The sequence below is a fragment of the Caretta caretta genome, chromosome 5, assembly GCF_965140235.1.
Source record: "Caretta caretta isolate rCarCar2 chromosome 5, rCarCar1.hap1, whole genome shotgun sequence".
NCBI classification, from domain to species: Eukaryota; Metazoa; Chordata; order Testudines; family Cheloniidae; genus Caretta; species Caretta caretta.
The window spans coordinates 74,036,590-74,319,522 of NC_134210.1; the positions used below are offsets into that span (position 1 = coordinate 74,036,590).

Genomic DNA, 282,933 nt, shown 5'->3' on the forward strand with positions numbered 1-282,933 from the left:
CACTTCATACTGCCCCAAAGACATTTCAGAGTGACATTCCTGGAATCCTATTATATGGATACATGTATATTTAATAGTAACATTCCGAAGTGTTGTTATGACATCTTCCACCAACTACGTACAAATTCAAAGATTAAGGTTGCTATGGAAGCCTTAATTTTCAATTTTTCACTCCTTTAAAAGATTTTAACTTCCTTGGTCTAAGGAAGCCAATTTCAATTTCTGTAGCAGGCTGTGAAATCAGTACTTGTGGCCTTCCGTATGGCTCAGAAGTAAACTGAAATTGCTGGTAGATGAGAGCTTACAGCTACCAAGTTACTACTCTGCAACAGCAACTTTCAGCGGCTGAAGATTAGTAGATAAAACCCTAATATATATAGGTACATAGTGCATCATGGTGAGGAGGAGGAGTTAGAGTAGCAGGGCTGCTGTAGTTCTGTATTTAGGAAGGTAATCAATGTTTCTTTGGATGTGCAGAATACCAGCATTACAAAAACAATGAAAGGTCCTGGCTCAATTGCGGTAGCTCTGCATAGAGAATGTCTGCAGCACTGCCCAGTACTTAATAAACTGGCATCTTGGGCGAATTAACTTCTCCACACCAAAGTTTCCCCATCTGTAAAGGGGGGAGAACTACGCATTCTTATAAAGCAGTTTCAGTTCCTCCATCTGCAAGTGTCAAGTATTATTGCAGGTTTCCATCAGAATGGAGAAGCTATTACACTCTCAAGCCTGTATTGCACCTGTCTGCTCACTATTTATTGGATAAGTGTAATAAAGTGAATACATTCACTGCTTATTTAGGAATTTTAGCTTCACAAGTTTATAAACAGATTCTGTGAAAAGTTGAGGGTTATTATAGCTGGACAGAGTTGTTTGTCATGCTTTCAAGCTACATTTTCAGCTGCTGTCCTGGTTACATAACTGCTTTCATTAGATCTTAAGAGTTTCCAGGTGGTTTTTCTCCAGTTATTAATTCAAGCATTTCATATGGACAAACATTTTCCCTAGTCAAGACACTTGCTGACCAAGACAGACAATGCAGTAAGCAATTCACACTAATATGAAATTTAGATTTATGTCTACTAGCTTCAGTAGTATTGGAAATCAGAATCAAAACGGTTGCTGTACTGGATTGTTCGGTGCCCATTGTTTGAAGAAGATTGGGACATTAAGAATGACAAGTCATGCATGCCAAGTTGGCTGTTTGCACAGAGACAGATCTTTGTCAATTTAAAAAGATTAAGGTTTCAAACTGATCAAAGTAATTAGTCTCAATGAGAGGCAAAGGCCTGAACAGTTGAGGGACTTAAGAACAAAGCTAAAGGAGTTAATGGGGAACAAATGTGACTTTACAATTTTTTTTGATTATTCCAACTCAAGAGAAACTGAAGCCTGCTGTCAACCATGCTCACATTCAGCCTGAAAAGATCTGACTGAAGTTGTCTAGCTGGAAAAGGAGAAGAGCGAGGGAAGGAAGAGGAGGGTGTTAAATAGTTTAACTGGCATGCTGCCATAGTTTGAAATATTTACTTCTGGTTCATTAGATCTGTAGCTGGTTTTCAAAGCAAAAAAAATGGCAAATGGCATATTTGCTGTGAGATGTGAGCCAGTTTTCCAAAATTTAAAAGTAGTTATGGATTTGGCCACGACTCACTGTTTTCACCGGAGTCCCATTTCTTGTGGTTTTTCACCAAGATTTTCCCTAAAGACTGCAAGGCTAGATCACAGGCACAAGGTGCGACTCTTGTCAGCCATACATTAGAGAACCCTCTAATGTATAATCCACAATGTACAGTGGCACAGTCAGTGCAGGAGATGTCACTCCCCACCCAGGCCAATAAAAGGAGTGCCATTTCATCACTTGCACCCACTTCCAGCACTAGTGCTGAGAACAACTTACGAGTGCTGCTCTTCTCAAGTCTGCTGCTCCAACCGATAGTTGGGAAAGTGGTGGGTTCTTGCCATGAGAAATCTGACAGCTGGTTCTCCAACAAGGGAGAAACACCTTTAAGAAAAGCTAGTTCCAACAACATCCAACCCCCATTTTCATCAGCAGCTTGATGTAACCTTAGAATGCCCCATCACTGCACTTCCCCACACCATGAGGAACTAAAGATAGTCACTGCCAGTTCCCTATGTGGAAGGAAGAGGACCACCCTCCCCATTCACTTCTAATGAGCTGGAAAGGCCAACCCCAGGGTCACTCTCGTCCATCAGCATGAAGAGGCCAAGGTCTTCTTTATTTTCTCCTCTTGGATCAGTTTTAGGCAGATGTCAGGAGCACGTCACTTATTTGGCCTCCAGCAGTGGCTCCTCAGTGAACAGTGAAGCTGAAAATCTGTTTTTAAATGAGAATTTGTGGCTTTTTGATATGCAGGTCAGTGAGGTTATAGCAAGGTTAGGTGTATCATGCATTTTCCTGCTGTATGTCTGTGAAATTTAAGCAATTGAGATTTGTGTCAAATGCAATGGCTAGAAAATGATTTGCTTGAACTCAGAACAGCACCTCAACTGCACCTCTCAAGTCTGATACAACTAGAGATTATATTGGCAAACGGCTGAAAATGTTCAATTTATTGGACTTTATTTGGAATAAAACTATTTAAAAAAAGAGCATCAAACAGTAATTTTAAAATACAACTTTCTGCTCTTCATATTCAGACATTTTAAAGAGAATCAGGACTTGTTTCTTTAAAATAGACGGGAAGAAATATTTTGAAAGAAATCAAGATGTAATTGAGTGGTATAACACTACCAACATTTCTGGCACTCTACTTCAGAAACCCTCTGTGATGGTACCTTGCCAGAAGGTACCTATACCCCCAGGATTCTGCTGGTTACTTTCCCATCCCATTGTTAATAGGCCATAAATATTTAATTAAATTCTCGTTAAGGTAATAAATACTTCATATCAAGTTATTGCATCTGCCTAGTTTGAGCTATACAAGGGGATTATGGAATTAATGTAATAATGCCACACAACTTTAGGAATACTGTCTATATTGAATAAAATAATTTTATTTTTTGTTTACAAAGGTTATGGAAGCTGACATCTACTTTCAACTGAGACCTAACATAGGGGTTTCTCTACCCAAACATGACGATCATTAAGAACTTTGTGAGGTTCAGTGCTATACTGTATGATAATATGTAAACAGATTTTGAAGACACTTCCCCCATTATAAACTTTGACACAGTATGCACAAATTTTAAAAAATAAAATACAAATGAAAACAAATTTGCCTCAAGGGATTTCTTAGAAGTACGAGCCATTTCAGGAGTCTGCAGTGGCAAACTTCTACACAACTGAAATTTCCTTTTATCCCAGTGAACAACTGGCTAAAGGCCATTCGCTAAAAAAGAGACGCCAGTAACATGGATTTGATTGTATGACTCCAGCACTTAAAAAGAGCACATTGGTTATACATGGCTTTTAACCCTGGGCTACAGTTATGCTACCAAACTAAGCTTGAGTCTAAATCAGTCATGTAGAGATGTGCACGTCATCTGAACACTGTTTAGAGTCCTTAGTTTTCCAGAGCTGATGGAGGTGCTGAAGGCGCTCAGAGGTTCTTGTGCTTACATTCAGGGCCGGGTGAACTTTGCAAATGCCCGATTCCTCCATTAACGACAGGCCACAGATCCCGAAGTATGCATGCAAAGCATCTGAAAACAAAATAGCAAGGGAGTTCGTTAAAATGTAAATGCTTCCTGGTGTATCATGCAGTAATAACCAACTGTTTCTGTGTTCCAAAACACCAACCAATTTTAAGCCAAGCACTGAAAGATAAATGGCAAACAGACGTTCCTAGTTATATTTGGCTTTTTCTAACTCCAAATATAAAATATAATAGTTAACCAAGCCCTACCACACACTGAGTATGAGGAGATGATCTGGAATTTCTGTCCTAAGACTAGACTCTAGGAAGCACAACTACTTTATTCAGTAAAGAGCTCTCCCACCTAGCTGATCACATATGAGAGGTCATGACAGAGATGTGGAAGAGCCTGAGAGAGTCAGGAGCTTATTTAAAGCATTCCCTCCCAGGCACTCTAAAAATATTTCCTTCTATAACAGGAGGATTTTTTTTTAGCATAGAGAAATTACTCCTATTACAGTAGCAGCAACCTCTGTAGATGAGGGCATAGATGATAGCTGACTGTTCATTAAAACAGCAAGCTGTATTTTGGTACTAGCAGCTATGAAAAGGCAGAATCTGGAAAGTTCAAGTACCACCATAAACACCTCTACCAGCCCATCCATGGGGATTTCTCGAATGCTGGGGAAGAAAGCTACCTCTTATATGGCACTCCCAACCATATCAAGGCTCCATAACCTTTTCAGTTTCATTGTCATTTCACAGTTACCAAACTGATCTTTTTCAAAAAGGTATCTGCACATACTCCAGCCAAATATCCAGAAAGCATCCTTATAAAGCATCGTTGCTGTGCACACAGAAACATGCTCACCACACACATCTCCTTCTGGGTGACCTCACTGAAAATGTGTCTGCCAGCAACAGCTCACCCATGGGAAAACTCCCCAAGCATGCTCACTGAAACCCTTTTACAGAGTACCACCCGACTGCCCATATATGGCAGATTTAACCCAGAGGCTCTGAAGTTGTGCAGGACAGTGCAGAATTTAATGCCAGCCAAAACATACTGACTGTGACAGAAAAAGCAGTGCACAGTTCAGGCTATTTGAAGTGATAATAAAAATCTCAAGGCGTTTGAAGGTCAGGAGTTGTGGAGACAAATATTTTGTGAATAAGACACACAGGCAGAAGACAACCATGGAACACAGCAACTGGATGAAGCAAGTATCATTTGCATGGCTTCCTTGCCAAATCTCAATTTAGGCTGTTGTACTAAATACCTTTACATTTAATGTTTCCTGCATGTTTGTTTTCACATTATTCACTCTCCATGTTTTATCAAGCTAATTCTTTATTTCCCATTTTCCTTCTGCCTCACCTGTGCTCTCTGTATGCTTCGAGATCTTAGGGTTTTTTTTGTATTCTCCTCTGAAGCTTTAAACATAATGGGATTTACACACAAGTAGTGAGGGGGAAATGGATATTAATGGAATCATTCGTTTTTAATGAGACAGTTGTAAAAACAAAAACACAGATTTCTTATTGTTCTTGATACTTGTCGCTGAGCAGCAGCAGAATTAATGTGAGACAGGGGCAATCTTCTTAAATGCCTAACAATGTGAAAGCCTTTTAAACAAAGAAAAAAGTTGGCTTTTGTTTGCCGTATGTGAATACTAGGGAGAGTGTATGATTAATTAATGAATAGAACACAGGCCTATGAGTCAAGTGTTCCTGCGTTTTATTTCTGCAGTGACCCTGATTCACTGGACAAATCATTGTCTCAGTTTCCCCATCTGTAAAATAGGAATAACAATGCCACAAGGGTGTTGAAAGGCTTAATTTATTGTGCTCTGAAACAACGATAAAGATGTACTCTGCAATCCTGTATGCACATATCTGTCTAGATTACTCTCCTCAATTTCTGAGAATCAACTTGAAGTGTTTCAGCTACAGGTGTACTTTCAATGATTTTACACACACAGGGAATGATTTTACACACACAGGGAACAGGGTTTCTTATTTAACAGCCCAGGGATCAAGAGTTACACTAATCCAAACTTGCAGCTCTGCAGATCAAAACAGCACAAGGATAATGAACTGTATCTTTCCTGGCCCACACATCAACAGACTTGTTAAGTTCAGTTTGCAGGGCCACCAATGCAGTCCTCACTATCTTCAAATTCTGCTCTGTTACAATAAAAGCAACAGGGCTCTATAATTTCACTGACAGCATGCTTTGAATTGCAGATGTAAATGAGAACAAAATTAGGTTGGGAGAACCTTTACAACAGGAGAACATAGTCTGACTTTCAGATCCCAGGCTGATTTTGCAGGGACTGTCAATAGTTTAAAAAAAAAAAAAATCATTTAAACCGTGCACATTTGATACAGAAGCCATTGACTCGCAAATGTGGAATGTTATGCCATTTCTATAGTCAGTCTCCCTTTGGAGTAGAACTGCATTTTAATAAAGAAGGATAGTCTCTTTTCAACTATGCCTCTCTAGCTTTTCTTAAAAGCAGGAACATGAACTTGTCAGCAGCTACATGGAAAAAAAACAGCTGGGAAAAGGTATCACAGTAGACGTACACAGCAATTGTAATTTTGTGAAGTCTTAACATAGTTGATATTCAGCAGCAGCAAAAAAACAAAGAAAATATACTAATTTGTTATTAGGAGCTATCCAGGCTTTCGGGACGCTGCCAAGGTTAGTAGAGAGTTATATCAGTGATTTTTTTCCCCTAGATGCAGATCCTGCCAGAGTGATCCAGGATAAAACATTCATAATCCCTGCAGTTCTACATTCAACCTGCCTGTTCCATTTTTGTGGTCAGGAAGAATATTTAAGTTTATCACAAGCATGCTCTCAAAAAAGAGCAAATGTTACAGGCACACAGCAGACATGCTTTGCAGGAAGTACATAGTGAGTATATGCGTGCCCAATACAAAACCGAAGTAGGAAGGTTCATTTTTATCCAAATTTCAGTCTTGAGTCTTATCTTTAATACACACAGTTTTGTTGTTTAAAATATGTTTAAGAAACCTTTCATACAGTTGATCTTTTCAACAGGCTGCTTTCTTCTGGTGTATTAATAAAGCAAGATGTGCATGTAGATAAAGAAAAGTGGGATTTCAGTTGCCTTACAATGGTAAGGATTGATCAACAAGATGCAGCAGCAAATACAGCTACACCTCACAAGACTTCAGTGTCCAAAGAATGCTGCTTTTTCCTGTACAGTTTCGTCTGAACTCTTCCTTATTCAGCACAAAGTATCCTAGCTCTTCATGGAAAAAATTGGTTAGAGGATTTGCTTAAATGGCTCTTAATGCAACAGGAACACTCTGGAGCTCCTCTTATACCACGCTATAGGTCACTAAAATAATTAAACTAGCCAACTGGCTGGTAAAGCTGCATATGGGGGCTGGGATAGAAACAATGTCAAATCTTTTGCTTCCTAGACCAGAAGAGCTTGGGCACATCACAAGAATAATGCCATTTAGAAGGGAAGGAGGAGAAGAAAAATTAAGAGGTAACTGAGACTTAATGAAAATATTGAGGTGCTACAGCTGTTGTCTAGCCTGGGAAAAACCCCCAAACCCCTTCTTGCTGAAAGTAGTGTTCAGATAGCCTCAGGATTAGCAGGGTTACAGGATGAAGGAAAGATTGCTGAAAAGCCACAAGCACTGTTTGCCTTTCCAAGCACGAACAATGATGGGCCATGAGTTTTAGCCTTTAAAGTACAGATTTACTCTGAGGACCGTATGTAAAAGTAACATCTTACTCAATACAGCTGCTCTGTATGTGTATTCAATTATTTCTTCTAACTTGACTTTTTATTTCTATTAGCACTGCAGACCCAGTTACCAGACTAATACTTTACTAAGGCCTTGTCTATATACATAAATTATACCACTTTAATTACACCAGAATAGTTAAAGTGATACAAAGCGCCTAGCATGGACACAGTAAGGAGTACAAAGGTGCTCATACCAGTATAGCAATTCCTGTAGAGAAGGGGAATAAACTATGCTGGCATAAAGCACTTTTATACCAAATATAACAACTGTGTCCACACCATGGACTATACCAATTTAAGTATTTTGGCAGGGGGGAAGGGGTGAGGGGAAGAAAAAAAAAATCAACCCTCCCTACCCAATATATAGTTAAACTGGTATAAAGATTGCATATAGACAAGGCCTAGGTCTCCGTAAATTACATTTGTGCAAGCCCACGGAACATGAAAACCAATGGGACTGGCTCAGGTATAACTGGGGGCCTCATTTGAACTGCAGACTATTACTGGGGATCATGCACGAGAAGGAAAGAACTCATCTTGATCCCTGAAGAGTTTCTGCAGGACTGGCAGTTATGTTGACACTAAACTGGGAGGAGTGGTAGATATTCTGGAGGGCAGGGATAGGATACAGAGGGATCTAGACAAATTAGAGGATTGGGCCAAAAGAAATCTGATGAGGTACAACAAGGACAGGTGCAGAGTCCTGCACTTAGGACGAAAGAATCCCATGCACTGCTGCAGACTAGGGACCGAATGGCTCGGCAGCAGTTCTGCAGAAAAGAACCTAGGGGTTAGAGTGGACGAGAAGCTGGATATGAGTCAGCAGTGTGCCCTTGTTGCCAAGAAGGCTAACAGCATTTTGGGGTGTATAAGTAGGAGCACTGCCAGCAGATCGAGGGATGTGATCATTCCCCTCTATTCAGCACTGGTGAGGCCTCATCTGGAGTACTGTGTCCAGTTTTGGGCCCCACACTACGAGAAGGATGTGGGAAAACTGGAAAGAGTCCAGCAGAGGGCAACAAAAATGATTAGGAGGCTGGAGCACAATGACTTATGAGGAGAGGCTGAGGGAACTGGGATTATTTAGTCTGCAGAAGAGAAGAATGAGCGGGGATTTGATAGCTGAAAGGGAGTTCCAAAGAGGATGGATCTAGACTGTTCTCAGTGGTAGCAGGTGACAGAACAAGGTGTAATGGTTTCAAGTTGCAGTGGGGGAGGTTTAGGTTGGATATTAGGAAAAACTTTTTCAGTAGGAGGGTGGTGAAGCACTGGAATGGGTTACCTAGGGAGGTGGTGGAATCTCCTTCCTTTGAGGTTTTTAAGGTCAGGCTTGACAAAGCCCTGGCTAGGATGATTTAGTTGGGGATTGGTCCTGCTTTGAGCAGGGGGTTGGACTAGATGACCTCCTGAGGTCCCTGCTAACCCTGATATTCTATGATTCTATGTGCAAAGTGGGCTCATTTGATCTGGACACTGATATGATAAACAGACTCTCTCAATGCCATTATTATAAGAGTAGAACCACTTTTTCATATGTGCCCATAAATTAGCTCTACTAACTAAAATATAGCCCGGCTGAAATTTCTGTCACACGTGGATACTGAACAGTTGCTGCCTTTATTATGACTACATTTTATCTTCTTCTCGTGAGTTAGAGACGGTTTATCCTCTTTATCCTAAATGCTGCTACAAGAGTTATTACCAGTGCAAAGTTTGTTTTCACATTCTGCTACATCTCCATATTTTCAAATTATGTCCAAGATCTGATTACCCATTATTGAAATGCCACCAATTTTTAATATCTGGAACTGAGCTACCTCCTTCCTAAACTCAGATGAGCTCTAAAAACTACACATACAGGGGTTCTAGCTACTACACACATATCAAGCACATAATTAGGCATGAAAGGGGTTAATTTTTATTGATGTCAGTAAATGTCAATTTTACTGTACACACAAATCAATAAAAAAAATATTTTCATCTATAAATAACTGAAATTTACAGGTAGGCGAAGAAAGAAAAATACTGATTAAGTTTTATTTAACTCTCATCCACCTTCCTGGGATAATGGTGTACCCTGTGAGTTGTGATAGCTCACCAACTAGTAGCCCTCCAACTGTACTGGTTTTGGATCTTGTCACATGTACACAGGTCAGGGAAAAAAAAGACTTTAGTATGAAGAACATTTCTTTTATAGCAAAAATGTATATGGGATACAAATGTATCCCAATCATGTTGCACTGTTATCCTGTATTTTTAATAGTTGTGTACATGTTTGCATCTAGTGAGCATCTTGTATTGTAAGTGGAAACTACGTCTCCCTCACGAAGCAAGCAATGTGGAGAATGTAGTGAATTTGTATGTGGTAACCACTGCACATTGATGTTGATGTGCAATTGCACATAGGCTCACGCTGAACGAGACTCCTGCTCGTTTTTCAATTTGCGAGTTAGAGTAAATTTTTTTCTCCTAAAACATTGATGAATTGTTCTTAGATTCCTAATGCATTTGGAATACAAAAACTTTCCTTATGACACAGTCAATGTAATTTTTTTCTCTACACTGCATGAAGATTAAGCATATTGACTTTTTATATGGACATGTGATGTTGACAATTTGTGTTTGAATGGTTATGAAGCTTTAACTTTTGGAATCTCAACCTTGCTCATTAAATATTGTCTTCCCCACTGCCTGAAACTCACTGCATAATTTCTTTCAACAGTGTACATTTAAATGGATAATAAAAATGTTTAAAAATAAATCTATTGTTATGAAAAGTAAAAACTGAATTCTGCAAGCCTACGAATAGATGAAAAGTTTTAGGTACCATTTGTACTTTCCTCTAAGCTTTTTGCATTAGCTTTTTCATTCGCAATATTGTCTGATGTGCTCTTAGTATGTTTATTAAAAAGAACAAGCTCTGGAATATTTGTAAATGGGCCCTTGATAAAGATACCCATTACACAATCTATGCTCTTTAAATAAAATTATTTTAAATACATGGAAATACTATTCAGATACTAAATAGTATGACCAGGTTGTTTGCTATTTTCTCTTTCAATAATGGGCAGTTCATTTGTGACATTTTAAAACAAGGAAAAGGGGCAGAGGGAGATGTATACTTTACATTATAAAAATATAGCTTTCCAATTATATGTTATGGCTTACTATTGCACATATTTCTGAGGGGGGGCAGAATTAAAAATATTCCTTTGTGTTAAAAATGAGCCACCTCTTGGACCACTGGAATACATTTTGCAACACAACACACATCAAGATTCTGAGAAATAAATTTACCTGGGTGGCTATCTGGCCACTTGGCAAATCCACCAACAAGACGATCTTGAGTTGACAAGATGTAATTTCTGTTTTTCTCAAAATTTGTATATTGGAATATTTTCAAGAGCTGGAAAAAAGTTACAGTGTTACAGAAATACCTATTAAAAGAGAAGCTTTACCATTTTATCAGCTATAAGTGGAGCATTGGGGCATAGTTATGGTAGGTTTTAGTAACCTGTCGTCTTGCAAGAAAGCAGCAGACATGTGTAGCCCAGTACATAAATGTACAGAGATCAAAATAGTTTAGTAATTCAAAGATCAAGCCTACTTGCACTGCCTATAACTAACTTGAGGAGAAAGAAAAGGAGTACTTGTGGCACCTTAGAGACTAACCAATTTATTTGAGCATGAGCTTTCGTGAGCTACAGCTCACTTCATCGGATGCAACGATGAAGTGAGCTGTAGCTCACGAAAGCTCATGCTCAAATAAATTGGTTAGTCTCTAAGGTGCCACAAGTACTCCTTTTCTTTTTGCGAATACAGACTAACAAGGCTGTTACTCTGTAACTTGAGGAGATGAAGGTTGGTTAACCAAGTCAAACAGGTTAATATAATTGCTACAATATATGTATTACCTTAAGTGTTGCTCCTACCCAAAATGAGTAGCAGGTGTCTACAGGTTTGTTGGGACGTCCATGATAGCCATTCTGTTGTCTCATTATGCACCATCTCTTTATTCTGTTCAGTTCTTTCTCTGAAAATACTTCCTCCAATTTACCCATCAAGCACAGTGAGGCAATACCACAGAACGTGGAGCCACCTGTAAGAAATAATTCTGTTTCTGCAACATTTTTTCATTGAAGTTAAAACATCTGATTAAGATAAGACAAGATACCAAGTAGTAGTACAAAATATCAAACAGAGTTGTGTAAAGGAGTTCAGAAAGGTCTGAAGTCTAAAATCCAGACAAATAAGGTGATCCTTAATCCAACACAGAGGTCAAAGTATTACACATACTATTACAAATGGAATTTGGTGGGCCTCAGTGCTGCCTCATTATGTAAATGCTCTCGCTCATTTGCCCACCGCCATGGCACCACCACTACTCACTGCTGCAGACTGGTTTCCATACGTAACATTACACAAACAAGCTAATGGGAAGCAGGAATCTGAAGCAGTGGTGTCACATTTAAAGAGGCAGGCTGAGCGAATGAGCGAGCCACATCATTCCAGTACAAGAAAAAAGGCTTCAGTCAAAATACACCAAATTTTCCCATGCCTGATTAGATTTACTTTAGGAGTGATATGGTGGAAGTTTCTCTCCCCTTCAAAGAGGGAGGGGAAGAAAGTTCCTTAACCCCTCCCAACCTTTAATTCCTACAGAACATTTACTATAGCGGTTTTCTTCCTGCTGCTGCTCCAACTTGGAGATTTATTGGTTTCAGGCCCGTAAACAGCTGGCTGCTGAACCACCTCATTCACCCACCCTTCCTCATCCCAAATTCCTACGTTTCATCTACAATCCAATTGCCAGTCCTAACAGAACAAGGCTAGACACTCCCTCTGAAGCTAATCAATGCTGATGAATCACCCAGATGAGTTGCTGCAGTTACACAATTACATAAATGTCCTTGTTAAAATGTCTCCCGTATCAGTTCAGTGACCCCACAATTGTAATGGGCTAAAAACATAGCAGTAAAGGTAGGCCTGTTATAAATGGCTCTCAGCACTTGCCTATTAAGCAGATACTAGTTCTAGGTTTCCTAGAATGGAGACACTCAGAATTGGACAAACTAGACATCTCCCAATCAGGCTACTAATCTATGAGTACAGAATATAATCTGCAGATAATTTAGTGTATTTTGTTGGTTTAGAGACTGAGCCAGTTACACGCTACTGGCAGTTCTGCACTCTTCCCATTCCCAGCTTCCACACTGCTACACATTATAGAAGCCCCTGCAAAATACACTGTAACAGAGGTTCTTAAATTTCAGTGGTCCAGTAGGAACTGGTTGCTCACTCCACTTATTGAACTGCAGTGAGAGCAAACATACCCACACTATATATATATCCCTAAAATCACTTTTCTATATAAGCAGTTACTGTGGGTGCCATGGGGACTTTCTGTGAAAACAGGAGGGGAGGTGGCAATAAGAAAAACCTATGTTAAGATGTGGTCCACACTATGAAAAAGTTTGAGGACCCGTGTTATAACAGCAAAGTGCTAGCACTACAATACTCAAATTGTGACTTTTACATTAAAGTGAGGTTGAAGAGAAATCTGGAACCAGAAGGGAAATCCCAGATAGCTTGGAAGTCATAAAGAAACTAACTCAGCTGGCAAGATTTTCTGAAACATAGATCAGGGGTTCTCAAACCAGGGGTCATGACCCCTCAGGGGGTTGTGAGGTATCAGCCTCCACCCCAAATCCCGCTTTACCCCCAGCATTTATAATGGTGTTATAAATTAAAAACACCTTTAAAAATATATTTAAGGGGGGAGGGGTTGCACTCAGAGGTTTGCTGTGTGAAAGGGGGGGTCACCAGTACAAAACTTTGAGAACCACTCATGTAGATAAAACAGTGGTGAATTACCTCCAAGAATTCCATCTATTCCTTGTAATTAGATATGGACTCTGTGCCACAGCCTCTGCATAGAGCAGGGGTCGGCAACCTGTCAGAAGTGGTGTGCCGAGTCTTCATTTATTCACCTTAATTTAAGGTTTTGCGTACCAGTAATACATTTTAACGTTTTTAGAAGGTCTCACGCTATAAGTCTATATATTATATAACTAAACTATTGCCGTATGTAAACAAGGTTTTCAAAATGTTTAAGAAGCTTCATTTAAAATTAAATTAACATGCTGATCTTACACTGCCGGCCTGGGGTTCCATTCACCTAGGCTAGCAGTGGGCTGAGCAGGGCCCCGCTCAGCCAGGGTCCCGTCCGCCGGCCCCGCTCAACCTGCTGCCGGTCTGGGGTCCTGGCCCTGTCCACAGAGAGTAGGTACCTACCTTCTCCCTGGTTCTAGCCACTCTCTTCCTCTCTCTGCACTGAGATGAGGGTGGGAGTGCACTGAGAACAGGGCTGGGGGTGAAGGAGCAGGCTGGGGGTTGGGGTGCAGGGTCTGGCCAGGAGCTAGAATGAGGGAGGGGGCTCAGGGTTGGGGCAGGAGGTTTGGGTGTGGAGTGCTTACCTGGGCAGCTCCCATTTGGTGAGAGGGGTGCTGGTGGGAGTGTGTGAGGGAGTTTGGGGGAGTGGGGGATGCAGGAGTTCCGGTTTGGTGCTCAGGGTGGGGGTGAGGATGTGGGGGGCGCAAGAGTTAGGGCATGGAGTGTGGGGGGCTGGGTATGTGTGGGGGGTGCAGGAGTCACAGCAGGGGGCTGGGTTTGTGTGTGTGGGATGCTGGAGTTAAGGCTGCAGTCGTGGGTGGGTGCGGTCCCAGACCCCTGCCCTGAGCAGCTCATGGCAGGGGACTGGAGGGGATGTGCCGATTCCACCCCCTCCCCAGGGTCCCCAGAGCAGAGAGTGCGCTGCGGCTCCGCTTTTCCCTCCCCTCCGTAGCAAGGGCTGCCACCTGATCGGCCGCAGGGAGGGAGAGGAAAAGGGGCAGGAACCCAGCACGCTGGGGGAAGAGGCGGAAGCTTGCTTGTTCTGCAAGGAGAGAGCGGTGGGCGGAGAAGAGCGGGCTGGGCCGGACTTTTAATGGCATGCTGCCGGGGTCCCCTGCAGACAGCAGCGTGCCATTAAAAATTGGCTTGCGTGCTGTCTGACACGTGTGCCATAGGTTGCCGACCCCTGGAATACTCCCCCCCCCCCCCAAAAAAAAAGCGGGCTGAGGAAGAACCTGAGTAAGCTGTAGATACAATAAGACATAGGGCCTGAGTCTCATTTAGACTAAGATCCCTTTACACCACTGGAAGCGTTAAGACGCTTTGAAGTTGGTGCAGTGAGAATCAGGCCCATGGACTTTCATCCTAACCATTCCCATGGAGAAGAGACACCAAAGTAACAAAATGGGATAGAATGCTAAAAGACCATGGATAAGTTACTAAAATGAACGTATTTAAATATGGATTCTTTTTCTGATAAGTTTGTTTTCAACTTCAACATACCATGGAAAAACATGGATGCAATTACGTAAAAACCCGTGGTAAGATTATTACCGACTAGCATTTAGTAGGCTTCAGATAAACATAACAAAGTCTCAAAATCAGGGATGGTCCAACTGCTCCAGGGTGTGCCTACCTTCCTCAGCACTGTCTGTTGCTGCAAAGGGATAAATGGAACGTTTGTGCTCCAGAAAAGCACCAAGTTAAAAATTCCTGACTTGAGTCACAATTTGCTTTTTTAATAAAAATTAACTGTAGTTTTAAAATTCAGCCCCAAGCAGACTCTGTGATTCAACACAGGAAATGATTATAGAATACATCCACAGCTGGCAGAACTGGGGTGTATCATCAGGAAGGAGTGCTGCAACAATTGTCCCACAAAAAGAAAAAGGAGTACTTGTGGCACCTTAGAGACTAACCAACTTATTTGAGCATAAGCTTTCGTGAGCTACAGCTCACTTCATCGGATGCATACTGTGGAAAATACAGTGAGGAGATTTATATACACACAGACCATGAAAAAATGGGTGTTTATCATACACATTGTAAGGAGCGTGATCACTTAAGATGAGCTATTACGAGCAGGAGAGTGGGGTGTGGGGACAGAACCTTTTGAAGCGATAATCAAGGTGGGCCATTTCCAGCACATTTCCAGGAGTTAACAAGAACCTCTGAGGAACAGTGGCGGGGTGGGGGGATAAACATGGGGAAATAGTTTTACTTTGTATGATGACTCAACCACTCCCAGTCTCTATTCAAGCCTAAGTTAATTGGATCCAATTTGCAAATTAATTCCAATTCAGCAGTCTCTCGTTGGAGTCTGTTTTCAAAGTTTTTTTTGTTGAATAGTCACTTTTAGATCAGCAATCGAGTGACCAAAGAGACTGAAGTGTTCTCCGACTGGTTTATGAATGTTATAATTCTTAACATCTGATTTGTGTCCATTTATTCCTTTACGTTCATAAACTAGTCGGAGAACACTTCAACCTCTCTGGTCACTCGATTGCTGATCTAAAAGTGACTATTCTTCAACAAAAAAAAACTTTGAAAACAGACTCCAAGGAGAGACTGCTGAATTGGAATTAATTTGCAAATTGGATACAATTAACTTAGGCTTGAATAGAGACTGGGAGTGGTTGAGTCATCATACAAAGTAAAACTATTTCCCCATGTTTATCCCCCCACCCCGCCACTGTTCCTCAGAGGTTCTTGTTAACTCCTGGAAATGTGCTGGAAATGGCCCACCTTGATTATCACTTCAAAAGGTTCTCTCCCCACACCCCACTCTCCTGCTGGTAATAGCTCATCTTAAGTGATCACGCTCTTTACAATGTGTATGATAAACACCCATTTTTTCATGGTCTGTGTGTATATAAATCTCCTCACTGCATTTTCCACTTTATGCATCCGATGAAGTGAGCTGTAGCTCACGAAAGCTTATGCTCAAATAAGTTGGTTAGTCTCTAAGGTGCCACAAGTCCTCCTTTTCTTTTTGCGAATACAGACTAACACGGCTGCTACTCTGAAACCTAATTGTCCCATAGTGAGGAATGAGAACAGAGAGGGAGGAGACTGGAGAGTTGCTGAGGTAAGAATACTGGAGTAAGAAAATTCTTAGGACCCCCATTTGGTCTAGTGTTGGGGATGGAGCCAGTCATGGCAAGGAAAGAAGCCCACATGTTCTGGGAGAACCTTTTCATTGCTTTCTCTTCACCCCACTTCTCTGAAAACCCGAAATACCAACAAGGGAGGAAAGGCATGCATGCTGAATCCCCAGCAATGTTTTGAGAAGCTTCATTTAATTGCTAAGGTTTTTAAGAATGGAGAAAAATTAAGGCTCTTACCATGAGATTCAAGTCCAGCTCCCTGTGCCAGCCCATTATCATAAGACTGAAAAAGAAAAAGCCATTTCAGAAATAGATTGTTCATACATGTATTTTGATTATGTAATTTCTCATTTTATTAGCAAGACCTGCATCACAAACCACACCAACATCTATTTTAATTAGTTTTAACTGGCCAATAGCTTTTCAAAGGCATACACTGTGCATCAAAAGTTATCAGCATCACATTGACCTGTCAGCAAAGCAGCACAGTTTGAACACATGCAGTTTTTAATAAGCATGTTCTTTAAAAAAAAAATAAAAAATTAAAGTTTGTTTCAAAGATTATATGCTAAAATGCTAAAGTTAAGGTTCTAGAATTATGCAGTATTACGGTACCAAGTCAAGTGGCAAGGAAAAGCCACTTCTGTGGAGGTTTTAAAATACATTCTGCAGGAGCTGTGTCCCCCTTAAGGAGCCAAAGCATCTGCAAAACACTAGACAAGATAAGAGTCTATCCTATTTGTCTATGTATGTTCCCAAATCAAGAGTCATTTAGTGCACAAGAATGTAACAGTCAGGCCACTAGTACATGTAAGCAGCACAGTGCTTAAATACAATACATTCTGCAGTGAAGACAAAGGCCTTATGTGCTAAACTGCAACAACAATCTACACTTGTTGGGAAAGGAAAGAATGGGAAAGCATCAGCATTCTGCTGAACAAACTGATATTCTATAAAATATCACCTTTAAAAAATAGTTTCTTCATTCTGATTTAAGCCTTTTAAAGCAAAGAGTAAAGGGCTGATGTTCCATCCCGGGCTCGCTCCATTGCCCTAGAAATTCCAATTCACATGATCCTGTATCAGTGGATGTCTGTGCAGTGGGTGTTACTTACCCGTTGTGACACAATACTGAAGCAAGTTAAAGAATGACAATAGTATATACTGCAATGCTCTTTGGTTTGTGGGATTTTTAACTCAAATTTGTTTTATTTTAGTAGCAGTTAGTACTTCAGTATAATCCCCCAAATAATTTAGTTAACGAAATTAAGGTTGCTAGAGCATAACCCATTACCAGAGACCTAGGAAAAAATCAGCTAAGGGTATGGCTGCACTGCAATTAAACATCCACAGCTGTCCTGTGCCAGCTGACTCGGGCTCGCAGAGCTCAGGATAAGGGGCGGTTTAACTGTAGTCGAGACATTTGGGCTAGGCTCAAGCCTGAGCTGTGGGACTCTCCCCCCTTACAGTGTCCCAGAGCCCGGCTCAAGCCTGAATTTGCACCTCAGTAAAACAGCCCCCTAACCCAAGCCTGAGTCAGCTGACACAGGCCAGCAAAAGGTTTTTAATTGCCGTGTAGACATGAGTCATTTACTCCTCCTGCCTACACTCCCACTCATCAGTTCCCCTTCTTGTCCTGAATTCCCTTGCACCCAAGCCACAGTCCAGACATCTCCATCTTCATTCTGCATGTAACAGAGACAACCTGGGGGGGGAAGCAATATATGGGTAGGGCATGAGAGACTTGAGTTGTGAGAGGGACTGGGGGGGGGGGGGCAGGGATTGATCCGGGGGCAAGCAGTACCTTGACAAACCAACCATATGTCAAGAAACTGCAGAGTCTGGGACTGTTTAGAGGAAACCAGTAAGAGGAGACATGGCTGATGTATAAACAAAACAACAAATAATACAGAGAAGTTAGATACAGCAACCTTATTAAGCCTTCCCATGCTACAAGAAAAAAAGACAGTCAATTAAACTGAGTGGCAACACTATTTCAATGGATAACATGAAAAATGTTCACAGAAATGCTTAAACCACCTGTGGAACTCTATCATTAGATACTAAGTGCTTAAAGTAGGATTCAAAAAAAAGGAGTCAATATTTATACTGAATATCCAAAGTTTGTGTGCGCGCATGCACATACGAAAATAAAGGCTATATATAGAGCCTCATACTTCAGAGAATAAATTAAATCACTAGCAGAATTAGGAAGCAAACTACCCTTTGGCTAGGTTATTCTATAACTGTCAACTATGGACAGGTTATTCCATAATTGTTGACCAGGGGTTTCTTATATCTTCCTCTGACGCAGCTAGTAGGGGCCGCCATCAGAGATGGGATATTGACAAGTCAGACCACTGGTCCGATTTCCATGTTCCTACTTCTAGGAAAATGGCAGGTGCCCAGCACTTCAAGATCACACGATTTCACCTTCAAGCAGTGACATAGTCTTTATCACAGAGAACACATTAGCGGTTTTCTGCTTTCATATTAAAAACTGTAATATTCCTCACTGGACATATATTCTAACCAGTGTCTTTTTTTGGAGTGGTGATGACTAAAAAGGATGAATTCTGAAAGTTCACATCTGACAAACTTTAAGCAGGAGCATGGAAAAGTTGATTCTAAGCAACTGCTATGAACATTTGAAGACTGAGCATAGGCAGCACAAAGTTCCCTTAAGCCATTATCAGTGCATTTTGAGCATGCAGTCCCCTATGTGCTACCAAGCATCAAAGGCCCATTAACTGCTGAGCAATGGGAAGCTGATTAGCACTGGAGGAAAGAAGAGCTAGGCTGGTGAAGCTAGTTAACTCTATAAACTGAATAATTGTAAAATAAGGTGGTGTGCTTTATGTACTGCAAAATAATCAGCTCTGGGGAAAAGTTAAGTGTGCAACCCAAGAAGTGCATTATGTTCAGCTGCATAATTAGCCTGAAATTTTAACAGACACAGGCACTAGTTGCTTTTTGAGAATTTGATCCTGTTAGACAAAAATTCCCCATTAATTTAATTTTCTACTTTTTTATTTTAAAAAGGATAATGAAAAGAATTCATCATTGCTGCAGTACAAAAGTTGAATAATTAAATCCTATCCAAATCAGGAAATGTGTAAATCAATTAAGCACAATCTTAACTCCAGCCCCCTGCCATTTGCATCACAGTCAATCTGTAGAGATATCATAATCAAAGTAGTTAATTTGTCTCTCTACTCTAAAGGGTGACTAAAAATGGCATTTTTTATCTTTATTGCATCAGTGATTCCAAATCACCCCTGTTCAATTCACTAAATTTTCCCCCACTATCAGGGTCACAAACTCACCCCTGAATATGAAAGTCAAAATGGACTTTACACATCAATAAAAATTCTGCAGTCCGAACTTGATAGTTCTACTGATGAGGGAAAGCTGAACAAACAGGTTCCAAACAGGAATAAAAAACCCACTTATTGCCATCAGTAAAGGCAGTAGATACAACAACGAATACACACAGAGAGCTATTATCTATAAAGATGCAATGTTTAGACAGTTACAATATTGAAGTGTAGTTCGTCTGAAAGGTATGTTCAATCTTAAAACTTTTGCCTTTCCTGATGTGCTTAATTCTACAATTCAAGTTGCAGTAGCAATTTTTGGAGTTAAAGTTTGTGTCTCAATTCTGACACAACAGGAAATTTTAGAATTAGAATTTAGGAGTTCAGTTACAAATATCTATTACAGCTAATCAATCTCGCTGCTACTTAAAGTTATTTGTACCTCAGTTCCATTTCACAATTTGCATTACTAAAAAAAATAAATTCATAAACTATGACTTGCACTCAGATATATAAAGAGGCCTCATGTACTTGCAAATGGTGACATAAGATATGGTGAAACAAAACCACATCTTTGTATGACAGCAGTTCACTAATGATGCCATCTATTTTGCCTTGTAATTAGTGGACTATCAAAACAAGATACTATTGTAGAAAAATAACAGAGCTAAGCATTTGCAAGGAAAAAAACAAAAACAAGGATATATGTAGCTTGCATTATAATTAGATAGAGTATTACACTGAAATAAAATTAACTTCAAAAATAAATTTCATAGCTACATCTGAATATAAAATATTTTTATTTTAGGTTATTTACAGCATCCTCAGAATTTAATAGCAACGTTGCAGATTTTCTTTCACAGATTCTACACTTCCTGCATTATCGACTGATTTAACTGTGGCTATTATATTTGTTTATTAAACATACAGGAAGACTTGTTTATATGGTGGGGAAAAAATGGATCATCCTGGCAGCCTATACAATACCACACACAGCAGTCTCAGTATAATAGCAGGTTTCAGAGTAACAGCCGTGTTAGTCTGTATTCGCAAAAAGAAAAGGAGTACTTGTGGCACCTTAGAGACTAACCAATTTATTTGAGCATAAGCTTTCGTGAGCTACAACTCACTTCATCGGATGCATACTGTGGAAAATACAGAAGATGTTCTTATACATACAAACCATGAAAAAATGGGTGTTTACCACTACAAAAGGTTTTCTCTCCCCCCACCCCACTCTCCTGCTGGTAATAGCTTATCTAAAGTAATCACTCTCCTTACAATGTGTATGATAATCAAGGTGGGCCATTTCCAGCACAAATCCAGGGTTTAACAAGAACATCTGAGGAACGAGTGTGTGTGTGTGTGTGTGTGTGGGGGGGGGGGGTTAAATGCGCAGGTGAACGAGCCTCTGACAGTAGGCTCGTTCACCTGCGCATCTACCAATGTGATATATGCCATCATGTGCAAGCAATGCCCCTCTGCCATGTACATTGGTCAAACTGGACAGTCTCTACGTAAAAGAATAAATGGACACAAATCAGATGTCAAGAATTATAACATTCATAAACCAGTCGGAGAACACTTCAATCTCTCTGGTCACGCGATTACAGACATGAAAGTTGCGATACTACAACAGAAAAACTTCAAAACCAGACTCCAGCAAGAGACTGTTGAATTGGAATTCATTTGCAAATTGGATACAATTAACTTAGGCTTGAATAGAGACTGGGAGTAACTAAGTCATTATGCAAGGTAACCTATTTCCCCTTGTTTTTTCCTACCCTAGCCCTCCACCCCCGGTTCCTCAGACGTTCTTGTTAAACCCTGGATTTGGGCTGGAAATGGCCCACCTTGATTATCATACACATTGTAAGGAGAGTGATCACTTTAGATAAGCTATTACCAGCAGGAGAGTGGGGTGGGGGGAGAGAAAACCTTTTGTAGTGGGAAACACCCATTTTTTCATGGTTTGTATGTATAGGAACATCTTCTGTATTTTCCACAGTATGCATCTGATGAAGTGAACTGTAGCTCACGAAAGCTTATGCTAGTATAATAGCAGTGGTTAATTTTATTTTTCCTTTCTGATATAAAGCATTGGTTTCTAGCTCTCCTGGTTCTTGAAATACTGGCTGCTAAAACCAGATCATAATTCAAGTGTGGGCGAAGCAAAAGTGTAATCAGGAAGACGTGCTCTTCAGGTTCCATATTTTGCAATCTGTTAGGATTAGAAAAGCGCACTCAAAAAGTCTAGGTTCCTAACTGTGTAAGTAAATGTGCCTAGCCCTGATAGTGACGCTTGAACTCACCTATACCAGGCCTGTACTGGGGTCATACCACCTAGCTGTGGTTTTCGGACACTAGCCCAGAATTAAATATAGATGGCCAGGGAGCAGACACTGCTGGCAAGTAACTTGCTGGGGATTCCCCTGACAGAAAAGAGTCCCCAGTAAGCATAGAGCTAGTAGAGTCTGTTCCTATAGCTTCCTATAGTCAAGTATCAGGAGGTAGCTGTGTTAGTCTGTATCCACAAAAACAACAAGGAGTCTGGTGGCAGCTCAAAGACTAACTGATTTATTTGGGCATAAGCTCTGGGGGGGTAAAAAACACAAATCGGACATCAGGAATGGTAACATACAAAAGCCAGTAAGAGAACATGTAAATCTTCCTGGACATTCTAACAACAGATTTAAAAGTAGCCCTACTTGAACAAAAAACCTTCAGAAACAGACTTCAAAGAGAAACTGCAGAACTAAAATTCATTTGCCAATTTAACACCATTAATTTGGGCTTGAGTAGGGACTGGGAGCGGCTGGCTCACTACAAAAGCAACATTCCCGCTCCTGGAATTGACACTTCCTCATCAATTATTGGGAGTGGACTACATTCACCCTGATTGAATTGGCCCTGTCAACACTGGTTCTCCACTTGTGAGGTAACACCCTTCTCTTCATGTGTCAGTATAATAATGCCTGCATCTGTAATTTTCACTCCATGCATCTGAAGTGGGTTTTTTACCCACAAAAGCTTATGCCCAAATAAATCTGTTAGTCTTTAAGGTGCCACCAGACTCCTTGTTATTATTTGTATTACCATAAAGCCAAGGAGCCTTAGTTATCAAATAGGATCCCATTGTGCAAGGTGCTTTACAAACACAGAACAAAGATGGTCCCTGCCCCAAAAAAGCTCACAATCGAAGACAAATGACAACAGATGCGTACGCAGGCAGATGGGGGAAATACAAGGAAACAATGAGACAATATTGATCAGCATGACAGGCAGTGGTCTCAGCACACCAGTGGCCTAACCACTGCCAAGCTTTTTATAGAGGGAAAAGGAGAGTTTTAAAGAAGAGAATGCGTAATTTTGCAGATGTTTACTGGGAGCTCCTCCCAAGTGTGAGGGGCAGCCTGGGAGAAAGCACAAAGCTATGCATTTGAAAATTTAACAAGTGGGCAATTGAGGCTTGTATCACAGGCTGATCAGAGGCAGGAGTCAATATCTTCATTGAGGATGACAAGACAAGACGTGGATAAAACATGAAGGGCCTTCAAATGAAGACAAATAGCTTATGTTTGAGGTGATAGTGGAGGGATGTAAAGAGGAATGACATGGTTAAAGCGACAGGCTAGGAAAATCATATTTGCAGCTCCGTTCTGAATGGATAAGTGAGGTAAGACTGCATAGTTAAGGCCAGCGAGAAGGATACTGCAGTAAATTGAGATGGGAACCTGGATCAGAGCTGTAGCTGTGTGGATGGATAGGAAAAGCTGTATCTTAGAGATGTTGTGCAGAAAGAATCTGCATAATTCAGACGTAGCCCAGATGTGAGGGCTTTGAAAGAGGTCCAAGCTGAAGATGACACCCAGGTTATGGGCCTAAGTGACAAGCAGGCTGGTGCTGTTGCCCACAGTTATTGACAAAGGAGTAGTGGGGGGAGGGTAGTAGTGGTGGTGAGGAGATTAAGAGCTCCGTTTTAGCCATGTTGAGTTTGAGCTGACAGACATCCACAAGGAGATAGACAGACCAACCAAGATTTCAGTTTGGACAGAAGGAGACAGGTCTGGAGGAAGAGAAAATACAGACAATAGCTGAACGGGAGTTTGCAGACTATAATAATCCAGAGGTAAGGTGCAGAGAGGGAACGGGACCAAGGACAGAGGCCTGTGGAAACTCTTCAGAAAGCAGGAGGTGTGGGGGGGTGTGTGTGAAGGGACGAGGAGAATCCTCCAAAGGTCATGCTGAAGAAGCAATGACAGCAGTAGAAGACAAGGAGAGGAGAGTCACGGAAGCCCAGAGAAGACAAGATTTCAAGACGGGTATGGACAACTGTGACAAAAGCAACTGACAAGTCCAGGAGGATGAGGCTGGAGTACTGGTTCTAAGTTCTCAGTCATTTACAAATTACACTGAGCAGTGTATAGCTACAGTAAGGCTTATATGTAAGCCTTATATGTATTATAAGTAAGGCAGGTGGGCGTGTGAGAAGGGGGTGCAGGAACTCCCATTTGGTGCTCAGGGTGGGAGTGGGGATGTGGAGGGTGCAAGAGTCAGGGCAGGTGGCTTGGGGGGCTGGGTATGTGTCGGGGGATGCTGGAGTCAGGGCTGGGGTTGTGGGAGGGTGCAGGGGTCAGGGCAGAGGGCTGAGGGTGTGGCTGGAGTCATGGGGGTGGTCCCAGCCCCCTGCCCTGAGTGGCTCACGGCAGGGGGCTGGAGGGGACATGCCCTGATTCCATCCACTTCCCCAAGGTCCCTGGAGCAGAGAGCGCGCTGCAGCTCTGCTTTTACCTCTCCCCATCTCTAGCAAGGGCTGTCAGCTGATTGGCCGCAGGGAGGTAGAGAAGGAGGGGCAGGAACCCAGAACGCTGGGGGAAGAGGGAAGCGGAAAGTTTGCCTGCCCTGCAAGGAGAGAGCAGTGGCTGGGGGGCGGAAAAGAGCGGGCTGTGCTGGGCTGGATTTTTAGTGGCACGCCGCTGTCTGCCTAGGTCCGGCAGACAGCAGCATGCCATTAAAAATTGGCTCGCATGCCGTCTTTGGCACGTGTGCCATAGGTTGCCGACCCCTGTCCTAGACCATTCTGATAGAAGCAACTCAAGCAATCACCATTACTCTACAGCTAATTTGCATGCAACAGTTTCACTGATGGAATGTGGTAGAATGCACAGACGGTGGCTTACCTGGCCCAACGGCCACACCTATGTGACAGCATAGGCTTTCAGCTACTAGTTTTATACTATTTATAAAAAGAAAATAGGAAATGGAGGACTGCCTATTTTTCATCTGGGTGAATGTTACGAGCTGGGAACGTTCATCTTCAGTGTCTATACTATAAATCCTACCATGCTGAGGGACCTACTGATTGCAACATGGCAGCAGAGAGCAACAGAGAACTGAAGTCTGTCTTGCAGTACAGGAGACATGGAATGATGTTTTAACTATGATCTAGACTTTGGAACAGCCCTGCTCCAAGGCTGTTGCAGTCTAGAAACATGGTTACATGTTATTCTGTCCAGTCTATTCAGGAAGATCAAATCACATGTTAACTGCATCAGGGAGACTACACTGGATCCTCCAAAGTTTGTGCTTTTTACACATTTATAATACTACTGTACCACTCCTCTTTCAACTCAGTATACCAGGAAAAACAAAGGACTATATGAAAGGTTATGGCTTATATTTAGTAGTGCTGGTGACTGCTTTAGCCACATGCTGCAGCACGCAGAAAACCTACAGTCTTAAGATTTGAAGAATATCATTTTTTCAAAAAACACTTATAAAAACTCACCATACTTCTTCTTATATATTCTATCGCTTTCTTCAGATCCATGCCTGACCAGTTGTTCAGCATGTAGCAGATACAGGAAGCACAGTATACAAATCTCATGTCATTCTCACTACCTTCAAGCACAGCACAGAAACTAAAAGAAATACAGATTTCTCTCATTATGCATTGCAAGGGCTATCACATTATGAACATAAAGACAGGTTTCAGAGTAACAGCCGTGTTAGTCTGTATTTACAAAAAGAAAAGGAGTACTTTTGGCACCTTAGAGACTAACCAATTTGAGCATAAGCCTTCGTGAGCTACAGCTCACTGCATCCGATGAAGTGAGCTGTAGCTCACGAAAGCTTATGCTCAAATAAATTGGTTAATCTCTAAAGGTGCCACAAGTACTCCTTTTCTTTTTATGAACATAAAAAACCCCACACCTAGGCTTCTTTATCATATACTTCTCCTCTCAAGAGGAAGTTCCTTAAATATTTCAAACTGTACTCTTCAGAAGGACAATACTATGTCCCTACTTGGAAGGGCAACTAAGTCAACCATGTATTTAAGTTTACTGAATATTCTTTTTTGGTGGTGTGTTAACAAGTGAAGTAAGGTGATATGAACCATTGACATTTAGTGGCTCAGGCAATTTTATTTAGACAGCGTCAGGGTATATGTATTAATATTTTAGTATCTGCATTCTTCGCTCTGTTATATTCCACTGTTACTGATGAGTTACCATCATTACACCCCCCATTTCTCTTTGCCTCTTAATTCCTCCCTAGCAATCTTGGTGCTCATTTTGGTAAGGCATGGCCCTGGTTATTTAACTCCTTTTTAATTACATCATGGAACAGATTCCAAGAATGAACATATTTAATTGGTATTAGGACTGTATATATTGTGGTGTTGTTGTCATTCATGTTCCAGTGTTCTTGTTTTTATTAAATTTTTCATTAGTCTTTTTACAATCTGAGAATATTTTAAGACTATTAGTTAGCTTGCCCTGATCAGGCTCTAGCCTTGGATTTTGTGCTTTCACAACCTCAAAAAACCTCAAAACAAGATTATTGCAACGCTTTGTTTGCATTGGGCCATACTACAAGAGGACTGTGTCCAGCTGAGGTGCAAATCAACGTCTGCATGCACACTGGGCTATTCACGTGCCTAACAAATGCACACTTGCAATTTCTTGACACAAACGTCCGAGAATTTGGTCCATTAAATATCAGTCAGTTGCTCTAGATAATAGGTCCAATTCTGGAAATATCACATACTGTTGCATACACCCCCTTAAATTTGGAATTTTCAGTTTATGAAAGAAATTTAGCGTTGTGTTCTAATAATTTTGAGTTCTTGAAAATGGTTTAACTTTGTAGAGCCCTATCATGTGATAGCCATGCAAGTCTCACCTGACTCGTAAGTTAAAAATAAATTAAGCCAACACTTCTATTTTAATTAGCACTGCTGTCTCAGTTTAATAATGAAATGGATCAGAATCCCTTCAGAAATAACACCATTACACCCTACTCTTCATTATATGCTATAAGATGTTATCTGTTAAAAATTTAACTACCCACACAGAATGTGTGACCTAAAACAAGGACTTTTCATTAGCTATAAACCCAACCTAAATTGCTAGACATTTTTTAACTTAATTTTTTCTAAGTCAAGGGATCCATGTTTTACAAATGTCTATCAGATGTGTGGATCTGAGACATTTATAATAGCAGTGCAATTTATTTTAATAAGTAAAATGTAGGCTAATTAATGTCTTTACGCTAACAGCCCATTATTCTGTCAATCCAATTTCCTTACTAAGAGAGGGATAAGAACTAGAATTTTATCCGTAGACTATTAAAATGGGCAATAAGCATTTACATAATCCTGATCTATCCATGTTATGCACACACACACACAAAGTTGAATTGTGTAAAACAGTTAATTCGAGAGGGTAGATGTATAATATTCACCGCTGAGCAGCAATTATTCACACAGTTTAGTATAGATAGGGCTTTACAAATGACTAAGTACTTAGAAACTGGATTTTAATACTATGAATGGGAATCATAACAGCACAACCAGTTAGAACCTACCAGTTTCTAACAAATTACATGTATCTCTCTTGTTATTGTACACTTTTTAAAGACCATTCAGGTTAAGTTTTCATTTCTAATGCTGATTTTACAGAGAAATTTGGGAGTTGAGCTGAATGTTAAGTTTTAATCCCTCTGCATTAGACCAGCTCTACTTCCCTTAAGGAGCTGCTATATTTAATGGTTCCAACTCCAAAGAACCGGGAGTGTCAGTTAGGCAATATGTTATTTGCCTCTTACTATATTTTATAGCCGTCACCTTCAGTCCCCAACTAAAACCTCTCCAACGCATTATCAAGGATCTACAACCTATCCTGAAGGATGACCCATCACTCTCACAGATCTTGGGAGACAGGCCAGTCCTTGCCTACAGACAGCCCCCCAACCTGAACAAATACTCACCAGCAATCACATACCACACAACAGAACCACTAACCCAGGAACCTATCCTTGCAACAAAGCCCGTTGCCAACTGTATCCACATATCTATTCAGGGGACACCATCACAGGGCCTAATAACATCAGCCACACTATCAGAGGCTCGTTCACCTGCACATCTACAAATGTGATATATGCCATCATGTGCAAGCAATGCCCCTCTGCCATGTACATTGGTCAAACTGGACAGTCTCTACGTAAAAGAATAAATGGACACAAATCAGATGTCAAGAATTATAACATTCATAAACCAGTCAGAGAACACTTCAATCTCTCTGGTCACGCGATTAAAGACATGAAAGTTGTGATATTACAACAGAAAAACTTCAAAACCAGACTCCGGCAAGAGACTGCTGAATTGGAATTCATTTGCAAATTGGATACAATTAACTTAGGCTTGAATAGAGAGTGGGAGTGGCTAAGTCGTTATGCAAGGTAACCTATTTCCCCTTAAAAAGGAGTACTTGTGGCACCTTAGAGACTAACCAATTTATTTGAGCATAAGCTTTCGTGAGCTACAGCTCTCTTCATCGGATGCATACTGTGGAAACTGCAGAAAACATTATATACACAGAGACCATGAAACAATACTTCCTCCCACCCCACTCTCCTGCTGGTAATAGCCCATCCAAAGTGACCACTCTCCTTACAATGTGTATGATAATCAAGGTGGGCCATTTCCAGCATAAATCCAAGTTTAACCAGAACGTCGGGGGAGAGGGGGGCGAGTAGGAAAAAAGGGGAAATAGGCTACCTTGCATAATGACTTAACCACTCCCAGTCTCTATTTAAGCCTAAGTTAATAGTATCCAATTTGCAAATGAATTTCAATTCAGCAGTTTCTTGCTGGAGTCTGGATTTGAAGTTTTTTTGTTGTAAGATAGTGACCTTCATATCTGTAATTGCGTGACCAGAGAGATTGAAGTGTTCTCCGACTGGTTTATGAATGTTATAATTCTTGATATCTGATTTGTGTCCATTTAGTGTTTTACGTAGAGACTGTTCACTTTGACCAATGTACATGGCAGAGGGGCATTGCTGGCACATGATGGCATATATCACATATTGGTGGATGTGCAGGTGAACAAGCCTCTGATAGTGTGGCTGATGTTATTAGGCCCTGTGATGGTGTCCCCTGAATAGATATGTGGGCCCAGTTGGCAATGGGCTTTGTTGCAAGGATAGGTTCCTGGGTTAGTGGTTCTGTTGTGTGGTATGTGGTTGTTGGTGAGTATTAGCTTCAGGTTGGGGGGCTGTCTGTAGGCAAGGACTGGCCTGTCTCCCAAGATTTGTGAGAGTGTTGGGTCATCCTTCAGGATAGGTTGTAGATCCTTAATAATGCGTTGGAGGGGTTTTAGTTGGGGGGCTGAAGGTGACGGCTAGTGGTGTTATTTTCTTTGTTAGGCCTGTCCTATAGTAGGTGACTTCTGGGAACTCTTCTGGCTCTATCAATCTGTTTCTTCACTTCAGCAGGTGGGTACTGTAGTTGTAAGAATGCTTGATAGAGATCTTGTAGGTGCTTGTCTCTGTCTGAGGAGTTGGAGCAAATGCGGTTGTATCGCAGAGCTTGGCTGTAGACGATGGATCGTGTGGTGTGGCCAGGGTGAAAGCTGGAGGCATGTAGGTAGGAATAGCGGTCAGTAGGTTTCCAGTAGAGGGTGATGTTTCTGTGACCATCGCTTATTAACACTGTAGTGTCCAGGAAGTGGATCTCTTGTGTGGACTGGACCAGGCTCAGGTTGATGGTGGGATGGAAATTGTTGAAATCATGGTGGAATTCCTCAAGGGCTTCTTTTCCATGGGTCCAGATGATGAAGATGTCATCAATATAGCGCAAGTAGAGTAGGGGCGTTAGGGGACGAGAGTTGAGGAAGCATTGTTCTAAATCAGCCATAAAAATGTTGGCATACTGTGGAGCCATGCGGGTACCAATAGCAGTGCCGCTGATCTGAAGATATACATTGTCCCCAAATGTAAAATAGTTATGGGTAAGGACAAAGTCAAAGTTCAGCCACCAGGTTAGCCGTGACATTATCGGGGATAGTGTTCTTGACGGCTTGTAGTCCATCTTTGTGTGGAATGTTGGTGTAGAGGGCTTCTACATCCATAGTGGCCAGGATGGTGTTATCAGGAAGATCACCGATGGATTGTAGTTTCCTCAGGAAGTCAGTGGTGTCTCGAAGGTAGCTGAGAGTGCTGGTAGCGTAGGGGCTGAGGAGGGAGTCTACATAGCCAGACAATCCTGCTGTCAGGGTGCCAATGCCTGAGATGATGGGGCGCCCAGGATTTCCAGGTTTATGGATCTTGGGTAGTAGATAGAATATCCCAGGTCAGGGTTCCAGGGGTGTGTCTGTGCGGATTTGATCTTGTGCTTTTTCAGGAAGTTTCTTGAGCAAATGCTGTAGTTGCTTTTGGTAACTCTCAGTGGGATCATAGGGTAATGGCTTGTAGAAAGTGGTGTTGGAGAGCTGCCGAGCAGCCTCTTGTTCATATTCCGACCTATTCATGATGACAACAGCACCTCCTTTGTCAGCCTTTTTGATTATGATGTCAGAGTTGTTTCTGAGGCTGTGGATGGCATTGTGTTCCGCATGGCTGAGGTTATGGGGCAAGTGATGCTGCTTTTCCACAATTTCAGCCCGTGCACGTCGGCAGAAGCACTCTATGTAGAAGTCCAGTCTGCTGTTTCGACCTTCAGGAGGAGTCCACCTAGAATCCTTCTTTTTGTAATGTTGGTAGGGAGGCCTCTGTGGATTAGTATGTTGTTCAGAGGTATTTTGGAAATATTCCTTGAGTTGGAGACATCGAAAATAGGATTCTAAGTCACCACAGAACTGTATCATGTTCGTGGGGTTGGAGGGGCAGAAGGAGAGGCCCCGAGATAGGACAGCTTCTTCTGCTGGGCTGAGAGTATAGTTGGATAGGTTAACAATATTGCTGGGTGGGTTGAGGGAACCATTGCTGTGGCCCCTTGTAGCATGTAGTATTTTAGAAAGTTTAGTGTCCTTTTTCTTTCGTAGAGAAGCAAAGTGTGCGTTGTAAATGGCTTGTCTAGTTTTAGTAAATTCCAGCCATGAGGAAGTTTGTGTGGAAGGTTGGTTTTTTATGAGAGTATCCATTTTTGAGAGCTCATTCTTAATCTTTCCCTTTTTGCTGTAGAGGATGTTGATCAGGTGATTCCGCAGTTTCTTTGAGAGCGTGTGGCACAAGCTGTCAGCATAGTCTGTGTGGTATGTAGATTGTAATGGATTTTTTACCTTCAGTCCGTTTGGTACAATGTCCATCTGTTTGCATTTGGAAAGGAAGATGATGTCTGTCTGTATCTGTACAAGTTTTTTCATGCAGTTGATAGATTTCCACTCCATACGGCTAAATGCAGTGCCTTGCATAATGACAGGTTTCAGAGTAACCGCCGTGTTAGTCTGTATTCGCAAAAAGAAAAGGAGTACTTGTGGCACCTTAGAGACTAATCAATTTATTTGAGCATAAGCTTTCGTGAGCTACAGCTCACTTCATCAGATGCATACTGTGGAAACTGCAGAAGATATTATATACACAGAGACCATGAAACAATACCTCCTCCCACCCCACTCTCCTGCTGGTAATAGCTTATCTAAAGTGACCACTCTCTTTACAATGTGTATGATAATCAAGGTGGGCCATTTCCAGCACAAATCCAGCTTTTCTCACCCCCCCCCCCCAAAAAAAAACCACACACACAAACTCACTCTCCTGCTGGTAATAGCTTATCCAAAGTGATTTTTTGCAAATACAGACTAACACGGCTGTTACTCTGAAACCTATTTCCCCTTGTTTTTTTCCTACCCCCTCACTGTTCCTCAGACATTCTTATTAAACCCTGGATTTGCGCTGGAAATGGCCCACCTTGATTATCATACACATTGTAAGGAGAGTGATCACTTTAGATAAGCTAGTACCAGCAGGAGAGTGGGGTGGGGGGAGAGAAAACCTTTTGTAGTGGGAAACACCCATTTTTTCATGGTCTGTGTGTATATAAAAAATCCTCACTGCATTTTCCACTTTATGCATCCGATGAAGTGAGCTGTAGCTCATGAAAGCTTATGCTCATTTAAATTGGTTAGTCTCTAAGGTGCCACAAGTACTCCTTTTCTTTTTGCGAATACAGACTAACTGGCTGATACTCTGAAACATAGTATAGATAGGCTCCTTTGGCTAGTATTCAACTGTCAAACTGGGGCAATTCTCTCCTCCAAAACTGATCAGATAAGAAACATTCCCACTCAATTGCCAAGTGATTTAAAGGTCATTTGCTAACTTCCCTTACACTGCAGTCAAAACAGATTCTACTTACAGTCAGGTTTGCTGTGGTAACTAATGCAAAAACCATGGACAAACAGAGGATTCAGAAATGGAAGGGATGTTTTTACAGTTAAGATCCCTGGGCAGTTCATTCATGAAGGAACATACTCTCTTCAAAGAATGACAGCAGGACCTCTAGCGAAGTGTTAAACACAAATTTCTACAAGGTCTAACGATGGATTCACAGACAGAATGTAATAAAAATCACAGACCAGATCTCTACATGTAACCAGATCTGTGTTTTTTTCTATATAGTCTTCTACCCAACATTTCCTTGTGCACCCCCCCACGCCTTTCTATTCTGGCTTAAATTTAAAAAAAAAAAAAAACCTTTTTAGATAAACAGGTTTCAGAGTAGCAGCCGTGTTAGTCTGTATTCGTAAAAAGAAAAGGAGTACTTGTGGCACCTTAGAGGCTAACCAATTTGTTTGAGCATAAGCTTTCGTGAGCTACAGCTCACTTCATCGGCTGCATGTAGCTATAGCTACATCGGCTGCATGGAGCTGTAGCTCAGGAAAGCTTATGCTCAAATAAATTGGTTAGCCTCTAAGGTGCCACAAGTACTCCTTTTCTTTTTAGATAAACAATTAGTTTAACATATTATATAACATATTAACATGGATTATTAAGTCAGTCTTAAAGCAGAATGGGGGCTACCTTAAAGACAGAGTGAGCTTTCCTATTACCTCTTACATTTCTTCAATTAGTATCATACTTAACTAAGACTGTATTGAATTTCAAATACATTTTAGAGTTATTTCACCATGTGAGCTTTCAGTAAGCTATCCTGACTGAATCTGAGACAAAAAACTCAGGCTCATGAAGACCTACCAACATTATGATGTCTTCAGAAAAAAATCTAAAGCGTTCTTCTGGTTTGTAGAAGAAAACAGCTTAAGTTTCATGTACTAATGTAGTACAATACTTGGATTTTTGCTTTATCTTTAAAAGTTGGGTCAAGGACTCCCAAATACCTGTCATAAAAAAAAGGCTCAGAAGAGAGTGTTCTGTTTTCATAAACAAATTGTTGGCTTCATTCAATCTTACAGTTGGTATTTCTGGGGGTCACAATCTTTTTGGCTGATATATATTACTGTGGATCAACACAACTGGATCCACAGAGAGGGAATTCAGTTAATGCCTTGCATTAATTTTTAGAATTTAGCAGCTTGGGAGTGCTGGACAGAAACTGAAGGTTATGCTTTCTGTAACAGGATTAATTTTTTCTGCTCCATCTTTTCTGGAAGCAGGGGGAAAAAAAAAGCTAGTGATTGGTTGACTTAACAGTGCCTAAGTATGGTTAGTTCTCCAGACAACCTAATAAATTATTTAAGAGCCTGAGAGCCCCACATACTGTTCAAAAATCTCAGTCTGTTGAAGAGTTTTATTAGAAAAACTTGAGTTTGTACACTGGGTCTCTTTGCGGATGATTTGCGGATGATACTAAACTGGGAGGAGTGGTAGATACGCTGGAGGGCAGGGATAGGATACAGAGGGATCTAGACAAATTGGAGGATAGGGCCAAAAGAAATCTGATGAGGTTCAATAAGGATAAGTGCAGGGTCTTGCACTTAGGACAGGAGAACCCAATGCACAGCTACAGACTAGGGGCCGAATGGCTAGGCAGCAGTTCTGCGGAAAAGGATCTAGGGGTGACAGTGGACGAGAAGCTGGATATGAGTCAGCAGTGTGCCCTTGTTGCCAAGAAGGTCAATGGCATTTTGGGATGTATAAGTAGGGGCATAGCGAGCAGATCGAGGGACGTGATCGTTCCCCTCTATTTGACATTCGTGAGGCCTCATCTGGAGTACTGTGTCCAGTTTTGGGCCCCACACTACGAGAAGGATGTGGATAAATTGGAGAGAGTCCAGCAAAGGGCAACAAAAATGATTAGGGGTCTGGAACACATGAGTTATGAGGAGAGGCTGAGGGAACTGGGATTGTTTAGTCTGCAGAAGAGAAGAATGAGGGGGGATTTCATAGCTGCTTTCAACTACCTGAGAGGTGGTTCCAGAGAGGATGGTTCTAGACTATTCTCAGTGGTAGAAGAGGACAGGACAAGCAGTAATGGTCTCAAGTTGCAGTGGGGGAGGTTTAGGTTGGATATTAGGAAAAACTTTTTCACTAGGAGGGTGGTGAAACACTGGAATGCGTTACCTAGGGAGGTGGTAGAATCTCCTTCCTTAGAAATTTTTAAGGTCAGGCTTGACAAAGCCCTGGCTGGGATGTTTTAATTGGGGATTGGTCCTGCTTTGAGCAGGGGGTTGGACTAGATGACCTCCTGAGGTCCCTTCCAACCCTGATATTCTATGATTCTTGCCTCTCTCGTCTAATTACAAAGAAAAGAGATCACTAAAACACATTAATTATGCTTTTTACTGTCTTTAAAATCAATCACTTAAAAACCTACCATAACAATTTATCATGCAAAGAAGGAATCAATCTACATTCCCACTAAAGACCAACTGGAAATCACAAAACATAGAACAAATACATACAGTTTTAACTTGAACTATTCTTAACTCAAAAATAGACAGTTTAAAATATAGTGCTTACTTTAAAAACAAGTTTTACACAGATATGCAGTGCTTTCTAATAGGAAAGCCAATATTTTCAGTCCAGCAGTGTGTAGGACTTATGTTCTCAGCTAGAAAATATCACTGAAACAGGAGCAACCACTAACTAAGGGTTTCAGAGTAGTAGCCGTGTTAGTCTATATTCGCAAAAAGAAAAGGAGTAATTGTGGCACCTTAGAGACTAACCAATTTATTTGAGCATGTAGCTCACAAAAGCTTATGCTCAAATAAATTGGTTAGTCTCTAAGGTGCCACAAGTACTCCTTTTCTTTTCACTAAGGGTTTGTTTACACACAAGAAGTTGCACAGCTTTAATTACATCAGTGTAATTTAAAGCAGTACAATCCCCTTAGCTTAGATGAAGTTATATTGCTACAGAGGTGTTTTATCAATGTAGTGATTCCTGTACAGGAAGGGGAAATAAGATAAATATCAGTGTCCAGGTGCCTTATACTTATAATGGTCCACACTAGGGCTGTGCTGGTTAACTATTTCTATTTAAAAAAAAAAAAATCACAACACTAACTGAACAGGTTTTGAACCAGTACAAGAACTGTTTGCAGATCAGTCTTGAGACAACAACCCCAGTGGATGGGTGATGTTGAAACACTGTTTTTAGTACTGAAACAAATATTGCTTTAAAAAAAATCAGAAAGGTGTTTTTAGAAAAATGCACACATACCCTTTTTATATCATATACACACTTAATATAGTAACTAAGCTACAGCATTCTGATTTAAAACTAGAGTCATTTTGACGGGAGGCTATTAGGTAAGGAAGTCTGATTTCATTAAAAACGAAAGTCTGATTTACTCTGCTATATTCATGTTGATGTTCCTCATTCAGACGGGACAACTAGCTGATTACACATAATTCTGTACTAAGCTGCAACTTTGGGTTACACATACTGCAGCAGAATAGGTCTTTAACAGTCTTATGTTTTAAAATAAAAACTACCTGCGGGGATTTTTTTAAAACAGACACGCACAAAGATTTTGGTCCCAATGACATCTGTATCCTTCTAAATAGGATATGACACCAGGGCATAAAGCCAGCAGTAGAGGCTGCAAATTGGATCAAAGGTGCCTAGCACGGATAGAGCTCTGAATAACTGGCATTAGCACCCAGATAAGCATATTTCCTAAGGACATTTCAATCGTTTGACATTTGACTTCAGAATTAGCTACCACTGAAGAAGACACATTCCATCTCTAGCATAATGACAGGTTTCAGAGGAACAGCCGTGTTAGTCTGTATTCGCAAAAAGAAAAGGAGTACTTGTGGCACCTTAGAGACTAACCAATTTATTTGAGCATGAGCTTCATCTGATGAAGTGAGCTGTAGCTCATGAAAGCTCATGCTCAAATAAATTGGTTAGTCTCTAAGGTGCCACAAGTACTCCTTTTCTATTCCATCTCTAGAGACTGTAAGGTATTCTGAAGAGACTGTGCAGAAAGTCAAACTTTGCTGTAGCATAGTACTGCACATATTGCACTTCTGCGATCTTTTTCCTAGCAAGCCCTAGTGTTTCCAGCACCACAGAGAGATACCCATGCTCCACATGCCACTCGCTCACTGTGTTGGAGGCAGACTGAAAAAGTTTATACTGCTTGGAGGAAATGAGTATGGAGAAATAAAGATTTGTTTTTTCCCCCCCCCCAGCCTGACCAATTGCCTTTCACTGACTACAAGCAGAATCACTCAGTATCTATTATTGGATCTGAGGAATACAATAATGCTAGTTTATGCAGTAGAGTTCATCTTTATTGACTGCAGAAAAAGAATCCAGATATGGTAGCGATCCCTAGTATCCTCTTTCTCCACCCAATTATACCCCTGAATCTCAACTTCTAACTTTTCATCCGCTCTTAAGTCAGCCAGAAGTAGTCATCAGACCTAAGCAAATCTCTCTTCCCAGAAGGCATAGAAAGCTGCTTTGACAGTGCTCCACAGAGTTACACAACCAGAGAATGTGAGGGTGTGTCAGAGTTCACTTCAGCTCTCCTGAAAGGCACCGCTACCATCATGTTACCAGGCCAGCCAGTAACTTTCCAATAGTGAATGTGCACTGGGCTAAGAAATCAATCTCAAGACTCCAACAGACTACCTGGTAACTTGCCTATCTTCTAGTTTTCACACCAGCCACAGCAAACAAACTTCTGGAAGGTGGAGAAGACATAACAGATATGTTATGCGGGTGAAGTGTATATTTTGTTCCATGGTTAGGTTTTCCTCAAAATTTCCCAGAGTGCCCTGTAATAAAGAATGTCCTGTACCTTCCATCTTCCAGTTGGAGAGCTCTCAGTCCTGCCAAGCAGGCATCTTTATTTACTCGACTCAAGTCATCTCCAAGAATAACCAAGCATGATAGGCCAGTGTATGTCATTGCTATGTGACCACTGTCATAGGGATGAGATATACCAGGACCCTAAAATTAAAAGAAAATACATTTAACTTATTTTGATTTCATAAGCTCTTGAATTACAATTAAGTATTCAATGAATTACAATTAAGTAGTCAAAGCTTTGACAATGTTTTAAAGGTAAATAATGTTAATCTTTGCATTAATTTTGGTCAAGTGGAATTTATCTGACTAGACATGCCTGAAGGAAACTATATAACTGCACAGCTTCATCTGACACACTTGCTGAGGAGTTAGAAGTTTACAAATACTTCAAAAAAAAACTTAAACATGAAATTGCAGAACTACCAACTGTGATATGAATCTTATTGCTTAAAATCAGCCACTGTATCAGATGAGTGGAGTATTGCTAATGTAACATCCATGTTTAAAAAAGGCTCTAGAGGCAATCCTGGAAATTACAGACTGGTAAATGTAACTTCAGTACCAGGCAACTGGTTGAAACTACAGTACTTATCAGACACAGACAATCACGATATGTTGGCGGAATCATCAGCATGGCTTTTGTAGCACTCCTCACCAGTCTATTAAAATTCTTTGAGGGGATCAACAAACATGTGGACAAGAGTGATGCAATCAATCAGTGTAGTGAATTGGACTTTCAAAGCCTTTGACAAGGTCCCTCACCTAAGGCACTTATCCCATGACTGCTGAGTTTGCTTAAGAGGGAAGGTCCTCTCATGGATCAGTAACTGGCTAAAAGATAGGAAACAAAGGGTAGGAAGAAATTATCAATTTTCACAAAAGAGGTAATTAGTGGTGTCCCCTATGGATCTATACTGTTCATCATATTCATAAATGACCTGGAAAAGTGGGTGAGGTAGCAAAGTTTGCAGATAATACAAAATTACTCAAGATAGTTAAGTCCAAAGCTGACTGCGAAGAGTTACAAAGGGATTTCACTAAATTGGGTAAACAGATGGCAGATCACATTTACAAATTGAATTTCAAGTAACGCACATTGGAAAACAATCTCAGCTATACACACAAAATGATGGGGACTAAAGTAGCTGTTACCACTCAGGAAAGATCTTGGAGTCATTGTGGATAGTTCTCTGAAAACATCCACTCAGAACACATTGGCAGTCAAAAAAAGCTAACGTTAGTAACTGCTAGGAAACGGATAGATAAGACGACAGATATCAAAATGCCACTACATAAATCCATGATATGCCCATGCCTTGCATACAGCATGCAGGTCTGATCACCCCATCTGAAAAAAGGTATTAGAATTGGAAAAAGTACAAAGAAGGCAATAAAATTTATTAGGGATATGGAAAAGCTTCCATACAAGGAGAGATTAAAAAGACTGGGACTGATTATCTTAGAAAAGTGATGTCGGGGGAGGGGAGGAGGGATGATAGAGGTCTATACAATCATGAGTGATATGGGAAAAGTGAATAGGGAAGTGTTATTTATCCTTTCACTTAACAAAAGGACCAAGGGTCACCCAATCAGGCAGCAGGTTTAAAACAAATGTAAATATGTACTTCTTCACATAACGCACAGTCAACCTGTGGAACTCATTGCCAGGGGATGATGTGAAGGCCTAAAGTGTAACTGGGTTCAAAACAGAATTAGATAAGTTCATGAATTGTTCCTCTGTCTGTAAAATGGAGATAATGGTCTAACCTCCATTATAAAGTGCTGTGAGATCTACTGACAAAAAGCACTACATAAAAGCTAGGTATTATTATGATGATGATGATACATTTCATTCAGATGGATCCCCCAAGCATTTTATAAGCTACAGTGGATGCTGCTTAATAGCAATCCCAGTATCAACAACTTTTGCTTAATACCAACATTTTACTGTGAAACGATGCCACTCCAATTACTTTAATGTTAAAGGGATTTGAACTTTGCCAACAGGCATGCCATTTATTAACAACTTTGGGGGGTGGGGAAGAGGAGGTTTATGGGGCTGCAATCAAGCAAAAAAGCGCTGGGGCTGCACAGTAGCTCTCCCTGTGCTCTGATCTACCCCGGTGCTGGGGGCACAGGCTTGGCATTGTCCCAGTGCTTCCTTCCATGGCTGCAGCAAACCTGCTTGTGGTCAAGAACCCACAGTCCATAGAAGGAGGTAACAGGCTGTGTCACCTGCCTCCTTGCCCAGTGGGAGACACCCCCCCACCCCCCCCCCCCCACACACACGCACCCCAGAATCCCAGTGCTGTGGGCTCTGAGAGGAGGCAGCAGGTAGGGCAGCAGCAGGGCTGCAGCCCAGATGCTGGGTCTTTCCACATAGAGTGAGGGCACGGGGGACCCATGGAGCTCCAGTGTCTCTCTTTGCGCTCTCTGCGTTGCTTCCTGACCTGGCACGCAGGACCCGGGCTCAGCAAATCCCAGCACTTCCTTCTCTGACAGCAGCCCTGTAGGCAAGTTTGTGGGGGCTGCAGCTACAGCAAGTACATCCCAGGGCTTCCTTCTCTGGCTGCAGCACTGCAAACATACTTTCAACGTTATTGGCAATTTCCAGGTAATAGCAATTTTTTGTTGGAAACAGACTGCTAATAAGCAGAATCCACTGTACATGCAAAGTCCCCTGCAGACTTTAAGAGGCTGGACTAACTCTGCTGTAAGGCCCCCAGTTTCTGTGGCAGATTCATGTTAAACTCAAGAACTGACATTTTTCAGTGCAATATTCCATTTGTTATTTGTATTTATTATAAATTCATTTTTTTACTACCTCAATGTGCTAGAGAAATTTTGTATTCATAATTCATAACTGCATCAAAAGGGAAGCTAGTGGTTTTGACAGTTAGGGCTTTTGGCACTAGGAAGGTGCCGAGATATAAGCTTCTGATGAATGATCAGTAATGAAATAATCCATGTTGAGATTTACATTGTTAGACTTCAGCATAACCACTGCATTTCATGAATGGGGACAAATCAGACTCTCGGACTGCAGACTTCAAAGACAATCTAAACACGACTTCAATATAAAACGCTGTTACCTTCAATATAAAACGCTGTTACAACCATAAAAGGCCAAACTCTTGTGTTTTTTTTTAAATGAAAGGTTCAATTCTGCACCAAATTCCACAGCTGCGGCATAGAGTTCATTGACGACGTGGAGACTGCATGATAGCCAAGCACACAATAGGCACAGAGAATGCTGTACAACAAGGGGAGAGGAGGAAAAGAAAAAACTCTGGCAGGACAAATCCCTACTCTTACAAAAACGCCACCATGAATTTAAATTATGGTATTACTCAAACTGTAGGCACTGAGCATCCATAAAGGGAGACAGTCCTTGCTCTTGAGCATTTACAGAGCCAAACAGGAAAAAGATCCAAGCGGTGGAAAGGGATACAACATACAAAGCTTCACTTTCTGTGAAGTAATACGAGGGCAAAGGTGGGCTGAAGGCCAATGGTAGAAGGCAGAAAGTTAAAAAGGAGGAAGGGAAAAGGAGGGACACTGAGGAAAGGATGAAGAGGGGCACAGAAGATGGGAAATGAGACTGGCAATGGAGAGACTGTGAAGGAGAAAGGAAGGGAGGTAGGCACACCAGAGTAAAAGATGTCAAGAGCTTAAATTGCAGAATACAGAGTCTACTGTCACACCAAAAACCTGGATTTGGGCAGGTCTCTGCTGCTGGGTACTCTCCACTCACAGCATGATGCTCTTTTTCCTCCAGAGTACATGGAGGAAGTGGGGTGCTCCCTGGAGCCCTTATGGACTTGCTCTCAGAGGGGATAACACCAACAGAATCCAGGTCTAGAGTCTGTACCCACCTACATCTTACCTCCTGCTCAGCAGCTGTAGATGGTGGCAGGGTGACTAATCTCTAGGTCAGTGGATAGACTGCCCTCAACATGTGTGATTTCCATGCTTAGCTCATATGACAAGGAGAGGTGGGTGCTACTGAGACCTCCTTATTGGGGTTATCCCTCCATTGAGGGATAACAGAGGTGCAGAATGGGAAGTCATAGTGGGTCTCACATTATGTCCTCCTGTCAACAACTGCTCCCAGATACGGTCTGCGGAGGGACAAGTCTCCAGTCCTGCCATTAACTCTACACCTAGGACCATGTTGCTCTTCCTCCCATGGCTCAGACGACTGGTAAAGGAAGAGGGGTCCAAAGCCCAGGCAGAGTAGACGGGATGTTGTTTTGCCATCTCCTCTGGCACATCCACCAATCAGCAAACTATATAGTACTTTATTTATCTAACTTCGAGACTGAGTTGCCCCTGCTGGGATTGGAACATGGTTTCAAGGATTCTAGGCACTTCAGCTCTGAAGGTTACAACACTATGTCCTTACCTCCAACAGACCTTCCCCTCAATTACTTTTATTCTCAGTAGCCCAGTGCCCAAGATGCTCTTCTACATTTTTTTGAATTTTAGAATTCTGATCCCAAATATAAGCACCCAGGGGAGTTATCACAAATTCCTGATGTCTGGGACCATAGAATCAAGCTCCATCACAATAAATATTCAGTTTATAAATGACTGTTTAAGTCTTTTTTTCACAAAACCTACATTTGGAGCTAACATTGCCCTGATAGTGTCCTCTGTAACCTAGGAGGGTGACCCGATTTCCTTCGGAGTGTTTTACAATCTAACTTGGTCAAATAGATTAAAGTAAGGTGAAAAGAGTTTGGAAAAGTTCCATGATACTTTGAAACAATTGCTTATATAACATGCAAGTAGGTCAATCTACACTGAAAGGTAAATTGAATTTCCAAAGCTTTTAATGCAATGGGATTATACAAACAGGAATAGCCAAAATCTTAAATTGTTTTACTTCATATGTCCAGGAAGAGGAGGAAAGATGCCAGCACTAACGATATACGACACTGAAAAAGCTGTAGTCTGCAATAAATATTGATTGCATTCCAGAGTTTTGTGTATACATGCATCTCACTAGGGTTAAATCAATCTCCAATAAATATGGAGATCTGAAATGGAAGATTAGTAAAAGTTGGAGTGAAACAGTGTTAAAATTTTACTTCACAGTGTTTAATTCTCCTGGAGAGAAAGATTATGCTTATCAGGCAGATCAGATTTAGTACAATGTAAAATAAGTCAAGACAAAATATAAAGTGAGATTATAGAAATTCCATTTGAAATTAATGTCACAGTAGCAATGGTACGGTTAAGAAGGAGATTTCATTGTAAGTTAATATTCTTAGGCATTTGTAATTCTCAAAAATATTATCCTTTAGACTTTCCAAAGGTACATTTTGAAAAGTTTGGTAAAGTTTTGTTCTGGAAGAATTATAGTGAGACTGTCTGTATTATTATGTTCACCATTTTTACAAGACTATGATAAATTTTGTTGTTTTTAAAAAAAAAAAAGGATGCCTTGTGAGATATTATTTGAAACGTCATAACCCGATGAACATTACTGTCCTGGTAATAGGTGTATCAACATTGTATGTGAAGTTATAAGATTCTACTCTGTGTATCATTGTTATAACACGCTCCAAGGTTAACAAAAGCAGGCCTTTCAGCCCCCAGACAAGTATCAAAGTTAAGTGGGCTATCACCTACTTAAGCAGCCATTCTCCAGCAGTGGGAAGGTGTGAACAAGAAATTTACATTTCATCACAAAGACAGTTCAACTCTCACTTGGGTAATCCTCAGAAGGGAGTGGTATAAGAATGAGACAGTGGCCTCCAATTCACCTCTCTCCTCATGACATCAATGACTCCCAAAGAACTGAACAAGGGGGAGGAGTCCCAGCCTGAAAGAAAAGGAGTACTTGTGGCACCTTAGAGACTAACCAATTTATTTGAGCATGAGCTACAGCTCACTTCATCGGATGCAAGCCTGAAAGGTGACCCAGCCTGTGGTGACACAAAACCTTTTGCTTTTAAGTTCATTTAGCAACCATGACCTGTTTCAAGAAGTTTTACAAGACAAAGGCCTTGTCTACGCTGCCACTTACAGCGCTGAAACATTCTTCGCTCAGGGATGTGAAAAAACACCCCCAAGTGATGCAAGTTTCAGCACTGTAAAGTGCTACAGCGCAGCGCTGGTAGCTATTCCTCTCACCAAGGTGGTTTTATTACAGTGCTGGGAGAGCTCTCTCCCAGCACTGGAGCTGCGACTATACAGTCACGTTAAAGCGCTGTGTAGACATACCCAAAGTGTCATTGATTAGGGGGTCCCCTCAGTCCACTTTACGGTCTAACAGTTTAAATTTTGAAGACTGTAAGTATGGCTACAGGTATGTCAAAGCAGGAAAAAGTCAGATAGTGTAATTCTCCCATCTGTCTAACTTTTTTGTGTCTACAACTGACCCTAAAGCAGCAGCAGCAGCTCCTGTCCCAGATCCCCTCTCTGGGCACTGCAGCCAGGCCCATAAGATTGTAGCACCATTCAGGTTTGACCCAGCTGCCTCTCAGCCATCACCACAAGCCGGGGGGCCAAACCTGAGCCACATGGCAACCCAGCATACCAGATCACAACATCCAGAACAGGAGCCTCGGCCTAGTTCAGTGGGACACAGGAGCTACCATTGCCCGTGTCAGAAGTGAGGAAAAAAGAAAAAGGAGTACTTGTGGCACCCTAGAGACTAACAAATTTATGGAGCTACCACTTTGCATGCCCAGTCCTGCCTCAGCACAGCAGAATGGGACTAGATAAACCTCGAGGTCCCCTACCAACCCTACATTTCTATATCATTTAAAGCCAGCTTTATCCTGGCAAGGCTTCCATAGTTTTTGTTCCTTTCAGTAAATCACTTTAATTTATTTGAAAAAGGAAAGAAGGTAGCATTGGCAATATTTTAAGCCCTTTTTAAATATCAATTATAACAAAGACAGATCCAATTCCTTTTCACCAAAGGCAGTAGACAATGCATTGATGCATGAATGTAAAAAAGTGTACTGATATATGAATAGTTTTTAAACAAAGGAATGTACATTGACTTTCACAGATTATCCCCTGGCTTCTTTCTACAGGCTAAATTACAAGAGCATAGGACAGCGTATAGGGCAGCAACACATTTCCTGACAAGAGGAGATTGTCATAAATTGTGTGCTGTTTGAACAGACATGTCAAAATGAAAAAGCACCAGTGAAATGCTGACACCCTGTAACAATATTTAGCACATTATATCGCACTCTTCATTTTCAAGGTGCGTTACAAGACCTCAGCCAAACTCCTTTTTGCTAAGCCCAGTTCCTCAAGCTTTGTGCAGGAGAGAGGATTTGAGCATAAATGAGTCTCCCAATGACGCATGTGCTGATTTAATATACTGCATTAAATTGTTTAAAGTTTTATTTAAATATTATGAATGATACAGTGATTTATTAGCTACCCCTATGGTGGAGGAGTCCCCTCACTCACTGTTGCACTAGTGCTGTGGGATAGACATCAGGTTCTGATTATATGGTGATTTGAAGAAGAGGACTGGCTTACAGTACCAGACTGAAGATGTGTTTACAACCTTATTCAGGTTTTGGATTGTCATTTACATATTTAAAGGTTAATAAGATTTTAACAAGAACTCTTAAAAATTACAGACCCTCGACTATGCTTATTTCTGTAAGAGTCTGTTACAGAGACAGATTTTTTTCCATGAGGCTGCGTAACAGTTCAGTGTGTAGTGGATTATGACTGAGGCGAATGCCAATCATAACAGGTGACAAATTCATCTGATTATTGCAATGTTAGGAGTAAAATGATGCAGACACAAGCTATGGTGTAAAAAAAGAGGGCAGATCCACAGCAAATCAAGGCACAAAGATTACGCTGCTAATGCAGTGCCTAGTGCAGAGATGCATTAACTCCCCTTCACAATTCTTTAGCCTTGCTGAATGTGGAAGGAAGACTGTGGATGTAAATTATGAAAACAAAGGGTGCCACTCTGTGCACCCAAGCAGGAAACTGCGCTGCTGCCTTGGTTGATTTGCTATGCAAAAGGAGCAGGTAAGCTGTTGCTCCAGTGTCAATTTTATATATCCTCCTGTGCATAGATGCCCACCCTCTCCTCCCAGTTTCAAACCCCCATAAAAATCATCTGATCTTACTTCCACCCTTCTTTCCCCATTCAAATACTTGGCTGGAATCTGTCCCCTACCTGAAACTACATTCCCTTTCCCACATATTAGCAGCAGCTGACCTGTCTTCACCACCCTCCCACATGCTGCACGGATCCCTTGCCTTCTACTGCCTCTCCCTGTCCAGCTTACCAGTCTATTCAGATCTTCGGAGCCTACCAAATCCTCCCCATCGTCTTCAGCAGCCTCTGTTCACTTCCAGTTTCCCACCATTAAAAGCAATGGCTCTGCTATTTCCCACGTTTCCCATCCCCTTGATCCTCAAAATCCCATGGATTCACGTACCCCCCCCCCCAACAGATGCGAGTAGGATCTCAACCATATTTGAGAAAGATTCAGCTGTCCTGAGGTTGAACACAGAAAGAGAAATGTTGAGAACACTGAGCACCTCCTCTGCCATGCGGAATTCTGCTTTTTCTGGACAGGATTCACATGTAGTTCTTGGACCAGAGAATATTTTTACCCAGTAGATTGCAATTAGGAGCTCCCATTTTCTAAACCAAGCACTGACAATTTGCTGTGTAGTTTTGGCAATCCACAACCTGTACATCAATTTCTCCATAACCACTTGTAAACAGAGAAACAGTACTGTGTGGGGGTGCAGTGGGGATTTAAAAAAAAAAAAAACTATGCAAATGCAAACAAATATTAATTTCTTTAAAGGGTTCCTGGTTCTATATTCACTTCATGTAGTTATTCTCTGAAGAAGCCACAAGATCATTTACTAGTTATTACAGGGGTCTTCTCTCTCTCTCTTGCACGCACGCACACACACACACACACACACACACACACACACACAAAGAGCGTACTAACCTTGGATGGATTGAATGGCACCCCCAAATATGAAGATCCTCGGAATCCACAGCGATTTAAATTTGATCCTAGGAGGGGAAAAAACACCTCATTTACTCTGTTGAAACAGCCATTTAAAATTATAACTCTTTGGATAGGATCCAGACATGTTAATTCAACATAACTGCCCATGTACTGAAAAGATAAAAGAAAGCTATAGTAATATTTTGAATCTCAGCATATTATTTCAGGGAACAGAAAGTTTTTTCAGAATGCTCTTAGTGCCAAGTGTAAAAGAGGCTTCACCTGGCTGAAATATATTTTGTGCTAATTGAAATTTCCTCCATTGTTTTGAAAGAGGAGATTGCCTAGTTGGAAAAATGCATAGCATAAACAGGTTATTTTCCTCTGGATTTCCATCCACCAAGACTGTTTAAGATCAGCTGCAAAGCACAGAGTCAACTACTATGGTTTTAAGTCGGCACTGATTTTTTAGCCATTTAATAAAGATGGTAAATAGGCTCATTATGTTAAACCACACAAGATATGATCTAACAAACTAAAATAGCCTGAAAGGTCACAAGATTTAACAACAGCATTGCTTATTTCTCTCCTCCAAAATCTAGAAGCATGAGAAGCTTTTATAAGAGGGAAAATTGCTCACTTAGCGATCATTCAAATGTGACACTCTTATTTACAGGTTTTATATTGTGTTGATCTTCATGGTATCCGAGTACTTAGGACGTACAGTACTAATGCATACCACACACCATCAAAAGTCAAGTACAGCCCAGGTCCTCTACACCAGTGCTTCTCAAACTATCTGATGTGGCGGACTGGCAATTTTTTTCCAGTGTGCCAGGCACCGGTACCATATTTGTGCCATATTATTATCGCACTCGCATAGGCATGTAGCACATCAGATCAGAAAAACTAACATTCTTCACTGTATTAATTGGAATGGGAGTGTGCACACCACGTGTAGCATACTCGTGGAGATGTTCCCATTTAAATACACTGAAGACTGACTGAAAGGCTGTGCATCTGTGTGGATGGTATAAAATGACTACTATTAGTTTATGATCCAAGCAAATATTTGAACATTCGTAATATTAATTTATATCGGAAACAATATAATGAATAAAATAAAAGCTGGCAGACATTATTTTATGTTTATTTTGTAAACAAATATTACAATACAAATAAAAAAATATTAAATCAAACCAGCAGTCTCAAAGATATTATAAAAAACATTATATATATAAGTAATAAAATCAAAAATAATGAATAAAGGTTAAAAAAATAAGATGGAAAGGAACATTAAATTGAAGACATAATTTTGAAAATATGTCAATACTAAAATATCAAATTGATAAGCTATTTTATTAACACAATAGGCATGTTAAACCTTAACCTTTACTAATGTGGAAGGTGAGCCTGCTTCTTCGTCAGCTTATCCAGTCGTGGTTCAACTGAGGACAGTGACACGCACAATGGAGAATATCCATACTATTCCTGTACTTTATCTTAATGACACTCATGGTTGAGAAGCCAGTCTCGCAGAGGTATGTTGAAGGAAATGGGAGAAGAGTTTTCAGAGCAATTTTAGTAAGCTCAGGATATTCTGCTTTTACTTTTATCCAAAAGGAAGTTAGTGATGTTGTAGTTTCAAAACTTCATCTTCAATCCTTCGTCAGCAGCCAGCTCCAACAATTTATCCTCCATAGTAACAGTTAAGTCATCTTTCAATGGAATAAACTGATTTTGGATCCATCCAGTCCCTTTCCGTGGATCTTCTTCTGTTAGAAAGTAAAACTCTAAACGTTCTGCCAATTCGTCAAGTGTTCACTGATGACATTTTGTAGAGATGTAACATTAAGGTCTTCGCCTGATCGGCGATTATTGTCGCTAATTTGTGAAACATGTCATAACAATCTCTTGACACTCAACTCTTCCATGTTTCTAGCTTTCGTTTCTGTCCGTCCATCCACCTTGTCTGCCATTGTAAGACACAAAGCCATCCTTCCCTGCATGGAGGTGTGGAGATCATTAAAGATGGCAAAGATATCAGCCAAATAAGCGAGCTTGGCTATCGAATCCACATCTCGGAACAATTGTGACCAATTTGGTTTTTTGTCCTGAAGAAACTCAGCAAGCTTGTTTCAGAGCTCAAATACTCTTGACAGGACTTTTCCCCTCGATAACCAACGTACATCGGCATGCAATAGGAGCTGTTTATGATCAGCTCCAATATCATCACATAATGCAGCGAATAGTCTCGAATTTAAAGCATTTGCCTTTACATGGCTCACAATTTTTACGACTTCGCTGAGCACTATTTAGTTCTGTTGACATTTTTGTTGTTGCAAAACTTTCTCGGTGAAGGAAGCAGTGCATCGACTTGCATTCAGTTGCAAGTGCCTTAATCTGGGTAACCACTCCGGAATGCCGTCCTGTCATTGCGGCAGCGCCATCAGAACATACGCCTACACAAAACTTGAAATCCAACCCACATGTTAACAAAGTAGTCGCTCACAGTCTTGAGCACTTCAGAACTAGCTGTTTTTGTTGGCAGTAAAGCAGAAAACAAAAAAAACTCTTCCTTCAAACAACCCTCATGTTCAAAACGCACATACACCATCAGAACTGCCATTTTAGCAACATCTGTACTTTCATCAAGTTGCAAAGAAAAGTACATTGCTAATTTAATCTGTCCTATGAGCTGATCTTCCATATAGTGAGACAGATTGTGAATTCGTTGAGCTATAGTGTCATTTGAAAGTTGCACCTGAGCCACTTTCTTTGCCGGCTCACCCACCATTTCCATGCAGACATCTTTAATACAGTCCTATCACTAGCGTTTCACCGATTGTGTATGGCTTTTTAGCCTTAGCAACGCAAAGCACAAGTATTTATGCGTGACACTTCAAGGATCTGTTTCTGACAGCCTTTTAAATCAACATACTTTCTTTCAAAGAACTCTTTCGGCTTTGAACTAATTTCATTATGTTTTGTATTTAAATGCCTCTTGAGTTTTGACAGCTTCTTTGCGTCGTTAGCCAATGCATAGCCACAAATAACGCGCTGTGGTTTTGGCACTCCATCATCATTCGTGGCTACAAAACCAAACTGAATGTATGAGGAGTCATATTTCCGAGTAAAGCTAGTATGAATTCTTTTTGTTGACAATACTTCGGTTTCATTTACATTGTCGTCATCTGATTCAGAATTACTTGCGTGTTCCGCAATCGGATGCCTGCTTGATAAATATGTCGATTGGACCTCGCTTCGCCATCTGTAAATTAGGCATAAAAATAATGAATATAAATTCCATTACCCTGGGTATATACTTAATTTATTATATTAGGATGAAAGCCAAATAAATGCAGTGGGAATGCTTTTACTGAGAAATATGTGCGGGAGAACATTGATTAATAGGGTAAGTAATATTAGGATAAGAAGATAATATACATTTTAAAATTAAATTGCAAACAGGGTAATAATTGGAAAGTTAAGATGGTTTGAATATATGGAAAGAATGAATAATGAATGTCAAAAATAAGATTTACCTGTCTGAAGGATATGGAGAAAGCAAGGAATTTAGAGAACTTCCTGGCAGAAACATGTAGGTTTGATTCTAGAAGAGGGGAAGGCGATAAGTAAGAACAAAGAGAGTGTATGAAATGATATATGGATATAGTGGAAGTGAGGACTGTTTATTTGGCTATAGGTGTGTGGTGCTCAATCGTCTCTATCTACCTCGTAAGGGATACGGCGGGATAGGATAGAAAATTATTATTAAAATTTATAATATTAGTACTTACATTCTCAGATCAGTGGGCTCGGACGGGGTCCCAAATGACAAGCACGCAGACATCCATATGATGCTCCTTATTCAACTCGATAGTAACTTCCGTGGGGCAGGGGCTTTATATGTGAAGGAGTGGGGTAAGCATGCGCTTGCGCATCTCATGCAAAACATGCTGTAGCGCTATGGCATAATTATCAATATTATAATATGTGCTTCTGAAAATATTATTTAATATTGTCGACTTTATCGACTGATAATTATTCTTGGTGAAATTCCAGTGTGATTTTTAAATTATTTTTCTCTTTCTTTCCTGGAAACTCGCCGTGGACCGGCAGCCGATTGCTCCGGTCTGCAGACCACCACTTTGAATAGCACTGCTCTACACAGCTCAAATATGCCTCTCTGAGCTGTATTAGCATAGCTGGATTGACTCAAAGGGCCTCTAGAGATAAAAGGCTAGTTAGTGTTCTAATTCCCCTGAACTAGATGTTCTTAAGCGCCCTTAATTTTGCTGTTACATCCTTTGCTCTGATCTAAAAGTCCTAGCCCCTGTCTACATTAGAGAACCTAACTAGACAATGTAGTTACACAGTAAGCTCCTAATACAGATGAACTGTGCACAGATACAGAGGCATCTTACACTGGTGTGATTTACCAGTTGATGCCCCACTTTATATCTGCGTCTCATGTCTACAGCAGAAACTTGCACCAGTAACTACACTGATGCAAGTTTCTCAAACTCGATCAAGGGAGTTTTCTGTTACTCAGCGGTGCAGTGAAGGCCCCATTGTGCTGGGCCCCGTATAAGCACGTAGCAAGAGTCCCCTGCCCAACAAGTTTTATAATTCAATTTTAGACCTGATGCAACAAGTGTGAAACATAATGAGGGAAGAGGAGAATGAGGACATGGTTAATGACATACGGTCATATGGCTATAGAAATTCTTCATCATCATCATCATCTTCGTGTTCCCATTATGCCTCTGGCATTTAGGCAGCGACAAAGCTCCTCCACTCCTGACTGTTTCTGGCAAGTCTTTCAATGGCTCCACAGCTGTGCCCCAGGTTTTTCAGCTCAGCTTCCACAGCTCTTCGCTATGTTCTTTTCAGGTGGCCTCGTTTTTGCTTGCCTTCAGGTGTCCATCTTGTTGGTACTCTGGTGATGGAATCAGTTTCCATCTGAAGCAGATGGCCAATCCATCTCCAGCACCTCTTGGAAATGATGATGCTCAGATCCTCTTGGCTGAACTGTTTCAATGGATCTTGGTTTGAGATTGTTCTGGGCCAAAAGATACGGATTTTTCTGAGAAAGGTTGTCTGGAACGAAGATAGTTTGGACAGGTCATACTTGCTCATTCCCCAGCATTCTGCACTATACAGTAATGTTGAAATTACACAGCTCTGATATATCTTGAGTTCGGTTTTGTATGTTGATGATTTCCAGACTGTATTTAACCTCCTGAAGGTGTTCCTGGCTTTACTGATTTTGTTCCGGGTGTCCTGGCTTGTTCCACTGTACTGGCTGATGGTGCTGCCCAAGTATGTGAATGTTTCTACATTGGTGAGAACATAATCCTCTACCCATACTGGTGAGGCAATAGTAAAGGTCATGATATATGTCTTATTATGGTTGATTTTTCAGACTAATTTGCTGGCTGAATGCATTGTGTGATAGACCTAGGCCAGTTGGGTACAGCAGAGTAGTAGAAGGTGGACATACTGGCCACTGGATAAGCAGTTTTCTGTTCCCTGAGTGACCAGAACAGGGGCTATGCTAGAGCAATCAGGAACCTGCTAGAACTAATTAAGACAAGCAAGCTAATTCAGACACCTGGAGCCAATTAAGAACATACTAGAATCAATTATGGCAGGCAGACTAATGAGGACACCTGGTTTGAAAAAGGACCTCTGATCAGTTAGTGGAGGGTATACAAGGAGCAGGGAGTGAGTGCTGCTGGAGGACTGAGGAATACAAGTGTTATCAGGCTTCAGGAGGAAGATCCTGCTGTGAGGATAAAGAAGGTGCTTGGGGGAGGCCATGGGGAAGTAGCCCAGGGAGTTGTAGCTGTCACGCAGTTGTTACAGAAGACACTGTAGACAGCTACAATCCACAGGGCCCTGGCCTAGAACCCGGAGTAGAGGGTGGGCCCGGGTTCCCCCCATCTTCCCCAACTCCCTATTTTATATAAGAGGAGTTGACCTGGACTGGGAGTCCCACCAGAGGGGAAGGTCTCTGGACTGTCCCCCAACCCACTAGGTAGGCCAGCAGAGACTGCAGGGATTGTTCTCCTTTTCCCCATGCTGGCCAGTGATGAAGTTAGCTGAGCGAATGGCAGGTTTGAGCTACCAGCAAAAGTGGCCAAACTGAGGGCTGCCATGAACCTCTGAGGTGAGCAAATCCGCCAATAAGCGCAGGATCCACCGAGGCAGAGGAGAAACTGTCAGTTGAGTAGAGTTGTTTTTTCTTGTATGTGGTGTTGGATATGTGATAGGAGAGGGAGATCTGCGAAGTCCAGGTCTTCAAGGGATGAGAAGGATGTCTAATGCCTCTTGCAGGGTTGTCCTTAGGATTTATGGGGCCCTACGCAGTATTATTAAACTGGTGCCCCTATGCCTCTATTCAGTTTTCTTACTGTATTAGGCTTAGACTTGCGTGTTTTATTTTATTTTGCTTGGTAATTCACTTTGTTCTGTTATTACTTGGAACCACTTAAATCCTACTTTTTGTGTTTAATATAAATCATTTTTTACTTATTAACCCAGAGTATGTATTAACATCGGGGGGGGGGGTCAAACAGCTATGCATTTCTCTCTATCAGTGTTATAGAAGGCAAACAATTTATGAGTTTACCCTGTATAAAGTTTATACAGGGTAAAACGGATTTACTGGGCTTTGGACCCCAATGGGAGTTGGGTATCTGAGTGCTGGAGACAGAAGCACATCTTAAGCTGCTTTCAGTTAAGCCTGCAGCTTGTGGGGGATGTGGTTCAGACCTGGATCTGTGTTTGCAGCAGGCAAGCGTGTCTGGCTCAAACCAGGCAGGGCACTGAAATCCCATGGTGGCAGGGAAACCAGGCTCAGAGGTAGTCTACACACATCAAGTAGCAGTCCCAAAGGGGGTTTCTGTGACCCAACCCGTCACAGTGAGTATTTGCTTCAGGGGTTGGGGGACTGTCTGTAAGCGAGGACTGGCCTGTCTCCCAAGGTCTGTGAGAGTGAGGGACCATCCTTCAGGATAGGTTGTAGATCCTTGATGATGTACTGGAGAGGTTTTAGTTGGGGGCTGTAGGTGACAGCTAGTGGCGCTCTGTTACTTTCTTCGTTGGGCCTCTCCTGTAGTAGGTGACTTCTGGGTACCCTTCTGGATCTGTCAGTCTGTTTCTTCACTTCACCAAGTGGGTACTGTAGTTTTAAGAACACTTGATAGAGATCCTGTAGGTATTTGTCTCTGTGAGAGATCGGAGCAAATGCGGTTGTATCTTAGAGCTTCGCTGTAGACAACAGATCGTGTGATGTGGTCTGGACGAAAGCTGGAGGCATGTAGGTAGGAATAGCGGTCAGTAGGTTATCCGTATAGGGTGGTGATTATGTGACCATCGCTTATTAGCACTGTAGTGTCCAGGAAGTAGATCTCTTGCGTGGACTGGTCCAGGCTGAGGTTGATGGTGGGATGGAAATCGTTGAAATCCTGGAGGAATTCCTTAAGGGCCTCGTTCCCCTGGGTCCATATGATGAAGTCATCAATGTAGTGCAAGTAAGAGCACTAGGGGAGGAGAGCTAAGGAAGTGTTGTTCTAAGTCAGCCATAAAAAATGTTGGCATACTGTGGGGCCATGTGGGTACCCACAGCAGTCCTGTTGACTTGAAGGTATAAATTTTCCTCCTTTGATATTTACACCTTCTTGTCAACTGTTGAGAATAGGCCACTTCCACCTTAATTGAATTGGCCTTGTTAGCCCTGACCCCTCACTTGGTAAGGCAACTCCCATCTTTTCATGTGCTGTAATATTTATACTGATTACTGTATTTTTCATTCCATGCATCTGATGAAGTGGGTCTTAGCCCATGAAAGCTTATGCCCAAATAAATTTGTTAGTCTCTAAGGTGCCACAAGGACTCCTCGTTGTTTTTGCTGATACAGGCTAACACGGCTGCCACTCTAAAGTGTTAAAGGGACTTTTTGGAGAGAAGGGGGGGAGGGGGATGTGTTGTGAATGTTTTGTTCCTGGAAAAAACAGATCAAGATAGAAGAAGCAGTTGTGAATGTCTGAAGCAGTTGTACCCTTCCCAAAATTCCAGGGGATAAACCTTGAAGCTAGACAGACATGCCTATAGTTTATCATTTTAAGACCTTTCCCCTCAGATTCTAAATAAATACTTTTCTTTAAGAAGGCTGTCTGGTCACTGGATACTACTGATCTTTGCTTCCAGAGGAGCAAGTAATGAACATTACGAGATGACATCTCAAGGTCCCTTCCAGTCCTACACTTCTATAATTACTTCAGCAGCCCTGAGTTAATCAGTTAGCACTTGGGATCACAGCCTAGGTCTCAGTCTGAGAGTGGGAAGATCAAGAGATTCCACCCTGAGACAGCTTGATGTCTGAGACCTGAATGAAGCTGCACTTAAAGAGACCAGGAGGGGTCAGTGATGCAGTTACCCTGCAACAACTAAAACAAAGAAAACGTGGTTTTAAAAATAAATTCATTTTTAGAGTCCCCAATTTCCATCTCCCTTTCAGTACTTTTAACTGTCAGAGAATGCATTTCAGATTCCTTTCTTACACTATTTTGGTGTTTGACATCAGAAACAGAATCCTGAACCCAGTATCTAATCAATTAAAAAAAGTTGCTACTAGACTGACTTATTTTTGGATGTTTATTTTAGTGAGTCTTCTGGTCAACTAGACCTATACTAGGCGAGAGTTTTGGTATTTCCTGGCTGGCAGCATAGAGGTAATGCCCTCACTCCCTGGGAAGGGAGCACAGCACTCTACTGGTCCTCACACAAGACTAAGGAACTCCAAAGGGAGACATCTTGTCATCCTAAGTAAAAGGGCTATTTGTATTTCATGCCAATATGTGAATACTTCCAAGAGTTGCATCACTATATTGCAATTAGACAGTGATATTCCAAGTGGCAGTTCCAGAGTTTAAAAATAGAAGGTTTTAAGCTGACAGAGGAAGTGATAAAAAGGAAGTGAAAACAACTAACTTTTAGCTGGGCAATTCTGGCATGAAGAAGTCAGACCAAAATATTTATACATCTTTTACATATAGACAGAGCACTGGTAGAGCTTTCCTTCTGGCTAGACATTCCCTAGGCTGTTGTATTTGGAGCCCATCTCACAGGGCTCTGAGTGTTCTTTAAGACTCCTGAATCTGGACAGAGTCCAGGCACTGCCCCTGAATTGGGGTGTCTAGGCACACACTTGGAGTGCAGCCTTGGTTTAGCACCCTCTATTGAGAACCGAGACAACATGGTCCAACTGCCTAGCCCCTTGGACTAGCGCTGACCTCTCAGGTTCCCCCATAGCTTCCACACTCTCTCCCAGAACTTCAGCTGTGTGGATGCACTGGGTTTGCAGTTTAACTCATCAGGGGCATGTGACAGTAAAAACAAACAGACACAGGCTTTGCATTCAATTCTAAACACTATTTACTTTTTATTAAGCAGCATGAGAAATACATATATCTAGACAAAAATAAACATTTATTTTCCCTGTCTCAGTTTCCTCACCACTCTGAAAAGTTCTTTGGGCTTGGACAGACACCTCTGGGATGTCCAGGATCCTTCTCCTGCAACTTCAGGCTTCTCTTCAGAAATAAGGAGCCTCTTTCCCTCTCTAGTTCACCTAGCTTTCTCTGATCTCGGCTGGTCTCACAGTTAGCCTGGACTCCACTGCTACCAAACTAACTCTCTGTTCCTCTCTTCCACTCCAAGCTTCCTGTGTCTTGCTCTGTGCATCCCTTGAATGTGTGCGTTCCCCTCCAAAAACCTGTTTTTTCTGTTCTGCTGGTGATTTTCCACTCTCCACTTCTCTGCATAGAATCTTGGTCAAACTGGTTTCCCCACTCAGGTAACCCTCTTACTATTCCCATTATTCGGTCAAAGCATAACTGTTAAGGGTAATGACTTTCCATTGCCCCATGTCTGGTAGTACATGCTATAGCCCACTCAGCAACTGATGGAATTCCTCTGTGGATGTGGAATCTGATACAACAATTCCACAACAATCAGAATTCAGGTAACATACATAAGGTTAGAACTGTGTCAGCTATTTTTAGTAAAAGTCTCAGACAGATCACAGGCAACAAACAAAAATTCACGGATGCCTGTGACCTGAGACTTTTACTAAAAATAATGGGTGGTGGGAGGCTGACTGAAGCACAGATGCAGGGAAGATAGCCCAAGCCCTGCTGCGTGGGGAGTGGAGAGAAGTGTCCAGTACCCATTGCCGTGAAGCCAAAGGAGAATCTGTGACTTCCATGAGAATCTTATAGTTAATCATACGTAGACAGATTCCTCAAACCGTCACGACCCAACAATAAATCCTTGAAGAGAGGTTCACACAGCAAATCTGACAAAGATACAAACATGAAACACCACTTCTCTCTGAATTTCTAGCCTACTATAACTAAGGGCATGTCTAAGACAAACAAGTCGATCTAGGTTACATTGACTTACAACCACCAGAGCAATTACTGAAGTGGCTGATGGTCGCACCACTCTCCTTATCCCACTGGTGCATGTCCTCACCAAGAGTACTTCCACCAACTGAGGTGGGGCAACGTGGTGGGTTAAGAGTCAGGGCTCTTCGCTCCATATAGCTCCCTGCCAGGACTCCAGCAGCCTGCCCAGGTTCTCAGCTCCCCACTCCGGAGGGTGGGAAAAGAGGAGCTGCCCAGGACTCCTCACCTTCCTGAGCAGGGAGCCTCAGGGCAGCAGCCTGGCTGGGATCGGGGAAGCCATAGGCAGCCAGGATCTAGCTGCCTGGCTTTTCTGTCAATTTCATGGCTCCAACATGGCAGCTGTGAAATTGACAACAGCTAACCGGCAAAGTAAGTAACAGTACCCTGTTGCCTTAACTACATCAAGGCCTTGTCTACACTGTCTCTTTACAGCGTTGCAACTTTATCGCTGCAACTTTATTACTCAGGGGCGTGAAAAAACACCCCCCTACCCCCCAGTGCTGCAAGTTTCAGCGCTGTGAAGTGGCAGTGTAGACAGTGCACCAGCGGTGGGAGCCAGCTGTAGGGTGCCAGTGGTGGGAGCTACTCCCCTCCTGGAGGCAGTTTTTTTTGCTTTTGTTTTTTAAAATAGTGCTGGGAGAGCGCTCTCCCATGCCTCTCGTGGAGGAGTTATGTAGATGTAGTAGGGCACTGACATTAGCAGGACAAGGCTGTAATGTGTACACTGACATAATTAGGTTGATGTAAGCCTAATTGTGTAGTGTAGACCAGGCCTAAAAGTAACAAGGAGACTGCTAAACTGGAATAGACAATTTTTTTTTTTTTTTTTGGTATTTTCCAGTGTATGCGTATAATACTTTCTATAGAAAGACTTCTGCTATTTTGTTACTGATCAGTTGTACTTTCTTCTTATGCAGTAGCTTGGTGATGTTCCACAAGAGCTCGACCACTCTCCCTTGATGTTAATAAAGGTGTTGGCAAGAAGGGGACAGAAATATTCCCTTTTTTAAAAAAAATGATTTTTAAAAATAAAACAAATCCAGACACTATTTAAGAGCAAGCTATCAGAAACAGGATTTCTGGGAGCTTAAATTGATAACTTTGTTAGACACTTGTAACCCTTCTGCCTGTCAGAGTTGGCAGCAACAAGGGCCGGGTTCAGTATGTAGGGGTTCCATTCCAATAACACAATGCAAAACTGGCTCGAGCCCCCACCCAGCGACCTGGGACAAATACATACCACCCCCGCTGGGCGCCTTGTGGCATTATGTTGGGGAAACACCACCAACAGGATTCATAACACGACCCATGAGCAAAAAACCCACCCCAAGCAAATTGGGGCATGTCCTTTCCCTTTGGTTCTTGAGTCCAGCAACCCAAAATCATCCAAAGTCTCTCTGTCCCTGGTCAGGGCAGCCCCAGAGTTTGAAAGTTCATCTGAGAGCTTTACCTCCCAACCTGGGTGGAGATCGGGGCGGGGGGGGGGGGGGGGGGGGAAGAAGGTGGAGGTTTAAGGGCCACCTTACGTAGTCCAAAGCTGATGGCCCCACCTCTCCATGGGGCTCCGCTCTTCCAGCCGCCCCATGAGCTGCTCTAGGCATCCAACAAACCGCTCTGCTCCACAAGCTGCTCTGCTCACCATCCCGCAAATTACTCTGCTCGCCGTCCCACAAACTGCTCCACAATATATCTTCAGGCTCCCCCACTACCTAACACAACACTCAGTGATTTCAGCTTAGTAAGTTTAGCTCTTTTGTGATTTCAGCTTGTAGTAGGGGAGTCTCAGTGCTGGTGCACCATTAGCCCAAAGTGAGCTCAGCAGCCTGTAACTAGACTCCTAAATGGAATCAAAATTAGCTCTGATATTCCACAGTGGAGAGAGGAGGATGTATGTAAGGCCCTCACCAGGGGGCCCATGCCACCAAGTATTAATACCTGTCCCCAGCCTCTCTCAATTCACAGTTTTGGAACCCATGTCCCTTGCCTAGCAAGTGCTACTTAGTTGATGGCGAGTCCCTCCATCATAACAAAAGGCCAAGTACAGTTCCACTGTCCTTGATTCCCATAATCAGGGTAATACCAATGTATTCTTCCTGCCCCAATAACAGAGACACTCGGGATCCCATAGCAGCCAAAGTGACCATTTGGGCAGCTATGGCCTCATTCTAGGCAGGGTGGGTGTGCCTATGCAAATGATATCGGCCCCTAAAGTTCTTTGCCACATCTCACCACCAGATGTCAAGGTGGAGCTCATCCTGACTCTGCTTACACACTAAAAATCATGGTCTTAATTAAAAAAACACCTAGATTTACAGCTTATTACAACTGTCTGTAACTCATGAATCCCTCCTTTTTGTCCTATGAACAGGGATGTTAAAGTGACCTTCAATGGTCTAAGAATATGTGCTAACTACTTACACTAAACTGTTAAATTTTGTATTTAGCTGTGACAAGGAGTACCTTTCCCAGACCTGAAGAAGAGCTCTGTGCACCCTGAAAGCTCTCTCAACAAACAGAAGTTGGTCCAATAAAAAAATATTTCTTCATCCACCTTCTGATTTTAGTCTTTTTTTTTTTTAAATGTGTTGACAGTGGCACAAGGAAATGCTATGACCTTGAGTCTTTAAATATGTGAAAGGACTCTAGCAAGCTGCATGTTGTCAGCTGAAACATTTAAATTTAAATGTAGTTATGAAATAGCACCATCTAGTGTTAATTTTTGGTTTTAATAGTATGAATGCCTATTGAAAGTTTAAAGCATCAACTAATATGCAACAAGTCATCAAAATGAAGTTCATAACCACTCACTGTTCCAGTTATAAACAATCATAACAAAAAAGACAGCTGGAAAAAGTCTTATCTTCTGCTCAGGTGAAAGGGATAAGTCAAAATTATTCCCCTCCCTGAACCAATCTCCCCTTCCCCCGCAGGGGAGTCAAACTCTTGCCTTGGAAAAGGCCAGATTGTGTTTTAAATTGTGGGCCAAGTCTACAAATGCAGGGACACACTAACCCTGAGCCACACCAGAACTCCCACCAGTGACAATGGGAGCTTTACACAAAGATCTGATGAAAAAAGCCTTTGTGTAGTAACTAAACTGTTAGTCATTATGAAACTGTTGCACTAAGCATCATACAGTGAAAACCTGATACAGGGCACCTTTACCACCACTTTTTCTGCCTTTTGTTGCCATTTGTGCATGCAATTACCTCGTTTGTTTGTATAACTGTGGTAACAGCACATGCTAATTAAAAACACCTTAACTTATCTGAAAAAGCCACACAACTTGGAAATCTGCTACTTAACACACCCCACTGAAATGAACAGAGTAGTTCTCACTGAACTGTTTGAGACTCAGGGCACGTCTAAGCAACATCGACTATTGCGACACAATTATGGCGCTGCAGCTGTGCCACTCTACCGCTCCAGAGCGGACACTTCCTACAGTGACAGGAGTTTTTTCCATTTATGTAGGTAATCTGCTTCTCCGACAAGTGGTAGCTAGGTTGACCTAACTGGGTCACTGAGGGCATGCAAATTTTTCACACCTCTGAGCTATGCAGCTAAGTCGAACTAAGTTTTAGATCTAAACGAGGCCTCAGACAGCACTACACAGTCTTCCAGTTGTGAACTAATCTTTGCACGCCTAAGGGTTAGAATCTGTTTAAGGTTCTGAAGAACAATCATTTGTTTGAGTCAATCACGTATCCAGATATATACTTCAAGTGGGCTAGATCTAACCCTCTGTTGTGGCTTGGATGTGAGTAGTCAAAGTGACTACCGGTTAGGCAACTGAACCGTAAACATAAAAGCAGAATCCTTAGTTGTAAGTATGACTTCAAACATATTCAATTATATTTTTCTGTTTCTTCAGTGCCGGAACTAAGAACGTGGATCGTTGTAACAAAACTTAGGGCATGGCTACACTGGAAACTTCAAAGCGCTGTCACAGGAACACTCCCGCTGCAACGCTTTGAAGTACAAGTGTGGTCGCACGTGAGTGCTGGGAGAGAGTTCTCCCAGCACTCCTGGTAATCCACCTCCATGAGGGGATTAGCTCAAAGCGCTGTCTACACTAGCGATTTAGAGAGCTCAGACTTGCTGTGCTTGGGGTGGGTGATTTTTCACACTCTTGAGCCAGCAATTTAGAGCACTATAAAATGTAAGTGTAGCCAAGACCTAAATTAAAAGTATGACAGCATATAGGCTCAGAAACTGAGCTTTTACCTCACATTATAGGATCTTTATTCTCCCCTCAACAAAAAACACAAAAAAACCCCCACCACCCAAAACACACCTTCAATGGGGAAGGAAAGTCATCTCCTCTATGGTTGAGTCTATACCAGAAAGTGTTTGTTGGAATAGCTATACTCGCAAACCTGCTTAGCATAGGCTTTTGCAAGTATAGCTTACTCCAGTTCCCCGAACAAAATAATTACACCCCTAACATTATTATACCAGCAAAAAGTTTCTAGTGTATACCTGGTCTAGGTCACTTTCAAATCCAGCAGAATTTTGAAGAGATCAAATGTTCTTACCATTGGATCTGTGGCGTTCATCTATGATGGATATTAACCCACCACAGGAAGGGTGGGTTTAAAATCAGGGGGCTATAAGTACACCGTAGCTAGCAAAAGGTGCAAAGCACCTTTCCCCACTATACATAGGGATGTGCACAGGTCTCCCTGCATCCATCCTAATTGCTTTCTTCTTCTTTTGGAAACTTCCAACATCCAACAAGATCAAGGAAGAAATTAATAAAATGAAGACTTTATTCAAGGCAATTCAGAAGCAGGTCGGACACAGTCCAGGTTCTGTTTAACTGCCCTGGGCAGTAAGAGGAAACCGAGGGAGGCCAAGGCCACTCCACTCTCACAGTGGAGCACAAGGAGGCACAGGACACAGCTGCAGCTCCCCTGAACACTGCTATGCAAAAGATTCTGAGTTGGGGGCGGGGGTGTGTGGAAAGGGAGCCAGGACACACATGAACCTACAATAGGATACACATACTCAATTTCTTAAAAAAAAAAACCCCACCACATCTGAAAGTGAAATTGGACCATTATGAGCTTCAACTTCCGTTAGTGTTTCCATAAGGCTACTGTTAACTATACATTTGCTTTTATACTAATTTCTATTAAGGAACTGAAATGTTACATAACTTTCAAGGGTGGTAGCCCTGGGTGTTGAGGCTCTCCAAACAGACACAGGACCTTTTCTTTAAGAAGGCAGAAGGCAGAGTGAATGCCATGAACCACACAAGAAGTGCACCATTAGTCTGTAATGAACACCGCTAATTATTAAATAAATATGTTCACAAGAAAGCGGAATAATTACAAAGTATTGCTGAAATGGCAGCTTGGTACAGACAAGCTTAAGTGGGCACAGGAGTTCTACCTATTTTTTCCCAATAAGAAAATTCTAGTGGCACATTTTTAGAAATTGGTGCATGTATGCAACCAAAACACAACCAAAGTGAAGAGCCACAGTCCAAATTAAAATATAATACCATGATCTATTTTCACAGATCCTTCATATATAGAACCCAAACCCCTTTAATACAAAACAGAGTGCAACATAAGACCAAAGGGCCATCTAGCTCAGTATCCTGTCATCCAACAGTGGCCAATCCCAGATGCTTCAGAGGGAATGAACAGAACAAGTAATCAAGTGATCCATTCCAACAACCATTCCCAGCTTCTGCCAAACAGAGGCTAGGGAAACCATTCCTCCTGATCCTGGCTAATAGCCATTGATGGTCCTATCCTCCATGAATTTATCTATTTCTTTTTTGAACCCTGTTCAGAGGCCCTCATTCAGGAAGATGAAAATGGTACGTAAGCAGGAAACAGCTGAAATTGAAAGTAGTGAAGAGACAAACATCAAGGTCAAGACTAAGACTTAAGTCAACCTTACAGTAATGTTACCATTCCAGAAAACATAATAATGTTCATTTAGCACGCAAAAATGTTTTAAAAAATTGTCTTTCCCATAAAAAGTGGGAGGCAATCAATCAATTTATTCAGTGACAAAGTCCTCGCAATGGGACATTATTTCTACGAAACCAAGCGATTGTCCGAGACGTTCTTTTATATGATGCATTTTGGTTTAGCAGCTTGATAAGTTTTCACTCTAATTAGACAGGTGTATTTGATTATTTTCAGAACAAATCTGCTCTGTTTTACTCAAAAAGTAGCTACTTCATTAAAAAGGCAGTTTAAAATTCATAAGGAAAAATATATTAGTTCATAGGGGTGACACTACATCTGAGTTATAAGACTGGACCAACAGGGAAAAGGATGGGCCATCAAAACAGTGGTCAGAACTCTGCTAAAGGAAGAGATGGGAGCTGAGCTACACTGTATGCATCTGGGACTAAGGATCAGGAATTATTTTTATTTATTAAGCAGCAGGAACATTAATTCCATCACAGAATTCTAGTAAACAGATCAATGAAGATAAAATAATTAGAATTCTATCCCCATTATTCAGCCACCCATTTATTCTGTATTTCATAATACAATTTAACTAGCTGAAATGTACTGAAAATTATGAGTCATTTCAAAATTTGAAGAGCTGCCAATTTAGCTGGTATTTTTAAAAGGGCTCCAGTTTTTCCTTTTTGGACACTCACTGATACCAATATCCAATCTGTTACTATTATTTACAATTTTAATCCACCTACTTCATTATCCAGAAAAGTAGCCTTATAGATAAGTGTGACTTTTTACAATGTTTCCCAAAAGAGCAATATTTCATTTATAGCCATGCCTTTTATATGCCAAACACTTTTCAAATGCTCAACGACAGTCCCAGCTCCAAGAAACTCACAATCAAAGGACAAATGAAAGCAGATACAGGAAAAGACAAAAATAGGTGATCTATACACAGTTAAGACTCCTGCTCTCAGTGAATTGAAGTGAGATTTACATGGCTCACACAGAAAAGCTCAAGAGGTTGCACTATGCAGTGGGAGGCCTCAAGGAAGAAGGTACAGAGGTGACCGTGCTAGAGGTTCACAAATGGTGGACAAGGCTGAGAATAGGAGCAGTGTGTAGGGAACAGATAGGAAGCTTGACTAGGGAGGGGAAGAGTTCTGTAAAGCTCTGAAGGTGGCAACAGGAAGCTTAAATTTGATGTGCTAGCAGATGAGAAGTCAGTGGAGAAATTCAAAGAGGAAAGTTACAGGATCCAGTTAACAGACAAGGAAGCAGAGCTTAGCAGCTGTATTTTGTACAAATGTGCGTATTTGAGATGCCAGAGAGAATGAACCACAGTAGCCAAGGTGAAAGAACAAGAGCCTGAATGGGAGATTTCATTGTGGGAATGGAAAGGACAGATGCTGGAGGTGTTGAGGGGCAGGATTTTGATAAGGCCTGGATATGTGGGGCAAAGGAAAAGGAGGAGTCAAACAATTTTGATATTTGGGACTGGGTGACAAGTTAAGATAGTAGTATTCTTGACAATCAGAGGGAAGATAAGGAATTCTGTTTTGTTAGTGTTAAAATGACAAGACATCAAGATGAGGGATTGGATGGAAATGTTACTGGTGAAGAGACAGATTTGTGACTCATCAGCATAGAAATGCATTGCCGCAGACGTGTTTTTTGCTAACTGCTCATTCCCATAGATCATTATGGGCTTTAAGTTGAAAAAGCTTTACATATTGTGCTACTGCATCAAAGGCAGCCTTGTTAGCAACCCTTAAAACTGAACAACTGGAGTTGGTGTCTTGCCATTCTTAGAAGGCCCCTGACTCTGGCATTCTCCTTGGACTAAAAAAGGCCAGAATCTGCAGAGCTGGAGAGCACACTACAGGTCTATCTATTCTCACAACTGTTATGAGGGGGCTGACTTTTCACCTATGAGTTTTCAGATCTAATTTAAGGGATCGACAGACTGTCAGTATGGTGTATGCTTACCGAAAGGATGTATGTGTGCTTAGTGACAAGTGACAGGAGCATTATCATCATTTTAAAAAGAAAAAGAAAAGGAGTACTTGTGGCACCCGAAAGCTTATGCTCAAATAAATTGGTTAGTCTCTAAGGTGCAAAAGTACTCCTTTTCTTTTTGCGAACACAGACTAACACGGCTGTTACTCTGAAACCTTTAAAAATAAAATAAGCTGCTGGAGGATACACTAGATAAGGGTCTAAAAACTACTCTGCCCAAAATCCTGAATCTACCAGACAGTCCTGGAACAGGGCCAAAAACATCTGCTAGACCAAATGACAACCATAGGTCAGACGGTTCATGACCTGCCAGAGTGAGGAACAAATGCTTTATACCAGTGGAAAACTGGGAATCAGTTATTTTGCCTCTGTTAAGAAAGTCAATTTTTTAAAAAAAAACCTTCAGTTTTTTGTTAAAATTGTTTTCAGAGAAGAGAGTTAAATTTGGCTATATGAAAAGACTAGACAATACATTAGAGATTAATATTTTATTCTATTTGTAGGATGTATTCTATTCTAAAAAGAATGTAAGAAACAGTTGACATTATTGATAGTCTGGATTGATAAATAAAACCATGGAAAGATTTATCAAATAGTTTAGAAGGCAGAGTGGCAGAGTAATACTTGCAACTCATATGCTTTCTACCCAAGCAAACAAAAAAGGTAGATATCATCCCCCTTTTTTATGGATGGAAACACTGATCAGCAACATTAACTTGCTTGCACAAGACTACAATGTGAGCAAGTATTAGAGCCTGCAAAGGAACCTAGGTCTGCTGTCTCCCACTTTCTTGTCACTAAACCACATTGCCTCACAACCTTGTGTCCATAGTTGTGCCTTTGGGAACTTCCAATTGAGTCTCTAAATATTTTCACTTTTCATACATATATGGAAGTTGATCCTGCAGATCTTAACACATAAAGAGTTCAAATCTCCCTCAGTTACAAAGCTGTAATGACCAGTAGGTCAATGTGTTATAGGCATTAACTGAGGGCAGTAATAGAACCCAAGAATAACCCTGGCACTTGGGTCTCCACTATCTTGCAAACTCTGTAGTTATTTACACATGTGCAAAGTAAGCATAAGGTGAGTGTAACACTACAGTTCATTTCATGCTCACTTTGCACATATACACAATGGCTAAATATCATAAAGCATCTGACAGGTTAACAGTCCTCACGGTCATGAAAATGTAATTGGATTGCCTGCTATTCCCTGGGATACAGCAACAGTACCGTTCATTCTAAAAATATTAGAACAGGTAATTTAGCTATCCTACCTCCAAGAACTAGACTTTTTTTTAAGTGCAAGGTAATATGCTTGTCCCATTTTGTACCCGAACCCTCCACTCCCCATTTTCAACAGCTGCTATCTTTCATTTCCCATTATTGCTCCACTGCTTCCTTACCTGTAGCTACCTGACCTGTAGCTGCTTCGGTGTTGCTAACATTAATTATAACTATGTTGGCAGCTAAATCAGTACAATCACTGACAAGTACCACCCCTGCATGTGATGTACACATCTCTTTCATAGAAGTAGCCTGCAAACTCTTTAAAGGAGACACCTGCAGTTGGTTCAAGTATGAAAAGAGCACACGATAAGCCATCATACTTTATTGATTAGGAAACCTTACAAGCCACACAGAACAAATTGTTCTGCCCCACTGTTAATGGTAGAGTTTACTAAAATTTTACTTGTTCATATCTTCAAAGTCATTTCATGGCTTCAACTGAAATAGGTGAAAAAAGTTAAAACTATTGGATTCTTCTGAAAAGTCAGGTGAAAGAGGCTTTAAAAAAAACCCTCAACTTTTATTTGAAGTTAATGGGAGTTGCAGGTACTCAGCACCTCTGGTTCTGAGTCACATTGGTTTTCTGTGAAAAAACTGTGCACTATTCCCAAGGGCTAGAAGCAACATAAAGGTGTTAATGTCAACAATAAAAAAAAAAGAAAAGAAAAAAAAGCTAAAAACTCACTCACTGTCTTCTGTGGGGAGGACCTGCAGGGAATAAATCCATTCTATTATATCATCTTTGTTCACCACATCTAAGGAATCCAACATATCCAGACCAGAGAGTGCGAAAAATGCAATTGTCAACCTAAAAGAAAAAGATACGACTTTCACTTCCCACCATAAATTTCACACTGGAGGTTAACAAAATTTAATACAAAAAATGAAAAAAAAAATTAAACCTCAACTTTCTGATCTTGAGGAGTGAGACACATTAAGTACAGTATAGCTTCTACATAAGGAACTTTACCTGCAACAGTGTTTTAAAATTTACTTATTTCTATACTCTTGAATGAGGCTCTTCATTACATGAATCACATTTCCTTTGGTATGATTAATGAAGTGCCATATATTTAAGTATTTGCACTGGAAAGAAAAGTGAATCAAACATACTAGCTTGCTAGTGGCAAGACAAGCCTCTGAGGACATGTCTCCGCTGCAATGACACCCGCAACTCAGGTTACCTGGGTCTCTGCCAACTGACTCGGGCTTGCAGGGCTCGGGTTAAGGAGCTGTTTAATTGCAGTGTAGATGTTTGGTCTCAGGCTGCAGCCCAAGCTCTGGGACCCTCCAGCTTCCCAGCATCCTAGAGCCCAGGCTCAAGCATGAGCCTAAACAGGTCTACACAGCAATTAAACAGCCCCTTAGCCTGAGCCAGCTGGCATGGGCCAGCCATGGGGTTTTTAATTGCAGTTTAGACATACCTTTAGAGCAGCGGTGTCCAATAGAAATTTGATGCTAGCCACACTTGTGGTTCTGAGTTTTTCTTATTAGCCACAATTCAATAGCCCATTAGCCACATGTGGCTAGTGGTGAAGGTATTGGACACTGTTGCCTAAGAGGCTTGTCACAAGCACATGGACTGAGAATTGTTAAGGACAGCTAATGGACATTAGGGTAAGAGGAATGGAAGGAACACAAATCAAACAAAACCATTATTCAAAAAGGTTCCTGGGAATAAGGAGGTAGAAATGAGACAAGAATGTAATGGGTACTCTTTTACCTCAAGTACAAAGCCAGCCCCTGTGAACACGCACATATATATTCTTTCTAAAGCCGCAGGAGTTTTGGTAACAGAGCGTAGCAGTGTCACTTATATTTCTGAGCTGTGCTCAGACAAGACTTTCTTCCGTGTAATATCTTAGATAGGTCACATTGCTAAAACGTGCCTTTTCTCAAAGAGTGCCGCATGTGACAGTACTGTATCTTTGCTCTTGTCATGAAATATCAAGCACGGAATACCATACATCCACATTAGTTCAAATACATAAGATGTCTGAGGTAAATCAAGCGAAAGCTAATTTGGGAACAATGATGATTCTATGGTAGTGTCAAAAACACATCCAAATTTAGAGATATAACAGCAGGCTGTCCACCGAAAACTCTTCCATGGAGCCAAATGGCCTTTTTAATTAGAGAGCTGCAAAGTTCTTTGAGCAGCACAAGATTAACCCTTCAAGGCTTCTTACAGTGGTACCTTCAGATGATTATATCTGTGCCACCACTCTAGTCTTTGTGAACAGTATCACAGCAAAAACATTTTGAGTCAACAAAATGGAAAGCTGATCTATAGACTTCATTTACAGCATCCCATTTTGGCACAAACATCAAATTGGCAATATTATGAAACAGTGTGTGATGGTTGTTTCACCTGCCACTTCAGGTACTGAATAAATTTCAATTTATAGTCAAGTGTCAAACATATATTTGACACATTTGCCTCCAAACTGAAATCTACAAAGTCAGGAGGCTCGTACAAATGAAGGGGTCCAACAGATATACTGATTTGGAGTCCCCTGCTTTCTTTTTCTTTTTTTAAAAATCAAGCCTCAGTCTGAAGTTAGAGAAAAAGGTCCATACTGATTACCAAAAGACTCAGAACTCCTGGTCCTCAGGTATGGACAGAGAATATATTTTTCAAGTACAATTCAAAAACCTTTTTAAAATGACTATTTGAGATGTTGAACAAGCAACACAGGAAAAGTACCATGATGTATCACAAACTTCAAGTAGACTTGACTCAAGGGACAGAAGATCTTATGGTCTTCTCCTTGTAAAAGAGCTCTGCAAGCACTTACAGCACTGAGTGTGATGGTAAGAATTACATTACTAAACTATCACTAAAAAGTTACCATTGCTATTGCAGCACAGAATAGCTAGAGAGAATTAGATATTCTCTCCATTTATTCTAGTTGTTCAGGATACCGCTGCTTTTAATTAAGTTGAAAATTTAAACCTGAAAATACCAATAAACCCCAAAAGTTGGTAGAATACCTGAAAATATGTTACAAACTGATAATAAGTTAAATCAGTTGAAGTTATTTCAACATCATGCCCCACTATGCAGTAGGTACAAACACTACTGATGTTTAATTATTTAATTAAGTACACCATAGAAGCTACAGTGCAGTTAAAGATTCTCCCTACCACTAAACAGCCAGTAAATGGAGGTCTCCTAAAAGTGGTATCAGCACTCGCTTAATCAAAAATATTGCGGACAGACTCCATGCAAGTTTCAACACAACTCCGCTAATACACCCCAAACATGGTTTACCAAACCTTGCTATTTTAGATGCCCAACTGTGCAATGTTTTGGTGACATCAATAAATGTCTAGTGAGCACTAGCTTTAAGAGCTTCAAACTCATTTTCACTTTTGACCTGCACTGGTATTTCAATGCAGAGATCAAAGACTACTTCACTAATCTATTGCACAATTTATATAATTAATGAAATGTATGGTAGGAAGGGAGAAAAAGGACAATGTCTAAATCTGTCTTCCAGATAGTTGCAAATACTGGGAAATTCAAGTGTAAAAGTATAACTAGGCAGGCCAAAAAAAGAATTTGAAGAACAACTAACAAAAGATTAAAAAAAAAAGTTACTGTTAGTTAAGTACATCAGAAGCAGGAAACCTGCCAATTAGTGGGGCCACTGGATGACTGAGGTGCTAAAAAGAGCATTAAAGGAAGATAAGGCCATTGAGGAGAAGCTAAATGAATTTTTGCATCAGCCTTCACTGCAGAGGATGTGTGAGGGAGATTCCTACACCTGAGCCATTCTTTTTAGTGAACAAATCTGTGGAACTGTCCCAGATTGAGACGACAAAAGAAGAGGTTTTAGATCAATCTGATAAATTAAATAGTAATAAATCACCAGCACCAGATGGTATTCACCCACAAGTTCTGAAGGAACTCAAAAATGAAATCGCAGCACAACTGCCTATAGTATGTAACCTATCATTTAAATTAGCTTCTGTTCCAGATGTCTGGAGGATGGCTAATGTGACACCAATTTTTTAAAAAGGGTTCCGAGGCAACCCTGGCAATTAAAGGCCGGTAACCCTAACTTCAGTAGCAGGCAAACTGGTTGAAACTATAGTAAAGAACAGAATTATTAGACACATCGATGAACACGATTTGTTGGGGGGAAGAGTCAACACAGCTTTTGTAAAGGGAAATCATGACTCACCAAACCACCATAATTCTCTGAGACAGTCAAACAAACGTGGACAAGGGTGATCCAATGCATATAGTGCACAAGCCTTTGAGAAGATCCCTCACCAAAGCCTCTTAAGCAAACTAAGCAATCACGGGATAAGAGGGCAGGTCCTCTCATGGATCAGTAACTGGTTAAAAGACAGGAAAAACAAAGGGTATGTTTTCAGAATGGAGAGAGGTAAACAGCGGTGTCCCCCAGGAATCTGTACTGGGACCAGTGCTGTTCAACATACTCAAATGATCTAGAAAAAGGGATAAAGAGTGAGGTGATAAAGTTTGCACTCTTTACAAAATTACTCAAGATAGTACAAAGCAGTCTGTGAAGAGTTACAAAGGGATCTCACAAAACTGGGCGATGGGGCGACCAAATGGCAAATGAAACTCAATGTTGATAAATGCAAAGTAATTCTTATAGGAAAACGTAATACCACCTTTACACACAAAATGATGGGGTATAAATTAGCCGTTACAACTCAAGAAAGAGATCCTGGAGTCATCACAGATAGTTTTCTGAAAACATCCACTCAATGTGCAGCAGCAGTCCAAAAAAGCTAACAATGTTAGGAATATCTATCCCTTTCCTCATGTTTATGACAGTGAGTATAATAACGCTACTATATAAATCCATGGTACGCCCACACCTTGAATACTGCGTGCAGTTCCTGTCCCCCATCTCAAAAAAGATGTTGGAAATGGAAAAGGTACAGAGAAAAGCAACAAAAAATGATCAGGGGTATGGAACAGTTTCTATATAAGGAAAGATTAAAAAGACTGGAACTATTCAGCTTGAAAAAGAGACGACTAAGGGGAGATATGATAGAGGTCTATAAAATCATGAATGGTGTGGAGAAATTGAATAAGGAAGTGGTATTTACCCCTTTCACGTAACACAAAAACAAAAGATAACACAATGAAATTAATAGCAGCTTTAAAATGAACAAAAGGAACTACTTCACACAACGCACAGGTCAATCTGCGGAACTCATTGCTAGGGGATGTTGTGAAGATCAAAAGTATAAGTGGTCAAAAAAGAATTATGCAAGTTCATGGAGGATAGGTCCATCAAAGGCTATTAGCCAAGATAGTCCAGGATGCAACCCCATGCTCTGGGTGTCCCTAAGCACCTGACTGCCAGATCCTGGGACTGGACAAAAGGGAATAATTGCCTTGTCCTGTTCATTCCCTCTGAAGCATCTGGCATTGACCACCGTTGGAAGACGGAATACTGGGCTACATGAACCACTGTTCTGACCCAGTATGGTCTTTCGTATGTTCTTATGAAATACAACGTAAGGAATAAACCACCCTATATGGGCCCCAAAGTGATAGATGTGACTTATTATGTCTGTTCCATCTCTAGGTAGGACTTCATGAATATTTCACCCTTTTGTCACGTACCCATAGATCACTGTATGTCTTGGATTAAAAAATGAAATAAAAATTCTCTTATCTGCTCTCAAGCTCCCACAGGCATTTTACCTTCCTGTCTTTTCCCTCCTATTTGTTTATTTGGGGTTTTCCCTATGAGCAGAAGTTCTGTGGATCTTCTTTGCTGCCAGAGTGGGTAAACTTTAAAAGTTTTTTTTAAAATAAACTTGTTTTAAATTTATGATAAATTATGTTACAGTCTAAACTTGCTATAATCTGTTCACATCATTTAAATAAAATAAAAACTAATATGCTGAAACTCAACCTTTATGAGTTAATGGCTGCTTTTTATATTCAGAGTCAGGGAGAAACACCTTTAACTTCTGACACTAAGCCTTATAAATAGCACAGTATGTCACCTACTACATTAAACAGTTAAATAATTTCCACTCTTTATAATGGAGTGAATGATAGTATTTACCCTTCCCCCACACCCAAAATATCAGTACTTTCAGCCAGTACAGAACAACTTTTGCCTTCTTTATTTTTGATATCAGGTTAGCAAAATGCTTGAAGCCATTCATCAAAGTAACCTAGAATTGTTCAGAGTGTAATTTCTAATGTGGATTTAAACAATTAAAGTAGGGAAAAAAATCTAATAATTTTAATTAACTCAGTTAATACAAAAGTTAAAAATCTTGGCTTTGGGCATTTTAAATAGGATTCCAATTTCCATCCAAATGCAGCTTGGAATTAGTCATGATCAAAAAGTTAGGTATCTAGTAAATAAGAAATACATCATCCACCAGTTTCCACCATAGTACTTAATTTCTGCATTTTGTACCTGAATAACGTACATTGAGCTCTCCAGTTACTTTAACAGATGTACAAGTATAGTGCATTCTCCTGGTTAGCAAAAAGAATGATCAAAACTAGTGCAATGACTATATTCAGTTGTAAATAATAAAACTGACATCTTAATGGCTACATCAACCAGTGAGAATTCATTTTCTCAAGATTCAAAGTACACATGGAAAACAAAACTCAGATTATAATTTAAATTATTGCTTTAAAACAAGTGATTTAATTAATCCAACCTGCATGCCTGCTGACCTTAAGTACACACAGCAGGGAGGAGCTCCTTCCAGTGTGAGGAGAACAGCCACAAGGACCGGAAGGATCACCTACTTACCTTTCTCTTAGCTACTTTTGTCCCAGATGGCCTTAGGAGGATATAAACTGCAGCCCTGACTACACTAGTATTTGCAAGTGCTCTCACATCGCTGCTCTAACAATCGTAGGAATACTAGTTTAGAAAAAGCAATAGTATTTTAGCACAGTGACATCCAAACTTTCAGGATCAGAAAACATTTTGGTAGGAACAGGTATGCCCTACGTACAGCCCCCTCCCGCCCGCGATTACTACCAGCAGGGCAGCTGCACTGGCGATCGTGCAACGGCGGCCGTTTTCCCACCACAGGCTGGCGCGGCCACCCGCAGGAGGGAAAGAGCAGCTCAACGCACGCTACCCAGAGCCCCCGCACGAGCTGTCCCTGAGCAGCAGGAGCTGCGAACCGCCTGTCCGGTACCCGCGCGCTAACGGGATCAGGTGCGAGCGGCTGCGCTGAGGCCTGCCCAGAAGCTAGACGCGTGGAAACTAGATCCAGAGACTGTGTCACAGACCAGACCCCAGCGCTAGGGCCTCAGAGTGGCCGAGACGCGAGCGGGCCGGACCCCCCGTCCGCGAGTCGGCTACAACCAGAATCCGACCTGGAGGCGCCTCGATGTGACGGGCCTTAGGACAGCTCCAACGGCCCCCCCTCAGCCCCGCACGCACTCCCCCCACTTTGCGGCCCTCTCCCCCCAGCGCCTTCCCAACCAGGCCGGTACCTGCTAGTCTCCAGGGACGAGTATCTCTCGGGCAGGATCTGCAGGCAGCGCTGGAAGAAGCGCACGTGCCGCTCCTTCAGGAAATCCAACCGCTCCTCATCCCCAATGCCCGGATCCTCCTCTGGCGCCGCCATCTTATCCGCCCTCCCCACCCTGGCAGCCACCCGGCGCGCACAATCTGCGTCACCAGCCACATCCGGCGCGAGCAACACCCGATGGCTCACGTGATCTCGAGGGTAACGTGGTCTTCGTGACTCAAGGACGCAACACTGACGGCCCCGGCCGCAAGCTGGCTAGCTGGTTTTTGGAGGCGTGGCCAGAACGTGACTTGCCACGTGCCTGCCCGCTGTGGTCCATTCAGGCGCCCAAGCGAGGTAGAGCCGCTTCTCCTGTGATCACTGCGCGGTGGAATGAATTATGGGAGCATCACGCTACGATTATCATAGAATCATAGAATATCAGGGTTGGAAGGGACCTCAGGAGGTCATCTAGTCCAACCCCCTGCTCAAAGCAGGACCAATCCACAAGTTTTTGCCCCAGATCCCTAAATGGCCCCCTCAAGGATTGAACTCACAACCCTGGGTTTAGCAGGCCAATGCTCAAACCCCTGAGCTACTAATAGTGATAGCGCTCTGGTTTGTTCATAGTTTGTAGACCAATCCATTAAATAGAGTGTATTTCCAAATCATTTTTTAACTTTTATTGGTGTGATTCGTAGACTACCCAATAAATGATGTTTGAAAGTTTATAACCAAGGACATCACCAACTGATGTTTTCACAGATTCAAATTTGCCTCAACTAATGTAGTGGCATTAATATTTCCCTTTAAATAATGTCTAAGTAGTAAATATATAGTAGTAGTAAATATACAGTGAGATGGAGCATAAGCATAGCCCACAACCTTCATCCTGTCTCTGTTCCATTCTCTCATCCTTTTAGAGAAGTCTTCCTTTCTCTTTCCTCATTCTCAGGTTCCCTGTTCAAACCTTGCCTCTTCCCATTCTCCTGTCCTTGCTTCCTATTCACTCCTCCCCACTTCTCAAGCTGAAGAGCCCACTGCTAAACTCCAATTGCCTTCTGCCAAACTCCATCTTCTTTCCCTCCTACTCCCCAATCCAATCATCATAAGTCAAATCATGTGAATTTAAAAAATTTCTTACACAACAGTGTACACAAGATAAATGCCCTCTGATGCTGTTTTTCAAGCTTTTTTCTTTTCAGAATATTGAAAATAAGATTCTCACCACAAAAGGAGAAATGTACACTAAGTCCCTGAACTAGTCTGAAAAACTGCTGTTGTGCATGTAACTGTAGATGATGCATCTGATTTGATGACATAGTATCTGCTACATCTGAGCACAGACACTGTAGTATCAGTGGTAAGCCCATAATCATTTATCCCTCTCCAATGAAATAAACCAAATGAAAAGTCAGGGTTGAAAGTGGCACATAGGAAGCCCAGCAGAGATATTTATGACGTGCCTCTCTCTAGTCTCTAGGGAGGGTACTTGTTTCATTCCTCAGTCTTGCAGTCTGTGGTAACATTATATTCTGCCTAATTAATTAAGGTTAACATTAAGTGCTCAAAGAAAGGCAACTTCCTTCTCTCAGGTGTTCATGTTGTTGAGCTATTTCTACATTGATTTTATGCTATTGACCAGCCTGTTTTCACTGCTGTTATTAAAGAAATCCTGGCAGTTTAGCACCTTTTTTTCTGCCCTACAAAGTATGCCATACCATCTCGTCTAATTTTAGAGATACAGGTTCCAACCTCTGTCCTTTTGCAAGCAGACATATCAGTGGCATTGTAACTGAATTTTCTTCTCATCTGAGTACAGAATTTTAATCAAACACTTATCATATATACCTTTAGTGATCCATTGTTTCCATGTGCCCTCTAGCAAAGGTTGGAACTTTTTAATATATTTATGGAATATAGCACACCGTATTCAGAGTCAAATACCAAATATTCCTATGATGCACTGACTATCTCGGGCATGGCAGACTTAAAACACCTTCCAACACATATAGCTTACTTATTTTAATGGAAGAATTGCCCTTTTCTGTCCTAATATATTGGACCATTTGATATATTTAACTGCATTTGCAAACACTCCATCAAATACACATTCTCATGTTAACCTTAAAGTGCAGTTGTATGGAGAACAAAAATGGAAGATGTACACAACCAGTATGCAGCAAATATACTCATTTTAAAGAAAAGTGCCCACGAAGAATATTCATGTTTAGCCACAATAGAAGGTGTAACAAAAAACAAAAGGTAATTTGAATAATACTGTCAACTTCACAAGTTACCAAAAATGTATTTGTTTTGAGTTTCTCTCTACAGTGGAAGGAAATTCTCAACTGTGTAATTTAGAATAACCGATATGAGATGACTTTGTAGATCTACACCTACTCTTGCAGGGCAGGACTGTTCCCCAGAGTACATTTCATAGTGGTTTGATCGAGTCTTTTAACAGAACCAACAAATGAAGTTATTTGTGTGAATTACTTGTAAATTAATCAACATTACTTTTTTTGTAATTTCATAATTTTAAATGAGTCATTTTTAAAAAGTATTATTCATTGTTTTAGAAAAGAGGTTCTCAAACTGGGGGTCACAAGGTTATTACATGGGGGGGGTCTTGAGCCGTCAGCTTCCACCCCAAACCCCACTTCACCTCCAGCATTAAAAAATATATATTTAACACTATTATAAAAGTGTTTTTAATTTATAAGGGGAGGGGGGTTGCACTCAGAGGCTTGCAGTGTGAAAGGTGTCACCAGTACAAAAGTTTGAGAACCACTGTTTTAGAAGGCTGTTTAGAATTAATTTATATTTTCCATCGCTCTATTGCTCCTGTGAATAACACATTACGAATCAGGCCTTAGCATTATGAAAATTCCAGCTTCTAGTACCAATACTTTGAGAAATTTAGAATAAATGGCCTGATTCTCCAGCATAAACATCGCCTAAACCCACCAGATCTAGTAAGATGATTTCCTCTGCACAGATCCTCAAGCGGCATAGAGCCAACACAGTAATTTAAATAGCACCTTCTTCCTAACTACTGGCAAAGGGGGAATGGCTGAATCATGTGATATCTGCCATAACAGCTCATTGGGGCCACTCATGGCCAGTGTAATTTACACCATGGACTGGTCCAAAGCCCAGAATGAAGACAGCAGACAGGTAGTTTTTACATCCTGTAGGAGGAATATAGGTCCATGTTAGAACTGGGTGAACTCTGGTTTTAAACAGAGTGTGGATTTTGATGCGAGTCAGGCCCAAAGCATGTGACCAAAAAGAATGAGATCATGAGAACGAAGGGTTGTTTGTGTCAAACTTGTAGTGATCCTGGAAATAATAGTATTATCTTATTTAAAGTTTGGGCTAAGCAATAGCAATAAAGAGAAAATGTTAACTGGGCACCAGGTGCAGTAAATAATTGGTTAGAAATGCAGAGTCCAGTAGCTACAGAAAAATAGGCCAAAGTGAGATAAGGGGAAAAAGCTTGAAGAAAGCAGAATATAGCCCCAAACTGCTTGAGTTAGTTTTAGCTAAGCTCCAATAATAGCAGTGACATCATTTGTTTGCAATAGCATGTAAAAAGCAAGGTTTTCTAGACATTCCTTGTCAGAGCTTTTCCTTACCCCTCTGGAGACGCACAATGGGAAGGTATCTCCCAGGCCTGACCCAGTTGTGAGTAGTCAGCCAATGCTTATAACTGCATTGTTGCTGGGTATAGAATATAAGGCAGTATATGCTTATATTGATATTTTGGATGTAACCAACACTAGCTGAGATTTCAACTAATAAAGGAATGCTTGTGTGGAAACTGAGTTGTGTTAAACCTTAAATTTAAAAGGGAAATTATTTCCAACACTGTCCGTATAGCAATTCTTGCTGTGAGATGCACTAATTTCTCCTCAAATACCACCTGGGATCTGGCTGAAAGTTTCCTTCCCAGTTGAGGAGCAAGGTATAGAGTTAATACTGTGAAAACTCAGATTTCTCAGGATCTTTAGATGTATTGTTTTACTGCATAGCAAAAAATGGAATTTTGTGGGATTAATACATTCACAAAAAATATATACATACTAATTTGGGGGAGTGAATAAAAACTGTAGAGGCAGATTCAATTGCACAGAGCCTGACTCTTAGATAAGTTTCTCAGTGAGAAAACAGACTGACCCGTAACCACCATTTTAAAAAATACTGGATCAAATATAGTACTAATGTACATTTTCTATTGGCAATAGTTTTCCTTAATTTTTGTTACTTTATAAATACCAACTCTGACCTGAAAAATAATGTTAAGAGTATTCAATGTACACACAACTCCTATAAATAAAATTGATGGAAATAAGAGTTCTTTCAAATCTCTGTATATGGTACTGGTGATGTCATGTATGAATTAAAACTAGTAGATGAACCAGAATATCTGCACTCCAGATATCTCAGGATATTAAGAAGGTTGTAACTTAAAAAGTTATTTAAAATATAGCAATGTAGTCAGCACTACATGCTCTTTTACAATATTATCATTTTACAAATAAACCTTGGATTTAAAAAAAAAAAACAAACCTCCAAAACTTAAATTGTTTAGATCGGAAAGCTGAGTACAAGTAAGCATGCTGTATTTATGTGATGTTGTCTTGCCTAGTGACGTCAAGGATCTCAATGCATAGTACAACTAACATTCTTGTCCACAAGTATTACTTGTAAACTGAAATAATAGTAATAGGATGAAATTTAATAATGAGAAGCGTAAGGTCATGCATTTAGGGATTAATAACAAGAATTTTAGTTATAAGCTGGGGGGACGCATCAATTAGAAGTAACGGAGGAGGAGAAGGACCTTGGAGTATTGGTTGATCACAGGATGACTATGAGCCGCCAATGTGATATGGCCGTGAAAAAAGCTAATGCGGTCTTGGAATGCATCAGGCGAGGTATTAATACCGTTATACAAGGCACTGGTGAGACCTCATCTGGAATACTGTGTGCAGTTCTGGTCTCCCATGTTTAAGAAGGATGAATTCGAACTGGAACAGGTACAGAGAAGGGCTACTAGGATGATCCAAGGAATGGAAAACCTGTCTTATGAAAGGAGACTCAAGGAGCTTGGCTTGTTTAGCCTAACCAAAAAAAGGTTGAGGGGGAGATATGATTGCTCTCTATAAATATATCAGAGGGATAAATACCGGAGAGGGAGAGGAATTATTTAAGCTCAGTACCAATGTGGACACAAGAACAAATGGATATAAACTGCCTGATAAGTTTATGGAGGAGATGGCATGATGGGATAACATGATTTTGGAAATTAACTGATCTTTAACTATTCATAGTAAATAGGCCCAATGGCCTGTGATGGGATGTTAGATGGAGTGGGATCCGAGTTACTACAGAGAATTCTTTCCTGGGTATCTAGCTGGTGAATCTTGCCCACATGCTCAGAGTTCAGCTGATCGCCATATTTGGGGTAGGGAAGGAATTTTCCTCCAGGGCGGATTGGAAGAGGCCCTAGAGGTTCTTCGCCTTCCTCTGTAGCATGGGGCACGGGTCACTTGCTGGAGGATTCTCTGCACCTTGAAGTCTTTAAAGCATGATTTGAGGACTTCAATAGCTCAGACATAGGTGAGAGGTTTATTGCAGGAGTGGGTGGGTGAGATTCTGTGGTCTGCATTGTGCAGGAGGTCAGACTAGATGATCATAATGGTCCCTTCTGACCTTAATATCTATGAGTTTAAAGTCTACTCACAACCTTTTCCAGAGAAGTAAAGCTAAATCATCATCCAGGCTCCAAATATTTGAGCATAAATTTTAGAATTTGCACCCCTTGGCTCCAGTGGATCAGAAAAAGAGAAGCTTGAGTGTTCTTGTCATTTGAACACAACACCACAACTTCAGTACATACCATGTATAATTTTATTTTATATTGAGGCCCTAAAAGAATGATCTCCTATTGTGAACTTGGTTTTATTCAACTGTTTCCTAATTTGTCTTTTGGAAGGGAGAAAGGGTCATCAAACTGTTGAAATAGGAGAAAACAAGGCATTTAAAAAAATCTATTTTGGTATGAAGAAAAGGAGTACTTGTGGCACCTTAGAGACTAACCAATTTATTTGAGCATAAGCTTTCGTGAGCTACAGCTCACTTCATCGGATGCATCCGATGAAGAGAGCTGTAGCTCACAAAAGCTTATGCTCAAATAAATTGGTTAGTCTCTAAGGTGCCACAATCCGATGAAGTGAGCTGTAGCTCATGAAAGCTTATGCTCAAATAAATTGGTTAGTCTCTAAGGTGCCACAATCCGATGAAGTGAGCTGTAGCTCACGAAAGCTTATGCTCAAATAAATTGGTTAGTCTCTAAGGTGCCACAAGTACTCCTTTTTTTTTGCGAATACAGACTAACGCGGCTGTTACTCTGAAACCTATTTTGGTATGGTACAGTATAAATCAAATGAAAAACAGAGGTTTTCAGAGGTGATTTCCAGTTTTTGTGTGAGTAAGGAATGAATGCAGGCAGTGTCAAGGAAAAGATCTACAAGCTTGCCATCTTATAAAGGGAATTTTTAAATTTTACTGCTGAAAAATAAGTAACTGAAGTTTTTATACTGCAAAGTGGGATATTATATACATTAATTGCCTTATCTTATTTATAGGATTTGAATCACTGTAAAAGCCTATGATTTAAAAGGCTATATCAGCTACTCATGTCTTATACAGAGAATAAATTACTATGTTCCCAGTCAAATAAAGATTCTGGTTCAGACGGTAGATGACTAGTGACTAATAGGAAGACCAAATAAAGGGCCAGGGTACTAAAATGAAGCTTATAAAGGTGCAGGGTATGATTTAAGGAAGAAGGAGGAAAGCCAAAAAGCAGAAGGGAATGAGAAGAAAGAAAGTGATTTGAGCAAGATTTTACAGTTATGAATCTAAGTTCATATGCAGGCACCTACACAGCCTGATTCTTTTTTAAAAGAAGTGCTGAGCAAGGCACAATTCCCACTGACTTCAGTGGGAAACCAAAGATCTATTCCCAGCTTCAGCATTAACTAGCAGTGTGGCTCAGGTCAAGTCACTTGCCCTGCTCTTCAACTTCCCTTTCTATAAAATGGAGAGAACACCTACCATTTGTAGGGCATTTTGAGATTCTTGGATGAAAGGCACTACACATAACAAAAATAGCATTACTAAAACAAGAACTAAACAAAATAAATATTTATTTTGCAAAATAGCATTGTCAAATTGTCAAATAGCATTGTCAATATCCAAGTCAAATTAACACTAGTACAAAAGTTTGCATAGATTAGTCATTCTATTATCACTCCATCCAATTGAGAGACATCTTATTTGTTCAAATATAAAAAAACCCAATCTTTTAAAAGTTGCTAATTATGGACACAGATATGTAGGAGCAAACATGAAGGAACTGAGACCCAGCATTTTTGTTCATTAAAAATACTATTTCTTCCATTGTTTCCCCAAGTGACTATATTATATATGGTCTAGGGTTTAGAATAATGTGTAAGAATGGCAATTTTGATATAATTGTTGTTCCATGACATTATCTACAGTCACCTTTTTATATTCTGTTATTTCAGTTTCAAATTTATGGGATTGTGAATGATATGCCAGTTATCAAATACATACCATAATGAATACACTGCTAACATGACAAAAAATTAAATGGTCAGAACTTGAAACCCATGTAATAATACACAATATTCTTCATAACATAAAAAAGTTTTATGAAAATTTCTAAGGACCCAGTTGGTAACTTTATTTGTATGTAATTCATCTTCCTGTATATGCAGATGTTCAGCTATACCCCTTGCCTCCAGGTTGGGATAGCCCTATGGGAAAAAATAAGGATGAATAGCTGGTTATTAAGTCTATTTTAAAAACGTATAAATAGAAGTCTTTTTCTTACCTATGTGGAATATGTAAAAGTGGCTGCACATCTGTTGGTCCAATCTTTTTTGTGCGTTCCTCCCAACCCTTGGTAGGTTTGTACAGTCTAGATGGGTCCCTGGTTACGTGAACTTCAACCTGTCAACAATACATTGTTATGCAGGGGGAGAGGGAAGGACAGTTGGGCAGTCACATCAACTCTTGAAGCTGTTGGGTGTGAAGCTGCCGGGTGTGAAGCTGCCTCCCATTCAGGCTACCCTGGAAGCTGCTTTTCTGAATAAATCCCTGGTATCAACTTGCTTACTTGTCTTCTACCTCTTTTGCATAAAAATAGACTGCAGAATGTGCAACTGCATAACCTCCTGGGCAGTATACTAGTCCAGGTGATTAGACTGAAGATTTGTACTGGGAGATATCAGAAATGCCAGTTAATGGAGCTTTCTGGTTGATAAAGTGCCAGATAATTTTTTTTTACTTGTATCTCACCCACCTTGTCCCTCCTCTTTTTTTTTTTTTGGCGGGGGGGGGTGGAGGAGTGGGTGCCTTTCTGATAAACAATGCAGGGACAGGGGATTGATTAGATTGCAGCTGTAGGTCTGTGTGAGAGTAATGCGGCAAGAAACAGCAGAGCAGCACACAGATTAAACAGCAAGGAAGCCCCATACTGAGTCAGAGGAGGACTTATAATGTGACCATGAGAAAGACACAGAGCGCTTTTGGGTAAAATGCTGGCTGGAAAACAGCTTGGAACTGTGACCAAAGAAACTGTTTCCTGCTGTCTGATTCCTTGTGCATTCAGGAAAACTGGACTTTGTGTACATTCTTTGTAAATAAACAGGATTGCATCAAAGAAATACTTGGACTCCATTATCAATTTCTCCTAACAGAACAAAATTTGTAAGACCCCGATTACCGGCTAACAATAGGAAAAAACAGTGCCTTTCCATTTGTCACAAGAAATAAGTACATTGGCTAGATCAACAGCATAAGGAAGGTAGGAGTGTGCCTGTATGATAGTCCTTCCGAGAAATGCAATAAATCTCATTTGTGACAAGAGTCTTTGGCCCACATGGGGCTCACTGCAGGATTGATGCTTTTGCTCCATGTGCTTATGGACAAGAGCAGGGACAGTCTGTCTAACATATTTTCCCCCTCTCTTAATTCTTAGTAAAATTTGTGCAGGAAAAAGGTGCAGGATTGGAACCCTGAAGACTGACGTCCACTATAAATTGACAGAATGAGCAGCAGCTACTGGATGCTCAACATTTGTGAAAAACAAGCAACTTATTTTAAGTGCCTAAATAAGGATTCAGGTGCTTAACTTCAGGCATCCATAATTAAAAATTTTTGCCTTGGTTCATGTGTGTTTTGATATCTTTATCTGTTTTTAAACCACTAAAGATAGTTATTTAAACACATTTCAAAAGGAAAATAAGTGTGTTGTTCTTTTTAACAAAAATTATGCGCTTTTTCCACTATAAAAAGCCAAGACTTTTCCCATTCTGAGGTGGGTTGTTTATTATTTTGCCATGACAAAAAAATAATCTTCAGCTGTAAGGGGTCATTTGGATAGGAAAAAATAATTGCCGTTTAGAAGAAAGCAGCCGAAAGAATAAAGCTGTTAAAAAAATAAATTACAAGCATGAAGATATGTTTCATCAGATTATAACACGAAAAATCAACCAATCAATTCAGTAAATATGTTAGTCACCTTCTCTCTTAACTTTGCCAGTCTTTTTTCTTTTTCTATTTTTTCCTCTTCTTTTGCCTGCTTTCCTAGAATCTTTAGTTCAAGTTTATGAAGATCCTGAAAAATATACCATGGATGAAATATTGAGCACTTTTGGGAATCAAAAAGAAAAATATGTTAAAGTACCAACAGGCTTTTCATATGATCAGAATTTATTTTGAATGCTTTAGAAACCAAATGTGTCCTAGATTTCACACTGTTTTAAGCACAGAAGTGACCATTTGATCATCCAGTCAGACCTGTACATCACAGGCCATTACATTTCACTCAGATACCACTGTCGGGAACCCAATTATTGTAGTTAAGACTAAAGCATTTCAGTCCTCCAGACTCTGAACTTTGTGTACCACAGGCAGAGTACAGGACAAAAAAAAAAAAAAAACCCAGGCACACAATTCAATTACAAGGCCAGTTTCTGAAATTTACCTTTTGGAAACAAACCCTTGATATTGTACTGTTATATATTTGCAAGATATAATTTCCATTTTTGAAAACAAATGGTAATTAAAACAAATATTGACAATGGACTGGTCCCCCACCTAGGCACTGATTCAGGAATATACTCAAGCATATACCTAACTTTAAACAGTTAATTAGTCCCACTGAAGGCAACAGGAGTACTCTTGTACTTTAACATTTGCTCAAGTATCTTGCTGAACTGGAACACTGAGGAAAAGCAACAGAACATTATTTCAGACAAAAAGATGAGCTGTTCCCAAGATACAGACAGAGCTATCTTCATACAGATGTAGTTTGTGAATCAAAAAGAGCTCTTAAAGTTGAAATAATTGTTATTGATAATCAACTCCCTCGTCTTCCACACATTCTAATACTATGTCTACTCTGTACCACACATCCAGAAGTTTTGAAACACAAGTGAGGGATGTGACTACTCACTCGCTCTTGAAACTTAGAAATTTTTTCTGCAGCAATTCTCTTCCTCTCTTCCCTTTCAGCCTCCTCCCTCTTCTCCTTTTCAAGTCTTTGGAGCGCCTCCTGTTCCTCCTTCTGCCGAGTGTACTTTTCTAACAGTAGCTTCAATTGGAACTGGCGCTGGCGTTCCTTCTGCTGCTTTTTCTCTCTCTCTTCTTCCTCTTTCTGTCGAGATGCTTGTTTCATTGTAAATTCTATTTCTTTATGTCTTTTCCATTCTTCAACTGCTGCTTGTTGCTTTTTCCTTTCCTCCTCTGCTTTTTGCTTCTGAGCTGCTTCATGTTGAAGATTTTCTGTCTTGAGCATTTCCTCTGACTTCTGTTTCTGCTTTAAGATTTCTTGTTTTTCTTGTTCCTTCTTCATTTTCCACTTTTCAATAGACTGCACAAGAACAGTAAGAAAAAAATTCCTGTACTTCTTATAAAATCTTACTCTTCCAAGAAAGGATTATTTCCAAAGGAGAGAATCAGGGGGCAGAAAGGTGCGATCTAAGGAGAAGACTAGGAGATAAGAACTCCAGAGCAGTAATTCCATCTCTGACATAGATGCCTTTTTACCTTGGCAAGTAGCTTACTATCTCTTAGTTTCACCACATATAAAGTGTAAACAACTATTTATCTACCTATCCTACAGTTTTTGAAGTTTAATATCTATAATAATTTGAATATAAAAAGTTTTATGGCATTCACATTCTGTAGAATAATTATTAGGCTCCTTAGTTAACTAGAATCAGATGTTTTTCACTGTGCAAACATTTTTCAATTCTTTTTATATTTTTTATAAAATATAAAAGTAAAACCAAACTTTTTTCTTAAATAAATCTATGTTTATGCCAACTTATCTATTACCATGAAGGAGACCTAGGTCCAGGACCCTCCTCCAAATGTCTGTTTTCAGAACCAGTGGAGCCAAGGTTTGTTGCAACTGTCCTAGTCCTTCTCTCCCCGTCCTCCCCCCACATCTGTCTTGTCTATTTAGACTGGAAGTTCTTTGGGGCTGAGACTGTCTACTACTCTGTACAGTGTTTAGCACAATGGGGCCCCATTTTTGGTTGGTTCTTAAATACGCCTACAGTAAACATGATTAATTGTAATATGCTCAGCTACTGCACACGGCACTCCAACATGTGCTTAGAGCAGGGATCAGCAACCTTTGAGAAGTAGCGTGCCAAGTCTTCATTAATTTAAGGTTTCACGTGCCAGTAATAAATTTTACATTTACAGGGGACCCCCCTGCTGGTCTGGGGTTCCGTTTGCCGCCCATGCTACTGGTCTGGGGTCCCGACCGCTGGCCCCGCTCATCCCGCTGCTGGTCTGGATGCACGGAACCCTGGACCGGCAGTGGGCTGAGTGGGGCCGGAGGCCAGGACTCCAGCTGGCAGGGGCCGGCAGACAGAACCCCAGACTGGCAGTGCGTGTGGTACATGGAACCCCAGACCAGCAGTGCACTGAGCCGCTCAGCCCGCTGCCAGTCTGGAGTCCCGTCTGCCGGCCCCGCTCAGCCCGCTGCTGACCCGGGGTTCCGTCCATCCAGGCTGTCAGCAAGCTGAGTGGGGCCGGTGGCCAGGACCCTGGCTGGCAGTACCACTAAAAATCAGCTTGCATGCCACCGTTGGCATGCGTGCCACAGGTTGCCGACCCCTGGCTTAGAGCATCATCTGCTGATCATTCCTTAGAACACCACCAGCAGAGTGAAAATTTTAAAGAGAATTAGTTTTCTGCAGGAAAAAAGCAGTCTGCCATCATAGCTGGAGGTGGATGGAAGAGGGTGAAAAGCGTGTGTGGCTTTTAAGAAATACACTTCTTTAAAATACAAACATACTCTGAATCTTAAAATTCTCTTACCTCTTTTTTTCTTTCCTCTAAAATCAGAAATTCTTGATACCATGTCTCATGCTGTTGAATATCCTCTTTTGTTCTTCTAGAGAGAAACTCAAGGGCTTCTTCTATATAGGATGGCTTTCCTTTATGTTTTGTCCATACTTTCAAAAAGTGTTGATGATCATAATCATCCCAGCCTCCTTGTCGTCCTCCTGTTTGCTGAAGGAACCTTTCAAATTCTATTACTTCTTTAGGTAGATGATTTTGCAGTGTTTTGTCTACTGGAATCTTACCTGATGGCAACTTGAAAACTCTTTCTATGGCTGAACTACCCAGTGCCCATGTGTCAATTTTTTTCTGTAAGGCACTGAGCTCATTAGTAGCAGTCTTCTCCGCCTTCATAAGCTCTTCATATCTAAGTAAAAAAAACAAATAAACAAACATTGATTTTTAAATAAAAGATCAGACAATACCCATGAGTTCACTTGAAACAGACTTTGTTATTATTCAATTCCCAGACAAACACTGTGGTAAAATGGGACTAAAGTTGAGATTAAGTATCACTAATTTAGTGTAAAATAAATTACAGTAGAACCTCAGTTTTACAAACACCTCGGGAATGGAGGTTGTTCGTAACAGTGAACGAAACGTTATGGTTGTTCTTTCAAAAGTTTACAACTGAACATTGATTTACTACAGCTTTGAAATTTTAGTATGCAGAAGAAAAATGCTACTTTCCCTCCTTTTTAGTAGTTTACATTTAACACAGTACTGTGCTGTATTTGCTTTTTTTGGGAGGGGGAAGGGGTTGTCTCTGTTGCTACCTGATTGTGTACTTCAGGTTCCAAATTAAGCGTATGGCTGACTGGTCAGTTTGTAACTCTGGTGTTGTTCATAACTCTGAGGTTCTACTGTATAGAAATTTTGTAATTATCCCCAAACTAAGCATTATAAACCCAGGAAAGTCAGAGTTAAGGTTACTCTTAAAAGAGAACTAGATGGAAATGCACAGTTGGGCTCCCGAACAACCATAATCCTTTCCTATATTGATGCCATTGGGAAGGCAGGGAGATAGAAAAGAAAAAAAAAATGTGCCTTTAAAAATCAGTTTCATCTAATCCAGATCCCCACTATTGGAATGCCTTTACCATATTGCATGATACTACTATAGGTAATCTAGTCTTAAAAAGAAAAGGAGTACTTGTGGCACCTTAGAGACTAACAAATTTATTAGAGCATAAGCTTTTGTGAGCTACAGCTCACTTCATCGGATTCATCCAGCTGTAGCCACAAGTACTCCTTTTCTTTTTACGGATACAGACTAACACGGCTCCTACTCTGAAACTAGTCTTAAAAGTTTGCTTTGAATAGATGTTTACTTAAATGATTAATTACAGAAAAAGGAAATAAAGAAACAGGATGGAAAAAAGGAAGAGAAGAGTGATTTATACCATACATTTAAGTTAAGTTTTATTTTGGTTTTGTGCAACTGATTTCAGTTATCTCAAGAACTGAAAAGCATGTAGAAACATACATTAGTCGCTGTTCTTGTTTAAAACCATTTATTGCATTTTCAGCTTCTTCCATCATTTCCCTGAGCTTTTCAACAACTACAAAAAACAGAAAGAGGAGTAAATATCAGTTTCCCTATAGCTTAATATAGCTTTTATATGCTAGACCAGGAGTCGGCAACCTTTCAAACAAGAAGGGCTTACGGATGCGGGCAGCGCACGGAGACCCGCTGCCTCCTTCTCCCCAAGGGGCATGCAGAGACATGCCAGCAGCCAGCCACTTCTGGGAGTGGCATGGGGCCAGAGCCCTGCTGCGCTGCCGGACTGTGAGCTGCCTGTGGTAAGTGCCTCCCGGCCAGAGTCTGCACCTCGCCCTCAAGAAACGGTTGCCCTCAAGAAACGGTTGCCCGCAATGGGGCAGCCAAAGAGTTGTGTGTGGCTCTGGAGCCACAGGTTGCCAACCACTGTGCTAGACACAAGAAAATGTGACATTTCTTAATAAACTAACATGAAGAATAAAGATATATAGCAAAGCAGGAAGTTTCTACTTAAAACATATACATCCCATACAGCCTCTACTTCATACACATCCCCAATGGGCAAAACAATCTTTTACAAAATTAGTGACAAATATGGATATAGGTAAAATCGGATTTCCTGAAATGAAACTATGCTATAAAAATGAATTAATAAATAACTGATGATACAAGGGAATTCTTTATTTGTATTGTTAGAGTATTCTATTTGGAGTAGACATGCTTTTATTCTTCTTCATCCTTCTCTACCAGGAAACTTAATGCTGGTGAAAAGAATGTGACTGAGAGCCTTAGTTTCCAATCCTACAACTGGATGTGCAAGGATGGGCCCTTACAAACTCATGGAGTCTTGAAAAGTGGAAATATGAGAGTATCAGGTGAAGTCAGTGGGACTTCTAGCAGGTATACAGGTCTGCCGGCACGCTTCCCATGTGTGCATCTGGGGGTGAGGGGGGGCAATTGCCCCCCAAACAGAGGTGAGGCATGGGGGGCACATGGGGTTACGTGCCACTGCCCCCCTCCCTCCTCATTTCTGAAAATGCAGAGCAGCCCAGCTCTGAGGCTGCATCTGGTCTCAGGCTCCACTGACTCTGCAGCTGAACCCAGCCTCCTCGGTCCTACTACAAGTTGTGCTCCCCTTCTGTGTTCTGGGAGCCTTCCTATTTTCTGTGGAACAGCGAGTTCCCACAATGGGGCTGGGTAAGTGATGGTGGGGGAAATGAGGGAAGGGGGGTGAGTGGAGGAGGCAGTGGGGAGGGAAGGGAGGTGGAATAGGGCAGGGGGAGAGGAATGTGGGAATAGGGGGGAGGGGGAGGGAGAAGAAAAGGGGATAGGGGAATATCAGGGGGAAGCAGGATCCTGGCATGCGGCATCCCCTTGGCAGCAGCTGGGGCTCCCCCATTAAGCAGGCCCATCGAACCCTCACCCTGACAGGCCCTAGCCCCCTACATCTGGACCCCTCCGACAAGCCCCGCTCCCCCAGCACCTGGACCCCTGAACCGCCAGCCCCATCTCTCCACACCCAGACCCTGCCCCCCACGAAGCCCAACCACCATTACCTGGATCCCCTGCAGAGTCCCATTGCATCCGGAACCCCCACTACAAGCCCCTGTGCATCCAGATCTCCCACTGTGCTGGCCACACCCAGATTGCCTCACACAGAAACCTCTCACCCCACACCTGGATCCCACCACACTAAGTCCCTCCACACTTGGATCCTGCTGGGCTGAGCCTGCCTACCCACACCTGGTGCGCCTGGCACAGAGGGGCAGAGCCCCGGGGTGTTTCTGGGGCAGGCCCAGACCTCGCACTGTGTTAGGGTCAGATGCAGCCTCACTGCCTAGTCCCTGTACTGGGGGAGGTAGGGGCTTCGGGGTGATCTCCCAACATAATGCAGCCAGTGGCCTGTGCTCCCCACTGCCATGCTGAAGCCACATTTATTTATTGACAAATAAAATTTGCAGAATTTTAAAATCGTGCACATAATTTTTAATTTTTTGGCACATAATTCCCTCAGGAGTAACTGATTTAATTAACCCAGTGGAAACCCTTGTGTGGACACACTTATTTCAGAGTAAGAGGAGCCCATTCTGGATTATCTTGAAATGATTCCCAACATAAGAACCAGCTTTCTCATGTTACCCTGCCAATGTGCCTCAGTCTTGATTTGGAGACAGCATCTCTAGGGGTGAGACTCTTAGGCTTTGTTTAATAAGAAAGTTATAGGATAGTACTTCTTCACACAACACACAGTCAACCTGTGGAACTCTTTGCCAGAGCATGTTGTGAAGGCCAAGATTAAAATAAGTTAATGGAGGATAGATCCATCAATGGCTATTAGCCAGGATGGGCAGGGATACAAAACCATGCTCTGACGTGTCCCTAGCCTTTGTTTGCCAGAAGCTGGGAATAGGCAACAGAGGATAGATCACTTGATTATTACCTGTTCTGTTCATTCCCTTTGAAGCACCTGGCATTGGCCACTGTCAGAAGACAGAATACTGGACTAGATAGACCATTGGTCTGACTCAGTATGGCTGTTCTTATGTTCTTAACTATAGTCAAACAAGTAAAAAGTGATTATCCCCTGTGGTCACAAGGGAGTTCACTGATTTAACTAGCTTTGTTTTTAAAACCCAGTCAGTTAAATTGGTACAATTTCTCATCAGACAAGGCCTTCATTCAGATTCATGTTTTTTCAATCCTTGGCATCCTTGTTGACAGTTTAGCAGAGAGACCAAGGTAGATGCAGACATTTGCAGATAGAAATTGAGTTAGATCAACAACATAATTAATGGTTTCAGAGTAGCAGCCGTGTTAGTCTGTATTCACAAAAAGAAAAGGAGTACTGTGGCACCTTAGAGATTAACAAATTTATTTGAGCATAAGCATAATACCTTTTTCCACTGAATGCATCCGATGAAGTGAGCTGTAGCTCACAAAAGCTTATGCGCAAATAAATTTGTTAGTCTCTAAGGTGCCACAAGTACTCCTTTTCTTTTAACATAATTAATGTAAGCCACAAAACCTTGAGCTGAAGACAAATCTTGGTCTCTAATCTGGGCTACATTTGTGAACTAGTAAGCTACAAATGCATGGCTCTCTGATTACCAGTGCCCCAAGTGTTTCACTTATCTAATCCCCGAAGTGTGCTTTATTCATTATCAACAGAATATTCCAGTTTATATTGGTACAGATGGCCTGAAAATGTAATTCCCTATGGCCCTTGCTCAATGTCCTCAGCCATCAGATGGAAGAGAGGCACACGACTGTATCTAAGTCCCAAAAATATACTCATTGCACTTAGCATTACAGTACAATTCAAGAAGAAGGACATGAACTTCAGCACAGAAGGTACCCCACCCCCAATAGGCTGCAGGGTCCCAGGCCAGTGCCAACAGAAAATAAGGAGTTCCACTTAAAGATGATCTCAGGTAGCCTCCAGCCTTTCCTGACACTCCCCTCCCTTCTCAGATTCACAGAAGGACAGGCAGAAAGGACATCCAGAGCCTGCACTGATGGCACAAGCAGAGACTTTCCCTGCAACACAATTATCCAAGAAAACTTTTGTCTATAAAAGGCAAGTATTTCAAACTTCATCAACAAGACTTACATTCTGGTGTAGGCTTCACATCTTTCAATTGTTGTTGAAGTCTCTTAACATTATTGTGTATTTTTGCTAGTTGTTGCTGGATTTTAGCTTCTGTGGAAGAAAAATAAGTTAATTAGTCATGTTAAAAGTTTAATTATACATCAAATTGAAATTTCTTGCCCTTACCCACAAAGTCATGTAGCCCCGACATATCTGGTCTGGACACCTTTCACATCTTCTCTGACGCACCCTCCCATGCCAACAATGATGCTAGCAAAAATGTCAGTATTCATCTTCATCATCTTCTCATAGAAGCAACTCCATCCATTGTTTCATTCTGCCCCTTGTGCTGGGAACACCAGTTCTGACTCTGTTTGAATAGACACTTCCCTTGCCCCATTCAAATCCCTCCTACTCACCTCTGTCATAAAGCCTATAAAATGCGGAGGGGAGGATAGATATCCTTAACAAACAAAACAGCACCATCAAACTGTGTACTAACTTTACTGAGGAATATGATCTTATTGCTATCTTTGCCCTTCTTTTCCCTGCTTTGTGTGTTTAGTTAGACCCTAACATCTTAGGTCATGTTAGTTTGTATGCTCTTCGGAATATGTAATGTGTCTACAGATGCTCCCCGACTTACGTAATCATTCCGTTCCGGAACGCCTTGTGTAACTCGAATTTTGCGTAAGTCGGAAACACATACCTGACCATTACACCAAAAACAAAACAAAACAAAAAACCAACCCCTCCTATTTCTAGCTTACGGAACTTTTTCCATAAGTGCGGATTTGCGTAAGTTGGGTCTTGCATAACCCGGGGAGCATCTCTACAGGCCGTCCTTAGGATTTATGGGGCCCTATGCAGTATTATTAAACTGGCACCCCTATGCCCGACGGCAGCCCGAGCTCGCAGCCTGGTGGCAGGTGGGGAGGGACGAGACAGCAAAGGATAACGAGATGCCCGGCCCGTCTCATGGTGGTGGAGAGTCACAGTTCCCTGCAGAGACCCCCCATACCCTCTCCCTCATGCAGAATGGACATGCAGAAGGTACCTAATTAAAAGCAGTAAACTTGAGAATAAAAAAGGTCAGTCACAGGTTTTTTGATATGCTCTGAAGTTTATCAGATATTTATTTGCAAAAACTTTGTAGTAAGTTGTAGTCAACTGTCCTGCTGAATACAACATTAAATATTATGGAATACATGATGCAGCTCTCCTCTGTTTTACATTTTCTTAATCAGTATTTCTAAGCTGATTTTATATTTTAAACGTACTCTTAAGCCTTCATAAAGTAATCATTCCAGATGACTACATATTTAACTCACTGAAACAAAGACATTATTTTAAATTAACCAGTCACAGAGGTTTATAACAATGTTCATAACAATGTTCATTGCTTTTAGAAAAAGGGAACACTAATTTACTTTCTGTGATCTCCATAACAATAGATATGTTTATGAAATTTCACCAACTTTAAAAAATATGTTTCCAAAGATTTTAGGCATAACAAAGGATTTTATATCTTACTAAGGTAATGATTTTGGTGGAGGGTTCTCTTAAAACTAGTTCATCAGATAGTCAGAAGTAATGAAAGGGAAACTCTTTGTCCAGCTATCTGGAAGAAAAGAAGTTTTGTCCCTTTAAAGGCTCTCTTCAATTGGGGGCTGGGGAGAGAGGGGGGAAGGGAGAAAGGGATGGACAGAAAGGACAGGAAGACTTTGGAAGCACTTTTTTTTTTTTATTTAAAAAACTATATGTCTGAAGATCCAAGCATTTAAGGCTAAAGATGACTGTGCATCTAAAAATCTATGCAAGGATTTTTTAGAGTTGTGATTTTATAATCTTCACCAATTCACTAATGAAATATTTTTAAAGCAAATTTTAAACTAAGGTCCTGTAGACACATGTTCTGAGTAAATATTACAGTAATGCACAACTGTTTTTGTCAGTAAATTCAGAAACTGACAGTATATACCTGGGGTTTGGCAAATGCCTGTTAAATAGCTTCATTACCCCTTGAATGGCTCTTTAACAGTTTCATTGTTGGGTTAATAGGTCTGGCAGGCTGGAACACTTTTTCACTTTTAACTACTAGATCCCCTCCCGAGGAAGACTCACCAGGCTGTAGCAGCCAGATGTGAGAGCTTGCAGGAAGGGTCGAACAGGGATAGGAAAGCCGGGTGGATGGACACTAAGACCCAGTGATGCCACAAATTTTCAGGTGCCCTACGCAGATGTATATGTTGCATATGCCTACGGACAGCCCTGCGTCTGTACTTATTTTGTGAGACACCTAGCACATCTTTGGGAGTGCAAAAAATAATTTAAAGATTTTGTGTTTTGGGACTTTTTGAAAATGCCTATGTCCAGTGATGGTGTCACCTTCCCTGAATGACACATCAGGTCTTTTATGAATATGACAGGTTTCAGAGTAGCAGCCGTGTTAGTCTGTATTCACAAAAAGGAGTACTTGTGGCACCTTAAAGACTAACAAATGTATTTGAGCATAAGCTTTCGTGAGCTACAGCTCACTTCACTATTGGAGTATTCAGTATTTCCACTTCATGTATTGGATGCATTTAGTGGAAAATACAGTGGGCAGATTTATATACACAAAGAACATGAAACAATGGGTGTTACCATACACACTGTAACGAGAGTGATCACTTAAGGTGAGCTATTACCAGCAGGAGAGCGGGGAGTTGAAGGGGGGGAATAAACATGGGGAAATAGTTTTACTTTGTGTAAGGACCCATCCACTCCCAGTCTCTAGTCAAGCCTAAGTTAATTGTATCCAGTTTGCAAATTAATTCCAATTTAGGAGTCTGTTTTTGAAGTTTTTCTTGTTGAAGAATTGCAACTTTTAGGTCTGTAATCGAGTGACCAAAGAGATTGAAGTGTTCTCCAACTGGTTTTTGAATGTTATAATTCTTGACGTCTGATTTGTGTCCATTTATTCTTTTACGTAGAGACTGTCCAGTTTGACCAATGTACATGGCAGAGGGGCATTGCTGGCACATGATGGCATATATCACACTGGTAGGTGTACAGGTGAACGAGCCTCTTGATAGTGTGGCTGATGTGATTAGGCCCTATGATGGTTTCCCTCTATTTCAGGAGCATTCAATGTGTGAACCAGCTTCTGCAGGCCACTCTGCAACGAACATACCTTCTTATGCTGTTGTCTATCCTTACCAGGCCTGGAATAAATAACTGGACATTTCAGTGCCTGGATTCTCTAGGACCCACCTCCAATGCTTCAAGCTTCTGCAAATCCAGACACTGAAATATTCTAAGATCTACTTCTTTTTAAGTGATCAGTGTGGGAGACACTGAGAATCCTTGATTATTTTGTGGTGCTGTCATAAGTTTATTGTACATTAACTAAGCTAGATTAAATCTTGTTATATTTAGGTTCATACTTTTTGACTCTTCCACAATACTGTTTTTATAGCGCACTCTCTCTTATAAACAGTACATATACAGTAGCAAAAATACTTTCATGGGTCAGTATCAGAATTTGCTTTGTTCTATGAGCTAATACACCACTTAAGTGTGTGACTGTGGACAAGGAAAGGAACAAATATCCTACTTTCAGCTTTCCTGTTGTTAGTCATTTTATGTTCCAGTTCTTCCAGTGTGCTGTATTCCACCCTGCAATCACTCTTCTTGCTGTAGAGATGGCCATTTTTGTCTTTTTCTATATTCACAAGTCTGGGGGAAAAAAAGTTGCTTGGCTTTGAAATCATATTTTAAAATCACTTGAAAATTAATTAAAAATATAAATGCACAGTCATTACCATTTAGAAATTACTTAGACTAACTAGTGGTCATTATTTTTGATTGAATAAGTTAGTTTTGTACAAGTGTATCGTTACAGAATTTAAAAACTGGGCTTTAATACAGGGAATATTAATCAGAATAGCTGCTTTTAATTTATCATGTAACTAGAGTGTTATCACTTGGAAGGATTAGATTTGAAAGACCTGGAAGGATTAGATTTTTATCGGTAAATGTCAATGAATTAAAAAAATCAGGAACATCCTTTGCAAGATTTTTGCTTTGTGCAGGCCAGACAGTAAGTCTGACAGAAGCAATTAGAAATCTGGTACTCAACAAAGGCAGACTGATGTACATTTCTGCTCTTCGCTTCAAAAAGATCATGCTAAATGGTGATTTTATATCTAATGGCCTTCGGGTCCTTCACATCCTTTAAAACTGTCTCACTTTCTCCCTCAATTTATAACTACCTTCTTTACACTCAAGATTCTGCATCTGATGAGCCTTATAGACTATGTACTGTTAGATGCCACTTTCTTCCTCAGAAGTGGCCACACTTCAGTAGTAGATGAAGTGGTCCTTACTTATCCATTATCTGCCTCATAGGGGTGTGACTAAGCGTTCTGAGAAACAGATGAAACTCATTACATACGTAGAGCCCAACCTGTTTCCCCCTCTCCCCTCTGACATTCCCTGCCATGATTATCCAGTGGTTAGGGCACTAGCCGAAGAACTGGGAGACCTGGGTTCAATTTACTGCTGTACCACGGATTCCCTGTGTGACCCTGGCAAATCATTTAGCTTCTCTGTTCCTCAGTTCCCAGTTTGTAAAATGGGGATACCAGTACTTCCCTACCCTACTTGAGTGTTGTGAGGATAAATATATTAAAGTTTGTGAGGTGCTGAGCTACTACAGTGATGAGGGTTGCACAAATAGAAGAGTTAGACCTCAGTCAGGGGTTTTACCAGTACTCTCGGGGGATGGAAGGGAAGGAAACAAGTGGTTGGTTGAGAATAAGCAAATAGAAAGCTTGGATTTAAGATTTAGTTAGAGGCGGGGAAGTCTACTGCCTTGAAGCTGTTGCTAAAACTGCTCCCAGACAATGCTGCAAATCCCAGGCCAGATTAATTATGTAAGTGGCTAGAGTAATATGTGTTTGTTTCAAGGTTTTTATTTTTTTCAGTTGGTATCTTTAAGTTGTAGGGTTATTATTTTCTAACTTTGTTTTTCTATTTTTGTAAATAGAAGAGTCAAAGGAATCTACTCCTGTAGGGTTCTATTTATATTTTATGTTTAGTGTTTAATATTTCATTTAAAAACAATAACACAATATTATTTGTGTTCAGCATCCTATTTAGTTTTCCTGATGTTTCCCCAGCAAAGCTGAAACCTGCTAAAAAAACATTTATACTGTTCTTGGACCAACTGAAAAGGAGAGAATGGATGTTCTCTGAGGAAATGAATGGATTAAACCAAGAAAGAAGAACACAGGGGTAAACTAAAATACATTTTGGGGCATGAATTCTGGTATGCAGGACACTAGATTAAAAATTAATTAACATGGTTGTCATCTAGGATAGCAGTTCCCAAATTCTGTAGACAAATAAAGTCCTTGGAACACTTTCCCAGTCAGCTGCCTGGTTTCACAATGACAATTCTTTTCTCTGTCCTCCTGCTGGATCACATTAAAGGAAGCTAAAAATACATTAAATACCTCCCTATTATTACTTGTCTATGTGACAAATTGATGTAGTTGCCACAAGGCTGTTATTTGATCATCAACGGAAGGGGAGGTCTTCCAAGTAATCTTGAATGAGGGCAGAGATAATAAAGAAATTATCTTGTTGACTAAGACTGCGGTTCACACTATAAAAATGTATAAGAACTGATCTAGGTGCATAGTGCAGTGCCAGCAACCCTTACAAAGAGCTATCACTGAAAGGCTGAGCACAGCATGGTGGAAGAGAGCAGGGAGGATGAACTGTACTAATGTAGTTCCATACATAGGTGGAGCTGTAATGTAGATGGACAGATTTGCTCCAAAGTAATGTGCTCCCAATGCCTCTGCAACAACAGTGTGATTGGAATGTGGATACGAGATGTTTTAGAGATATTAAAGGTGCTTGAAATTGCTAACTTTGATAGTGGCATTTTTTTATTTTTAAATACACAGATCCATAACTAATTTTTGTTTCTTTACTGTGGTCAATGGTGTAACAAAATATACTTACACCCAGAGTCCGAAACCGTTACTCATAGTGGGTAGCACCTTGGTACCTTGATTTCAGTGGAACGACTTGGGGATCAATGGATTACTCAGTGTAATTAAGATGATCAGAATTTGGCCCTTGGTGAATTTGAACAATGGGCAACTCTCTCATAGTTCATGAAGGTTTTTAGGTCTGTTTAGTAGCCTCATTTATCAACAAACATTCCTAAGTATTAAACCTTCTTAATATAGCTTCTGCTAAGGTAGTTCAACTTTTAGAGTTCCAACAATAACTGCATCCCCTTATTGTTTTAGGCTACTCTGACCCTAAGAGCACCCCAAGCCCAGAGGACAAGGGGCTCCCTAGTATCTAGCAATTAGCCTCAGCTAGTGTGACCAGCTGATTCTGATTGTATTCCAATTTACTGTTGTCATAATCTGTATTTAAAAAGTGTTAGGGAAGGTATCATATGCAAACTGGTAACATGCTGGTCATTAATATTATTGCATGGTATATGTACAGTAGTATGTGAAAAATTATAAATATGGACAGCAAGAAAACAGTCTACAAATGCAGCAGAAGCAAGAGGAAGCCAAAGACAGGATTAGACCCGTTACTCAATGAGGAGGGGAAAACAATACCAGAAAATGTGGAAATGGCAGAAGTGCTAAATGTCTTTTTTTGTTTCAGTTTCCACCAAAAAGTTTACTAGCAACTGGATATTAACTTAATGAATGACAGTGAAGGGAAAGAACAAGTTAAAAATTACTTAGACAAATTAGATGTTTTCTAGTCACCAGGGCCTGATGAAATACATCCTAGAGTACTCAAGGAGCTGACTGAGAAAATATCTGAGCCATCAGCGATTATCTTTGAAAAGTCATGGAAGATGGGTGAGATTCCAGAAGACTGGAAAAGGGCAAATATAGTGCCAATCTATAAAAAGGGAAATAAGGACAACCTGGAGAATTACAGACTTGTCATCTTAAATTCTGTACCCAGAAAGATAATGCAGCAAATAATTAAGCAATCAATTTGAAAACACCTAGAAAATAATAAAGTGGTAAGTAACAGCATGAATTTATCAAGAACAAATCATGTCAAACCAACCTAACAGCTTTCTTTGACAGGATAACAAGCCTTAAAAGGGGAAGTGGTAGATGTAGTGTATCTTGACTTTAGTCTGTCTCCCATGACCTTCTCATAAACAAACTAGGGAAATACAACCTAGATGGAAATACAACCTAGATGGAGCTACTACAAGGTGGGTGCAGAACTGGCTGGAAAACTGTTCCCAGAAAGTAGTTGTCAGTGATTCATCGTCAAGATGAAAGGGCATATCAAGTGGGGTTCTGCAGGGATCAATTCTGGGTCCGGTTCTGTTCAATATCTTCCTCAATGACTTAGATAATGGCATAGAGAGTACACTGATAAAGTTAGCGGATGATGCCAAGCTGGGAGGGGTTGCAAGTGTTTTGGAGTATAGCATTAAAATTCAAAATGATCTGGACAAACTGGAGAAATGGTCCAAAGTAAATAGGATGAAATTCAATCAGGACAAATGCAAAGTACAGTGGAACCTCAAAGTTATGAACACCTTGGAAATGGAGGTTGTTTTTAACTCTGAAATGTTCGTAACTCTGAACAAAACATTATGGTTCTTTCAAAAGTTTACAATTGAACATTGACTTAATACAGCTTTGAAACTTTACTGCGTAGAAGAAAAATGCTACTTTCCCTTTATCCTTTAGTAGTTTTTATTTAATACAGTACTCTACTGTATTTACTTTTTTTCCCCATCTCTGCTGCTGCCTAATTGTGTACTTCTGGTTCCAAATGATGTGTGTGGTTGACTGGTCGGTTCGTAACTCTGGTGTTCATAACTCTGAGGTTCTACTATATTCCACGTAGGAAGGAACAATCTGTTGCACGCATTCAAAATGGGAAATGACTGCCTCGGAAGGAGTACTGCGGAACGGGATCATAGTGGATCACCAGCTAAATATGGGTCAACAATGTAATACTCTTGCAAAAAAAGCAAATATCATTCTGGGATGTATTAGCAGGAGTGTTGTAAACAAGACACAAGAAGTCATTCTTCCACTCCACACTGATTAGACCTCAACTGAAGTATGTGTCCAGTTCTGGGTGCCACATTTCAGGAAAGATGTGGACAAACTGGAGAAAGTCCAGAGTAGCGCAACAAAAATTAGTAAAGGTCTAGAAAAAATGACCCATGAGTGGAGATTGAAAAAAATGGGGTTTGTTTAGTTTGGAGAAAGATGCGGGGGGGCGGGGGACAACCATGATAACAGTTTTCAAGTACAGAAAAGGTTGTTACAAGCAAGAGGGAGATAAATTATTCTCTTTAATCTCTTAGGACAAGAAGCAATGGGCTTAAATTGCAGCAAGGGCGTTTTACACTGGACATTAGGAAAAAAGTTACGGTCAGGGTAGTTAAGCACTGGAATAAATTGACTAGGGAGCCTGTGGAATCTCCATCATTGGAGATTCTTAAGAGCAGGCTAGAGAAACACCTGTCAGAGATGATTGAGATAATACTTAGTCCTGCCTGAGTGCAGGGAACTGGACTAGAAGACCTCTTGAGGTCCCTTCCAGTCCTACTATTCTATGATTCTATGTGTTGGAAATATGTTTTTAAAATGTGTTTGGCAAGTAAGGCTGAAGTCACTCCACCCTAGACAAAGGAATGTGATCCCACCTGCTTGAAAGTGTCTCCAGTATAAATTGAGCAAGGAGAGACAATGTAAGTACATTTACATAAAAGGCAAAGTCAATAAACTAGCCAGTGGAGGAGTATGACAGAACATACCTCTGTGTCCACATTCTACACTATTGTAATAATCATTGCTCAAAGTATGCCTTGTGAGGTATCATTTGAAAACTTATAATTTTCTGGTCATTACTATCCTGGTAAAATATCTGTGGAAACATTGTATGTGAAGTTACAGTAGAACCTCAAAGTTACAAACATCTTGGGAATGGAAGTTGTTCGTAAATATGAAATGGAATCATAACTCTGAAAAAAACATTATGGTTATTCTTTCAAAAGTTTACAACTGAACATTGACCTAATACAGCTTTGAAGCTTTACTATGCAGAAGAAAATGCTGCTTTTAACAGTCTTAATTTAAATAAAACAAGCACAGAAACAGTTTCTTTACCTTGTTAGTTTTTTTTCCTTTTCCTTTAATTTTTTTAGTAGTTTATGTTTAACGCAGTACTATACTGCATTTGCATTTTTCTTTTGTCTATGCTGCTGCCTGGCTGCATACTTACAGTTCCAAATGAGGTGCGTGGTTGACCGGTTAGTTCGTAACTCTGGTGTTCGTAACTCTGAGGTTCTGCTGTATAAGATTCCACTGTATGGTTTTAACAACATTTTTTATTAACATGTTCCAAACTGCGGTTAGCAAACAGGTTTGTCTCAAACAAAGGAATGTATGCTCTGCTTAATTTGCATTTATGCAGTAAACAGCCATCAAGCAGGAAAGTGAGATAAAGGAAGTTCAAAAAGGTGAGGAAAAGCAGTAGGGAACATCCTTCCCCAGAGACTCTTTGCCTCCTGAATCTTAGCTGGAAATGTTTTTCAAGAGGGGGACTGAAACTATAAAAAGGAGAGAGAAACACTCTGAGATCCCCCCCTGCTCCTCCACCTGCCCATTGCATTCATGCACCTGAAGCATTCATTGGATTTTGGGAGAAGCGGTCCTGACCTAAGAAGTTTGGTCAGTAAGACTGCAAAAAGCATGTGGTGAGGAAACTTTGCTCTGACTTTAACATAGTTTGTTAAGTTAGGCAGCAGTTGTATTTTATCTTTATTTTTCTCGTAACCATTTCTGATTTTTATGCCTTGTCACTTGTACTCACTCAAAATCTCTGTAGTTAATAAACTATTTTATTGTTTTATCTAATCCAGTGGGTTTAAATTGAAGTGTCTGGGAAACTCCATTTGGAGTGGCAAGTTGCGTGCATATTATAGTATTTCTACTAAAGAAGTAATGGACTTCATATAAACTGGTATTGTCCAGGAGAAGGGTGGGCAGTAGAGGACATTCTGAGGGAAAATCCAAGACTGGGAGTGTCTTGGGGTCACACAGCAGTATGACCAAAACTAGTAAGAGCCAAGGTATGGCTCGCTGGCTGCAGCACACAGACATAACTGGGAGTGACTAGCATGTTGGAGGCTGTTTGTGAGCAGACCAGGCTGGAGGCTACAGAAGCAAAGCATTGTAAAAGGTACCCCAGGTTAGAGGGCAGGGGTGACAGCTAATCATTAGGCTGGACTGTATCCTGGTAGGTCACAGGGAGATATCCTCTAAACTATCTTGACGGGGGCAACAGACTTCAAAAATTAACATGGCATCAGCTGCCTGGTGGACACAGCAGGCCTCCTGGAGTCCCCAAGGAGGGCTTCCTGAGTCTAAAAACAAAGATAACTTTGGAAGATATAAGCAAGGACAGAGAGCCATTTTGATATCCTTTACTGGGCAGATACAAAAGACTAAAGCTCTTGTACATCCGAGAAAAGTGGAGGGTTGAAAGGGGCTTGAAAGTCTCTGGAAACTGGCTACAGCTGAGAAATCTACTTCAACCAAGACTCTAGTTAGTTAAGTTAGAATATGCTTCTAAAACTAAAACCTTACTTTTGTGTGTAACCATGTCTATCCTTATATTTGGTATCACTTAAACCTCATAGTGGATAAAGTTACTTTACTTTTACTATAATCCAACTCAGTGCTGTGATAGGATTAAGGATTTGCCAACCCCACTTAAGTTAATAACCTGCTGTGTATTGTCTCTTTAAAGGAGCAGCAAAACGGATACGATTTTGTGAGTTACAGTAAGTAGAGGCTGTGCACTACAGAAAGATGTCTCTGAGGAACTTGGGAACTGGAGTTCACTGACTGTTAACTGCTATGTAAAGTTTGGACTGGCAGAGTCTTGAAGAGTTTGCTGGAAAGGTAGACAAGCTGGTGTGTCCGGAACTTGACACACAGCTTAGCAGCAGCAAAGCTCTCACTTGCTGAGGCTGAGAGGGTTAACACAGCAGCTCAGAGTTCTGTAACCCCTGCTGATAGTCACAAGTACTAATCTTAAATCACCTCAAAAGCTGTCACCCAGAGCAATACCATGCAGAATGTGTTTATGGTTATATTCTTTAACTTACTGATTTTTTAGTTTTTCTGCTGTTCTTATGAATTCAGCTTTCTTAGTTTGATCAGCTTTAATCATCCAGTTCTGAAACTGAAAGTGTTGACCGGAATCTAGAGTACTGAAAGAGCAGTCACTCTGTACAGAACACAAAAGAAGGCATTCTTTATTAAGAGAAATTAGTCTTGTATCTTTAAACAATTATTCATTATCAGTAACACGGTAGCTAAAAGACAAACACATACTGTGGACGTGATTTACTACTGTGTTACTTCAGTTTTACACTGAACTCAACTGTTCAGTTGTGTAACTCAACTGATTTTAGTGGAATTACACCAGTGTAAAGCTGATGTAATGCAGTGGTGAATTGGGAATTGTATCTGTAATATGCTCTTAAAAAGAACAATAATACAATGTTATATCACTACAATTAAACAGTAGTTGTCTGTAATAGGAACTGCCACTCTGGATCAGACCCAGGGTCCATCTAGTATCCTCTCTGACAGTGACCAGTACCAGATGCTTCAGAGGAAAATGCAAGAATCTCACAGTACACAAATGTGGAATAACCCTCCCCCCGGTCTCTTCCTGGTCTTATCCCTCCAATCATTGGGGATTGGCTTAAATCCCGAGGCATGAGGTTTAACAGCCCATCCAAATTTTTTTTTTTTAAAACCCTGGATATTCTTGATATCATAGCTACTAGTAATTTAGTGTGCAGTTTTGCAATCCTCACTCACGGCCTACAAAAAGGTTGACAACAGTTAGGCTGCTGATGTGCTAAGACCACTGTCTATCATGCTGGCCAGCATTGTCTCATTGTTTCTTGGTGCCCCCTACCCATCTGTTTCACTTGTTGTCTCTTGTTTTATACTTAGATTGTAAACTCTTTGGGGAGGGGACTATCTTTGTTCTCTGTTTGTACCTAGCACAATAGGGTCTTGGCCCATGACTGGGGCTCCTAGGCGCTAGTGCAATACTAATAAATAAGAATGTTGAGAAACATTGATGTGGGTAATCCCATTTAAGTTAATAGACAACCTGACAAAGCGATACCTAAATTTGAGTAATGGCTGTAAAGATAAGGGCCCTTAGCTCTTACATAGGCAGGTTCAGTAGTATTCCAAGATCAGTGACTGAATAAGCATTTTCCCCCCTTAGACTAAGCCTACCTAAAATCAGCACAGTGTAACAGGTTAACAAGCATTAGGAGTTCTCTACAGGAAAAGTCATCCTTAAAAGTTAATGACTTCTCAATGGGAGGGTGAGGAGAATCGAACCCCCATGACCACTGCAACTGGAAGAAAACTTGACTATTTGGCTGGGAGCTTATTAAGCCATATAGAGAATAAATGTCTCCTCTGCTGCACAGTTGAATTAATCTGACTACTCCAGCTAAAGAGTTATTTATTGGAGCATCTGAACTAGCATCACATTAGTAGAAATGCCCCGCATTCTGTGTATTAGGGTTGCCACATTTTTTTCTACTGGACAAATACAAACTGGAAAAAAATGGAAATAATAAGGTGTGTACTAAACAGACTGCTTACTGGCTTTGATCTGCTTGCAATCTTTCATCCCCTATTTCCTTCACCAATATTTTCTCTATTTAGAGTGTGCCTTGGAGGAGGAATGCTATCCTTATATCGATCTGTAAAGTGCTTAATGAATTGTTGATACTATAAAAATAAATATCAACAAAAACATTACATGCTGAGATGAACTTCGGCATGGAATGCTAATGCATCATCACAAGCTGAAGACAAACAAAAGTTAAAATAAATTCAGCTCCTTGATCATTATCTAACCATGTTTATTTAAAGCACCCATGCTCAAGCAAAAAGTTTACACTCTGTAATCAAAGTGGATTATAAAAGGGTTTGGCCAGCCAGCATATACAAGGGCAAACTATGTCATAACTGGATTTTTAAACGAAGCATTTTCTATGTCTACTTAGATTGCAGCTTTGTTTTTTAAGCACTTTGAACTGAAGTTTGCCATGTCCATGATATATTTAAAGAGGTCACTCTTCAGAAACTATAAAAAATGACATCATGGAGTACCATGTTTATTATGCCTCCGTGATTGCATATCAAATTTGATCAGTTTGGAAGACCATGAGATGGTATTGGAGTCCCAGGTGGCATAATTTAGTCAGCAGTACTCTTATTACTGTGATCATGCAGTGGAAGAACCCAGCTTGACTTTTATTCATCATGCCACAGTCAGTCACTCAGCAACCACTGAGATTCTGATCTCTGTAGAGTTAAAAACCTACATGACACCTGTGGGAATCCTGCAGTTCTGTCAGTTACATTATATTATCCAAATGCTGGAGTGGAGATACAGAGTTAGGATTATCAGTTGGAAGCCAACAACACAGGACATCGTACCGGAAAAACCCTGCAGAACACAAGATGAAACCAAGAACTAACCTTCAATCACATACTTTAGGAACTTCTCGAGATGAGGTGGGTGAAGTAATATCTTCTATTGGGCCAAACACAGAAGTTGGTCCAATAATAGATATTGTCACCTTGTCTTCTAATATCCTGGGACTAACACTGCTACAAGACTAAATACAACTTAGATCAGCGTGGAGGCCGCCTCTCTGAAGACATCCATGCAGTGTGCAGCGGTAGTCAAAAAAGCAAACAGGATGTTAGGAATCATTAAAAAAGGGATAGAGAATAAGACAGAGAATATCTTATTGCCCTTATATAAATCCATGGTACGCCCACATCTTGAATACTGTGTACAGATGTGGTCCCCTCATCTCAAAAAAGATATACTGGCATAAGAAAACGTTCAGAAAAGGGCAACTAAAATGATTAGGGGTTTGGAACGGGTCCCATGAGAGGAGAGACTAAATAGGCTAGGACTTTTCAGCTTGGAAAAGAGGAGACTAAGGGGGGATATGAGAGAGGTATATAAAATCATGAGTGGTGTGGAGAAAGTGAATAAGGAAAAGTTATTTACTTGTTCCCATAATATAAGAACTAGGGGCCACCAAATGAAATTGATGGGTAGCAGGTTTAAAACAAATAAAAGGAAGTTCTTCTTCACTCAGCGCACAGTCAACCTGTGGAACTCCTTGCCTGAGGAGGTTGTGAAGGCTAGGACTATAACAGGGTTTAAAAGAGAACTGGATAAATTCATGGAGGTTAAGTCCATTAATGGCTATTAGCGAGGATGGGTAAGGAAAGGTGTCCCTAGCCTCTGTTTGTCAGAAGGTGGAGATGGATGGCAGGAGAGAGATCACTTGATCATTACCTGTTAGGTTCACTCCCTCTGGAGCACCTGGTATTGGCCACTGTTAGTAGACAGGATACTGGGCTGGATGGACCTTTGGTCTGACCGAGTATGGCCATTCTTATGTTCTCCCTAGGGGGGCACTAAGGAACATTCAGGGTAGCCAGGCCAAACAGCCCCAGCTCTGCCCCAGCCGTGGCTCCCAGCCTCCACCCCTCCTCCCCCCGGCCTTGGCCCCTTCCTGCCCCTGACTCTGCTCCCAGCCTCAGCCCTGGCTGTGGCTCCCTTCTGGGCCCCAGCCCAGCTCCCAGCTGTAGCCCCCTTACTCCTGTCTGCCCTCCCCCCAAGCTACAGCTTTGCTCCTGGCCTCACGGGGGGGACACACAGCAGTAAGGGGTGGCACAACTGTTAAAAGTTTGGGGACCACTGACTTAGGTACTTCTAAAGAGCCTATCACTGGGGCATGTAATATCAGCGTGATGAACAACAGGACAATCACGTAACAGGGCAGAAAAGTTCCAGAGCAGATTGAACTGGCTATATACAGCGTTGCTGTAGCCAAGTGGGTCCCAGGATATTGGAGACAGGGTGGGTGAGGCAACAGCTTTTATCAGGCGGATTTCTGTTGGTGAGAGACAAGCTTCCCAGTGCCCCCACAGGGCTCTTCTTTAGGCCCTCAGCTGGGCCAGGTACTTTGGAGGGAAAGCGCAATGGAAAGGCGCAGAAGTGCGGACTGATTTGGGGTGCAGCACTGATGGGGGGAGGGGTTCTGGCACAGCTCCGGTCCCAGCACAAAACCTGCGAAAGCCTGGATTTTTTTTGGGGGGGGGGGGGGGTCATCTGACAATTTTCGCCACTCGCCGGCCGCTCTGCGGCCCCCGCCCCGGGGCGCAGGGCGGGGACGGTGGGGGGATGGGGGAGGGGGTGTCACTGTGGCGGCCGCGAGCTGGGCAGGGGCCGGGACGGCAGGAGGCGCTCCCTGACGTCACAGAATGTCCGGTAACTGCTGTGACCGCAGCGCCGCCCCCCACCCCCACGACTGCACGCGCCCCAGCTACGGCGGGCGAGCGGGGTCCAGGGGCGGCCCCGGACACGGTCTGGGCCGCAGCAGCGTTTCTCTGGCAGACACAGGGCCCGTTCGGAGCCTCCCCGCGTTAGCGGGGCCGGCCTCCCTCCCTGGGCTCTCTCCCCGCCGGGGGAAGCAGGGAACAGCCCAGAATCCCTTTGACAAGGATGAGCCGCAGCGAAGTCACTGCCCCGAGGCGCGCTCTCATCGCCGCCCGGCGGGAACGGCGCTGCCGGCGGGGCCTTTACCTGCTGCTGCCCGGACGCCGTTGCCACGGCCGCCATCTCGGAGGCCAGCACGGCTCCCTTCTTCGGGGAGGGGGGTTACGCGCGCTCCGTCGGGGTCTCAGGAACACGGACTAGGGGCAGGGCTCCACAGGGCGGGGCTTTGCTCTGGCGCGCGGGCGGCGCGCTCCTACCGGGGGCGGTGTGAGAGGCGAAGCTCCGCCCATCCCAAGCGCGCGGGTGGGGGGGGGCGGGTAGCGTCACAGAGCCTGAGACAGACACGTGCCAAGTGGCTGCGTCTCACGTGTGGCGCCAGCCGGAAGCCGTGGCCCAGGCCGGGCTGCGGCCCCTTCTGACCATTGCGCGCCCGGTGCGCCTGGTTCTCTGCCTGAGCCCCAGTTACGCAGCCATATCCAGCGCCTGGGGACTGCGGCTCCCCTCAAACGTGTGCCGTGCTCACCTGACGCCAGCGTTGACAGGTGTCGGAGGTGTGGCACGTTTTGACCTGTTAGAAGCACAACCTGGCTGTTTAGGGGACTGCTTAAGAAGAGTCAAGTTGTACCACCTGGTTTTCTGCACGTTTAGATGCTTTTACCCAATCGGTGTGATTGGATTTTTAGCACTAGTCTTGCAGAATTTATGCAAGGGCTTCCGCGTGAGTGTAATCTAATTTATCTGGTGTTAGCCACCAGGTACTTGCATCCAAGGAGTAAGGACCAGAGATCAGATTTGTACTGGCAAAAAACTTCATTAATGTTGCATGTTAAATTTACAAATTTGGAAAATGTAATCCTTTAAATTAATGTTGTATAGCTAGTTTTAGGCAAGGGTTTGTTCAGAAAGGATATTGCAATAAGATTTTGGGTTTTTTGAAAAAAATGTATGCAGTATACTATTTTTCCAGTTGACACAGCTTTTTTTTTTTTCACAGGTCAGCTGTAGTTCAAAAAGAAGAGTGAATCTATTTTTGAGTTCAACTACAGCTTAGTTGTTTGTACATTTTTTTTGCCTTTGCAGTGATTAACAATAGAGGAATGTTCCTACAGAACTACAATATTAGAACCATCTGAGTCAGAGTTACAGTCAGAATATGGTGCTGCTGTTAGTGTTCATGATGTGGAAGGAAAAAATGTATCTTTGTATGAATCTCTCTGCAGATTACAGTGCCTGTTATATTTTTCCATCTCTAATTCAACTGCTATTGATTGAAGGCTACTGGCAATGGCCATACAGTCATCTGCGATTAACTTGACTGCACCAGAGCAGTAATAACCCTGTGGAGCTTTTAGACACCTGGAATAAAGGTATGCAGTGTGGCTGTGGCTATTCAGCACTACGGCCCCTTGCTGACTAAGGGCATTGGTGTTGTGTTGTTGATTGAATGCTACCTTACTCTACTCACCCCAGTAGGTAATGGATACCAATACACTTCAGGCTTTATATTTCTTCTGTCACATATAATTGTGTTGTATCATACAAAGGAGGGATATTTTGCAGCACTTGTTTAACACACAGTTATGGAGATTGCATTATACATGTTTTCATTTCTGATACCAGTTATTTGGAATGTCAAACCAGTGGCTGGTTCAAGTAGGGCTAGTTGAGGCATCCTGCTTGAATTGCCATTGTTTCAAGGATGTCAAACCACTGTATTCCTGCTGCCAACTCCATTACAATTACTACCTTAGAGGCCTGATCCAATGCCCATTGAAATCTGTGGGAAGACTACCATTGACTTAACTCGACTGTCTGTCTTGTGTAATTTCAGTACTTCTCCAGAATGGTCACCTTTTTAGTGTGTTTCTCCAGAAGCTGAGAAAATATAGCACAATGTAATAAAGGATTATCTGGTACAGCAACATCCTCTCCAGCTCACTGAAGAATAGAAGTTTATTGATAAACTTCACTACTTCTTGAATGGGAGGACAGTAGCTAGGTGGCCGAGCCTGAGAGGGAGGAGATTTTAATGGCGAAATAAAGGCAGTGATACAGAGGATTCTCCAAATGATTAAAAGAGGTTCTCTTGGACAAAACCTTCTCCTGGACACTGACTTCCCAATCCTGCAAGGTGTTGAGACCTCTTCTCATCCCCTTTTAGGATTGGGCCTTGAATGCCTCACAGTCCTGGAACTTAAAACAAGAAAAAAATATCAGAAAGGAGACAGATCAGGTGACTGCACTCGGCTGACTTTCAGAGTAACACTAGCAGCTTAAACCCTAACTGAAAGTCTCTGAAAGAATCCAGGGGAGATAAATTTCTCCAACCAGGAATGAAACCAGGCAAAATTCAATAGAAAATACAAGGAAGCCTCAATTTTTTACCGCTTAAACTTTAGAAAACTTGGTTCTCATGTAGTTTATTGGACTTGCACTGTTGCAGCCATCATGTACAAGTTCTCCTTTGTAACTAGTACAAAAGCCATGTAATCTGCAGTGAGGTCCCTATAAGTAGAAAACCCTGAAACGTAAGAACAGCAAGTTATGCTACTACTTTCTTCTCCCCTATAACCTCAACTCTTCATGTTAGGTTTGTGGCTGAGGTAAGTCAGGGTAAGCCCCTGCAGATTTTGAGGGGGACCCAGAGATAAATGGCTGATATATACATATTCTCTCATAACCGAAGGAGCTGGGAGATGTTTGTTACTAGCTCAAGCTCTATTTATTTCTGGATTTAAAAGTTTTCATATTGATTTATTGATCCAGGAAGACTAGAGCATATCCTTTGTTATGCTGCAAAAATGAAGAAAATCTTTTAAAAGTACTCAGTAAATTTTGTGATCTAATGATCTAATTTTTCTGCTCACGTCCTTTATTCTAGTTAAACTTTTAAATAACTGTCAACGGAATTTTTCTGCACACTGGAAATAATCTGTTCAAATTGTGGCTTTGCTAGCTAAAGAGATTTCAGGAACTGGTGCTGTTCCCAGCTGCAGAACACAAAAGCATTCACAGATGCTAACTAAATGGCCTATGCTGAAGACATTTTATTGCCTAATTGGTGTTTTTAAGAACATTTTCCTGCTGTATTTTTCCTTTTTGTTTTTTATGATTGTAATTACATTTGATTTCTTTGTGTTGGTGATTTTTATATATCAACTTCTGAATAGAAATTAGCAAGGAATAGGAAATGTTTCAAAACTGAAAATAGCCATGCATGTAAATTGAGGATTGTTCTTACAGACTGCTACCTCCAATGGTCTGAAAAATATCTTTATTCTTTCCATTACAGTGTTTCCTAATTTTCTTTGTCTGTTTCTTGCACTACTCTGATATCAGAGAGACAAGATGTACCCTGTAGTACCTGTTTGTATTTGCTTTGCTTCATCCACTGCTGCTTTATCAACCATTCTGAGATTTCCTTTAGTGGAGTTAGCAATTGAGAGCAGTTCAGGCTTTGAGCTATGCAACATATCAGGCGTTAGCAAGCAAATTTATTGGGGGTCTCTCAATCATACTATGATTTCTCACTCATTTCCAGATGGCAAAGCTGTATACAACAATTCACAATATATTCCCCATATGCCCCAGAATCCTTTGCATTATTTCTCACTGCACTTAGTTGGAGGTCCATGATAAACGTAGTGGTTCATAGGTATTTCTGGCATCTCCGCCCATTTCCATAGTCCTTGAGACATCTGCTGGTACTCCTCTTGGGTGGTCACTATGCACAGGTTGAGAACTACTGATCTAATTCCAATGGCGATCACAAGGTTGATAAGTCATTGGAGGTGGGATACAGTTCTAATTTGTGTCATTTATTTTGTTTGCAGTAACTGCTTCTAATTAACCCGTACTAACCAGCTAAACACATAGAAAAGAAAAGGAGTACTTGTGGCGCCTTAGAGACTAACCAGTTTGAGCATAGCTCACAAAAGCTTATGCTCAAATAAATTGGTTAGTGTCTAAGGTGCCACAAGTACTCCTTTTCTTTTTGTGGATACAGACTAACACAGCTGCTACTCTGAAACATAGAAAAGAGTAAGGCTGTCAGGATTTAGCTCTTAGTTAAATCTTACTCAGGCAGACTCCCACTGATTGCTTGATTTGGCCTTCAGTGGTAACAAAGGAAAGATACGCACTTGCTGAGAATGTGAAAATATCTTATTTGCTGCCCCTCTGTTTACTTTATATGTATAGTGCACGACATTGCATTCATGACACACGATGCTACTACAGGTTTTAGAGTAACAGCCGTGTTAGTCTGTATTCGCAAAAAGAAAAGGAGTACTTGTGGCACCTTAGAGACTAACCAATTTATTTGAGCATAAGCTTTCCTGAGCTACAGCTCACTTCATCGGATGCATACAGTTAGTTTACATTCTTTACCAGTGGACAATTTTGGGGGAAGAAAGGATTTGCCAGGTAGAGGATATTTAGGCCAAAATTTACTGATTTTGGGTGCCTCTATTTTTGGATGCCCAGCGTGAGATACCTTGTGCCTGACTTCCAGAAGTATTGAGTATTTGTATCTCCACATCAGGAGATGTGGGTGCTCAGCACCTCTGAAAATCAGGTCTAAGACTGTTCTCACATATGGCAGGGCACACAGCAGCTACAGGACTTGGGGAATCCAAAGGTAAGCTTTACACCACATTTGCACACCCACAGCTTCAAATCAGTGGTGTGCAATTCAGCTGGACATCAGGATCTGGTCCGGAGGGGTTAATAATGGCTTCTGCTAATTCAGTTGTGCTGGCCAGTGTGACGTGAACAGAATTTTAATTAAAAAGTAGGTTTGTAAAGTAATGATCTAGTCTAGAGACTTTTTTTTAAAAAAAGCAGTTTTAACAAACCTGTGCTCCAGACACGCCACCCAGCACAGCCACAGTAGCAGAAACCAGTACCAAAACCCCTGTTTTAAAATGACTTCTTATCAGGAAGTAAAGGTTTGTCTAGCTGGGAGCCCAAAAATATTAACATTGTTTTATTATGTGGGTAACTGGAAAAGGCCCTTGTTTAGAATAGTCATGGAAACCATGCTAGCAACAACCATATTTAGTTGTTGCTAGCATGATTTCTATTGTAACGTAGGCAGAGTCTAATCAAAACAGGTTTGCTGTGTTTTCTATGACTCACGATATGCACTCTGCCCTGACATGCATAATATTCAGCCTAGAAAACAGACAAAAGGAATTTTAATCCTCTTCTATGATGCTTTGTACTTTACAGTTTTATGACAAAACATACACACTATTGCTAGCATTGATGTAGCTCCAGAAGTAGTAGCAATGGGGGAAGTGCTAGTGCAGACAAGGCTCCCTCAGCTGCCAGCATTTTTAACACTGTCATTTGGACCTTCTCTGAGCAGGCAGGCAGAGTAGTTCAAATTTCTGCAGAGTGGTCCAGATCCTGAGGTTCATTTACTCAGTCCTTACTGAGGCAAACTCCTATGGAAAACTATGTAAGTACTTCAGGATTTAGCTTTACAATGTCCTGTCATTTTGACCCCCTTTCAAATGCCTGTAACACACCTTCTGTTCATATATTAAAATGTTTACAGTGGTGCACAAGCAGTGTAGAGGAAGGATGGTTGTGGATAAGGTGGTAGCCTAGGACTTTGGAAACCCAAGATTCCTGGGGCAAATCAGATAGTCGCTCTGTGGCTCAGTTTCCCATCTCTAAAATGAGGATCACATAGTTCCCTCCCTCAAACGGGTCTTGGGAGGATATATACATTACAAGACTGTAAGATGCTCAGACATTAGGGTGATGAAGGCCATTTAAGTACCTAAGATATGGTCTGGGCAAGTCCAAACTCCATTCTATCCCACAGTTAATAGGTCCCTCTGTTACAGGGCCTGTGTGGGCAAGAAGTGCAAACTTTGCAGCTGCAACTGTGCAATTAGTCCTCCCTTCAGTGACAGATTTGACATTAATAGCTCTCACTTGTCAGCCCACTCAGCTTTTGGCTGCACGTGGGCCTGTGAGCATCTGAAGTGATGCTCAACTGGTCACAGCTTTGCCCCTCCCATCCTCAAGAACAAACCTCAGTGTAGTAAAGGAGGACACAAAAACACAATGAAAAAATACTTTATTAACATTGTGACATTCTATGTAACCCCCATATTCCTCATTTTTATATAATTGTGATCTGACATATAAAGCTTGCCTTGTGAGGTATCAGGGGAAAGGTTATGGTCTGCTGAAAGTCATTTCTCTATCCATATATGTATATCATTAATGCATATGCAGTTATGAGAATTATGTTGTACGATTGTCACTAAAACATGCTGTAAGCTGGGGAGTCAGCCAGATGTTAGCTCCCCAGAGGCAATAGCAAGGAAAGTAACCAATGCCCAGGCGGGGTGTCAAACAACCCATGGACAGCCATTGTCCAGCAAGGGAGCTACAATTCAATGACTCACCTGCATGAGACCACACCAGGGGAATTGCTCAAACTTGCAGGGAGACTCAGCAATGCCCCCCCCAGACATGCCTGGACTTGTGTTCCCCCAGCACATGGGACTGAGTTTATAAAACAGAACACAGGGGCCCCATGCTTGGCCTTTCTCCTGCCCCACCTATGCTGCCAGCAACAAAGGGCTTGTCTACACTGGCAACGTTAAAGTGGCTTGTGTGGGCATGTGGCACAGCACTAGGAGAGAGTTCTCCCAGCGCTCTAAAAAACCCACCTCCACGATGGACAAAACCTGTATACTAAGGACTGTAATATCCAGTGGGGTGAGAAAAACTGCTTAATCTAGATGTTGCCCAGTCTAATTGGGTTGAGAATTTAGACTGTGTGCTTTTATTTTATTTTATTTTGGTAACTAATTCTGACTTTTTGCCTGTCATTTATAATCACTTAAAATCTATCTTTTGTAGTCAATACATTTGTTTTACTGTTTATCTTCACCAGTGAGTTTGCATGAAGTGTGTGGCAAAACTGCTCGGGTTTGCAAGACTGGTGTATTTCCATTGATGAAGCGGTAAACCAATTAATTAATTTGCACAGCTCGTCTTGAGCAGTGCAAGAGGGCATATTCCTGAGGTACAGTGATGGGAGCTGGAGGGATTTGGCTCTGGTGCCTTTCTCTGTGTGATTCATGAGTGGCTCTGGGAGCATTCATGCAATCTAGCTGGGTGTGGGGTTCCACATGGTTTTGTGCTGAGTGATAACAGCACCTGGAGGGGTGTGCTGCTGGTCACTAGTAAGGCATTGTGAGAGACAGCCCAGGCTGGAGAGAGTTAAGGGGGTACAGCGGTCCCACAGTCCCAGGCTGCACCCTGGGGGTCCCGTCACAAGCATATAAAAAAATACAACACATGCATTCTGAAAAAAATATTAAGCTGGAAACACAAAAGGGAAAAAAAAAATCAAAGATTTGGTAGCAGCTACCCCACAATATACTTATTATGTTGGGATGCCAGAGCTGTCACAAGATTGCCTCAGCAGCATCTGATATCCTAAAACCAGAACAAAGAAAAGGGATTACATAGCGATGTACCCATCCACCATATCCCCAAGAAAATGCATTTATCTCAACATGCTGCCCCAGCATCCACTTACTGCCCCACTGCACCCAATGAGGGATACAACCCCTGGCAGCCCAAGTGCATTAGGCAGGAGAGGAGGAGATGAAGGAACTCTCTGGGCTGGCTTAAGGGGGCTGAGAGGGATGTCCTTCCTCAGGGACCTAGTGCCCAGACCTACTCCTATCTCTGGATGAAAGAGTGAAACCATTAGAATTGCTACAAAACAAGGACCAGAAAAGTCCACCCAAATTAAAGACACAAAGTTACTTTAAAAAAAAAAAAAGAGAGAGAGGGGGAACTGGGCTTATTTAGTTTGCAGAAGAGAAGAGTGATGCGGGATTTGATAGCAGCCTTCAACTACATGAAGGGAGGTTCTAAAGAGGATGGAGCTAGGCTGTTCTCAGTGGTGGCAGATGACAGAACAAGGAGCAATGGTCTCAAGTTACAGTGGGGGAGGTCTAGGTTGGATATTAGGAAACACTATTTCACTAGGAGGGTGGTGAAGCACTGGAATGGGTTACCTAGGGAGGTGGTGGAATCTCCATCCTTAGAGGTTTTTAAGGCCTGGCTTGACAAAGCCCTGTCTGGGATGATTTTGTGGGTGTTGGTCCTGCTTTGAGCAGGGGGTTGGACTAGATGACCTCCTGAGGTCTCTTCCAACCCTAATCATCTATGATTAATGAATGAAGTCAAGCTCCTTACCTCCAAGAGGTAGCAGCATTCACTGGAAGAGTGCCTAAGCATCCAGACAGGCTGGTGACCCTCTACCATCTACAATTGTGAAGTCACAGCAGGTCATAACCCCTAACCGTTATGGCCCCTTGGGCAGGACAAACCCATTCAACGAATCCATTGGGATAACAAAAATGTAAACGGGGCAAATATACATTATAGATTCATAGAAAAGCATTTGCTCCAAGGAGCTGTGCCAGGAATTATGGCAACAATCCACAAGCCCTGTAACATTAGCAAAAGGAAGGCATGGATGTTGAGCACCAAGTATACCTAAATCAGGATCACTAGTGTGGATGCACTGCACTGTTACAACTAGTACTGATAATGGTGCCATTCTTTACTGTAGATGAGGCTTAAGTGCTGGTCACTGTCTCACGGAGTTAAGAGAAGAAGAGATTTACATTTCCTGGAGTTACTATTCCAACTGTCTCTGGTTTGCCCACCAGATGTCATCTGAAAAACACCTAATCACTTGTAGCAGCATTGAATTTCCTGATAATTTTTCTTTATAGAAACAAACAGCCCATATGTTACAGTCTCTGATATACATAATAGAATACTGATATGTAAAACCAGATGGGATAGAAAGTTTCTGAATGGAAGTTTTCTAGGAGGGAGTTTAAAGTTTCCTTGATATGCAATACACAAAGAGGTTCTAAACCTTGTCCCTAACCTCCTTCCCTTTCTTCTCCCTCCCACCTCACCACAACCAGGCCCCAGCACCACCAGATGCCTTATAAATACGTAAAATGGACAACAGTCTGAATATAAGAGTGCAACTAACCCTTGGTAATTTGGTGCCACATGCAACCATTCCAGTGTACCCCAGAAGTCTTTGAAATGGTTCCTATGATCTTTCAAAGGAAACTCCATTTTCCTAGTACTTCTTCATAGAAATCATATAGGAATCAAAGCAATGGTTTTGTGGGGTCCTCTGGAATCTATGGAGAAAAAGTTGCAAGTTGCTTTTCTGTAATAAAAGAGCAAACTAAGAACTGGAACATTGCTGCAAGGCATAATGCCAGAGAAAAATCAACATGAGGTGCTTTGATGGTAACAGAAATAGCTAGTTGATTGTAAATGTTGAAGGACCTTGACATACTTCCAAAATGATAGTTGAAAGCGAGAGAAGTGAAATGTCACACTGATTACTAACTGTTTGCTTGTTTTGTCCAGAATAGCCCCCTCAAATGTCCATCAGCAGACACTTTAACAAAGGGCATTAGTCTACTAATAAAAATTGTGTTTTTTATATAGGATTCCTAAAACTTGTTGGTCTGTCTCACATGCTGTATTAACACACTACACTTCCACACTGGAGCCAATCCAAAATTACTGTTTGTACTAATAAAGGCTGTAGATTCTGCCCTAAAACAGGTAGATCATGCAATACATATAGCCCTAAGGCCTGGATAATAGTCGGGGCAGAGAGTTATATGGGCCCATGGTGCCCATGCTCCAGCAATATTCAGGGCATGGGGGCTCTGCTCCACCAATGTTTGGGGCTGGGTCTCTCTCCTGGCCCTGCCTGCCGACCCCGCGCGCCTCACCTGAGCGTCCCTGCCTGCACTCTGGGCAGCGGGCGGCTGCCCTGCCACTCCACTCCGCTCTGCCGGCTCCTGGCATCAACTGCTGCCACAGGGTCCTAGCACCTCCAAACCATAGTGCCAGGGCAGGATGACCCTGACCCTGCCCTTCCGCCTCAGACGGACGGACCCTTCCCTTTTCCGGCAGGAGCCTCCACCAGCACAGGGGGCCCCATGACCACAGTCAATGCTCCTGCTCTATGCTGGGCAAGGGGCAGCCCCATCCCCCACCCCAGTGAGGCTACAGTGAGGGGCGGCAGCAGCAGGGGAGGAGGCACACATGTGATGGCAGCCTGCAGCCCTCATCCCTGCACCTCAACCCTCTGCCCACACCCCTCTCACATCCCAAGCCCCTCATCCCCAGCCCCACCGCAGAGCCCTCTATTTTTAAACATATATATTGGCTTACATGGGGGCTGGGGGGACTTGGACCCGTTCTGGCCACCAGCAAAAATTACACAAACCTGTCACCCCTGATAACAGTGTTATCTATCACAGACCGATTTGTTTCATGTCCTGCGTATATGTATGGTACAGATCCTGCAACACAACAAGATTGAAATCCAGGGGAACTGAGGATGCTTAGCACTTTACAATGGTTACTCAGTCCCTTGTGAGACTGAGCCCAAGTCTGCTCATTCTCATGTTCCAATTAGTTCAGGCAGGCCGGACTACCTCCCTACAACTAGAGATACAAAGGAGGCCTTCCCTGCGCTGCACCTTCATCTCAGTGTCAGAACCCAGAGTATGCCCTGTCCTGCCAGTCTCTAAACAATCCCACACTCCAATAAGCTCTAGACTACTCAGTGATTATACTGCACACATCCCTTGACTTTCTCCAGATCAACACACCCCATCCCACTGGCTCCAGAAAATGTTCACATAAAGCCAAGATAGTGCAATGGTTCCTCCTACTAAAAAGAGAATGTGTTCAGCTACTTGTGTAATGGTGAACTTCACAGGGTTGGCTTTTTGTTTGAAACATTTTTGTGCAGTTTTGCTTCAAAGACCTTCTGCAAAGAGCCCAAGTATTAAAAGAACAGAGAAAATTACTAGGGGCCTGGAGACAGTGGCCTAGTTTCAGTAAGTATTCCTGGAGAAATTAGATGGTAGATAAGATAAAACTACTATCTACTATCCTCAGGAATATCCACTAAATTAGGCCACCATTTTCAGACCTTTGCCACGCTGTCTGTCCTCATTTTTTAAAATTATTTATTTTTAAAATACAAAAGGAAGTGTCTTTCTATCAGGAAAAAAACTGCTTTATGCTTACCCAAAGTGAAAGTTGGATTTCCACAGTAAAAGTGAAGTGGAAGATCAAAAGTGAAGTGAAATACAGAATAAATAAATTCTTTCTAGGATCTCAAATGAATAAAAGAATCCTGAATTGAAGTGCCTCATTCGCTCCTGATTTACAGCCATGTAACTGACACCAGAATTAGGCCTTTCATTAGTTCATCCTGATTCTTCCCTTTTCCCCCCTACTCCTTTTTTGCCCTTTTCCATTCTCTAAGATTTCCTTACATCTCCTCACTTGCAAGCAATCCCAGGACTATTCTAACTCTTCTCTCTTGCCTCACTCCTCTTCCTCCAGAAAAAGAACAAGAAAGTTATTACAAATATATCGGAAGGAGAAAAACAATGGAGTATTACGTATACAGTAAAACATGAGAAGTATTCTGTAACTAGCATAAATTAAATCTCCAAGTTGTAAACAAATTGTTTTCAATGTGCCAAAAGCAATGCAATGCTTCAAAGTCCAATGCACAAGGAGAGCTGCATAACAGCAGTGATTCATGTTAGAGCTAAGAACAGCATGGCAACCAAGGATAAAGCAGTGCTAAAGCAAAACTACAGAAAGCTTTAGGTTTAGCCAAGTCTTAACAAAGCAATAAAGCAGAGGCTCTCCCTCACTCTTTCACTCAGCAATCTGAGCTGCTGCAGGTAGTTAAAACTGGCACACGTCTTAGACCCTCAGTCCTGTTGGACCTTCAAACCTTCCTCAGGAGCTGTTTCCTTCAGCTCTTCTTCACCATGACTCCTATCAGCTCCGATGATTCTCTAAAAACGGTGTGTCTTCATTCCTGACTAAAGTAGTCAAACTTGGTGCACTTTGTGCCTTCTCTTTAGAAGACTTCCTTTTAAAGCACCCTCACAGGAGAGGTGCCTTCTCAATTGAAAGGTTTTGGCTGCCTGGAATCCTTTCTTCCTTCTTTTATTTAAAGAGCAAGATTCCACACCACCTCAAATCACCATGAGCAATACTCTAAACATAATAAACAAGAAGCCAGAGATAGATAAAATGATTCCTCAGCAACATCATGAAGATTTATTCGAGAAGTGTGCCCTGCAGAAAGAATTACTCCCAAGTTTGTGAAGAAAATGGCTTACAGGCAACAGCTGACCTTAACAAGAAGAGCAAAGAAAATGTGGCTGTTTAGGAATGTTATATCACAGACTGCAAAGAAAGATTCATCTGGTTCTGTCACTGATTTAGTACCTGATCCTACCCCCAGAAAAGTCAGTGGGAGTTTTGTCATTGACTTCACTGGGGCAGAATAAGGTCTTAAGTTTTTAATCACATGCTTTTACTTTTCTATTTCCTAGACTGCATCTTAATGAGCATAACAACAAAGTGATTACATTAGTAGAGACTGGAACTAAGGAGCCAATTTCTCATATTTGCTGTGTCCATAATTTGCATTACAATCACAGTAAATCTGCATGCAAATAACCACTTAGGCAACTCACTGATCAGTGGTGTGCACAGTTAGTGACTGCAAACCATCATAGCAACCACACCAGCAAATTGTGAGCAAACCGTTTTTGTGCATGCATTTCTGAAGATGTCTAAAAGACCCAAATCATGTGAATTTCATTTAAAATATTCTTCACAGAGACAAATCTTTGCAACTCAAAAGAAGAAACTATAAATCAAAAGTCTGACTTTAGCAATTGTAAAGAAATATTCATACTATCCAAATCCAGGTCCAAGATTGAGCTTTAAATGGCAACAGTAATTACTAATGATCAGGGCTGTAAATGTAAAAGACGGTAGGAGAACACTTCAACCTCTCTGGCCACTCAGTAAAAGATTTAAGGGTGGCAATTTTGCAACAGAAAAGCTTCAAAAACAGACTCCAACGAGAAACTGCTGAGCTTGAATTAATATGCAAGCTAGATAACATTAACTTGGGTTTGACTAAAAAGAAAAGGAGTACTTGTGGCACCTTAGAGACTAACCAATTTATTTGAGCATAAGCTTTCGTGAGCTACAGCTCACTTCATCGGATACATACTGTGGAAAGTGTAGAAGATCTTTTTATCCACACAAAGCATAAAAAAATACCTCCCCCCACCCCACTCTCCTGCTGGTAATAGCTTATCTAAAGTGATCACTCTCTTTACAATGTGTATGATAATCAAGTTGGGCCATTTCCAGCACAAATCCAGGGTTTAACAAGAACGTCTGGGGGGGGCGGGGTGTAGGAAAAAACAAGGGGAAATAGGTTACCTTGCATAATGACTTAGCCACTCCCAGTCTCTATTCAAACCTAAGTTAATTGTATCCAATTTGCAAATGAATTCCAATTCAGCAGTCTCTCACTGGAGTCTGGATTTGAAGTTTTTTTGTTGTAATATCACAACTTTCATGTCTGTAATCATGTGACCAGAGAGATTGCAGTATTCTCCGACTGGTTTATGAATGTTATAATTCTTGACATCTGATTTGTGTCCATTTATTCTTTTACGTAGAGACTGTCCAGTTTGACCAATGTACATGGCAGAGGGGCATTGCTGGCACATGATGGCATATATCACATTGGTGGATGTGCAGGTGAACGAGCCTCTGACAGTGTGGCTGATATGATTAGGCCCTGTGATGGTGTCCCCTGAATAGATATGTGGGCACAGTTGGCAACGGGCTTTGTTGCAAGGATAGGTTCCTGGGTTAGTGGTTCTGTTGTGTGGTATGTGGTTGCTGATGAGTATTTGCTTCAGTTTGGGGGCCTGTCTGTAGGCAAGGACTGGGCTGTCTCCCAAGATTTGTGAGAGTGTTGGGTCATCCTTCAGGATAGGTTGTAGATCCTTAATAATGCATTGGAGGGGTTTTAGTTGGGGGCTGAAGGTGACGGCTAGTGGCGTTCTGTTATTTTCTTTGTTAGGCCTGTCCTGTAGTAGGTGACTTCTGGGAACTCTTCTGGCTCTATCAAGCTGTTTCTTCACTTCCGCAGGTGGGTATTGTAGTTAGGGGATGAGAGCTGAGGAAGCGTTGTTCTAAGTCAGCCATAAAAATGTTGGCATACTGTGGGGCCATGCGGATACCCATAGCAGTGCCGCTGATTTGAAGGTATACATTGTCCCCAAATGTAAAATAGTTATGGGTAAGGACAAAGTCACAAAGTTCAGCCACCAGATTAGCCATGACATTATCGGGGATAGTGTTCTTGATGGCTTGTAGTCCATCTTTGTGTGGAATGTTGGTATAGAGGACTTCTACATCCATAGTGGCCAGGATGGTGTTATCAGGAAGATCACCGATGGATTGTAGTTTCCTCAGGAAGTCAGTGGTGTCTCGAAGGTAGCTGGGAGTGCTGGTAGCATAGGGCCAGAGGAGGGAGTCTACATAGCCAGACAATCCAACAAAAAAACTTCAAATCCAGACTCCAGCGAGAGATTGCTGAATTGGAATTCATTTGCAAATTGGATACAATTAACTTAGGCTTGAATAGAGACTGGGAGTGGCTAAGTCATTATGCAAGGTAACCTATTTCCCCTTGTTTTTTCCTACCCTCCCCCCCCCCCCCCCCCCCAGATGTTCTTGTTAAACCCTGGATTTGTGCTGGAAATGGCCCAACTTGATTATCATACACATTGTAAGGAGAGTGATCACTTTAGATAAGCTATTACCAGCAGGAGAGTGGGGCGGGGGGAGGTATTTTTTCATGCTTTGTGTGGATAAAAAGATCTTCTACACTTTCCACAGTATGTATCCGATGAAGTGAGCTGTAGCTCACGAAAGCTTATGCTCAAATAAATTGGTTAGTCTCTAAGGTGCCACAAGTACTCCTTTTCTTTTTAGTCAAACCCAAGTTAATGTTATCTAGCTTGCATATTAATTCAAGCTCAGCAGTTTCTCGTTGGAGTCTGTTAAACCCTGGATTTGTGCTGGAAATGGCCCACCTTGATTATCATACACATTGTAAGGAGAGTGGTCACTTTAGATAAGCTATTACCAACAGGAGAGTGGGTTTGTGTGTGTGTGGTGGGGAGGGGGGGGGGAGAGAAAACCTGGATTTGTGCTGGAAATGGCCCAACTTGATTATCATACACATTGTAAGGAGAGTGATCACTTTAGATAAGCTATTACCAGCAGGAGAGTGGGGTGGGGGGAGGTATTTTTTCATGCTTTGTGTGGATAAAAAGAAAAGGAGTACTTGTGGCACCTTAGAGACTAACCAATTTATTTGAGCATGAGCTTTCGTGAGCTACAGCTCACTTCATCTGATGAAGTGAGCTGTAGCTCACGAAAGCTCATGCTCAAATAAATTGGTTAGTCTCTAAGGTGCCACAAGTACTCCTTTTCTTTTTGCGAATACAGACTAACACGGCTGTTCCTCTGAAACCTGTGTGGATAAAAAGATCTTCTACTCTTTCCACAGTATGCATCCGATGAAGTGAGCTGTAGCTCACGAAAGCTTATGCTCAAATAAATTGGTTAGTCTCTAAGGTGCCACAAGTACTCCTTTTCTTTTTGCGAATACAGACTAACACGGCTGTTACTCTGAAACCTTGGGTTTGAATAGAGACTGGGAGTGGCTGGGTCATTACATATATTGAATCTATTTCCCTAAAGTTAAGTATCCTCACACCTTCTTGTCAACTGTCTAAATGGGCCATCTTGATTATCACTACAAAAGTTTTTTTCTCCTGCTGATAATCGCTCATCTTAACTAATTAGCCTCTCACAGTTTGTATGGCAACTTCCAACTTATCTGTATGTATATATATTTCTTCTTACTATATGTTCCATTCTATGCATCCGATGAAGTGGGCTGTAGCCCATGAAAGCTTATGCGCTAATAAATTTGTTAGTCTCTAAGGTGCCACAAGTACTCCTGTTCTTTTCTCTGGAGGTGATAGGCATTATCAGGACAGGATTGTATTCCTAACAGCCCACTAGCACCTTATTTCAATGTGACTAGTTTGAAATGTGAGGATGTGACCGGTCGCTTCCCAGCTTCTGGCTGCCTCTGCTGCTTAGCCAAAGGCCTTAGCCTAAGAACAGGGCCTCAGACTGTCACAGTAAGAGAAGGTCCTTACACTGGCAGACAGTGATTTTGATTCTTTCTTTTATACCTCTATAACTAGCTAAGTGATAAGAATACACCTAAATTCTTAGAGTAGAGGCCTTTACAGACAGGCCTGAATATCTATATCCTAACAGGTATGTCTACACTGCCATCAGAGGTGCGATTGCAGCTCAGGCAGGCATACCCATGCTAGCTTTAATCTAGCTAGAGCTGCTAAAAATAGCAATGAATGTGTGTAGCAGTGCAGGCTCTATAAGCCCACCCACAATCCTAGGTACATACTTGCATTGCTAGCTTAGTCTGAGGTCTGTGCCACCATGTCTTCACTGCTATTTATAGCCACACTAGCTAGATTAAAGCTAGCCCTGGTATGCCTACCAGAGATGCAATCACATCTCTGATCGCAGTGTAGACATACTGTAAGTGTCAGACAAGCATTTCAGGTATCTGAATCGGAACTGGAAACACCAATTTTCTCCGCATAGACAGGGATGAAAAATAGTTGGCCAGATCCTCCCTGGGTGTAAATCTGTGTCACTCCGTTGTCCTTAGTGAATCTTTGCCAATGTATAGTCCTGGAGGGTCTATTTTCTGAATTGTTTGGGTGGACTAATGCCACATTCAATGAGTATTCTTGAGCCAAATCAACTCCAATAACAAGACTATGTTCTCACTATTTTTTCCTTATGTCAGAGATGTGTCCCTTTCAAAGCAGAAAATGAACATAGGTCAACAAAGCACTTTTGGCTAACCCCCAAATGTCGCCAAAAAGAGTTGTGCGTCAAGCTGATGTTTTCACTGGAAGTGAAGAGAGCATCAAGATGTACCAAATACCTCAGCCTACATTGGAGGAACATATTTCCTTGACATGCATAATATGATATCCAATACATAAGGAACAGTAGGTAGCTAGAATAGAGCAGAGGCAGCATGATACAGTGAACAGGAAATATGACTGGGAATCACAAGATTTGGATTCTATCTCCAACTCTGCTACTGAATTGCTGTGTGACCTGGCACAAATCACAATCTTTGTGTGCACACCTCCCCATCTTTACCATAGGGAAAATACCTTTCTTTGTGAAGTACTGTGAGTTGGAAAATGTTGTGTAATTACTAAGCATCATTACTGTTACATATTTATGTTGTTCTCCTTAAAATAAGAGCCTCAACTTTATTTAATTATGTGGATTGAAATATAAATACACCAAATCATTTTGAATATCGTTGGCAGTTTCCCTCTCACTTTAGTGACATTGTGTTATCTGATTAATATCTTTGTATTACTTGTCAGCCACATGTCTGAAACACATTGTGCAGAAGATACATTGCCCCAGACAAACATGCAGTCTGTGGACAGTAGTCTCTCCATTTTAACTAGCATGTATCATAAACCCTCTGTGAAACAACAGCAGTTAGTTATATAACCTGCAGAAACTTGTTGTGACTGAAAAGCCATTGTAGGACATGGCAGCGACTGTGAAGTATGCTCATTTGCTCCTGTCACATCACTGACAGGATGTTGTAGCCGACTGAATTATTTGGTCAGCCACCAGGTATTCTGCAAAGTTGATCAAATAGTTGGGAAAGATGAGGGACTGTAAGCCTGATTCTCCTCTCACTTACACTGGTGTAAATCAGGAATAACTCCAGTGATTACACTGGCATAAGTAAGAGGAGACGCTATCTGGCTATGAAACATATCTTGGAAGATGAGTGGGGAGGGGGTATGAGCAACCATGCCATCTGTTGCATAGCTCACTGATAGCTTTAGCCAAAATGTGTTGAGCACTATACCGTACAGCTTTAGGACCTGTTAATCAGGTGAGACAGTTAATAGGGAATCACAAGGATAATAGGTCAGCAGAAACGCAGCGGATAAAAGTAATTATTTGTAGTGAGCTGAATACAAGTGTGGACTGGAATCTAAAGACTGCAACCAGAAGGCTAGCAGTTTAAATGTTGGGTAAAGCAATATACTCACAGAGCCAGCTGCTAAATAGGTCTGTGGTGATGTCCGTGACACTGCTTGATGGCGTGTACAGGTGTCAGTTTTTCACATTTCCCATTCATACTAAATACAATAGTCCTCGCACCATTAATACTATGGATGATTCTAGTGGCAGGTATTATGGATCTGATTCTTCTCTCACTTATATCAATTTCAAATCAGGAGTGATTTGATTTTGCACTTGTGCGAGAGAAGAACCAGGTCCTGCAGATTTGGTCCAGGCTCACACTATGACCTCACTGTGCTGTTTTGGCAGCACGAAGGGGCTTCAGTGTTCTTCTACATGGATAACTGAGGACTGTCTCATGCTGGCACTATCCGACTCATGGTCATTTTCCCTAGAATAACAGGTGTGGTGAGGACATGTCAGTGGTGAAAGGAGGTTATAGTTTCAATGCTCTGCCCTTGGGATCCAGCACAAGACGTCATAATCTGGAGTTACCTTCAGGCTGTTCCAAGTTACATCCAGGGCTAAACTACTCCCCGAGCAGTCCTGGGGGCATGAGAAGTACAAAGACAAATTAAAACTAACTTTGCCCCAGTCCTACCTTCCATCCCAAAATAGTTATCTGAATGTTCACTTCAGCTCTTGGTATCCACATACTACTGAACCAGCTGCTAGACTTCTAGGCCTTCTTTCCTTTCCAAAAGCACATGGCTGTAGAGCACCTAGACCCTTCTCGATGCTGTAGAAATAAAACAACAATAACGAATACTGAAACAAAACACCATTCAGACTGACAACTTGCATTATCAAAGCCTATGTTACAAAAAGGTATTAAACTGATAGCAGAGGACTGCCGTATTTCATTTGGTAATGTATCCTAGATTTGAAGATGATAGAATTGGAATTTGGAAAACATCTTTCAGATCATCTAATTCAAGCTGAAAAGAACCTACGCTATCAACTTATCAACATTTTCCTCTGAACCCTTTAGTGATTATGCTGCAACGTCCTCACCATTGAACACTGTTCTACTCTGCCTTATCTTCTCAACAGAAAGCTTTTCCTAATATCCAAACCAAATTATTTCCCGCCCCGCAACTTGACTCGTTTTATCAATCCATTCCACTATGAATAATGCTCTCCCCTCTTCTATACCATCTCCTTTCAGTTAGTTAAGGAGAGTTATGTCCACTCCCATTAAATATAGTTTTCCTAGGAGGAGCAAATATAGATCCTTCAGTCTCTCCTTGTAAGTCAGAGTCTCAAGACCATTTATCATTTGTGTTGCCCTTCTTTGAACTTTACCTTTTGCATTGTAAGATAGTTTGTTTTGTTTCTGCAGCACCAATACATAGAGAATTTATAAAAAGTTTATCAAGTCAAACAGCCATTTGGTAGGTCCTGGGGACATCTCAAATGGTTGTATGATTGGATCCTTCATTTCTACCTATGCTCTGTATTGTTCTTTATGCTTAGAGCATCCTGATTCTCTGACCCAGCCCAAGTTTAGTTTACAGCCCCTTGCAGGCTTTAGAATCATGGATTCCAAGTCCAGAAGGGACTATTGTGATTATCTCGTCGGGCCACAGAACTCCTCAGAATAATTCTTAGAGCAGATCTTTTGGAAAACATCCAATCTTGATTTTAAAATGATCAGTGATGGAGAATCTACCATTGGTTAAAAATGTTTGCGTTATTTCCAGTATAAATTTCTTTAGCTTCACTTTCCAACCATTGAATTGTGTTATATATTTCTCTGCTAGATTGAACAGCCCATTATTAAATATTTTTTTTCCCATGTAGGTGCTTATAGACTATGATGGCTCTGAACCCACTGAGGATCTCCTATTCATGGAGAGTCCCCAGCTGGGAAGATATGGGTGGTTTCCACTCTTTTTATGGCTGGGGAAAAACTAGCTTGTCTGGAGCATCCCTATGCACTGACTGCCAAAGTGTTGACTTAGGGATATAAGCAGCTTGTGCAAAGATGAACAGTCCTGAAGTTGATCTACTATATGATGGGAAGCAGCCTGATGGCTGGACATCCCCAGGAAGAGCACAGCTCACCTGCAGCTCAGGGTTTGGGGAAGTCCTTTCCATCCTAGTCTCAATCCATCCTCTTTGTGAACACAATGCATATAATTTAGACTTCTAACAACCAGGTTATTCCTGTGCACCCTGTTTCCTCCCCACCAGCTCCATTTACACATTACTGCATGAGCAAAACTGTGTGGAACTGTGTGTCCCCAAATAGCAAGCCCCAAATATCCTCTCACAAATTTGTCTGGCAAATTTTCAAACTAGAGCCATCTTTTTCCCCCTACGCTACCAGGCTTTATATATACAAATTTAATCCTTGTCAAATTTATAGTCTGCAGGATCCAGCCCTTGGTGTAACCACTTACACACACAGGCAGCTTTACTCACTTGAGTGGTCCCCATTACTAATATGAGTAAAGTTATGCACATGCAATAAATATTTGCAAGGTTGTGCCCCAATTTATTAATGTATAACACCCGTCCCAGTACAGATCCTTAACGGACCCCTCTTGGGTACATCTGACCATTCTGATTTAATACCATTGATAATAAGCTTATCTATCATCCCTTTATTTTCTTACCTGGATATTATACAATAAGGTTATGTCCCTATGAGCTTCCTCTGTAGTAATGTACCTCACTAAAATCCAAGTAATCCACCCCCTTATTCTTATCCATCTGGTCTGTTGCTGTACCTTACAAGACCTGTTGTAGGGGATAGTCTAATTCTTTTAATCTGTATTTTTACAGAGGGTAGCTTTCAGCTATATTTTGAAGATGTGGAAAATGAATAAAAATTCAAGAAAGGTATTTTATCTTATTTCAACCTGAGTTTTACTGTCCCCTGAAAGAATGACTGAGATCTTTATAAATATCCCAGAGGTGCTTCTGAAGAAAAACAAAGCCATCTGCTGGGGTCATGATCGGCAATTAGGGGAAATCAGCAGCAAAGGAATCTACGCTTATTGTCTGTGTCTCCTCTGTGCAGCTCCTGAGAATTAATACAGAAGAATTATTGCTAAACAAAATACACAAACATCAAGCTTTTCCACAGCCATTCCACTTGCCTAGCTGATGTTATAGCAGACTGGTAAAGGCTAGGGTTTGGTCAGGAGGTGTTCTGTAGTGATATCAAACCAGGCTATATTTCTCACTACAGTAAATCCACCTTAAGCAACCACCCAAGGGACAGAAAAAATGTTTGCATAATTGAGGGTAGTCTTCCCAATAAAGGTGAAGTAAAATTGTACTAAATGGATGAGATCCTGGTCTGTGCTGTGCCTGCTTTCCACAACACAGCTAACACAAAGTACTCGTAAAGTGTGCATACCTGGACCTGGGACGATCACTCCAATGGGGGTTCTTTCAGTGTGGTTGAGCTGGAATAGCAGCTCCTATTAGAACTGGTAAAAAAAAAAAAAATCAATAGAATGGTTTCTTAGGTCCAAGATATATATAAAGAGAGACTACCACCCCACCACCTCTCTCTCTCTCAACATTTTTCAAAAGGTCTTGGTTTTGTTTTGATGCAGAACAAAAACATTTTGAAAACTCAAACCATTTCACAAAACAGAATTCTTATTTTCTAGCCACCCGTAGCTCCTACACCACCTGCTTCTTCCTGCAACCAGTGTAGGGGGTACGGATAGAAAAAGTAGGCACTGCTTGTGTTATTAACAGCCCGCGCAACATACAGCAGGTCTAATTGTTCTTTTCTGCTGCGTGCTGCCTGGTTTTTATGACAATCACTGGATCCTACACATCTCTATCAGCTTTTGCTGAACTCATCTAAATTACACACACAGAGTTCTCTGTGGGGGGGGGGGGTCAATACTCAGCAGGCTTTGGGGAACTCCAACTCAGCAGCTTGAAAGTTTGGCCCTTAAATGACAGATCATGTGACTCTTCAAATATATTTCACTCACTTAAACAGAAATTAAAAGGTACAGTGACTAGAGTGAAATCCCTGCAAGCTGCATGGACACTTTTCAAAGTCACCATAATAGAGGCTCAACTTAAATGAATATCCCAAATTAAAAATCACAGTAAAAGAACTAAAAAAGAGCCACCGTGGCTTAACCACCATATAAAAGAAGCAGTGAGAGATAAAAAGGCATCTTTTAAAAAGTGGAAGTCAAATCCTAGTGAGGTAAATAGAAAGGAGAATAAACACTGCCAAATTAAATGTAAAAATGTAATAAGAAAAGCCAAAAAGGAGTTTGAAGAACAGCAAGCCAAAAACTCAAAAGGTAATAACAAAATGTTTTTTAAGTACATCAGAAGCAGGAAGCCTGCTAAACAACCAGTGGGGTCCCTGGACAATTGAGATACAAAAGGAGCACTTAAAGATGATACAGTCATCACAGAGAAACTAAATGAATTCTTTGCTTCAGTCTTCAAGGCTGAGGATGTTAGGGAGATTCCCAAACCTGAGCCGTCTTTTGTACGTGACAAATCTGAGGAATTGTCACAGATTGAAGTGTCATTAGAGGAGGTTTTGGAATTAATTGATAAACTTAACAGTAACAAGTCACCAGGACCAGATGGCATTCACCTAAGAGTTCTGAAAGAACTCAAATGTGAAATTGCAGAACTATTAGCTATAGTTTGTAACCTGTCCTTTAAATCAACTACTGTATCCAATGACTGGAAGATAGCTAAGGTAACGCCAATATTTAAGAAGGGCTCTAGAGGTGATCCTGGCAATTATAGACCGGTAAGTCTAACGTCAGTACCGGGCAAATTAGTTGAAACAATAGTAAAGAATAAAATTGTCAGACACATAGAAGAACATAAATTGTTGCGCAAAAGTCAACATGGTTTCTGTAAAGGGAGATCATGTCTTACTAACCTATTAGAGTTCTTTGAGGGGGACAACAAACATGTGGACAAGGGGGATCCAGTGGACATAGTTTACTTAGATTTCCAGAAAGCCTTTGACAATATCCCTCACCAAAGGCTCTTACTTAAATTAAGTTGTCATGGGATAAGAGGGAAGATCCTTTCATGGATTGAGAACTGGTTAAAAGACAGGGAACAAAGGGTAGGAATAAATGGTAAATTTTCAGAATGGAGAGGGGTAACTAGTGGTGTTCCCCAAGGGTCAGTCCTAGGACCAATCCTATTCAACCTATTCCTAAATGATCTGGAGAAAGGGGTAAACAGTGAGGTGGCAAAGTTTGCAGGTGATACTAAACTGCTCAAGATAGTTAAGACCAAAGCAGACTGTGAAGAACTTCAAAAAGATCTCGCCAAACTAAGTGATTGGGCAACAAAATGGCAAATGAAGTTTAATGTGGATAAATGTAAAGTAATGAACATTGGAAAAAATAACCCCAACTATACGTACATTATGATGGGGGCTAATTTAACGACAACTAATCAGGAGAAAGATCTTGGAGTCACCGTGGATAGTTCTCTGAAGACATCCATGCAGTGTGCAGCGGCAGTCAAAAAGCAAACAGGATGTTAGGAATCATTAAAAAAGGGATAGAGAATAAGACAGAGAATATCTTATTGCCCTCATATAAATCCATGGTACGCCCACATCTTGAATACTGTGTAAAGATGTGGTCCCCTCATCTCAAAAAAGATATACTGGCATTAGAAAACGTTCAGAAAAGGGCAACTAAAATGATTAGGGGTTTGGAACGGGTCCTGTGAGAGGAGAAATTAAAGAGGCTAGGAATTTTCAGCTTGGAAAAGAGGAGACGAAGGGGGAATATGAGAGAGGTATATAAAATCATGAGTGGTGTGGAGAAAGTGAATAAGGAAAAGTTATTTACTTGTTCCCATAATATAAGAACTAGGGGCCACCAAATGAAATTGATGGGTAGCAGGTTTAAAACAAATAAAAGGAAGTTCTTCTTCACTCAGCGCACAGTCAACCTGTGGAACTCCTTGCCTGAGGAGGTTGTGAAGGCTAGGACTATAACAAGGTTTAAAAGAGAACTGGATAAATTCATGGAGGTTAAGTCCATTAATGGCTATTAGCGAGGATGGGCAAAGAATGGTGTCCCTAGCCTCTGTTTGTCAGAAGGTGGAGATGGATGGCAGGAGAGAGATCACTTGATCATTACCTGTTCGGTTCACTCCCTCTGGGGCACCTGGCATTGGCCACTGTCGGTAGACAGGATACTGGACTGGATGGACCTTTGGTCTGACCCAGTATGGGCATTCTTATGTTTTTATGTACTATATTAAAAAAGTAGGAGCAAGCTATTCAAAGAACAAAATATGCAGGCTCTTAAGATGGCCCTTTTTGGATAAGGTTTGTATTGAAATTTTAGTCATTATGCAAGGTTTTTTGTATGTGAGCACCTGAGTGCATAATAGATATAACAAGGAACTTTACAAAACTGCACATGATTTATTCCAATTGCATATCAGCAGTTACAGTAGTGGAAAGGATAATACAAGAAGAGACAAAATATGAAGATTAAAGTATGGAAAAGGAGAAAGATTAATTTACAGACCTGCCATGGAGTTCAAAGAAAGACAGTGATTATGATATACCAAATGATGAAATCAAGATCCCTTTTATTATATAGATTCTGATCTTGTGAGGAATAAAATTTTGGCTATTGCCTCAAAGAGAAGCAGCTGTTCTACATGTGTAACAGATATATTGTCCACTGAATATCAGCTATGCAGTGCCAAGAGTTATTGAGGATTATACTGGAATAAAAGTAAGGCACTTTTCTTAAATTACTATATTTAATCTTAGTTAGACTCAGAAATGCCAGGTTTTTTGTGGGGTGGGGCTTAGATGTTAGATATTATCATGAGCAAAAGAGTCCTTAATGGATATTTTAATTCTTGCATAGCAGCTGCTCAATTTTCCTACTACAACAAATCTGTGGCTGCACCGTAGTTGTCACCTATTGCACAAGCCTGCACCATGGAAGGTAGAATCAACTTAGGCTGTTTTGTTCCAAAACCAAAGGCTCTACCATTTGAATTATAAAATATTTTCCCTTGACTATCAGCAGTAGTAGTAGAGTTTATATCTTACATAGGCCAAGCTCTAGTGGGCACTAGTCCCTGTACAATAATACATTCCACTAGCATGAAAACCAGAATTAGTAGTGGACTCACCAAAACAGTCCGTGTGAAGCAGTTAAATATGCATTTTCCTTTGAAGCATCTCCTCTGAAATGTCCAAATGACAATGACACAGCAATAACAGTATTACAGATTTTATACATTTTCAGCAGAACTATTCCAAAAAATTATGCAGACGGGAAACATATTAATGCCATATGCAGGCTATCCTAAGTATATTTAAGCTAGTCTGCAAGCACTTTGGTACATACAGAATTAGGGGGCTTACCTCCCATTACCTTCATAATTGTCCATGGCATATTAACAAAATAAAATCCATAATAGATTTTCTCTCCTAAAATGCAAGTCATTATAAAGACAAAAATAAACAATTTAAAGTTGCAAAATAAGTCCTTGGATCTTCAATAGCAAACAGGTGGGGTTGTTTATTAATTAATAACATCCTAATATTATATAGGACAGTGGGTCTCAACCAGAGGTGTGGAGGTCCTAAGGGGGGCCGCAAGCAGGTTTCAGAGGGTCCGCCAAAATAAACCAGCGAGAGTTAGACTCGCTGGGGCCCAGGGCAGAAAGCTGAATCCCAAGCTGTGCTCCTTGGGGCTGAAGCTGAAGCTCAAGTCCTTCCTCCCCAGGCTGAAGCCAAAGCAACTTAGCTTTGCGGGGTCCCTGTGGCGTGAGGCCCTGGGCAACTGTTCCCAGTTTATGTGCTTACCTCTCTGAGGATATCATATACTCTACATAAGCAGCCCCCTGGAAACCCCATATCCACCCCGTCATATAATTATATTTCATACAAAGCATGCCATGTAAGATCTCATATGAAAAGTTATGTTCTGCTGAAGCCCATTGTTCTGTCAAAATATGTATATCTTTAGTGTGTATGAAGTTATGAGATTTTGCTGTATGGTTGCTATTGAAATATATTGTAAGTTTGGGAGTCTCCCACTGCTCCTTCTCCAGTAACAACACAGGAGGTGATCCACAACCAGGAGAGTGTTAAACAACCATTAATCAGAAGGGGAGTTGTAAACTAGGGATCTACAATTCTGTAAGAGAGTTGTGCAAGCATCACACAATGGGGGATTGCTCAACTCTGTGACTCAGCAAAGCCCATCAGGACATGTCTGGGCTAGTGTTTTCCAGGCACATTGACTGAGGATATAAAATAGGTCAAAACATGATGCCACTGTCTCCTTTCTCCTACCCACCTATGCTGGAAGCAACAAGAATGCTGGGAAGACAAAGACTTGAACTGAGGAGACTGATCCCAGGCTTAATGGGGAAGTCCATGTATTAAGAACTATAACAGCTACTAGGGTGAGAAAACTGTTTGATCCAAATACTGTCTAGTCTAATAAGGTTTAAGATTTAGACTGTGCGCTTACCTTTTATTTTCTTTAGTAACGATCCCTGAACTTTTGTGCATACTACTTGTAATCACTTAAAATCTATCTTTCTGTAGTTAATAGATCTGTTTTATATTTTATCTAAAACAGTGTGTTCTGGTTGAAATGCTAGGTAAATCTCATCTCAGTTTACAAAAGCTAGTGTGTGTCCTCTCCACATCGAGGGAAGGGCAGAGTGGGTAATAAACTTATACTGGTCAGGCTTCTGACCAGGGCAAGACTGTACAGTTCTAGGGTGCAAGGCTTGGGGCTAGGGAGATTTGCTGATGCTTTTCTCTGTGTGATTTGTGAGTGGCTGAGGGAGCATTCACACAATTTAGCTGGGTATGGGACTCCACGGGCTGTTGAGCTAAGTGATAGTGCCTGGAGGGGTTTGCTGCTTGTCACTAGCAAAGCACTGAGAGAGACAGCCCAGGCTGGAAAGTTAAGGGGCACAGCAGTACCCAAGTTCCAGATTGTACCCCAGGGATCCTGTCACAGATCTCCAATAGCAAGCAGGTGGGGTTTATTATTAATTGTTATATAACATCCTGATATGGTATAGGAGACAATGTTCCCCACTTTACGTGCACACCTCTCCAAGGATATCATACACTCTGGATATGGGGCTAAGTATATTACAGTTGTATGAATAGTCAATGTATTATGACTAGGCAAGTTCAACGTTGTTGTCCACCTTGCCTGTTTTTGTTAGGCCTGAATGTTTTAATTTTCTTGGCTTTGTTTCAAGTCCACATATTAAAAGTCTTTTTTGAAACTTTTGTTGAAGGATAATAAAATCAGAGCTTACCCATTAAACCATGATTTCAAAACTAAAATCTAATGTAATGATCTTACATTTGTTGTAAAAATACACCCAGGAACTCCTAACCATGAACTATAGCAGTACCAGAAAGCAGCGGAAACTATTGCTCTAACTTCTATTTTATTTTTTATAAAGTTACAGCTTTAACAAACATGTTAACTTCTGGCTCAAAAAAAATTAGTTTATCCTTGGTATTAAGGTCATGAGAGAAAGTTTATGGGACAGACAAGGTAAGGGCTCCCACCACAGTGAAAATATAAGCACCTCTGGATACTGTGTGGAAAATCCATTAATGGTAATGCATGAGCTTTCTGAAGGGTTTCCAAAGGGAGAAAAGGAAGCCAAAGGCTAGTGGTAAGAAACTGCCCCCATGAAAGATGATAACCTACCAAAATGTAGAGGCATTGTCGCCAGCAAAAGCTAGAGCCAGAGCTTGCAGACACACACATGAGTAGTTCCATTGTTTTCAAATGGAGAGTTTATAGGAGGAAGGATTTTCAGGATCAGGTTCTTATGTTGGTCACAGACACTAAAGGTAGGAACAAAGCCAGTTAAAGTCATCTTGTTTTTTTCAAATGCCTAGGGAATAAAATAATCAAAAATTGGGCTGTATAAGCTAAGCAATTCAAGAGTAGAATCCTTTGCGCTGCTGTTGGAATCTGATACTAGTACAATGACTGCCCAGAGACACATGACTCTGGCCAACAAATGGCCTGAAATAGTTGTCAAAACTGATAAATAGAGTGGAAACATGCTAAGAACTTAAACTTGACAGATATATTCTTACAGGTCTATTCTTTTAACAGATGTTCATAAAAGAGGGCTCCATTGTCCTGTAATGTGTGTTGTGAATGGTATTTAGTTATTTAACACATATATGTCTTTAACAGAAAGAGATTCAGTTTCTATTTTACCATCTGGAGTCCAGTAAGTTTTATTCTTGTATCAGGTTTATTCCATTCTTGATAAACAGCAGCCTCATTATACTTCTAAGCAGCTTTCAGTTTGTGGCACAAAGCAATATGGGCCAATTTATACTTTTAACAGATATTCTTTAAATTAGCCCTTACTTAAAATCACCCTTGACTATTCAGAGCCTTTCTTCCTTATCAAATGGCCTCAATACTTCTTGGAGTGGAATAATTTGTGAAATATAAAGGCATAGGTGAATGTCAACACTTTGACCTTCATACTCATAAGGCAATGGACTCACTGGTACTCTTATTATTGTGATAATCTGCATTGCAATAGTGACTACAGACTCTAATCAGGATCAGGGCCCCATTGTGTTAGGCACTATTCAAAGGAAGACCCACTCCCTGCCCTTAGGAATTTACAATCTAACTTGTTGCATATGTGCAGCCGCCTGCTTCCATGCAGACAACAGGGCTCTGCAAAGGAGCAGGAGGTCTACCCATGCAGACAATTACAGGAGCCAAGGCAGAAAAGCAACATTAGAGGGTGAAGGAGAGGAAGACAATCAAATACATACATTTATCACTTGATTTCACCCTGGGCACTGAGATTCAAAACATGTGATCAAAAGCACTCGATGGAATCCCTATGAGTCATGACTAGCAATGGGACTTGATCCTGACATGGGGCTTGATCCTGCTTACATCGAACTCTCTAGCAAAATCCTAGACTTCAGTGGGAGCTGACTCAGGCCCACAGATAAAGAATATAGGCCGTCTATCAAAGAACCCAATTTCTGTGTAAAAATGACTATTTCTCTAAGGGGCATTTGGGCTCTGAAATTCTAAGCAGAGCAAATCTTCCTAAAAATAAAACCTTTACTCTTTGAAGAACATTTCTTTCACAAGCACTTCTGTGGGAGGAGACTTTGAAGTGAATGTTCCTCTTTTTAAACTCTGTTCTGAACCACTACAGATTTGTCACCTTTGTTTTTTGCCAGGACTTAACTAGCTTGCTAATAAATCATAGGCACCAACTCCGTGGGTGCTATGGGGCTGGAGCACCCACGGGGGAAAAAATAGTGGGGGCTGGAGCACCCAGTGGTGACCCCACTGATCAGCTCCTCCCACCCCAGCACCTGCTACGTAGCCGATCAGCTCCTCCCCAGCCCTCCCAGAGCTTCCCGCCTGCTGCAGATCAGCTGTTCAGCAGCATGCAGAAGGCACTGGGGGGAAGGGGCAGAACGGGTCGGGAAGAGGTGGGGTGGGGGTGGGGCCTTGGGAGAAGGGGTGGAGTGGGGCCAGGGCCTGGGATGGAGCAGGGATTGAGCTCCCCTGGGGAAATTAGAAAGTCGGCAGTTTTGTAACAAATGATGTGTTTATCTGTTCTGAGAACAAAAGAATTGCTGCATTTCAGAAAGAATTCTAATGGAAGTAACTAGAATCCTCATTTCTCTTGCTCCTACACAATTTTCAACATTTCCAAAGGAACCATAAAAGCCTGAAACTGTAACAACTTCTGAGCTCTTTCAAACAGCTGGAAAAAAAAGGGTGGGAGGTGGCAAGTTTCCTGCCTAGTTTTTCAGAATGAAGAGGAAGGTATTTAATCAAGGAAACAATTCCATTTACAAGAGAAGAAGGGCAGGCAAAGGTATTTTTCTGTATCCAAGGGAACTTTAGCAGAAGTTGTCCTAGTTCACTTTTAAAGGGGAGCAGCTCAAGCTGTCTCGACAAGTCTGAGTATCTGAATCATTACAGAGCAGGATACCCTGAACCTTTCCTTGGGGCACACCAAAAAATGTTTCTAACTAAAGTCAAATTTATGACTTGCTGTGGCTCAAAGTAGGGAGAGGTTAGATTAACACAGATTGTTGTTATTAAAAACTGGGAATATACAGGTGTATAATGCAGGTCAGGTCAATTTCATTATCTGGCATATGTAGGCACAATTCCATTGAATAGATTTTGTATTTTTACTTCAGAATTGTAATGATCACATTCCATTCTGTCTGCCTAAGTTTCCTGTGGGGTATCAACTCTATACCAGGGGCCTAATTCTGAACTAACCTAGACCAGTTTTACATTGGTGTAACTTCACTGACTGCAAAAGAGTTTGTCCTAATTTATACACTTGTATCAGTGAGCTCAGAATCAAGCCCAGTATTATTCATTTCATGTCTCAAACTGTTAGGTAGTATTGTTGAGTGCTTTTAGGTCCTGGTTCAGTGGTAGGCTAATGTGAGCTGTATCAGGCCTTTAAACACTATAGGTAGTTGGAAAATTTTTGTGAAATATTATTTTGCCATTTTTTTAAAAAAACTACCTCAGAAATGGCTGTATTTTAGTGGTGGGTGAAGAGGTTCTTGTGGGCATGATTCTACTGCCCTGTGCAAATTGGATAGTACTTTCTCATGTGGGTAGTCCCATTCGCCTCAATGGGAGCATGCATTTAATTACTACCCGACAAGAGTAAAGGTCTCAGAATTGGGTCCTGTGTTTGTAAAGCAATTTAGAACGAAAGGTCCCTTCATAAAGTTAAATGATTATTCTTATGGTAATTTCTTTCTTGGTTTTGTATTTTTACTATTCATTCAGAATACCTGACTTTCTTTTTCACAAAATCAACAGAAATCCCCCTTATTAGGATACCAGAAGAAAAAATAAAAATAAATGACATTTTCCTGTCCATATCTGAGCTTAAACACAAAACAACATACTGTTCTACCCTTTTGTTCCTACAGGGGATATATTGTATAATGACAGATATTTTTAGAATCAAGTAATTTGCAATTATAAAGAGGGTAACTCCACTGGGACTGGAGTCTTGTACATGTCTAAGGGTTCAATGCCAAGATCTTTGCAGAAGGGCATATAGCACTGTGTACTTTTCAGATCATACTCAGTAGAGCCAGCTGCACTAAAAGGACAATAATACTTCCTAGTTTCAGCTATTGCCTTGCAAGGACATACATGAATCTGCATAAGTACTGAATATGAAACTGTTTCTGAGCCCAAATGTCAATGATGTAGTATTATTTGGGTTTCAAAAGAACACACAGTAAAGGAACTGCAATAGCAGAACAGAAGGATGGTCCGTTTAGTCCCGTAACCTATCTCCAACAATGGTTATTGGTGGATATCCAGAGGAGGGTGAAACCCCACATAAGTCACAGAATGTGCACTACTACTACCCCATGGGGAAATTTCTTCCTGACACTAGACAGTGATCAGTTCATGCTCTCAAATTTAAAGCATACATATTAGATTTTCCTTGCAAGTTTAATAATCATTCCTATGTAATTTTAAGCTATTCTTACTCATATAAATGCTTATACCTTTTCTTCCTCCATCCCCCTGTCCCCATCCTGACAGCCCACCTGCTTCCCTCTAATGAAATAAACTCCTTGTGAATTAGTGGGTTTGCATTTAAAATCTAAATCTTAACGAATAAGTATTTAGATTATTTAACTTCTTTACAAGATACGTATGAGGTACAATGTAGCTATGTTAATGCTGCAGAAGAAACAAAGTAATCTAAATTCACCTTTACACTAGAACAAACAAGTGAAGGTCCCATGGGGTGAAACATCTACAGGGCAGGGGAATACTGCAGATGGCTGCAACATCTCCTACCCTGGGGGAGGGATTCATGGGACTTAGTACAACCCGAAAAGTAGATGGCACTGTCTTGGCAGGGAGCGTGGCCCGAACAGCTGGGCTTGTGCTGATTAGTTCATCCCCTCAGCGGCTTCCACTATAACTATATCCACAGAGCTCCATTGAAATAAGCCACCTCTGGGATGCAGAGTAGCAGCCAAACGCACAGTGAGTCCACAGCACACTGCATAACTGTATGGAGAGACGAGACAAAAGGAAGAAGGAAGCAGAGCACATCAGGAGTTTGCTTAACACAGCTTATTCTCCCTCATGGCCATGGACAAAGATTTTGCTGTCATTGGACAAATTTATTTTGCAGTGTAACAGAGAGAGCAGTTAAAGGGGTAGACTCCTTACAAAAGAAATTCCATCCTCAGTACAAGGTTCAAAATCCTCAGTGGTATGGAATCAAAGCTTTACAGGGTCTTTTCGGCACAAATGGGCAAAAATACTGCCTCCAAGGAGTAATGAAGCAATGCTGACTAGGGAGAACCTTCTCACTTCATGGAGAAGCCCATGAAAACAACAGATGAGTTGCCAAATGTCTGTTGAGCCATACCAAAAAGAGTTGATGGTCCTGTCTAGCAAAAAGTAACATTTAGGAAACTCATGGGAATAAGTCTGCAAATAACAAATCACCACAGAACTGATGATAGTGACAGTGAAACCAACACATACAAGTTACTGTGTGCTGGAGGCTTTGTTTAGGATTGATCACAATCTATATTGTTTTGATCAGGCCAGCCGAGTTGAGTATGTGCAGATTATATGAATGAATGCTTGTTCTTTCTTCATGGTAAAATGTCTCTATTGAGTTTTTTCCAAAATCTATATGTAAAGTATTTATGGTTTAGTATTGAAATGCTGGATGCTACTATCTGTGTGTTCCATTGAGATCTGCTGCCTAGGGTTCCTACTCAAAATCCATTAGGGTGTCATCAGCTTGTCTGTATGGAGTGACTTTTGACTTGATTCTGACCTTGCTTACATCAGTTTTGCACTGATGTAATTCCACTACCATCAGTGGAGTTACTCCTTATTTACATCCATGTAAGGGAGATCAGAATCAAGTTGTCTATCTGAAGATCGAAAAGAACAGGGCTAGCTAAACTTGGGGGGGAGGGAGGAGGAAATATATCTATAGTTTTCTCAGTTTTTGCTGAAAATGAGCCTGACCAAGTACACCCAGGTTTATCAGATGAATGTGCATCATCAGGTATCATTTCCCAACCCACTTTTTTTGATCATATCTAAATTCATTTGTGAAGTTTATCTTGTGAATGGAACAAAGGGTTCACATAAACACTGCCTGAGCAGAAAATTGACTTTGATCAAATATCAGAGGACAAGAACTGAATTGCTGAGCTGGTTCACATCAACTTTAAAGGGCTTTTAAAATCGATTTCCTTACTCCACCCCCGACAAGGGGATTAGCGCTGAAATTGGCCTTGCCGGGTCGAATTTGGGGTACTGTGGATGTAATTAGATGGTATTGGCCTCCGGGAGCTATCCCACAGTGCTCCATTGTGACCGCTCTGGACAGGACTCTCAACTCAGATGCACTGCCCAGGTAGACAGGAAAAGGCCCGCGAACTTTTGAATTTCAATTTCCTGTTTGGCCAGCGTGGCAAGCTGCAGGTGACCATGCAGAGCTCATCAGCAGAGGTGACTATGATGGAATCCCAGAATCGCAAAAGAGCTCCAGCATGGACTGAATGGGAGGTATGGGATCTGATCGTTGTATGGGGAGAGGAATCCGTGCTATCAGAACTCCGTTCCAGTTTTCGAAATGCCAAAACATTTGTCAAAATCTCCCAGGGCATGAAGGACAGAGGCCATAACAGGGACCCGAAGCAGTGCTGCGTGAAACTTAAGGAGCTGAGGCAAGCCTACCAGAAAACCAGAGAGGCAAACGGCCACTCCGGGTCAGAGCCCCAAACATGCCGCTTCTATGATGAGCTGCATGTCATTTTAGGGGATTTCAGCCACCACTACCCCAGCCGTGTTGTTTGACTCCTTCAATGGAGATGGAGGCAACACGGAAGCAGGTTTTGGGGACGAGGAAGATGATGATGATGAGGTTGTAGATAGCTCACAGCAAGCCAGCGGAGAAACCATTTTTCCCGACAGCCAGGAACTGTTTCTCACCCTGGACCTGGATCCAGTACCCCCCGAACCCACCCAAGGCTGCCTCCCGGACCCACCAGGCGGAGAAGGGACCTCTGGTGAGTGTACCTTTTAAAATACTATACATGGTTTAAAAGCAAGCATGTTTAATAATTAATTTGCCCTGGCATTCGTGGCTCTCCTGGATATACTCCCAAAGTCTTTGCAAAAGGTTTCTGGGGAGGGCAGCCTTATTCCATCCACCATGGTAGGACACTCTACCACTCCAGGCCAGTAGCACATACTCGGGAATCATTGTAGAACAAAGCATTGGAGTGTATGTTTGCTGGCATTCAAACAACATCCGTTCTTTATCTCTCTGTGTTATCCTCAGAAGAGTGATATCATTCATGGTCACCTGGTTGAAATAGGGTGCTTTTCTTAAGGGAACGCTCAGAGGTGCCCATTCCTGCTGGGCTGTTTGCCTGTGGCTGAACAGAAATGTTCCCCGCTGCTAGCCACGGGGAGGGGCTAGCAACGCGCTGAGGGGAGGCAAAATGCAACCTTGTAACGAAAGCACATGTGCTATTTATGTAATGTTAACAGCAAGGTTTACCGTGAAAGAGTGTACCCATTGTTCTAGAAAATGTGTCTTTTTAAATACCACTGTCCCTTTTTTTCTCTCCACCAGCTGCATGTGTTTCAAGGATCACAGGATCTTCTCCTTCCCAGCGGCTAGCAAAGATTAGAAGGTAAAAAAACACACTCACGATGAAATGTTCTCTGACCTCATGCTGTCCTCCCACACTGACAGAGCACAGACGAATGCGTGGAGGCAGACAATGTCAGAGTGAAGAAAGCACAAAATGACTGGGAGGAGAGGTGGCTGGCTGAAGAGAGGGCTGAAGCTGAAAGGTGGCGGCAGCGTTATGAGAGGAGGCAGGATTCAATGCTGAGGCTGCTGGAGGATCAAACTAATATGCTCCAGCATATGGTTGAGCTGCAGGAAAGGCAGCAGGAGCACAGACCACTGCTACAGTCCCTGTGTAACCAACTGCCCTCCTCCCCAAGTTCCATAGCCTCCTCACCCAGACGCCCAAGAACATGGTGGGGAGGCCTCTGGCCACCCAGCCACTCCACCCCAGAGGATTGCCCAAGCAACTGAAGGCTAGCATTCAATAAGTTTTAAAGTTTTAAACTTTTAAAGTGCTGTGTGGCCTTGTCCTTCCCTCCTCCACCACCCCTCCTGGGCTACCTGGGTAGTTATCTCACTATTTGTGTGATGAATGAATAAAAAATGCATGAATGTGAAGCAACAATGACTTTATTGCCTCTGCAAGTGATGATCGAAGGGAGGAGGGGAGGGTGGTTAGCTTACAGGGAAGTAGAGTGAACCAAGGGGCGGGGGGTTTCATCAAGGAGAAACAAACAGAACTTTCACACCGTAGCCTGTCCAGTCATGAAACTGGTTTTCAAAGCTTCTCTGATGCACACCGCACCCTCCTGTGCTCTTCTAACCGCCCTGGTGTCTGGCTGTGCGTAACCAGCAGCCAGTCGATTTGCCTCAACCTCCCACCCAGCCATAAATGTCTCCCCCTTACTCTCACAGATATTGTGGAGAGCACAGCAAGCAGTAATAACAGCGGGAATATTGGTTTCACTGAGGTCTAACCGAGTCAGTAAACTGCGCCAGCGTGCTTTTAAACATCCAAATGCACATTTTACCACCATTCTGCACTTGCTCAGCCTGTAGTTGAACAGCTCCTGACTACTGTCCAGGCTGCCTGTGTATGGCTTCATGAGCTATGGCATTAAGGGGTAGGCTGGGTCCCCAATGATAACTATAGGCATTTCAACATCCCCAACGGTTATTTTCTGGTCTCGGAATAAAGTCCCTTCCTGCAGCTTTTGAAACAGATCAGAGTTCCTGAAGATGCGAGCATCATGTACCTTTCCCGGCCATCCCACGTTGATGTTGATGAAACGTCCCTTGTGATCCACCAGTGCTTGCAGCACTATTGAAAAGTACCCCTTGTGGTTTATGTACTTGCCGGCTTGGTGCTCCGGTGCCAAGATAGGGATATGGGTCCTGTCTATGGCCCCACCACAGTTAGGGAATCCCATTGCAGCAAAGCCATCCACTATGACCTGCACATTTCCCAGGGTCACTACCCTTGATATCAGCAGATCTTTGATTGTGTTGGCTACTTGCATCACAGCAGCCCCCACAGTAGATTTGCCCACTCCAAATTGATTCCCGACTGACCGGTAGCTGTCTGGCGTTGCAAGCTTCCACAGGGCTATTGCCACTCGCTTCTCAACTGTGAGGGCTGCTCTCATCTTGGTATTCTTGTGCCTCAGGGCAGGGGAAAGCAAGTCACAAAGTTCCATGAAAGTGCCCTTACGCATGCGAAAGTTTCGCAACCACTGGGAATCGTCCCAGACCTGCAACACTATGCGGTCCCACCAGTCTGTGCTTGTTTCCCGAGTCCAGAATCAGCATTCCACCGCATGAACCTGCCCCATTAGCACCATGATGCATGCATTGGCAGGGCCCATGCTTTCAGAGAAATCTGTGTCCATGTCCTGATCACTCACGTGACCGCGCTGATGTCGCCTACTCTCCCGGTATCGCTTTGCCAGGTTCTGGTGCTGCATATACTGCTGGATAATGCGTGTGGTGTTTAATGTGTTCCTAATTGCCAAAGTGATCTGAGCGGGCTCTATTCTTGCCGTGGTATGGTGTCTGCACAGAAAAAAGGCGCAGAACGATTGTCTGCCGTTGCCCTGACGGAGGGAGGGGCGACTGACGACATGGCTTACAGGGAATTAAAATCAACAAAGGGGGTGGCTTTGCGAGAAACTGAATGGCCCCCTCAAGGATAGAACTCAAAACCTCAAAACTGGGTTTAGCAGGCCGTTGATTTCACAGAGGGAGGGAGAAGAAAATGAATACAAAACAAATCTGGTCTATTTCTTGTTTTGAGCCACTTCATCTATCTTTATACATCTTGCTGGCAGCAGACTGTGCAGTACAACTGCTAGCCATCGTCAACACCTGGGTGCTCGGCAGAAGACGCTGCAGTATGACTACTGGCCATCATCTTCTGCTAGCTGCAGATTAAAAGACAGTGCAGGACTGAATCGCCATGAGACGAAACAAGGGAAATGACCTGGCTGAGTCACTCCCATGTTTGCCCAGGCACCCGGTTAAAAGAGCACCCAGGACTACGTCGATGACGGCTACCAGTCATACTGTACTGTCTGCTGCCAAAAGGCAATAAACTGCTGCTGTATAGCAATGCAATACCACGTCTGCCAGCACCCAGGAGACACACGGTGACGGTTAGCTGAGCGGGCTCCATGCTTGCCGTGGTATGGCATCTGCACAGGTAACTCAAGAAAAAAGGCGCAAAACGATTGTCTGCCCTTGCTTTCATGGAGGGAGGGAGGGAACAGGGGCCTGACGATATGTACCCAGAACCACCCGTGACAATGCTTTAGCCCCATCAGGCACTGGGATTTCTACCCAGAATTCAAATGGGCAGCGGAGACCGGAAGTCGACGGTTGCCTCGGTACTGTGGACACACTCCGCCGACTACATGCACTTAGAGCATTTGTGTGGGGACACACACAGTCAACTGTAAATGCTTTCTACAAAACCACTTCTATAAATTCGACCTAATTTCGTAGTGTAGACATACCCTAAGATGAAAAAAAGGGCTTTGTCGTGTGAATGGGTACAGGGTTAAATCGATTTAACGCTGCTAAATTTGACCTCAACTCCTAGTGTAGACCAGGGCTTAAAGTGCAAGGAACAGTAAAATATCTATTGTTATTGAAGGGCATTTACACAGTTTGCATCAAATTGTAAAACTCAGGAGTTAGGAATTATTAAAAAAATACTTCCAACAACATTGCAAACAGATCTAAAAATCAAGAAGAACCCAGAGAACATAGGAACTTGGACTATAATAAATAGTGTGGAAAGTGTATAACATATTTGCATCCTACAAAGGCAAACAATCATTTGAAATGAAATCAAATGTGAGAGTGAGACTGGCACATACTTTTGTGAAAATTATTACTGTTTAGTTTGAGTCAACAGTTGCACCAACATATAGTATCACATGCCATTTTGTTTACTTTGTTTTATTTTACTCTTCTCCTGTTTTCCCTTGCAAATGGACTCAATAATCCTAGTAGTCAATGTGCTGTTTGATGAGCCATTACACTATGTCATTGTGTCGTGTAGAATAAATGTGAGCTGTACACTTTTGTTTGCTTTACTTTGTGGTGATAAATTCTTAAACAATAAAAAGAAATCTTTAAAAAAATCATTTGGGGGGAAAAGGTAGTTCTACACCACCTTTGTGATCTGCTTATCCTGGGACTGGCTAGGGAATAGTCTGGTCCTCACCAGAGCAGCCTGAGGGTTGCTCTAAATTATGCCTGACTATCCAAGGGACCGTTCCAATGGCTGGGGGACTGCTGAGGCAGAGGGAAGCCCTAGCTATGCCCCACTCCCTGAGGAATTCCCACTGCACCAGGGAGCAGGAAGAGGGTAGCACAGAGTCACAGCACCAGCTCTATGTCACACAGGGTTTTTTGTACACCAGGGAAATCAGCGGAGAAGCAATTAAATTGGCTGGCTAGCTGTTTTATGCCACTGGAGCAGTGCAAATCAGATGGATTAGAACAGAGAATTGTACTCTGCATTTATTTACATTTTCCAGTGTTTATATTTTTGTATGAATCATTTGTTATGGATTTTGCCAAGTGCTGATTGAAAAAAAAACCTTCCCATTTTCACCTGTCAGTACCAGCTGTGCAAAAATGCTTCTTCTAATCATAACTCATCCACAATGGCCTCTTTTCTCTGTTTAGTTGGGTGATAGACTGTTCTCAACCTAAAAAATTCTGATGTTAAGCTCAAGTGTCAGCGAAAACTTTGCGGAGCTCAAAAATGGACATTGTACCCACATTATTCAGGGCAAGTCTGCTGCTGACTAGACAAACCAGGCATTTTGGGGGCGGGCACACACACACCAGATTATGCTCTCAGCAGAGGAGCACATTTTATCATTCTGCAGGTCATCTGCGGTATTTGGAAAGTCTGGCATTTCTTCTTAGATGTGAACACACACTGATCATTTCCATCGTCCGCAGGCTAAATTAGTGCAATTTGCTCCTTCTCAGACTTCTCCTGAAGTTGCCTGAAAGGCTACTGCTACATTCCAGTATAGTTTTAATGCTGAAATCATGGATAGAATCCCTATCAATGTATTTCGTTTCATTGTTGAGGAGTCACCTTAAACACTGTCTTTGCACAAAAGAACCATGATGGTTTCTTTAGATTTGTTCTGCAACCTGGATTTGTTAGTTTCTGGCCAGGCATATTTCTGTGACTTTTTCAGAAAAGTGAGAGTTGGACGTTCATGAATAAATACAGTGCTCTAGCTTGTAAATATTCCAACGCATGGCTGATCTGTATGTGCGTGTGGGGGTGTGTGTGTGCGGTGTGTACATGTGAGCACATGTATGCATGCGCACACGCCTCTGGACCAAGCTTATTTATGTAAAGGCTACTTGGAACGATGACATTTTCATTTGTACAAGTGCAACATGCCAAGCAGTCGAAAACCATACTGAGTTTCAGTTCTGGCACAATATCAAGGCTTCAGTTGTTTGGCAGAGTCCACAGCTCATATGAAGCATACACTGCGTAGCAAAGTCCTGTTCCAGTCTGGAACTAAAAAACGCATCAGTGGTGCAGAATCACCAGATTAGTAACACCAGAGTTGAAAGAGAAGCATGCCAATTTAGTGATCGGCCCAATTATAAGAACTCATAGAATACTCTTTGTGGGGAAATAGTCACTTCTGTTTCATTAATATAATAGCATGACACATTAAAACATTTTAAAATGTAGTAAAATGACTAGTTTAAATACTATAAATAGAACAAAGAAATGGTCTGAAGAGAACAAAGGTCCACACAGTGGGAAACTTATGCTAGCAAACACCAATTAACACCTAAAAAGATGGAATTGCTTTGCAGAAAACACCAGGTGGGTCATTTAAATAGCCTACAAGCCCTTCAAAAGAATTACACTGGATCTATTCTCTGATTAGTAATCATCCTCCTTAAGTAAACTTCCTGGTGCAGGGACAGTCTCTTACTATACATTTGTACAGCATCTAGCACAACAGGGTCCTGATTGTGATTACAGCTTCTGGGGCATTCTGCAAAAGAGATAATAAAAAATACTCTTTCTACTGAAGTGGCCATGTTCTTTTATACAGTAATCTGTATTCTAGGACAGTGCAACCCCATGATTCATACAAACACTTGACATCTTTTAATAAAGAGGGCTTCAGAAAATCTGGCTGGTTAACTTTTGTGATAAATAAAATCAGGGGAAGGGAGCTCCCTTTTATGAATATCCAGCCAGCCAGTTAGCTGTAAAATCCCTCTTGATGTCTGTTCTCTGCTTGCTTTACCTGTAAAGGGTTAACAAGCCCACAGGTAAAAGAAAAGGAGTGGGTACCTGAACAAAAGAGCCAATGGGAAGGTTAGAACTTTTAAATTTGGGAAAGAAACTCTCCCTTTGTCTGTTGTTCTCTGGGCTGCAGGGACGGAGCAGCAATGCTGTGTAAGGCTTGAACCAGATATGAAAATTCATCTTCCATACCTAGAAGAAATTATTTAGACAGGGAATGATTAGTTAGACACAATCAGGTTTCTTTTTTATTTTGGCATGTGGATCTCCTCTGTGCTTATGCCAGCTGCTTTTGTTTGCTTGTAACCTTTAAGCTGAACCTCCAAGAAAGCTATTTTGGGTGCTTAATTTTTTTAATAGTTTCTTTTAAGACCGAGCAAAAAGCCTAAGTTCCAGATGTAAATTTTATTAAAAACAAAAAGGGGAAAAATACCTTTTTTAAGAACAGGATTGGATTTTTGGTGTCCTAAGAGGTTTGTGCATATTGATTGATTAGCTGATAGCCACAGCTAATTTTTCTCTTTGTAATTCTCAAGTTCTGCACAATTTGCCCTTCTGTATTCGCTCGTCTCATCTAGTCTGCCTTTGTATCTGTCTGCTCAGTTCTTTATATTCTCTCCTATATTCTTCAGTCTCCAAGTCATTCTCATTCATCCTACGTTGTTTTTCCTCCAGCTTAAACACCCTCTCAGTTAACAATCATGCAATCTGATGCTGACTTTTCAGAATGTGTGTTTTGGTGGCTTTCAGCATGATAGTTTTCATTTCTCACCCTAAATTTTGTGGTGTACTGTTAAATAGCTGCTGCCTCCCCCCTACACACCTGTTTTTGATAGTAAGTGAAGCCCATATTTAATTCCTAAAGCACATTGTGATCCTTTCAGATGACTGATATATATAAGTGTAAGATGTTATTAATTGCAATTACTTTATTCTATATTTCGATTATGATGGGGGAAAAGGATATGAAATGTAGAGACCGGGGGAAAATTCTGAAAGACTAGAGAACTCTTCTTTGGAAAGCATGAAAAGTACTTACCAGATTTTTCTAGACCAGTTCTATCACTTTTACTCAGATGAAAACAAAACCACCTGAAGCTTATCCAGTGATTTCTGGAGAGACTGTGAATAAACCAGTCCTCTGCAGCTCATTACCGAAAATGTGTGACTCTTCAGTACTCTATTTTGGGAGACTATTCACAATAACTAACTAAAGAGAGTCTAGGAACACTGGGACAGATTTTTCAGAACTCTGCAGGAGTAAAGGAAGAATATGCATGCATCTGTGTACTTAGGTCATGATCCTGCAAAGTCCTTCAGCTAGTCCATCAACTCTGATCTGATCCTTCCTAGGAGATTTCAGTTTGAGATTACAAAGCAAAATGCTATTCAATTGCTGGAAAGTTTTCATTCATATACCAGTAACTATAATGAAATAGATAGTTTGTTCAGCCATAAATACACTATGATATGGACTCTCCAGTATCCAAGGAAACAGAGAACACAGACAACTTGTGTTGTAAAAAGCTAAACCAATTATCCTGTATCATTTTACTATCCAAAGTGCCTATTCTGTTGCTGAAGTGCACAGGTCTAAAAATACAAACATACACACACAATCAAAAGTCAAGATGGACCCAAGATAAAAAATTCAGAACCCAATTTCAACCCCCCTAAAATTTACAGAGGTGTTCGATTTGGGGGTGTTATTTGGTCCATTATAGACCGAGACAAATTGCAAACCTTGAGTATGATCCTAGCAAGAGCTGATCTCGGGCTCACATCTAGAGCTACATTTGGAGTTCAAACACCCACAAAGTCTGCATATATTTTAAACTGGAGGTTTACTTCAAGCCCATCAATAATCAGAAGGAAATTGTACTTGGGTTGTTAGTCAGGAGATGAATGATATTGTAGGGAAAATATTAAAGCACTGTCCAACAATCTCAAAAACAATAAAAGAAACCCTTATACTCAGGCCTATTCCTGTTTGCATTGTAGAAACACAAATCTAAGAGACTTTCCAGCTGTTGGCAAAAGATGAGGCTGAGATTCGGAATTTCTCATGCCAATATTGGGCACGCGCACGTGCGTGTGTGTGTGAGAGAAGAGGAAATTGTTTACTCCCTTTCAGGCAGGCAGCAAGGATAATTTTGTCTTTTGCTCTGCTTTGCATAGCACAGTAAAACCTTTGTTATGCTCTTAGCTTTGTTGCTTGTTTCATATATAAACAAGCAAAGAAATGCAAATATGTAGTTTCTTGCTGTTCTTCCACATACAAAGCGTAAAAGGGTGGGAACAGTGGTTGTACAACAACCTTATGCTTTTCCAGTCACCAGGGTTGCTGGGGGCCTGTTTGGCCCTTGGAACGTGTTACGTTGGCTGGTGGTAACCCCCGGGGAGCAATTATGTCAGCTGCGGATTGCTGTGGTGCATCAGCATTCTGCCCATTTCTCTTCCCTTACGCAGTCCCCTTATTCCAGGAATGAGGGGCATAGAGCCCGGGATCTCCCCCATGGTGGAGAATTCCTGAGCTACTCATTTAGGGCTTGTCTACACTTGGAAATAGTAATTACTCCAGAATAGTTATTTCAGTGTAACCCCTGTGTGAACACACTTAGTCTGGAATCAGAGAGTGTCCACATGGAGGCTTACACTAAATAACTATTCTAGAGTAATTACTCTGGAATAGCTATTCCAGTAAGTTTCCAAGTGTAGACAAGCCCTTGGGCATGATGAAAAGGGGACAAATGGGGGTTCAGGATCTGACTGTCAGTCTCGATAACTTCCCTCATCTACAATAGGTCAAGGAAGAAAGGTCAAAAGTAAAAGCTCTGTAACCCTGCCAGGTGGGGCACCAGCAACAAGGGCCAGGTTTAATATCTAGGGGTCCCTCTTCATATTATAAAACAGAACCAGTTTGAGCCCCAACCCAGAAAATGAACCACCACTATGAGCACCTCTAAGAGACACTATATGCCCACTCACAAGCACTGAGTCTATATATAACAAAAGAAAATTAATTAAGGGGAGAGGGAAATGGTATTAATTTGGGAAAACACCCCGATGACTCAAAAGTATGCAAAGACTAGGTAAACACCCTGTCCCCACACACACTATTTTGGGCAGAAGTCCTTTGCCTCAGTTTCCCACTGTAAGGGTATAAATGTCCCTTTTGTCAGGGTGTGATGTTGCCAGGAATCCTCATCTCTGGTGCCCCCTTCCTCAGCCTGACAACAACCTGTCTTTCTTGGGGTCCTCTGTAGCCTGGCACTCTGCCAAGTCACCTAAAATTTCAATCCTTTCTGGGGTAACAAATGGTCCAAAGGGAAGTCCAAAAACAGACACCCAAACAAATAATTCTTCTGCCCCTCAGGCTCCAGTGAACTTCACTGCTCCTTTGGCCCCTGTAGCGCTTCTCTTATCTTGCTTTAACCCCAGCAGGATTCCCCAGGAATTCTGACTGCTCCTTGTAGGCCATATTTCAGGGGTTCTCCACAGAAGCCTACCCTGCTCCCTCTGGGTCCCTTCTGTGCCCTGTTCCCCTTTCTGATCTCTTACCCCAGGGCTGTCTCCCTGGTTGTCTGGTCTCTTGTTCCAAAGGCCCACCACAAGAGTTAGCTCTGCTTCTGTGGCTCAGCTCTCCAGCCACAGCCAGCCCCAAACCATTGGGCCTTTCCCGAAGGAGAATCCTGCCTCCTCTGCAGCCTCTCCCCGAACTGAGTTCCCTCAGGCTCCTCATAAGGCCTAGGTGATGAACAGCTCATCCCCTAGCTCTGAACCCTCTGGTCAGGAGGCTTTTGGTCAGTCACCTCACAGTTGCAGCATGTCTCTAATGTTTTTTCCCCCATCTGTGGCAGGTGTTGGGGGTTGAGTCCATACACCCCCCTTTCAGTGTAGAAGTCCAATGGACAAATGTCCCTTTAACACACCACTCCCTTTCCCTTCCTCCGTACCTGTCAAGGTTCCTCCCCCACTCTGAACTCTAGGGTACAGATGTGGGGACCTGCATGAAAAACCTCCTAAGCTTATCTTTACCAGCTTAGGTCAAAACTTCCCCAAGGTACAAAATATTCCACCCTTTGTCCTTGGATTGGCCACTACCACCACCAAACTAATACTGGTTACTGGGGAAGAGCTGTTTGGACGCGTCTTTCCCCCCAAAATACTTCCCAAAACCTTGCACCCCACTTCCTGGACAAGGTTTGGTAAAAAGCCTCACCAATTTGCCTAGGTGACTACAGACCCAGACCTTGGATCTTAAGAACAATGAACAATCCTCCCAACACTTGCACCCCCCCTTTCCTGGGAAATGTTGGATAAAAAGCCTCACCAATTTGCATAGGTGACCACAGACCCAAACCCTTGGATCTGAGAACAATGAAAAAGTATTCAGTTTTCTTACAAGAAGACTTTTAATAAAAATAGAAGTAAATAGAAATAAAGAAATCCCCCCTGTAAAATCAGGATGGTAGATACCTTACAGGGTAATGAGATTCAAAAACATAGAGAACCCCTCTAGGCAAAACCTTAAGTTACAAAAAAGATACACAGACAGAAATAGTTATTCTATTCAGCACAGTTCTTTTCTCAGCCATTTAAAGAAATCATAATCTAACATGTACCTAGCTAGATTACTTACTAAAAGTTCTAAGACTCCATTCCTGGTCTATCCCCGGCAGAAACCAGCATATAGACAGACCCACAGACCCTTTGTTTCTCTCCCTCCTCCCAGCTTTTGAAAGTATCTTGTCTCCTCATTGGTCGTTTTGGTCAGGTGCCAGTGAGGTTACCTTTAGCTTCTTAACCCTTTACAGGTGAGAGGAGCTTTCCCCTGGCCAGGAGGGATTTCCCTTCCCTTTATATTTATGACAGTACCCCACTCATGGTTTGTTGTCCAAGGTCAGCGAGGTCCCAGAATCCAGCAATGCATTTGGGTTGATTCACCTCCCATCCTTGGGGTTCAGGGGTAGCTGGGTGCTACCTCCACCTCTGTCATCGCTCACCCCGGTCGCTGTCACTGCCACTTCTGACAACCCTTGCCTTTAGCTGCAATGCGGTTTTCTGAGGGGTCTCACCACTTAGCCCAATGCTTAGCGATTTCATCTCATTGCTGCTGTCACCTCTCTGTTTTTCACAATGCTGTCCCCACACCATGTCTAAGGCCTGGTCTACACTACAGAATTAGGTCGAAGGAAGTTGCCTTAAGTCGACCTGTTAATGTATGTGTGTACACTACTGGGTCCTTTACGTCCACCTAAATTGCCTCTGATGTCGACTTCTGTAATCCACCTTTGGGAGAGGCGTAGCTCTTAGTTTGATTTTCATGGGTCGACCGTGAGGGAGTGCAGACGCAGCGTTGTGTAATTCGACTTAATTGGCCTCCAGGTGGTGTCCCACAATGCTCATCTGTGACTGTTCTGGAGATCATTCTCAACTCTGCTGCACTGCAGTCAGGCACACAGGAAACAGCCTCTCCCCGGCTAAAGCCCCGGGAACTTTTGATTTCCCATTTCCTGTTTGATCAGCATTTGGAGTGTGCCAGCTTGACCACAGCTAATCATGGAGACCACCCGCCCCAAACACACTCCAGCCTGGTCTGCACAGGAGGTGGTGGATCTCATCGCTGTGTGGGGAGAAGAGTCTGTGCAGGCAGAGCTCCGATCCAGCAGAAGAAACGCTGACATCTATGCAAAGATGGCTTGTGGAATGAGGGAGAAGGGCTACACGAGGGACATACAGCAGTGCTGTGTGAAAATAAAAACTTTGCCAAGCGTACCAGAAGGCAAGGGAGGCGAACAGTCGTTCTGGTGTTGAACCCCACACATGTCGGTTCTACAACGAGCTGCATACGATTCTTGGGGGTGACCCTAGCAGCACCCCCACAAGCAATGTGGATACCTCACAGGTGTGTGAGTCTGGGGTCAACAAGGAAGATTATATGGTGGATGAGGAAGAGGAGGAGGAGAATGGGAGACAGGCGAGCGGTGGACCCATTCTCCCCGAGAGCCAGGAAATATTTTTAACCCTGGAGCCCTGTGGGTCACAGGACATCACGGTGGCCAACCGTGATGCCAGGGAAGGCACCTCTGGTGAGTACACCGTTACAATGAAAGTCCAGTTAAACTTTAGCGGGCACACGCATTCAGTGGTATTGCATGTTAACTGTGAAGAAAAAGCGAGGTGCTGTGGCTCTCCGCTTACAAGAGGCTGCTCCAGAGGGTGGCCCCTGGAAAAGACTGTTTATGTGGACTAGGATAGCCCGGGAATCATCCATGGATATCTCTAGGAAACTTTCATGGAGGTACTCTGCAATCCTTTGCAGAAGGTTTCTGGGCAGGGCAGTCTTATTTCTTCCACCATAGTAGGACACTTTCCGCATCTCCTTCCTTTTCACCTCTGTTACCCTCAGGAGACTGATATCACATCAGGTTGCTTAGGGGAAATGGGGGAAGTTCTCATTAAAAGTGCTCTTACATGGAAAAAAAGGGCAGGTAGACCCCCACCCCCACCACCAAACCACATGGCTGCTAATGTGTCTTTATTGTACTCAGCAAGTAGTTTAAAGTGGCTGATAGGGAACTGGGGCCCCACATGAGAGATTCCGCAATTTGGGAGTGAAAATGTTCCCCCATTTGTAAACAGCTTCCTGTGGTGCTATAGGGAAGAGCCATTGTTCGACTAGCTACCTCTGCTCCCAACATGAGCCTGCCATAAACTTCATTAAAAGTGTGGTCACCCAGGACCCAGGGCAGCCTACTCACCATGGCTGGAGCAGCAAAATGGTACATTGAACGGTTACGGATTCTGATTGTTACGGCTTGAACCTAGTGTAATAGGGTTGTTGTTTTTTATGAAAATGGCCTTGCTATGGAAACATTTTATTCATGTACAATGGCTCCTTTATTTTTTCCCCCGACAGCTGGAAATGTGTCCTTTGGCGGGTCATCAACACCTGAAAGCAGACTTTCACTGCTTAGAAGGAGGAGAAAGAGAATGCGGGAGGACATGTTCACCAAGATAATGAACACCTCCAGGACAGCTTACACAGAGCTGAGAGCGTGGAGGATTTCACGGTCTGAGAAGTTAGACATGGACATGGAGAGCAGGTAAGCTTCCAATGAGCACGAGCGTGCAGTGCAGGATGAGATGCTTCGGATTATGGTGGACCAAGCAGACATGTTGAGGCACCTAGTTGAACTGCAGGAACAGAAGCAGGAGGGTAGAGTCCCTCTGCGGACCCTGGCGGATAGCCAGCCAGCATCGCCTGGTGCAGAATCCCCCTCCCCCAAGCGTTCCCTGAGGTGCTGGTGAAAAGTCCATTTTCCCTTTCACTTAGTTCAGGGGTGGGGGAGGGTACAAGGAGCAGAAGGCTCCCATACACAGATCTTTGATGGTCTGGAATGCGGTGTTACGTTACACAGCTGAAAATGTTTCTCCTGTTCCAACTTTACAACCCCTTTTCCCCAAGGTTCCCTTTTCTTTCTGCTCTCCCTCTTTACTTATGTTTGTTAAATACAGTAAATGGATTCAAGAAATATATGTTCTTTATTGAGTAGAAGCAGTGGGCTTGGGCGGAGGGTTGGCTTTAAAGGGACAGTGATACAAGCCAGGTGAAGGCTTGGGAAAGCACAATGCAGACAAGCAGCTCACATTACTGTGACTCATTAATGAAACGGCTTTTCAAAGCCTTGCAGATATGCAGCCCGCCTTGTTGTGCTCTTCTTATTGCCCTGGTGTCTGGCTGCTCAAAAATGGCTGCCATGTGATCTGTCTCCACTGCTCACCCCTGCAGAAAATTTCCCCTCTTTTTCCGCACAGATATTATGGAGCACACAGCAGGCAGCTATAACCATGGGGATATTCTCCTCATTAAGGTCCAACCTTGTTAGTAGACTTCTCCAGCACCCTTTCAAATGACCAAAGGCACATTCAACCACCATTCTTCACTTGCTGAGCCTATAGTTGAACCTGTCCAGATGGCAAGTGTATGGCTTCATGAGCCATGGGAGCAAGGGGTAGGCTGGGTCCCCTAAGATAACTATAGGCATCTCAACATCGTCACTATTAATTCTGTGGTCTGAAAAGGAAGTCCCAGATTGCAGCTTTTTGAAGAGACCCAAGTTCCTAAAGATGCATGCATCATGAATCTTTCCCAACCATCGCACATTGATATTGGTGAAACTCCCCCTGTGATCCACCAGCACTTGCAACACCATTGAAAAGTATCCCTTTCAGTTTATGTACTCTTTGGCAAGGTGGTCTGGTGCCAAGATGGGGATATGCATGCCATCTATCGCCCCACTGCAATTAGGGAACCCCACTGTGGAAAAACCATCCACTATGTCCTGCAAATTTCCCAGACTCACTACCCTTCATAGCGGAAGTCGATTAATGGCCCTGAACACTTGGAGCGCAGCAATTCCCATGGTTGATTTACCTACTCCAAATTGATTCCCCACTGTAACTGTCTGGCGTTGCAAGCTTCCAAATAGTGGTCACCACTCGCTTCTCCACGGCCAGAGCAGCTCTCATTTTTGTGTTGCTGAACTGCAGGGCAGGGGAAAGCTCTGCACAAAGTTCCTGGAAGGTGACCTTCCATATTCGAAAGTTCTGCAGCCACTGCTCGTCATCCCATACCTTCAAAACGATGTGGTCCCACCAGTCACTGCTTGTTTCACGGGACCAGAAATGGCACTCCACAGAGTGCAGCTGTTCTGTGACTGCCAGCAGCAACTGTGAATTGTTTTTTTCAATGGCTTGCAGCAGCACTGCTTGCAGTACATCGCTATGTTCCTCGCGGCAGACCCTACTTCAGCTCTGGAAACACTGCAGGAGAAGGCGTGAGGTGTTTGAGATGCTCACAGCAGGAGTGCACAACTGAGCAGGCTCCATGCTTCTGGGGTTATGGCGTACACATGGCGGTTTTAAGTTGTGAAAACCACTGGGTTGTTTGCCTTTGATATGAGAGAGGGAGCACAGTGCAGCATGGGATGCTAATGCAATGTTCCCATTCTCCCTCGCGACAATGTTTTGGTCCCATGAGGCATTGCACAAACTTCCCAAAACACCCTGCGGGAAGTTGCACTTTGGGATAGCTACCCATGATGCACTGCTTTGTGCATCAATACAGGTGCTGCATGCTCCATCGAGACAATGAGCATGGTGTGGCCATGCACAATCGACTTCATTAATTTGAGGGCTCGAGGTCAAATTAGATAGAGTGGATTTAATTTTGTAGTGTAGATAAGCCCTAAGGCTCAGCTCCCTAGACCATCTAATCAGTGATTTCTGCTCTAGTGATCTCTGAGAAGAAACAGGGACTCTCAATTGAGTTTAATCATCTCCATTCCCTAAACACTGGAGAAGGAGGATTAAATGGTGCATAGACCCCTTTAAACAGAGTCCCCATCCCCTCTCTTTCAATTGGATTTGGCATCACTACCCCCATGCTTAGCATGTGAGGTTTAATTTAGAGTGAACCCCAGCAATTAGTTCTGCTGTCCTTTAGTCATCCAATAAGGATAATAATATTTCATTACCACTGTATCCAAGACTTAAATGAATTTTAACCCAAAACAACCAAAATTGATCACTTTGGTAAAGCAGGTATGTCTGCTGACCACCTAGGCAAAGTAGGTGTGCCTATTCAAACAGGATCTGCTCCTGACGGTCTTGCCCCCTGGTTCATCAAAAGATGGCAGGAGAGAGATCATTCAGACCACTGGCTGAGTGAGTGAGTGAGTGTGAGAGAGAGAGAAGTTGTCTCTCTTACTCTTAAAGCCCCTCCATCGTGAATCATCTCACAACACACATCTCCCCAGCAGCCAAGGAGAGGACTCCTCACATTTAAGGTGAATTACACAAGACACAGAAGCATAACATCTCCTCAGATATAGAGCCACATTCATACCATTCCAAAGCTTCTAAAATGAGTGGTCTTTCCAGAATATTTTGAGCCTGATTCTGCTATCAGTCCATATGCAAAACCTCTGTCAGCTTCAATGAGAGTTGGCCCTGTTATTATTATTTAACATTCATATTTCAGTATTGCCAAGAGGTGTTAACAGTTCAAGACCCTATTTTGTTGGCCACAGTACGAAATATATAGTAAGTCACAGTCTCTGCCCCAAGGAATCTACAGTCTAAAAGACAAGACGTGGCAGGTGGATGAGACAAACAAGGAGGTAGAAGGGTGGGGGAAGATGAGGTAACAAGAACAATGGGGTGTTTAAGCACAGACTAGCAGTGCGTACAATTTCTGAGCCAGTCAGGAGCAGTGATCACAATTCGCCATCTGCCTGGACTTGAAAGAGGATAAGGTTTATGAATTTTGACTGAAAACTTTCCCAAGTAGAAAGATTGGTGCCAGAGAAAGCACAGAAATACTTGTGGAAGAAAGAGACAAATGGGCAACTGAAACTGACATCCCTGGCAAAATGAAGGTGAGAGTTAATCTCACGATAATAGGGTGGATAGGTCAGGAGGAACTAATTTAGGAGGGGTTTGAACACGCCATGCTTCCCAAATCAATAAAGGGAATGATGTTTACTATTAACATACAGTTACCAGTGTTGCTAGCTCTCACAATACTAGCGTGAATCTTGTGATACGGTGTGTTTTTCTTAAAGCCCCAGAACATGGAGGAATGTGATTACATAAGACTCTCAGCTTTTATTTTAAAATAAATGTAAGTTTCTAAACCTGGCGGTTGTGGAGAAAAGCTTGAAAACAACAACCACCTCTGTGCACCTTTAAGGCTCGAAAGTTAGACGGCAAATAAAAAGAACCCAGCATTGTGCTTTTACAGCCAGCCAATCTCATGATTTGGGAGAGGGCTTAACTCATGATTTTGAAAGGTTTGGGATTGGCAATATTGCAGAAGGCTGAAACACAAAGGGCCAGTTTCTGCAACAATTATTGCCTTTGAGCACTACTTAGGTGCCACAAGTAGTCCCACTGACTTCAGTGGGACCATATACCCGCGTAAGCAATAATGAAGGTAGGAGTTGAAGAATCTGGCCTAAAAATAGATTAAGAAAATTAATAATAATCCTATGGAATTAGGTTTGTTTTAGCTCAGGCATGATGAGGTTTATGGTCAGAAAAATCCCTTTCCACCCTAGTCAAGAGCACCCTGTTAAAAATAACTATTTAAAACACTGCTTTTGCCAGCTCCAGTGTGCTCTCTGTGTAGAAGGGCTGATGAATGCTCACCTGATCGGATGGCTTCAGAGTTTTCTCAAGGATACAATGTAAATCCCTCTTAAATATTTTTTTTTCATGTGGAAAATACTGACCCTGACCCAGACCCAGGGGCTGAGCTTTAATAAAATGCCCTCTTCTTTTGAGTCTAGATACCTCTGTTTTCCAGTGACTGCTTAAAGCTCTTCTTTGTTAGTCAAAATATGACAATAGTTGAGGACTAGGAAACAAGCCTTCCATAACTAATACTGAGTTCATTTTTCTTTACACTAGAGAACAAAATATTATTCAATTCTGAGGAGAGCAGCGGATAGCATGACAAGACATCATCAAAGTGGGGAAATATTTGTTTAAGATTCAAGTTAATTGAACACTCTTTACCAGTTCTGTAGTTTCAATTCCTGGCAAACAGCTCTCCCCTTCACCATTGGATATACTATCGGCAGAGCTGGCTGTGATGCCTATAGTTAAGGTTTCCTGATGCTTCCCATTATTACTCCCTGTTTTCAAAAAGAAAAGGAGTACTTGTGGCACCTTAGAGACTAACCAATTTATTTGAGCATGAGCTTTCGTGAGCTACAGCTCACTTCATCTGATGAACATGCCCATATCCAGAGCTGAGCAGTGCATGGTACAGGGAGGGGAGGAAGGATCTGAAGGAGAATTATAGCATGTGAGCATCCTGAGCTGGCAGTTATTTGCTGACCTTTGCCAGGGAAGCATCACTGTAATTGAAGACACCAAGTGAGGATGTGCAATGAGGTAAAAGTATCCCAGCACTAAGAGACCAATACTTGTTTATAGCGTGACCTAAGTGCACTGATAGGTTGTTCAACACATTTAGAGCAGCAGTGATTGATTACAACCACCAAAAATAAAGCTGCTGTCATATTCCACTGTATTATATATCGTTCTAACACTCGCCAAGTTTGGGGGCCAAACGGAGACATTTCAGGTGCTCTGAAAGTTACCCTTATAGGAGAGTCCTATAGAATTCAATAAAAGCCATTTCTCTAGGCTTTTCAGCCATTCTGTAGAATTGAGCAGGGCATAGTATCCCTGCAATAGAATTCTATAGAATTCTTCAAAAACAATAGAACAGAAAGGTCCTGCATCTGGAGACTCCGGTACTACTCATGAATCTCTCCACTTAAGAATGGACGCCCTGGGGAAGTGCATTGGCACTGAAGGACTGCACTGCTCCTAAAGGAGGGGATGTTGAGGATGCCCTAGGGATTGGCCTTACTGGAACAGCCAGAGACATTTTCAGAATCCAGGAAGCTGAAACTGAGACCTCTAATCCATCCATGCACCTCTGGGTGGTGGTGTTTCTACATCCTCCCATGTGAAAGCACCATATCCCCTGGGGCTGAGGCTCCTGTGGGCAGAGTAGAGTAGAACTGAGGCTCCTGCAAGCTTTGGGTCTGACTGACACCTTGGATCTGAGGGAGGCTCAGCACTGACAAAAGCATGCTGAGCCAGAGGTTTCCCCAGTGCTGAGATGATCTCTGGCACAGAGGGAATTGCACTAGCCAGTTCCAGCCCTTGGCACTGAGGATTTTCAGAGCCCTTGGCACCGAGGATACCCCAGCACTAATAGATTCAGGCAATGGATTTAGTTTCCTCCAGGGAAGCCCCAGAAATAGACTGTGTTCTGCTGGCTTGGAGGATGCCAGTCCTGCCACAAAAGTTTTCTGTTTCCCTACTTTTAGGGGATTTGAAACCACACAAAGGCCTACTCTTTTCTAGCAGGGCAATGGGGCCCTGACCCAAGGATGGGTCTGGCACATTAAAAACACTTAAGGCGAGTGCCTGTCCTTTCAGGATCAAGGTGTAAAGGCCTGGGACAAAGAACAATGATCCAGAAAAAGGCCCTCTCTAAGTCACATCAACCAGTGGGAATGTATGTCCAACTCCAGGAGGACAGAAGGGCACAAAACCCAGCTTAAGCCTGGTCTTTTTCTCTCAGTCTTTGGGGTCCAGTTCAGATAGGATGAGCCCAGAACCACAGTGAGAGCCAGGAATTTAAACTGTAATGGCACAGAAATGACCTAACATTACCCAAAGCCCGTGTAAATAATCTTTTCTGTGTAAAACTACAAGATAACAGGTTATTTGTGTCAATAACAAACTCACTCATCTTTGGTCATGGAATGCAGGCCCCTATGCACACAATTAGCTGCGAGGAGGAAGGAACTGGAGGAGCTGGGGACCGCCTAGTCTTTTATAAACTTGTCTGTAAACTTGGGGCTGACCCATGCGGTCCCAACATGCACTGCCCTTCTAGAAGATTACCAAAACTCAGCTGCTTTAGAGGAACAAGCCCACAAGTGAGGAGATGCAGAGGCCAACTTGAAGACGAGAAATAATTACTGATTCTGTTAAAACAGGGCATAGCCTTCCACCTGCCATTCCACCACTCAGCAAAGCAGTTCATATTGTCTGAAGCAGCACACATTCAATTGTCATGGACTTCCTGGGTTTTGCCTTTGCAATCCCTGCACTAAGCTTACTTCACTCATTATCACATTGTAAAGTGCCTTAAAATATTAAAGAAAAGAATCACATAAAACACAAAGCTATTTATTCCATGGTGATCCCCACATCAGATGCAAAGAGGCCCACCTTCGCAAACCGTGAGGCTGTCCTTCATTTCTACAGCACACCAGTGAAAAAACACCCACTGGCAACCTACGGTGCACCGAGACCCAAGAAAGGTAGGATGGTGTACGTGCTCAGAGAGATTAAATGATTAGCTGTTCTCTCTACCACTTGTGATTCAAACATTCAAAAGCTTCATGTGCTTTGGGGGGAAAGCAACTAATAGCTAAAGAAATAGCAACCTAAAGACTCAGTAATGCTGCAGAACCTTACTGAACTCAGCAATCTTTAGTCATGTAAGTAATCGTACTGAAGTGAATCAGATTCCCTACATGAACAGACTTTACGCACAATCAGATTGGCAGATCAGGTTGTAATTTAGATATTCTTTATTCTTTCAGTAAAACATCCTTTTGTTTTGGGATGAAAAACTGTACTTATTTAAATTTCTTAGAATATACCCAAAAAAGGCTGTTATTTATTACTCTCAGTGCCTTTGACGTGATGCCCCTCCACCCCAAATCAAGTTAAAATACTAGTAAACCTGTCAGTAGCTACTATCAACAGTCTCAGGGAACCCAGCCAATGGCAATACAAAAAACACATCTCTGAACTCTTAAAACTGAATGTGGATGATCCCATATATGCGAAGAGGGCCATGTGATAACAAGAAATAACACAATGGAGAGAAGAATCTATTACCGATACATGTGACCAGTAGAGAAAGCTATTAGCAGACAATGCCATAGAGGCATTCATTTCACTTACCAAGACGATAAGATATTGCTCTTCCCTGTCCCAAGTTCTATCTCACAAGCACATTGGAAAGAGTTTGTACCTTCTAAACAGGTAAATGAAGACATAGGAGTGGAAACAGCAATATTATTCCCAGTAAAATTCTGAGTAAGTTATTAATACAAAAAAAAAAAATCGATATCTTCTGAGACATTAGTTCATTGAAGACTCTGCTGGCAAAGAGCCCTAGAGCCAACCATTCAGCTTCTCTGAGTTCTCAGTAGAAGAGGACTAATATTTTTCAGTTTTAATTATTGTCTACTTAGCAGTATTTTGAATCCTAATCCCGCAATTTACCAGGCTCTTTAACCCCACTAAACTGCAGACACTTACTATCTACATTGTCCTGCAGTGCCTTACTTCTTCTTTCACATTTGTTTAACAGTAGCGTTAAGATGGCAGTATACAAAGTGAGCACCATAAAGGGATCTTCTGTGGGCTTTAATAAAAAAAAGACTTTATTTTTCACAGAGTGTACTTTAACATTTGACCCAATGTACTGTGAAAGATGGGTCTCCTTTCTGGGAAAAATATTTAAGTTAAGTTAGCTAGCTATTTCTATCTACAACAGAGATTTGATTTGTGTGTCTTGCTTTTATTGTATTTGCTACCTTATTCTTTATTTCAATGGGACATGTTCTACTTTGTTGCCCAAAAATCGTAAGGGAGTATTATTTTAAAAGTGTGCTAATTATTACCAGTTGTGATGGTGATTTTGTGACATAGGCCTTTGATTATTAAGAATCGGCCTGGGATTGTTGCTCATTTCACATAGGTCACCATTCAGCTACCAGATGGTGGTGTTAGTATTCTGAATACTTTTATTTACCAAAAATACTCAAACCGTTTCATGCAACGTATAGAACTTTTGAAAAAGTTTCAAGGTTTTGCAAAAACTCAGAATGCTTTCGGTTCTTTCCTAGTCGAGTTTTACAGCAGTTACAGCTGGGTTGTACAAGGGATTTATTCTGCTCAAGTTAGCATAACACAACGCATTGATACTGCTGTCAGATTTTACTGATCCAATTAAAAGAGGGGCGTTCTCAGATGGAAAGCTCTGGTTAAAACGATCAGTAATATAATATGTTCTTGTAACAACTCTGGTGGGGTTTGTTTTTTTTTTGCTTTATCTTTTTAATTTAAATTTGAAAAATGGCACGGAAAGCAAATTTGGCGCAGATTCATTGCTAAATGTTATAGCTGGATTGAGAATCTGCTTGAGTCCCAAAATGCCCTAGAGCCTTTGGGGTTCTAAACCTATGAAGAAGTTACAGAGGAAATAGCAACTCCTGCAGTAATGCCAAGGGACCAGCAGAAATACCACTGAAACATAAATGGAACAAATAGTTTCAGGGAAAACGTTTAGTACTCAGAAAAGAGATATCAGATAAATAGAACTGGCTGTCCATATGTACACATTTTATCACAGCTCTGCAAGTCTATCAATGACAATCCACCTAACTCCAACTACTTTGAATCAATACTCTCATGTATTTGGGTAGTAGTGTCACTTGTGATCACATACAAGCCCCTTCTGCTGTTGCCCTGTGCTTTGACCACGTGAGCATTTCCACAAGTTAATTTCTGTTGGGAACTGAAGAAACTCTTCTGTTTGCCAGGAATACAGAAGAAACGTAGCACACTAACCCATCTACCATGACACTGGATTTCTCCTCATGTCACCAGCTTCTGTGTCCTGAAAACATGACAAGTAAAGTCTGGTCTACACTAGAAAATTAGGTCAGTTTAACGATGTTGGTCCAGGATGTGAAAAATCCACATCCCTGATTGGTGATGGTAAACAGATGTAAGTCCCAGTGAAGACAGCGGTAGGTCGATGGAAGAATTCTTCTGTCAACCTAGCTACCACCTCTTGGGGAGGTGAATTACATTTGCCATTGGGAGAACACCTCCTGCTGGCGTAGGTAATGTCTAAATAGAAATGCTACTGTGATGCAGCTGTAGTGTTTCAAATGTAGACATACCTTAAGTAATGTTCTCCACTCCTGCTGTCATTTCTTTATTATAGTGACTATGGACAGGCAATCGCTAAGGGATCCAGAGTGATATGATAGCTTGTATAAATAGGAATCCCTCATTTGGTATGTCTGCCATCAACTTGGAGAAAAACAGTGTGTGAGCATATTGGGCTTGAGATGATGTAGAAGCCTTTTTGTTCAGTTAGTATGTGTTTTGAGAGTGAATTCATCCGTGTGTATAGGGCAGAACAAGGCCAGTGCACCACTTAAGTCCTGCTTAAACTGTCAAGGTAGGACATAAGTGGAATTTCTGTGATATATAGTAGAGCTGGTGAAAAGTGTTCTGTCAAAACTGTTTTTCATAGGAAAATTGAATTTTTGACAGCCAGGAACTCCCATAGAAGCATAGAAATGCAGGGCTGTAAGGGACCTCGAGAGGGTGTCTAGTCTAGTCCCCTGTGCTGAGGCAGGACCAACTATCCCTAGACCCCCAGACAACAACACTGCAGGTGTTTGTCCAACCTGTTCTTAAAATTGTCCAATGATTTAATCTTATTAATTTCAGACCAATTCTCCAATTTATCATGACTGACTTTATCTATGAGGGGAGACCGTGGTGCATCATGGGATATGTAGTCTGACCAAAGAGCTATAGAGAAGTATGGAAAATATGAAGCATCCAAACTACATCTCCCATGAATGACTATGGCAGCATTTCCAAATTGAAATATTTAAATTTTCTGCCAACATGTGTCAGTTTTCAGTCAAAATTTTTCAGTATTTGAATTTTTGCTGAAAAATTTAAATTTTCTGTCAAAAAAAATCCATTTTCTGACCAGCTGTTGTGCCTAGACCTTGTGCTGGCCCTCTGCACAGGGAGAATTGTACTCTTAATGCACAAATGAAGTCCCCTACCAACTCCCCACTTGTTTAGCATCTATAAAACACAGTTTCAGCACATCTGCCTTATAATGGCTCACAAATGGTATGCAGTATATGAGCATGGGAGTAATTATTATTTATCCAGCTGTGCCATGCACTGTACAAGCAGGCAAGAAGACATAGCATCTGCCCTTTTGGTTTAAGGCAGACCATCCTAGACTAAAAGTTAGCTGTGATCAAAGTACCATGACTAAGCAGTGGTGCTGGGATGTTGTGTTATTGAGTTTAGTTTTATATATTTGCATGTTGCAGTTTGGCAACACATGGCTTTGTGGGGAGAACTAGGCTTTATAAGGCCTCTTAGGGAAAGTGTGCTGTCCAAAGGAGCTTGAAGGAGAAGGTGAGGAGGGCATGATTGACTGGACTGCGGAGAGGGTTCCAGGCTTAAGGAGCCACGAGGGGGATGGCACAGAGAAAAGTGGCACTGAGGGCATAGTTAAGCACATGGTTTGGGCAGGGAGAAGCAGTGTGAGACAAGAACAGAGAGCTATGTTGGAGCCGGGTTGTTAGAACCGAACACAATGTAGTATAGTGTGGATACGTGCTTCTGGGCATATTCATTAAACATACCAAAAAAAAAAAAAAATCACAGTCTTGTTTCTTTTCAAAAGGCACAGGATGATTGTCAGAGGACGACACACTAGCTCTGAGAGAGCAAGTCAGTTATCAGAATGAGCTCACCCAACTGCCCCTAGAGTGAGTTGAATACACTCATGTTCTATGAAATACACCTAGCTGCTCTATAACAAAAAGACAACAAGTATGGGGACTCTTTGGGCTGGCATCTCTAAGTTGCTGTGTGTCGAAAAATTCTCTACCCACTTACTGGCTGTATACCCAGGAACCAGTACAGCAAGGGCAGCCTCAGGTAAACAAACAGCGTGCGCGCCAGCTGAAGGCCGGATGGTAGCTCAAGGCAGCCCCAAGTGCTACAGGGTTCATGCTCATGCAGTTTTGACTTAGAGCAACCCATGAAGTTTTAAATGTCATGTGGAAAGCAGTCTACACTTTGTCTGAGTTTCAGTTTTTAAGTTGAAAATAAGATTTAAACTACTATTGCATTGTTTTCCTTACCTTGACCCTGTAGCGGGCTGGCTGGCAGCCCCTCGGTGACTAGGGTCATGCTACAGGCAGCCTGCCTCAGTTTCCCCTCTTGGACCAATCAAGTAACTCAAGAAACTCTTTTGTGCATCCCCATCTCTTTACAGGGTGTGCTTTCTTCAACTAACAACCATTCAAAGTAAAGTTTTCAAGTCCACCCAAAGCCCACACAAACAAAGGTTTCTTTTCTTCCTGCCTGGGGTCTTTCCTGCTTTGGCAGGCCACTCCCAGGCCCACCCTGGCTGGAGTCTCAATCCTAGCTCTCGGGACTCTCTTGAGCTGCTCACTCCAAGCAGTCTTTAATCCCTGAGCATTTCCTCCTGCTGCTCTTTATAGGGCAATCACCCCAACCTCTGCTGGTGGGGCAAACCACCCTGTTACAGACCCAAATTAAACAAAAAAGAAAACTGTAAATACTGTCCCTTTCCATACCACACTATGAGTCCCCTGCACAATACAGGCAGTATCCACTGAGTGACGCTTTAGGGACACTAGCAAATCTGTTGGAAAAGGTACAGTGCCTTCCAGTTTAACACATTATATCCAAGGAGATCAAAGTGCTGTGCCAACATGTGTAGATCTGGAAACAGGGAGATTGGGAGATACATTGCCTCCTTCCCCCCTAAAAATAAATAAATAAATAAACAAACAAAGTTTTCTTCTGTAAATGCCCCCACTTTAAATACTTTCCTCTGTGGCAGCCTCCAAAAACTGAGAATATTCTGCTCTCAATGCCTGTAGCAGACACCCACTGAACTTTTATCATGCCAAGGACAAACAACGGCTCATCTTGAGCTGACACTATATAATATTCTTAACAGACAAAGCAAAGAGGAGTCCCTGTGCAGCAAGCAATTCTTATATAAACTGTGGCTATCCACATTAAGAGCAGTGCACATCAGAGAGCAAGAATGTGTCAGGCTAGCGTGAACCCACACCTGTCATGCTGTTATCTCTGCTCCCTATCATTAATTCCACCAGTGTAGCTTTTGGCTTGACTAGCTGGTAATTTGATCTCTTGTTATTTTTAATACATGTTCTTTTCTGCTTTACCAGGGAATGAAAGAGCAGACCTTCCGAATGAAGGCCATAAAAACAGACTGTGTCCTAGTAAACAGGTGTCAGCGCTGGGTGATAACTTGAAAATGAAACATTTCCTTACAAGTCTGATAAAGTGTGTGAATAAAACATCAATGTTCAGAGTCCCCCAGAGGAACCTAACATAGTAGATAGATTCTGGTTTACAGGTGAGTCGCATCATACGCGCATTTAACTTATGCAAATTCAACTATATGCACTCGGTGAAAAAAAAGAAAAACAACAAGATACCTGTAAATAGTGTGGGTGATTCCACCCACCATTCCACTCAATGAGCGTATGCCCCGGAGTGAGCGTGAGATGGGAGATGTGAATCTGCTGTTTCCTCAGTCGGTCTCAGTTCCCATGTGCCTCTCATAGTGTGAGCATCTTGCCGCGCTGTGTGATTCTAGTGTTTAAAGATATGTATTTTTCGTACAACACGGGCCCTAAACGCAAGCCAACTACTTCATCTGGTGCTCAACTGAAGAAACGGCGATCTGTTCCAACGCTGGAGGAAAAACTGGCTGTGTTGGACTTATTGAGAGACGGTATGTTGATCTCCAGCGTGGCGCGTAAATATGGCCACAACAAATCTAGCATATGTGCCATGAGGATTCAAGAGAGAGAAATTTGTCAAGCCATGGCATCAAGTGCTCCAATAACTGCTAACGTGACGAGCTAGGTGCGTGATAAGACTTTAGTGAAGACTGAAAAGGCATTAAACTTATGGGTGGAAGACATGAACTGTAAATGTGTGCCTATCGATGGCAACACGTTGCAAGAAAAGGCTCTTAGCCTCTACGCGCTGTTGAAACCTCCCACCGAAGAGGGACAGCCTTCTGCTGAGAAGGAATTCAAAGCCAGCCAAGGTTGGCTTAACAGTTTTAGGAACCACTTCAGCCTCAAAAATGTGCAGACTACTGATGAAGCTGCATCTGCCAATGAAGAGGCAGCAAAAGCCTACCCCGAACAATTAAAGAAAATCATAGAAGAAAAGGGCTATCTTCCGGAACAAGTTTTTGATGCTGACGAGACTGGGCTCTTCTGGAAAAAAATGCCCAACCTCACTTACATTTCAAAATCAGAAAGACAAGCCCCTGGCTTCAAAGCAGCTAAAGACCATGTGACTGTGTTGTTTTGTGGCAATGCGGCTGGGCATTTAATAAAACCAGACTTGCTCTACAGGGCTGCAAATCCCCGTGCCCTAAAAGCCAAGACCAAAAATCTCCTGCCTGTGTTCTGGCAATCAAATAAAAAGGCTTGGGTGATGGCAGCATTATTTCTGGATTGGTTCCACAAGTGTTTTGTTCCGGAGGTCAAGAGGTACCTCGAAGAGAAAGGACTTGACTTTAAAGTGTTGCTGATTGTAGACAATGCTCCTGGCCACCCTGCAGCACTCCAATTTGCGTATAATGACGTTGAAGTCATCTTCCTCCCTCCACAATACCACCTCCATCCTCCAACCTCTTGACCAAGGCATGACTAACCATTTCAAGGCCATGTACATGAGGCTTACGTTCTCATGGATACGTAGCGCTATGGGTGCTGATCCCAATCTTAATGTGATGGAGTGTTGGAAGGCCTTCAACATTGCCGATTGCATCACTTATATTAAAACAGGCAATGGATGCAATCAAGCCTGAAACAGTCAATGCATGTTGGCAAAACCTATGGAAAGAATGTGTGAATGATTTTAAGGGTTTCCCTACCATTGACAAAGAAGTGAAACGCGTTGTTCAGGTGGCCAGGCAAGTGGGTGGTGATGGCTTTGTCGACATCCTTGAGGAAGAATTAATTGAAAGCCACAGAGAAACACTGACTAACGAAGCGTTAGAGGAACTGATAAAATTGTCTACAGAAGACGAAGATGATGACGATGAACAGGAAGAGCCAGCAAGTTGAAATCTTCATAAATTTGCTGAAGTGTTCCAAGCAGCGAAACACTTGAGTGATTTAATTTCTGAATATGATCCCTCTATGGAAGGAAGCCTCAAAATCACATGTAGTATTACGGATCATTTGAGACCGTATCAAGAAATGTTTGAGCAGCTCAAGAGACAACAGTGACAGTTGCCGATCACCATGTTTTTCAAGGAAAAACAACCAGCAGCAGATCAACTTCTCAAGCTGAACCAGAGCCAACCACTTCATCTACGACTCGCTCTCCGTCACCTCTGTCTCCTGGATCGACATCAAGCCCTGACGCCCCCCTGTAATTAAAAATACAGTACTGTAAAATTATATTTTGCATATGTACTCTTTATTATATACTGTACATTACTGTACACATACATATTACTGTACAGGGTTGTATACACAAAACCATGTACAGTATACTGTACTTTTTGAGTGATTTAAGGGATTTTCAAGGGTAATTTTGACTATACGTGATTTTCACCTTATGCGCTGACTTTAGAACCTAACCCCCGCATAAGATGCGACTCCACTGTACACTTGATTAATTTCTTGTACGTTTTGATTTTTTTCCTCTTTTGTTAAAAACATGGGATGGCTCCTCTGCCCTTCCCACACTGAAAGTCCCATTGGATCTTTCTGTTTGTTAAGACCAAACTTGGCTAATTTCTGCTCTCAGTTACATAGGTGTAGTTCTCTGGGCCATTAAGTGTATGACTGGGTAAAGCAGTGGTTCTCAAACTTTTGTATTGGTGACCCCTTTCACACAGCAAGTCTCTGAGTGCAACCCCCCCTTATAAATTAAAAACCCACTTTTTAAATATTTAACACTATTATAAATGCTGGAGGAGAAGCGGGGTTTGGGATAGAGATTGGCAGTTCGTGACCCTCACATAATAACCTCAAGACCCCCTAAGGGGTCACAACCCCCAGTTTGAAAATCCCTGGGGTAGAAGGACAGAGTGGGTAAGATTGCAAGAGTGGGTAAGATTGGCCTGTGAACGTACTTGTGTTTTTGGAACAATTTATCCATCTGCTTTAGCGCAATGCTAAGAAGAAAGACTTTCAACGATGCTGAGCAGCTGCTGCTCCCATTGACTTTTGATAGGATTTATGGGTGCTCAACACCTTTGGAAAAATCAGACCATGACTTCTGGAAACTAACACTCAATGTTAGTTATATAATCACAGCAGTGATTTTATTTTTCTACATGCAAATAAAATATTCTCTACATTTTGTTAAACAAATATTTACATAGAACTGCAGCCATCTCTAACAAAGTCCACCTCCTTTTTAGTACACCATTCACATCTCACTTGGTATGTGTCATATGGGACCAGGTCAATATTTGCATGAGTGAACTCCCAGGAACACCTACAGGCTATATAGGAAGTGGAGTGTTACACACTTCCTTCCCAACCTGTACTGAATCCATAGTCCTATACCATTCTAGGAGACACTGTGGTGTTAGAAAGTGCTGTCTTTCAAATAAGAGATAACACTGAGATTCTGAGTTGTATGTAGTTATCCCATGGAAATTTACATGAACACAGGGGTGTTAACCTTGCTGTCCTAGCAAAATTCCAAATTGATGGATTACTTTCTGCCTCCCTAAACTCCTCTTGGCGTTTCAATTAGACACAGTATTCTCCCTGTCCCAAGTAATTATGTAGCATTGCTGTACGATATTAAACAGCTGCTGCGTTTCACACCAAAGATGGTTGCATTTGAGCGGTGTGCAAAGTGATTCCTCTGCAGAGTTTGCATATCAGCAAATGGTAAAGCAATTTGGAATCCTATCGGACAAAAAGTTCTCACAAACGTACACGTGTAGTGTACACATAATGGTTTGTACCTATGAAAAATTCATGGGTTCATATACACAGATCTCCCCTTCCCCCTTTCTGCTACTTGAGAGAGTTGAGGATTTGCTGGTGATGAGTCATGCCTTTGAGCATCTGAGTTCTGGAGAGAAGGGCTGTGTTTTATCCTACTATGATCTAATAAAACTAAAATAATTCCAGTCCTGGCATCACAAAGCCTTCCCTTTTCAATGGCCTTGCACACTATATCCTTTGTTCTTGTGTTCTCTGTATTATAATTAACACCTATAGCTATAGCCACACGCAAGCAATACTTGGCATTTGGGCCCTACAGCTGCTAAAGACTAGTTCCTTGTATGGTGTCTTGGCTGTTCATGATGCTAGCTTGGTTGTTAACCAGGGAATAAAATCTGAGGCTGTTTAGAGTTGTACTGGTTACAACCCTAGGCTAGGCTGTCCTGTTCTTGTCTTTGAACATCCTATTATCTTCAGACATACTTTTCATTTTAATGCAGTTCCCTTGAATATTAGTTGTGTCTCCAATTATGCAATAAAATACATGATTACTGGGAGTTGGGTCAGACTAGGAGAGGGACTCAAGTGATGATTTTTTTGTTTATTAAATTTGTGTAAAATACTATTTTCGTATTTTACATTATTGATAAGGGTGGCCAAAACACTGAATAGTTGCTCTTGTATTGAGTGTAGTAGAGCTCCAAACAAATAAAAAATACATGATATCAATACAATGCTAGCCTTCCTTGTCCTGAGGCATTTTACTGTGATGCATCTCGTTTCAGAACAGATCAGCAGCAAGATCTCAAATTTTTTGCCCTGCCAAAATAGTGAAGATTGTCTCTGCAGAGAGGACCTAGGATGTCATTGCTTTTGAGGTTATAGACCTTCTAATGCTCAGAGAAAAGTAGTCCATGAGTAATCAAGATCCATTTCTTGTGTGAAGATATAGCCGTACACTGGAGGAGAGCCAGACTCCTCAAGTTGAACTTACAACCTTCATGTCCAGAAGTGAAACTCCAACATGTGGTTAATTAATTTTCTATGTATCAGCTGTCAAATTATTTCTTTTTAAATAAACTGATTAAAATATGTCCTTTCCCCCCATAGAACTAGCTATTGTATAGCACATTATAAACTGCTTTCTACTAAATGTGTAGCAGACAGATTGAATGGCAGTTAATTTTGTTTTCATAAGCATAAGAATGGTAATGAAGAGGGTAGCTTTGTGCAGGCTCACGATTGTGAAGTTATTAAAGGATCAAATTCTGACGTCCTTATACAGGCAAACTATGGGAGTCTGCCTGAGTAAGAACAAAGTAAAAACTAAAGCATAGTGAACAGTTTGTGGCAAATTATTTTATTGATAAGTACCAGTTTTACTGTGTGAGGTCTGCCAGTGCCAGACTTTCATTGATTCCATGGTTTGGGAGAGTCACTCAAAATGTGTGCCACAAACCCTTGTATTCAAACACTTGTTTTCCAGAAGTGTTTGTGTAGCTGAGACAATGTTCTACTCAGTGAAGGAGAGCTTTTCAAAGGCATAAGTGACTTTCAGTAGAAGCCAGGTGCCCTTACGACCTTCGAAAAACAACCTCTGCGAGTTTCCCCCCCTAGAACTTGCAAGCACAACAGTGAAAAAGTTGGATTTCAGTAATAATATGCAAAGTCGAGTTTTCAGAAAGTGAAGCCTAAGATCAGAGAACAAAAATGTTTGTGTTTGTATATAAATGTATTGTGTGCAATGAGATTATACACAAACATAGGTGAAAAAAAGGTATTGTATGCAAGTCCAATATTAGCATGTGCAAATGGCTATTTAGGCGTACAGCTAGCTATGTATCTGCATACCTATCTGATTTGCACATGCATGTTTCAGTGTAGCTTTCAGATTTCTCTTTCTGAAAATTTGGCCTATACTGTTTACTTCATATCCAGTATTCAATCAAGTCATGTTGCCAGTTGCACAGGTATAACTTTTTTCCTTACCCACATTTTAAAAGCGGGGTTTACATAAGGCTGTTTTTCATAGCGATACATCGACAATATAATCTTCTACAAGTACTGTGTGATTTAAACAGACTGAAGTGTTTGGTTGACTTAAACCACTAGATCCCAACAAGCTTTGTTTATACAGCTGTGACTTTCTGCAAACCTACCACATCATGCGAGTACCATATAAATATAACTTACTGAGAAGGACTTGAGGCTATAAGCCCCATAGCAACTGATGCTACACAAATAGAAAAATAGTCTTCAGGAGTCCACTCTATATTAGACTGCCATTTCTTTTCCTCCACTGGTAGCCTACAGACTACCACACTACTTCTCATAATCTGAAGTGACCCAAACTAAGGGCCACTCCCATGGGAAAATTCACTGTGGGGAGCCAAGAAGGAGGAAATATCTGTCAGCTTTATACCTGGGCAGGGTGGGGGGGACGAAGGGAGAAGGGGTAGGGCATAAGAACGTCCATGCTGGATCAGACCAAAGGACCATCTAGCCCAGAATCTTCTCTTTTAACAGTGGTCAATGCCAGGTGCCCCAGAGGGAATGAACAGAACAGGTAATCATCAAGTGATCCATCCCCTATTGCCCATTCCCAGCTTCTGGCAAACAGAGGCTAGGGATACCATCCCTGTCCATCCTGGCTAATAGCCATTGATGGACCTGTCCTCCATAAACTTATCTAGTTCTTTTTTGAACCCTAATTTCCAGAATTTCCTCTCCTCAAGGAACAAGCTCTTGAGGGCAAAACTTGGATCATTAGTTCCTCTCCTCTGCCCCCTTCAGTCTCTCTCATATGTAATACCTCTTAACGTAAGCAGACTCCCATAGGTTGTTGCAGGGAAACCATGCACATAGCATACAAGGTCCTGTCCCCGCCAATGAAGAGATCACTGACCCTAGCAGAATATATTGCTTGCAGGAGGGAGCGGTGGAAGAGGAATGGTGCCACCGAGGCAGCCTCCCTCTGGGGCAGGGACTGTTTTCTTTGTTCGTTGCCTGTACAGTGCCTTGCACAGTGGGGCCCTGATCCTTGATGGTGTTTCCAGACATTACCATAGCATAAATAGCAATAGTAATCAAAATAACCAAAAGCAAGTAAGCCAGCTAATTAGCATGGTCACCTTCTGGTGCTGAAATTTATAGGCAGCTTATTTAGTGTGGGCCAAATCCTGAAGTCCATACTCAGGACTTCACTCTGGGAAAGTTCCACTGAAGTCAATGGGAGTTTTCCTATGCAAGATGTGACAAAATAGGTAACAAGGAGCACAGGCTTTGGCCCATGAATGTGATTGTACCTGGCAAGCAACAATCCATCCATAGTCCACTCATGGACTGTGCTTAACCAAATCTTCTGACATTCATTCTTCATAATCGAAACACAAATTGTCAGTCAGTCAAACTCTGCGTGAGTGTTCATCTGTTCTACACTGTGTGACATTTATAGGAAGAGACTTAATGGTGTCAGGCTGAGTTTCCTTCACTGATGGTTTCACAGGAGAAGACCTGGAAAAGTCACAATCTTCTGATGTCAGTTATTTTCCCAGTAACTAATTATGTCAGAAGATCATAACTTCAGAGGGGGCTAAGAAGCAAGAGTCAAACTAGAAAGTGTTCATGGCAATGGCCTTAGTCATTCAAAATGGGGAAGAACAACTGCATCCCTCCCATCTCCTTGGAAACTACTACTTAAGCAATGTGGCTTTTACCCAAAATTCTTCACGAGACATTAGTGGATCTTTAATGCTAATGCTGCAGACATCATCATTATTCCTATGTGAGAACACATTTCTAAAGCACCTGTCACTTTAGGATCTGGATGCTAGAAATTTCCCCTGCTTTCCAAGAGAACTGCTGCCCAACGTCTAATACAGGAATGTGGAGTTCCTTAGTTGCTGGACGAGAAAAGGAGACCTTTTCATGGACAACAAGGGTCCAACTGGCACTGCAAACTTTCAGGGGCCACTAGCTTTAGTCAAGGATATATTTTAATTGTCTAGAGTTCTTAGTTTTTGCAGCCCTATCCAAAAATCTTCAACCCCTTAAAACTTTGTCCTAGTAAAATACAGCATTCCAAGGCATATTTAGAGTAAGCATAATAAGAATACGCATTGGCAAATGGGTAGTATTTTTAATCTATTTTTTTCCTCACGTAATGACACACATCCCTGTTCAATTAGATGAATCATCATCTAGTCCACCAGTAGCATGCACTAAAAACAGGGCAAAATAAATTTTAACAATTAACTGCTTCTTCAAAAACTTATAGTCAATCAACTGTGATATAATGAAACAAGATTAAATTCCATTTATGTCATTTAAGATGATAGCTTGGCCTATTTCTTTGCATTCTCCTTCTTTTAAAAATGGCAGTACGTTTTGTGATTCATATCCATACCCCCTGTCACATAATCACACGTTTAGTTCTATTTTACTGCCTACATACGACTTTTTACCTTCATTGTGTTGCTCTTTCATGCTTCGCTTAGGCTCAGGCAGGTTCCAGTGCTCTTTTAAGCAGCAGTAACAAAAACTGCTTTATTTTTAAGTTTCACATACAGAGCTGTACCTATTCTCAAAGCGGAAGTCATAGACATTTAATTGTACATTATTACTTTCCTAAAATGTTGTCAGAAAATGTAGCTGGTGTTAAAAGCACAGCACAACAAATACAATCACAGATTGCCTTGTGCAAAACTGACAGTAAACAGCGTAGAAAGGAACTCTGTGCACACGTTAACTTTTCAGCCTGTCCCCAGTAAGATGGCCTTGCAATAAAACCCCAACTCTGACCCCCGCAGCGTGCCCCATTTGTCAGGGACACAGTTTGGAATCAAAACCAGGATTTGGATCTGAATTTAGTGCCTAGCCCCTACCTCTGTAATGGACCAAACCAAGCCCCCTTCCCCCACTCCAGATCTCAAACTTTGCAGGGAGGGGGTTAAATTTGGATCCACATTTTGCAGCACAGCTCCATCTCAAGTTCTTAGAATTTGGAGACCAACCCCTCTACATTACAGAGTTCAGGATATGCACACTTTGGGTAATAATATGAAAATGTCACCAATATGCCTCATACATCTCACGTTGTTTTTAAATTCACATAGCCAGTAGCACCTAAAAGCTTGATTGTGCCTTGCAAACATAACCCAGAATATAGGGTGATAGGTGAAGCACACCACCCCTAAAGGAGCACTGGGAGCCATTCAGCCTGAACACATCTGACCTATCCCAGGAATAGACAGGCTCAGCACTCACTGCTGCACCCACTGCCACCCTGCATAAGAGGATGAAGCTTATTTCCTGCCATACTGCCAGCCAGCTCTACTGACTGATGTGTGAAAAGGGTGGAGCCATGGCCTTGCCTCCTTCCACCCCTTGCCACCTTCTTCTGGGTGCTAATCACACAAATGGGGATGAGCACAGTCTTGGCAGTCCCTTTGCACATTTCAGGTGAAGCGCCTTGTGCGGGGCTCGTGTGAAGCCCCTCATGCTGGGGGAGAAGGGGAACTCCTACATGCCAAGTGCTCTAAATATGTACCCTTTAGAACTGGAGCAGAGCTTACTGAAGTCATCAGGTGAACATTTCATCTGGTTAGACACCATTGCAAATCTAAGAGGAAAATTTACCAGCTTAGACACAAAATCTACTCACAAGCCTTACCATGATGATTGCTGATAACGAGAACACCAATACTATTTTAATTGCCCATCAAAAAAAAATTACTTACCCAGCACAAGCAGGATGTTGCAAGACTACTGTTAGATGTCATTAGCATGGTAAAAGATCACAGACAGACATTATTACAAACTGGGTTGCTACCATATGTTTTCAAAAGACCTTGAGGTATTAGAAGTGCTCCCAAAGATGCTGTACTTTTCTGTGCTAGGTAGTTCAGTGGGTAGCAAAGGAAGGTGCACATTTGTTGTCCTTTGGGTAAGACATTAAACAGAGGTAATTTCTGATGCCTGACCAGACAGAAGTTAATGATTCACGGCAAAGTAAAAAGGAAAAGTCAGCTGAACCTACTTTGCTGTGCTTCCTGTTCCTATTAACTAGGCTGCAGAACATATTCAGCGCAGAAATAAGTTTTAAATTAATTCTTTCAATTCTTCCTCCCTTCCCCCCTCTTTTTTATTTTTTAGTACTTTTTAGTTCACTGATAGTATCTTAGAACATGATGTCAAATACCAAGAGTTTCACTATAACCCATGCAGTCCATATTTATGAAGGTACAGGATAATCAGTTCTACAACTTCATCAAACCTAGAAGCTGCATGAGGACTTTGCAGAAGGAAAAAATTGTGAAAAGTTACAAAAGCTTTCCATGTCATAGAGAGTCATAGTCATAGAGTTTAAGGCCAGAAAGGACCACCAGATCACCTAGTCTATCACATATATCACAGGCCATCAACACCCAGCACCACACACTGTGTTTATTGATAGGCAAAGATTGTGTTTATCTACCCGCAAAGCTTTTGTGTACCTGTCACCATGATGTCTAGGCAGGGAGATACTTGGCACAGAGGATATGTCTTTAACTCAATTTAAATTGTTCATTTGCAGTTCTCTTTTCAAAGATTGGTCTATTTAGGCCTTTATGCCATGCCTATGATTATTGTTTGCCCTAGATGATCTAATAATTCCATAAAAAATCTGTAAGTGCTTCATTAATTCTAAACATAGGTTCTCACCATTATTATTTTTTTTCTTCCACCCAACCTTATACAGGTGGAGTATTTTCAATTTTTTTGTTATTAATATATTTCGGGTTGGAGAGCTATGTCAAAAAGAATGATCTTTGTTATGGCCAGAAGAATTTTGTTTTAGGTCATTCTTAATGTTTTTAAAGGATGGAGGCAATGGAGTTCCAAAATTGCAGGTCAGCTGCTAAGCAGTCAACGTCACTGAAATCCAGTAGTTTCACTATTGTAATTAACAGTTCTGTTGCTCCCAAGGAACAAAATTGCCAGCGTATGTCTTTGTCAGGGAAGAAGTTGTAGTCCCTCAAACAACCAGAGCCAAACCAGGGCTTTGGAAATCTAAATTAGGAACTGCAGCTTAGCTCAGTATTCAATGCTAAGCTAGTGCAGGGACTGGAACACCAGGGGGGATGTTTCCATTATATCTCGCATAGGTGAACTGGGAGAATGTTGCATGATGCATCAGCCAGTACACGTGGTTTCAATGCCATGCAATTCAGGTGCAATGCATTGCCTTAGTGAAGCCTGGAGACCACAAAAGTATGGTCTAGTCACATGTTTGTCAGGATGGGGAGCAATCTCCTGACCAACCGTACGGTGGAAGGAGACCTTTTTCGCAGCTGTTACTGTTTGTGTATCTGGTATCACTAAGGAATACAGAAGGACATGCTTTGGAGCTTTGCCCAAGTTAGGACTGAGTCAAAGCCAAAGAAGACTTCAGGATTTGACCCAGAGGCAGCAGCTGTATTTTTATTATTAATTATTATTATTATTTTGTATCTCAAGAGCAGCAAGTTTAACAGTCAGTTCCCCCAAATAAATGAAATAGCTCATTCTTACTTATTCCTGAGATACTCAGAATAAACCGAGTAAACTAAAGCAGTCTGCAGAAGGGTCCCATTCAAAATCTAGGTGATTGGAGGGTGGTGCCCACTTTATAAATTTTAGCTCAGTGGTTAGAGCATTCACCTGGGATGTAGAAGACCTGCCTTCAGTTCCCCTCTCAGGCAAGATGCGGAGAAAAGATTTGAACCGATCCTGTGTTCTGTGGGTGTATTCATTGTTTGGAAGCATTCTCCAGGTTGTTTATGTGTACACATTTCAATTTATGGGTTGTTCATGAACTGCTCATTTGGTCTGTTTAGTATACTGTGATTGGTTCCTTAAGTCACATGGTTTCTGCTTATCAACTGGATAGGTGAAACCTTTTAAATAGAAGCAGAATGAATGACAAACAATGAACAAAACACTGATAGCATGATTTTTCAGATAACGATCTTTGGAGCTAAAATTCATGAAATGTTCATGATCCACAGTTACTGTCAGAAATAAACTATCATCTGAATACTTACAAACAAAAAAATAGTAGGGTCTTATCAAAACCAGACAGGACTCACCACGTTTATTCACAAAAACATTTGCAAATCACTTTGTATTAACTGACCGATTCCGCTATGCCTCACATTAGAAATATGTGTAGTGTTTTAATGAGGAGAAGCAGAGCTGAATTCTGAAGTTATCATTAATACCCAAATTTTTAAAATGGAAATGGCACAGAATTAAAATCAATCTAATCTCTTGAGTTTTATTCTAATTCAGATTCATCTAATGCTAGTCTCACCTGCAATTTATCCTCTTGGATACAACAATATTAAATGGATAACATGACTATAGTTAGGGGCTGAGCATCTCTTTTTTTTTTTTTCTTCCTGTGAACCAAAATAAGATGGATTGAAATAGTCAGGCTAACTTTTTCTTTTCTTTATATTTTCCATATTTCCCACTGAACTTTTGGATATATTTTCTAATTTTTCACAACCTTAAAAAAATGCTACAACTCTGGGAAGCTTTATAACAAAGAAGGGAAGCTTGCAACTTTTTTTCTAAATTGATTGCACCTAGACTCATTCCTATCAGAGCACTTCAAGCAAAACTGATCAAATCAGCCTCTTTGCCAGGTTCGTGACTGAATGGAAATGCTTTCACTTCTTACCCAGTCTATTTTGCAGTTTTCACTATGAGTGAAACTAAATTGTGCATAAGTGGAGGCGGTGGGAAATCTAAAGGTCAATGTTTAAATTCAGCAGTTCTCTAATCTACTGAGCATCTAGAAACCAGCCCACCTTGTGTATGAAATGTGTCGGCAGACAGGAGAGAAAGACTGTGCAAACATGGGAACATCAACTCTGAGAGGCCACTTGAGAAATAATCAGCATTAGCACCATGCTAGGGCAATATCAGAGCCCCAACAACTTAAAAAGGAACCTTTATTAATGTGAGGTTCCACAAGGCCACTCCCACATACACCCCACTTCTTGCAAGTTAATTTCATCATAGGCGCCAGCTTACCCAGATCAAGGGGCTTGCTTGACCCCCACTCTGCCCCAGACCCCGCCCCCACTCCACCCCTTCCTCCAAGCCTCCACCCCTGCCCTGCCTCTTTCCACCCCTTCCTTGTCCCCACTCCTCCCCCTCCCCCAGTGCCTCCTGCACACCGCGGAACAGCTGATCGTGGAGGGCAGGAGGCGCTGGGGAGGGGCTGACCCTCAGGGCTGCCAGCGGGTGCTCAGCACACACTATATTTTTTTCGTGGGTGCTCCAGCGCAGGAGTCAGTGCCTATGAATTTCACCACGAGAGAAGCACCTGTGCAATGGGCCACTAACAAGTATTAACTATTACATTTTAAAATGCAACCTATTTTCCTCATCTCTACATGCCCCTGTTAACTCCAGGAGGCTTTAGATCAGGCTTTAGATATATGTTGGGTCAACTGTGAGCGATGCATAGTCAACAGTGACTGCAGTACTTTGAAACTGATATGAAGGGTCATCTGTAAGTAACACCTGCTCCTTGCAGGTTTTAAGAAACTGGATTCAGAGGGTAGTATACGAAGTGGTAAGATAGACTTGGGATTTTTTTAGTCCTTATACTTGGATTTCAACGTAAGAAAGGATATAGAAAAAAAAGTTATGCAACCATATACCATCCTTGTAAACTTAGTTCAGCAGTGGGGAAGGTTATGGCAATACTAATCAGAGATGGAAGAGCACAGCTATAAAGTTATCATGGATTCACAAAATAAAAATCCTACCCTAATGTGACAAAGTAACTTAAAAAAGAAACAAAAAAACACAGAGGAAAGAACTGAGGGACATCATTACCTGAACTTTAGAAAAAGATACTGGTACAATAGCAATCAAAAGATTAATAGAATCAGTATATTTAAAAAAAACAAACTAACCCTGAAAGCTTTCTGCTAAATAGCACAAATTAGAAGAATCTGGTAGCTAGAATGAAACTTTCAGCACTGCAGTACGGTGCTTAATAGTATTAAAACATACAGTTCTGGAATATAAATAGAGGTGCTGTGGTGAATAAGTGAGAAAAAATGTCTGACACAGAATGAAAGACTTCTCACTAAAGAGACCACATTAGTATACAGGGTGGAGAACTGATTGCCTTATTAGATAAAGCTTACCACAGACATGGAGAAGGCGTAGTGAAGGGAAACCAGAATTGTACAAAGATTCAAAGAGCTAAGGTGTTCAAAAAGGCTAGAGAAAATTAAATCATATATAAACTATTAAAAGATGGAGTAGTTGAGGGTGAAAGTACCTATCAAAGATAGGAGTGTTAAGATCCTTACAAGATGTTATAGTTATTAAAGGCTAAGCATTAAAAAGCCAAAAAAAAAAAATCAGAGGTAAGGTTAAACTTACAAGAAAAAAACCCACACATATGAAAGTATGCAAATGACCCAGACAAACTTAACTCTGCCCCTTATATGTCCCCCATCAATGTAGTGTCTGAGCACCTCACAATCTTTAATGGATTGATCGTCACAACACCCTGTGAAGTAAGGAAGTGCTGTGATCCCCATTTTGCAGATGGGGAGCTGAAGCACAGAGAGGCTAAGTGACTTGCCCAAGGTCACACAGGACGTTTGTGGTAGAGCAGCAAATTTAACCTGGCCCTAACCACTGAACCATCCTTCTTCTGCCCAGTAGCAGTGCACTGAGTCAACAAGAGGACTGTTATGGGTGCTGGATGCATCTAATGGCTGAATGTTACATAGGCACTTGCTAGTTCTATCCTTCAGGCTGCTCATTAGCCTCCTGGTGGTTGATCACCCCAGGTGGGACTCCCCCCACACTGCACACCACTATATTCAGCTTACTTACGAGGTCCCTGCTTCTCCCAGTAATGAAACTTTTGAGGTCCTCATTACTAAGTTCAGAAGTGGTACCAGGAGGTATGCAGCTTTCCCAGGAACATGAGCCTTGTTAGGTCTTGCATGTCTGGAGGAAAGGGACTTGTTGGAGAAATCAGATAACCTACAGAGCCCAGTACCTGCATAACAGAGGCTGTGCTGTAGCAGAGCTTAGGAGCTGTGCAAGCAGGCATTTTCCTCAGCAACAGACCTCCTCTTAGGGCCATAGGAGCAAACCAGAAGGCAGCCAGAACGTGTACCTTGATCATACTGACACACAATGGAATGGCAGGAAGCTTTTGCCTCTTGGAGAACGGACTGCTCAGTGACTGTGAGCTTCCCTTCACTAGTGTCAAAATATCGAGAGACAGGTGGTAAGCTGTAAATGCCTTTCTCTAGATTGTATGCTCTTCTGGGCAGGGACTCTGGGTCTTGTAACATTGAGAACAATGTCAGCACTTTAATAATAAAACCAAAATGTGTTTGTCACTAAAAGCAGTGTGTGTTATATATGAATCATGCATGGCATAAAATATTAGCAGTGAAGTTCAGAACACTTCATTTGCCTTGAAGAAGTGTCTGAAATCTTGTGCTTACCTACCTAGCAAAGATAATAGACTTTACACTTGGGTCAATAGAAACCTTAAAAAAGTCTCCAGTGGGAACCTGGTCTGATTTTACCACTTCATTCTAGTGTTCTAAATATCATGATGGAATTTGAAGGTACTTTCTTGCAGTTCTGTGCATGGCTTTAAACCACAGTGCTTTCTTGTGCCATACACCACTGAGGGAGGGAGACAGAACACACAGTGAGAATGTGGTTTTTCCTCTCTTTAGGCTGATTTCTCAATGAAATTTGCTGCAGTACAATATGTTCAAATAAGATCTGTAATCGTTCCACCCCAGAATCTTGTCTCTTCAGAAGGGATTGAAATTTAGAAGCCACTCAGAGATTTATTTGTAAGGAACATGGGGGAGTTAGGAGAGCATGCACACAGTACTATCCATTTCCTGGCTCTTCACAGCCAGGACATTTATTTTTCCTTGTCCTCTCAGAAGTTTGTGTTTTAGTTGCTAGATGTATGATGACCTCCATCTGTAGCAATGAGATCTTTGTGATCTTTACCACCTCCTTCAAGGAAGTTCATAATTAAATCACTGAAGCTGGAACAACTTGGGTTTTTTAATGGCAGCAGAGGCCAGTTGCATTCCTCTCGGTAGTTCATACTCAGTAGTTTGATTAATGGGAAATGCTCAGTCATAAAGCAGCCAAAAAAGTGACAAATGATAAAGTAGGGACTTGAGTTATTGTGGATATCTTCCAACTGTCAGTTCAAGAGCCTTCTGATTGTCACACCAATTTAAGCAACAGAAAATCACAATTCTCCAGCCCCAGCCATCTCCCTCTGCAAATAAGGACTCTGGGTATGTCAACATTAGAGTCCATTCAAGTTCATTGCTAATTAAATCTAGTTAGATAACATGTTTGTACGTGCTAGTCTGTACACCTCACAAATGTTTGTGGTTTACCCTCTGATGAGCCCTCGGCTAAACCACAAATGTGTGTATTAGGCCTTGTCTACACTGGTAAGTTTCTGCGCAGTAAAGCAGTTTTCTGCGGTGTAACTCCCAAGGTGCAAACACGGCCAAGCCACTCAGTGCGCAGAAACTGCACAGTTGCAGCGCTGTAAAAAAACCACCCCGATGAGAGGCCTACAGCTGTCTGCGCCGGGGCTACAGTGCCGCGGTGCCAGTGTAGACACCCTGCTCGATTACAGCGCTGTGATTGGCCTCCGGCAGGTGTCCCACAATGCCTGTTCTCGCTTCTCTGGTCATCAGTTTGAACTCTACTGCCCTGCCCCTAGGTGACCAACCATGAGCCCCACCCCTTAAATTCCTTCGGAATTTTGAAAGTCCCCTTCCTGTTTGCTCGGTGACGCATGCAGTGGTCTTAGCGCATCTTTCCAGGTGACAACGTTTGCTCCACACCCCCATTTGGAGCAACGCCGAGCTGCTGGACCGCATCAGCATTTGGGGAGAGGAGGCTGTGCAGTCCCAGCTGTGCTCCAGCCATAGGAATTATGGTACCTAAAATACTCTTTACTCAAGCACAAGTTATTAGGCTCAATACAGGAGTAACTGAGTGGAATTCTCTGACCTGTATTATAAAGGAGCTCAAACTAGATGATCTAATTACCCCTCCTGACCGTAACATTTATGAATCTATGTACCTGCAAGGAACAATTGTGGAATTCCACTCTGGTACATACAAACATGTTAGCTAATTCAAGTTAATTGGCAATCAATGAACAGAAGTTTAAAAACTCTAGTATAGAACCTTGTGTGTCATCTGAAGGACACTTTAGGCTAGAAAGAAAAGTGTTTTCTAAAAGGTGTTAACACATTTTAATTAAGTGCTATTAAAAAATGTGTTAGCACTTAGGGTATGCCTACCCTGCAGGTGGGAGGAGTAACCCAGTTTGAGTAGACATACACTTTAGCTAGCATGCTAAAAATTGCAGTGTGGTCACAACAGCAGGAACTGCTGGGGCTAGCCACCTAAGTACCTAGAATATTGGACAGAATTGTACTGTGTACGTTTACCCAAGATGGGAAATACCCTGCTCAGCTGCAATGTAGATGTACCCTGAGTGTAGGCAGGGTTAGCTACTCCTGATAAACCTTTAAAAATGTATTAGCTAGACCTTCAGCTCCCCCATAGGGCTTGTTTTGATAGGCAAAAAGGGCTTGTTTTTCCAATTGTGCTAGCTCAATTTAGTTAGTGAGAAACCCTTGTTAACCCTTGTTAAAAAGCAGGCTAGCATGTTCGAAGCCATGTTAGCTGGCTGTGGTCTACCGCAGGCACCCCCTAGGCTTTAACTCTACCAATTTAGCACGTGTTAAAGGTAGCATGCCTTGTCTACACTAGACTTTTCAAACCTGTTTAACACATTATAACAATACTCATTCTAGTCTAGCCACAGCCTCCATTTGTTTCCAAGAGAAAATTTAGAGTCAAGATTTACTTGGCAATTGAAATATAACCTGCAATTATGTGGCAATTTTGGAGGCCTGCCTAGATAACTCCCATACATGCCACAGTTGGGCTCACAAGCATTCCAGTGTTGAGAAAATTATACTGCTTGCTGTTCATGCTGTCTCTGAATTGAGGGATTTCATTTGTAGATCTATCAACTGGATATCTTCAGCGAGCACTAAAATTCACAAAGGAAACAAACAAAAGCCAAAGGCCCCCATATTCAGTCTCCCTTGCCCTTAAAAAAAAGACCCCAAACAAAGTGCAGTGCACAGAAAGGTACAACTTAAGCATGTGTTTTCTAGAATAATAATGCATCAGAAAAGCAACATGTCATCTGCTGTAGCCAATCCAGCTATTTGTACAAACAGGTTAACAGCAAAGAAGCGCTAACCTTTGCTGATGCCAAGAACTGGGAGTCAGGGTTTTTCCATGTGACAGTATTCCCAATATGACACATGTTGGCAATATCATGCCAGCACCCAGAGACTGTTGTGAGAATGCTTTGGAATCAGTCAGGCTCATATGAGCAAAACATCAGAGCTACACTTTATGAGATGATTCTCGGAACTTGAAACAGGGATGTCCCAGCTGCTAACGCCTGAAGCAGAAACTGACTTCTGTATCCCATTTGGCTAACAGAAAGCATTACCTGTGAAAACATGCAAATCAAAACAGAGTTTTAGAGATTGTTGCATTTGAGTAGCCTTGAAGGGAGAAGGGCTTCTGATACTGCAGTTTTAAAGGTTGTACCATTAGGGCCCATTAAATATGAAGACATCTCTCTCTCTATAAGACCCAGAGCTCATATTAAAAAAAGTCTTTCAGTGAAAGATAGAGAATTACCTTTGAGGGGTATTTATGCTGTAATTGTTTTGTTAAATAGGCCACGCAGTAATAAAATGAATCCAATGAATTTGCAATTCTGATATTTGGTTAATTAAATTAGTCACCCTTTTTGAAATGATAAATTCCTGCATGCTCGGCACTGATGCTGTTTAAAGCTGTCAGAAGAAGAGTTAATAGTTGGGTTCTTAGGAGTTGAGATCATTTTCTGTTCTCTGCTGTGACCTTTTCTTTGTTCTGTTAGTTGACTCTTCACTAAACATTGTGACTATATTACATCAAAGCTGAACTACATGATAGAGATAAAATAAAGTAACTTTGGCTTACAACAAAAATTGAAGAGTATTGGATTTTCTACTATATAGTCTTCACTGGCACTTCCACATCAGTCTACCTTAAAAGAATCTCAGCCAGAAACATGACTCAGAGTGTGGTATATGTCACTAATCCCTTGGTGCCAGGGTAAAGAACCATGACTCCTTTATCCCTGTGGCTTCAGCCTTAATTAACAAAGCAGGAAAACAAAATCACCACTTTCAGCTTCTAGAAACATTGACATTTTGGCATCGGAAATTAACTGAGTCCTGTAAGTATATGTAGTCGTAAAAACAATGATGCTTAAAAACAAAAGATATAACTTCAGAACAATGAGACTACATCTGCAGGAGGGCCAAAACCATTAAAGGAAATTACTACAAAATACTTTATCAGAGGCAACTCACTCCATTTCAGCTCAGGAAATATATATATAAAAAGGGAGTCAAATGCCAGAGAGGATGGGGAAGAATGGGGTCTTTCTGCATATTTGGTGGGAATTCCTAAGATAATAGAATTTTGGATGAAAATAAATAGAATTTTCAAAACAACTGAAGTAGGTTTCCCACAGAACGCACGATGATTCTCTTAGGTTATAGTTTCAAGGAGGTCACTGACTCAGGGAAGGACCCATTGATAACACACTTACTACTAACAGCTAGATGAGTGAGAGCTTGTATTGGAATAGGACTGCTCCCCCAACATTAGTGGCATGGAAAAATAAGGGATGGAAAATCATTTTAAAGGAAAACAATGACAGAGACTTATATTCGGATCAAGCAGATTTTACAAAGTATGGTTACCATTTTTGGAATTTGAACAAAATAAATATGCAGATAAGGTTAACCAAGCACAAGTAAGTACTTTAAAAGGTAACAAATATAGGAGAACAAGAAGAAATGGAGCAGGGCAAATGATTCTCATGGGAAGGGACATATACAGCAGCTGCATGGTTTATAGAGGAAATAAAATAGAAAAAAAAATTCTAGACATTCTCATATGTGGAAGTTGGAATAACTTTATATTTGGACAATGTGTGCTGCAGACTATAGACCAGGTCGTCTAAATTGGTATTTATGTTGTCACTGGCTAGAGGCCTGAGACCCTGAGGCCTGAGACCCTACTGGTTTTTTTTAGGTTAAATAAGGTGGAATTAGAAGGTGAGATGCGTGAAAATTGTTATGAACAAGATTTTAACGCATGTGGTTATTAGGTTAACTTTAATAAGGAGACAGCTGTATAATTTGAAAGATTACATTTTTTCAGTTCATTTTTGTTAATAATGACAAAATAAAAGGTTTTTAAAAAAAAATTGGACTTTTTGGTCGTCAGTGTGCTGTACCTTTACATTTCTAAGATTTCTCCCTGTGTCCTTTGCTCAACAGCCATTTTGTTCTTAGGGGAGATGCTGTCTGTCTCCCAGAGACTTTATTTTTGTTCTTTCTTGTTTTTCTTTACTTTAAAACGGAAGACACTCTAGAATGGAAGTACACCTTATTGTTCTTTGGGTAAGGAAACATACAAGGATCAATGTGTCATTGTGTGTCATAAGAATTATACAAAAGTTTGTGAAAGAAGATGTAATTTTCAGCTCCTCTGCATTTTGCATCAGTTTATCTCAAGGTATAAATAAATAATCTCTATGAATAATTATGCTCTGATTGTCTTCTGGTCAGCATCTAAAGGCAGAGTAGCAACGCTGATTTCCTAGTCTACATAATATTATAGTAAAGGAAAAATCCAGTTACTTTAAACAGGATATAGGATTAGTTTTAATGAGAAGACCTCAAAAACAAAAAAACAAAAAACCTCAACTCAGCTAGTCCTTTATCCAGCAACACACGTAAGCATGTGCTTATCTTGAAGCACCTAAGTAGTCCCATTGACTTGGTTACATGTTCTGCTGGATCGGGGCCATAATCCCCATTATGGGCTATGCTATGATACCTTTTAATCCACACTGAGTAGCACCTGACTCCACAAATCAGTTAGGAGACCCTCAAGGAGCAAGGTTCTCACTGTGAGTAAAGGTATCACAATCTTCCCCTATGTTAATACGCATTCAAACCTCTCCAGTTCTCCCTGTCCTTCCTCGCCCTTCTTTACAGCCTGCCTTCCCAACCAGATCATTCTTCCTTTGTCGGTCACCAGTTTCCCATTCCCCTTATCTCTCAGCTCCTTTTCCCTGATCCGCTCAAATTCTCCCACCTTTGGAATGGGCATTGGGACTGGCACTCTACTTGGCTTTGGTCAGAGGCTGATATCAATTCTTCCATACGCCAAGATTATCTCTGGTCAGAGGCAACCTCAAAACCATTGCCAAATCCCCCAATCTCCAGAATTTGGAAGGTCAAGGGGAACAGAGGTTGCTCATCCAAATCTTTTGTGAATCTAAAAATTACTTGGAATTGAAGATTTGTGTTGCCATTCAAGATAGTTTTCAGTTTTTTTTCAAAGCCAGTTTACCCATGCTTAATTTTGAACTGCCCCAGCTGAATCAGCTCCTGACCAGAGCTGCATGAATTGTTCACAAGGAAAACACAAAACAGAATCTCAGCTGATTTCTGGTTTAATTCAAAACTGGAAACTCAGATATAAGAACATAAGATCGACCACATTGGGTCAGACCAAAGATCCATCTAACCCAGTATCCTGTCTTCTGACAGTAGCCAATGCCAGGTGCCCCAGAGGGAATGAACAGAACAGGTAATCATCAAGTGATCCATCCCGTCACCATTCCCAGCTTCTGGCAGAGCCAGGATGGGCAGGGATGGTGTCCCTAGCCTAATAGCCATTGATGGACCTATCCTCCATGAATTTATCTAGTTCAGATAAGGTTGGTTCACGGGTTGTTCAGGGTTCATGATCCTCTCAAGCAAATCTGAGCACAGTTTCCAGTGAAGATGGAATGCCTTCTGGTTTTGCCATTCATGCGACACTGGTGAGTTATACAATTCACAGTCTTACACCCACAACAAAACTCGGGGATACAGAATCATGTGAACTCTCCTGTTTCTAAGAGTAGGCGAAGCACAGAACCAACCAACCAAACAATTAGTGCTATGTACTCATGAAGGAGCCACATGTTTACGACAACAGAAGTCCACACAATCCATTAGCTGAAAACCAAACTGCTCTTCAGTGATCACAACAGCAATAAATCCCATTGAGTAGTTTGGATTGTCTTGTGTTACCTGTGAATGCTGGGTTTGAGACGGCTATCATTGCGGGCACCTGATATACACTGGACAACTACCACAGACATATATATACATGCATACACACAACAGCTATTGCAATTTACAGAACCTGTAACTTTTAGTTCCTCCCCCAGATTTTGTCTGGGAAGGGTAGGGAGTCACCGCTCTGTCACTTAGCTGACATAGTTAGTCATGGCATACACTTACTGGCTTGACAGCCCATCTCTTTTCATGGGTATTAAAAAGGGAGAGAAGACAAGAGCTTAAAAAAAAGGCAGAGGAGGGACAAATTAAGAAATATATGAAAACAGAACAACACATAGTTAGACAGTGTTAATCCCACCAAATTTAACATTCCATTTTCCCCCAAAATTTTTGAACCCCCACCCTACCCTCAGATTAAGGACACAATAGTACTCACCATTTCAGTGTTTTTAATACAGATATTACACAACAGACAGCATACATTTACTTGCTATATCTGAAGGGAATTTTCTGTAAAGAAAAAGGTCCCAATCTTGCAATGAGATGAGAACCCTGCATCCACAAGAAGTCAGTCGGGCTCTCCAAAGATACAATCTCCATCCATACAGTTCTCTTTACAGGACCAGGCACAAGGTATTTTAAAATGATATTAAAATGTATAGTTTATGTAACAGTATTGAAAATATAGGATACAAAAACTTGGAGTAAAATGTGACTCACAAAAGTAAAATAGTGGTCTAGAACAGTGGTTTTCAAACTTTTTTTCTGGCGGCCCAGAGAAAATTGTTGAGCTGGGGATGAAGGGCTTGGGGTGTGGGGAGGGCTCAGGGCTGGGGGTACAGGAGTGAGGGCTGCGGGGTGGGGCCAGGAATGAGGCATTTGGTGTGCAGGAGGGGGCTCCAGGTTTGGGCTCAGGGCTGGGGAAGGGGGTTGGGATGTGGGAGGGGATCAGGGCTCTGGGCTGGGGGTACAGGAAGGGGGGCTCAGAACTGGGGCAGGAGATTGGGGCACAGGGTTGGGGCATGGGCTTATCTTGGGTGGCTCCTGGTCAGCGGTGCAGCGGGAGTGCTAAGGCAGGCTTCCTGCCTGTCCTGGCACCATGTACTGCGCTGCACCCCGGAAGTGGCCAGCAGTAGGTCTGGCTCCTAGGCAGAGGTGCACAAACGGCTTCGCACAGCTCTCGCCCACAGGCATGGCCCCTGCCCAGCTCCCATTAGCCAATGCGAGTGCGGAGCCAGGGTGGGGGCAGCACATGGATCCCCATGGCCCCCCCTGCCAAGGAGCCAGACCCGCTGCTTGCCGCTTCCGGGGTGTAGCATGGTGTCAGAACAGGTAGGAACTAGCCTACCTTAGCTGGGCAGCACCGCTGACAGGACTTTTAATGGCCTGATCAGTGGAGCTGATCAGAGCCGCTGCGACCCAGTACTGTGTTGCGACCACAGACGCTGACTTCCCCTCTTTCCTGTTGGTACTTGACCCCGCCTCTGCCCCTGGCCACGCCCCCATTCCACCCCTTTCATGAGGCCCTGCCCTACCCCTTCCACCCCTGCCCCACCCCCATTCCAACCCCTTCCCCAAAGTTCCCACCCCCTCCCTGCTTCTATTCCAACTCCTTCCCCAAATCCCCACCCTGGCCCCGCCTCTTGCCCACCTCCTCCCCTGAGCGCGCCATGTTCCTGCTCCTCCCCCGTCCCTCCCAGAGCATGCTAATGCTGCCAAACAGCAGTTTGGCGGCAGCCAGGCGGAAAGCGCTGGGAGGTAGGCAGAGGAGTAGGGATGCGGTGCGCTCAGGGGAGCGTGGCTACTGGTGGGTGCAGAGCACCCACTAATTTTTCCCTGTGGGCGCTCCAGCCCTGGACCACCCCCAGAGTTGGCGCCTATGGTCATGAACCGCAGTTTGAAAACCACTGATCTACAATACTTGCAAAAAACAAAACAGTTTTGCTATCACTCAATGAAACCAGTAAGATGACTGATGGGAAATGCTTAATTTGAAAAAGCAGTGCATTAAATGCAACATGCCACTCATCCTTTCTGATTGCAACATTAAAAAATCTGATTTATTAAAGCAAGGTAGGTGATGGTGATGGGGGACTTCAACTACCCAGACACCTGTTGGGAAAATAATACAGCAGGGCACAGATTATCCAACAAGTTCTTGGAATGTAGTGGAGACAATTTTTTAGTTCACAAAGTGGAGAAAGCTACTAGGGGAGAAGCTGTTCTAGATTTGATTTTGACAAATAGAGAGGAACTGGCTGAGAATTTGAAAGTAGAAGGCAGCTTAGGTGAAAGTGATCATGAAATGATAGAGTTCATGATTCTAAGGAACGGTAGGAGGGAGAACAGCAGAATAAAGATAATGGATTTCAAGAAGCAAACTCAGGGAGTTGGTAGGTAAGATCCCATGGGAAGCAAGTTTAAGGGGAAGAACAGATCAAAAGAGTTCAATGATCTGAAACTCAAAAAGAGTCCTATAAAAAGTGGAAACTAGGTCAAATTACAAAGGATGAATATAAATAAATAACAAGTATCTAGGGTCTAAATTAGAAAGGCCAAGGCACAAAACGAGATTAAACTGGCTAGAGACATAAAGGGTGACATGAAAACATTCTACAAATACATTAGAAGCAAGAGGAAGACCAAGGACAGGGTAGGCCCATTACTGAGTGAGGGGAAAAAACAATATCAGAAAATGTGGGAATGGCAGAAGTGCCAAATGACTTTTATTTCAGTTTTTTCCAAAAAGGCTAGTATGTCCAATATAGCGAATGCCAGTGAAAATAAGGTAGGATCAGAGGCTAAAATAAGTAAAGAACAAGTTAAAAATTATGTAGACAAATTAGAGGTCTTCAAGTCACCAGGCCCTGATGAAATACATCCTAGAATACTCAAGGAGTTGACTGAGGAGATATCTGAGCCATTAGCAATTATTTTCGAAAAATCATGGAAGACGGGTGAGATTCCAGAGAACTGGAAAAGGGTAAATATAGTGCCAATCTATAAAAAGGGGGAAAAGGACAACCTGGGGAATTTCAGACCAGTCAGCTTAATTTCTGTACTGTGGAGAAACTAAATGAATTCTTTGCATCAGTCTTCACAGTTGAAGCTGTGAGGGAGATTCCCAAACCTGAGCCATTCTTTTTAGGTGACAAATCTGAGGAACTGTCCCAGATTGAGGTGTCATTAGAGGTGGTTTTGGAACAAATTGATAAATTAAACAGTAATAAGTCACCAGGACCAGATGGTATTCACCCAAGAGTTCTGAAGGAACTCAAATGTGAAACTGTAGGACTATTAACTGTAGTCTGTTACCTACCATTTAAACCAGCCTTTATACCAAATGACTGGAGGATAGCTAATGTGACACCAATTTTTAAAAAGGGCTCAGAGGTGACCCCAGCAACTACAAGCCGATAAGCCCAACTTCAGTACCAGGAAAACTGGTTGAAACTACAGTAAAGAACAAAATTGTCAGACACACAGATGAACATAATTTGTTGGGGAAGAGTCAACATGTTTTTTGTAAAGGGAAGTCATGCCTCACCAATCTACTAGAATTCTTTGAATTACTTCTTGTGTCTTGTTTACAATACTCTTGCTAATATATCCCAGAATGATGTTTTCTTTTTTGTTTTTCTTTTCTATTTTTTGTTACACTGTTGACTCATATTTAGCTTGTGATCCACTATGATCCCCAGATCCCTTTCTGCAGTACTCCTTCCTAGGCAGTCATTTCCCATTTTGTATTTGTGCAACTGGTTGTTCCTTCCTATGTGGAGTACTTTGCATTTGTCCTTATCGAATTTCATCCTGTTTACTTCTAACTAGGGCTGTCAAGTGATTAAACAAATTAATCGCGATTAATTGCACTGTTAAACAATAATAGAATACCATTTATTTCAATATTTTTGGATGTTTTCTACATTTTAAAGTATACTGATTTCAATTACAAAGAATACAAAGTGTACAGTGCTCACATTTATTTTTGATTACAAGTATTTGCACTGTAAAAAACCAAAATAAATAGTATTTTTCAATTAATCTAATACAAGTACTGTAGTGCAATCTCTTTATCATGAAAGTTGAATTTACAAATGTAGAATTATGTACAAAAAAACTGCGTTCAAAAATAAAACAATGTAAAATTTTGGAGCCTGCAAGTCCACTCAGTCCTACTTCTTGTTCAGCCAATCGCTCAGACAAACAAGTTTGTTTACATTTGCAGGATATAATGCTGCCTGCTTCTTGTTTACAATGTCACCTGAGAGTGAGAACAGGCATTCACATGGTACTGTTGTAGCCGGCGTTGCAAGATATTTATTTACATGCCAGATGCGCTAAAGATTTATATGTCCCTTCATGCTTCAACCACCATTCCAGTGGACATGCGTCCATGCTGATGACAGGTTCTGCTCAATAACAATCCAAAGCAGTGCAGACCAACGCATGTTCATTTTCATTATCTGAGTCAAATGCCACCAACAGGAGGTTGATTTTCTTTTTTGGTGGTTCAGGTTCTGTAGTTTCTGCATTGGAGTGTTGCTCTTTTAAGACTTCTGAAAGCATGCCCCACATGTCTTCCCTCTCTGATTTTGGAAGGCACTTCAGATTCTTAAACCTTGGGTTGTGTGCTGTAGCTATCTTTAGAAATCTCACATTGGTATCTTCTTTGCCATAGTCAATCAACTAAAATGAACAACATGTGCTGGGTCATCATCTGAGACTGCTATATTCTATACTAAACTTCCACTATCCCACTCCTTTACTCTATACGAAGTGGGGAATTTTAGCAGCTCAATTCCTGTCAGTTACCACATCTCGTTTGTCATTCCCTTCTGCTGATTCCTATGTACCCATCACATTGAATAAATAACGGAAGGAGATACTACTCTTGGCGATAACAATGGTTAAAGCAGATGGATTTTCAGCCAAACCCACAGGGGAGAAGAATTGTGTTGTCAGAACAAGTATTGAGGCTGGTGATGACAAAAAGTAGCACAAATGCTTATTTTTTTCCTGACATGATCTGAACTTACCCTGTGTTGATACTTATTTATTGCCTCTTTATATGAAATCACACAGTACACACCTAAGTTCCTGATGTAAAAGATCTGTGAGGAAATCATTGTAATTATTGTTTATACAAATCAGCTCTACGCATAAGAGCCTGTATTGTGGAAAAAACTGGTTGGATCTTATTATCATAAGCTATTAGGTAAATTATTTCAAGATGTTGGAACAAAGTGTCCAGTTAAATCCCCACTGTTTTCTATTTGACATCACAACATTTTAAACAAAATGCCTATTAAAGGATTTCACAAAAACTGGAATTACCATTTCAAGAAGAGTAATATGCAGGCACAGCTTGTGGGATTAATTAATGGTGTTGTTTTTACATACCTAAAGCAACCATATACCTCCTGTTAGAAATGAGGCGTCTAGGTTAGGAGCACAAACAAACAAAAGTAAAGTAAAGTCTCCAGGCAAAGGCATGTTGTGCTTATCTCCTCTGAAACTGTTAGCACAAAACTCGGCCTTGTCAAAACGTCTGATTGAAGCTGCAGACAGCAGACTCCTGGAAATGTAAAGAAGCAGTACACAGAAGACAAGACATAACAAATTCAAGCTTCACCACAGCCATCACTTTACAACTTTGATTGGAAATCCATTTGGAGCTCCCAACACTCCTACACAAAAGCTGAATTTTGTAGCCTTAAATTTCACTATATCATGCTAATGACTGGGACTATACCCTGTCCATTTAGGATGACGTACTCAATGATCTGATAGGTATTTTTAATCTCTAATTACTCTGATGCTAAATAGACTTTTAAATGCAGGCCTTTGGATACATATGCATTTTTCATTTGCAAAGGAATCATCATATTGAATATAAAAAATCTTAAGAGCATAGAGAATTATATCCCTGCTACAGAATTCTATGGGATGGTTAAAAACACCTCTGTCAAACAGTATATGATTTAGAGTAATTTATATAGAAACCTATTAAATTTTCATAGAATCGAATTGCTTTCATCCAGAAAACAGTTTTCTGTTATGTCCAGAATCAGATCTACAGTGTGAGAGTAGAAAATAATTCTGTTTCATATAGTGACTGACAAACTCTTTGAAAGTCCTCTTTTCAAAGTGGTTGGCAAAGGAATGTATGTTGAATATTGGCAATGCAGACTCCATAACCAAACACAGCAGTCACATGCTCAGCAATTGCTCACACATGACCTTGGACATTAGAACCTGGTTTATTTAAGGGACACTGAGGCCATCCCCTACTTTTCAAAATGTATCACAAAATCTTTACATTCTAGCCAGAGAGAAGCCAAAGACCTCAGTTTCGTGTATCATTTGAAGGACAGCACTTCTACCTATCTCACTAGCTCCTTCCACTCCTCCAGTGAAGTTCAGGGTCAGTGTAACCTATTGGTCAGGTGTTGTGTCCACTCTGAGATCCATCCTTCGAGGATGTAAATCTGCTACAGCTCCATAGACTGATTCTTTAGCTTATGCTGTGGAAAGGGCTGTGTTTCGCTCTGGAGGTCCTCAGTTCAATCTTGGGTGCTGGCCAAGATGGAAGTGGTCATGTATGTGAAGGCTTGGCTGGGATTTTAGCTTCTGAAGGCTGTAAATGCTCAGGATGAGCTGCTTCTGCTCACAGGAAATATCCTGATCAGGGTCACAGTGTGTGTTATGTGTAGGGCTGCCAAGTATCCAGTTTTCAATAGGAACACCTGGTCAAAAAGGGACCCTGGGGGCTCCGGTTAGCAATGCCGACCAGGCTGTTAAAAGTGTGGTCGGCGGCACAGCTGGGCTAAGGCAGGCTCCCTGCCTGCCGTGGCTCCGCATGGCTCCTGCAAGCAGCGGTATGTCTCCCCTCCAGCTCCTACACTTAGGGGCAGCCAGGGGGCTCCATGTGCTGCCCTCACCCCAAGTACCAGCTCCGCAGCACCCTAGTTATGTGTCCTCCTCATTGCCCAGTCCACAGGGAATGCGAGTCTGTTACTTCCCTCAGTTACAGAGGCTGGTTTTACAGCTCAAGCTGTAGAAACTCATGCTTTCCAATCCAGAGATCCAAGCTGCAGCCCTTGGTGTGTTGGCCAAGATGGTGGTCATCACATCAACAAGGGTTGTAAAACTATTTGCAAGACAGGGTTCAGCCCTGCTACAACAGGAGTGGAATGGCCACCACTGCTCTCCATGAAGGGTTCTGCCCAGGAAGAGGGCAGCATTAATCTCTGCCAGGGGCTCCACAGGAATCGCATCACTGCTGAACAAGCACAGCCTCATCTGTTGTGCTTTGCCACCTCCCATTGCCAGAGCCATGCATACCTCATGGGGAGGTTACAGGCACCTGGCATCCACACAATTCCACTGGAGACAGGCTTTCTACTGCCAGGAGCACTGCACTAAGCTCTGGGCTTGCAGAAGCCAATACAGACCCTGTGTGAATCTGAATTCACAGCTTTCCGACCAAGAGGAAAAGTGCAAACAAGTGAATTAGACCAAGATCTGCATGATTATATGCCAATAAACATACCAGGCACTGCAGTTATGTCTTTGAACCACGTCTACACAGAAACAAAATCCTTTGTTACTCTGTTCATTGCAGAGTATGTGAAAAGCAAGTTATGGTGCATCTCCAGCTTGAAACCTTAAGTATGAATCATTTATAATTCCAGGCTATGGAACAAGTTGTCTTGTCTTTGGCTTTGACTGGCAATTTCATTGGGCACTTAATGATCAGTGCATTCTTACAGATGGTTTCATAGTTTACTGGAATAACCAGTTCTACCCTGTCATCTGCTGGCTTAGATGAACACCACATGTGACAAAAGAGAAGCCGGGGATTATTTTTGCTGGCCTCAGTACTATTTTTAATTTTAAATTACTATAGCAATTGCAAAAGGTGTTAGATTCTCATCCCGGCAGCTTGGAGTTCTCGGTTTATTCAGGAAAGCATGGGGAGTGGCAGGCCAGATTTCCCCACCCTGGCCTGCCAACATGCCTCACTAGTGACATGGAAGGCCCACCTCCCAGGATGACAGTGTAGTTCAGTCCCCATGTTTATCAGCCTCAACCAAAAGGCTAATTCATGCCAACTGTTGTGATGGTTGGAGCGAGCTGGACACCTGCTCACTAGGACAAGGGCCTAATGCAGAACATGTTCTAAAATCAATAAAAAGAAACTGACTGACTGTGGACAGTGATTCAGAAAAACCTCACAATACGCCAGCCTCCCTCCCTCCTTCCCTCCGCAAGTGCCGACAATAGCCAAGTGCCCAAGAGCTAGCACGATCTCTTTCCCACAGTGAGAGGTCTATATTGTTCTTCTGCATGTGAATATGAACACGACTTTTGAGTATCACTGCACCTTGTGATAATCAATGGTCAGACGCATCCCTTTCCCTCCAAAAAGTTGGCACTCTCCCAGCCCATGCCCTTTACAGTGTTCAGGCCTGGGTCTGAACTCAGGTTTCCCACATGGGAGTGAAGAGTATGTTTTAGTCCGTGCTTCATTTGTAATGAAAGAGGTGCAGGGTTCAAGCAATTTTTTTACATTCATAACCGATGCAGCGAGCCCAAAGTGCCGGGGCTCAGTCCTGGCAAGCCCTGGCACAAACTATGCACTGGTTTTAGCCTGTACCAATAAGATTTGAAACCCCAGAAGATTATTAAACAAAATGGCCAGTCCACAGCATTTGACCAGACGTACATGTTTTTAAGAATCAGCACAAAATAACCAGCTTCAAAGTAGAAATGAAAAGGAACTGAACACATGATCCCTCTTTCTCTGAGCACAACACTTGCTACCAGTCAGCTGTTGGTGACAGAGTTCAGAGCAGAACGTGGCAAACTCCCAGGAAGGGAACAGAATGAGCATTGTCTTCTTCACACATCGTTAATGGATTCTAGCACATTCCGGCTTTATGGGGTTAGTTGTATCTCCCCAGTTACTTCCTTACCTGGAAGAATTTGCCTCCATGGCTAACCGTTGATTAAGGGTCATTGCTCAGTAAATACTTGCAAATTCACAGAAAATATAAATGGAAAAGCTGCCAGATTGATAGCCCTGAAGCCCTCCTTTGTTCTTCCACGGAATAGATACAACATAGTCAGCGCAATGAGAGTGTCCCCCACTTGTACCTTAGCCTGAAGCTGAAGGGACTACCTCAGAGAGAAAGTGTGATCCATTCAGTACCACAATGTCGAGGTGCCAAATGCAGTGGTAGCTTATGATGTTAAGCCCAAGTACATTGTTCATTAAAAACTTAAAAAGCTTAAAAAACAAAACAAAAAACAGTCCATCATAACAGTTCACTAGGGACTGGACTGCTCTCACAGAGGCCAAACAGCCTTCAAATGGTAAAAGGCGACTGACCTTGGGCAGACTGGAGCTGGTGCTCTAGAAGTGAAAGTTTCAGAGCTTATAAGCACCTACTAAGATTTCCAGCGCCCCCGCTCTTATTTCAGAATCAGTCAGGGCATATGGTATTGCTCTTTAATAGGTGCATTTGATTACTATAGGCATAGTACGCAACCTCAGGAATGCACCAGTGTCACTGGATTGTTTTGAACACGGACTTCTATTTCTGAACAGTTCTTGGTTTTGTCTCCTAGAATAATCCTAGTTGTATAAGTTTTTTCTTGACAAAAATTGCACACACTCTGCTCACTAACAAATGGAAAAATCAGTACCAATCCTGCTTCTTAGTAGTACCGATCATTTCATTTTTTCCATCTTTGTATTATTTCATTACATCTTTTATCTCCAAGTGCACACACACACACCCCCGTCTAATGACACTCAGATTTATTTGCTTTGTTTAACTAATGCCTTCAAAAGTATGTTAAGCAAGAACCACAGCCTAAGAGGAGCATTTACATGAAATTAGCTTTCCTTACACATACAAATATAGAGATCCTTACTTTGGGAGGACTTAATTTTTATGATGAACAATAACCTGGCATTTTTTGTTCAATAAGATATTCATACTGGTACTTTTCTTTGAAAATTCTTTATTGTTGCTAGTCATGAAGCAACCCAATATTACGGCGAACTAAAGAACAAAATATCCACCCCCATTATTTCTTTGTTTTATTGCCAGAGCAACCTGCGCAGCACCTGATAGAAAACCAACCAGTTACACAATGCATTGCATCTCAAACAACAGTTGCATATTAGTGCAAACAAATACTTTTTAGAGTTGAAGGTTTTGTTCAATACACAACACAGCCACTGTAATTGCTATAAGCAGTGTAGAATTCCACAGCATGAGAAGGGGGTCTGCAGCATATCCTTCCAATGGTTGCAGAGGCAGCAAAGTAGTGATTATAAAAGGACTTTAGAAAATCATATATTCTGACTTGCCAATATCCAAAGCAATAATCTGGTGCCATATCCCAGTTCAGAACTATGACTTTGATCCTGCAAACCCTTCATCATGTAACTAATTTCTTTGACTAGCAAAACTAGATGTTTGTTTCTGTCTGCATTTGAAACAAGCATTAGGTATACATATACTTCCACAAACAATATATTATGGATTAGTGTGGTATATAGGTTTTATTTGCATGAGTTTGGGGCGGTCACATTACTCACACATGGCGAAACCATGCCATCACAAATAGTAAAACATTGCCCCCCAACACATACACACACCCTGATATAGTCTCTACATGTTACATAGGTTACAGAAAACTACTTTGGGAATGTTCTAGAGAGAGTCCTTTAAACACACTGTGATGGGGTGGTGTCATAAATATAAAGGGAAGGGTAAACCCCTTTGAAATCCCTCCTGGCCAGGGGAAAGCTCCTCTCACCTGTAAAGGGTTAAGAAGCTAAAGGTAACCTCGCTGGCACCTGACCAAAATGACCAATGAGGAGACAAGATACTTTCAAAAGCTGGGAGGACGGAGAGAAACAAAGGGTCTGTGGCTGTCTGTATGCTGGTTTCTGCCAGGGATAGACCAGGAATGGAGTCTTAGAACTTTTAGTAAGTAATCTAGCTAGGTATGTGTTAGATTATGATTTCTTTAAATGGCTGAGAAAAGAATTGTGCTGAATAGAATAACTATTTCTGTCTGTGTATCTTTTGTGTAACTTAAGGTTTTGCCTAGAGGGGTTCTCTATGTTTTGGAATCTAATTACCCTGTAAGATATCTACCATCCTGATTTTACAGGGGGGATTTCTTTATTTCTATTTACTTCTATTTTTTATTAAAAGTCTTCTTGTAAAAAACTGAATGCTTTTTCATTGTTCTCAGATCCAAGGGTTTGGGTCTGTGGTCACCTATGCAAATTGGTGAGGCTTTTTATCCAACATTTCCCAGGAAAGGGGGGGTGCAAGTGTTGGGAGGATTGTTCATTGTTCTTAAGATCCAAGGGTCTGGGTCTGTAGTCACCTAGACAAATTGGTGAGGCTTTTTACCAAACCTTATCCAGGAAGTGGGGTGCAAGGTTTTGGGAAGTATTTTGGGGGGAAAGACGTGTCCAAACAGCTCTTCCCCAGTAACCAGTATTAGTTTGGTGGTGGTAGCGGCCAGTCCAAAGATAACGGGTGTAATATTTTGTACCTTGGGGAAGTTTTTACCTAAGCTGGTAAAGATAAGCTTAGGAGGTTTTTCATGCAAGTCCCCACATCTGTACCCTAGAGTTCAGAGTGGGGGAGGAACCTTGACAGGTGGACTAGGCCCTGAGGCCCCCTCCTGGAGGCCTTGTGGCCCTGCCATACCCCACCCCAGAAAACAGCAGTAGAGAGGTTCTCCAAGCTGCTTCGAGTGGCTGTGTGGGACACAGACAATCAGGAAAGGGGCTGCAGAAAGCAGCCAGTCAGGACCCAGCAGGCTCCTATAAAAGGAGCTGCAGGGTCAGCATGAGTTCAGTCTGCTGGCAGGGACTGGGGGAGCAAGAGGTGCTCCTGGGGCTGAAGCAAGCAGTTACTGGCAGGGAGCAAGAGAATAGCTTCTGGCTGGTTGCCAAGACTCAACTAGGATGGGCTACGGGGAAGCGGCACAGGGATACGTAGAGCGGCAATTAGTAAAGGGATGCAGCATGAGGCTGCTATACTTAAAGGGTGCCTGGGTTGGGACCAACCCCCCAGCCACTGGGGGGAAGTGGCTATGCCCTAAGGAAGGGAATTAGAACTGTGGCACTGCACAACTGGGACTGCAGGGAGCTGTGGTCAGCAAACTGAGCCCAAGAAGGGTGGCTCAGCAGGAAGGCTGGGGTCACTGAGGACTTAAGGAGTTCCCAGGGAAGAAACCCTCTGGGCGCGGCTCAATACCAGAGTAGGAGCCTTGCAACCTAGCCAGACAAAGCGAGGGTACTGTGATGGGCCCTGCTGGACTGTTTTAGAAGACTGAGCCCAGGGATGACTGCAGAACATTGAGGACATTTTGGACTGTGTACCTCAGAAGGGGTTTGTGTGTTTTGCACATGGACAGAGTGAGACTTGGCCAGAGGGCTGAGTCACCAAAGACACGCCTGATGAGCACAGCATCCAACAGGGGGCACCATAAGCAGAGGAAATTGAGAAGAAACTGCAGGCACGCACATGCAATCAAAGGGCGCTCACAAGAGGTGAGTGCACCCCATTATATTCACACACACAATTACTTGAATCTCTCAGCTTACAAAGCCAGGTGTCTTAGTCACCATGAGTCCAGATGTCCAGAGCTCAGAGGACCTCTACCAGCAACCTAAAATAGCTTTTCTAGCCACAAAATGTCAGGACTGCACTGTCTATGGCTAGTAGTGAATGCTCAGTAGCTCTGAGATTTGGGAATCCTCCCATCCTAAAGGAGTAAAACTTCCATTTCTAGTCCTATAGGGAGAAGAGATTCCAGCCTTTAAAGTCATGATGTTGTTATGTATAGGAAAGCTGATACTTCTGGTTACAGGTGCAGGATCGAATCTCATCCATCCTGGGCCTCAGGCAGTGCAGCTTGGGAGAAATATCACATATCAGGGTCACATATCTAGGACTCCTAGGTACCCAGTATTGCCCACTCTCCTGTTGGAATTTCAGAGGGGGCTGGAGCTTATCTCATGCTGACATGAGAAGCTCTAGCCTTCTCATCAAGTTCAGCCCTTTCAGAAGCCTCTTTCTCATGGGCGGCGGGTGGAGCCCCAATTCAGGGAGGCTAGCCCCCAGCTCCACCCATTTTGCCCCCCCAGCCCCTCCTGCAGCCCCAGGCCCTCAGCTCCACCTCACGGCCTGAGACCCTCTGCCCCCAGTGTCTGGAGCCCTGGGACCCCCTGGTCCCCTCCCCGGTGGCCAGCGGAGCCCTGGGCCAGCCAGAGCCCTGAGGCCCCCCCTGCAGCTGCTCCTCCCCTCCGCAGACCCCAAGCCCCTCGTCAAAATTCAAAAGCTCTTCTCTTCTTCTCTCTTCCAGAAGAGCCTGAGCTTTTGCTATTTCCCATGCAGCTTCCAGGGTGGCAGAGGAGAGGGTAGGTTTTACTCGGTATCCCGGGTTCACTGGTAATCTCCCTGGACTCCAGAGAGATTACTACTGAACCCAGGAAGTTGAATAGCACATACCACCTCCTCAGCCACCACGGAACCTGAATGGGGCATAATAAAAAGCAAAAATTTCCCCCACCAAACCGGCAACCAGGGACCCACAGCAGTGGCTGTGCTACGGGAGGCAGAGTCTCCCCTGGCCTATTATACCCGCCACCCATGCTCTCTCTCCTTCACTCACTTTCTCACTGGGGGGCGAGGGGGGAGAGGAGGAATCAAAGAGCCCAGCAGCTCAGGATGGCTCCACTCCCCCCACTCTCCCTGGTGAGCAACTGCAACAGGATGGTGCCTCTGCTTCTTCCCCTTCCCCCCTGTAGCACCTGGCCTCGGAAGGTGGGATGGGGGCTGAAGAGATTCTGGGGCTGCTCCCCCAGCCTGGGAAAAGGGAGAGGGGACCTCACTGCAGGCCCCCCAGGCCTGGTGGCAGGGTGTGAAGAACCCCAGGAGGAACAGAAGTGAGCTTGGGACAGGGGCAGAATTGATTGGGATGTGGAGGGCTGAACTGATGTGGGCAGTGCTGGGTAGGGATAGGATTGATTTGGAGTTTGTGTGGGGCAGAATTAGCTGCTGGGCATGGGACAGACATGCACACAAACCCTTAAGAAATCCAGCAATGGTAGGGTGGCAAAAACTGAAGCCCCCCCGACAGGTGTGTAAAAGGCTGTAACAGCAGCGGGGTGAACTTAAATGGAGCTCAGTGACAAACCAGCATGTTTAAATAAGCATAATTGAGTATGCTCATAAGGGGAGTCTGAGAAGGAGATATGCACTACAGGGCACACCAGGCCTGAAGCGCTTCCACTTTTGCAGGTAAGTTTTCCTCATGGCAGGTTTTCTGCTACTCAGCAGCACTGTCTGAACTGCAAGGCAGCAGAATTGCCTGAGAACCATCCAGGAGTGAGAACTTGAACTGTGATGATGAGAGGTTGGGGTGGATTATAGTGCCCAATTCCTGTGTTCGGGAAGGCAAGAAGGCAAACTGCTGAGATGTCTATGCTGTGGAAGATGCACCAATTCCATAGCTTTATCGACACTGCACATAAAGACTGGGATCCTACTCTTCCCTGGCCACTCAGTTGTCTAGCATTACTGCGACTGAGTGGCCCCCTGATGGTGTTTAGGAAACGATGACAAATGTGGCAAGCTGCCCTGAGTTCCAGAATGTTGATGTGGAAGGATAACTCTCAGGGAAGTCTGGGCTGTGAAGTCCTAGAGAAGAGCACCCCAACCTAGCAGTGAGGCATCCATGGCAACTATCCATGTGGAGGATAGACATGAAAAGGAAACTCCCATACAAAGTTTGTAAGTGTTCTTCCAGCAGTTGAGAGCACTCGTTTGGAGAGAGAGATGGATGCATAAGTATATGAAAGTATGCATACTAGGAGGTCAAGAGGTGACAAACTAGTACCCAGGATCTAAGTATGGAATTGCCATTGCTGGGGCCACCATCTTGAAATGCTGCAAAAGTATAAAGGTGTTCAGAGTCTGAGGTCCAGGATAGGTCTCCATCATCCTGTTTTCTTAGAAACCAAGAAGCACCTGGAGTACCTTTCCCTATGAAATCAGGAGAATGGGTTTGATTGTACCCCACAAGCAGGATAGATTTAATCTCCTGCCTTAAGAGACCCTCATGAGAAGGGCCTCTGGATAGGGATGGGTGTTGGGGAGGGAACTGGAGTTGAATGGGGTGGAATATCCAGTGGTAACCACTTCTAGGAACTACTTGTCTGAAGTGATAAGCTCCCAGGCAGGTAGGAAATGAGAGAGAAGGTTTCCATAGGGCGGAGGAAGCGTGGTTTCATGCATCAGGAGATCCAAAATAAGGAATGATCTGTGACCCTCAACCACTGGGTCAAAACAGTCACTTATAGGCAGCTGTCAGTTGCATGGTCACTGTAGATGAAGGCCCCTTTTTATGAAATCTGGACCTTTTTCTGGGTGGTTCTGTTGGTCTCAGGGAGGTTTGGTATCAGACTGGGAGAGATCATTGTGCCATGTGTGATTTACTGAATCTTTTCTTTGTTGTATGTGCACATATACACTGAAGAATCACAGAGTCACCCTTGAGTCTTTTAGTGAATGAAGAGAATCATCTGTGCCATTGCTAAAGAGCTTACGTTGGTATTTTGCACCCACTGGGTAGGCAAGATGCTTGTAAACAAGAGGCTTGACACATGTCAATGGTGGTAGCCAATGAACACAAGGTTGTGTCCTCCATATGAAGAGAAGCCCGTAGCAAAGCTTTTGCAATCATCTGGCCTTCCGTAATTAGTGGTTGAAACTGCTCTTTTTGGTCCTAAGGCAAATGATCAATAAAATGTGAAAAATTACTGGAACTGGTGAATAAATATTTTGCTATCAAGGCCTGATAGTTCACAGCTCTAAATTGGAGAGCTTTCAAGGAGCAGCTTTTGTGATCAGAAAGTTCCAAGCACTTTTTATGGGAGGCAGTCAACCTGTCACAATATTGTCTATTTCTGACACTGACAGCATTGACTACTAAAGAGTTAGGGGTGGAGATGGAAGGGGGAAAAAAATACTCCAAACCCTTAGTCGGCACATAATACTTTTTGTCAGCACTCTTGTATGTGGGGAAGATCATAGCTGGTGTCTACCATAACAGATGGGCTGGTAAGAATAATGCTTTTTTAATGGGCAAAGCAATATTTTCCTGAGGGGAGGTATACAGAACATCCACAAAAGAGTGTTGAGTTTCTTGTATCTCCTCCAATGGAATTTGTTGAGATTCTGCTATTCTTTTCATCAGGTCTTGAAGAGCCCTGAAATCACCCACATAGGATGGTAGTGAGGGGCATAATTACCTTGTCAGGTGAGGAGGAGACATGTTGGATGGTGGCATGTCCTCCTCAATCACTAGCTCCTGCTACAGGTGTCCTCCTGGCAAGAGAGTCCTGCAGTAATGTTGACTGTTAGTCTGGACAGATCATTGTGGGTGAGGGCATGCTATAATACTGGTCACCATAAGGGGCCATGAGATTTCAAAAAGTCCACTGTGGTGGAGTGTAGGGAAAGGGAGCAGGACCCCAAAGGTGTTCCTACCAGCGCTGATGTGGAGGACATTGGTTTGTTCTGGGGATCTACTCCTCAAGAAATACCTCTGGAAAAGAAGGTTAGAACGGGTAGGTGGTGGACTCCTGGACAGAAATGTCCAAATCCGAGGAGGTGTCATCTCTCCTATCCGATGGAGGAGTTACTGCTATCAGTATCAGCGGTCAAGGCAAGACTGCCAACCAAGTTGGTACTGGAGGCTAAGTCTTAGTATGGGGGTGCACTAGCACTGATAAGTAGAGCCCTGCATGGATACAAAATTTGTATCCGCATCCAATCCAGGATCCACAAATATGGTCTGCAGATATCTGCATCTGGATACCCATGAATATAAAGCAGATATCCACAGGGCTCTATCAATAGGTACTCCAGTGAGAATGTGGGTACTAGCCAGCGTTCTCTGTTGGTACCCTTTAGAAGAAGAGATTGGGGTTCCTCCACGACTTGGAGGTCCACATGGGAGAGGAATCTGGTCAGCACTAGTGAACCTGGGCGGAGCTCCACTAGGACACTGAGTGGCACCAGGAGACAATATGGGATGAACAGTCTGTACATTCTTTGTGGCCATGACCCCAAAAAGATGGTACCAAAACATGTGTCAAGGAGAATTTCTCAAAGTCTTTGCTCCTGGAGGAGTCCTGGTGCTTGAAGGGCTCTGATTCTGGTACTGATGACAGGGCCATGCAAGGTTGCTTGCCCATTATGATTTGAGGTGGAAGTCTTTTTAGGAGGTACCAGTATCTCAGTAGTAGGGCCAGTAGAAATCTCGGCAGTACCCACATCAGGACACAAAGTCTCCTTGTTCCCTGGCCTTGAAGGTGACTTACCCATTCTTTTAGCATCCTCTCTCTAGGGAATGGGTTTTATTTTTCTGGACACTTTTTGAAGTATTCAAATCTACCCCAGGGTCTCTACTTGCCTAGGCCACAGAAGTCACCTGAGTACCCTAAGTGGTTAAGGCCAATGTACAGAAAGGAGATTTGGATCCCACAGGTCTCCGAGTTCACTTATGAGGAGGAGCTTTAGTCTATCTGCTCTTGAAAACAGAGCAGACCTTGTACTTAGATGGGACATGGAACTCTCTGAGGCAGCTGGAATGCCCATCGCTGAGGGAAAAAGACATGTGACAGATCTGGCAGGGTTTGAAACCAGGGGTCTTTGGGCATAACTCACTCAGAAAAGGCTTCAAACAAACCAGGGCCGACAGCAAAGGAGGCCCTGTCCACAAGGAGGAGAAAACCACACAGAAGCACAACCTTGTGCCAAACAACATAAAATGATAAAAAAAGAAAGTAAATAAATAAATAAATGAAAAAAATTGAAGAAAGCTGCAACACTAATAAGTGGACACCGCAAAGCTCAGTCTCAAGCCAAAAGCTGTTGAGAAGGAACCAGAGCAACAGCAGGTCCACCTCTCCCTATATATCCACATGCCAGAGCACAGGGGTACATGGGGTGCAGATGTGGACCTGTGGACAGTAACAAATCTCTAGTCAATAATGACAGGCACACACACATCCTGTTGCAGAACACCCATAGGGCTAACAACTCAGAGAAGAACCCCAGAGTACATTCTAAGGAACGAATCACTTCCTGAGTCTTGCAGGTGACTGACTGATTCTACATATTGTACAGATAGTGCATGTACCATTTTATCCACTCTGACTTCCCCCCTTAAGCAGTACTCTGCAGAATATGACAGCTGAAGGTGACCTTCTCCAGAATTTTGAAGTCTCTTCCCTCGCTATCTTACACTTCTTTACACTGAATTTCATAAGCAACTTACCTTCTCATACTCGTGGTTTAAGTAGGGCATTCTGAATTTAGTTACTGTCCTCCTTTTGTAGAGATCCAATCTCCTTTTATATTTCTGCAGCTATCACTTAGCTGCACTAGTTTACTACTAGTTATTTCATGATGGTAGCACCTTGTACCTCCTACTGGGATCCGGGCTCACTGTGCTAGGCACTGTATAAACACATGGTAAGACACAGTTCCTGTCCTGAAGAACTCAACATCTGAACAGATAAAACAGACAAAAGGAAGTGTTATCAGTGCTTAATTTGTTCCAGGCTCCTCAGGGCTGAGCCCGGGCACCTCTAGGCTTGGCAGTTCATAGCCCTGGCACCTCTGGGCTTCCTGCATCAGTTATGAATGGAACAAAATTGCTTGAGCCCTGGCGGCTTTCATTACAGATTAAGCACTGAGTATTATCATCCCCATTTTATAGATGAGTCACAAGAGATTAGGGGACATGCCCCAAAAATCACACAGGAAGTTCATAGCAGAGCCAGAAATTCAACCCAGATCTATGTCCCAATCCAGTGCCTCTACCACAATGACTATCAGTTCCTCTCTATTATTGCTTTTGATTTCCCAGCCATATATTATTATTATACCTTTAACTTTAAACTCTTTGGTGCTATCAAAACTAGAGAAATTTGACATAACCACTTTGATCTTCAACTATGACATAATATACCACCTGTCCACACAAATGCTTCCAACAGCATACAGGCCATTGCACTACCATTTGTATAGATTTCAAGCAAGACTGAATATGATGTAGTCCTCATTCTAATGGTCTCCACTGGCACAATCCCAATGTGAATGAGAATCAATGACCCAATAACCCTAGTGAAGCAAATAGTCTTTCTAGTCTCTTTCTGCACTGCACAGGGGTCAAGTTTGCCAGAAAGTAGTTAAATAGCACACTGCATCGTCCATGGTGGTCATATGTGCACTTATTTCCCTGTGATAAACTACACCAGAGACAGACTTCATTCTGCTTCAATTGCCAGCATGTTCTGGAGTGGCCTTCTGTTACAGCTGATTAGAAAAATAGGTTTTCCCCAGCCCCACCTTCCACTTAAAAAATGTGACTTTTCAGCAAAAAACGGAAAGCTGAAAACTCTCAACTGAAAACTTTTGGTTTAAAGCTGTGAATGCCACTGCAGTGGCCTCATGTACCCCTTCTCTTCTATAACCCACACTCCCATGATACACCACAATCTCCCATATTGCTGAGCCACTGCATTACATCACTGTGGTCCCTGATCATTATCCATTAAGAAAGATATGGTCCAGGTGGAGAACCCAACCCATAGAGGAGAATGAGGGCATGAGGCATTTGAACTACAGTTCCCATGAAGGACCATGGCAACATTTCCAAATCAAAATATTTTGGTTTTCAGGTGTTGCCTTTTTTGACAAAAAAAGGCAACATTTTGCAGAAAGCAGACAATTTTTGTGAAAAATTTCATTTAGTCAAAACCTTAATTTTCCATTAAAGACACTTTGAGCCATCCCAACTTCCTATGAATGTGCTGCTACCTGAACCGAGGCCAATGTGTGAGCACAAGTGACTATTTGGCGAGATCCAGGGCCAGTTGAAGTTAGTCATAAGGAATAATTTACGATATGACAAGTTATCTGAGTAACTAGCTGAGATGGGCATTACTTGGAGTGGCAAGCAGTGTCATGAAAAGATTAGTATCCTTCAGGTCCAATAGAACAAGGCATGGGACAATAGCAGCTGGTCTGGTTCTGAAAGCAAAATTCATTTGATCTTTGAAGAGCTGGACTGAATTCTCAGGAGCCAAACTTCCATGTAGCCCAATGAGCTACTGGATAACACAGAAAACAGTTCCAGGCAGTGCTGTGGTGAAAGATGTTGAGTAGGAGGAGAGCAAAAGCAGCATTCCATGAGAGAACGTTATGCTCATGTACTGCATGGATCTGGCTATTCCAGGAGTTAAAGGCACATGACCACTGAAACAAGAACTCCATCAGCTGCTGTGCTTGGTCTCTGGTTCTCCACAGGTAATGCAGGAACATTCTTCCCTATCTCACCTCAGCCACCTAAGTTTCTTGTGACAAATTTTCAAAAGCTCCACCAGAAACCTTCCTTACTGAGCAAGGAGCAAGAACATAGGGTTCATCCTGGCCTCCATTCTGAGAAAAAAAAACTTGGATATGGTGCCAGTTCCTGGAAAGTTATGAGAGTTTCCTATGGAATTAAAGAGACAAGAGACAAACTTGGGCACTTAAATTCATATCTTTGTTAGACACTAAAAATCATAGACTTAATAAAGACCCTGGATTTATGGCTCATTGGAACAGTTTGTAACCCATTAACTCACCTTTGTCCTAGAACTTTAGAGGTATTAACTGCCCACTTCACCTTGAATGGTCTCTTATAACAAGTTAATTGTTGATGCTAAACAATCTGTTCCACCTTGTACTTAGTTGTGACACTCTGAGTACCTTTCCCAAACCTGAAGAAGAGCTCTGTGTAAGCTCCAGCTTACTAACAGAAATTGGTCCAATAAAAGATATTACCTCACCCACCTTGTCTTTCTAATATTCTAAGACCAACAGGGCTACAACCACCGTGTAAACAAATATGGAATTATGGGAATTGGACTTCTGCCACAATTCTGCTGAGTTGTCAAGAGGCCTTTTTAAAATCTCCCAGAAGACATTGCACTGGAGAGTTGTGCTGGAACAAGCATAGGTACAAAGAGGGCAGTGCACCATTTACAGCAGAATACCGCGCAAGTAAGGATATGGGGCACATTACAGCCAAGGTGGCACACCTCGTGTTAACACATTGTACACCACTGGTGCTTACACCATATTCTTTAATTGGTTCATTTCTCTAACATAGATGCAGCCTCTGTTTATCTAGCATTTGATACATGCTTTCAGCATTTTCCCCTCTACCAATTACTGACAGTAGAAGTAATAGCTCAGTCCTCTTGATAACAGTAAAAAAAACTAACAACCCAGCTCTTCAACACTTTGTACAGCACAGACATACGCTTTCCTGGAAAAATCTCAGCTCTCAAATCTTCTGGGGTATATTGTTTTTCTGACCGAGCTGACATGTTTATCTACAATTTTCTAAATAGCATGGCCCTGGAAGTCCTTTTAGTTTAAGGAATGAACCATCTATAAACACAGAACTGGTTAATTTAATTTGAGATGAGCTGATTGTAAACCAAGCAGATTTTTTGAAATAGAAACTCTTCTGCACTGATTAAATGCCCTGTTCACTGAAATATGAATGTGTTCATTTTTTAAAAAGTTATTTACAAAAATGCTATATTTGTTAATGTTGTGAGCTAGGCTGCTCTAGCCATTTCACCTTAGGGTGACTACATTCAAAATCAGCAGTAGTGTATTAACATGCCACAGTATTTTAACCCTTTTCATGACTCAGGTGATTTCTGCACTTAAGCTACGTGTACACTTAAAACATTACAGCAGCACGCCTGCCAGCGTAGAGGCTTACTACGGAGACAGGAGAGGTTCTTCCATTCTGTAGGTAACCTACCTCTCCAAAAGGCAGTAGCTAGGTCGATGGAATTCTTCCATCTGCCCAGTGCAGTCTACATCAGGGGTTAGGTTGGCTTAACTACGCTCTGGTCTACACTACAAGTTTAGGTTGAATTTAGCAGTGTTAGATCGACTTAACCCTGCACCCGTTCACACGATGAAGCCATTTTTCATAGAATCATAGAATATAAGGGTTGGAAGGGACCCCAGAAGGTCATCTAGTCCAACCCCCTGCTCAAAGCAGGACCAATTCCCAGTTAAATCATCCCAGCCAGGGCTTTGTCAAGCCTGACCTTAAAAACCTCTAAGGAAGGAGATTCTACCACCTCCCTAGGTAACGCATTCCAGTGTTTCACCACCCTCATAGTGAAAAAGTTTTTCCTAATATCCAATCTAAACCTCCCCCACTGTAACTTGAGACCATTACTCCTCGTTCTGTCATCTGATACCATTGAGAACAGTCTAGAGCCATCCTCTTTGGAACCCCCTTTCAGGTAGTTGAAAACAGCTATCAAATCCCCCCTCATTCTTCTCTTCTGCAGGCTAAACAATCCCAGCTCCCTCAGCCTCTCCTCATAACTCATATGTTCCAGACCCCTAATCATTTTTGTTGCCCTTCGCTGGACTCTCTCCAATTTATCCACATCCTTCTTGAAGTGTGGGGCCCAAAACTGGACACAGTACTCCAGATGAGGCCTCACCAATGTCGAATAGAGGGGAACGATCACGTCCCTCGATCTGCTCGCTATGCCCCTACTTATACATCCCAAAATGCCATTGGCCTTCTTGGCAACAAGGGCACACTGCTGACTCATATCCAGCTTCTCGTCCACTGTCACCCCTAGGTCCTTTTCCGCAGAACTGCTGCCTAGCCATTCGGTCCCTAGTCTGTAGCTGTGCATTGGGTTCTTCCGTCCTAAGTGCAGGACCCTGCACTTATCCTTATTGAACCTCATCAGATTTCTTTTGGCCCAATCCTCCAATTTGTCTAGGTCCTTCTGTATCCTATCCCTCCCCTCCAGCGTATCTACCACTCCTCCCAGTTTAGTATCATCCGCAAATTTGCTGAGAGTGCAATCCACACCATCCTCCAGATCATTTATGAAGATATTGAACAAAACCGGCCCCAGGACCGACCCTTGGGGCACTCCACTTGATACCGGCTGCCAACTAGACATGGAGCCATTGATCACTACCCGTTGAGCCCGACAATCTAGCCAGCTTTCTACCCACCTTGTAGTGCATTCATCCAGCCCATACTTCCTTAACTTGCTGACAAGAATACTGTGGGAGACCGTGTCAAAAGCTTTGCTAAAGTCAAGAAACAATACATCCATTGCTTTCCCTTCATCCACAGAACTAGTAATCTCATCATAGAAGGCGATTAGATTAGTCAGGCATGACCTTCCCTTGGTGAATCCATGCTGGCTGTTCCTGATCACTTTCCTCTCATGCAAGTGCTTCAGGATTGATTCTTTGAGGACCTGCTCCATGATTTTTCCAGGGACTGAAGTGAGGCTGACTGGCCTGTAGTTCCCAGGATCCTCCTTCTTCCCTTTTTTAAAGATTGGCACTACATTAGCCTTTTTCCAGTCATCTGGGACTTCCCCGGTTCGCCACGAGTTTTCAAAGATAATGGCCAATGGCTCTGCAATCACAGCCGCCAGTTCCTTCAGCATTCTCGGATGCAACTCGTCCGGCCCCATGGACTTGTGCACGTCCAGCTTTTCTAAAAAGTCCCTAACCACCTCTATCTCCACAGAGGGCTGGCCATCTCTTCCCCATTTTGTGATGCCCAGCGTAGCAGTCTGGGAGCTGACCTTGTTAGTGAAAACAGAGGCAAAAAAAGCATTGAGTACATTAGCTTTTTCCACATCCTCTGTCACTAGTTTGCCTCCCTCATTCAGTAAGGGGCCCACACATTCCTTGGCTTTCTTCTTGTTGCCAACATACCTGAAGAAACCCTTCTTGTTACTCTTGACATCTCTGGCTAGCTGCAGCTCCAGGTGCGATTTGGCCCTCCTGATAACATTCCTACATGCCCTAGCAATATTTTGTCGAATGGGCTTAAAGGGCTCTTAAAATCGATTTCTGTACTCCTCCCTGACGAGGAGATTAGCGCTGAAATCGACATCGCTGGGTCAAATTTGGGGTAGTGTGGACGCAATTAGACGGTATTGGTCTCCGGGAGCTACCCCAGAGTTGTCCATTGTGACCGCTCTGGACAGCACTTTCAACTCAGATGCACTAGCCACGTACACAGGAAAATCCCTGAGAACTTTTGAATTTCATTTTCTGTTTGGCCAGCATGGTGAGCTCATCAGCACAGGTGACCATGCAGTCCCAGAATCGCAAAAGAGCTCCAGCATGGACCGAATGGGAGGTACTGGATCTGATCACTGAATGGGGAGATGAATCAGAACTCCATTCCAAAAGACGAAATGCCAATATATTTGCCGGAATCATAGAATATCAGGGTTGGAAGGGACCTCAGGAGGTCATCTAGTCCAACCCCCTGCTCAAAGCAGGACCAATCCCCAACTAAATCATCCCAGCCAGGGCTTTGTCAAGCCTGACCTTAAAAACCTCAAAGGAAGGAGATTCCACCACCTCCCTAGGTAACGCATTCCAGTGTTTCACCACCCTTCTAGTGAAAATTTTTTCCCAATATCCAACCTAAACTTCTCCTACTGCAACTTGAGACCATTACTCCTTGTTCTGTCATCTGCTACCACTGAAAACAGCCTAGATCCATCCTCTTTGAAACCCCCTTTCAAGTAGTTGAAAGCAGCTATCAAATCCCCCCTCACTCTTCTCTTCTGCAGACTAAATAATCCCAGTTCCCTCAGCCTCTCCTCATAGGTCATGTGTTCCAGTCCCCAAAGCATTTTTGTTACCCTCCACTGGACGCTTTCCAATTTTTCCACATCCTTCTTGTAATGTGGGGCCCAAAACTGGACACAGTACTCCAGATGAGGCCTCACCAATGTCGAAATGAGGGCAACAATCACACCCCTCGATCTACTGGCAATGCCCCTACTTATACAGCCCAAAATGCCGTTAGTCTTCTTGGCAGCAAGGGCACACTGTTGACTCATATCCAGCTTCCCATCCACTGTAAATCCGAGGTCCTTTTCTGAAGAACTGCTGCCTAGCCATTCGGTCCCTAGTCTGTAGCAGTACATGGATTCTTCCGTCCTAAGTGCAGGACTCTGCACTTGTCCTTGTTGAACCTCATCAGATTTCTTTTGGCCTAATCCTCTAATTTGTCTAGGGCCCTGTGTATCCTATCCCTACCCTCCAGCATATCTACCACTCCTCCCACTTTAGTGTCATCTGCAAACTTGCTGAGGGTGCAGTCCACGCCATCCTCCAGATCATTAATGAAGATATTGAACAAAACCGGCCCCAGGACCAACCCTGGGGCACGCCACTTGATACCAGCTGCCAATTAGATATGGAGCCATTGATCACTACCCGTTGAGCTGGACGATCTAGCCAGCTTTCTATCCACCTTATAGTGCATTCATCTAGCCCATACTTCTTTAACTTGCTGGCAAGAATACTGTGGGAGATCATATCAAAAGCTTTGCTAAACTCAAGGAACAACACATCCACTGCTTTCCCCTCATCCACAGGGCCAGTTATCTCATCATAGAAGGCAATTAGATTAGTCAGGCATGACTTGCCCTTGGTGAATCCATGCTGACTGTTCCTGATCACTTTCCTCTCCTCTAAGTGCTTCAGAATTGATTCCTTGAGGACCTGCTCCATGATTTTTCCAGGGACTGAGGTGAGGCTGACTGGCCTGTAGTTCCCAGGATCCTCCTCCTTCCCTTTTTTTAAAGATGGGCACTACATTAGCCTTTTTCCAGTCGTCCGGGACCTCCCCTGATTGCCATGAGTTTTCAAAGATAATGGCCAATGGCTCTGCAATCACATCTGCCAACTCCTTTAGCACTCTCGGATGCAGCGTATCCAGCTTTTCTAAATAGTCCCAAACCACTTCCTTCTCCACCGAGGGCTGGTCACCTCCTCCCCATGCTGTGCTGCCCAGTGCAGTAGTCTGGGAGCTGACCTTGTTCGTGAAGACAGAGGCAAAAAAAGCATTGAGTACATTAGCTTTTTCCATATCCTCTGTCACTATGTTGCCTCCCTCATTCAGTAAGGAGCCCACACTTTCCTTGACTTTCTTCTTGTTGCTAACATACCTGAAGAAACCCTTCTTGTTACTCTTAACATCTCTTGCTAGCTGCAACTCCAAGTGTGATTTGGTCTTCCTGATTTCACTCCTGCATGCCCGAGCAATATTATTATACTCTTCCCTGGTCATTTGTCCAATCTTCCACTCTTGTAAGATTCTTTTTTGTGTTTAAGATCAGTAAGGATTTCACTGTTAAGCCAAGCTGGTCACCTGCCATATTTACTATTCTTTCTACACATTGGGATGGTTTGTTCCTGTAACCTCAATAAGGATTCTTTAAAATACAGCCAGCTCTCCTGGACTCCTTTCCCCCTCCCTCATGTTATTCTCCCTGGGGATCCTGCCCATCAGTTCCCTGAGGGAGTCAAAGTCTGCTTTTCTGAAGTCCAGGGTTCATATTCTGCTGCTCTCCTCTCTTCCTTGTGTCAGGATCCTGAACTTGATCATCTCATGGTCACTGCCTCCCAGGTTCCCATCCACTTTTTCTTCCCCTACTAATTCTTCCCGGTTTGTGAGCAGCAGGTCAAGAAGAGCTCTGCCTCTAGTTGGTTCCTCCAGCACTTGCACGAGGAAATTGTCCCCTACACTTTCCAAAAACTTCTTGGATTTCCAAAAAAATCTCCAAGGGCACGATGGACAGAGACTACAACAGGGACCCACCACAGTGCTGCATGAAAATTAAGGCGCTCAGGCAAGCCTACCAAAAAACCAAAGAGACAAACGGCCTCTCCGGGTCAGAGCCCCAGACATGCTGCTTCTATGATGAGCTGCATGCAGTTCTAGGGAGTGCCCCTACTACTACCCAACCCCTGTCCATGGACACCTGAAGGGGGTAGTCTCACGTAACAGGCATGAGGATTTTGGGGACGAGGAAGATGATGATGGGGAGGGATAGCTCAGTGGTTTGAGCATTGGCCTCCTAAACCTAGGGTTGTGAGTTCAATCCTTGAGGGGGCCATTTAGGGATCTAGGGCAAAAATTGGGGATTGGTCCTGCTTTGAGCAGGGGGTTGGACTAGATGACCTTCTGAGGTCCCTTCCAACCCGGATAGTCTAGGATTCTATGATGATGAGGAGGAGGAGGATAGTGCACAGCAGGCAAGCAGAGAAACCATTCTCCCCTACAGCCAGCAACTGTTTATCACCCTGGAGCCAATGCCCTCCCAGCTCTCCCAAGGCGGGCTCCTGGACCATGAAGCCAGAGAAGGCACCTCTGGTGAGTGTACCTTTTTAAATTAATACATGGTAAAAGCAAGCGTGTTTAATGATTAATTTGCCCTGAAGACTTGGGATGCATTCACAGCCAGTACAGCCCCTCCTTTTAAATGGCCAACCCAATAGGTGCTTGGTATGGGAAAGGAGGGCGCTGCTGTTTGAAACCATTCCCACATGTTATGAAGGTTGAAGAAGCCGAAAGACTGCGGCTTACCATGGCTGCCTGCAAGCCGAATTCTGTTGCCCAGCCCTGCACGTGTGATTTCTCACACCAAACTGGCAGGCCCTCAATATAAGAGGCAAAATGCAACCTTGTACCGAATGCACACATGCTATATAATGTTAACAGCTTGGTTCACCGTGAAAGAGTCTACCCATTGTTCTCTAAAATGTGTCTTTTTAAATACTGCTCTCCCTTTTTTTCCCCTCCCGCAGCTGCAAATGTTTCAATGCTCCCCCTATCATCTCCGTCCCAGAGGCTAGCGCAGATAAGAAGGCGAAAAAACTGCACTCATGATGAAATGTTCTCTGAGCTCATGAAGTCCTCCCTCACTGAAAGAGCTCAGCAGAATGTGTGGAGGCAAACAATGGCACAGTCCAGGAAAGCAGAAAATGAACACGAGGACAGGAGGTGGTGGGAGCAAGATGAGAGATGGCGGGAGCAAGATGAGAGGAGGCAGGATGCAATGTTGAGGCTACTGGGGGAATCAAACAGATATGCTCCGGCATCTGGTGGAGCTGCAGGAAAGGCAGCAGGAGCACGGACCACCACTGCAGCCCCTGTGTAACCGCCCACCCTCCTCCCCAAGTTCCATAGCCTCCTCACCCAGACGCCCAAGAACGTGGGGCTCCAGGCACCCAACCACTCCACCCCAGTGGACTGCCCAAGCAACAGAAGGCTGGCATTCAATAAGTTTTGAAGTGCAGTGTGGCCTTGTCTTTCCCTCCTCCCCTCATCTACCACCCCACCCGGTGCTTCCCTCCTCCCCCACCCCTCCCGGGCTACCTTGGCAGTTATTCCCGTATTTGTGAGATGAATTAATAAAGAATGTATGATTCTGAAACAACGACTTTATTGCCTCCGCAAGTGGTGATCGAAGAGGGGATGGCGGTTGGCTTACAGGGAAGTAGAGTGAACCAAGGGGGGGTGGGTTTTCATCAAGGAGAAACAAACAGAACTTTCACACCGTAACCTGGCCAGTCATGAAACTGGTTTTCAAAGCTTCTCTGATGCGCACCGCGCCCTGCTGTGCTCTTCTAATTGCCCTGGTGTCTGGCTGCATGTAATCAGTGGCCAGACTATTTGCCTCAACCTCCCACCCCACCATAAATGTCTCCCCCTTATTCTCACAGATATTGATTCTCACACAGCAAGCAGCAACAACAATGGGAATATTGATTTCCCTGAGGTCTAACCAAGTCAGTCAACTGCGCCAGCATGCTTTTAAACATCCAAATGCACATTCTACCACCATTCTGCACTTGCTCAGCCTGTAGTTGAACAGCTCCTGACTACTGTCCAGGCTGCCTGTGTATGGCTTCATGAGCCATGGCATTAAGGGGTAGGCTGGGTCCCCAACGATAACTATAGGCATTTCAACATCCCCAACGGTTATTTTCTGGTCTGGGAATAAAGTCCCTTCCTGCAGCTTTTGAAACAGACCAGAGTTCCTGAAGATGCGAGCATCATGTACCTTTCCTGGCCATCCCACGTTGATGTTGGTGAAACATCCCTTGTGATCCACCAGTGCTTGCAGCACCATTGAAAAGTACCCCTTGCGGTTTATGTACTGGCTGCCAAGGTGGTCCGGTGCAAAGATAGGGATATGGGTTCCGTCTATGGCCCCACCACAGTTAGGGAATCCCATTGCAGCAAAGCCATCCACTATGACCTGCACATTTCCCAGGGTCACTACCCTTGATATCAGCAGCTCAGTGATTGCGTTGGCTACTTGGATCACAGCAGTCCCCACAGTAGATTTGCCCACTCCAAATTGATTCCCAACTGACTGGTAGCTGTCTGGCATTGGAATTTTCAGAGGGCTATTAACGCTCACTTCTCAACTGTGAGGGCTGCTCTTATCTTGGTATTCTGTCACTTCAGGACAGGGGAAAGCAAGTCACAAAGTTCTATGAAAGTGCCCTTATGCATGCAAAAGTTTTGCAGCCATTGGGAATCATCCCAGACCTGCAACACTATGCGGTTCCACCAGTCTGTGCTTGTTTCCCGGGCCCAGAATTGGCGTTCCACAGCATGAGCCTGCCCCATTGCCACCAGGATGTCCAAATTGCTAGGGCCCATGCTTTGAGAGAAGTCTGTGTCCATGTCCTCTTCACTCTCATCACTGTGCTGCCATCGCCTCCTCGCCTGCTTTTGCAGGTTCTGGTTCTGCACATACTGCAGGATAATGCACGAGGTGTTTACAATGCTTATAACTGCCACGGAGATCTGAGCAGGCTCTATGCTTGCCATGGTATGGCGTCTGCAGGAGAGCGGCACTGCAGAGTTGCACTGGAAGCGGTGGCTAAAGATGGATGCCACTAGAATAGATATTTATAGAGAACGATGAGAGGACCTGCGAGGTGGATTCATGAGAGCAGAGTTGCGGTGGAAGCAGTGGAGGATGATGGTTAGCACCACGCACATTTCCTGAGGAAGAACACACGTACCCAGGAGCCCATGACAGACAACATGGAGAAATTTGCTATTGAGACAATAGCAGCAGAGCAGAGTTGCAGCGGAAGCGGTGTATGATGACAGTTAGCAGCACCCAGGAGGACCAGAACGGATCCCCCGAGCTGCAGGAGAGCAGAGTTGCAGCGGAAGCGGTGCATTTAACTCAATCGCTTCCCAGATTCCCAGCCCTATTTCTTTAAAATCTTTTAACAAAACACTTCTAGTGAATAAGAGTGAATGTATCTGCCCATTTCCTGTGAGGCCATCAGTGCTTTGTCCAATCTAAATCAATTTAAACCAGCATCATAACCTTTTTAGGGCAGATATGGACAGATTATGTTAAACATAAAAAAATACATATCTATTTTACACTATTTTATTTTTCCATAAGCAGCTAACCTCCACAAGAATTGTATGTAACACTGATATCAGGCAACTGTATATGCGTTTATGTAGAATGTATGTTACCATGATAACATTCACACACAAGCAAATATGAAAACACATCAAGAGTAAACAGAATGGCTATTAATCGTATTAGTGCTTATGTAGCCATTTCATTTTGCAAATATTAACTCAGGCCAAAATGTTCATAATCCCAAATTAGTGGCCAGTATGCCAGTTGTTGGATGCCCAATCTGAGACACTCCAAGTACCTTCAGCTCCCATTGACTTCAGCTGAAGTTGTGAGTACTCAGCACTTCTGAGAATCAACCCTAAGATGTCAAGTTGGGCACTCAAACTGAGGCACTCATAATCAGTAGGCAGTTTTGAAAAAGTTGACCTAAATGACTAGCTCAAGGCCCCAGCGTAAGCCATTGTCAGACCTGGGATTAGAACTCAGGAGTTCCTGGCTTCTATCTGGTGCTATTTAGGTAGACCATTGTGCCTTGATGTAAATACAGTGGTAAATGTTGATATTTTCAATAAATGTGTGGTTACATTTCATGACAGCAGCATTTACTGTTATATTAAATCAGAAGTTCTCCAATTGTGGTCCATTGAGAAGTGGCTAATTCTGGCTCTATTTTTTTCCAGTCATTAAAGATTGTTTCCTACTCTGTAAGGACTTCTTCAGCAATGCTCTTCAAATTGAGTTACCAGAACTCAGTTTAACAAGGAAGTAGAGTGACCAGATAGCAAATGTGAAAAATGAGGACACTTCTTTTTTTCCGGCAAGAGGGGTGGGTATAGTTGCATATATAAGACAAAGCCCCTAATATCGGGACGTCTTGAAGGAAGGCACCATTTCCATCTGGTTCCACTCATGTAACTAACTGGCAGAGTCGTGAGTGAAGAGTCTATGTTTCCCTGACCATTGCCAAAGCCAACCATTTCAAATACATTGTGCAGAGGGCCAGCAGGAAACGGAAGGAGGTCTGATCATGGTTAGAGACTGGGTTAGTGAGCAGCCACTCACGCCCCGGACTGGCTCCTGAGGAAGCTATGCTGGAACTAGGTTTCCATTCATATGTTTGGAAAACAAACATTTCCATTTAAGGAAGTGATTTCATTTCAAATAGCCAGAAGAGTGGCACAGAATGATTTCAAGGAGTGGTATCTTTACCTTTGGAAAGAAAATTGCTTTTATGGTATTCGTTTGTTTTATTCTCAGTTTGTCATTAAAATTATAAGCCAATTTCTGCAGAGCACATTAGGAATCCAGTCTCCTAGCAACACCCCTCCCACAGACAACAAGAAGGCAAGACAGTATTAATTCCCTCTGAGTGTTAGGAGATTCTGTTCACGATGCAGATCGTGCTGTACGTTTACCATGGGAAGCAGAGCTTGGAAGAAGCTGCCCTTGTTGGACAGATACCGCATCAAATATTCTCTCTGTGACTAAGACAAATTCCAACCTTGTCCTAAAAATAGACTTGGGAAACTGATGTCCTTTTTTCCTCCCCTAAGGGATTCCGTGCACAGAGTTCTGTGAAGAAAATGTGTATTTAATATACACAAGCCCCCACTACCCTAACATTGATTTAAATCAAAGGGTTTATTTTAAACAGCATGTTCCTTTTCTAATACACCACCATGATTTACTGGCTGACATACACAACCATGCAACAATTCTATTAATAGAGCCTGAACCCTCATGAAAACCTCTGCAGCCAGCTCTTTTCAAAAAGAATTTTCTGACTCAGACAGCACAGACTTTTAATGATTGTTTGTCTTTTAATATCTAGGCAAAATAGTCCCCCCCCGTATTTATGCCACAATCTGCTTGAGGATATGTGATATTCAGTCACTAAGGCCTAAATTCAGCCCTCAGATACAGGACTCCAATTTGAAGGCAGAATTTGCCCTTAGTTCTAGGACAGTAGCAGGTATTATGTGGTCAGGTTTGCAGGGTTTAAAAAAAAAACAAAAAAACAAAACCCAGCTTACCTATATTTCTCCATCCATTTAAGAAAGCAAAACAACATGGTAGGGCAGTTCTCCAATTGTCTGTTGACCACTTGTGGTCTGGGGAGCATATCCAAGCTATTCATTGAGCTACTTCTGTCACGTTGATGAAATCTGTGTCAGTGTTCAGGCTGTAATGACTCCAGTAGTTGTAGCCCCATCCAGGATGCTATTAGGATTTCCAGAGGCTTGTTTAATGAGCTAAATTAAAGAAACAAGCACCTCTACACACTGCGCCGGCTTCGTGCCTCGTTTCATTGGGGGTTTCTTAGTGTGATTCCAACTATGATAAGATTTGAAGACAGCACCAAAACTAGAGGAGCAGACAATACTCCAGAAGCCAAAACCAAACTGCAAAGTGACCTGGAGAGATTAGACCAGAAGGAACTGCAAGCAACATGAGGAGATTTGGTACAACAAAGTATATAGATCTATATAACTACCACAGCAGGGGGCAGGCAACATAACTAAGCAGGTGTATCCATTACAATAAAACAAGTGTAATTTAACCTTGTCTCCTTTATGCTACCCTACTAACACTATTTCATGTAACTAAGCACCACAGTAACTACACTGCTGGCAGAGGAGGTGAGCCATAAGATGATGCAGTGTCATCATATGGCGATAATATTCTTTTCATTTCACTAGTATCTCTGGAGGATGCTAAACAGAAGCTACTAAAGTTAGACATTTTTAAAATCTGTTTTAAAATAGCTGACTGTGGAGCTTGCTGGACCGCTAATGTTGATTTTCAATAAGTTTTAGAGCACTGGGCAAGTTCCAGAAGACAGGAAGAAAGCTAAAGTGCCAATTTTTAAAAAAGGGTGGATGGGGTGACCCAGGTAATTATAGGTCTGTCAGCTTGACATCAAACCCAGGCAAGATAATAGACCAGCTGATATGGGACTCTGTGAATAAAGAATTAAAGGAGGGTAATGTAATTATTGCAAATCAGCATAGGTTTATGTAAAGTAGATCCTGCCAAACTAACTTGATATCTTTTTTTATGAGATTACAAGTTTGGTTCAGAAAAGCAATTATGTTGGTGTAATATACTTAGACTTCTCTAAGGCATTTGATTTGGTACTGCACAATATTTTGATTAAAAAAATTAGAGTGATCTAAAATTAACATGGCACACATTGAATGGATTAAAAACTAGCTAACTGATAAATCTCAAAATGTAACTGTAAACGGGGAATCATCATCAAGCTGGTGTGTTTCCAGTGGGGTCCCACCGGGATCAGTTCTTGGCCCCATGCTATTTAAAATTTTTATCAATGACCTGGAAGAAAACATAAAATCATCACTGATAAAGTTTGAAGAGGACACCAGAATTGGAGGAGCAGTAAATAATGAAAAAGACAGGTCACTAATACAAAGCAAGCTAAAACTACAAGCGTTTCAATATCGCTAAATATCAATCTATCTATCTAGGAACAAAGAATGAGGTCATACTTATATGATGCGGGACTCTGTCCTGGGAAGCAGTGACTCTAAAAAAGATTTGGGGATAGTAGCGGATAATCAGCTGAACATGAGCTTTCAGTGAGAATCTGTGGCCAAAAGAGCTAATGTGATTCTGGGATGCATTGACAGGGGAATCTCAAGTAGTAGAGAGATTACTTTACCTCTGTTTTTGGCACTGGTGCGACTGCTGCTGGAATACTTGCGTCCAGCCCTTGAGCCCACAATTCAAGGAGGATACTGACACATTGGAAAGGGTTCAGACAAAAGCTACAAGAATGACTAAAGAATTAGAAGACATGCCTTATAGTGATTGAGCTCCTTGAGTCTATCTATTTAGCTTAACAAAGAGAAGGTTAAGGGGTGACTTGATTAAAGTTTGTAAGTATCTACATGGGGAACAAATATTTAATAATGGGCTCTTCAATCCAGCTGAGAAAGATAACAGAATCCAATGGCTGGAAGTTAAAGCTAGACAAATTCAAACTGGAACTAAGGCATACATTTTTAATAGAGAGAGTAATTAACCACTGGAATCATTTACCAAGGGTCATGATGGAGTCTCCATCACAAACACTTTTTAAAGCAATATAGGAGGTTTTTTCTAAAAGATACATTTTAGGAGTCAGTTTGGGGTCGTTCTATGCCTCTGTTATACAGGAAATCAGAGGTCCCCAAACTTTATACCTAACCTTGCACCCCACCCCTTACCCCTGTCCACACTCCCCTCCAGTCCCTCGGAGTTGGGAGCGCGGACTCAGGGGGCAGAGCCAGGGGTAAGGTGGCTGAGGCTGGGGCCACAGCTTGGGGCAGAGCCAGCAGCCAGGGCCCTGGGCCAGGAGTGGAGCCCCGGGTGCAGGGTTGGCAGCCAGGGACCTAGGTGCAGGGCCATTAGTGGAGTACCAGGTAGAGGGCTGGGACCCAGGGTTGGGAACAGAGCCCCAGGTGCGGGGCTAGCAGCCAGCAGTGGAGCTGGGTGGCGCTCCCTCCCCGCCTTCCCCGTGTGGGCTGGTCCGGGCCTCAGCCATGCCCCACAGATCAGGGACCTCTGGACTCGATGATCACAATGGTTCCTACTGGCCTTGAAATTTGTGTGTATTTTAAGACGTGCTCCGTACAGCGAGTAAGAGAGCGAGCCAGCGCCGTGCGCGTGCACTCAAGAAGCATTGTTGTCGGATTAACAATCACCCATATAACCTAATTCATCCTGTATAGCAAACATTGTAAAGATCACTATTATGTAATTACAGGATCTTGTGTAGCCAATCTGCAACTGCTAGCAGCGAATATCTCCAATGGCTGGTGATGAGGCACTAGATGGGGAGGGCTCTGCGTTAACGACAGAGAATTCTCTCCCAGGTGTCTGGCTGGTGGGTCTTACCCACATCCTCGGGATCTAACTGACTGCTATATTTGGGGTCAGGAAAAATTTTCCCCTGGGTCGGATTGGCAGAGACTCTGGGGGGTTTTCACCTTCCTCTGCAGCATGGGGCACAGGTCACTTGCAGGTTTAAACTACTGTAAATGGTGAATTCTCTGTAACTTGAAGTCTTTAAATTATGATTTCAGGACTTCAGTAACTCAGCCAGAGGTTAGGGGGTCTATTACAGGAGTGGATGGGTGAGGTTCTGTGGCCTGCAATGTGCAGGAGGTCACACTAGAGGATCATGATGATCTTTTCTGACCTTAAATTCTAGGAGTCTATTTCCCCTTGAAATGAGAGGGCTATTGCTTCTTCATGTCCTTTGGGCCAAGATCTAGTGTCATGCAACTTTATATCCGATAATTCCTTTACTGGGGGACCATATCCCATAACTACAGGAAGGGAAGGGCTCCATTTAATATGTCTTTTCCATTAAAAGCTTGTCTATGTTAAAATACCCATATTTTATCACACAGACATATAAAATATGTTTAGGCAACATGAGGGTTGTAACACAAGCCAAATAAAGCAGAAAATGTATTGTGAAGGATTACAGACTACTGGCTAACCCTCTTAGGGCATTATGGATTTTCTTTTCTCCTCTGAATTAACATGGTGTCAACTTGAACATTCAATCCCACTCTTTATGTCAGTTCATTTCACAGCATTTGCATTTTTTAGATATACTGTCAAACTTTCCCAGTGTATTTCCTGGGATGGTTTTAAATGTTTTGGTTTTCTCTTCACATGGGCCCTTGTAGAACTTCACCTGTACTTATCCCATCTGAAATGGCTCTTAGTCCAGGCTTTTGGTTAACTACCTTTAGAAATCATTAAAGATAATGGATACCTTATGGTACTGTTAGTTTTATTAAAAACCCTTATAACATGTTGCGACAGGACAGTTAGATTATGATTCTGATGTTAAAAAAGTACATTTGATCTGATGTGATTCTAGTGCGAAACTTTTGGACATGGCAGATTGAGCAGATCTAGTTCAGAGTGTTCAGCTAGGTCTCACATTTCCTCAGTCAATTACTCTGCTGAAAGTCCTTCTGAATGTTGATAAAACTAAGGGGGAAATGCTCAACTCTATCCTACATACACAGAAGCACATCACTAGCACCACACCACATGTAGAGTCAGATGTACAGATGCAGTAGCTGGTTTCACAAGCTTCGTGCTGTTGATGTTCACACTAGAAATACAGGGTAAGATGGAACTCTTGTATCTCAAGTGGCACTGACATTCAATAGTGACATACATAACTATTGGCTTTATTGATCATGTCTGCACTGTAAGAGCATCCATATGACTAAGCTCATGAACACCTGCTCCAACATTCATTGAGCTCACTAAAATCTGGGAAGCTTTCTTTGAGGGTCAGGGGGAAATGACTCTTAGCTGGTACTTTGAAATCCTTCTCAGGATCCCAGAGTAGATGTCCCCAGATGATAGTAAATAAAGTGAAGAAAAAATATTCTTAATGATAATCTATCCAGTTGTTTGTTCCTTCAAACCAAATTCAAACATGACTGATTGACTGGACAGGGAAGGTTGAGTATAATATATACTGGATTTGAGGGGGACTTAGTTAAGAAGCACAACTCCCCTCCGGCACACAACCCTTTTGAAACTAATATCCCTATTTTGGCACTTTTGTAACTTTAGCCAAATTGATTTTATTCCCAATTTTTCCACTAAACCCCACAGCTATCTAGCTGAGTTCCAATTCAGAATTATTTTATGGACAAATTATACACCTCTGAACGTAGAGTCTTATAACATCGCCATTTAGACAGCTTACACTCACAGTAGCATACCAGAAACTACTATAACATCTAGGAAAATTTAAACCTCATTCTATACTCTGTACATCAAAAGAAAAATAAAGGGAATGAAGTTTTTAACCCTACTGATGAATCCAACAGTAAAACAGGTAACTTCAAATCACTTGTGTGACTGAAGTATCATAGACCACTACTACACAATATTTTCCTGTTGATTAAGTTGTTGAACCTGCATCAGTTAATTTACAATAAGAAGTTTGATTTGCTGCAAAAGTTTGACTACACCTAAAGCTATTTTTGTGATTATATATTCTCATAGCAGAGCTAGAATGTAGGTCTCTCAGCAACCAGTAATCATAACAAATGTGGTCACTTGATTATTTAAAGTGTATTCTCTCCCCAAAGGATCTAGTTTTTTTCTGTAGCACCTGTTGCGTGACTGTTTAACATTTTTGACCTGAAATGACAGGCTTGGCATTGTGCTCGAGTAAGTTATCTCTTAACATTTACAAGGTTGTCATGCAGCATATGTACAGTCATCTGACTCATAGCACACTATAGTTATTCAAAATCACATTTCAATACATGCATTGCCAGATGGACCAGTTGTATAGCGTACACTATGTAATTACGGCTCACACACAGAACAGATAATAAAATGACATTTTTTTCCAGATCTTAGTATAGCTGTGCTATTATTTTTCCATGCTTGAGAGTTTATTTTGTATCGCTTTACTACAGGAGTTGTAATGACACTTTAGGCCCTATTCCTACTGAACACTGCTGTTTAATAGAGCACCAGAACAGGTATGAATGATGTCGCTAAGGTAGAAAAGCCTACCTGATTCAAAAGACATACATAAGGAAGCGTGGAATGAAGGTATAGTTAATGCCTAAAAGCAGTACACAAACCATTCCAGCCAACATAAGCGCCACTGTGAGCCAAACATTTTGCCATGCATTTGTCCTCACACAAATTCAGGTCTATACTGGGCATCCAAAATTAGTGGAAACTTCTGATAGTTTTGGCCTTAATCTCTCTGTGCCTCAGCTATAAAATGGGGATATAATACTCACTCATCTCACAAAGGCACTGTGAAGATAAATTCATTAATATCTGTGAAGCAAGCAGGGTTAGACCCTCAAAGGTATTTAGGAGCCTAACTCCAATTGAAATCAATGGGAGTCAGGTGCCTAAATGCCTTTGAGAAGCTGAGCCTTAGATTTTCGAGAGAGTGCCATAGAACCACCCAGAAGGAAATTAATAAATTTAGTATTCGATAGCAAATATTGATCACTCATTTGGTGAGCACTATCCCTCCTATGCACTGTGGGGAAAAAATAGTATGTGATCATGTAATTAAAGACTGCATCAGAATATACACACACCCAGGGCCTGAACTAAAGTTGCACAGGCAGCCTTAATTCTCCCATTACCTAACTTAATTTTGTGTGTGTAATAACATACATACACACACCCACATCAAGGAGCTGCTTGGTGTAGATCAAACAGGTGAAGGAAAAAATTGGAGAGATTTGATGATTCCAATGGAGGAGCATGAGATCAGAAAGGCAACAGGAAAGTAGAAGTGCGTCTGAGATATGGGGAGCTGCCAAGGAGAGATTAGAGAGACAGGAAGCATTGGGGAAAAATGAGAGGCTCAGATGAGATCAGATTCTTTAGAAAATTCTAGGGTGAAGACACTAGCAGTTTGTGACTCATCAAATAAACCTTATCAATTGAACAAAGTAGGCAACTAACAGCTTAAACCGTACACACAATTTATAATGTGATTCCAGAATTTACTCTCCAAAGCATAGCAACGAATTCCACACTAGCCAAGATGGAAGCAGAAATTACCATGCAGACCACGCTACCGCAGTCTGACTCTTACAACGCACACTCAGAATTCTGCTGCCGTGTGCAGAAAACAAGAATACCCATAAAAGCCAGCACTAGACTTGGAGGATTCCATAAAATATACATACAATTTAAAGTTTGATGAGGAATCCGCAGCTACAAAACATGCCGTGTACCACAACCATTAACTCAAGGCCAGACTCTGAAATCCTCATTCATACTGGGTATTACTCAGGTGAGTATTTCCAGCCTCCTTGATATCAACAGGCCTATTCTTGTGAGGAAGGTTTGCAGAATGAGGTCCTCAGATACCAGACTACTAGAAAGTATAAGACAAGAGACCAAGGTCAGTGAAGTTGCACCAGTATAGCAGAGAACAAAAGTTGGCTTAATGTACTGAGACCATCCAAAAGAGAAATCAGATGGTGCAAATTTGCGTGACAATAGCAATGCTGCAAATACCTTTTGAAAAATATTTGTGCATCTGCAAATGCATAGCTACAAGGGGATTTTGTCTGAGCATTTTATAAGCTGCTATAGATACTGTCTTTGTACTATTAAATCACTTTATAATAGCGAATAGCTGGCAAGATTCGCTTTGCACAGAATATTATACGGCATTCCTAATTCTAACACAGACTGAACATGTAAAAAAATTAGGAACTATATCCTACCATCCTGTAATGAAACCCACACAAAAGTGACAGAGTTGACCATATAGAGCCTGGGAAGGATGGGCCACCATACTTGACTAGGATCTGCAAGAAAAGGAAAACAGCTCTCCACAGCAATCGGTGCTCTTTAGTGAGGGCTTGCCTTGCCCCACCCATAGCAGCAATACTGGTTCTCCCCACCTCACCTGTGTGGCTCCTCCCTTGCAAGCTGAGTTGGATGTGTATGAGCAGGTACAGAGCAAAGCTGATGCTTCTTCCAGCCCCCTTAACGCCTGTGTGAGTATTTGTCAGCTCAGAAGGGGAGCATGCTCTGAACTTCAGCTGATTTGGTGGCAGGATCTCTGCTGACCCAGACAACCCTAATCCCACTGATTTGAGGCAGAGTACTTTTTGAAGGCTGAGGGGGAAGGGAATTTATGGCTGGAACAATTGTCTCTTCTCCCTACCTTAGCCACTCACCAGTTCCACTAGCTTCTTCCCAGCCAGATGGAGGAAAGCACACAGCTCTGAGTGTCCAGTGAAAAGGACTTGGAGAATCACTGAAGCTCCCTTATAGCCCTGGACTTACTGTCATATGCAGCAAGATGTATATTAAGGATCTAGGAGAATCTAAACTATTTAAGGACACACCAGGAAAGCAGCTCTTCTCTCTCTCTTTCAGTTTGTAGATATGACTCTTGTTTTAAAAAAAAAAAAAAAGGCATATCTTAAAGCAGGGTGCCGTCTAAGTGGCCTGTAAGGCAAGTTGCCAGACAGAATACTCCAGGAGGCTACTCTGAGGCTGTGCTCAGCTTTACTCCTATTTACAGCTAAAGGGTCTGATTCTCAAGTTTTGCACCTTCTGCAGTGTAACCAGCTATGACCCTCTGGGGTGAAATCCAAATCAGTGAGAAGCTGTGTCACCCTTGCCCTGCAATTTTGGGTGCCTCACAATCCTTTGCTTCTGTAGCTCCCACCTGGACTGCTCACAAACAGCCTGCAAGTCACACTCTGAGTATCTGTGTACAGCCACAGCCCTTGTTCAGCAAGTCTGACCCCAGCAGCCTGTCAGCAAACACCAGCCACATTCTGACTTCTAGCAGCCTTGTTTACTACTTGCAGGGTGACCCCAACACACTCCCAGTCCTGAATTTTCCCTCCAAACCGTGTGTTCTGTGCTGTGCAGCCCTCTCCTTAACAGTCTAGAGATATACTAGGTTTTTTGCCCCTCTAAGGGGATCACTATACAACAGTCTGGTACCTTAATGGAGTTACCCAAACAATCCACAACATTGGATTAGTGTTAAAGAATAAAACAATTTTATTTTACTGCAAGGAAATAGATTTTCAGCAGAAGTACAAGGCATTAAAGTCAGAAATGGGTACAAGAGAAATAAAGATAAAACACTTCCTAGGACTAAAATTTAACAAGCTAGATTTGGCTCAAGATACAATTCTTACCACATGCTCCCAGCAACAGGGCTGACAAAATTTCAGGTCAAGATCTGCTTTCAAAATCCAAGGGCTGTCTCTTTTGTTTTCTTAGGTGAAAAAGAGAGAGCTGAATAGGGAGAGAGAACTTTGGGAGTTTTTGCCCCTCACTTCTATAGCTTCCTGAGGTTACCCCTAGATAAAGTTTATTCCCACTATGTGGATGGAAACAAGGAGTCTCGTAGTGAAAGAGATTCATGCTACTGTTTGCTAAGATGCAGATCTGTTTGTTCTTCCCCCCCTTCCTTGCCAAAGAATGGCCACTTGGCAGGTGATTGCCCAACAGCTTTGATGACACCTGACCAGAGGCATCACCTTGTCCTTTACCTTACCCAATCCCCAGACTTGTCTGGTAAACACACTTCACTCAGGATTTCAGCTTATGTTCATAACTTTACATACAATGTTGCTACATTTCACCATGATATTATTGACCAGCAAGTTATTAGTTTACAAATGATACCTTACATGGCATATTTTGTACAAAGATTATTACAATGGTGTATAGCAATGGTGGGCAACTGGCAGGCCGCGAGACAGTTTGTTTACATTGACCGTCCGCAGGCACAGCTGCCCGCAGCTCCCAGTGGCTGTGGTTCACCGTTCCCGGCCCATGGAAGCTGCGGGAAGCAGCAGCCATCATGTTTCTGCAGCCCACGCCACTTCCCACAGCTCCCATTGGCAGGGAACAGCAAACCGCGGCCACTGGGAGCTGCAGGCCGCTGTGCCATGTAAACAAACTGTATCGCAGCCCGCAAGCGGATTACCCCAGTGGGCTGCAGGTTGCCCACCACTGGTGTATAGGGTGTGCATACAGGAGTGCATTCCGTCACACCAATTCTCATGATATTTGGGTTTTTCTTAAACTCTCAGTTCCTGAAGCCTAGTAATTAGGTGAGACTCTCTGAACTTTTTAATAGAAATCTTCTAGCCCTCACATTGTGTAGAAAAGCTTGGAAACCTGACCCAAGAGCACCCTAGCACCTCAGGAACCAGAAGACAAACTGAACATAACATTTATTATTTTAAAAACATTTCATAATTTTTAAGCCAATCTCATGATCTTTTGAAGTCTGACTTGTGACTGTTGAACGATTGGGGCTGGCCATATTGCTTCTACACCCATTTCCTCCTATGTAAAGTGGATGTAAACCATTACGATTGATTTGGCAGTAGCACAGCCTCTTGCATAGGTATAAATGACTAGAAGGGGGCAAGGCAGAGAAGAATCAGGCCCAGTAAGTTTTTATATTTTATTTGTTCCTTGTTTTGCTTTAAGGAAAGCTGCTACAGCAGCTGCTGCTCCTTTAAGTGGGCTTGAGGTTAGGCAAGGGTCTTGTGCTGTGGTGCTATATTACATCTCTCCTTCTCGTGATGATTCCTTGGAAGTAGCCAATAGACTATGACCTGGCCTACACCTAAAACTTAGGTGAACCTAGCAACATCACTCAGAGGTGTGAAAAATTCAGAGACATAGTTAAGTCAACTTAATCCCAGTATAGACTCCGTTAGGTGGAAGAATTCTTCTGCTGAGTTAGCACAGTCTACACTGGGGATTAGGTCGGTACAACTTTGTCTCTCAGGGGTGTGGATTTTTCACAACCTGAGAGACATAGCTATCCCAGTGTAAGTCCCTAGCGTAGACCAGGCCTATGTTATTACAAGTCAAGCAATGATTTCTCAAATAGCAAAGCAGATAGCAGCACAGGTACCCTGCTAGAGGAGGAGCTCGCCCCATATCTGATCCATAATAAGTGTGGAAGTTATAAAAGGGTCCACAGAAATTTGGAAGAGGGAATGGGTATGAACTGAATTTATAGTGATGGGATAGTACCTCAGCACCTGGGAATTTGGAACTATCCACAACATAAGGATAATTTAAGAAAAAATAATGTTCTGCAGGAGTTATTATTAGAAGCCAGAAGGGGGGGGGGGGGAGTGATGGTAGTCTCCTGTGCTCTACCCACTTATGACACCCCTGGGAGCAGCTATTCTATAGTTTACACACATTTTCTAATCTTCCCTCTCCTCTCTTGAATGCTTTGGCCAGCAGCAAAATAGTAACTGTGTTGACATAAATATTCATGATTGGGTTTCACAGTTAACTTTCCCACTGAAAGGATTGGAAGACTGCCCACCTCTCAGAGATCTTGTTTCAGGCATGCTGCAGCCAGGGCAGCATCGATTTGCCACCAATTCCCTTTTGAAAGTCGTCTTCTCAACCATAATGGTTAGAGTTTTAAATTTACTTTTAAATAAAAGATAAGATGCAAGCAGAAGAGAAAAAGTACCAACTCTGTGAGCTGCTATCTCAATTGCTGGCTATTGTTAATTCCTGCACTTATGTGTTATCACCATTAAATCCCCATTTAGTTAAGAACCATTTTTCACCCTCTAATATTCTCCAGCCTACAATATCTCCACTGCCACATTTAATAGTAGTAATCAAACATTACAAATACCCACCAAACACAGTAGCACCTATTCTACCCATACTTTCTACTATGTGGCATGCAGATTTTACAGGTATTGAATTTTCTCAGATACTGGAGACAAACTGAAAAACTACTGACCTCACTTTCTGTGGACAATGAAGCATATATTCTAATGGTTGTGCTATTTTGCAAGTAAGCTATTTTACTAAGCAAACCACACTTCCACTTTTCAACAAGCGTGACCATTATGATGTAAAGACAAGGTCACATATGAGTAGTTCCTCATTTATGTACAATTACTCCACTTGAGAAAAGGAATAAAGGGCTAGATCCACTAAGGGACTTTTAGGTGTTTTGCCACCCAGGGGAATCTACAGTCCTGTGTTAGGTACCTACGCACCCTGTACAATGCATAGAGACAGAGAGAGATTCACAAAAGCCAGCAAGCTGAGAAGGAAGCCACTTGAAATAGTTATTAGAAACGTGGAGGAGCAGAAGGGGGTGATGTAAGCCCTGCCCTCTCAGGGAACTAGGCACTAAATCTGGGCTGGAGGGAGGCACCTATCACTTCTTGGGATTCTCAGCCATGAACCCTTTCCTGGAGTTAGGCATTGAAACTGGTTTTTGAATGAAACACCAGAGGAAAAGAATGAGGATTACTTGTGGCACCTTAGAGACTACCACTCTGAAACCGGTCACCAGAGGAAAAGAAGGTGATCGTGCTTCCCACGCCCCCATGTGTAACTTTTAGCCCAGTGGCTAGAACCCTCACTCAGGATGGTGGAGACCCAGCTTTAAATTGCCCCTTTTCCTGATGCAGAGATTTGAACTTGAGTCTCTTCTCAGGAGGGAGCTCTAACCCCTGGACTATAGGGTATTGTAGGGCAGGTATCTCCAAATGTCTCCTGTTGAAGCTGTTCCATTGTGTATATGTAGTTAAATAGTCATAGAGCCATAGCTATGCTCTGTACAATAGCTGCTATGTTTTACATCAGATATATCTGTACAGTAGTGATGACCAAACTCGATGCACAAGTTTTGCACATCAGTTTGTAAAGCACTGTAGAATCCTTCAGTGTGTAAGATCATGAACACAGTCTAGCAAAGGTTGAAATTAATTTTTGTTTCCATTATGTTCGGTTTTCACAACTAAGAGTATCCAATATCGCTAGACAAAATAGTGTTTAGATGTGCAGTTTTAAGTGTCATGTTATTGAAAATGTTAATCTTTGTAAACCATTTCTACTTGAGAGGATACACCTGTCTGAACATCTGGGCTTCCTATGCAGCCAATAACTGGCAAGCAGGTGAACTAATAGGACACAGAGTTTTGATACCATTGCTTCTCCTCAGCTCTTGGTCTTTCCAGCCAGGGTGGTGGGCCTTTTGCTTTTTTTGAAGTCACCTTGTGGTTTTCAGTCATGCCACTCTTGGACTAAAGGCATATGAAAAGTGAACACCAACCCATGAATAAAACAATCAATTTTCCTGGTGATTTATACAACTCAAGCCATAGGTGCTTGTCCCTCCCCTGAGGAGAGCTAAAAATAAAAAACTTCTTCAGAAATAATTCCTAACAGTATTAAAGACTGGTTGGTACAGACACTTATGGCTGGTGCTAAATCCAAGAATTTAATGGTAGCTTTCAGCAGACTACAGTGTGTATAAGGAATGAGGCAGGGAGTAGTTAGAGATTGGGGAGTCCTAGAAGTTTTTAAAAAGTCTTGTAAAACTCAAAGAATAACCTCTTCTGTTTCTCTCATTTTCAGAATCAAACACTTCCCCAGATTAGGATTACACAGGAAAATTCCAAAAACTCGGCCAGCCGAGTGCCCAGCTAGCATCAAATGGTATGAGGTCCTTCTGCAGAGGAAATCTCCCTCCCAGAGGCATTGAAAAATGAATTTTAGAAAGTGCTATTTTTTATTTTGCTCCACCGGATTAGATTTTTTACAAATAGTATAAGGAAATGGTCCCTGTTGCCTATGGAATGGCCATATTGCAGGCAGCAACAAGCCTCCCAGCCCAGCTCCCTGAACTCAGGCTACCTAGCAGGACTCACAATGGTGCTCTAAAAATAGCTGCAACAGGCTGCAGCTCCAGCTCCAAAGCCTTTTTGGGGTGGGATTCGAAAGCCCAACCCACAACATGAAATCAGCACCCACACAGCTACGGTTAGAGTGCTAGGACAAGCCCCACTAGTATACTCCCACATGCAGTTTAGACATACCCCTAAAGTTCCTGGCTGTAGGGACATTCCTCCTGAATTCCTACAGATGCTGTTTTCACCATGAACTAATTTAATATTCAGTCGCTCATGTTGTAGCAGCCAGGCAAGGCATTAACAAACTTCAACAGGACTTTATTTTTAAAGTGGAAACCTCTTTACCAAGCTGCTGCTGCACCCTCGGTAGCTCTCACTCTGCCTTCTCAACTCCCCCCCCCCTTCCTGTTTCCTGTCCGTTCAGACTCCCAACAGCCAGTGCTCCCAGTTCTAATAATTACAAGCAGCATCTAAACACCACAAGATGCTGTTTTCATCATGAACTAATTTAATATTCAGTTGCTCTTTGGCTTTCCTATACTCGTTAGGCTAAAAGTTAGAGCCTAGAATAACTGCAGATAAATTGTCTGAGGCAGAGAATTTGTACTGCAAGGCCTTGTCCACAGAAGTCTGTATAAAAACACCTACTACCAAGATTACAGTAACTGTCAGCAACACGATCGAGGACTCGTGCAGAGAGGATTCAAGAGTTTTTAACACCATGTCATGCAGAGTTTCTAATGGCTAAACACTGCTGCTAAAACACTAGGGTAGAAGGATTCTTGTTTTCGCCTTCCTTTTATACTGTAGAAACATCCTACCATTAGGAATATAACATTTCATGTTTTCTTTTCAAACCTAGGTATCCATGACATATCAGTAAACATACCAAAGCTCCACTGATGCAAGCAGCTTTGCACCATTGCTTGCTGCTGATTCAGTACGGACACTCTTTTCTAATGTAGCGGCTCCTCCACAAATAAAATGACCCCATTGCCAATAAGTGAGCCTGACATTGCAAGAGTAACACACTCTCTGTCACACAACACTTTCTTACTGGATGTTTTCAGTTACTGGAAAAAAATCCATCTGCCATTGTTCATATATCTGAAAGAGAAGCAAGAAGCATGACTCAAGTGAAGGAGTGTTGGGAAATTGCATTGGGATGCTGGGTTGCTCCTTGCCCCTTGTGGTTAGAGCAGTATGCCCAGTTATCTAGATTTTCTTACAAATTGTGACACCACTTTCACTTTTTAGAAATAGGGCACTCTTCTCTTTGATAAATAAAGAAGTTAGTGTTTGCTTCAGCCTCTGAAACTGACTTCAGATAGTCTTTATTGGAGATTTTTTGCTATCCACCAGTTGGAACTGATTCTTTCACGTTATTGTGGAACCTACTGGAAAACACCTCTCAACCAGGTGAAACCTGCCCTATCAACAGCAAGGCAAAGTCAAGCACGATACACAGCAAAGGTTGGTTTTTAACAAGTTCCCCACTTTTACACAGCAGACAATTTTAAAAGAAGTAGATAAATGACACATTCTTATCACATGCTTCTGCAGTACAAACGAACAGAGGGTCACAAAATAAGGAACTGGAACTTCCCGCATAGATAAAACTAGTGAAACTTTTAAAATACATTGAAAAATGGACACGTTTAGGACCGTTCCTCAGAAGTCCCAAAGTGTGCAGTGTGTTGGAACTACCACATCACAGGCTTTTAAACAGAGGGCCGAGCTTCTAAGTACCTTCCTCCATTCAAGTACAGGAATCCACTATGTGTGCTCTCAGAGTACTTTGTTTATGGATTATAACAATTCACTAAGGGCATGATCTTGCCCAGTACCCACCCAGAGTCTTGCACAAGGTAAACCGTGATGAACAGGACAGCTAGTTAGGCAAACCCAACCCTATACTAATTCCAGTGATGTTAAGCAGCTGCCAAGTTATTTTTCTGCTCAGTAGCTGGAGAATAGCTTAAGAGAGAAAGTGTAGCTAAGTTATTCCTTAGGGTGATAAGGCTCATGTTGAAGCCCATGTTTCTTCTGACACACTCTTTTCCCCAGTACAGTTTTGTTTAAATTAAAAAACAAAAAACCTCTACACTTGTAAGGAACAAGAGTACAAGATGCTTATGATTTAGCAAGGGCCCAATCCTGCTGATGCCCTCAATTCCCATTTCAACGTCAACCAGAGCAGGCAGCAGCTGTGAAAAAAGCATGGTGACAGAAGGGAGAGAGGAAGAGGAGGGAAATGTTAAAGACAGAAGGGGCAGGGAAGAGAATGTGGAGAGTGGGAAATAAGCGGCAGAAAAGCTTGGGGGAGGGAACAGAGAGGGATGGACAGAGACGGAGGGATCAGGTATAGGAGCAACTGGGCTCACCCATTTTAAGTTTCCTTAGTGGGATTCATTCATTCCATACACAGAAAAATAAATTAAGAGGGAACATGGGTTGCAGCTCTTGGATACTGCAAATGGGCTGAGCCCTGGGTAGAGGTAGTGCTCTCTGAAGGGGCAGGAGGAGAACATTCTGGACCAAAGATTGGGATGGAGTGTGATGGAACAAGGATTTTTCCACGTTGACTAGCATGATTAGTGTTCAGAATGGTAGGTGCCAGGTATGTTTTCTCAAGCCATAACCCTTCACAGTCTTAACCTTTGTCAGCCACTGAGGAGTTTCCTTTCCCAAGCCCCTTTCATAACAACTTTAAGCATGTTAAAGTAAGGAAGAGTTGTCATCCTTGAGTAGGTCAGACATCTTATTTGCATCACTCCATACAAACCTGATTACATAGTGTTTCCCTGAACCTAACTCCTACTGAAGTTGTCATCAACGTGAGTGTCAACAGTATCAGAGCTAAATTTGAATTCACTGTTTCTCCCCAACCTGATTAGCAGGCTTTCGCAACTTGTCTGCAACTATTAATTTCTAGACAAACTTGACGTACATTGTTCTTTCACCTTATTTAGGAAAACAGGCAGATAAACCTCATGGTGTGGTTCTGGAGAGTTTGTGTTGCTGCAGATTTCATGTTTCCAATTACATTCCATGGCATAAATAGAACACACAGTTGAGCACAGTAACTTGGGAGTCAACAGCATGAGAAAAATGATCTGTAAAAGTGCTGCTGCCCCAGTTCAGAGACCACCGTGACTGGCACAGTATAAGAACTAAACAACAACAAAATTAATACTTGTTCCTGTTTTTTTTTTTTCCCCCAAGAGACTGTGTGTGTGAAATTAATGAAAAGTAAATTTAGAGATTGAGGAAGCCTGGTCTTACAGTGAAGTCATAGGATAGACATGTTCAGTATATCTGATACATCCTCCAATCAGTAACTACATACTACGCTGGCAGAAGGAATTGACAGCATGATCCAATTGTAATTTTTCAACTCTAACTTTGATTTGTACAAATTAGCACAGCCATCTAAAAGTCTGCTGTAGCAAGGAAGGCTGGAAGTGGCAAGTTGCTCATAAACTAAACACGGCCCAGCAGCAGCAAGGTCCCAATTCCAGATTCTTTCTACTAATATAAGTTCTCTCATTATCCATCAGACCGTAAGACTAATCATCAATCTAGCTAAGAATACAATTTATATAAACATTTGTTTTGTTTTTCACTTCAATATTTCCTATTTGGCTCATGTTAAAACCATGTTTTATTTTCCTGGGGGGAAGGGTGGAGAGGGGGAAATGCTAAAGGAAAAACATCAGAGGAGGTTGCACTTGAGTTAGATAGATGTGCACTGAACATGGCTGAAAGCATAACAAAGACTGTTGTGCCAATGGTAAGAAATGACAACCAATCACAAGCAACAGAAAAACAAATTTATGTTTTTACGCCAGTTTATGTTTAGGGTGCGAGATTTTGGTGACATATTATGAATTTTCCTAAAGTTTGTTCTGAAAACTGCTAATTAGGTTTGGTTATACTGTAAACATAAGCAGATGTATTATTTAACATTTAAAGTGGCACTATTAACCGTCTGTTAATTTTGTGTACTTTCTCTCCATCAGCTACAATGTCTTTTGGAAACTTGAAGTTATTTTTTCCCATGCTGCCTGTATTCTGAACTCAAACAGTTCCATTACAGACAGCAGGCATGTTTAGTTCCCTTTTGGATACAGTCATTGATAGCAGCAGGAGGAAATGTCGAAAGCTGTAGCATCAGTGTTTAGCCATTCTTACCTTAATAGAAAATGCCCTCTTTCTTAGGGATGCTATAGTAGCCCTTAAAGAAAACAGATATAGACTCAGCCAGTTGTTCTCTGAAACAATTTTACTTTAATTTGCATTTTGGAGCCTAAAGAAATTAAGAGCAGAGAAAAGTTTATTCCCTTTTTACATTTCTATTAAAGCTTAATTACTTCACGTAAAAAAGAAATTGCAGTATTTCAATACACTGAGCTAGCCCTGCATAGGAAGTCTGTGACACGATGGGACGTTTATACAAAATGAGTTAAAAATCAGGTAAACAATCACTTTTCCACTTTGCCATCAGCGAAGGGTCCAAATCCATACAAGAGTTATTTTCACATTTACAGAAGCCAAGTGATTTGTACAGTATAAAATAGTGTCCTTCAAACTAGATCTGATTATCTCTTCCCCTCATTTACAATGTACTGCCATCAACTCTTCTCCCACAAAATTACTTTGTAATACCAATTACCATACCGTCAATTGACTTTACAGTAAAGATCAACATTAGTACAATGTCTTCATATTCAATTGTCAAAATGACATAATCCAGTCAGCGTTCTACTCCTTACATTTGAAAAATCATTTAGTGAAATTTATAGCATAGTCACATACACAGCCACTATTACTTTGCAATTGATATGAAAACTGAAGTGATACAGATGTTTTTCCTAATAAGGATTTTATCCTTTTGTAGAATATCTGCCATGACATTCCATTTCTTTTTTAAAAAATGGAAATAATTTATGTTCATCCAGTTTTAAAAGCAGTTCTCAACAGAGGATTGTTTTGGAAGCTAGGAAATATTTACCTATATTTTCTACCAAGAGCTGTTGCAGATTGGGTTTGGAATGAGACTGGATGGCTGAGAGATTGGGATTGATATCTCAAAACCAGGTTGGAATTTAACATCTGTCAGCTATTTGGTGACCTACATGAAATGAGTCGACTGTCTCATTTAAGTGGCTAGAGAATGGATGTCTGTATCACAACAAAACCATTTAAAATGCTATCAGACACTAAGGATTGAGTAAGGATGAAGACTAAAAAAATTACCCTATCCCTCAAATATTTTGGTCCTCCAGTTCAGGAAAGATGTTTAGTGCTGGAATAGAGAGGTAAAACTTCCATTAGTACTGCTGTACATTATCTGCAGATAAACAGATGGCTCTCAGTTCAGCCCTTTTCACAGACACTATATTGACTTAAAATTAGAATTTGAATGTCAGAAAGCCTACCTTTTGCATTTGCTGAAACACCACCACACTGATGCTTTAAGAAGTATCTTTACTTTGTGCACTACAGCAGTCAGAACCACCAAAGATAGCATAGAATGTATGGAGAGTACTTGCTATTAGGATGACAACAGAGAGAGAAATATAAATTTCACTGTAACATTCCAAGGGGGGAAGAAGAAAGTTTCATTTTATACCACTTTTATACCACCACTGTAAATTTTCATCTCTCTGGCTGAAGTATTCCAATGAAAACTCTGAGTGGGATGAAGAACAAAAAAAATCCTTTGAGTGTGTGTGCATATATGTATAAAAAAATCCACCTTCACATCTCTCAACAAGCAGGCCTCTTAGGGGTATCGGTATCTCATCCTCTTAGGAACATGCTGTAGATTGTTTAAATACTTTAAAATGTGTTGTACCCCAAAAATGCATAAGATTGTATGTAATGTCCTTGACACACGTGGCACCTCCGGAACAGTACATTCCAGTTACAGAAATATGTAACAGGAAGATAACAGAGGGAAGGAGAAAGAGGGTTTTAAGTAAATAATGACAGAAGAGAAAATAAATCATCATGTTCTGAAGGTCCTTTAGTTCCTTAGCATGCCTCAATTCCGGTTAACAGTGCTGCTGCATTTTTGCATCACTGTGTTGCACTAGGATAACTACATTCCCAGTATTAAAGGAGTAACACAACCAAGAACAAAAAGTAATCAGAACCTTGTTTCAGCTGGTGGACAGCTAAGTTTAGAGCCTTATTTACAAGCTCAATAAAAGCCCACAGCACCCTAACTTATTACCTTCCAACAGAGTCTGGACTGCTTTAATCTGAAAGTGAAATAAAAATTAAGAAAGATAATGTGAACATTGGCGGCTAAGTGGCAGACAGGTTTAAATGTGCCAGCCATTACCCTCTGGAAGCCTAGGTTTAAATACCCAGAGATCATAAAAGTTCATTAGGTGGCCTCATGCAAAATTTGGAACAACAGATTTGCTGTAGGTCAGGATAGAGGTACATTGGTAGATATACAGGGAAAACATGCACAGGAGATTAGTCCCTTCCATACTTTAGGATATTTGCATACATTTCTTTAAAAACAAACAGTAGAATAAACTTTCATACTAAGACTTGGCAACCTTCATTGGATCACTATAGTTAAAAAAAAAAAAAAATGATGTGTTCCCTAAGGTTTTTGTAGCCAGAAAACTCATGGGTATGTTTTCTAATTCAGAAATTTTGTTAGCACCAGAATAGCAGCACAGTATACCTGTTTCTAAAAATCACAGTTCTGGACTCTCAAAGGTAAAACTCTTGGAGAAAATGGTCCAACCAAATAACTATAGCTATCCATTATCCCATTTAAAGTTAGAAATGGGAACTATTAATGAAGAGCAGCACAGATTCTAGAATACAAAAAACAACGTTCTAGAATCTCTTTTTGTATTATCCATGTTAGAGTTCCAACCACATTGTGGCTCATTCTACAGCGTGGTGTTGGTTATTCAATAAATCTTCTTGAAGAATGGTAAGTGAAAGAGGAAGAATGTTGAAAATAAGAAAATGAAGTAATGAAACTTGTTCTTACGATCAACAATTGGTGTACCATGTGTTTTAATAATTATAAATCAAAGAATTCAGATAATTGAATAGAAATGTACTACCGTATCCTTGTGAGAGATTAACTCAACTTTGCTTTTCATACAAACAATGCAAATGTGCCATGGGACAAAAACAGAGAAATTTGTTTCAATATATTTTAATGCAGTTTTCAAACTTTGAAATATGTATAAACAACAGTGCTTCTGACATGACTGCTGGCTGTTTAAAAGTCATCATGATCTGAGGGTGACCCAGTCACTCAGCTTCACTTTCCTTCACAAAGTAAGAGAAGGAGAGAGAGAATACCTAAACAGCCAAAAGATAAGGAAAGCACTGCCTTTTTACTTACTGTCAAAGATGTGCTCATCACCAATGCAATTCAGAAACATCAAAGACAAAAAATTTTTAAAATCAAATTAAAAAAAAAAAGAAAACCACTAAGTTCAAGTCACCTTAGTATCATTAATTTGGCTTTTGAAATTCCTCTGCTATCATCTTTGCAAGTTCATAATCTGATGAAAGTCCAGAAAAACCCACTGAATTTCTGTAGTTAAAAAAACATTAGGTATGGTTACTGACCATCACTGAAAAGAAATGCCAAGTCAAATGACGTCCACTGTGCTTGACCATTGAGCTGGCAGTAAGTTGCACTCTACTCAACCCAAAAGAATTTTTTCTCTTGAGAACAATTTAAAAACATTTGTAGGGCTAATGTGCCTGAATAAGTTTCACTCTGAATCAACAATAAAGTGCTGAATTATATTAAATTACCTGAATCTTACTCATTTAGAATCTTCACTTGCGGATTTCTAATCAAGTTGAAAAAGCCCTTTTTGCTGAGATAGCTACGCAGTTGTGCAAATATTATAAAAATAGGTAACTTTCAATAGAAGTTACGTACACACCACAACCTCTGGTGTTTAAGTATGGCTGACAATACGAGAGATGAAAAATGCATGCAAATTATCTAAAAGGGTATATTTAAAATTAAGAAAAGGGACACTGCTATGGAATTTTTGATACATTATAGTGAGTGGCTCTCTGCCAAGGTAATATAATTATACTAGATGTCTAAACCTGGTTTGACAAGCATCATGCCACCAACATGCTTTAGTTCCTTTTGTAGGTAAGGAAATTGATTTGTAATTTCAGACTACTGCATACATTCAATTAATTTCTTATTCAAGTGTATTATTAAGTTTGAGGTTAAAAATTTGAGCAAATTCTCTACATCTAGTCACACGATCAGCACAAACAAGACATTAGTGCAGAGGAAAAGAGTCAGATGTACATGATAAGGACTCTTCCCCTTGCTGCATGATGCATCAGAATGACTTAGACTTAAATTTCAACTGGGTTACCAAGAGAACAAGAACAGATTTTTCTCCCAAATTTAGCACATATTTCAAGAGGACTAAGAAAGCAATCTCAGATACAGCTAGAATAAAAGTCAAACCAAAAAGTTTGGACAATTGACACGTAGCTCCAAAAATTGTCATGCTGTGAAGGAAGTGTTCTCAGAAAAAGCTCCATAAAACTGCAAAAAATGCTGTTTGAGCTGAAGTTGGCCAACTGCTGCATAGAAATATGCTAACACACAACAGTCATGTTTAAGCCAGTGCATAGAGAAGATAAAGCACTTATGGTAATTGCAAATGTTAACAAGTCCATACAACTTGTTCAGTTTAGCAATGAGTTCATAGAAAAAGAGAATTTGAGTAGAAATGCGCAAGCAAAAACAAAAAAGATGACCTTCCAACTGTATAAAAACCACATACCAGTAATAGTAAAAAGACACCAGTGAAAAATATTCATCTCAGTCCCAAACACCCAACAGGCAAATAAAACCAGAGTAGACAAGCCTTTGGCGGACAATTTTAAGAGAGTCTAAATATGGCATTACATTTCTAAATAATCCACAAAATATATTATATGGCATATTCATATTAAATACTGGGTAGCCAATTCTGCAGATCTGATGCTAATGATGCTTTAGCCAATGAGAACACGATAGGTCAAGCTAAATGAACGCCGGTGTATCACAACAGTGCTTGAGAAAGCAACAATTAAGGTCACCAACTCGTGCTTCAACAATTGTCATACTATCATCTATGGAGCAACACAAAGTTCTCTAGCTTTTCAGGGATGTGCCCTTTATAACATATGCTGTGATTCACTATAACACGAGCAGCAAGACACTGCAATGTAGTATGATTTATGGGCTGGATCAAATTTTTTGCCATTTCCTTCTCATCCAGCAAGTCACTAGCAGTTTGTTTATGCAAGTTTGTGGTGTCAAAGTGTGAACCTGACTTGATAAGAAGATTCATGATGTCTGGATGGTTGTTCAGTGCAGCAATGTGCAAGGGGCTGTTATCATCAGAGTCTCTGACATTTACATCAGCACCACATTCCACCAGTATAGCAGTAACTTGTAGAGAGGGGAACTTGCAAACAGGGTAACGACCCACACATGTAGTATTCTTATCAACAGCAAGATGAAGTGGGCTGAAGTTATTCTTCCCTCTAGGCTGCAGTTTAAGAAACCTGTAAATAGTTTGCTTTTTAAAATGGTCCTGTTCTGGACTGCAAGGAACTTTTTCCAGCAAGCAAATTAAATGCAAAATGATAGAAAGGGCTTTGTTCAGCTGTATTTGGTCAGGTGGACACTGAGTTTGCTTGATAGCCCGATCTATTTCGAGGACACTTTTGCACAGTATTCCCATAAGATCATCAAATGTAACGGTGGTGCCTAGGAGGCCTTTTGCCCTATCCTGTAGCATGAAGGAAAAGAGTTCAGCAAATGACAGTAAACTGCTGGCTGTCATAGGGCTCAGTGGATCTAAATTGCTTTGCTGCATGTCCAAAGCATATTTCCATAGGTTGATGCATCGTTTAAAGTTTCCAGAGTCTGCATAGACTGCACCTCTGTACCTAATATAATAAGATGTATCTGGGTGAGAAGGACCAAGAATACGTTCTCTAATTAACAGTGCTTGCATTCTCATCTCATCAGGGTCTGCAATAAGATTTTCTAGCTCTTCTGCACTATTCACCTCCTTGGCATAGTCATAAGCCATAATTAGTGTTTGTGGCACAGGTTTGCTGAGGATATTAGTCCTGTCACTGTACCTCATGTCCATAGCTCTTTTCCAGTATTTCAAAGCACCAAGAAGATCTCTTTTTTTGTCCACAAATGTTGCTCCTAAAAGCTCCAAAGCATTGATACGTTCTGCCTTACTGGTCTGTACATGCTGCGTCAGGAAGTCCACAATATTTGTATGACCTGTCACACTGGCTGACAGAAGGGGAGTCATTCCATAGCCATCTTTTTCCATCTTTGCACAGTATTTAAGAAGCATCTTCATGATGTCCAAGCTTCCAGATTCTGCACAGTCATGTAATGCAGTATTTCCTGACAAGAAAAGAAAATCTTAAGTGCCCAAAAATCATGTTATATTTATAGAGCTGTACTAATAGCTAAAGAGAAATACTTCATGCATACATGTCGAAACAGGCAAGCTGCAAGTTAATACCTGGAATATGCTGGACTCGATTAAAATACCAAGGTTGTCAAGCAGCTGTACAAGTGCAAAGTTACTTGATAAAATTAAAGATGTTTCAAGTAAACTTTTGTCTCATTACTCCAAAAAAATACAAAACAAAACAAATCCTGGATCCTTCATTCTGTGGTAATTTCATATTTGCTTTTAAGGATAAAACATTAGCTCTAAACATGCTACCTCTGTCCTCCTAGACTTTTCATATATCCTTCCTCCCTTCCACTACCTGATTTAAAAAAAAAAAAAAAAAAAATCAAACCACCACCCAATACATATAAACTTATGCCAACTCTTCAGCAGGTTCATTTACTTGCACACGGTACTCTCATCCCCTACCTTTCATCTGGGTCTTTAGATAGTAAGTCTTTCAGGGCAGGGATTTTTCTTTCTGTACTTGTATAACACTAGCATAATGGGGCTCCAATCCCAACGGGGGTTTTCTGATGCTGTCATAACATTTAAATGATCTAGGAAATATGGCTATTTCATTTGTCTAATCTACATAAATTCAAACACTCTCGCCTTTGTATTTGATTAAATTATTCTACGGACACTGGGTTGATGAAGTAAAATGCATACAGCATATTTTGTCCACCTAGTCTTTATCTTAAAGTCTCAAGCTTTATCCCCCTGCTATTCTGGTTAGGATTCCCAAAGCCAAGAATAAGTTAATAGAAGAAAAAAATAGTACATTGTTTCTTGAAAATATCATGAGTGTAGTCTATACAAGAGAGTGTAAATTGTAAAACACATCTGAAGAATGTATTTTTAACGATCGATTATTTCCCATCATTACCACACTCCAAGTGTATCTTGTAAAATGTACTAAGTGTTCTAATGCAGTGTGTGAGAAGAATCCAGAAAAATGACAGCAAGCATTAATGACATTTCACCGAAAGCCATGTCTGCAGCAAAGCTGAAAGGAAACATTAGAAGCTACAGTCCACCAAATCTTTCATATACTCCGGAAGTACTGTAACTGAATGTCTTAGTTTAAATACGTACATTTCACCAGCAAAAAAAGATAACCAAACAATGTCTAGTGCAGCTGATTTCTTTAAAAAGTCCACAACTTAATACAAGCTGTTCTTTAGCTCTTCATCTGATACTGCATTAACAAGACACTAATTAGAGAAATATCAAAGTTCACACAAAAATCCAGCTACAATTGCAGTTAAAATTCTAGCAAACAGTAAATTTCCTACAGCATCAGAATTAACTGGAAGTCAATTGAGGATCATACAACCAATGAGAATTATTATTTCCTTGCTAGGTGGTCAATATTTTTGGTGGAAAACTGTCACTCCACAGGAAATTAGATATATTATCTTATTGTCAGTCAGTTTTCCACTAGAACCTACTATTACAGCTTCTGCAGCTTTGATTATCGTTGCTCCAACCAGCCACTTCACCATGTTCTCCTGCTCCATATTGTTCATGTACTCTCTGGGCCAGATGCTCAGTTGCATTCTAACGGCTTTGTACCACCCGAGATCACAAAGAGACTAAATCTGGCCAGCTAGGAAATTCTCTGGTGTGGGGGAGGTCCCAGCTGATACAAAGCCAATATATCTGCCCCCAGCACCACTCACTCATATTCAACCCAAATGTAGGTGGTGCGTCAGGGTCGAGAGCAGGTATAGTTGGCATATGCTATGCTCCAGCTATGCTCAAATGGTGTACAGTCTCTTAGAACTACAGCCAGCTGTCACTGTTGCACAGACCACTCTACATTAGATTGTAGATCAATCCCAGTAATCAGAGGGTGGTGAACAATTTCTCTGACAGACCCTCCTTTTCCTTAGCACAGCAGAGAATCTGGGCCACAGTGTCTCTGGCTTTGTCTGGATTAGGAAAAGTGGTCAAAATTAGATCTGGTTCAGGTAGCATGTCTTAGCTAAACCTAAAGTACCCTCAACCTTTTTCTAATATTGATACAAGGTAACACCTTGTAGCTCAATTTAACTGGTTGAGTTGAAACTGAGGCCCAACTGCTATATTTATTTCTTGATCAACTAATTTAGACAGCAATCTTCTTTGTCTGTAGAAGGCTTTTGTTCTAACATTCCTACATCATACCTGTTTAAGAGTAGGACATACCAAACAAAACAATGGAGTCAAAGATAAATGATCAAAATGCATACAGCTGAACAAGAATGGCTGGGGATAAAGGTAAATACAGAACTACACATATTAAGGTTTTATTTCCAAAAGTTCATTTCTGGTCTTCATTCTCGTCAGCCATGAACGTAGTCCAAAAACTTCACAGCAATTGTATGGCCATTAGCGAACTGGTGTCTCAGATCTTGCTGAAAGAAACACCTTTAGGGACAGCAAAAAACTCTTAAAATTTACATAAACATTCAAATACAATGATTTTTCCATGGGTAGCAAAGATATATTGTGTGTTTACTAAATAGAGTCTGGTCTATGTTGGAGATCAATACTACTATATTTAAGGATTCATTACGGATTGTTTCCCCTTCTTTCACTTTTCTGTAATATTGTGAACCATGTTAAAGGAACAATTTACATTGAAATATTTCTTCTACTGTATTGTAGTTAAGTACGTAAAACTTGTACATCTAAAAAACTTTGGGATATTCAATTAAGTCAGATCTAAGTTTTCTGAAACAGTCGCCAATGCTATTGCAGAAGTGTCTTTTAAAAAAACAAAAACAAAAAAACCCCAGTATTCCATATATACATAGTCAATTTGTTTCACATTTGTAAATCCTGATTATCAAAGCAACATACTTTTTTTTTTTAAGCATTAGGGCCTCATATTATTTAAAGTAGTTTCTACCCATTTTCAAAGTAAATTTTGTCTTCTGGCTTCCCAAAAAAAGCTAGATAAAAAAAGAGAGTGTTATAAGTTCTGCAAGAAAACTTTCAGGAACATTATTAGAAAACCCACCTTACTCATCTACACACTAGTAGCATGTAAGAAACTTGCCCTGGCAATAAGCCACAAATCTGTACAGAATGTAAGCTTTTTGGTTGTTTTTAATTTTCTGGTTCTTATGGTTACAAAGATACCTTCTAAACATGAACTGGTGTAGTGAGGTTTTCTGGCGTCTGCATTAAAACAACTCAAATGCCTATGCTGACAGCTGCAGCAGCATGAAATTAATGGAACTCTGGTCAGTTTTACTGCCATTTGGAAAAGCTACTTAGTTCTTTTCATGTCAAGTTCCTTATATTACAAGGAGATATTAGTTTTCTAGGTCACCCTGTCCAAATTTATTATGCAACATGAAATGGTCTTCAGATCTAGTCAACACAGGACAACAAAAAAAGCCTTTAGTGCATACAGAGAAAAACAGAATTTGTGAATTTAAGAGAGACAAGGTGGGGGATGTAATTATCTTTTACTGGACCAACTTCTATCGGTGAGCAAGACTAGCTTTCGAGCTTACACAGAGTTCTTTTTTAGGACTAGGAAATGTACTCAGATCGTCAAGTTAAATAAAAGGTGGAGAAAACTGTTTAGCATAAGTGGTTATTACATTTCAAGGAACTGTTCAAGATGAAGTGACCAGTTAACATGTCGGGGGAGGGGGAGGGAGAGAGAAAGAGGGCACAGGGGAGAGTGAAATTTTGTGAATTCAAGTCATGCAATGAAGGGCTTATCTTCCTGTACAGCGCTACTGAGGCTCAGCTACACTGGTGCAGCTATGCTGCTGTAGTGCTTTAGTGAAGACGCTCCTATGCCAACCAGACAATTTCTCTCTGAAGCTCTCCCGTCAACATAGCACTGTTACATGTGGGGTTAAGTCGGTATAACTACGTCATACTACGTGTGGATTTTTCACACCCTCCCCCCAAGCTATGCAGTTATTCCAATTAGTTTGTGTTCAGACCTGGCCTGAGATTAGTTTAAAAAGACAGCTACTGATTATGTTCAGGGTCAGAGGAGCAAGGGGAAATTAGATTTCTTGTTGTCCACTTCTTAAATCTGAAGTATAGTCATACAATTTAGGCAAAAACTATGGGCCTAATGCTGGAAAATGCTGAGTGCTCTCAATTGCCACTTGATAAGTGTCCTCAATTTCTATGGACTTCACAGGATCCCATCTAATTAGTTTCATCCATAATTTGAGCAGCTCTCAAGACAAACATTTTCAAATTACACCTACTTATGACATAGTATCAAATATTGTTGTATGCAGTGTTGTAGCTGCATCGGTCCCAGGATAAGAGAGCGAGAAGGTGGGTGAGGTAATATCTTTTATTGTTTCTCTCACCAACAGAAGTTAGTCCAATAAAATATTACCTCACCCACCTTGTCTCTATAGTTTCAGATAGTCATTTACAGAATCTATAGATTAGGAAAGTCACGTAAAAGTATACAGTTAATCTTGAATAAACTATAGTTCACCAAGATACATTTGCAGTGTCCTAACTTGACTTCTCATCACTCTAGGAAATTAAGTCACACCATCCCTACTGTCTTGAGTGTAGGGAAAAAATTTTTTGTCCCTGATTAGCCTACCCAATTTGCCAGGGATTTCCAAACTCCAGTGACATGTCTCAAAAGTAAATGGGATTATGGGGATTTTATTTTAACAGACATCTCTCTTCCACTTATTGCAACCATGTATGGGTCCAGAGGATTCCTCCTTGATGGATGCCCTAAGACTTCATTAGGAATTAACAGGGAATACATGACACAGACCAAAACAACAACAGTTATTATCCATAGCTTAGTATAAGATGTCACTTCAGAAAATAATGTAATGTTTTGTGGACCACTTGCAGTCTTCATATCCTTTCTTGGTGGTGCACAAAAAAAAATTATTTTGAGAACCAAGCAATGGAGTGGAGGAGAGATTAGAACATTGGGTGGGGAATATAAATAATAAAGCCATCTCTCTTACACAAAAGAGTCTATAAAACAAAGGATGGAAAATGCCCAAATGTTACCGATCATTTTGTAAATGGTTTAGTCCAGCACTTACTACCAGAAGTTGCACTATTGATTTCCAGCAGCAGAAGTACTATACTTGACAGTGTTTTCAGGTTCAGGCCTGTAATTTATGAAAAACTATGAAAAAAACCTCTCTCATTTCAACACTTGTCCAGTCCAGTAAGTTGTCTTTCAAAAAGTGTTAAACATAAATTTTAATATTCATTTTGGTTGCACTGTCAACCAAATATCCACATCCTCACAGCGTGTTTTTTTTCCTAGTGTTCTCTATCTATTCATTTAAAATTGATTTTACTTGTATAGTTTATAAGGAAGTGTCATTCTCCCACTGTTCAAAACCTCCCCATTTTTCTTTTTGGCAGGTTCTCAGCTGTGCCTTCTGATGGGAGCTCTGCCATAATATTTCAAACAAGCTAACTGTCCCAAAATAGGATTGAAATCAAAGTGACAGTCTCGCAACCTCCACATGAATTCAGAGACAAGGATATTTCCTGTATGTCCTACCGGTCTAAACACATTCGATTTACCTTACAATTTTTGTTCATTTTTTCCTTAATTTTAGCCTTTTAGAATTGCAGAGCATTTATTTACTGCAACTGAAGTCAAACGCTAAGATGTGCCAGACATATCTAGAAAATGGAACAATATATGCGGAGTAACAATATACGGGGACGAGGTGACCAGCCCTCTGTGGAGAAAGAGGTGGTTCAGGACTATTTAGAAAAGCTGGATGAGCACAAGTCCATGGGGCTGGATGCGCTGCAACCGAGAGTACTAAAGGAGTTGGCGGATGTGATTGCAGAGCCATTGGCCATTATCTTTGAAAACTCGTGGCGATTGGGGAAAGTCCCGGACGACTGGAAAAAGGCTAATGTAGTGCCCATCTTTTAAAAAGGGAAGAAGGAGGATCCTGGGAACTACAGGCCAGTCAGCCTCACCTCAGTCCCCGGGAAAATCATGGAACAGGTTCTCAAGGAATCAATTCTGAAGCACTTAGAGGAGAAAGTGATCAGGAACAGTCATCAGGAAAAGTGATCAGGATTCACCAAGGGCAAGTCATGCCTGACTAATCTAATTGCCTTCTATGACGAGACAACTGGCTCTGTGGATGAGGGGAAAGCAGTGGACATGTTCCTTGACTTTAGCAAAGTTTTTGACATGGTCTTCCACAGTATTCTTGCCAGCAAGTTAAAGAAGTATGGGCTGGATGAATGGACTATAAGGTGGACAGAAAGTTGGCTAGACTGTTGGGCTCTACGGGTAGTGATCAATGGCTCCATGTCTAGTTGGCAGCCGTATCAAGTGGAGTGCCCCAAGGGTCGGTCCTCGGGCCGGTTTTGTTCAATATCTTCATAAATGATCTGGAGGATGGCGTGGATTGCACCCTCAGCAAGTTTGCAGATGACACTAAACTGGGAGGAGAGGTAGATATGCTGGAGGGTAAAGATAGGATACAGAGGGCGCTAGACAAATTAGAGGATTGGGCCAAAAGAAATCTGATGGAGGTTCAACAAGGACAAGTGCAGAGTCCTGCACTTAGGATGGAAGAATCCCATGCACCGTTACAGACTAGGGACCGAATGGCTTGGCAGCAGTTCTGCAGAAAAGGACCTAGGAGTTACAGTGGACAGAGAAGCTGGATATGAGTCAACAGTGTGCCCTTGTTGCCAAGAAGGCCAATGGCATTTTGGGCTGTATAAGTAGGGGCATTGCCAGCAGATCGAGGGACGAGATCATTGCCCTCTATTCGACATTAGTGAGGCCTCATCTGGAGTACTGTGTCCAGTTTTGGGCCCCACACTACAAGAAGGATGTGGAAAAATTGGAGAGAGTCCAGCGGAGGGCAACAAAAATGGTTAGGGGACTGAAACACATGACTTATGAGGAGAGGCTGAGGGAACCGGGATTGTTTAGTCTGCGGAAGAGAAGAATGAGGGGGGATTTGATAGCTGCTTTCAACTACTTGAAAGGGGGTTCCAAAGAGGATGGATCTAGACTGTTTTCAGTGGTAGCAGATGACAGAACAAGGAGTAGTGGTCTCAAGTTGCAGTGGGGGAGGTTTAGGTTGGATATTAGGAAAACCTTTTTCACTAGGAGCGTGGTGAAACACTAGAATGCGTTACCTAGGGAGGTGGTGGAATCTCCTTCCTTAGAAGTTTTTAAGGTCAGGCTTGACAAAGCCCTGGCTGGGATGATTTAGTTGGGGATTGGTCCTGATTTGAGCAGGGGGTTGTACTAGATGACCTCCTGAGGTCCCTGATATTCTATGAAACTAAGACCAGGACTGAGGTATTAGCTTTGTAGTAACTCTTACTTTCTGATCATTTATTGTGTACAGACATGGAGACCAAAAAAAAAAAAGGGGGGGGGGGGGGAGAGACACAGTGTTGTAGGTTTTATTATGTATAAAATAGATTTGGTGTTATGTATTTATACACATACATGAAAAAAGGACTTTCATAACTTACATTCAATTTTCAAATTTTATTTCACAAGAGGAACAAAAGTCCCCCCCCGCCCCAACTCCACTTGCACTTATGACAATTTTAATTACTTTTCCGCCCCAGGGCATCTTGTACTGGTCAAAAATGTCAAACATCCTTAGAATATCTTGTCTTTTTGCTATTTAGTTTATGTGGATAACTATGTTTACTACCAAGTTATGTCCCTTACCAGACGGAACCCACTGGAGTCATGCCAACTTGACAGGAGTGTACCAGGACATTACTTCCCTGCACTGCCCCCTTAGGCAAAGGGTGGCATTTCAGGTGCTCCCTCCTCAGTTTTCCCTCTCAGCAACCCAGTAACTGAACCTCAAGGTCTCTTGACTCAGTAATACCCTCCCTGGGCTGGTTTATTATAAAACCTTGTGAAAATAGTCCATAACAAAAGTCGCAAATAAAAAGGTTCTTCTGGCTTTCAGGGTTTCCTCTGAAGCCCACCCTCTGAACTCTGTTCCCAATCCCCTCAGTTACCGTTCAGTCTGTCTCTCTGCTTACAGTAGGAGCCCCAGCCCTCTTCCTGGAGCTGGGAAATTCAACCACTTATTATCCCTCTCTTTAAACAAGAAATTCCCAGCTCTCCTGGATCTGGGTTGTAATTTAGGGCTCTGGAGGGCCTTAGCCAGTTCCTCTCTCAGCTGGCATTTTCCCTAATTAGCCCTCATGCTCAGGGGATCAGTAGCTCATCTTCTACTACTGGTGTCTGCCTTGTTATGAGGTAGTAAAAGGCAGCATATATGCTATTCCCTATCTCCCAGCTAATTCCCAACTGGTTGATTGGGTGAGGAGGGGAGCTTTGCCACTCCATCTTTGCAAGGGTCCTCCCCTAAGCCCCTTAAAGATACAGTGGCAGGATTTCCTCCCAAGCACCATTCATTCCCAGGACCTCTTCCTTTCTAGCCATATCCTCCTAAGGTCCTTATATTGAACCTTTCAAACCCTTAAAGGGCCATGCCTCTTGGTAAGGTTGGTTGACCTCTAGGGACTACTGCCTTTAAGGGGCAGGCTACTCTGTCACAGGCAGCATAGTTTCTCTTCCTTGTATATGTTTCCAGCAGTGGCTGCTACATGCTTAGCAGGAAGAACTTTCCTTGCATCATTAGGACCATAGCCATGGTAGTGATAACTTACGGAAGAGAGCCTTAAGTCCATACCTTTTATGACCAAGAATACCAAGCAGAGTAGACTCCCTTCAGTCGCTCTTCTTTACTACCTATTCTTAAGAGGCATGAATAAGGGTAAAAAAAATATTTAATGGCTACCTATTCAGTGAGCACCATTCAACTTGGACTCTGAATGAGGCAGGGAGCCTTTAGAAAAAAATAGTATATAATCATATAATTAAAGTGTAACGCATATGCATAAGGAGGCCAATTTAAGGTGGTACAAGTAACTTTAATTCTGGCATTTCCTAACTTTTCAGTACTTGACTTGGCAATTTTAACATCAGTTTATTGTAGCTTTCTTTTTTAAATTATAATTTCACAGGTTTTTGAAAAAGCAAACTGAAAAAACAAATGTCATCATGTAGAATCATTCTCACTGTCCATATGGGTCATCAGCAGTGTTGGAAACATTCAATCCAAATCACAGATCTCTACCATTTGAGCTAATGGAGTAACCAACAGAAGTAGTAGGCTGGTATACTCTATGTGGACCAGCCACTAGAGGAAGGATTGGCCACTTTTAGCCAGTGGGTTTTACATGTATTTGTTAGACAGCAGAGAACAAAGATACTCAGATATCACAAGTTCTATTTCTGGAAGGAAGCGTGTCTAGGAGTTACAGACCCTTCTGCCTTGATCTCCAGAGCCTGCTCCCTCTTTAATCTCTGCTCCGGCTTCAACCTGTTCCTGCTCCTCTGCATTTCAATCAGGCTGCTGCTTCTTCTTCCAAACTGCTGGTGCACCAGCAGGAGGAGAATTGAGACCACACGTGACAGAATCTCACTGCTCAATGCCAGTGGCCAGGACCATTGTGACCCCGATAATGCGGAGGAGCAACTGCTGGGAAAATCGTGCTCAACCCTGGAGCGGGGTATGCTCACTGTAGATGGAAACTTGGGAGAATTTAGCTACCAGCCTCTAACAAAGATCTACTGAAGATGTGAAAATGTTTTTCTAGAGGCTTACAACTGAGCCAAATTCTTGTGAGTTTTCACAAGAACAGCAAAAGGCACCTCTAACCCCAAGTTGATTCCCTTCTCCAGGATTTCAAGTCCCTCCACCAAGGAATGGAAACACTAAAGCTTCTCAATAGAACAAGTATAAGAACGTTTGAATATTGGCAAAACAACATTTTTCCCTAACCTCTTTCTTGAAAATGGTTAAACTGTTTTCACTGATACTTTCCAAAATAAAATTCTGCCTAAGGCAGACACCCAGCATAGAATGTTTCAGCCTGAATGGTTAAAGTATGGCTAAGGTATAAGTAACTAAAAACAGGGTCTTACATTGGGGCTGCTCTTGGGTCCCCCCACCCCAGGCAGGTGAAGGGGTCCAGCCTCCCAAGGCCCCCTCCAGCTTCCAGCTTGACTGGGGGAGGGGAAGTGGAGGGGCAGCGGCACAGAAGGGGCGAGAGCACGGCTACAGCATTGCAAGAGAAACTGTCATGACACATTGCAAAAACCCCAAACACGCAAAACTAAAATTAGCAGCTAGCTGAACAGATTCAACTCTAAATCAAACATCTTTACAATCTCATGAATTTACCATAAATGGACACACAGAGAACCATGAAAAAAGTAGAATATTCCACAGAGAATCTCACTGCCCTCTCAAACTAGACTTCCATCTACAAACAGATAATTTTCCTTTTTACCTATGCTGAAAGAAACCACAGTTCTACCAGTTATCAGGCTGGAACTACCAGAAGTAGTTGGGTTTTGTTTTTTAATTATTTGTATTACAATAGTATTTACAGGACTCAACTGTACAGAGAACAGTATAAGCAAAGTAAGAGACAGTCTCTGCCTCTAAGGCTACATCTACACTTAAAACACTAGAACAGCACAGTAGAGGCCTGCGCGGATACAAAATTTGTATCCGCAATCCACAAAAATAATCCACGGATGCGGATACCTGCAGATGTTCAGCAGATATCCATGGCTTTGCAGGGCTCTATAGCACAGCTCATGATAGTGCTTCAGTTTAGACATTCACTATAACAAGGGGAGGGGTTCTCCCATTGCTGTAGTTAGTCCACCTCCCCGAGAGTCAGTAGCTAGGTCAACCAAAGAATTCTTCCATCGACTTAGCGCTGTCTACATTGGGGTTAGGTCAGCATAGCTACGTGCCTTAGGAGTGTGGATTTTTCACACCTGAGAGACATAGCAATGCCAACGTAAGTTTTCAGGGTAGACCAGCCCTAAACTTTAAACTGAATTAAGATGAAACGCAACAAGTGTTCGTAACGATCAGAAGGGACACAAGGAGAGGATAAGGGAAAGATTACAAGAATACACATTTATATTGACCAGATACATGCACAGAGAGATGGCTTTGGTTTGGCTACTTTTCAAAAATAAATATATTATGAACTTGGTGAAACCTTGTTATGGGTTGGGTTAAAGCTTCTGAGGTTGAGAAGTATGAACTCACTCTTCAATTAACGTAACTGTAAATATAAGTCAAACCTAAACCAAAAGGGGTGTGTGAACCTGCCCAGGACCTTTTGGGATGAGTACTGTTTTGGGTAGGTGTGTGTGTGGGAGTGATAGAGAACACAGATACTAAGGCCACTCACAGACAAGAACAGCAAGAAAAGGCAGGGGAAAACAAAAAGCCTAGTAGGACACGGGAGCTAGTAAGAACAGTGACACCATGGAAAAAGCTAGACAGAGAACTTTTGGGTCTGGGGTTGGCTAAAGAAACTGCTCCTTTTGTTCTTGGTTCCTTCTGGATTCAGAAACACAGGACTTTGTAAATAAATAGAACTGTATAAAAGAAATACCTGATTATCACCAGTTTCTACTTCCAACTGGAACATCCCCAGGGCCCCAAACTTTGACTAGCTGCTCGGGTCAAAAGGGGCAACAGCCTAACAAAGTCTATCAGTGATCTATCTAGTAATCATCAATTGTCAATTTGAGGGGGAATTTGAAAGACTGGCTATAAGGCTGTAAGGACTAGTTCTATCCTTAAGGCAGATATTCCATGTGTTACCAAAGAATTTTGAAAGTATCACAAAAACAAACTTATTAATAAAAAGTACAAATGTTAAATATTAATTAAGACTATAAAGTGGTTCAAATATCAATATGATAAAGTCACTAAGTGGATAATTAGCAGACTGCTCTGGTTAGCATCTGTGAAGAATTTTCACACTGAGGAGTATAGGGGTTAGAGTGGAGGAGAGGACCGTTTGTTTAGAAAAATATTAATACAAAAGGCTACTTATATTGCTAATAATTCTCTGTCCCCTGTTATAGGTGCATGTTTAAGTAAGCATTCTTTCAGCCTGAGACTGCAGTTAAGTCACAAGCAGGACATTACTTTGTTGCCACAAAAATAATTGGTAAATTCAGCATTATAACTCTATTGCTAGATCAAATGAGGAGATAACTGGCAAAGCAGGAAAAGCCTATGTGAAGCACCTCTCTTTTGATAAGTAGTTTCCATACACCATTTTTCCAAGGGAAACAACATACAACAGTTGTTAATGTATGTTAAAGAAATGGTGTCAAACATTTTAAAGTCTTTCTAAAAAAAAATTTAGTTATGATACTATCACCTCCTTAGAAGGCTCAAAGTGAAATCTCTATTCAAATCAGTGTCTTCTCTTTTACAAGTTAGTTTTTTTTACCCCATTTCTAATTCCTTTTCCTTCTTAGAATTATAGAATCTGACCACTCATCTAGATTCTGGATATTCACGTTGATCAGTATGACAACGAACACGAGCATGCGCCATTCTGAAGGGCATATATGCTCTCCTCAAAGTACCGTAAGGAACAGAATGTAACCAGAATTGATAATCATAGAAAGTAAATCTCAGTTGGCTTTGGGCCTTTACATTTTACAGTTATATTAGAGCACCTTTTTCAAATAGCCAACAAAATGAAAAAGCACTACACAAACGCTACATACGTCAGTGCAACTAATTCTTTAACTCTCCAGTGCTACCGAAGTACATCTGGAGATTCACATTTATAATTAAACTATTTTTCTCCCCCCATCCAGGTCGCTATCAGAGGCAAATCATTCCAAAATAAATAATTGGCCTGTGACAGGGAAGGGAAAAGAAGAGAAGCAGTGACACACACAGTGATTTGGCTGGACTTGAACGAACGTTTTGTAAATATATTAAGTAGATTTAGTTAAAGCTTGATCATGTTTCTGGATTAGTAAAACAATATTAGAAAATTAAAAGGAAGTCATTCTTATCATTTCACATGCAAGGCCCCACTGCTGAAAATACTTGGTTCAGATGCTTAACATCAGACACTTGTAGTCACATTGAGTTCAACAGAATTATTCAAATGTGTAAAGTTAGGCACATGCATAAATCTTCACAGGTTCAGGACCCAATAAAATTACTGATCTTCTTGATTTAAAGATTAAGTGTTTATATTGCACTAACTTCAAGCAACGCACATAAAGGAAATAAGTCATCTAGTAAATGTATTTATTACTTTAGTTTTAAAGACTGATTATATAAACATATTGATATGTATATAAACACTCAGGGGTAGAGCCACAAAGGGATTTTTGCCACTTTAGACACCTAAACCCAACACTGAGATCCGCCAAATCCTCTCAGCTGCCACCTAATTCTGGATGTGCCTAAGTTGCATGGTACCTAAACTTTTGCCAGTGAACAAAGCTGCCTAGGTCCCAATGCCACCAAGTGGCTTGGCACTCTAGTTCACACCTGAACTCCAGGGGAATTCCAATCTAGGCATTCCCCCATCTATCTCACTTGCAGGGGTCAATCTATAGGTGTTCTCAGAGTGTGCCTAACCCCACGGATTCATAGATATTTAGGTCAGAAGGGACCATTATGATCATCTAGTCTGACCTCCTGCACAACGCAGGCCACAGAATTTCACCCACCACTCCTGCAAAAAACCTCACACCTATGTCTGTGCTATTGAAGTCCTCAAATCGTAGTTTAAAGACTTCGAGGAGCAGAGAATCCTCCAGCCAGTGACCCATGCTACAGAGGAAGGCGAAAAACCTCCAAGGCCTCTTCCAATCTGCCCTGGAGGAAAATTCCTTCCCGACCCCAAATATGGCGATCAGCTAAACCCTGAGCATATGGGCAAGATTCATCAGTCAGATACTACAGAAAATTCTTTCCTGGGTAACTCGGATCCCACCCCATCTAATATCCCATCACAGGCCATTGGGCCTATTTACCATGAATATTTAATTACCAAAACCATGTTATCCCATCATACCGTCTCCTCCATAAACTTATCGAGTTTAATCTTAAAGCCAGATAGATCTTTTGCCTCCACTGCTTCCCTTGGAAGGCTATTCCAAAACTTCACTCCTCTGATGGTTAGAAACCTTCGTCTAATTTCTAGTCTAAATTTCCTGGTGGCCAGTTTATACCCATTTGTTCTTGTGTCCACATTGGTATTGAGCTTAAATAATTCCTCTCCCTCTCCGGTATTTATCCCTCTGATATATTTATAGACAGCAATCATATCTCCCCTCAACCTTCTTTTAGTTAGGCTAAACAAGCCAAGCTCCTTGAGTCTCCTTTCATAAGACAAGTTTTCCATTTCTCGGATCATCCTAGTAACCCTTCTCTGTACCTGTTCCAGTTTGAATTCATCCTTCTTAAACATGGGAGATCAGAACTGCAAACAGTATTCCAGGTGGGGTCTCACCAGTGCCTTGTATAACGGTACTAAAACCTCCTTATCCCTACTGGAAATACCTCTCCTGATGCATCCCAAGACCGCATTAGCTTTTTTCACAGCCAGATCACATTGGCAGCTCATAGTCATCCTATGATCAACCAATACTCCAAGGTCCTTCTCCTCCCCTGTTACTTCTAATTGATGCATCCCTAGCTTATAACTAAAATTCTTGTTATTAATTCCTAAATGCATGACCTTACACTTCTATTAAATTTCATCCTATTACTATTACTCCAGTTTACAAGGTCATCCAGATCCCCCTGTAGGATATCCCTGTCCTTCTCTAAATTGGCAATACCTCCCAGCTTTGTATCATCCGCAAACTTTATTAGCACACTCCCACTTTTTGTGCCAAGGTCAGTAATAAAAAGATTAAATAAGACTGGTCCCAAAACCGATCCTTGAGGAACTCCACTGGTAACCTCCCTCCAGCCTGACAGTTCACCTTTCAGTAGGACCTGTTGTAGTCTCCCCTTTAACCAATTCCTTATCCATCTTTCAGTTTTCCTATTGATCCCCATCTTATCCAATTTAACGAATAATTCCCCACGTGGCACGGTATCAAACGCCTTACTAAAATCTAGGTAAATTAGATCCACTGCGTTTCCTTTGTCTAAAAAATCTGGATGGCCGAGACGGTGCTCCTCTTATACCCAAACAGCCCAGTGGTTAAGGACTCATCTGGGAGGTGGGAGCAAATACCTCCTCTGGCTGACACAAAACAGGAATCTGAACCCTAACTACTGGGCTGTGGGATATTTTGGGACAGGTCTCTCAGTCTCTCTTATTGAAACTCTTCCAATTGTACAAGGAAATATTAACTGAAGCAGTGGGACTGAAACATGGGTCTCCCACATACCAGGTGAATGCCCAAACCACCAGGCTAGTGCAGAGGTGGCCAAACTTACTGACACTCCAAGCCACATATGACAATCTTCAGAAGTTTGAGAGCTGGGGCGTGCCTGCCAGGGCTTCAGCCACACAGGAGGTGCCTACTGGGGCTTGGGGCTTCAGCCCTACTCCTGCTGAAGCCCCGAGCCCCAGCAGGCACACCCTGCGGGGTTGAAGCCCCAAGAATCCCTCCCTAATTGGGAAAAAGCCAGAGGTGACACATGGGGGTGGGGGCACTTGACCACACACTACCGTCTCCCCTCCCCCCCACAATTTTTTCCAGGGTTTTCTGGCCCCACTCTGTCACATGGTGCCACCGGGCTCCCTCCCTGCAAGGCAACTGCTGGAGCTGACGAACTGGGAGCTGCGGCCACACAGAGAGCCAGTGGCAAACAGCTGGGAGCTGCAGGGAGAGCAGCTGCTTTTGTGGTTTCCTCTCCTTACAAAGCTAAAGCGGTGGCCCCTTCCTGCAGCTCCAGGCTCTTTGCCATTACCTGTCCATGTGGAGCTAACACCTGGGAGCCTCAGGGAGGGGCCACTTACAGTAAGAGGGTGGGAATGCCTGGGGGATGTGTGATTCATGCTGTTGGGGGGAGCGAACCTTTAAACTGTGCCCCCTCCCCCCGCTCTCAGCAGGCACCAGTCATCTCTGGTAGAAGCCCCTAGCCCCACCACAGGGCACAATCCCCGAGCTCCCCGCAATCTGGTAGGTGGAGAATGGGGAGGCACACTCAGGCCTGGTCTACAGTGGGGGAGGCGGAGAAAAATCGATCTACACAATCTACACAACTTCAGCTACGTGAATAACGTAGCTGAAGTCAACGGACTGCTGCCGCTCCCCCGTCGACTCTGCCTGCGCCTCTTGCAGCGCTGGAGTACAGAAGTCGACGGGAGAGCACTGAGGGGGTCGATTTATCACGTCTAGACTAGACACGATAAATCGACCCCTGCTGGATCGATCGCTGCCTGCCAATCCGGCAAGTAGTATAGACATACCCTAACTGTAAAAAGGCTGCATGCAGCTCGCGAGCCACAGTTTGGCCACCCCTGCTATAGTGTATAAGGAGAAAAAACCACCACCTTCTTCATGGACTGACCCATCTGAGACCCCTAGCATAGGGGAGTGTTCACAGCTGTGAATCCCAATGAAGGGAGGTACCTCCCTGCAGCCCAGAATTAGGCACCTAAGCTCCTCACTTCTACATATTCTATTGGCTATCCTAGGTGGCTCCCAGCTCAGCTGCCGACTCCCAGGAAGCTCATTCTCAAGCACCTAACTCTCCCCAAGCATTGTATAGTGAGTCTGAACACCTGACTTGGGTCTGTGGATTACGTTATGTGGCTGGGCATTTATGGCTATATCTACATTTAAACTGCTACACCGGTACAGCTACAGTGCTGCAATTGGGCCACTGTAATACTGCAGTGTAGGCACTTACTACAGTGAGGGGAAGGGTTCTCCCGTCACTGTAGTTAATCCACCTCCCCAAGAGGTGGCAACGCAGCTGAGTCCAACCTATCTTTTTAGTGCAGATCTGGCCTAAAAATTAAGTGTTACAATGCCTAAGTCCCTTTGTGGATCTAGACCTCAGTTTTATTGAGGTGTACTTACCCTCTACGCTTACTGTCTTATTATGTTTTAATCTAATTTCTCAGACCAGTAAAAGAAATGCTATGGAACAAAGATCTCCCTGTTCACAGATTCAGCTCTCTCTAAATTGTATTTTCAAGATTATTGATGTCTCAACATTTATGAAAGATAAAAGTATTTGAATCACTTAGTTTCAACATTTTTTTTCCCCCACAATGCAAATTAAAACATTTTCCCTCTTTTAACTGCATCTTCTTTCACTATTTAATTTATTAGGCTGGGTAATATGCATTCCTGCTATGGTTTAGTTTCACATAGCCTTCATGCTCAAAATATCCTCACAAATGTAATGCAATGTGTCATGTAACACAACCAGGAAAAAGGAACAGAACACATTTAGAGCAAGACCTTTATTCCCAGGAAGCAGAGTCTTGTTTTTCAAAATGAAACTTGGCAAGCAGGCAAGACAGAAAACCCAGAAGAGAAAAAAACCTGTCAGACTTCTCGATGTTTACTATTAGGTTAATTATTTTTAATATACAATACACCACATGCTGATTTTGAAGAGACCAGAGTGGCTCTACCCTAGTTCATCATTTCTGGAACTAACAGGTATTTAGAGGCAGCGATTTTGCTTTTTCCCCCAGGTTAGTGGATGTTAAACACATTTCAGTCTCCACCTAAATTAAAGCCTTAATATAGTCTTCATACTATAGCCAAAGATTCAAGTCTGTATACATATCCATAGGAGAAAATAAATTGAACAAGGTCTGCAGCTCTCTGTTAATTTAGAGAGTTGCTATATTGGATTTTACATCATTGGTATCTTGTGGATTTTGCCAGAAGCTGGGAATGGGCGACAGGGGATGATCACTTGATGATTACCTGTTCTGTTCATTCCCTCTGGGGCACCTGGCATTGGCACTGTTGGAACACGGGATACTGGGCTAGACGGACCTTTGATCTGACCTAGTAGGTCCATTCTTATGCTACAGGTCTTATTCACAGCCATAATAGAATTTACAGCTTGCAAAACGTGATTTTCCCCAAAAATCTCTCATGTTGGCAGACCCACTACACCTTTCTTCTATACTCCTTCCCAGTAAGCTGGGAAAAATTTGCCGAACACCTTTTCGCCAGAGATTAAAGGGTGTGAAGGAAAAGAGGAGACAGGGAAAGGAAGGCCATCAATAATGTCCAGGAACAATGTCTTAGTTAAAGAGACTCCTTACTCCCAGCTGTTGAGAAATGTAAGAATGCTGTTCCTGGACTCCTCTCAGACTACCTTTCATATCCTTTGGAAGAAGCAGCTCTCCCCCTCCCAACCCAACCCCCATACAGAGCCTCATGGCTGTTAGACAGGGACTATCAATTGTGCCCCAATATCCTGACCAATGAAAAGGGGTGGTGGAATTTCCACTACCCTACCCCCGCATCCTTTATCTGTGTCAATCTGTAACATTTTCAAATGACCAAAATATAACACCTGTGTTTTGCTGAGTGTTCTTATAATTGACCAATTATAATATTTTTAACATTAAAAACATTTTACAGAAGGTTTTCTTATGGTGACAATTAAATAAACTAGCGTTTTAAAAAGAACCCACACGGATCATCAACAGGATTTGAATCCTCAGCCTTCAGAGATCAGCACAGACCACTACCACTTCAACAGAAAAAATGTTTACTCCTGTAGTTTATCAGCCACTAGAAAGGCATGCCACACACATTTTGCCAGGGGGTTACACAACTATTCAATACCAAAATGTTTGGATCAAGATTTTTGAGTCCTGTTTCTGACTCCGGAAAGGGAGTGCTGCCTAGTGTGTACATAACACTGCCACTCTTCCCAGTGGAGTGGGAAAGTCAGCTGAATTCATCCAAAATTCCTGAAAAATCCAGTACACTTGAGAGATCTATCCTTCACTTAGGGCCTGGTTTTGTGGTCCTCACCACAGAAACTCCAGTGCTACTACTCATAGCTTACCTAAGCAACAGAATGCAAGCAACCTGATTCTTGACAGTTCCTCTACCTCCAGGAGCTTCTATGTAACACCAGTGAAACTTACCACAGTATTGTTAATTTCAACCTGTTGCTGCTAAAGCAAACAGTAGTTATGCTGGAACAGTCTACAGCATTAGGAAAACAGTGCTGAATTGGTTCACATTTGGAAGTTTTGCTTTTCAAATTAAAACTTCAGTTCTACAGAAATTGTAGATATTCCCTCATCCATACATAATACTAAGTGAGCAAAAAGGTTTTTCAAGTCTTATTTGTCATTTTTTCCCTCATTTATACTTTATTTTAAAATATTTTATTTAGGTCACACAGTCCCTTACTTTCTAAACAAGTTCCTTTGTGACTATTTGAACTCTTGCCTCTACTCTCCGTAAGAATCTGTAGAAACTGTAGAAGAGGATTCTGGAAAATGGTGGGAAGAAGTGAAAGCTGAATACATCTTGAACCAAGATGATTCAATGCTCAGATAATTTCAATTTCGGAGTTATAGGCCATCTTCCATAGTACAGCACTGTCATGCATTTTAAACTTTTTCCTCTTGCCCATTGCCATCACCACCTATGAGGCACGGTTATCATTTTCTCTTATCTTGACTCAGCTGAAATCCTCACGTCTTAATCACTTACTATCTTTACTACTGCACTTCATCATATGCTCTTCCCAAATCTCTACTTTCTAAGCTTCAGTAGTCCAGAATGCTGTTGCTAGACTACTCACACATTCCAGTGAAATCCATCATTTTTAACTGCTTTTGTATCCAACTTTACATTGCAACTTTTTGCCATTCTGATTTGTGGAGCTCTAAGAACCTATCCTATAACCCACCCTATCTTCCCCAGTCCTAAAATACTCTTCTCTAACAAGTGCATAGTCATTTTTCTAGATGTGAGGGCCTAGGGGTAAATGGACAATCATGCATGGTACATTATAACTCACAATTATATATTTAAATTATTTAAATATTTAAATGCCCCCCACCTTCCTGTTATGAAGAAAATATCTGAAAGATAGCCTCTGGTGCTCCTTATAACAGCAGCTTTCTAGAGATACCCCATTTAATGAAGATATAATATTTAGTAGTCTTATGCTACATCTACACTACAGCCAGGATCAACGCTCTGAGATTGATTCACCATCGATCGATTTAGCGGGTCTAGTGAAGTCCCACTAAATTGACCATCCATCACTCTCCCATCAACTCCTGTACTCCACCCGAACAAGAAGCACAAGGGGAGTCGATGGGAGAGCGTCTACAATCGGCATCGCGTAGTGTGGACCCCGCAGTAAGTAGATCTAAGTATGTTGACTTCAGCTATGTTATTCATGTAGCTGACATTGCGTAACTTAGATTGATCTCCCCCCCCGTAGTAGATCTCCCCCCGTAGACAAGGCCCTCATAGGTACACTCCCTTAAACATCTCCCTCCTGTGAGCAGAGACAAGTAAACATTAACATAAACACAGTAGTTGTAAGAAGAGCAACAGGGACGTCTATAGCAACTGGTTTCTTTGTCCGTAAAAAGCAGCAACCTGGACTTTTCTTTCCCTCCCTCCCACTGTGAGGCCTCTCAACATCAAGCTGACCCTTTCTTATATAATCAGAGGAGAAGGAACTGAAGATGTGCCTGACCAGATTCTCTCTTCCCCCCAGCCCTACTCAGAATAAGGAATTTCAGGAAGCTAAAAAATTCTGTGGACTCATCTACACAGCATGGCATTGAGCATTAGAGGGGTGTGAATTTTAAAGCTCACCAACAGTTTGGTCAAAAACTGGCCCATGTAGACCCTTTCGTTGCACACTAAAAATTCCCTAATGCATGTTAATGTAATACTGTTTCAACAACAGACATATTGAACAGTGTAGACAGCTGAGAGCGGAGTCTCCATTTGATGTCATCACCAATGGGTAGAGTATTTCCAAAGAGCAAGAAAAGGCAGGGCATACTCCATAAAAATACACAATACATGTATACACAGATTTAAAAAAAAAAATTTAATAGCCTTCACTGGGCAATAACAAGTCCAATCTGACACTCACTTTTTTCATAACACAAGGATCAGCTATGCTGTAGCACTTTAAAAATCTCACCTTAAAAGCGCTCATCTTTAGATTATGGTTGTGAGACAATACTATAGGAAAAGTGAATGCTTGGCATAATAGAGAGGTATGCAGTTCTGATATCAAGTGCCTTTGCCAGCAGTGTGCTTCTGCTGTTCACAAAATATTCTCTCTCTTAGGTGTTGCTGAATGGGTAAGACTTGTACTGTTGTGCTTAAGTCATGAGTCATGCAAGAATTGAATAAAGTGAAGAAGAGAAGAAATTAAAATGATAGAGGAGCTGAGACCAGAGAGATAAAAAAAATGCTTGTAGGTAGGTGTCTGTATGATGGTTGTTTAAATAGAGCAAAGAACAAATTATATCTGCATACTGGTAAAAAAAAGATATTAAGGATCAGTAAATTTGAGAACATTAACAGTCCACTGGCAGAGAGAGAAAAAGGGGTGGCCTAGATAGGTGCTTTTATGATACATCAGGCCTTTACGCAGCTGTGTGGTAATCACTCCCAGTAAATACTTGGAACAATATACAAGTCCGTGGTGACTCACGAGTGACTTTATGGCTTGGAAGTTATTCTTCTTGGAAGCAGAAGTAAGTTATTACATTCTGCCCACTGTGTATTGTAGCTTTCTTTATATTACTCCCTACATATTTTCATTTGTTCGTTGACTTAAAGACATGCTGTACATTTGCAGTGCTCTTGTATCCATGTTGGTCCCAGGATACGAGAGACAAGGTAGTGAGGTAATATCTTTTAGTGCCTCAACTTCTGTTGGCAGAACAGATAAGCAGAGGTGTTAATTCCCATTTCATTTGAAGTGGTTTCTTGCAACATGTGTTAAGTCATTATGCTTAACAATCTGTCCCACCTTATATTTAGCTGTGACACTCTGGTTACCTTCTCCAGATCTGAAGAAGAGCTCTGGAAAGCTTGAAAACTTGTTTCCTTCACGAACAGAAGTTGGTTCAATAAAAGATATTACGATGAAGTGGGCTGTAGCTCATGAAAGCTTATGCTCAAATAAATTGGTTAGTCTCTAAGGTGCCACAAGTACTCCTTTTCTTTTTGCGAATACAGACTAACACAGCTACTACTCTGAAACCTCACCCACATTCTTTCAGTCAGTGAAAGTGTCATTTAGGTGTTCATCTTTTTTTCTGCTAACAAATACTAAAGATATCATACCATAAACTATATACTAGAAAGGTATAAACTGTCAAATTATATGTCATGTTTGGGAAACTGTTAATAATAAATGTAGCCAGAAACAGGAATTAGAAGTACTATGTCATACACAGGCTTTGAGGGGAAATACCCTTGACATATCTCAGAATGTCCAAACACAGACCATCTTTCCAGGGTTAAAAATGTGTGGTAGTCTGCACTAACCAATACACCTTGTGAGTCAATACAACATTAGTATGTGCGCTGGTGATGCAATTAAAAAGCAGCAACATGCCCACAGTTAGAACAAGAGGTCCATGCAACTATGATCAAAGCAAAAAGGCAGAAGTCTTCACTTTGAACAATAGTGCCAGGACCATTGTAAACAGAAGCAAAAAAACATCTATTGTGATAACAGCACCACTGTTTACTGAAACTCTCTTTTTTGGCATGATCACACTCACACTGGTCCTTATTTTTTACCCTAATTTCCATTTCTTAGTTACTGTAGCTAATAGATCAACTGAAGAATTGAAGAATCGGGGTGGAAATTTTAAAATACAGAAAAGACTTCCTCCATTTCCCTATTCTGATCTTAACAGTGCAGACCAGTGAATTTTATTCAATGCACAATATATTTGTTTTGCCAATATAAGTTTATCTATTTAAAAAAGTTATCACATGACCCACTACATTTTCAGCAAAAAGCCAATTAGCTTTTTACATACACACTTTAGTCAGGAGTATGACTCTATGTAGCAAAATCTTTTAACAACTGGGGTTTATAAATTAAAACTTGCTGATTTAGAATGAAATTTAGTAACTGGTTCTTTTTAAGTAGTGAACTAGCAGGTACGCTGGAAGATCAAACTGAAAAACTTTCAAAACTACATACAAACTATAAACATAACACTAATTTAAACTTCTTGATAGCACTTTGAACAATTTACATTATCAAGTCAGATGAACATTTTTGGTCTCCTACAAAAAAAAAAGGTAACAACTAGATAGTCTCAGGAACTTTGCTACAAGAAAAATAGGATATTGATCTTACCTTTAACACTTTTTCTATTAACATCAGCACCTTTTTCAAGCAAATACTGAGCAATTTCTTTGTGTCCTTTGTAACATGAGATCATCAGGCATGTGTGCCCATGTCGGTTTGATACTTCCAAATCAGCTTTATGCTCCACAAGGTACTTTACTATTTCCAGGTGCCCATCAAAACAGGCTGCCCTAAGTGGGGTTGAATTTGTCAGTGTTGTGTTGTTGACAGATGCGCCATGATCTAACAGACATTGGACTACCTTCAAATGACCAGCAGCAGAAGCTGCCCATAATGGAGGAGCCCCCTCAATGGTCTCACCATCAAAATTCACTGAGCCACCAACTTCTATAGAAGCACAGCAATGCTCCAGCAAGTATTCCACCATATCAAGGTGTCCATAACGGGCTGCCATCAAAAGTGGTGTAGCACCACTAGTTTTTTCAGACATCAGCAAGGCCACCTCTTCTTTGGTTTTGTTTGCCAGTAACTTTGCAAGGAGCCGCAGTTTGCCATCACGAGCTGCATTGAACACTGCTGTCTTTAGATCCATTTAGTCTGTGCCGCTTTTATCCTTCAGTGTCACAGATAATGGGACTACTGGAACTACAGAGTCCAAACAGAAGACCCACACGCTTTTCTTAGATCTGTGTTATCTCTGTGAACAAACATGAAGACTCTGATCTTAGGTCCTAACAATTCCGAGCACAGACTGTGTTCAACAATCTGAAAGAGAAAAGAAAATTGAAATGGTTGGGTTTTTTTTTTAAAAACATCTTTAATATATTAAATCAGTGGGTTTCAACCCGGGGGGGGGGGGAGGGAGGGTCCCGTGGACTATGACTAAGGGGGCCGAGAAAAGAGGTCGAACAATGATTTCCAATCCGTGCTCCGCAGGCCCCTGGGGGTCCCCAGCCCAAAGGGCCCATGCCTCCATTCGAATTTTTTTAGTAACTCGCAAATGAAAAAAGCTTGAAAACCACCGCACTAAATGACCTCCCACTGCTTGTGCTGTACACGGCACCAATTCTCCCGAGAGGAAAGGAAGTGCCACCTTCGGGGGCTTCCCCGGGCTTTGGGGAGCGCCCCCTCTAGGGAGGCTGGCGGGAGTGAGCGCCGATCCTCCCCCTGTCTCATTCACACGGGTTGCAGAAAACCCCCCCCGTCTGCGCCGGCTGTATAAGGAGCCGCGGCAGCTCCACCAACTTCTGCCGGACCCAGCCCGGGCAAGGAGCCGCCGACCTCTCTCTCTGGCCTGGCTCCTCCGCCAAGCAGCCCCCGGACCGAGCCGATGCACCCGGCTCACCGCCCGCGGGGGCACTGCTGGGACCAGGCAAGGGGAACGAGACCGACCTTGGTTCCGCACCCGCCCGGGGGAGGTAGTCCCGCCGCCCCCCGTCCTGGCCCCGCGTCGCCCCTTCCCAGACGGGTTCCCAGCCCCGCGCCAGCCCCCCGGACCTGCCTCCCTGTCGGCTGGGGGCCGGGGACCCCGCACCGCCGCCCGCCCAAAGCAGGCTCCGAGCTACCTTCCCCAGGCGCGGACGCCCCGCCGGCTCCGGCTCCCTCTCCCCGGAGCCGCCTTCACCGGGAAGCCTCCGCCGCGCTCCGCACCCCATCCAGCTCCTCCATGACAGGCGAATCCCCACAGCAACGAGCCTCGGCGAGCGCCCAGCCCAGCGCCCAGGCGCAGCCGAACCAGCTGTCTCATGTCCTCTCTCAGGAGCCCCAATAGGGAAGGGGCCACCGCCCAGCCAGCCACTAAGAGCGGCGGACTGCCGCGTGGGGGGCGGGGCTTAGCCTGGCTCAAGCTAGGCTGAGAGCGCGCAGAGAGGAGGGGGGAGTTGCTTCGCTGTGGGAGGCGGGTGCTTAGGGTTAGGGCTAATGGGCGTTCAGTGGAGCCGCGTGTGCTGCCTCCCTCGCTGGACTACAGACGCCGACCTGTGGTAGCAGAGGTGCTAGAGCCAGGGAAGCGGGGGCTGCAGCACCCGCCGCTTGAAGTGGTGACCATCATACGCAGGGTTTACAGTTTGAGTCAATGGCTCGCAGCACCCCTGTGGTGAGGACGAGAGGGGTCTGGCAAGGCCATGCTCCATCCTAAGCCAGTCACTGCACCTCTCTGCCTCGGTTTCCCCCTTCTGAAAAATGATGATTCCCCACCTTTGTAAAGTGCTTTGAGAGCTACAGAGGCGACTGAAATGTCGGAGCTGAGCATTGTGTTTAGGGTGACCATATTTTCCCACAGGGAAAACAGAACACTGCACAGGGCTGGCCCAAGCGCCCCCCCCCCCCACCTCCTGCATTCACAGGGCCGGCCTGAGGCCTCCCTCTCCTCCCTCCCACAGGCTCTGCATGCGGGAACCCAGGTCCAAGATCCCCTGCCGCCTGCCTGTGTATTTGTCGTTTGCTCTTGCCAACTGAACATCAGTTGGCAAGCACAAATGGGAGAAATGCCAGTTTTGCCAAAAAAGTCAGGACAGCCGGTACAGGCCTTTAAAAAGGGACTGTCTCAGCCAAAATGGGATGTATGGTCACCTTAATCGTGTTGGACTGTTCCCCTGGAGTTTTTCGTAGTGACTATCAGTGTGTTTAGCCACTATGTGAATCCAGGATTGCACTCAAGCAAGCCTGCATGCCGTGAAGGGACTGGATGGCTCATGGAACTGGGGAGGTGCTGACTGTCAGCTTTGTTAGCAGCCCTTGCAGGAGGCTGGATTTGAAAGAGCATAGAAAGTAAACTCTCTTCTTAGCCCTAGAAGTGGTCTTTTCACATTATGATTGGAGAATGTTAGTGTGGGGCAACATGGGGAAGTTTGCACTGCTGCTATCCATACTACTTGCCTCTGCAGCTTCTGGGGCTATCAATCTGGCACCTTTCATAGAATTAACTACACTTTAAAAAGTAAAAAGAAAAGGAGTACTTGGGGCACCTTAGAGACTAACAAATTTATTTAAAAAGTGAGGCTCTATTGTAATTCCAAGTGGATGCTACAATGCCAGCCTTGTTCTGAGACTTAGGAATATTTATGAAAAAAGTAGGGAGGGAGTTGGAGGCTGCTTGGACCTCTCCCACCCCTTTCCTCCCCTCTTCCCACAGAGACCAGGACCTCCCCGCATCCCTGTCTATGGCCAAGTGGGGCCTTGGCTCCCTCCCAGCTGCCCCCTTGTGTGCACCTGACCCCCACCCCCAGACAGGGAGAAGCGGAGAATCAGAGCTAGGAAAGCTGCTTTTTTATGCTGCCTAGAGCCCTTAATTACCTTGACCAGTCACAGGCTTGGACCCCCTTCCTGGGATGATTCTCCTCTGTTCTTCCTATCATGTTCCCTCTTTCCTCCTCCTGCGCCCCAGCTTCTCCTGTTGGCATGCTCTAGCTACCTAGAGCGTGTTAACATAGTTCAGCAGGGTCCACATGAGGTAGTTAGAGAGCAGCCTGTGGCTTGGATGGTGAATCAAGCAGTGCCCCAACCCATTTGGCACAGCTTGCCTCCCATCAGACCCTCACTGCACAGTCTGTACATGTGCCACAGGGGCGGCAGAGAAGAACAACCTTGCAGCTGCAGCGCTGTTTGCTGAGTTCATTGGACCTGAGTGGTGACGAGTGACCAATACACATATTACATATATAAAATATGTGTGTGCTTGCAAAATTAGTAGATTTAATCCTGTTAGTAATTTTATAATAACGTAAAAAAATTGAGAGGATTACTAAAAATAAAGGAGGGTTGGCATCTCTGATAGATGTAGAAACATTTGCATGTACACGTTCTCTTTCTCAATATTGTCTGTTTTGTTGATAGGCTACTACCTATTCTGAATTGTGCAGGTCTGGAAGATGGAAAATGCACTTGAAGGACATTTACAAATTCTGAATTTATTGTGGATAGGGAATCACCCAGGATGAGGTAACCATCATGAGGTAATGCTATGACACAGTGGAATTTGTTCCACAGGATAAATCCCTAAAAATGGCAAACTTGGATCCTCAGAATTCAGAAATGCTTGTTAGCCCTGAGGACAATGGCAAGCCTGATTTGTTTGCTCCATCAGAAATGGCCAGCTAACCTGGGACTTCTGAAGAATGCAATCCTAGGTAAGAAAGAGATGGTCATCTCTCTCGTGAACACACTGAGAACCTTCCCTCCTGCCAATCTCACCCTGTTGCATTTTCTCACACCAAGAAGCAGCAAGGGATTGTGTCAAGCCATTGGGTGGATCAGAAGTAGAATAGAGGCCACAATGGCTCCATGTAGATTGTCCAGCAATTGGGTGAGGTAGAGTGGGCAGGGAACAAGATACTCTTTCCTCACTCAAGCTGTGGAAGTACTTTCTTTTGAGGGCATTGAGAAGGGTAGGATTAGGGTGGCAGGTTGATCCCCTTTAAGAATCTGAGAGAGACATGGGGCTAGGGCAGAGGTGAGGAAACAGAAGAGGGACAGGAGCAGATACAGGACCAATGCTGCTTCCATTAGCTTCAGTGGGAATAGAATTAGGGGTATTCAAGATATAAGGTTGCATTTGAACAAGGGAATAGGGGCAACCCAGGTAATAACCCAATGTGTTATCTGTAAGCCACAGAAGGGATAGATACATAGTAGTGAAACCAAAAAAGACCTATGGGAGACAACGGACGGTAATGTAGATATCAGTTTGTAATGCAATATAGTGGCAATAAAAAAGGCAACATATCACAGACCAGGCTGACGTTAGTTCCTTTGTATACAGCACTTGTGAGACCACACCTAGAATTCTGATTACATTTCTGTGAACCCTGGAACCAGAAAGATTAAAACAAATTGGAGGGAATTCAGAGAAGAGCAATTAAAATTATTAAGGGCCTGGTTGTATTAATGTATGAGGCAAGATTAAAAGAAGTAAATATCTATAGCTTGGCTAATTGTTAAATTAGGCATAAGTAGGAGTACGGGGAATATAGAACTGCCTACAATACTGAAAGAGAGGGAAGGAATATTTAAGGTGGTTCAGGGGTTTTCATGAGCAGTAATGGGATGAAATTAAGCAAAGGAAAATATATGCTTAATATCAACAACGATCTTTTGGTGATGAGGTTCTATTGAATTGGAATAGTCACCTAAGAGTTTGTGGAAGCCTACAGCTTTATTCATTTAAAGTTAGACTGTATACTCTACAGTCTAGATTGTAGATTGTGTATACAAAGAATATACTCTAGGGAACAGTTCTATGCTGGCAGGGAGATAGATAAGATAACCTAATAGGTCTTGTCTTCTAATTTTTAGAATATTCCACATGATCACCTGGAGAAAATGTAGGACATGATCTTTCACACACTTCCTACTCCTCAGAGGCCCTGATCCAGTACTGAGCCCTGCTTGGGAAGACCTCTATGCTTGCATGAAACTCACTGTAGGACTGGGCCATTGTACACTGCTTTAAGTAGTCCCATTGACATCCAAGGGAATATTAATGGTAGTAAGTACTGCACCCAGCATTGCTCCACTGGATTGTAAGAAACTGTAGACATAGAACTGTCGTTGTATAAATAAGACTGGAGGAACGTTATGGCATGTTTCTGAGGGAAATAATGTATTTGTCTTGACAATTTAGAAAAGTAATTGAAAAATCCTGAGTGCAGGCTTCGATGAATGAATGAATGAAAGAAAGAAAGAAAATGGCAGTGGCAACCTGTGTGGAGTCCTTCTGCTATCCTTTTCTCCCATGCATAGTTCCTTTCCATAGGTAGACATCCATATATCTTTTAAAATTCTTTCAATACCTTTATAAATGTAGTACTCATGAAAGTGAAGAATTTATAGGGCTGTAGGTATATTTCTGACAATCCTGCTAAATCCTGACCTGTATCATCCCCTGATATTCCATTCCTGAGCTTCCACACTATTCTATTGAGATTGTACCTGACTTGCAATGCGTGGCCTTCTATTTCTAGAAAACAGAGACCAGTAATCACGCCAAATTGTGTTAAAGTTACTGTGATCTGGATCCACTAGGACCTAGAATGGATCCACCAAAGCCATTTTGCTGTATCTAATGTATTTTGCTGTTCTCCAGACTAATGTATTAGTCTATTGTACCTCAAGCCCTCCTACAAACAGATTCAGGGGTTACCACTTCACCTTTCAAGACCTCAGTTTAAAGTTTTATGAGGCACACTGTGTTCTTTCCTCTGACATGCTCCCAGTATTCTGGCTGTAGATAGGTGTTAGCAACAGCATGTGAAGTGATAATTTCCATCACTGCCACTGGGTTCCTTCTCACCCTGAGTTATTCTTGGTCTTGCATTTATTCATTCTCTAAATCAGGGGGTCCCTGATAACGTGTCCTACATATTAATAGAGAGTGTGCCTTGCGGATACGTACTGTTCTGTTTTCAGTTGCCAGACATCTTGTCTACCATTTATGATTGTATATTATCCCTGTGGCAACTACAGCAGTCGGTTACATGAAAAGTAATGATAAAGGAAAATACTTAAGATATTTTTAGCTTCTTTTAATGTGAATTAGCAGCTGGAAGTAAGTTTGTACCTATAACCTTAATTCCAGCTTAAAGAAGGTGGAGGTTTTTTATTTTTTGATTGTTTGTTTCCCCAGAAATACTAATAATGTAAGAACAAAAACTTAGGCCATAGTACTACAATTGATGAGGTGCCAGGCTCTGAAATGCATGAATCTGTGGGAGAGCTCTTCAAGCGTGTATTTTTGAAAACTTTTTGGGAGAGCAATTGTGATGGCAGGGGGGCAGAAACTGGAATTTAATATCCTTTCTTATTTGCTGCCATTTCTTCAGTCCTAGTGGGTGCTAGTCAGAGCCCAAGGGACATAGAGACCTGGGTGAAGCAATCCTCCTTGTCCCAGGAGACTAAGAGAGTTAGTTCCATGTCTAGCTACCGGAGATTCTAACTTCACTAATTAACACACTCACTTGTGAAAACCATGGGTAAATTACAGACTATATATTTTGTGCCACCACCACCTGAAGTAGATGCTGGATATGTCCTAGCTACACCAAGCAGAATCTTCTATTCTCTTATCTGTTTGTGCTTGAAGTAATTTTCAAAGCAGATCAAAAAATGCAAACACTGTTAGGTTTGGGCACACATGAAACGTAAAAAAAGCTATATGTTTTTATACCACCTAAATTATTAAACAGTTGCCCCCAGGGGTGAGGGCACAAATAACACAGGAGACAGTGGAGTCCTCTCTGCTAGTTTTATAACAGCTGAGAGTTCCTCTGCATAAGAGAAATTCTTCACTGGCTCTCTTTGACCACTTTCTGCCCAAATTCTACCAGCCTGCTTGGAAGTTATAACAATATTTTGCTGTCTGATTTCATGCTGTTGTATGTTATATTTAAAATGGGTGGGGGGAGGTTGGGAGAAAACCTACAATCTGTTTGTTTCATGCTACAATTTTACACATTATACCAGTTTTACAGATAAGTACGATTAACTTAGAAACAATGACCAACAATTTCAACGCTGTAATGAATGAGGCGACAATGGACATGCTTGGGAAATGCCTAAGAAGACAAAATCTTGGGTCACAAATGAAACACTACAAATGTGTGACATTAGAAGAGAACTCAAGAAAGACAAGAACAGCACTGAGCGAGCTGATAAATACAGTGTTATTGGCAGAAAGATCAAGGAAGGAATGAAGGTGGCCAAGGAGATATGGATCGAAAAACAATCTCTAAAGTTGAAGAGCGTATCAATAATAAAAATAGCAAACGAGCCTTCCACGTTGTAAAAGATCTGACAAAGGAAAGATGGACCAAAGCTAACGCAATTGATGACAAGGAAGGGAACAGTCTTACAGAAGAAAGGGACATCATCAATAGGTGGACAAACTACTACTCTGATCTATACAACCACCAGACAAATGGAGATCCTAGTGTCCTAGACAGCCCAGATTCAACAGAGGAGGAGGGTTTTCCAATACTGCGTGAAGAAGTGGAGACAGATGTCAGATCACTCAAGAACGGAAAGGCTACAGGTATTGACAACATCCTAGCCAAACTGATGAAATTTGGAGGAGAAATAGTAATAGATGTACTCACCAAGATCTGCAACAAGATCTGGCAGACCGGTGAGTGGCCCTCCACAGTCACTAATCATCACTCTGCCAAAGAAAGGCAACCTGCAATTGTGTCAAAATTACCGGACCATAAGCTTGATTAGCCATCCCAGCAAAGTGATTTGAAAGTCATATTGAACAGATTGAAGCCACAAGCGGAGAATATCATCGCTGAAGAACAGGCTGGTTTTCGTGCTGGAAGAAGTATCACAGAACAGATTTTTCAACCTCCGTATTCTATGTGAGAAGTACTTACAACACCAGCAGGACATCTACCACATCTTTGTTGACTTCAAGAAAGCATTTGACAGAGTAAGGCATGAAGCTCTCTGGACAACCATGAAGAAGTACAGTGTTGGTCATAAGCTTATTCTTACCTTTAAACAACTGTATGCCAAGGTCAGCAGTGCAGTTCTCGTCAATGACACAATAGGAGAGTGGTTTCGCACCACTGTTGCAGTCCGGTAAGTCTGCCTTCTTTTGTTTGCACTGTTCAACATTTATTTGGAGTGCCTAGTGACTGATGCTCTAGAAGATCACATATTCACAGTCAGCATTGGGGGGGCGAACAATCTCAAATGTTTGGTTTGCTGATGACATTGACGGCTTGGCAGGTAGCAAAGATGAACTTGCCAACCTTGTGAAATGATTGGATGAAACTTCCGCAAAATACAGCGTGGAAATCAGTGCAGAGAAAACCAACCTGATGACGTGACGGGATCAGCTCACATATCACTGTCAGTGGACGAGAACTGGGGGCAGTCATCACTGATGAAGGATCAAAGGCAGAAATTCTGGCAAGAACTGCGCAAACAACAGCAACCGTGGCAAAGCTAAAGCCTATTTGGAGGAACAAGAACATCTCCCTGGAATCCAAACTGAAACTGCTGCATGCACGAGTCAGCTCCATTTTTCTGTATGCATGTGAGACATGGACCCTTACAGTAGAATTTGAATGGAAAATACAGGTAGTAGAGATGAGATACTTCCGTAAAATCCTGAGCATCTCCTACTTCGACCACGTCACTAATGAAGAGGTCCGCAACATCATCACCCAATGAGCTGGGTCATATGAAGACCTCCTAACGACCATGAAGAAGCGCAAGCTGAAGTGGTACGGCCATATAACAAGATCATCTGGCCTATTCAAGATCATTCTCCAAGGGACAGTATAAGTGAAGAGAAGAAGAGGTAGACAGAAGAAGACATGAATTGACAACATAAAAGAATGGACAGGAATGGACTTCACGGACACACAGTCGTCAGGGGTGGAGACAATTGGTTGATTGCTCATCAATGATGGTGCCCCAACGACCAATGCAGTTGTGGGAGTGATGATGAACTTCCCCAAAAGGCATACACTTGTTTAGTAGCAGAAGGCTTGTGTAATACACACTGTTGGGTTGTTCAAATATACCATGTGAAACTGATGCTGCTCCATGTAAAATGGATGTTTCTGTGAAGGTACAAATAGGGCAGGTACATTGATACTCTGAAAGGGAAACTCCAGAGTGTTGAAATTGTCTAATTAATCTACATTTCTGCTTACTATTCTGATGGTCTGTAGTCAAACTGCATACGATCAGTATTTTTTTTTCAGGAGTAATTATTCAAAATCCTGGAAGGTTTATTAACATAAATTGAGATTTTCAAAGAAAGCTAGGGGATTTAGACATATATCTACCTGTAAAATTAATGGCTTCTCTAGACCAGGACTTGTCTTTTGAAAGCTGAGCCCCCACTATGATAAAATGAAAGCAATTCTCCACCTCCCCCCACCTAGTAACCCTAAACATGTGATGTAAAAGGCTTGCTCATCTTAATTTATACATTTTCGATACCCCCTGAACTACTCCTTTGCAGTCCCATTCTTTGAGAAATGCTGCCATAGATTGCTATGAAAATCTCAACTATAGTATATGTTTAGTAACTCAACGTGCAGTTTTAATGCCGCAAATTTTAATATTGAAAAAGTAATTTTTTAAAAATAAAATAGTGCCCTTATTGGAGGCAGACAGCAGCACAGGGTGATATTTTCATGTTGCTTACCATATCAAGCACAAGAGGTATTTTGCCTTAGTAAGGCAGGATTGTTTATGGTGGACTACCAAACTGTCTTGTTTGGCATATGTTGCTGCTTCTCTAAGCAGGAACCACGTAAATTGTTTGCATAGGCACTGGAACTAGGGTGCTGCTGCACTGCCTGGCTTGAAGTGGTTTTTTTTATATACCGGGTTCACGGTTGGTTCAAAGGCTTTTGGCACCCCACTATATAAATTGTTCCAGCACCCCTGGTTGTTTGACTAATTTTCTGCTATGTTTGCATCCTAGACACATCCTTTTACCTTCAAAAGATTCTCCTACTGACTGTGATATGGTCCTTGGTGAATTACAGAAGTGTAGCTGTCTGAGCAGTCTTGTACACCATGTCAGATTCCCTCTGCCTCCCACCACTTACTTCATATGCAACACCCTCCTACACCTTCTCCCCTCCTTGCTTTCCAGCACAGTGAAGGGATATACCCCATAACGTAAATATAGATATACAAAGCTCTAGCATTAAATCTTCATGTTAAATATAAGATTTTCATAGTGGGTAAAGAACCACACCCAACACCTCCTTCTTTCTAAATACAGAACAGACATTTCACTTACAATAGAATCTACCAGACTAGTTGTGATGCATGTAAATATACATACCTAACCCCCTCAGCATCGGTACAGACCCCTAAATTAGTTCCTCCGCAGAGAGTAATTACATAGCTGATTATTCAGGGAGCACAGTAAACTGGTAAAGAGCTTTAAAGGCTCTATAGGGTACATTGTGGTTGAAAGCTAGCACCCATGCAGTGTTATTCTGTTTCAGTTTAATTTTCCTGAAATAAACATCATTCGAAGAAGAAAAAAGCTGGGGGAGGAGGGTAATATCAAAGAAATGTTCCATTTAGCATAAGAACCACATAGTATGAACATAATGAGCAAAGAAAACAGAATACAACTGCTAGGCAACGATCTGGATTGAAACACTGCAGTTCCTGTAGAAGCTAATAACTGACTGAGAACATTGTGATAGTATTTCAGTCCTTGGCTTCAGATGCAGATTGCTGTAAGTGTCTTTATATTTTAGACATCTGCAGCTGTAACTGTCATTGGAAGTTTGCAAAAGCACAAGTGCTGAGTAATTTATACTAGTCATGACCTCTCAAACTGTCATACTTACTAGTGTGTCTCATATTCTTAGCGAAAAATTAAAATTCACAGCAGTTGGTTGTGTGTGTGCGTGCGCACATCAAGGTGGGTAGTAGTATATATGGAAATGCAGTGTGTGTTCAGAGCTCACATGCAATGGGCTGTTTTGGCTTATTTCTGTTTACTGTTTAGTTTTCTGCTCATATTTCCTGTTTTGACTCATCTGGAGTAGCTAGCTGGAGGTGAGCATGTGACCAGTTAGCCCATGAACCTGTCTGGGAGTAGCTTCCTGTTAAATTATTAATAAAAGGTTGCCTGTTAATCTGTTCTGACTGTGTGATGATTTAAACCTGTCTCTAGAGCAGCGTTTCTCAAAATGGGTGTTCTGACCCAGAAGAGGGTTGCAAGGCTATTGTGGTGGATGGGGGTGGTGGTCATGAGATGGTATGGTATTGCCACCCTTACTTTTGCACTGCTGCTCATGGTGGCACTGCCTTCAGAACTGGGTGGGCGGAGAGCTCTGAAAGCAGCACCAACACCAGCAGCTGCATAGAAGTACGGGTAACATGGCATGGAATTTTTGAGGGGTGGGGATCATCACAGCCTGAAATATTTTCAGAGGGGGTCCCAGCAAAAAAGTTTGAGAACCCCTGCCCTAGAGAAACTGAGTAGGGGCAGATAGGGTAGCTTTGTTCAGAAGCATAGCTGCATTCTGGCTTGAGAAGCATCAGCAACCCCAGTGTTTGTAGGTGTCATGTGGTCCAAATACTGATGTTCTGTTGGTCCTCTGAGGCCGAATATGCTGCTGTAGAGCAGGGAGAATGAGAGTTGGATCTTCTCACCATAGAGGAAGTTGTGCTGGCATCAGTTTGTCAAAAGCCCAACAGGCCATCTGGAATGAGTGAAGGAATATAGAGAGGACTTTCAACATCCTGTTTGTACATTCCTCTCTCTCTCTCTCCCAGTTTCTATCCCACCCCTCTGTCTCACCTATCTGGGTGCCTGAGGCAGGTTGGTCCAGTTTCTTCTCCAGCAGTAGGAATCATCAGAGATGCTGATGTCATTCTCATTCTGACTTAACTGCCTATTGAGGAGTTGTGCCTATCTTTTGTCAAAGAGAGTTGTACTCTGGGAAATCCTCCTGGATCTCTATCTTCTCTAGCATTCTTGGGTGGCAGTGGTGTCCATAAATAGCTTTTGCTAGCTACATTTGACTAAGGAGTTACAACTTTTACTTTTATTTAGGTCTTGCAGTAGTTATTTATTTAGTCAACTTCTCCCTTTATCTAGGTTACGCCCCCATTGATGTAGTACGTGAATGCCTACTCTGTGCTCTCCACATTGGATTACTAAAATGAACTCTATATAGGGCTACTTACGGAGACCCCTCAGAAGCTTTAGTTACAGCAGATTGCAGCTGTTTGCTTGCTTTGTAGTGCTACCTGTAGGGAGCTTATTAGCCCCATAGATTACATTGGCTCTCATTTTATATCTATAAATCCCTTGGGTGCTGGCTATTTAGAGATTACCTCTTTCCTTATGTATCATCCTGACAATATACATCAGATGAGGTGCTCCTACTAACAGGCTCAGAGTTGAGTTCTGAGGGACTAGTGCAGGGGCAGGCAAACTTTTTGGCCTGAGGGCCACATCAGGTTTTGGAAATTGTATGGAGGGGCGGTTAGGGGAGGCTGTTCCCCCTATCTGCCCCCCCCTTGCTTCTCGCCCCTGATGCCCTCCTCTGGGACTCCTGCCCCATCTAACCCCCCTGTTCCATGATGGCCCCCCCAGGACCTCTGCCCCATCCACCCCACTTCCCTGACTGCCCCCCACTGCCCCATCCAACCCCCCCTCCTTCCTGACTGCCCCCCGGAACCCCTGCCCCCATTCAACCCCCCTGTTCCATGCCCACTGACTGCTCCAACCTCTATCCACACCCCCGCTCCCAGACCACCACCCCAAATTCCCCTGCCCTCTATCCAATCCCCCCTGCTCCCTGGCCCCTTACCGCGCTGCCTGGAGCACCAGTAAGGGGGCAGGGGAGGTTGGATAGAAGGCAGGGGAGTTTGGGGTGGTGGTCAGGGAGCAGGGGTGTGGCTCGGGTTGGGGCAGTCAGAGGACAGCGAATGGGGGGAGGGGTGTTGAATGGGGGCGGGGTCCTGGGGGGGACAGTCAGGAAGGAGGGGGGGTTGGATGGGACAGTGGGGTCAGTCAGGGGACAGGGAAGGCGGGTGGATGGGGCAGAGGTCCTGGGGGGGCCATCATGGAACAGGGGGGTTAGATGGGGGCAGGAGTCCCGGAGGAAGGCATCAGGGGCAAGAAGCAAGGGGGGGGGGCAGATAGGGGGAACAGCCTCCCATAACCGGCCCTCCATACAATTTCCAAAACCCGATGTGGCCCTCTGGCCAAAAAGTTTGCCCGTCCCTGCTCTAACCTATGTCTGAGCTTGTGAAGTCCTCAAATTGTGGTTTAAAGACTTCGAGGTGCAGAGAATCCTCCAGCAAGTGACTTGTGTCCAATGCTGCAGAGAAAGGCAAAAAACCCCCAGGGCCTCTGCTAATCTGCCCTGGAGGAAAATTCCTTCCTGACCCCAAATATGGCAATCAGCTAAACCCTGAGCATGTGGGCAAGACTCACCGGCCAGACACCCAGGAAAAAATTCTCTGTAGTAACTCAGATCCCACCCCATCTAACATCCCATCACAGGCCATTGGGCCTATTTACCATGAATAGTTAGAGATCAATTAATTGCCAAAATTAGGCTATTCCATCATATCATCCCTTCCATAAACATATCAAGCTTAGTCTTGAAGCCAATATGTCTTTTACCCCCACTGCTTCACTTGGAAGGCTGTTCCAGAACTTCACTCCTCTGATAGTTAGAAACCTTCGTCTAATTTCAAGTCTAAACTTCCTGGTGGCCAGTTTATATCCATTTGTTCTTGTGTCCACATTGGTACTGAGTTTAAATAATTCCTCTCCCTCTGTGGTATTTATCCCTCTGGTGTATATTTATAGAGAGCAATCATATCTCCCCTCAGCCTTCTTTTGGTTAGGCTAAACAAGCCAAGCTCTTTGAGTCTCCTTTCATAAGACAGGTTTTCCATTCCTCGGATCATCCTAGTAGCCCTTCTCTGTACCTGTTCCAGTTTGAATTCATCCTTCTTAAACATGGGAGACCAGAACTGCACAACAGTATTCCAGATGAGGTCTCACCAGTGCCTTGTATAAGGTACTAACACCTCCTTATCTCTCCTGGAAATACCTCACCTGATGCATCCCAAGTTCGCATTAGCTTTTTTCACAGCAGTATCACATTGGCGGCTCATAGTCATCCTATGATCAACCAATACTCCGAGGTCCTTCTCCTCCC

The 282,933-nt window shown here is 42.1% G+C and overlaps 3 protein-coding genes and 3 long non-coding RNA genes across 13 annotated transcripts; 2 read left to right on the forward strand and 4 right to left on the reverse strand.

Moving 5' to 3' along the window:
• Nucleotides 1-3,001: 3,001 nt before the first annotated feature.
• Nucleotides 3,002-73,575, reverse strand: PGGT1B (protein geranylgeranyltransferase type I subunit beta). Of its 2 annotated transcripts, XM_048849885.2 has the most exons (10): nucleotides 73,399-73,531; nucleotides 70,112-70,268; nucleotides 66,611-66,729; nucleotides 46,196-46,263; nucleotides 37,216-37,367; nucleotides 25,504-25,636; nucleotides 16,636-16,681; nucleotides 11,314-11,498; nucleotides 10,697-10,805; nucleotides 3,002-3,669 (listed from the first exon to the last, which is right to left on the reverse strand). In XM_048849885.2, exons 2-10 carry the CDS (start codon nucleotides 70,120-70,122, stop codon nucleotides 3,488-3,490), a joined length of 1,005 nt encoding a protein of 334 aa, XP_048705842.1. In that variant the 5' UTR covers nucleotides 70,123-70,268; nucleotides 73,399-73,531; the 3' UTR covers nucleotides 3,002-3,487. The 2 variants fall into 2 exon arrangements, with proteins under 2 accessions (XP_048705842.1, XP_048705840.1); XM_048849883.2 differs by lacking the exon at nucleotides 70,112-70,268 and having other exon boundaries at nucleotides 73,399-73,575.
• A 7,043-nt stretch (nucleotides 73,576-80,618) lies between these two features.
• Nucleotides 80,619-106,874, reverse strand: CCDC112 (coiled-coil domain containing 112). 3 transcript variants are annotated; one of them, XM_048849429.2, is made up of 11 exons: nucleotides 106,706-106,873; nucleotides 104,418-104,542; nucleotides 102,156-102,277; nucleotides 94,566-94,687; nucleotides 90,989-91,078; nucleotides 87,364-87,439; nucleotides 85,854-86,244; nucleotides 83,974-84,390; nucleotides 83,038-83,133; nucleotides 81,346-81,464; nucleotides 80,619-81,268 (listed from the first exon to the last, which is right to left on the reverse strand). In XM_048849429.2, the coding sequence occupies exons 3-11, from the start codon at nucleotides 102,218-102,220 to the stop codon at nucleotides 81,238-81,240; spliced, it is 1,407 nt and encodes a 468-aa protein (XP_048705386.2). In that variant the 5' UTR covers nucleotides 102,221-102,277; nucleotides 104,418-104,542; nucleotides 106,706-106,873; the 3' UTR covers nucleotides 80,619-81,237. The 3 variants fall into 3 exon arrangements, with proteins under 3 accessions (XP_048705386.2, XP_048705385.2, XP_048705383.2); XM_048849428.2 differs by lacking the exon at nucleotides 104,418-104,542 and adding an exon at nucleotides 104,575-104,750; XM_048849426.2 differs by lacking the exon at nucleotides 104,418-104,542 and having other exon boundaries at nucleotides 106,706-106,874.
• Nucleotides 106,875-106,882: 8 nt separating this feature from the next.
• LOC125636416 (uncharacterized) lies at nucleotides 106,883-109,904 on the forward strand. 3 transcript variants are annotated; one of them, XR_007356585.2, is made up of 2 exons: nucleotides 106,883-107,336; nucleotides 107,613-109,904. It is a non-coding gene; the product is annotated as an uncharacterized LOC125636416 (long non-coding RNA). The 3 variants fall into 3 exon arrangements; XR_012668494.1 differs by having other exon boundaries at nucleotides 106,883-107,256; XR_007356584.2 differs by having other exon boundaries at nucleotides 106,883-107,169.
• Nucleotides 109,905-112,697: 2,793 nt separating this feature from the next.
• On the reverse strand, nucleotides 112,698-132,547 carry LOC142072157 (uncharacterized). Its single transcript, XR_012668495.1, has 5 exons — nucleotides 131,891-132,547; nucleotides 128,124-128,196; nucleotides 125,355-125,492; nucleotides 115,677-115,833; nucleotides 112,698-114,088 (listed from the first exon to the last, which is right to left on the reverse strand). It is a non-coding gene; the product is annotated as an uncharacterized LOC142072157 (long non-coding RNA).
• Nucleotides 132,548-238,894: 106,347 nt separating this feature from the next.
• On the reverse strand, nucleotides 238,895-270,003 carry FEM1C (fem-1 homolog C). Of its 3 annotated transcripts, XR_012668493.1 has the most exons (4): nucleotides 269,830-270,003; nucleotides 268,313-269,029; nucleotides 240,069-245,083; nucleotides 238,895-239,935 (listed from the first exon to the last, which is right to left on the reverse strand). XR_012668493.1 is itself a non-coding variant. In XM_048849424.2 (3 exons), the coding sequence occupies exons 2-3, from the start codon at nucleotides 268,854-268,856 to the stop codon at nucleotides 243,774-243,776; spliced, it is 1,854 nt and encodes a 617-aa protein (XP_048705381.1). In that variant the 5' UTR covers nucleotides 268,857-269,029; nucleotides 269,830-270,003; the 3' UTR covers nucleotides 238,895-243,773. The 3 variants fall into 3 exon arrangements, 2 of the variants coding, with proteins under 2 accessions (XP_048705381.1, XP_048705382.1); XM_048849424.2 differs by having other exon boundaries at nucleotides 238,895-245,083; XM_048849425.2 differs by lacking the exon at nucleotides 269,830-270,003 and adding an exon at nucleotides 269,762-269,829 and having other exon boundaries at nucleotides 238,895-245,083.
• A 2,102-nt stretch (nucleotides 270,004-272,105) lies between these two features.
• On the forward strand, nucleotides 272,106-277,082 carry LOC142072158 (uncharacterized). Its single transcript, XR_012668496.1, has 2 exons — nucleotides 272,106-272,391; nucleotides 275,723-277,082. It is a non-coding gene; the product is annotated as an uncharacterized LOC142072158 (long non-coding RNA).
• Nucleotides 277,083-282,933: the final 5,851 nt, after the last annotated feature.

What these genes read in the sequence shown, in the direction of transcription:
- PGGT1B (XM_048849883.2), bottom strand. Translation starts at nt 73,532, where the DNA reads ATGGCGGCGCCAGAGGAGGATCCGGGCATTGGGGATGAGGAGCGGTTG. An exon ending in TGCCATTCAATCCATCCAAG is followed by an intron (nt 37,368 to 46,195) that starts GTTAGTACGCTC and finishes TTTTAATTTTAG; the next exon opens with GGTCCTGGTATATCTCATCC. An exon ending in CTCCAACTGGAAGATGGAAG is followed by an intron (nt 25,637 to 37,215) that starts GTACAGGACATT and finishes TATTTCTTTTAG; the next exon opens with TTTCTGTGCTGTGCTTGAAG.
- CCDC112 (XM_048849426.2), bottom strand. Translation starts at nt 106,741, where the DNA reads ATGGCGGCCGTGGCAACGGCGTCCGGGCAGCAGCAG. An exon ending in TAGAGGAAAGAAAAAAAGAG is followed by an intron (nt 84,391 to 85,853) that starts GTAAGAGAATTT and finishes GTTCTTGTGCAG; the next exon opens with TCTATTGAAAAGTGGAAAAT. An exon ending in TGGCAAAGTTAAGAGAGAAG is followed by an intron (nt 81,465 to 83,037) that starts GTGACTAACATA and finishes TATTGTTGACAG; the next exon opens with GTTGAAGTTCACGTAACCAG.
- FEM1C (XM_048849424.2), bottom strand. Translation starts at nt 268,856, where the DNA reads ATGGATCTAAAGACAGCAGTGTTCAATGCAGCTCGTGATGGCAAACTG. An exon ending in TAATAGAAAAAGTGTTAAAG is followed by an intron (nt 245,084 to 268,312) that starts GTAAGATCAATA and finishes TTTTCTTGTCAG; the next exon opens with GAAATACTGCATTACATGAC.